Source organism: Theropithecus gelada, chromosome 4 (genome assembly GCF_003255815.1).
Source record: "Theropithecus gelada isolate Dixy chromosome 4, Tgel_1.0, whole genome shotgun sequence".
NCBI lineage: Eukaryota > Metazoa > Chordata > Mammalia > Primates > Cercopithecidae > Theropithecus > Theropithecus gelada.
Window position 1 is genome coordinate 167,348,298 of NC_037671.1, and position 263,428 is coordinate 167,611,725.

General features: G+C 39.5%; 1 protein-coding gene and 1 long non-coding RNA gene across 3 annotated transcripts in view; both read right to left on the reverse strand.

The window, feature by feature from the left end:
* Window positions 1-296: 296 nt before the first annotated feature.
* On the reverse strand, window positions 297-104,132 carry LOC112623738. The gene is made up of 3 exons (XR_003119195.1): window positions 103,966-104,132; window positions 19,147-19,333; window positions 297-2,640 (listed from the first exon to the last, which is right to left on the reverse strand). It is a non-coding gene; the product is annotated as an uncharacterized LOC112623738 (long non-coding RNA).
* A 122,628-nt stretch (window positions 104,133-226,760) lies between these two features.
* The window catches only part of HIVEP2 (human immunodeficiency virus type I enhancer binding protein 2), a 196,414-nt gene continuing 159,746 nt past the window's right edge, over window positions 226,761-263,428 (reverse strand). For both annotated transcript variants that reach the window (XM_025383454.1, XM_025383453.1), the window contains exons 3-10: window positions 259,142-259,236; window positions 251,731-251,775; window positions 245,146-250,719; window positions 243,965-244,119; window positions 240,045-240,220; window positions 236,760-236,861; window positions 235,088-235,983; window positions 226,761-229,226 (exon numbers count right to left, since the gene is read on the reverse strand). In XM_025383454.1, coding sequence (XP_025239239.1) covers window positions 228,402-229,226; window positions 235,088-235,983; window positions 236,760-236,861; window positions 240,045-240,220; window positions 243,965-244,119; window positions 245,146-250,332 — 7,341 coding nt within the window. In that variant the 5' untranslated portion in view covers window positions 250,333-250,719; window positions 251,731-251,775; window positions 259,142-259,236 and the 3' untranslated portion in view covers window positions 226,761-228,401. The remainder of the gene's footprint in view (window positions 229,227-235,087; window positions 235,984-236,759; window positions 236,862-240,044; window positions 240,221-243,964; window positions 244,120-245,145; window positions 250,720-251,730; window positions 251,776-259,141; window positions 259,237-263,428) is intronic.

Sequence of the window (263,428 nt, forward strand, 5' to 3'; positions counted from 1 at the left end):
AGGGTCATTTGGAATATGGGCTGGATAGAGACCTAGAAAGGAGTTGGGGGCTGACACCAGCTTCCTTCCAGGAATTCATCAGGAACATCATTTTTCGTGCTTAGATAGCAAGTTTTCCTATTGCTTTTACTTATAAATCCATTTGCCTAAAGTCTTATCTAAAGAGTTGACTTTACTATCTTAGATCTAATTATTTGTCCTTTGTATTCAAGTATTTTCTGTCATGCCATTTTATTTGTATATTAATTAAATGACGCAGATAACTCAAAATAGAAGTCACACCCTATTTCTAAAGAAGATACACAATTTAATCTATTTTCTGTAAGAGAAAAAGAAATCTACATGGTCAAGTGGGCTACAGGGTAACTTTCATTTGCACCTCCAAATCCACACTCTAATATGCTCTCTGCCCCAGGAAGCTGACCTGTAAGAAACAAACAAAGGAATCCACTGACCACCGCTTCCAGTTTGGTTCTACAATGGGAGGCACTAACAGGAGATCAAAGGGCGGGAGGGATATGAAAAGGGGGTTGCCAGGGCTTGGTCTTGTGCTTCTCCTTGAATCCCTACAATCTTACAGGTTGTTTTCTCTATATGGCTCTTGTTCCAAGTTCCTCTCTTTGTCCCTTCAGGGCTAGACATAGTAACAGAAACCTTTTTGCCTTCCTAAACCCTTCTTCTATCTTTGTAAATTGATCTGTCCCAGATTTGGTTCCGAAGAAGCAGACTCTGAGATGGAGATTTGTGGGCATGAGGGTTATTAAGGAGTGCTCTCAGGATCTAAACCTGCAGGAGGGAAGGGGAGGGAGAAAGATAGGGCAGAGGAAGAGGCTGGGTAAGCCCAAAGTGACTGGGAGCCTGAAGCTGGGATGCACCTTCAGAGTTGCTTCACAGAGGCAAAGGGTAAGGCCTTCATAGTCTTGTGCTGACAAGTTGTTGGGTGCAGGGTGCCCCTGGAATAGAGCATGAAATTGGGTGAGGTGACTGTCTTCAGCCTATGGGGACTAGGTCCTTCAGTCTTGATGGGAAGTTTGAGCAGTGCAGTTTCCATGACAACTCAGCTCTTGTGCTTCATGGATCCACTTCCTTCTGCATGTTAAGGAGCAGCTCCTCTAGGATCACAGCTGGCCTCTTTTCTTAGGGAAATCTTCCTGTTTTACTTTACAGTCCAGATTTCCTGTCTCTTTTTGGTACCTCTGCTGGTCTACTTGGCTGGTGGAATGACCTAGTTTCTCACTCCCAAGGAGTCCCATCACCATGCCTTTATTAGGTGGAGGCTGTTGCATTTATCCATCTATTACAAAAAAAAAAAAAAAAAAAAAGGGCAAGGGAATTCTAAGGGACACCCAGGCAAGTTAGCTGGGGGCCTCTCTGTGGCCTTGTGTCAGCAGTCTCAGATTCTTCTGAAGAATGGGATTGATTATCGCTCATGGTACAGTGATTCCTATTCTTGCCTGCTGTTCTCTTGGCCTGAGGAGCCTGATGCTTCCAGGTGGCAGCCTTAACCTCATGTTCAATTGGATGCTTGTTGTATTCCCTGATGGAAGCACATCTCCTTTGGGCACCAGGGCCTCTAAACTCACAGAGCCTAGGCACAAGTTCCCTACAGGGTCAATTGTATTGATGGTAAGTGAGGCCATTGCTGCTACCACTCCTTAGCTCCCACATATTTTACCTCTTGGAGACACAGCGTCATACAATGATTGTTTATTTAGCATGTATATTACACCCAGGAGAATCTGGTGGTGACATTACCTTGCAAGGATGGGGCACCATTCTCCTGGGTGTAATACACATGCTAAATAAACCCCTGATGACATTAGCTTGCAATGATGTGGCCCCTCCACTATGCCTTCAACAGGCCTTTCCATCACTCTGTTAGTATGGCAGCTTCTGGATGGTGCAGGATGTGATGGGACTAGCAGAGTTTGTTCCACTCATGCATCTCCTTTCTTGTAAAGTGGGTCACTTGGTTTGATGGGATGTTATGTGAGATGCCATGTTGGTGGATCACTAACTCTCTAAGCCTTTAGATACTGGTGCCAGCTGAGGCTCTGCAGGCAAGAACAGTAAATCCAACCCAGAAACATGAATTAATTCATACCAAAATGAATCAATGACCTTTCCAGGGTAGAAGATATTCAACTTTCCACCACATGACTGGTTGGTCTCAAGGGCTAATACCATACCTGGGCAGGGATGAGGGTCATCCTTGGTTTCTGTTGCTGGAAGGTTGAATATTTGTCAGCCCTGGTGCCTGGGTCAGTATTGTGGAGTGGGAGGGCATATTGCTGGATCCATGCATAGTCCCCATTCTTGCCACCAGGGCTATGCCATTCATGCACTGTTGTTTGAACACTGACATCTAATGACAGAGGCTGACCAAAGTCAACTGGCCACATATTCTCTTGTGTCTATTGGTGATTTAGTAGGATGTTCTTTTGTAGCGGATATTCCATAGTGACCATTAACATGTAATAAAAGGATCTCCACACCTCCTTCCTGTTTCCATAAATCCATTCACAACTCTCTTACCCAGACTTGCTTCATCCCGATTTTCCAATATTTCTTGATCAAATGGTTAAACAATTTTATTGTTCATGAATTCATACATATTCTCATTGGGTGATGATATTGGGACTAAGAGAGGAAGGGAGACAATGAGGAAGCAAGAAGAGAGAAAAGTTGAAATATTGGTTAGTCATTTTACAAGAACACTTGAACAATCAGAAAGCTGTGGCAGGTAAGAATTGCATATTCCTGTTTAGTTTCTACTAATGCCTCTGAAGACTCTAAAGGCAAAATATTTTGTTTCAAATCTGAAATATTTGGCAGGACAGTAATGCTGATATTTAAGGTACTTCAAATAAGAATTATTTGATGCATTTATGGATCATCTTTTCTAACATTTCTAGCAAATTAAAAACTGGAAGATAAGAAACAGCTTTCAGAATGAGACAAGTAATTCTAAATAAATGTGTATGAATTCAAGAAGAAAATAATGTTATCTGTGGTATCTCCAAGATAAATAATAATAGTTTTTTTATATATATGAAATGCTAAAGTAGAGGAGGAGAAAGAAAGGGAGGTGCCTCGGGAATGTGCAAAACTTTCACTAATGCTAAGCACATCGAAACCATCCCCCTTCAGCTCACATTTTAAAGGAAAGAGGATACAGGGAATTACCATATCCTTCCCAGGTCCAAACATTTTGAACAACTTGGCATTTTCTCTACAATGGCTCCCCTGGTGGTTTTAGTGTTTTCCAGTACAAATCATAGCTTCACCCCATTATAAAGCAAACACTTTATATATCCATTATATAAAGCTTTATTCCCTGGTATAAAACAAAAACTCTATACAATAGAAACAAAAGGTTAATGTCCTTTTGATCATTTATTACTTCACATTTTTAATAACTTTTGGTTGAATGCTTCATAGAATGCTAGGCTCTGAGTATATCTGGATGAGCAACACAAGGTGTCTGAGTCCAAATATAATAGAGTATCATATTTGTAATGATAAGACAAGTAAATGGGCTCATAGAAACAAATATCAGGGATATTTGTTCCAGTCTGATGGGAGTATAAGAATGAGGTCACAGACTTGACATTTAAACCGAGACCTGGAAAGTATTTAGGATAAAGACTAGATAAAAGTGTTAGCCATGGTGGATGAAAGCCAGGGAAGAAATAGTTGCAGAACTCTAACACAGGTTTGGAGAGGCATCAAGAACAGGTAACAAAAGGTACAGAGACTATCCCAAGGCTAGTAGGAAGTCACTGAAGGGTTTCAAGCGTTTCAAGCACTTCTTCCCTCCCTTCCTCTCTCCCTCATTCCCTTCATCCAGTCTTTCTTTTTTTTCCCCCCTTTTTTTGAAAAAGATGACACTGGCTGCCCTATCAAAAATGGAAGAAAAGGGTAAATTCAATAACATTTTTAAGGTGGACTCAGTAGAACTTGGCCACAAGAAATATTGAGTTAAGAGGTAAGAATAAAGGATAAAACCCAGGTTTTTCAGTTCATCTATGAGAAGACAGTGATCTCACTGATTTTGACTCTTCTCAAAATTTGAGTGATCTCACTCAAACTAAAATTTGCAGCAGAGAAGGTGGAGAAGGTTCCCTCTCTGTTCACTTATCCATCATATCATATATATATATATATGATAAGAACGCTTTTGTTTACGTTTTTATCCTCAGAGCTTAGTCACAGATCTCATTTCAAAAATCTTGAATTGCCTTGGAGCCTGTGATGGATAATTTTATGTGTCAATTTGACTGGGATTAAAGATGCCAAGATAGCTGGTGAGACACTATTTTTAAATGTATCTGTGAGGGCTGTTTCAGGGAGAGATGAACATTTGAATCAGTATGCTGTATAAAGAAGATCCACCTTCACCAATGTGGAAGGGCATCATTCAATCTGTTCATGGCCCAGATAGAACAAAAACACAAAAATGGAGGATGGGCTAGTTTGCACCCTCTCTCTCCCTGAGCAGGGAGATACTTGCATTACATCTTAGTGACCACTAGAGAACATGCACTTCAAAAGAATATCCCCACTAAATCATCAATAAACAGAGAAAAATAATTTGGCCAGTTGACATTGACCAGTCTCTGCCATTAGATGCCAGGGTTCAAACAACAGTTCATGAATGGCATAGCCCTGGTAGTAGGAGTGGAGGCTGTGCATGGATTTAGCAATATTCACTCCCACTGCTCAACAGTGACACAGGTACTGGTGCTGACAAATATTCAACCTTCTAGCAACAGAGGCCAGTGAGGACACTCATCCCCACTCAGGTATGGTATTAACCCTTCAGACCAACCAGCCACATGGTGGAAAGCCAGCCACATTGAATATTTTCTACCCTGGAAAGGTAATTGATTCATTTTGGTGGGATATGATTTGTGTTTCATGATTCATGTTTTACTCATCTTCTCCTGAGACATCAGCACCTGGTTCTGAGGCCTTTGGATTTAGCTTGGGGATTACACCATCTGACCCCACCCCTTCAGACTCTGACCAAGACTTATACCATTGACTCCCCTGATTCTCAGGCTTTTAGACTCAAAATGAATTACATCACCAGCTTTCCTGGTTCTTTAGTTTGCAAATAGCAGATCACAGGGCTTCTTGGCCTCTATAATTGCATGAACCAGTTCCCATAATAAACACACAAATATGTATCTCTCCATATATCTTATTGGTTCTATTTCTCTGAGAACCCTGACTTATAAGTGTAATTTTCAAGTGATGGCAGGGAGTAGTGGTTTTTCATGCCCCAAATCCATTCAGTTGATAACTTATTTTCCCACGCAATATGAGTATAGGTTAACCTAAAGAAAAAAACAAAACAAAACAAAATACAAGAGCCAAATAAACACTGCACTGGATCCACACCAGCCCTATAAAACTAAATGACTTCCTTTAATTTTGATGTGCTCCGGGATTCAGTCCTGGATATTATTCTCCTAATTATCTACACTCACATCCATCTGATCCAATCCCATCACTTTAAATACCATCTACACTTTGACAATTCCTAAACATATATATCCAACTCCAATTTCTCTGCTGAATCCCAGATTTTCATATTCCCCGTAATTAGTATCTCTACATTGATGTTTGGTAGACATCTTAAACTTAGCATATACAAAACTGAGCTATCTTTTGCTGCTATTACAGAATACCTGAGACTGGGTAATTTACAATGAACAGAAATTTATTGACTTACAGTTCTGCAGGCTGGAAAGGCCAAGACTGAAGAGTTGGCATCTGGTGAGAGCTTTCTTGCCACACCATCCCATTGCAGGAAGCAAAAGGGCAAAAGATGGCCCATTTCTGAAAGCCTTCTTATCAAGGCATTAAATCCACCTCTTAAATATCTCACCTCTTCATGCCATTACAATAGCAATTAAATTTCAACATGAATTTTGGAAGGGATATTCACACCCTACTCTATCTGAAGTCTGCTCCATCTCCAGCCATCCACTTTCTTAGGACAAAAACTTCCACATCCCATATTCAATCACCTCAAAACCTGTTGGCTCTGCCTTCAGAAAATATCCAGACTGTATTTCCCACTACCTCTTCTGCTATCAACCTGGTCTGAGTCACCATCATATCTCACCTGGATTCCTGAAATTGCTTTCCAATGAGTCTTCTCATTTTCCTCCTGCACCCTACAATTCATGCTCAACAGAGAAATTCCTTTTGAAAACAGAAGTCATGTTAGTTACATCACTCCTCTGTTTAAAACACATCGATGGTTTCTAACTCATTCAAAGTAGAACCCTAACAGGTTCCAAATGATCAGATATACAATTGGATAACTCCCTGAGTTATCCAGTTCTTCAAGCCTTTGCTCAAGCATGAATTTTTCAGTGAATCCTTCATTGACAATTCCATTTAAAATTGCCACTCCTCTTCCTCAGACACTTCAGATCAGAGGTCACCATTCCCCAACCCCCACCTTTGTTCTACAATTTGCTTTGTTTTGTTTTTGATAGCACTTATCTCCCACCAAAACAAACCCTGAGTTAGGGTTCTCAGAGAAACACAACCAATAAGATATACGGAGATAAAAACTACATAATTCACTTGCACATTATATTCATTGTGTATTGTCTTTCTTCTGTCACTAAAATATAAACTCCATGAGAGCAGGGATCTTTGTATGTTTTGTTTTTTGATATATTGTAAGAACTTCAAACAGTTCTAATAGATAACAGGTGTTCAAAAATGTCTGTTGAATGAATTCATGAATGCCTTCTTTCTTTTAATGAGGTCCTGCGGCTAGTGGTATACTATATTACTGTTCACAAAAATTCAGTGTCTGCTCACCTTCTAAAGAACATAGTCATCACCCTATGACTTTTTTTTCATCCAATAAAATATAAGTGGGAAGAAATCTGTGTTATATGTGTTCAGAAGCTTTAAGGACCAGAATGTGATTTAGCACACTCTCTTTTCCCTACCCCTGTATTATGAAAGCATGTGTGGAGATGGGGCCTCCACCATCCTGAATTCCTGAGGGCCTGTAATGAGGAGAATCATCTTGCCAAACTGTGATGCACATGTAGCTTAATGACAAATGAAATTTGATATTATGGCCTATCCTGACTAATATATAATCAAAGTCTGGGGTCTTCATACTCAAGTTAAATATCATCAGGTAGTTGGAATTAATTGCACTTTATGAACATTCATGTTTATCATGCTCTCCAATTAAGGTAGAACGTCTGAGAGTCACAATTAGGCCTTTCAGATGCAATGTAGGAAACAGAAGGCATTATATGGTTTCATTGTCTCTTGAAACATCAAGGTATGGGGAGACTCCATGATGCTAGAGGAACTGCAGTTATGGTTGTCTTCCCAAGGTAGCACACACACAGCAACTAGGAAAAAGGTGGATCAGATGGGAAGGAGGACAGTCATAGTGTAAGTGAACCTTGCCTAGATGGGGATCCATGTGTCATCAAGTCAATCAAGTCTCTTCTCAATGACATTGTTAACCTCTTTGCAGAGCATCATTCACCTGTCCATGTTTCCCACCATAGATATAAAAGAGGGACACTGAGTCTACAAAAAGACACAAATGGCTAGTGTCTTCATTTCTTTGAAGGCAATGTAGAGGTTCTTAAAGACCAGGAAAAGTTCAACTCAGTAAGCTCAGCACCAGGGAAACCATTTGGGTCTGGATGGCTGGAGCTCCAGACCAATTACCTCTAACTGTGGGCAATAGTACCTAATTATCCTAATGATTGGTGCAAATGTTTTAATTTTTAATGCATGCTGTGAGGTGAAAAATTCAGCAATCATGCAATATGATAAGTGGTTGAAAAATATAAATTGCCATGGAAGCCACAGGAGGGTCAACCCATCTATACTTCCTGGTTTCATTAAAAAATTAAAGATCCAGATTTCTGATCTGAATCCAGCCATAATGTAACCACAGGTTCATCTTGGGAATCCACAGCCATAATGCTTTGGGAATTCTTGTCAAAACCTTTGCTTAATTTTTTAACCCAAAATTCTTGATGATAGAATGTGACCAGTATTCCAATAAAAAAGTATTCCAGAAATTTAATTCAATGTATCTGGAAATTGTGCAAGATTCAGAGGAAAGGGCCGGTGTCCAGAAATATTCTACTTAGAAGCCTATAACATTATCAGCAGTCATGCACTTCCATTTCTGCCCATGGATGTCAGATGGATATTCACTGTGCCATCCAGTAGTTAGGGGAAGGCTGTAATCCTTCTGTTTGTAGCTAAGTAGCTAAGTTTCCACTCTCTTCCTCTGACCATTCTCATCCTTCCCCTTGCCACTTCTCCAAAGGTCCAGTGAATGCCCAGGGCAGGAGACATTGGAGTCATTGTGAGAAAGGGGAAAGGGATGCACACCCAAGTTTACTTCTCTGCCCACCTCAGGCTTGACCTGAGAGGTGCAGCTGGCACTGTTCCCTATTAAAGAGAAGCAAACCCCAAATTGGCACAGGTTTCTGTCACACTCCTCTGACCAGGCATCTCTAATTGTATAGTGTGGGTGAGAATGGGGATTCCCCAGAGCAGTATCCTAATAAGGCACTGTCCCAACCATTCTCCCATCATTGATCCAACATTTGTGAAATGTTATTGGATAATTGCAACATTACTAAGATGCAAAGACTTTGGAGCACATGTTTCTGCCTCAAGGTTAAACAACAGGTTTGGGAAGGGTTATAGGCCAATAACCAATATGGTTTGGTTCTGTGTCTTCACCCAAATCTCATCTCTAATTGTAATTCCAATGTATCAAGGGAGGGACTTGTTGGTAGGTGACTGGATCATGGGGGCAGTTTCCCTCATGCTGTTCTCATGATGGAATTCATAGTTTATTAAGTGTGCGGCTCTTCCACTTCACTCTTCTCATCACAGCCCCTCCCATCACAGGCCTAGATGCCAAGGAGGAAAAAATGGTTTTGTGGACTGGGCCTGAGGCCCTGCTGCTCTGTGCAGCCTCGGAACTTGGTGCCCTGTATCCCAGCCTCTCCAGCTCCAAGCATTGCTAAAAGGTGCCAACATACAGCTCAAGTTCTTACTTCAGAGGGTGCCAGACCCAAACTTTTGTGGATTCTACATGGTGTTGGGCCTGTGGATGTGCAGAAGACAAGAGTTGAAAATTGAGAGTCTCTGCCTAGATTTCAGAGGATGTATGGAAATGCCTGGACATCCAGGCAGAAGTCTGCTACAGGGGTGGGCTGCATAAGGCTGTGGGAGCCCACCCCTTGCATTAGTGTGCCCAAGATGTGAGACATGGAATAAAAAGAGATTTTGAAGCTATATTTAATGAATGTCCCTCTGGATTTTGGTCATGCATAAGGCCTGTGGCCCCTTTGTTTTGGTCAATTTCTCCCATTTGGAACAGGAACATTTATCCAATGCCTATACCCCTATTGTATCTTGGACGTAACTGGCTTGTTTTTTATTTCACAGGCTCATAGGCAGAAAGGACTTGCCTTATCTCAGATGAGACTTTGGACTTGGACTCTGAGTTAATGCTGGAATGACTTAAGACTTTCCGGGACTGTTGGGAAAGCATAATTGGTATTGAAATGTGAAAAGGGCATGAGATTTGGGAGAGGCCAGGGGTTGAATAATATGGCTTGGCTCTGTATCCCCACCCAAATCTCATCTCAAATTGTAACCCCCATGTGTCAAGGGAGGGAACTGGTGGGAGTTGATTGCATCATGGGGGCAGTTTCCCCCATGCTGTTCTTGTAATAGAATTCTCACGTGATCTGGTCATTTGATAAATGTGTGGCTCCTCCCCTTTGCCCTTCTCTGTCTCCTTACACCTTGTGAAGAGGTGCCTGCTCCCCTGTCACCTTCAGCGATGATTGTAAGTTTCCTGAGGCCTCCTCAGCCATGCAAAACTATGAGTCAGTTAAACCTCCTTACTTTATAAATTACCCTGTCTCAGAGAGCATGTTTACAGCAGTGTGAAGACAGGCTAATATAACAACTTACCTTCAATACATGTAAGAAATTGAGCAAAGGGCACACCTTTATTTCAAGGGTAATATATGGTGGTTCCCAGGGGCTGTGAGCATGGAGAAATAAGTGACCTCCCTAAAACAAGGTAGAATTGGGGTGGGTCATCTTAGGACACACCACTTTTTCTCACCACAATCCTGGTTATGAAATAATGTAACAACCTCAAATTGACTGGCACCTTCAACATCCCAATGGGAGTATTTTCTATATAATAGAAAATATATAATATATATTTTCTATATAATAGAATCCTACATATTTTCTATCCTCACTGGATGCCTCACTTCCAGCATCTGAAACCACATATTTTCTGGGGCATAGGGAAGGGCAGGAATATGTTTGCCTCTTGCTGGAGCCAGGGCTCACTGAACATGGAGCATGGCCACACATCTTTGGACTCTAACCCCAGAGAGGAACCCAGAGCTTATGCTAGATATATAAGCACACTGCTCAGGGAAACAAAAAAAAAGTGAAACTTAAGCTTTGTGTCTAAATCTGCCTGGGATTTAAACTATGAAGTAATCACTTCTAGAGTTACTTTTGTTTTGTTTTGGTTTTTTGAGACAGAATACCCCTCTGCTATTAAGGCTGAAGTGTAGTGGTGCAATCTTGACACTGCAACCTCTGTCTCCCAAATTTAAGTGATTATTGGGGCTCAGCCTCCTGAGAAGCTGGGATTACTGGCATGTGCCACCACACCCACCTAATTTTTGTATTTTTAGTAGAAATAGGGTTTTGCCATGTTGCCCAGACTGGTCTCTGAAAGATTCTCCCCAGGCCTGAAAGTTTGAAGGGATGAGTAACTTCTCCCTCTCTAGTCCAGTCCCAAGGCACAAGGCTACTTGAGCCAGCAGAGTGCGTCAACAAGATAGCAGAAGCAGAAAGAGAGCCAGCCAGAAGACACCTACCCTGGCCAGAAGACATGTACCTCTGAAGATCAAGAACGAGTCCATGTGGGTACTATGTAGCAGTCATGTCAGACTGGAACACTTCCTGTTTCCAGGAGACCATAAAACCCCTGCCCCATCCTCATTTGGTGCTGAGCCATTTTAGGCCTCAGCCTGCCTGTACCCAGGTGCTCATTAAAACAGCATGTTGTTCCACATCACCTCATGTTGTCTGTTGATATGCTCTCAGGATTGGAACTGATACAAGAACCTTACATCTGTTGCCAAAACCCAAGAGGGGCTTATGTCTGCGTTCCCTGTGGACACATCCCCCCAGCCCAGAGAGCAGGCCACAGTGGCCAGACAAAGGAAGCTCCTCAGCCGCCAGTCGCCTTTCTGTGCATGCACATCAGTCACTGAATTCGCCTACTCATAAGTCTCCCCGGTGCCCAGTTAACAGGGGAGAATCTGCACAGCATCTCTTGGTTTCTCTAGTCCAAAAGTTCAACATTGGTCCAAGAAGGCTCCAGTGTGTGCCAGCTCACTGATCATCTGGTCTTAGGGGGACGCCTGTAAGCCATTTGATTCCGTTCCAGGAACAAAAAAGGCAGCAGTGATGATTGCTCCTTTTATTGTCTCCCTCTGGCTGGCTAGGACGGTCTCCTTTTTCCCTGTTCTCCCAAGCCTGCCCTCCGTTATGGGAAACTCCCAGTCCTCCATTCCAAAAAACAGTCCTCTAGGCTGCCTCATGAACAACCTGCAAACCTTAGTCCTCAGGCAAGATATCCGCCCTAAGTGCCTTGTCTTTTTTGCAATTTAGTCTGTCCACAATGAGTCCAAATGGACCACAGATGGAACATTCGACTTTACAATTTTTAAGGACTTAAGCAATTATTGCCAATGAATGGAGAAATCGGGAGAAATTCCTTATGCCCAGGCCTTTTTGCACTCAGATCACAACCTGACTTCTGCAATTCTTTCTCACCTGTTCAAATCTTTCTCCTCAATTCTCTCCACCCTGATCACCTTTCTTCTCCCAGTCCTACCTCTTTTTCCTCGTTAGATCCAGCAGACTGCTGTCTACCCCTCCCAGACCCTACCTCTCCCTCTCAACTTTCCCCTTTACCCCCACAAGCCTCCTCTTTATGTTCTCAGCTGCAATCTTCTCAGCTGCCATCTTCCCAGCTGCCACCTTCCCAGTCAACTGTATCCACTTCTTCTCCTACAACCGTCCCCTCCTCAGAACAATTTTAGTATTGCCTGTACCCATTCTCCTCCCCCACAGCCCTCTCCTGAGGCTTGTAAACACATCCCGCCATCTTACTCCTGTATCTATCCTCCACTGCCTGTTAACTCAAACCCCATTGCCTCTTCAAAGTCTCAGCAGGAACCACTTCCACGTTCTTCCTTCTCTCCCACCCATACTCACTCAGGTTCCACCTTTGGCCCATGCCCCACTCTTCCTTCAGTGCCTGTGCTAGAGTGCCCCCTTCAGGAAGTAGCAGGAACTGAAAGTATTGTTAGAGTTCATATTCCCTTCTCCCTCACTGATCTCTCTCAAATTAACAAAAGACTTGGTTCATTTCCAGAAGACCCTACCTCTTATATTAGGGAGTTTCAGTACCTTACCCAGTCTTATGAACTAACCTGGCATGAGCTCTACATTATCCTCTCTTCGGCCCTCACCCTAGAAGATCGGGACCATATCTGGACCCCAACTCAGGTGCATGCTAACACAATTCATCACCAAGCTCCTGCCCAACCTACTGGGGCAGAGAGAATCCATAACCAGGACCCCTACTGGGATTATCAAGACGGGGCCCCTGGACACCAACATCAAGACCACATGATTATGTGTCTCCTTGCAGGACTCAAAAAGGGTGCCCATAAAGCAGTAAACTATGAAAAACTTTCAGAAATCAGCCAACATCCTGACAAAAACCCAGCCCCTTTTCTCTCTCATTTACCTGAAGCCATGAGAAAGTATACCAACCTAAACCCAGCCAGCCCAGAAGGAACCACTATCTTAAACCTGCGGTTCATCTCCCAATCCACCCTCAATAGTCGGAGTAAGCTTCAGAAGCTTGACGACGGCCCTCAAACCTCACAATGAGACCTTCTTAATTTAGACTTCAAAGTCTTTAAAAATCGTGATGAAGAAAGTAAAAGACAAAAACAGGCAGAGTTTCAAATGCTTGCCTCCGCCATCAGGGGCCCTGCAGGCCCATGGGGCTGCAGCTCCACGCAGGAACCTCCTAGGAATCCATCTCCACCTGGCACCTGCTTCAAGTGCAGCAATGAAGGCCACTAGCCCAGACAATGCCCAAACCCAGGTAAGCCTGCCAGGCCATGCCCCCTCTGAGGAGGACCCCATTGAAAGTCAGACTATGAGTGACCCCTTCAAAGACCACCCCCATCCCTTCCCAAGTCGGCCAAAACCTCCTACTCAGATCTCATTGGCTTTGCCGCTGAAGACTCATGGTGCCCTGGAACAGATGCACTGGCAAATACCATCGCTTCATCTGAGCCAGGGGTAACCCTGATGGTGGCAGGTAGGCCAGTTTTTGTTGTTCTTGTTGTTGTTGTTCTTGTTGTTTTAATTAATACAAGGGCAACTTACTCTGCTTCACCTAATTTTTCAGGACTGACCAAGTCCTCCCAGGTCTCTTTTGTAGGACTTGATGGATAAGTCTCCAAACCCCGAGCCAACCCTCCACTTTTTTTCTCCCTGCACACCTTTTCCTTCACTCATTCTTTCTTAGTCCTGCCTTCATGCCCAACTCCGCTTCTAGGCAGAGACATCCTTTCAAAACTCCAAACTACTCTCCACTTCCACATTCCCTATAGTACCCAATGCATCCACCCAGTCCCCTCTGGTACTTCTAACTTTCTTCTACTCCTCCAACCTTCCACCCTAAACCATGCAACTTTTCCTTATTCCCCATCCATAGTTAACCCCATTGTTTAGGATACTTCACACCCTCAGTTGCAGAACACCACACCCCTGTCTGCATTACCCTTAAAGAGCCCACCAGTTCCTATCACAGAAGCAGGATCCCATCCCTTAAGGAGCTCTCATATGCCTAAAGCCTATCATTTCTTGCCTCCTCGCCAGTCACCTACTCTGCCCAACAAACTCCCCTTTTAACACACCCTCTCTAACTGTAAAAAAGCCAGATGGAACTTATTGCTTTGTCCAGGACCTCAGACTCACTAGCCAAGCTGTACTCCCAGTATGTTCAGTAGTTCCTAACCCATATACTTTACTTTCCGCAATTCCCTTCAATGCCACCCCTTTTTCTGTTCTAAACATAAAGGATGCTCTTTTTCACAATTCCTTTACACCCTGATTCCCAAAACCTCTTTGCCTTTACTTAGGAAAACTCTGACACCTACCTTTCACGTTGGCTCACCTGGAGTGTACTACCTCAAGGTTTCAGAGGCAACCCCCACCTTTTTGGACAGGCCCTTGCTCATGACCTCTGTACCTTATCCCTAAAGACATCCACTCTCCCTCAATGTGCTAATGATCTGCTCCTGTGTAGCCCCTCTCCAAGACACCGCAACTCCCATACTATCTCTTCCTTTTAAACTTTTTGGCAGAATGGGGGTATTGGGTCTCCCCTAAGAAAACACAAATATGCACCCCCTCAGTCACCTATCTAGGCCTAGCTCTTACCCCGTGAACCCGAGGGCTCACAACCAACTGCATATCCCTCCTCCAGTCCCTCCTGCCTCCACAAACTAAGCAAGAAATTATCTCCTTTCTAGGACTAGTGGGATATTTTAGGCTCTGGGTTCCCTCCTTCAGTCTACTTGCCAAACCGTTTAACCAAGCAGCTAAAGGCCCTCTCTCTGAGCCTTCAAACCCCGCACAGCCTATTACCCAACCTTTCCGTCTACTCCAGAAAGCTCTCACCTCAGCTCCTGTCCTCACTCTCCCAGAGTTCACCAAACTTTTCTCCCTCTATCCTGATGAATGGTGTGGAATTGAGCTAGGTGTTCTGACCTAGTCTTAAGGGACCCACCCTCCAGGTTTTTGCCTACCTCTCTAAACAGCTTCAAGCCACAGTTCTCAGATGGTCTGCCTTCCTCTGAGCATTGGCAGCAGCCGCTGTCCTCACCCTTGGAAGCCTAAAACTATCTCTCCATGCAAACCTAACAGTTTATTCAACCCATAACATCAAAGACATGCTAGCTCACCACAGTGTACTGTCTCATCTCTGCCCCACAGCTCCTCCAACTGTATGTTCTATTCATAGAGACTTCCCACATCACCATGCTAACCAGGTCCTGTCTAAACCCGGCCACGCTTTGTCCCTGTCCTTGTTCTCTCCTCCTTACTCCTCAGAAGAAAAGGAGGACTTCCGAGCCCAAAACCTTCAAAAGCAAGGACCATAGTATGTCAAGGAAGGGTTCTTCGTTCTTCCTCACTCTCAAACAATCTATCCTCTAAAGCCTCCACAACTCTTTCCATGTCAGGTACAAACCTCTCCTGCAACTTCTCCGCCCTATCCTCACTTGTCCTCACCTTTCCAGCTGTGTTCGAGAGATTACCCAATCCTGCTCTCTCTGCCACACAGTATCACTCCAGGGTTCCCTCTGACTGCCGCCTTTTCATACCCACCAAGCCCAGGGCCAAGTACCGAGGCAAGATTGGCAAGTAGACTTCACTCACATGCTGCCCGATAAATTGTTCCACTATCTTCTAGTCTGTGTCTGTACTTTCTCCACACGAGTAGAAGCATTCCCAACAACTTCAGAAGGTTCAAATGTCATCACACAAACTCTCATCATGTATATAATTCCCCGTTTCGGACTCCCAACATCCATCCAGTCTGAAAACGAGCCGACCTTCATCAGCCAAATTATCCACGGTGTCTCTACATCCTTAGGTATAAAATGGGTTCTCCACACACCCTACAGGCCTCAATCTTCAGGCAAAGTTGAAAAATTAACTCTGTCCTTAAAGCCCAACTCAGCAAGCTGGCTCTAGGAACCTGCTAGTCTTGGACAAAAATATCTCCCGTTCACCCTCATAAGACTCCACACAACACCAAAAGAACCCTCTTTTTGTAGTCCCTTTGAAATCATGTATGGCCGAACTTTTGTTTTAGGGCCTCCATCCTTACCAGACTCTGAGTCACTCATGAATTACCTCCACTCCTTAATCCAGACACGGTCTTTCATTCATGAAGCAGCAGATGAGACCATGCCTCTTCCTGTCGACAGATCCTTGTCCTCTCAACATAACTGTTTTGCAGGCACAGATGTGTTTATCTGCCAACCCAACCCTCACCAATAGCTACAACCAAAGTGGCCAGGCCCCTACACTGTGATACTCAGCATGCCAACTACAGTGAGAGTCCAAGGACTCCTCCACTGGGTCCATCACACCAGGGTCAAGCTCACCCCCAAGGCTACTCCTTCCTCTAAAACATTAACAGTGGGCAACACCCTCAGAGTCCCTGTATTTAAGAACCTAAACAAAGAAAAATGATCCTTAAAGGTAGAAGGAAGCCAAAGATGGCAAGAGTATGAACGACCTCCGCAACAGATCATTGAATATTATGGTCGTGCCACTTGGGCTGAGGATGGTTCATGGGGTTATTGTACTCCCATATACTTGCTAAATAGAATAATTAGACTACAGGTGGTTCTAGAGATAATCGCTAACCAAACCGCCTCAGCCCTGGAAATGCCCACACAACAACAAAACGTAATGCATGCAGCAATGTGTCAAAACAGGCTAGCATTACACTGTTTATTAGCAGAAGAAAGTGGGGTGTGTGGTAAGTTTGAAATCTTTCATTGCTGTCTTAACATAGACGATAACAGAAAAGCAGTTCTAGAAATCACTTCAAACATCAGAAAAGTAACCCATGTACCAGTCCAAACCTGGAAGGGATGAGACCCAACAAATCTTCTAGAAGGTGGTTCTCTAATTTAGGAGGATTTAAAACACTGGTAAGGACAGTAACCTTCATCACTGGGCTTCTCCTGTTTCTCCCTTGTGTTATCCCACTGATAATAAAAGCCATTAAAATTCTTGTTGAAACTACAGTTAACTGCCATACAATCCAGACGATGCTCCTGCTACAACGACATGATGGATACCAACCAGTCTCTCACGAATACACCACAAATTAAGTTTCTTCTTTTTCCAAGATGCCCACGCCTCCCTCTGTGTCATGACTGAAGTAATTATTGAGAAAGTCACCCCCTTTCCCTTTTTTCTATAACCAGTAGACAGGAATGAAAGATTCTCCCCGGGGCCTGAAAGCTTAAAGAGATGAGTAACTCCTCCCTTCTCAGGCCCAGTCCCAAGGTGCAAGGCTACTTGAGCCAGCAACGTGAGTCGGCAAGATAGCAGGAGCAGGAAGAGAGCCGGCCAGAAGACACCTACCCTGGCCGAGAGACACGTACCCCTGAAGATTGAGAAAGAAGCCATCTGGGTACTACGTAGCAGTCACGTCAGACTGGGACACTTCCTGTTCCAGGAGACCATAAAACCCCTGCCCCATCCTCATTTGGTGCCGACACCATTTTAGGCCTCAGTCTGTCTGCACCCAGGCGTTCATTAAAACAGCCTCCTGTTGTCTGTTGGTGCGCTCCAGGGGTTCGGACCAATACAAGAACCTTATAGTCTCAAACTCCTGGCTTCAAGTGATCTGTCGCCTTCACCTCCCAAAGTGCTGGGATTATAGGTATGAGCCACTGCACCCAACCTAGAGCTACTTTTGAATTCATCCAACCTTATAATCACTTCAGGGGGTGTCTGGGGAGATCTCCCTTTACTCTTTTTCTTGTATTCATTTCTAGACTGTAGAACATTTTTCTCACACATATACAGTAGCTCATGGGGAATTTCTGAAGCTTCAAGATATACTCTTCTCACACCATGTTTTTTATTTTAAAAGAACACACTTATTCAAGTGTTATTTATTAAAAATACTTTATCAAAATCTTCCATTTGCTTTATAGGACTTTGTACATATTCTCTCAGGGAGAGAGTTCTCCAGTGTTCTCCAGTATCTAAGAGACATATCTATGGGTAAATGTAGAAGAATCTGTGGTAACTGTCATGCTGCCTTGTTTGAGGGTCATCTGTAAGACAGGGTGCTGAGAGAACACTACTACACACGCACACACAACACACCAACACACACACAGGGTGATTTAAGGATCATGCAGCTTTTTAGTATGTAATCCCACTTCTAAATTCAAAGCATATGGCTAAGTTCTGATTTTTAAACAATAGCCAATTTGTATGCTTGTTGTGAGCAAAACTGGTTTGACTTAACTTGACTTTTCTGGGCTGAAAACTTCTCAGTTGCCGCCATCAATGGAAAACAGATTAAGAGACAAATTTCAAATGAATGCTTGATGCCTTTTCTTGAAAGGAGGAAAACAGAAGGGGAATGCTCTGCTGGGGCTGGTTTCTGCAAGGCTTGCTGTCAGCACCACAGTCCTTATCCCTCTGCATTTATTTAACTAGCACTGGAAACGTACTGGGTTGTGAAAATGTGATCAAGCCCACCCCATGAAAGTTTCAGGGTCACATCATTTACTGGAACACATATACATTTTTTTGCACATAAATTACCTACATGCCTTTAGATTAAATGCACCTTCCAAAAAAAAAAAATTCCACATCATTATTGAATTGCAATTTCATACACTTAGCCTGAAATTTCCATTCTGTCAGAATCACTCATGTTACCCACAGTTTCAAAAGACTAAAATCATTTTACTGTAACTGTATTTTTTTCAATACTAGGCCAAGGATAAATGTGGTTACATTGATTTCTCACAAATGAACCTTAAACCACTGATTTGAAATGAGAAAACCACTGTTTGAAATCATTTTCAATCTGAGGTATGTTTAATTGGCTTTAAAGAAACTTTGCCAGCTCATTTGGAAAAAACAAAAAACAAAACAAAACAAAAAAACCCTCTTGATCTCACTCTTGTTTTCAATCCCCTAGAAGAAGCTTGACTGTGAAAGAACCTCTTTCTTCACTGTTTTCATCCTTTTCACTCTCCTGAAAGCTACCGACCTCCTGTTGGGCTCCCTTCTGAGGTGCCCTATCAGTTTTGGCCCAGGGTTGGTCATGTCTAAGCCATGATTAGAATGGACTGGTCGCAGTGGTTCAATCCCAGTACTTTGGGAGGCAGAGGTGGAAGGACCCCTTGAGTCCAGGGGTTTCAGAGTCACCTGAGTAACAGGGCAAAACCCTGTATCTACAAAAAAATTAAGAAGTTAGTTGGGCGTGGTGGGGTGCACCGGTGGTCCCAGTTGCTCCAGAGGCTGAGGCAGAAGGAATGCTGGAGCCTGGAAGGTCAAAGCTGAAGTGAGCCATGGTTGTGCCACTGCACTCCAGACTGGGCTACAGAGTGAGACCCTAAAAAAAAAAAAAAAAAAAAAATGTAAGAGAAGAAAAGAATGAAGTATGGTCCCAACCTGAACTCGAGATTGGTGGTAATGCTAACTTTTCAGGTTCTGAGTATGTTATTAACAGTGGGTCTCTTCTTGCAACAGCCTTCAGGTTAGGGCATAATGATCAGATATTCATCACTCAGATATAACCAAAATTGGTCCACAAAAAGATGACTGCCTTAACCCACTCACAACCATCCTCTGCTCCAGGCCCTTTCTGTTGGCCTCTCAGATCCATGCTCCTCGAGAGCACTGGGTGCCCCAAGGGACCTGCCTCCATGTCTGCTTTAAAGGCTCCCTTGTCACCTGACTTCTGTTGGTTCAGTCACAGGAGGCACTGTCAGGAGGTCAGGGTGAGAAAGAAGAGTAAGTTTAGGTCATGTTTGCATGATTCTATCACTGTGAGTCATCCCTAGTGTGGCTTGAGTTTTTTCTTTTCTTTCTTGTTTGTTTGTTAACTGAAGGCTGCAGATACAGCCAGGCAAACCTCAGTAACAACTACTATATCTTCTTTAGTTAACTTTTCTCCTATACCCTTTGCCCCTTAGGCCTAAGTTTGGTGAGATCATGCGAGGATGCTTCATAACATTTTACTTTTCATTAATCCTACTAATTCCTTTATAAAACTCGATTTAATTGCCTCTTTGAGTCAACTGTGTCCAACTGTCACAAGCTCTGCTACGTTACCATAGCTTAAGGACTGTTCCTTTACTTGTTATACCTTCTCAGATAATAGAATAAAGGAGATCCCACTCAATGAAAACTAAACTAATTAGTCACTTACAGATAGAGGACATGAAAGGAATCTACTCAGGTATGAGAAAAAGGTAGGCCAACCATCTGGTATTTCATTTAACCTGTCTGGGGTCCACCAGGCTAGGGACTACAATTCCTTTAATGCTACTTCTTAATTTTCTCTTAGCCCTAGGCATTGAGAATAAAGTGTATTTATCTGTCTGTATTAGCATTCCTTCTAAGAAGATTAAAAGATCAATTATTAACTTAAGGAGGGTGCACCATCACTGAATTTGAAGTTACAAATTTGAGCCAGCAAAACTGTTCTGAATGACAAACTGATATATGCAGGGAATATTAAACAGCTCAAGTTCGGCTTTGAAAGATGATCAAACAATGACAGAATAGGTCAGAGGCAGATTGTTTCAATCTGTTCTACAGATGAAAGCAAAGTGGAAGCAGGGGACCAAAAATTAATATTGATGTTTGACAATCAGAAAATAGGGGTTTAGGTTCCACTCTTAATGGTTATGTGACTTTGAACAAATTAGTTTTAGAGACACGTTAGAAGGTTGGTTTCTATGATACGAGGCTGTTGGCTTATATTCTGCTAGAGATTTGCTTCCCTTCCTTCAAAGACTCGTTTCTTAATCACTGGGTTCCTTACTCTACATCATAGCTACTAAAACACATTTTGATTTCTATAATTTAAAATATTTACATAGATAACAAATTTTTGTTATTTTTAGAATAGATTTTGGCTAAATTTCAAGTATTTAAATTATTTCTTGAATGGACAGGAATCACCTCCAAAATATAAGCCCCAAACCCACCTAGGCATAATGACGAACATAAATTTATAAATTCAGCATTTTTTATTTTAAAGATACATAGACCCTAGTACTTCAGTATTGATACTTAATCTAATGTATCCTCTTCACCGGATAACAAGTCCTCCAGTCTTTGGATTTCTGATATTATATTTTCCTCACATGAATATATTGAAAGTAACTTTTTAAGAGAAGGCTAAACCTAACCCTCTTTGCTACTCATTCCCTTACTGTTTTTCAAACTTCTCCTTGATTTCTTCTACATTTCCTCATTGCACTCTGACAAAATTCTGAGAAGCTCTGCAATTCTTTGTAATGGCCCGGCTCAGGTCATTGGTTCCCTTCATTAATGACAGTTCATTCCAACTGTGGACCCTCAGTGGGGACTCTGGCAACCTGTCCCTGCCTACTGGCTCTTTTCTTGGTATTACTGACATGCTCCAGGAAGGATTCCAGGAATGACATTTTTTATTTGATACTAGTTCCATTCCCACTGAATTGAGATTTGTAGATCACATAGTAGAAAACTGTTACTGGCTTGCTGAGGTAACACTGAAAATATTTATTTTATTTATTTTTAATATTGACAAACATACAAGGTAGAGCTCGTAAGTCAGCCAGTTATTTTAATATAGGTATATTCATTTACAAACAAACAAATAAATACTTAGAAATACATGTGTTAGTGACCAGTTTAAATAGCTCATGACATTTATCACTCAAGTAGTGTTTACAACTTACTCTATAAGAACAACCCAGTGTGCACAGAGATCCTGTCACACGCAGGAATAGCAGGTCAAGAATCAAGAATGGTCACTCTTTGGTACTGAGCATGCCTCCTGAACACCTCTCCTTAGGTTTTCTGACATTGCCCTAACTCCTTGTAATCAAGACCAAATCCATTTTTCGCAATACAATTTCTCTCCCCAATTTGCCTTATTCTCATAAAAATCTTCATTGTCCTCATTATCCAAGAGGTATTGCTTCTTTCATCTTTCTACCTTTTATTCATATATCTAATCAATTACTGGTCCCTACTTTCTTACTGATGAAAAGTTCTTCAAAATATCTACCATATTATTGCTGATAAAGGCTACAATATAAGAACACTGTTTCACTTTTAAGAGGCAATCCGCTAGAGTGCCATTCTGAAAACCGTCAAGAACAGCATTCCAGAACCTTTTAAAAATAAATATTAGCTGCCAGGATAATAATATGCATGTGACATATTGATAAAATAAAATAATTTAAAATGAATATTAAGGTTTTAAATCTCCTTATATATTGTGAAGAATCGTATTTTTGACTATGGCTTTTCTTAAGTCATTCTGCAACCTCACATCACTTCTTTCTGCTCCTTTGTGAGATCAGCTCACTTTATGGTCCATACTACTGGGGACATATAGGAGAAGGGAACAAGGGGAGAAAGCATGGTTTTAATATTCGTTGCTTTGTGGTTCTATGTAGCCAAATGGTAACTCTAACCTGTCATTAACCTTACCACCCCTGCCTCTAGAGCACTTGAAAAATGTCAGAGAATAAGTTAAACGTGATTCCTTTGTGCCTATGCAAACCAACCCCTTATTACCCTCTTTTATAAAAAGGCTTATTCCAATTGTATCTATACTCCAAGTTTCATATCAATCAAAAGGAATTCTAGGAGAAAAAACATTCTCAAGCCTTTTATTGAAGAAAAAATTGCTGAAGAAGAACCTCATTGTCTCACAAATCTGTAATTAGAATAACCTCTCCATTGTCCCCAGCTTCTGAGTTCAGATTCTCCAGTCTCCGTTCTTCATAATCTTTTTTTTTTTTTTTTTTTGGCTTATGCATGCTTTATTCCTCTGAAGAGCTTTTATACTACGTGAAAGGAAATAATTGCATTTCCCTGAAAATTCACAGGAGAAAGTTACGTTTTTCTCTTCATTCAAGGGATTCTGTCAGACCCAACCACATGCAACAATTTTAAAGTTGCTTCCAAATAGGTTTACAGATATTTCCTGTCTTCATGGAACAATAGCAAGACCATGACTGAAGTTCACATCCAGATTCCACCACTAACCATGTACCCAATTACTTCAGTCACCTCCATTCAGGTCTTATATATCACAGAATAAAATCACATTACATCAAAGGAGGTAAAGAGAAGGAGAAGAGATATTTCAATCCCTTCCCCCTTGCCCCGTTTTATTTATTTATTTTTTTTTTCTAATTATACTTTAAGTTCCAGGATACATGTGCACATCGTGCAGGTTTGTTACATATGTATACATGTGCCCTGTTGGTGTGCTGCATCCATCAACTCGTCATTTACATTAGGTATATCTCTCAGTGCTAACCCTCCCCCCTCCCCCTTCCCCACAATAGGCCCTAATGTGTGATGTTCCCCTTCCTGTGTCCAAGTGATCATTTTCAACACAAAATGCCTATGCCTTAGCCTCTGAAGTTCAAGGCCTCATGGCTGGTGGTTAAGGTCTTGCATTACTGGGACTCACTCTACTTGTTTAAACCTATTTCCATCACTTCCTGCCATATGCTTGTCAGCCAATCCGACAATATCCCTCTCCCCTAAAACAAAAACATATCTCTGCTTTTTAATTTTGCCTTTGTTTGATTGTTTTCTCTCCCTACACGCTCTCCATTCTTCCCTTTTCCTGTTTAAATCCTTCTAGTCTTCAAGGATCATTCCTTCACAGTCCAGTGAAGAACTGAGATAGCCTTGTATGCCTCATGCCTAGGCAGACCAACTTCCAATGAGCAGCCAATCTCCTTCGCTTCTTCTCATACTTCCCCGCACTCCTTCTTCCTCCTGCTTTTATGTTTTCTAATACTTCCCTGTACTTCTTGGTTGCTTATTGATAGCGCCATGTGAGTTAGCACCTAACATTGCACCCTTATATTGTTCCAGAATTAATAATATATGTGTGTTAGTCATCTCTGCTCAAGTAGACTGTAATCAGCGACTGTGAGGAAAATTATTTTTTAATGTATATCTATGTGTGAAATTAAATGTATTTTAACATATGTTGTGCATAAAACTAACTCTGGTCTTTTTAAAAAGATGCTAAGTGATTAAATTATTCACCTCATAACAAACCTGAAGATTTGCAAGCCTGACATCATCAAAAAGGCACAGGGTGCCTAAAACTGTCAGAATTTTGGAGAAGGGTGGTCACATATAAGAGCAAGAAGCTTAGAGCAGGGAGGGTGGTCCATGAAGAGAAACCATAACTTTAGAGCAACAGTTCTGATCTAGAAGGAGGATGTTCTAGGTTATTCCAGGAAGAGGCAACAGATTGCTTTGAAATAAAAGAAACAAGCAAAACAGTGAAATAGTAGATACTTAAATTCAAAGCAATATTTGTAATTTTCATGGGGACTTTAATCATTTAGAATAGAAGATTGAAAAAATTAAAAGATGATTGAATAGCCAGCAGCAAAGAGGGAATTAGGTCAAAGGTACATTACATTTCTTACAAAGCTTGGAGTGTGTGTGTGTTGTAGGTGAGGGGCCCGGAGGTGAAAGCTCAGCAGTGGGAAATGAAAAGAATTAAATCTAGGGAGGCAGACAAGTACTAAGAAGTGTTATGGTAGGTGAGAGGTAGCAGACAGGTAGGCTGAGAGGCAACTTGGAGAGGGTTTGGTGGCACATTCTAGGTACCCATTTATGTAAGTAGACCTAAGAGGCAAAACATAGTCTCTTGAGAGACTGGAAGGAGAAAGTGGGAATCTAATGCCACAGAAATTCAGGTACAAGAATGAAAGCAGGTGTCTGCTTACTCTTTTCTGGAACATGAGGTCAGGTTTGGTGCTGTACCTGGGGGATTGATCACCAACCATTGGCCTTTAGGCCCTTATCATGCCCAGACCAGGAGAAACGGTAAACCTTCTTAGCCTCTATAATCGTGTGAGTCAATCCTTGATTATGAAATGGCTCAGTGTATAATAAATACTTTTTTCACTGGGTCAACTGTAGAGATACAGATACAGTTGACCCTTGAACCACCCGGGGATTAGGGGTATCAATCCCTTACACAGTTGAAAATCTGCATATAACTTCTGACTTCCCCAAAACTTAACTACTAATAGCCTACTGTTGACTGGAAGCCTTTCTAATAACATAAACGGTCAATTAACACATAAATAGAATAGAATTCACGAATGCCTAACTTTTTCTTAATTTTTAAAATAATACTGGGCTACATAGTTTGTGAGTTTTTTCAATCTTTCACAAATCTCAAAAAAAAAATCCAATATATATATTTTAAAAAATCTACAGACCCATAAATTTCAAACCCATATTATTCAAGGGTTAACTGTATACAACTAGATTGGTTCTGTTTCTCTGGAAACCCTGCCTAATACATCTTCTGTGCTGTACTTTTCCTTTTAAAAGATAGCACCACTTGCCCTGCAGTTGTGGTCAGGGAAAGGGCAGGATTCAGAAGAAACATTATCTGACAGGCTTGGATTCATTCCTCGATATTCTGGCAAAGTCACAGAGGCCATTCTTGATGCTATTTCTGAAACCAGTTCCTCTCTACAACCAGCTTGAGCACATGGCAGGTGCTCCATAAACAATTAATGGGGGTTAGACCATTCCACACGAATGTTAAAGAAGTTCTCATTTGCAAACTTTACTTGCAAGAGCCTGTTCACTGAATAAAATATTTTTGCCTTGGTTGCAAGAATTTAAATGTCACCATTTTCTTTCAGGAGGTACACATTTCACTTTAAATCACCATGTATTATTCATTTCACTTTAATTCTGTGGTGCCGACCCTGGAATTGCATATCCCTACACTGCTGCTGACTTCCAAGTGCCTTCTAGGAATAAGGGCCAGTTTGAAGCTTCAAATAACATAACTCTTTGCATCTCTCTATTTCCCACTGATTACGTGAGGTCACTTCACGAGCCTGCCAGAAACTCGGCTCCCCACCGGCAGAAGAGATGCTTCTGCTAACACAGCTCTGAGCTGAGAATATGCTTCATCCCTGAAAATATGTGCTTAAATATTTAATAAAAGCATAAACTTGAAGAACTTCTGGCAGCTGTAGAGAGAGAAGCTGAATAGAAGGAAAAACAATCTTCATTTGAGGAGATTAAGAGAGTTAAAGAAATGTGTATGGTATTACACAGCTCTATGGTAAACAAACACTCCAGGCAAAAATGAAGAAAAAAAGATACACAGACTGCTTGCCCATGCAAAGAAGAAAACACAGTACAGAATATTCTAGAAGTCCAAGTTTGAAGCAAAATCCAAGTTACGTCAGCACTAACCACTGTCTATATAGCCTTCCCTACAAATCAGCCCTGCCCCTCAGGAAGACAGATGGCTTGGTATACAAAACTTGCATAACCACAACCTGAGCTGACAGGGACCTGCCACAAACAAAGAAACAAGGCTGCCTCAGAGAAAAGATAAATTGTGCTCTTTTTAAAACCTACTGGAACTGCTGCTCCCCTTGGCAACCCAGGATACGGCAGGGGGCATCGGCATCTTCCAACACAGAGGCAACCAGCTGTACAACCTTGGCAGAGCAGCCGGTAACCACAGCCAGGCGGCTGTGTGTCATTAGCTCAAGCCTCCAAACCCCAGGGTGGCTCCCTGGTCCCCTAGGCTGTCACAGGCATGGCAGGAGCTGCCTTCTGAAGGCTCTGGGATCTGCATTCCTGCTCTGCCTTGGGGTGGGAGCATTAGTCAGCCTTCCTGAGCACAGACAGTACCAGACTTGCCCATCCGTGGCTTATAAATAAATGATCCAGGAATGACACAGAGGGTCACTCCTGCCAGGCTAAAGGTAGCCCTCACATTCTATTTCCAGGAAAGTCCGAATGAAATAACAGAGCATTGAGAGGATCTGTGGATGCTCAAAGCCAGGTAAAATTTGTGGAAATCAAGAGCAGTTTAGAGGATTAACCTCAATCGCCACTTACAGCAAGCATCTCATGAATAAGTCATTCACTTTTGTGGGATTCGTTGTGATCAGCTTGTCTTCTGCATACTTGAGATCTTGTTCAGTGAGAAAATCTGTGTTATGACTCGGGTTAAAGGGGATATGTTTTAAAGTGCAGTATTTTAGGAAATAGGACAGATCTGGAGTGAGGCAAAATAGTGTCCTAAGCTATGTAAACCAGAAATAAAATTCTAAGGCCCCCAACCAACTGAACAGACCCCCTCATGGCCAAGGGGATCCCAAAGAGACCTGAAAAACTAGTTGAGACCAAGACAGAAAGGGCAATTGGATAGACACTCTTGCTTTGTTACATACCCTCCTCCCTTTGGAGTTTAAGCACAAATGACCAACATTAAAATAAAATAAAGATCATAGACTGACAAAACAGACACTTTGTAGCAATAAGATACAAAATTCCAACCTGACTCTAGTATAGCGTCACATGATAGATAGCAGTCCCTGAGGGAAATCAAAGTATTTTACTCCAAAATGTATTTTTGACATATTTTGAAATGGCTCTCCTTTCTCCTACTAGGTCTTTTCTGGAGAGTGTCGTACCTTTTAAGGTCAGATAAAAGATATTTAAGACATTTACAATCTGTTCTCTCTGAAGTCTACCTGGAGGTTTCATCTACATGATAAGAACCTTGGCTTCCATAACCCTCTTATCTTAGCTCAAGCATTTCTTTATGCTGACTTCCACTCTTCACACATAGCTTAACTCATTCAACCAATTGCCAGTCAGAAAATCTTTGAATCCACCTATGGAAGCCTCCCTGCAACACCCTCAACCCCACTTTGGGCTGAACCAATATATACCTGACATGTATTGATTTATATCTTTCCCTATAACTTCTATCTCCCTAAAATATATAAAACCAAGCTGCACCCCGACCACGTTAGGCACATGTTCTCAGGGCCTCCTGAGGCTGTGTCATAGGCCGTGGTCCTTGACTTTGTAAAATAAACCTCTAAATTAATTAAGTCCTGGCTTAGATACTTTTTGATTTATAGACAAATAGGAGACTATTGAATATTCATTTTTCCAAAATAATTCCAAGGGCCAACCTACACAAATGACAGCAGACAGACCCTTTGACTTCATCTCTGCATTCTGAGCCTCCTGCTCCCCAGGTTCAGATTTTAGACTTGCTATGCGAGTCTTATGATTTATGATTTGGTGATATTCTCAGTTACATTAACTTTTATAGTTTGGATGGGAACCTACTCACCACATATAAGAATGTTTCTCCAAGAAACACTTTCCAAGTTCTCCACAAGTGACTTAATAAAATAAACTTTTAGAAAGCAATGTTTGTAAATTGGTAGCAGCTTACATCTAGTCTATTAGACCAGCTTATTTTCCATAATGAATTAAATTACATAATATCAAACTAAATTTTCCCCCAAATTTTATACTCTACATTATCTATCACTCATTTATTTTCTAGTTGATTGGATTCTTGCAAGATGTTACGGATTTAGACATGCATAAGACTTGGACCCCGCTGGCCAAGCACGGTGGCTCACGCCTGTAATCCCAGCACTTTAGGAGGCCGAGGTGGGCGGATCACAAGGTCAGGAGATCAAGACCATCCTGGCTAACACCGTGAAACCCTGTCCCTACTAAAAATGCAAAAAACTTAGCTGGGCATGGTGGCGGGTTCCTGTAGTCCCAGCTACTCAGAAGGTTGAGGCAAGAGAATGGCATGAAGTCGGGAGGCGGAGCTTGCAGTGAGCCGAGATCTCGCCACTGCACTCCAGCCTGGGCGACAGAGCAAGACTCTGTCTCAAAAAAAAAAAAAAAGACTTGGACCTAACTTTTAAGGATTTTGTACTCTGTAAAAGCAATTACTGTGCAACTCGGGAAGGGCTGGGATTAAAGGAAGAACCAGATGCTTCCTTGAGAAGGAGGATTTGGGGAAGCATAGCAAGAAACCTTAAAGAGGAAGTGGCTTCAGACTCCTGTCTTGAAGGATGAGAACATTAGATCCTATGGTCGGAATGTTTGTATTCTTTTGAAATCCCTATATTAAAATTCTACTCCCTCAAGATGATGATATTAAAAGGTGGGGCCTTTAGATAATGATTAAGACATGAAGATAGAGCCATTGTGAATGTGATTAGTGCCTTTGTAAAAAGAGGCTGAGGGAGTTTATTTGCCTCTTTCATGAGGACACAGAGAGAAGTTGCAATCCAAAAGAGGACCTCACCAGAACCCAACCATGCTGGCACCCTGGTCTTGGGTTTCCCAGCCTCTAAAGCTGTGAGAAATATACTTCTGTTATTTATAAGCCACCCAGTTAATGGTATTTTGTTACAGCAACCACAGTTGACTGAAGACATTAAACTTCTTCTGAGGAACATCCTTATAGGGTGGGGCTTGAGTCTACTATTAATATTCACCATTTAAAAGAGTTACTAAGGGCTGCTATAATCTGAAAAAACCCTGGACAACACTATCTAGTTACTTCCCCTACAAGTCTCTTCCCATGCCCCCATGTCCAATGGACCATTTGATTTACTTTTTGAATTTGATTGGGATTTATCTTATTGGAGGTACCTAAGCAGAAACAGTCCTATCAAATTTCTGGTTACTCTGAAAACAGTGGGTCCATGGCTTAGAGGCATCTAGTAGTAACAAAACCTTGACATGTTTTGTGACAGATTTCTCACTTCCCTGTAATATTTATGTGTCTTCAGGGTTAACTGAGCTGCAAGACCTCACAAAGAACAGTCAACAATGGAATTTAACATTTGTTGAATATTTAAATGCAATCATTAATTTAGGGAATATTTCAAACATCATATAGACAATAGAATTTTGTCAGCAGGTACACTTGTGGTCCATCAATATAATTTCAATTAGTGCTTCACAATTGGCAGCAAATGTGCAATGCTGTGCCATTAATGGGTCATAGGAGTACTTTCGTTGGCCCTATGGCAGCCATGTGGGACCCTGAGTCATAGTTCCTGGGCCAGTGGCAATGGCATCTTTGTCCATTTATCCAAGTAACATAAAATATTATCATTTTCTAAGTTTGCATGATTTGAAAAATGTTTAAGAAGTCTTAGTTTGTACTAAAAGCTCATTAATGGGCCTGACCAATCTGTCTTTGACCTTTCATTGTGCTGAACATAGGGCAAGATGCAGACCAACCCCCATGACCCAAAATAGCTCTCAGAAACACTGAACTGAACTTTACGGTCACTCATTCCAACCATATGCGAAGAGTGCTTCAAATTATGTTTGATGATGATGGCGATGAAGTCTAGCCTTCACTCTGAGATTCGGACTTACCTGGACAGAAGAGAAGTTAAATCAGCTGCAGTCTACTCTTTACTGTTCAATCTACCTCAACACTCCCCCAGCTGGCTCCATCTCTAAATGAAGTAATTGAAAAAGAAATCCTATTGTAAGTAGACAACTTTAGTTTGTTTTGTCTCATGAATAATCAAATAAAAGATTTTGAAAAATATATATCATATAAAGGGGTAGTGTTGATATAAACTTGAGGCCAATGTGGTTTACAAAGCTCCTACTTAGTAATCCAATGGGAAACTCAGTTGTCAAAATCCTCCCAGAAATGATAATAAATGAGGGACAGTGAAGAAAGGCAGTGGTACTGTTCAGTGTAGACATGTGTTAGCAGAAATGATGGCTCTGTGGCAGCTTCTAGGGCCCTTTCATAACTTAAAATAGAAGGCTCACTGAACAGTCCACCCAAAAGGCCATACTGTTGGCATGTCATCACTGTCACCTCTCTCCCTCACACTGGAAGTCTGGACAATTGGCATTCATTTTCTACAGAAGCCAAAGACATGAGGAACAATGGGAGAGAGGGCACGTGGAAGCCATGTCATCTTAGCCATTTTATGCCAATCTTTATTCCTATGTGCTCTTCATTTCAGACTGAGGAGTTGCACTGTCAGACAGATCAGAACCAGCAGTTCTCTTCTTCAGCTTGTTTGACCAGACCTGTTATGCCTTTGAAATGAGAGACCACTGACCCAGGATGCAAGAGTCATCACAATGGGCCTACAACTAGGAAGACTGGCTCAGCAGCCTAACAACACATTGCCTGGAAACACATGTGGTGTTAATAACCGGATGAACCCAAGTTTTGAAAAAGATAAGATTTGTGCATTATGAAGTCCCAGACCACTAGGGAGGATATTTTCTCAAGTTTTTAAAGGTAACAACATACAGGAATTTTTCTGAGGTTGAAGCCTAGCTGGTTCATGTTGTGAAATGACAGTTGACCCTCAAAAGCAATTTCTCAGGAAGTGCTCATGATTATTTGTTCTAACACTCGTGCACATGTTGAAACAGAATAGAAAGAAAAACTCTATGTTGGGTGGCCATAAGAGTGATACAAGACTCATGAGGCAAATCAAAGTTTTAAAAATAATGCTTTATTTTACGTTAATCCTGTTGATAATGCAATATAGAACGTATATATATGATATATACTCAATCTACGTATATATTATATATATGATATATGTGCACACACATAAACTTGACATATGTACACATTATATGTATATATATACATTGTGATGGTTAATTTTATGTGTCACCTTGACTGGCCTGAGGAATGCCCATATAGTGGGTAAAATATCATTTCTAGGAACCCAGAGATAAATCCACATATTTATAGGCAACTTATTTTCGACAAAAGTGCTAAGAATATTCATTGGTAGAAGGACAGTCTCTTCAATAAATGGTACTGGGGAAACTAGAGATCCATATATAGGAGAATGAAACTAAACCCCTATCTCTCACCATAAAAAAAAAAATCAACTCAAAATGGATTAAAGATTTAAATGTAAGACCTGAAACTATGAAACTAATAGAAGAAAACAGGGAAGTGATTCAAGACATTGCTTTGGGCAAAAATCATATGGAGAAGATTTCAACAGAACAGGCAACAAAAGCGAATATAGACAAATGGGATGATATGAAACTAAAAAGCTTTTGCACAAAGGAAACGATCAACACAGTGGAGAGACAACCACCAGAATGGGAGAAAATATTTGCAAACTCTTCATCTGATAAGAGATTAATAACCAGAATATGCATAGAACTCAAACAACTCACCAGCAAAAAAACAACAACAAAACAACAATAATAATAATTCCATTAAAAAGTAAAGACAGGACTTGGATAGACATTTCTCAAAAGAAGATATATAAATGGCCAGCAGGTATATGAAAAAAATGCTCAACAGTATTCATCATCAGGAAATGAAAATCACAACCACAGCAAGATGTCACCTTATCTCATTTAGAAAGACTATTATTAAAAAAGACAAAGGTAAATGTTGACAAAGATGTGGAGAAAAGGGAATGCTTATACACTGTTAGTGCGAGTGTAAATTGGTGCAATCATTATGGAAAATAGGAAGTGGTTCCTCAAGAACTAATAATAAAACTGCTACACAATCCAGAAATCCCACTATAGAGTATATATCCAAAGTGAAGGAAGTTAGTATGTCAAAGACATATGTACACTCCCATGTTTATTGAAGTGTGTTCACAATAGCTAAAATATGGAATCAGCCTAAGTGTCCATCAACAGATGAATGGACAAAGAAAATGTGATATGTGCAAATACTATTCAGCCATAAAAAAAGAATGCTGTCATTTATGGCATTGTGGATGAACCTGGAAGACACTATGTTAAGTGAAATAAGCCAGGCACAGAAAGACAAATACTGCATGTTCTCACTCAGGTGGAATCTTAAAAAGGATTTCATAGAGAGTCTAACAGTGGTTACTAGAGACTGGGAAGGATGTTGAAGTAGGAAGAGGATAGCCAGAAGTTGCTTAATGGATACAAAATTACAGCTAGATAGGAAGAATAAGTTCTAGAGTTCTATAGTACTATAGGGTGACTGTAATTAAAATAAATTTATTGCATATTTTCAAGTAGCGAGAAGAGCAGATTACGAATGCTTGCAACACAATGAAATGATAAATGTTTGAGGTGATGGACATGCTAATTAATCTGATTTGATCATTATATGTCATATACATGTATTGAAATAGCACACTGTATCCATAAATATGTACAACTATTATGTGTCAATTTAAAATACTAATAAAAGCAAAAAACAAAAATCACTGAGTGTGTCTGTGAAGGTGTTTCCAGAAGAGATTAGCATTTGAATCGCCAGAATGAGTAAAGAAGATTGTCCTCACCAATGCAGTTGGCCATCATTTAATGCTTGAGGGCCTGAGCAGAGCAAAAAGGCAAGGATGGCAAATTCACTCTCTCTGTCTGAGCTAGGGCAGAAATCTCCTCCTGCCCTTGGACATTGGCTCCCCCAGTTCTCAGGCACTCATACTTATATTGGAAGTTGCACCATCTGCATCCCTGGTTTTCAGGCCTTTGGACTCAGGCTAAAATTTCACCACTGTCTGGTTCTCCAGCTTTGCGGGTGGCAGATTATGGGACTTCTTAGCCTCCATAATTGTGTGAGCCAATTCCTTATAATCTCTCTCTCTCTCTCTCTCTCTCTCTCTCTTTCTCCCTCCTATTGGTCTGTTTCTCTGAAGAACCCTAATTAATCCATCCATACTTATGTATATCTTACACACACAGATATGTGTGTGGTCATTTCATCTACAAAAGAAATGAAGTCATAGGAATAAGCTCCTTCACTTCTGTACATATATATGCACGCACGTGTATGTATGTATTATAGTATACTTATTCATATGTGGTTCATTCATCCCTAAAACATGAGAAGGGGCTTCTTCTGGAAAGATAGCAAACTTATAATGCAAAAAAGAAAAAACAAATTACATCAATACCTCAAAGAAATGCTAAAATAGAAATTTACTCAAACCGAGAAAAACTGTATTAGTGAATTAGAAATGTGAGTTGTTATTTGACTTCTTGAAGACAAGAATTGATTTTAAATTAATTTCCATAGGCTACTAGATGTTAGATATAAGGCTTGCCCAGACCTTTTTTACATGTGGGGTTCTTGAGAACAAGCAGAGAATTATGTTACATCAACTGGATGCTAAAAGTAGAAAAACTCAACAGCTCTGAACTCTTCTCACCCAGTTTGCACTAACCATAGGGAGGCAGCATCATGTTATAGAGAAGAGAGCCTAAACTGGGGAATGTGAAAGACACGGATTTAAATTATAGCTTCATTATTTACTAGCTGGATATATTATTTATTTTGAAGCTCAACTAATCTGTATAATTCAAACAATTATCTCACAGTTTTTGTAAACAGAAGATAGCATTTGACATTCCTAACATATATTTTAAATACTCAGCAAATATTTATTCTTATTCTTTCACCCCTCAATTATGGTGATGCGTTGATCTTTGTCCAAGTGTCCAAAATAGCATATGGAAAGTCCACAGAACAGTATTAAGCAGTATACTAGATACTTTCACAATTATAGTGACTCTATTAATACTTCCTTCAGTCTTGTATGATGTATCTCATTTTATAGATGAGTAAGACCAGACTCTGAAGGGCCATATTCAAGAGTTGGATCACTGTAACCACAAAGCTCTTCTCCCATGCATCTAGTTGCCCTCACTCTCTGTTGAGGCAGCATTTGTCCTATCAGCAGGGGTGTCTGCTCTCTTAGGCAGGAGTATCACAACCCATGCTGTAAAGAGTCCTCCCATGCTCTGCCCAGGCTAAGAATTCATGTAGGCATCCATGCAACAGATATTTATTTATTGAGCATTTCCTGTATGCCAGGCACTGTCATAAATACTGGAAAATTGAATCCCCTGAAGATTTTTAAATATACCAGTAGGTTGGGGCCTAAATCTTTAGTTTTCTCATTTCTACTGCTGTTTCCCCAGAGTATAATGATGACTTTGCTGATAACCATGACCAAACATCACTGTATCCCATGTGACTCTAATGTCCCTGAGTCTTTGTGGATGCTATGTAATAACAAAATGGCTTATTTCATACATCTTTTTGAGAACTACAACTTAGACTGCAAAAAAGAGGTTACGCTTTCTACAGTCGGGTAAGTGCTGAGTGAAAATTGCTTGGATGATGGACTTAATGTAAAGTGTTGAGTTCAACGTGTAAGTGTTTCTCATTGCTGCAAGTGCATCATCTCATGCATGAAGAACATGAGAAAAGAATGACATAAAACAGGAATAAAATACTACAAAGTGCCTTATTTTTCACTATCAAGCTGAAACACCAATAGTGTGGCAGACAATTTCAGTAAGCAACTACCAGAGGTGCTCCTCATAACACAAAATGTCAGCAAAAGTACAGCTCTTGGTATCTTCCTTTGGTGTAAAAGCTATCAGTCGGGAGCACTTCTGACACTCTTGAAATTCCAAGCTGCTCTCAGAGTCATGGGGGAGGGAGGTTCTTAGGGTTATAATTTTATAGTGAGCCAAAGCTACCTTGGGAAGCAGCTTCCAGTGTGAAGACTTTTTGACCAAATAGAATATCCCAAACCCTTTCCCACCTTCATAGGAATTACAGCAGTACCCTAAAGTTCCAGGGTTTCTTATGGGTCGTTCAAACCACACTACCTCAAAGAAGCACTCTTCTCTCTTGCTGATGGATATGACTTTTCTTGGTGGCTATTCAATCCTGATCAACACTTTGGGCATTATAAACTTCTGCCCAGTAGCCCAACATGCCCACCAACACAGAAGTTTATATTGGGGAGCAGGAAGACCACGGGTAATGGAGAGAACTCCCACCATTCACTCAAAACATTTAGCGAGCAGGGTTCTTTCATCTCAGGCTAGGAAGTATGCTTCATCAATTATCTCATAGTCATTTTTGCTTTATGGATGCTGAAAGTATTGACCCCTTTGTTCCAAATTCTATTCCTGAAAGCTCTCCAACATGGTACATAATTTCTTCCATTTGTTGGGCAAGTGTACATCACATAAACCCACATATACAACTGTGGGAAATGAACAGGAAAATGATGTCACAAAGCAAAGGAAATAAGGCTGCTGCAAACCACAAGTCAATACAGAAGCATCAGCTAACCATTTACGACCAATCATTAGTTTTTGTGTGCAGGTGCAACAGATAAGATATGGAAAAGATAGAGAGTTCTCTTCCTATCTGTGAAGCAACTTACCTTGGTCAAGATTTCTTTTGGGAGTAAAAAGTTTTTTTTGATTGGCAAGAGCCTCTTTCTGTTTAATTTTCTTTAGGCAGTCTCTCCGTGACTCTTTATAAAATCACAAATAATGTTTACTGTTGCTCATACAGATGATAACACAAGCTTTCTCAAATACCCAAGAGTTATTCAGACAGGTTTCTGAAACAGTTGAAATGTGCTGTCTTAGTCTGTTCAGGCTGCCATAACAAAATACCATAGACTGGGTGGGTTTTAAACAACAGAAATTTATTTCTCATGGTACTGGAGGCTGCAAAGTCCAAGATCAAGGCCCCAGTAGATTTGGTGTCTGGTGAGAGCCTGGTTTCTCATAGACAGTCAATTGTCTTCTCACTCTAGTCTCTAGTCTCACAGCGGGCAAGGGATCTCTCTGGGGTCTTTTTTTTTTTTTTTTTTTTTTTGATTCAGTCTTGCTTTGTCAACCAGGCTGGAGTGCAGTGGTATGATTTTGGCGCACTACAACCTGCATTTCCCAAGTTCAATCGATTCTCCTGTCTCAGCCTCCTGAGTAGCTCGGATTACAGGCGTGTGCTACCACACTCAGCTAATTTTTGTATTTTCAGTAGAGATGGGATTTCACCGTGTTGGCCAGGCTGGTCTCGAACTCCTGACCTCAAGCGATCCACCCGCCTCAGCCTGCCAAATGCTAGGTTTACAGGTGTAAGCCACCGTGCCCAGCCTCTGGGGTCTCTTTTATAACAACACTTACCTCATTTATGAGGGTTCCACCCCCATGATTAGATCTGCCCCAGAATCTAATCACCTCCCAAAGGCCACACGTCCTGATATCATAACCTTGGTGGGGGTGAAGACTTTACCATATGAATTTGTGAAGGGGGGACAAATATTCAGATTATAGCATGTGCTGTGCTGATTCTGCCTTTGATGGATCTGTGGAGTTGATGAGGGAGAGTGGATGTGGAGTGAGAAGGACATGGGGCAGTGGCTCCTCTACACACATGCATATATGCACACACATGCACACTTACACTCGCATCGGCCCCCAGAAGTGTAGGCAGGAATCTTTCAGGGTCTTCTGAGCAGTCTCACACTTAGGACACCAACTAAAAAGGGTCTCGGTGGAAAAAGAGGAAGTCAGTGGGGTAACGTTTTCCCGTGGATGTACATGTCTTTCTCATTATGTCACTATCATGGCCCAGAAATTTATCTTAGATGCTACCATTGCAGGCATTTTAATTTGTAATAATCTGTCGTATTTGGCAGCAGCAAGGATAACATGTTGACAAAGAAAGGACTGACTGCTTGTTCTCTAATCAACAAAGTAGTTATGCAGAAATAAACCCCAGAATGGCCTGGCACAGTAGCTCACTCCTGTAATCCCAGCACTTTGGGAGGCTGAGGTGGGTGGATCACCTGAGGTCAGGAGTTTGAGACCAGCCTGGCCAACATGGTGAAACCCCATCTCTACTAAAAATACAAAAAATTTGCCATACATGGTGGCAGGCACCTGTAACCCCAGCTACTCAGGAGGCTGAGGAAGGAGAATCACTTAAACCGGGGAGGTGGAAGTTGCAGTGAGCCAAGATTGCACCATTGCACTCCAGCCTGGGCAACAAGAGTAAACTCCATCTCCAAAAAAAAAAAAAAGAAAAGAAAAAGAAAATGGATAAATAAATGAATAAATAAATAAACCCCAGGAAACTGGGGGACAGCCTAAAGGGCAAACACAGTAATGAGAGGTGGAGTGGAGAAACCTAAGGAAGCCACAGATGTACTGTTGAGCTGCCTTGGGTTTGGGGAATTGCAGCCTCCTGGGGGATGCATAACTTGCTTTTCCTGAAAAAGTGCTGGGAACTGCTGTCTCACCTTCATGTCGCTCTTACTATTTTGCCAATCCAGGTATTACTTTTGGATATTCAGGGGTCTTGCTAATATTTTACATTTGTCCTCTTCCCTTTGGTAATGCTCCCTTCTCTGATCCGATGGAAAAACCTCAATGAAGATCTGGTCCTGAAGTTTATAGGTTCCTCATCCAGGTCCTCCATTCAAAAACTGGCCAAGCCTCCCAAGGCTTTCTAGGCTTATGGATATTCCTCAAAAGTTGACACAACACATGCAAAAATGTGCCTAAAATGATCTCCTCTACAGGGAGCTCAAGGCTTCATTTCTGTCAGGACATTTAGAGAATGGTGGGCTTGATTAAGAATGTGTACAGGGCCAGGTACGGTGGCTCACACCTGTAATCCCAGCACTTTGGGAAGACAAGGTGGGCAGATGGCTTGAGCCCAGGATTTCAAGACCAGCCTGGGCAACATGGTGAAACCCCTTCTTTACAAAAGAATACCAAAAAATAAGCCATGTGTAGTGGCACATGCCTGTAGTCCCAGCTATTCGGGAAGCTGAGATGAAAGGAATGCTTGAACCTGGGAGGTCGAGGCATCAGTGAGTCATGATTGGGCCACTGCACTCCAGCCTGGGTGATAGAGCAAGACACTGCCTGAAAAAAAAAAAGAAAGAAAGAAAGAAAGAAAGAAGATATGCAGAAGCACACATGATGAGGGGACTTAGGGACGGGTTCTGCAGTGAAAGTACCTGTGCAACCTTGGATACAGTACTCAAGTTCTTTAAGCTTGGTTTCCTTATTCACAAAATAAGAATCAGAGAATCTATCCCCTTGGATTTCTATATTCTGGTGATTCTGCTTTTCTGGTGAAATACTGATCGATACAGTTCCTTATGGGGAGTTGGCTTCCCTCACTGGAGTGGGGGGCAAGGCGTCCATTTCCCATGACCCCTTAATTCCCAAACTCAAAGTGTCCTATCCCTTCAGCCATCCCTGGCCACAGGAGCAGACCCTGATGAAGCCGAGTCAGTCGCTGACCTCCCAGTCCCCAGCAGCAGTGATGAACTGAGGGCTGTGTACATTGGCTAAGTTGATCTAGTCAGGGGAATGTCCAGGCCTCTTACTGGATAACACGAGTAAGAGCACACATGGTCCTGGGAGTTCCCGCAGCCATCTCACTAGCTCTGGTGAAGTTAGTCTGCAGACTGTTGACAAAAAATATTTAACTGTTGTAAAATACTTGAAGAGATTTATTCTGAGGCAATTATGAGTGACCATGTCCCGTGACACAGGCCTCAGGAGGCCCTGAGAACATGTGGCCAAGGTGGTCGGGGTGCAGCTTGGTTTTATACGTTTTAGGGAGGCACGAGATTTCAATCAAATACATTAAAGAAATACATTGGTTTGGTCCAGAAAGGCCAAAGTGGGGGTGGAGCATTCCAGCTTGTAAGTAGATTTTAAACAGTGTGGAGTTTCCAGTTTATAGGTAGATTTAAATTTTTTCTGATTGACAATAGGTTTATTTTATCAAAAGAGGGGATCAGTAGAAAGGATTGTCTGGGTTAAGATAAAGGATTGTGGAGACCAGAGTTCTTACTTGCAGAGGAATCCTTCAGGTAGTAGGCTTCAGAAAGAGTAAGTTGTAAAATGACTCTTATTACACTTACATTCCGTGTTGATATTAATGCCAGAGAGGTACAATGAGGCATGCCCATCCCTGCTTCACATAACGGCCTGAACTAGTCTTTCAGGTTAAATTTTAAGAGTGCTTTGGCTGAGGACGAAGTCCAATCAGATGGTTGGGGGGACTTAAGGATTTTATTTTTGGTATACAGGACAAAGCAGACCGGAGGAGTAAGGCAGAACCAACAGCAGAGAAACACAGTTGCCACTTTAATGATGGGGTGGGCCTCTGGAACCTGAATCCCCACTTGGCTTTTACTTTAAACAATCTGTTTCTTTAAGAAAAAAGAAAAGAAAGAAAAAAAGGCCCAGCGTCGTGGCTCACACCTGTAATCCCAGCATTTTGGGAGGCCAAAGCAGGTCGATCACTTGAGGTCAGGAGTACGAGAGAGCATGGCCAACATGGTGAAACCCAGTCTCTACTAAAAATACAAAAATTAGCTGGGTGTGGTGGCAGGTGCCTGTAGTCCCAGCTACTCAGGAGTCTGAGGCAGGAGAATCGCTTGAGCCCTGGAGGTGGAGGCTCCAGTGAGTCGAGATCACACTACTGCACTCCAGCCTGGGCGACAGAGCAAGTCCCTGTCAAAAAAAAAAAAAAAAAGGAAAAGGAAAAGAAAGTTGAATTTTCTGCAATAGGAAGCATTGCCAATGTACTAATTCCCCGTGAGACTCAGTGCTCTGGGAGTAAACACATAGCTCAGTACCTGGTGCTGCGATGGACCAGGGTCCTCACCAGAGATATTCAGTATCCTTTTAGATGGGTTGGCAGGGGCCATGAGGAAAGGACAAAGATTCTGCCAAAGAGAAGAATGGTCTTTTTTGAGAGTCCAACTGTGTCTACCGTAACAGACCTGGAGAGCATCTTTCCCAGCTTTGTTGGGAGACCTTATAAGAGATAAAGCCTACAAATCTACAAATTAAAACAAAGACCCTGAGATAAGGAAAAAGACACAATTGCCCATTTACATCCTCTGAGCATCTACATCTGGTCCTATCTCAGATCCCACCTTCGCATCTTCAAGATTCCTAAGCAAAAATTCTCATTTTTGCTTTAATTAGCTGGAGTTACGTTTCTGTCAATTCCAATCTGAAGAGTTCTGATGAACGTGTATCCTTTTCAAGATGGCTCTGTTTAAATGCAAATATATCCCTTAAAATGACTAACGTGAGTCCAGGGTACAGGGACTTGATGACGGAGGTGTCGCAACTGTGTTCCCTGGGGCAGCCTCCAGGTGGCAGTCAAATGGATGCGGCTGCAGGCCCCACACCCACCCCATGCTAAGCAGCTCTACTTCTCTCTCTTCTGTTTTATGGACTGGGCTTCCGCATGAAGCGCTGTTTGAAGAAAGGAGTCCACGGTTACAAATATTTAAAAACCACTGGCTTGTCAGATTTAACAGAAGAGAGCAGGGCAGAAATGGGAGGCAGAGAAGTCTTGTTTTCCAAGGCCTGGAACAACTCTGCAAGAGGGGCCTGGAAAAGATCATGCAGTGCTAGAAGTGACCACGAGAGGGCAGCCCAGAGACACTGGCAGCCTTGGCCCTAGTCCCCAAAAGGAAAATTTTCCTCTCTCCAGATATGACCAACCCCTGGCTTAGACTACCTGCCTCAGTCATGTTTTTCTTAATTTTATTATTAAGTATTAGTCCTCACTCCCTATGGTGACTGTCTGAATTCAACTATAGTAAGAACAGACACCAGAGCATTTTCTGATGCTGTTGCTGCTAGTCATTATGCCTCTTGGTCATTATGCATAATAGGTCAACTTTCCATGGATGTGTGTGTGTGTGTTTGTTTGTTTGTTTTGTCCTGTTTTTATGAAAATGATCATTGTGGAGAAAGACGGGTTATACCTCTGTACCTGTAGGTTGCTCTTTCCAATTTATCCACCAGATTCCACGTGCTTGCTAAACCCATCTCCCTCTAGGACCCGTATTAAAAGATTAACCCACCCTGGGTTTCCTAATAATGGGGAACACAAATCTATCTCTCAGCTGTTCTACCCTAAGATCCAAATACCCATGCTGACGCCAAGATTTTTGACTTCCTATAAATCCGGGCAACTTTTTTCCTGGATGTTCTCCACAGCCTTGGAAACTAGAATTCAGCTGGAATGATTTCTACATAAGTGAATAAAAGTCTGTGATGTGAACACTAAACTCCCAGTCACCTGGCTCTCCCTGTGTCACAAGGTCTTCTCGCAGAACAAACATTCCTGATCCAACTATTGACAGGAGTACAAGGCTCTCTTCGTTTCCCTTGGCTCCCCAAATCTCCATTAATCATTTCCTCACTGAGGCCATTTGCTGAAATGCTCTGTAGCTTCAAAGTTGAATCTATTCTTGCTGCTTAATAGACCATCTTATGATCTGGTTTTCTTTTCAAAAGCTCTTTATGTTCCTTCTTCTCAAAATCATTTCCACTTTGCCAAATGGTACTATTTTGAATAACAGTAAGAGCATTCTAGAAGTAAACTGTGATCTAAAACTGGCTTCATCAAAATAAAAGAGATTAAAAACTGTAAATGGGCCTAATTCAAAGGGACCTGAGCCAAGGAGGCGAGGCAAAAGTCAGCTAAACTTCAAGACTGAATTTAAGGAGGACCACTTACTTCAGTATCATTTGGATTGCTGGTTAAAAATGCAAAGTTCTGTGCCCAATATCTTACTTTCTAAATCTCTAGCAGTCATCTAGACATCTACATGCTAAACACCCTCTTCGGGGCAGGGATGCACATTGAAGTTTGAGAGCCTCTGCCCCATAGGTAGGCTCTTATCTGCTGAACCTATTTTATTTAGATGGCCTTTTTCTCAGCCGGATACATTCCCTCACCATGGAAGCCAAAAACAAGACTTTGAACACTTGTTAGCCTAATACTGCTCCATGACCACAGACTGCATCTTAGCTGTTCAGAAATCCTATTCAAAAGCCACAAGGGGGACCAAGCAAGAGGGTATGGATGATACATTAACTCAAATCCATCTCTGCTATTGAAAAGACCATGCCGGAAATATCCCCTCTTGATCATGAGGCACTGGTATCATGAGAAATATCACATCAGTGGATATGCAGTTCGGCACTGCGCTATATGTATAGGGGAGTCTAGAGAGCACCTCCCTCCATTCTTGTAGATTCCAACCAAATTATTCCCCCCTGTACATTTCTCTGTTCCCAGCATCATTTCAATCTCTTCCCACATCATTATTTTATCCTTAGACACCTGATTTGGATTCATGCATCTATCACTAAATGCAGTAGAGGTGCTCTTGAAGAAGTTTATGAAAAGATGGGTTTTTGTGTTTTGTTTTTTGGGAGGTTTTTAATTTCTTTGTGTAAATCAAATCAAATTGTTGAATATGTGTTTGCTCATGATTCTATGAAATTTTGAGTTCATAAAGAAAATAAAATTTATCACCAGCAGATAACCTGCATAGCACACAGGACTTTGTTGAAGGGTATTTATTCGGTACAGCCCAGTGAGAAGACTCTTGGTCAGTGGAACTATAAATGCCTTATCCACAGGCAAGGCTCTTCCTCTTTCAGTTGAAGGACTCTTTATGAGATCATCTGAATTCCTTTTTAAATTAAGCTCCATGCTCACCAAAGAAACATTCTGATTATGATCTTGCTCCTTACATAACTCAGCAACAGGGAGGAAATGCTGTGAGTTTGCCTCCTGCCTTCTGGAGAAACCTTTTATCTTCATTTCTAGCCAACCACATTGTAGTCTTCCTTTGGTTCAGAAAATCTTCAATGGTTTCTTTAATAAAAGTAACCCATAACGCTAAATAAAACTTCTGGGCTATGGCTTTAGTTCTCTTTTCTGAGAGTCTGCTTCTGACTCATCAATGGGTATGAATTAGAGTGGCAGAGGGAAACAGCTAAAGACTGATCAAACCTCCAACCTCACATTTCCATGAAATTCAGAGAAGATGCATGATTAGCTATCACCTTACATATTCTTCACAAACGGCCTTTACTGAGAAGTACCAAAATGCAAAGAACTCCTTTCTTACAGGCTGCAGAGTCTCAGAGACCAAATAAACTGTGAGCATTTGAATGACAACTGAAACCTCTTGTGTGCATTTTTATTTATCTAACTCAAGATTTGCTAGAGTTCAAGCAACTATTTAAAGTTCAAAAACCTATGATTAATGTTTAAATTGCTGATGAGATATTTTTCAGATCCTGATCATTGCTGAGCAATGGCATAACGTTAAATGCTGGAACAGCAAGATTTTACTTTCCAAAGGACTGAGCTTACAGAACATGAGAGGGAGGCAGGAAGAGGGAAAGGGTGGAGGAGTCTGAGGCAGCTGAATGATAAGCAAAGAACCCTTTTGTTCTTTTCACACTACGGAATCAAAGCCATTTCAGTTCACTTCCCACACCTGAGATGTTTGTCACTAAGCCATTTCCTTCTCTCTGAAGTGGGTTTAGACAGTCATTTTGCTGTTGTGAAATTCACATCCCTCTTTTCCCAAACCACATCCATGCCTTTCTCAGTTCACCCTCCCCAGAAACACCTACTCTCAGGCAGGATTTGCAGTTTGCAAGTTAAAGTCTCATAGAAGAGATAGATGACAAATAAAGCTAGAAAAATAAAATCTCTTTTCAAGGAAATTGTGAGACCTCTTGAAATGCAAAACTTATTTTTCCAGGTTTAGCCAGTGTGAAGATCATTGGAAACAAACTGCATTACAATAAATGTTGTCAGTCCCACTGATCTTCCTTTAAACTGTTATGTTCATGGAAGCCTACAGTCTGACCTTGTTTCAGTGGGATGCTTACCTGAAGTTCACCTCACTACATTCCAGTTACTGAAGCACATGACAAGTGGTGACTTGTGCACAGTTTTCCCCTGAGTTTTGAAAAGTAGAAAGCTGTTATTTAACTTTGTGGTTTGTTGGGGCTTAAATTTCTGTTGCTATTGCAGCTGTCTTAGCAGTGCAAATCCCAAAGCAAAGAATGATGTGAAAAATTTTGCTCATTTTGAAAGTGTTGGAGAATTTTTTTTTAAACTTTGACTCCTTGAATTCTCCAGGAAATGATGTCAACCAGTTTAAAACAAACAGCACTTTCCACAGAGCTCCTAGGCAAAGGCACATGGTGTTCTGTGTTCTTGGAACTCACCAGGTTGGTGTTATGAGAGGGGACAAGTCAATCGGTAAGTTATAGCAAGGAGGAAAGTTTGAAAAATTTGGAGGATGGATGAGTTCCTGAGTGATTACCTAATTCATTCCCTTGACCACAAACAGTTCTATTGATGAACCTTTCCCGAGAGATGGCTTTCTATTGTGTTTTCAAATATTTTTAGAGGAGAAGCTCTGCTCTGCAGGTTAGATAAAATGGGTAAACTGTCAACTCTAAGGTGGGCTCTAAGTAGGACTAAAGACATCTGCTTCTTCTCTGTGGCAAAGTCCTAGATTTGTATAGATCAAATTTGGATAGATCACATGCAAGCATATATAAACAAACAAACCTTTAGAGAAACAATACTGAACTAGAAGGGAATGTAAACATACTTCCAAAGATTCAGAGAAAACTCTTGTATTTGAAAAATAACTTTAAATCAGAAAGAAATAATTTATGATGACATTTTCTTAATGTCATTAAAGGAAGCAGGACTACAAGATGAAGACAGAAATAAAAAAAGAAGCATCCTTAAATTTAAAATGTAAAAAGAGTTCTGTAATCATACAGAATTGAAATGAATATGTGAATTGGAGGCATTAATGAATAGAATTGACAATGCATAAAATGAATTGGTCCTGTGGAATAGTAACTTAAATATCTCCCAGAGCGTCAAGTAAAAAAATAAAAGAGTTCAAATTGCTGAGAGTGAAGATGATTGATGATCAACATGGGTAGCCAAGGAAAGAGAATCATAAAATAATAGATGTTCCAGAAAAAAGACATATGACTGATGGGAATAAAACAGAAACTAAAGATTTAATAAAACAAGATACATATTAAGAAAATTCAAAAAGGAGCAGCATAAAACAAAATAGCAGAAGAAAAAGCAGGTGAATTAGTTAAGACAATAATGAAAGTAAACAGGAAAAATTTGTTTCCAAAGGGCAAATACCCAGAGTAAACATAAAACTACCTGGGCTACCAGACTCTTAATATATAAATCAAAAGGACAAAGAAACATCAAATGTAAAAGAATAAAGAGTATTATATAAATGGTAAAGATAAAAGAAACTATGCTTATGGCATTTCTAGCCAGAGAAAGTAAAGTTATAATTACAATGAGAAATGGAATATTTTCATAAATTGATGAAAATTGTGATTATCAGAGACATTTGAACCAGAGCAACTCCATCTTGAATAGGGGCTAGATAAAATAAGGCTGAGACCTACTGGGCTGAATTCCCAGAAGGTTAAGGCATCCTTAGGCACAGGATGAGATAGGAAGTCAGCATGAGATACAGGTAGTAAAGACCTTGCTGACAAAACAGCTTGCAGTAAAGAAGCCAGATAAAACTCAGCAAAACCAAGATGGCAATGAGAGTGAACTCTGTTCATCCTCACTGCTACACTCCCATCAGCACCATGACGGCTTACAAATACCATGGCAACATCAGAAAGTTACCCTATATGATCTAAAAAGGGGAGTCATGAACAATCCACCCCTTGTTTAGCACATAACCAAGAAATAACCGTAAAAAAGGATAACTCCAGAGGCTGTTCTACCTATAGAGTAGCCATTCTTTTATTCCTTTACTTTCCTAATAAACTTGCTTTCACTTTATGGACTCGCCTCAAATTCTTTCTTGTGCGAGATCCAAGAACCCTCTCTTGGGGTCTGGATTTGAACTCTCTTCTGGTAGCATCTTTCTGGTGGCCATGAAGGAATTATATTGAGGAGACGCCCACCCAAAGGAAATAGACTGCAGTACTGATTGGCTGACTTTGGGTAAATGGTGGGGTACCCAGACAAGGGATGAGATTGAGTTAGAGGCCCAACTTAGGGGAGTTAAAGCCTCTCCTAAGACAGAGAGGGTTAAAGACCCCTCTTAATAAAAGGCAAGAACACTTGACTGAACTTGGGTTAGAGTCAAAACTTAGGAAGTTTAGAGCCCTTCCTAAGATTTGGGGGATTAGAGGCCCCTCTCAGTAAAGTCTCTGTCAGCTAAAAGTGAGTCTGGCACTATGGGATGTTAACCACAATTCTCATTTGATGAATCTGTCTTTCACTCTTTGCTTATGGGTATGGGTGACAGAATTAGGCATATACAGGATCATGGGCCATGAGGAGCTTTTTCCTCCTCAAAAGGGGAAACTTGAGATCTCATGGGACTACTGGAAAAGAACCCTTCATAACTGACAAGTGGCCACTTGAACTTTGGATTCAGCATTGCTAGGATGGATGGGTCTTCCTCTGGCCTCCCTATGCATTTCACCTTCCCCACCCTACTGCAGAAAATGCTTTTCTCTCTCTCTTTCTTTCTGATATGGTTTGGCTCTGTGTTCCCACCCAAATCTCACCTTGAATTGTGATAATCCCTATGTGTCAAGTGTGGGAACAGGTGGAAATAATTGAATCATGGGGGTGGTTTCCCCATACTGTTGTCATGATAGTTAGTGAGTTCTCATGAAAGCTGATGGTTTTATAAGGGGCTTCCTCCTTTGCTTAGCACTCACTGTCTCTTGCAGCCCTGTGATGAGGTGCCTACTACCATGAGTGTAAGTTTCCTGAGGCCTCCCCAGCCATGCAGAACTGAGTCAATTAAACCTCTTTTTTCAATAAATTACCTAGTTTTGGATATTTCTTCATAGCAGTGTGAGAAGGGACTAGCACAGTAAATTGATACCAGAAGTGGGGTAATACTATAAGGATACTTAAAAATGTGGAAGCAACTTTGGAACTCGGTAACTGGCAGAGGTTGGAACAGTTTGGAGGGCTCAGAATAAAACTGGGAAATGTGCGAAAGTTTGAAACTTCCTAGAAACTTGTTGAATGGCTTTGACCAAAATGCTGATAGTGATAGGGACAATGAAGTCCAGGTGGTCTCAAGTGGAGATGAGGAACTTGTTGGGAACTGGAATAAAGGTCACTCTTGCTATGCTTTAGCAAACAGACTGGCAAGATTTTGCTCTTGCCCTAGAGATGAACTTGAGACAGATGATTTAGGGTATCTGGCAGAAGAAATTTCTAAGCAGCAAAGCATTTAAGAGAGAGCAGAGCATAAAAGTTTGGAAATATTGCAGGATGATGATGCAATAGAAAAGAAAAACCCATTTTCTGAGGAGAAACTCAAGCCGGCTGCAGAAATTTGCATAAGTAACAAGGAGCTGAATGTTAATAACCAAGACAACAAGGAAAATGTCTCCATGGCATGTCAGAGACCTTCATGGCAGACCTCTCATCACAGGCCCAGAGGCCTGGGAGGGAAAAATGGTTTCCTGGGCTGGGCCCTAAAATTCCCTGCTCTGTGCAGCCTCAGGACTTGGTGCTCTGTATTCCAGTTGCTTCAGCTCCAGCTGTGGCTAAAAGGGGCCAAGGTAAAGCTCAGGTCATTGCTTCAGAGTGTGCAAGCTCCAAGCCGTGGTGGTTTCAATATAGTGTTGAGCCTGTGGCTGTACAGAGGTCAAGAACTGAGGTTTAGGAACCTCTGCCTAGATTTCAGAGAATGTATGGAAACACCTGGATGTCCAGGCAGAAGTGTGCTACAGGGGCAGAGCCCTTATGGAGAACCTCTGCTAGGGTACTGCAGAAGGGAAATGTGGGGTTAGAACCCAGCCTCAGAGTCTCTACTGGGGCACTGCCTAGTGGATCTGTGAGAAGAGGGCCACCATTCTCTAGACTCCAGAATGGTAGGTCCACTGAAAGCTTGCCCTATGTTCTTGGAAAAGCTACAGGCACTCATTGCCAGCTCATGAAAGCAGCCAGAAGGGGGGCTGTACCCTGCAAAACCATAGGGGTGGAGCTGCCCAAGGTTGTGGGAGCCCCATTCTTGCATCAGTATGACCTGAATATGAGACACGGAGTCAAAGGAGATCATTTTGTAACTGTAAGGTTTAATGACTGTCCTATTGGATTTCGGACTTGCATGGGGTCTGTAGCCCCTTGGTTTTGGCCCATTTCTCCCATTTGGAATGGGTGTATTTACCCAATGACTGTACCCACCTTGTATCTAGAAAGTAACTAGCTTGCTTTTGATTTTACAGGCTCATAGGTGGAAGGGAATTGCCTTGTCTCAGATCAGACTTTGGACTTAAACTTTTAGGTTAATGCCAGAGTGAGTCAAGACTTTGGGGGACTGTTGGAAGGGCATAAATGTATTTTGAAATATGAGGACATGAGATTTGGGAGGGATCAGGAGCAGAATAATATGATTTGGCTCTGTGTTCTCACCTAAATCTCACCTTGAATTGTAATAATCCCCACATGTCAAGAGTGAGACCAGGTGGAGATAAATGAATAATGGGGGCAGTTCCCCCATGCTGTTCTCATGATAGTAAGTGAGTTCTCATGAGATCTGATGGTTTTATAAGGGACTGCCACCTTCACTTGGCACTCATTCTCTCTCCTGCCATTATGTGAACAGGTGCCTTCTGCCATGATTGTAAGTTTCCTGAGGCCTCCCCACCCATGCAGAACTGTGAGTCAATTAAACCTCTTTTCTTTACAAATTACCTAGTCTAGGGTATTTCTTCATAGCAGGGTGAGAATGGAATAATGCACTCTTCTTTGCCTTTTTTATCTTTTCTGTTACTCAGGGCAACCATCTTGCCCAGAGGCCACATGTTGAAAAATGTCCTTGAGAGCTTGACCTTGTAATCACACAGTGGTACTTTCTCTTGGTCTCTGCCATGCAGGGAATAGGAATTTGGGGGTTCATGAGCTAGCCCTAAAAATTATCTTGAGCAGTTAAAAGCCTTTGCAAGCTCAAAATTGGCTTCTCTAGACTCCTTCTGGGAAGTACAGTGGAAATCACCCAATGTTGTAGCTCAGTAGCTAAGGCTTCACCATTTTACAATAGTGGCCTGGGTTCAATCCCCAGATTTTGGAATGAGTCTTTTCTGATTTGATATCTATGTGACTTTTGCCACTTTTAAATTCTTTTCCCCTCCATGAACCATCTTGATTTTTCCTTTCTCTATGCACATGGGAGGTTTCTTTTAGTAAAGTTGAAAAACCAGAAATATTGGACACTTGGCCTGGCTAAAGTTGGCTAATAAGAAATAAGAAGTTTAAAAACTTTTTTTTTTTTTTTTTTTTTTTTTTTTGAGACAGAGTCTCACTCTGTTGCCCAGGCTGGAGTGCAATAATGTGATCTCTACTCACTGCAAGCTCCGCCTCCCAGGTTCACGCCATTCTCCTGCCTTAGCCTCCCGAGTAGCTGGGACTACAGGCACCTGCCACCATGCCCGGCTAATTTTTTGTATTTTTTTTAGTAGAGGCAGGGTTTCACCATGATAGCCAGAAAGGTTAGATCTCCTGACCTTGTAATCCACCCGCCTCGGCCTCCCAAAGTGCTGGGATTACAGGCGTGAGCCCCCATGCCCGGCCTAAAATATATATATTTTTTAATCAAACTGTTAAAAGTCAGTTTGATTAGAAGTAGATATTCAAGCTTTCACAGTCTGGGACTCCTTGGGAATAACGGGAGGTGTCACAGACCCCATTTTGGGAAAAACGTGTGTTTTCCTCATGAAACCCCAGGAATTGAAAGTGAATAGATCCCTCTGAAAATCTAAGGCTTTGTTCTGTTTTGCATTGTGTCATCTGACATTTTTTACTTTGGAGGGCATCAGAAATTACTTTGCATTATAAGAGAGCTTTAGTGTGTAACAAGTAGGTTGAAAATATACTTTTGGGGATGTCTAATAGCAGTTATGGGGGGATACTCGGGTTTTTGCACATTTGGATAAGAGAAGCATGCTCTTGGTCACCTAGGAAGTATGTAGATGTTCCCAGACTCCACAGAGAGATAAGACTCCCATGGGAGATGGGCTAATTCCCACTTTTTGGGATCCAGGATCTGGTATAAAAATGGGACTCTTAATTTTGGGGGTCTGTTTTTGCCTTCTAATAAGCTTGTACTGCTTATTAAGCTATACAAACTGCATCCTTTCCTGGTCCTGTTCTTCCAAGGGCTCCACCTTGAAACCAGTAATTCAATTAGAAAACAGGCAAATGAAAAACCTTCCAACTACTTGGCATCTTCTTCTGTCTGTATATTTATATGTGTTGTGTGTAGTGATATAAAAGAGCTTTGATTAATGGCTTAAAAATAATAAATGCTGAAATCAAATATTTTGTCAGAAAAGTAAAAAGTGGAATGCCTCTTAGATCACATGACTTAAGTAATCTGTGGAAAATAAAAACAGTTTTACAAGCAAGGTATGTAAGGAAAGTAAAATGTATTTCTGGTAAAAGATTATAAGAAGGCATGGATATAAGGATTTTTTTTTTTTTTTTGCCTAGATTCAAAAGTTGAAGGATTGTTTTAAATTGGATAAGATAAAGCTAAAAGTTTAATCAAGTTGTGGAAGGCTTGTAAAAAGTTAATCTTGTAAAAGAAATTCGGAATGTGAACATATTGGCTAAAGTTAAAGGTATTATTTGATTTTTCCATAAATTGAACATTGGAATATAAGCACATCAGGTGTTTCTCAGAGCACTGATCTGCTCTTTCACAAGAAATTATAAAGGGTTATAAGAGGTTTATAATCCACTGTTAGGGAGGTGACAAAAAAAGGTTTATAAGAATCTTATCTTATGGTCAAACAGATTAAGATTGAATAAATTTGTCTATAAGGTTTTATTAAGAATTGGTTTAACATTAACAGTACACTAATGCAATGGTAAAATTTGGCTTATCTGATATAAAAGTCCTACAGGAAGCATTGTAAAATACAAAGTTGGCTTTCTTCGGGCTGTATTTGTATAAATATGTTATTGTTATGTATTCCAAAATTATGGAAAACTCCTACAATTCTCATAGAACTTAATGTTTGTTATTAATAATTATAATTGTTACATAAAATCATTGTATGCCACAAAGGTAACCAAAATTTCCTTATCAATTATGGCTTTAATAGTGGTTGTCCTAACTAAGACTTTTTGTCAGCCTGGACAATTGTTATCTTGTTTTGGTCCTCTTTAGAAAGTGGGTTATAGTCAGCTATAGGACTTTCTGCTGTTAAATGCAGGTTTCCAATGAATTTGGAAATTGCAACATTAAAATAGAGGGAAAAACTTTCAGGACTCTCAGGGAGAGCTGAAATGTTCATGAATATCAAGTAGAACAGGAGTTAACTGCATGGACTGAACTAATAGAAGACTAAAGTAATTTTTTTTTTTGACTTTTTGCTTAAAATGTTGCTGATCCTTTGTTCTGTTTTTCAAAGTCAAGGAAACTTTTCTCTTGAGTTATTGACAGCATTTAACAATTGAGTAAAGTATAGTCCTATGAACAAAAGTTGGAGCATATTTGTTTCTCTCTACCTGATTTCTCCAGAATTTGGAACTATTAAGATTTGTGAATATCTTAACTTAGGGCAATATAGTTATCTGCATAAGTGCAATAAGAATCTGTTTTCTTCTGCAACAGGACACAATTGGAGAAACTGTTTATTTTACCAAGGCTTTGACTGAAATGGCTTGCTTTCCTTTAAGGAATCAAACTTGACTTGTAGAGCCAATAAAATTTCCTTGAGAAAAACTGGCCTTATACTTTGTCTACACAGTCCCTGTACAGGGTTTATGACCTGTAGTAAGGAAAGAATGTCACTTTCTAACAGGCTCTGGAGCCCCAAGTTTTTCTGGGACCTCAATAGGAAGGGAATTTACTCAGCTTATAGGTATTTGACAGTATAAACCCATGTGTGGGCTCAGCTTTAAAAAAGTCCTATCTGATATTCCTTCTCTGGAACAAAGTTCAATCAAAACCAATTTTAAAAAAGCTTAGGTGACAAATATTCTTGCTGCATTGTATACAAATAATCAGACCAAGTATAATAAAGCAAATCAGTCTTACCATGATTTGTCTTTAGTAAAAATGGGAGATGGGAAACAGAAAAAAATTATGTTTTAAGAACTATGGCATACCTGTTATTAAATTCTAGTCTCCTCAGTTGTTCTTGAGCTTATTCTCCTGACATTTAGACTGACCTTGATTATTACTGTGAACCAATCAGTGATCTCTGACTGCAGCTCAGAAGAAACAAGAGGGATGGGTAATGCAAAAATCTGGATTGATATTCTAATTACAGATGGGTATTTGAATCAGCTAGCAACCCCACATCAGCTTGATTCCAACTGCTCAGTTAACGGAAAGCCTTCCAATTTAGTTTACTTGGGATAATATTGCTTATTTTCCTTTATTGTTGTGAAATATGTTGCTGTTGCACTCTATGTGTAAGAATGCAGTATAGCTTACTGAATGTTCTCTTAAATTGAACATATATTAATCTTCCAGATATCACTTTTCGTTGGCACTCAAGAATTATGAATGGCCCTTGCCATATCAATGATTTCTAACTGAGCTTCTCTCTACCCTGAATGCAAGATACCCAATAGTTAGGCAGGAATATCATTGCCCCTATTCAACCTGAAGATGTTACAGAAGAAGGATTATCCCTCTACAAGCATTAGGATGAAGGGTTCTCTTATAAAAGGGAAGGGAGAATGTTAGAGATGTTTGAACCAGAGCAACTCCATCTTGAATAGGGGCTAGATAAAATAAGGCTGAGACCTACTATGCTGCATTCCCAGAAAGTTAAGGCATTCTTAGTCACAGGATAAGCTAGGAGGTCAACATGATATACAGGTCATATAGGTCTTGCTGATAAAATACTTTGTAGTAAAGAAGCTGGCTAAAACTCACCAAAACTAAGATGGCAACAAGAGTGACCTTTGGTTGTCCTCATTGCTACACTCCCACCAGCACCATGACAGTTTACAAATGCCATGGCAACCTCAGGAAGTTACCCTATATGGCCTGAAAAGGGGAGGCATGAATCAATCACCCCTTGTTTAGCATCTGATAAAGAAATAACCATAAAATGGGCAACCAGCAGCCCTAGGGGCTGCCCTGCCTGTGGAGTAGCCATTCTTTATTCCTTTACTTTGCTAATACACTTGCTTTCACTTTACTCCATAGACTTGCTTCAAATTCTTTCTTGTGTGAGATCCAAGAACTGTCTCTTGGGGCCTGCATCAGGACCCCTTTCTGGCAACATAATCAATATCAAAACTAAAGCACTCAGAATATTCATGTGCCAAAAAATACAGCGTCAAAATACAGAAGGCAAAAATTTTAGGCAATTAGGAAATAATTAACAAAACCATAACACAAGTTTCAGCCACTGACATACCAAAGAAATAATAATCATCTATTGACTTCTGTACTTCAGAATAGTTTCCCAACCTACCAGCACTCTTGTGTCCTTAGATTTCTTAAGCCTTGCATGATTCATGGAGCTTGGGTTGCTGGAATATTCAGGTTGGCCACCTCCAGCCTTGAGCAGCTTTTTCTGGGACTCTTCAGCAAATAGCGAGAAGAGAGGAGTCTGACAGCCTGACCCACAGCTCACGAAACCAATAAATGCAATAGTCTCTATTATACCAATAAATGTCTCCGGTGTAATACAATGAGCATGGTCAAAGAATGTCCTGCTGCTTGGGAGTCTGATTCAACAGCCACCTGAAGAGCTATCTGCTGCTGCCTATCGTAGACAAATGCTCATGCAGCTACTAAGGTGTTCATGTAGTGATGCCCAAGCACTAAGTTGTGCAGCTCAAATGTTGGTTGAATGATAGGGTAGATGAGCAAGAATCTGCCCAGGAAGCAGTCCTAAATTTCTGCTATCACATATTTTGGATACATCCATGTTTTTGTGGTTGATGTGCCTTCCAAGCCAGCAGCCAACAGCCTGTCTGTTCTAATGATGTACATATAATCCACAAATTAGAACTTTATAGTTATTTTAAAATATTGATATAAAAACTTTAATTACATGTAAAGCCATTTGCTTTATGACAATTTATTTCAGAATGTATTTGGGAAATAAAAGAAAGAACTGTTAATATCATTGAATATGATTTTAACTGTTGTAAAATTTTGAGTGGTAATTTGCAAATTTTTAAATTTGTTTTATCTGCTTGTAGAAACAAAGGTTAGTACAGCATGGGGAAAACCATCCCCATGATCCAATTAGTTCCATCTGGTTTCTCCATTGACATGAGGGGATTACGGGGATTCTAATTCAAGATGAGATTTGGGGGGAACACAAAGCCTAACCATATCACCACCATTAGGCTTTCTTCCCTAAGGTCTAAACAGAAACTAGCCTTTTCAAAGACTCCACATTGATAATGTTGACTATTAGCTTATGTTCCCAGGTAGAGAACAAAGACACGATGAGATTAATTATTTCCTCACCCCTCCCTGAGATGTATGCTTCCTCTATTCCCATTTTCTTCACGTGTTCACCTTATCTTATGTAAAATGTAAATTTACTGGGCACTAGCTAAAGTCTTACAAGTATATAACCATTCTTCTCACTATGTCCCACCACCCACCCCCACCTTCTTAAGGAAAATATATAAATACTGATATGGTTTGGCTATGTCTCCACCCAAATCTCAACTTGAATTGTATCTCCCAGAATTCCCACGTGTTGTGGGAAGGAACCAAGAGGAGGTAATTGCATCATGGGGTCAGGTTTTCCCCATGCTATTCTTGCAATAGTCAGTAAGTCTGATGAGATCCGATGGGTTTATCAGGGGTTTCCACTTTTGCTTCTTCCTTATTTTCTCTTGCCACCACCATGTAAGAAGTGCCTTTCACTTCCCAACATGATTCTGAGGCCTTCCCAGACATATGGAACCGTAAGTCCAATTAAACCTCTTTTGCTTAGCAGTCTCAGGTATGTCTTTATTCGCAGCATGAAAACAGACTTATACAAATACTAAATCTACTGAGAACTCCATTGGAACAAATGGCCACAGATCCATCTGTGACTAGTGTTTTTCCAGGTGCATCCTCAAGCAGGCTCAATAAACCTTGATTGTTTGGGATATCTGCTGTAATCACTCATTTTTGTTGTCAAGGGCCATAAAAAATGAATTTACAGGAAAAGATAGGAATGAAATGAAAAATATAAAGAATAGAATGGAAGTTCTAGAACTAGAAAATATAATATCTCAAATAAAATTTCTCTAATTACTTAACAGCACATTAGAGACGGTAGAAGAAAGACTAAGTGAACTTGAAGACAGAGCAATACAAATTATCCAACCTCAAGAAGAGAGTACAGGATTAACAACAACAAAATATGTGTAGTGCCTCTGGAACCTGTAGGGAAATATAAAAACTCTAATATATGTTTAATTAGAGTTACAGAAGAGGTAAGAAAAGGAGAGAGTGAGGAAACAGTTGAAGAAATATTTACTGAAAAGTTTAAAATTTGGTCAAAAACACTGACATAGAGATCAAAGAAGCCCAGTGAACCTCATACAATGTAACTTACAGATAAAGATGCACACACACACACACACACACACACACACACACACACAGCCCTACCTCAGTGTATCATAGTCAAACTGGATATGATAAAGGATTTAAAAAAATCTTGAAGGAAGTGAGAAAAAAATGACACAGTGCACAACAGGAAGTGACAGAAGAATGACGGTTGTATTAGTCTCTTCTCACACTGCTAATAAAGACATACCCAAGACTGGGTAATTTATAAAGAAAAAGAGGTTTAATGGACTCACAGTTCCACATGGCTGGGGAGTCCTCAAAATCAGGGCTGAAGGCAAAGGAAAAGCAGTCACATCTTACATGGTGGCAGGCAAGAGAGCTTGTGCAGGGAAACTACCATTTATACAACCATCAGATCTTGTGAGACTTATTCACTACCACGAGAACAGTATGGGGGAAACTGTCCCCATGATTTAATTATCTCTACCTGACCCTGCTCTTGACACACAGGGATTATTACAATTCAAGGTGAGATTTGGGTGGGGACACAGCCAAACACGTCAACAGTTTATGTCTATCTCATTAGCCACATAGAGGTCAGAAAACAATTTAATGGTTTCTTCAAAATGCTTAAAGAAAAAAAAATCGGTCAACACAGAACTCTATACTCAAGAAAATATTCGTCAAAAATGAATGCAAAGTAAAGACTTTTACATACAATGCAAAAGTAGATTTCATTGCCAGCAGGCCTTAATTTTAAGATATGCCAAAAGGAAGTTATTTAGCTGAAGGGAAATGACATCAGAGGAGTACTTGCCTCTAAATGAAGGAATGAAAAGTCCTGGAAATGGTAAAAATGTGGGCAAACTTGGGAGGCTGAAGCAGGCAGATCATGAGGTCAAGAGATCAAGACAATCCTGGCCAACATGGTGAAACCCTGTCTCTACTAAAAATACAAAAATTAGCTGGGTGTGATGGCACACGCCTGTAGTCCCAGAGGTTGAAGCAGGAGAATTGCTTGAATCCAGGAGGCAGAGTTTGCAGCAAGCTGAGATTTCATATCACTGCACTCCAGCCTGGCAACAGAGCAAGGCTCCATCTCAAAAAATTAAAATAAAAAATTTAAAAAATGGGTAAACAGAAAAGGCTATAATTTTTTTCTTCTATTGTTTTCCTGAAAATGTATATGACTATTTACAGAATAAATTATAGTACCATATTGCAAGGCATACAATGTGTATAGATATAATGTATATGAAAACTTGTACATATAATAGGAGTAAAATATATTACACTTTTGCAAGGCTTTTATATCTCATACCTCATATGGAATAGGACAATATTAATGCTAAGTATATGTAATAAGTTAAGAATGTATTTCACAATCTTTACAATACTTTATATTGTAATTAAATAAATAGTGCAAAGAAATACACTAAAAACCAGTAGAGAAACTAAAAATGAATCTCACAAAATACAGCTATTCAAAAAACGCAAGAAAAAGGTAAGATTTTAAAAACAATGACACAATTAGAAAAAGTAGCAGACATAAATCCAGCTATGTAAGTAATTATATTAAATGAAATTGAAACACTCCAATTGAAAGTTAAATTGGAAAAGGACCCAATTCTTTGGCATATATGAGGAGCAATTTAAATGTAGGGCACAGAGAAGTTGAAAATAAAAAAATAGAAAAAGATATACCATAAAAACAGTCAGATAAGAAAGCTAGAGTGCCTACAATAAGATCAGACAAAGTAAGCTTTAAGATAAGAAATATTATCAGCAATAAGGAAAAATATTTTAAAATGATAAAACAGTTAGAAAAAAACAACAATCATGGATGAGTAGGTGTCCAATAACAAACCTTCAAAATACATGAAGAAAAAACTGACAAAATTAGAGAGTAAAAGCCAAATCCACTATCATAGATTTTAGCAATTGTTTCAGCAACTACTAGAACTTAACAAGAAATAAGCAAGAATAAGGAAGATTTAAACATGATTTATTGTCATGACCTAATTGACACTTATATAACAAATAATCCAACAACTATAGAACACATCGTTCTTCATTCAATATTCCTAGCTATCAGCCTCAAAAGATGAAAAAATATGATCAAATTAAATCCAAGACGAGTAAAAATATGATATAAAAAATGGGAGAAATCAATGAAGTAGAAAATCTAAAACAATTTTTGAAAATTTAAGAAAGTCAAAAGTGGGTTCTCACTATTTCTATTCAATATTGTACTGGAAGTACTAGACAGTTGAACACTGCAAGAAAAAAAAAATGCCTAAAGATTAGAATGGAAGAGGTAGGTCACTCTTCAATAAAACATTCAATTTTTATTTTAGATATACACAAGCAGGTTTGTTATATGGATATGTTGCATCCAGGTAATCAGCATAGTACCCAACAGATAGTTTTTTAACCCATGCTTTTCTCTCTACCTCCCCATCTAATAGTCCACAGTGTCCACAGTATCTGTTGTTCCCATGTTTATGTCCACGTGTGCTCAATGTTTAGCTTCCACTTATAAGTGAGATCATGAGATATTTAGTTTTCTGATTTTGCATTAATTCGCTTAGGATAATGGCCTCCAGCTGGATCCACGTTGCTACAAAGGACATGACTTCATTCTTTTTTATGGGTGCATAGTATTTCATGGTATATATGTACCGCATTTTCTTTATCCAATCTGCAATTGATGGGCACCTAGGTTCATTCCATGTCTTTACTATTATGAATAGTATGACGATGAACGTATGAGTGCATGTGTGTTTTTGATATAATGATATACTCAGTTATGGCATTGCTGGGTTGAATGGTAGCACTGTTTTAAGTTTTTGTGAAAATTCCAAGCTGCTTTCCACAGTTACTGAACTAATTTATATTCCTATCAACGGTGTATAAGCATTCCCTTTCCTCCACAGTCTCATTAGCATCTTTTATTTTTTGACTTTTTAACAATAGTCATTCTGACTGCTGTGAGACAGCATCTCACTGTGGTGTTAATTTGCATTTCTCTGATAATCAGTGATTATGAGCTACTTTTTCATGTTTGTTGGCCATTTGTCCTCTTTTAAGAAGTGTCTGTACACATCCTTTGCCCATTTTTTGTAGGGGCTATTGGTTTTTTGACTGTTGATTTGTTTATATTCCTTACAGATTCTGAATATAAGACCTTTGTCAGATGCATAGTTTGTGAATATATTCTCCCATTCTGTAAGTTGTTTATTTACTCTATTGATAGTTTATTTCACTGTGCAGAAATAGCTAGTGAAATTAGGTCCCATTTGTCAATTTTTGTTTTTGTTGCAGTTGCTTTTGGGGACTTAGCCAAAAATTATTTGCCAAGGCCAGGGTCAAGAAGGGTATTTCTTAGATTTTCTTCTAGGATTTTTACAGTTTGAGGCCTACATTTAAATATTTAATCCATCATCAGCTAATTTTTCTATATGGTAATAGGTAAGGGTCCAGTTTCATTCTTCTGAATATGGCTAGTCAGTTATCCCAACTTATTTATTGAATAGGAAGTCGTTTCTCCATTGCTTTTAATTGGCTTTGTCAAAGATTAGATGGTTGTAAGAGTGCAGCTTTATTTCTGAGTTTTCTATTCTCTTCCATTGATCTGTCTCTTGTGCCAGTACCATGCTGGTTATAGTTTGAAACTGAGTACTGTATTGCCTCCAGCTTTGTTCTTTTTGCTTAGGATTGCTTTAGCTATTGTGGCTCCTTTTTGGTTCCATATGATTTTAAAAATAGATTTTTCTTTTTCTAATTCTGTGAAGAACAATATTGGTAGTTTATAGAAATAATATTGAATCTGCAAATTGCTTTGGCCAGTATGGCCATTTTAACAATATTGATTCTTACAATCCTTATTGCATGGAGTGTTGTGTAGTTCTCCTTGTAGAGATCTTTCACCTGTTCAGTTAGCTGTATTCCTATGTAGTAGATTACTTTTTATTTACAGAAAACTTGATTAGGTACATAGAAAATAGTAAGAAATTCACAATGTAAATATGAAAGTAAGTAAGAGATTTTATCAAGGTCACAGAATGTAGTCAATAGAGAAAAATATTTGTCCTTTTATACACTAGGAGTAAACAATGGAAAAGATAACATCTTTTTTAAAATGGCTTTAAAATAACACCAAAATCATAAAATACTTAGGAATACATTCAACAAGACATGTAAAATGTCTACCCTGAAAACTATGAAACATTGATAAGAAAATAAAAAGACCTAACTAAAGAAAGAACTATACTATGTTCAATAGACTGCCAGATTTAAACTTTTGAAGCTGTCAGTTCTCCACAAATTTTTCTATAGAGTCTAAGCAATCACAGCCACAATCTCAGAAGGCTTTAGAAAAAGAATTTGAGAAGGTGATTTGGAAATTTATATAGAAATGAAAAAGACCTAAGAGTGCCAAAATAATCTTGGAAAAGAGCAAAATTAAAAGACTTACTTTACTTGAATTTAAAATTTACTATCATCATCAACACAGTAAGATATCATTAGGATATATGAGTCAGAATAGACTCACAGTTCGACAGAAGAAAATATAGAGCCCAGAAATAGACTCATATTTGTTCAGTAAGTTGGTTTGGACAGCATTTTTAACAAATGGTGCTGAAACAAGTAAATACCCACATGGAAATAAACAAACAAATCCTTGATTCCCTGCCACATACACACACACAAATCAAGCTGGATCACAGATCAAATCATAAAAGCTAAAACCACAAAGCTACTAGAAAACAAAACAAAACAAAACAAACAAACAAACAAACAACCCAGGAGGGCCAGGCCTAGAGGCTCGTACCTGTAATCCCAGCACTTTGGGAAGCCAAGGTGGGCGGATCACCTGAGGTCAGGAATTCAAGACCAGCCTGGTTAACATTGCAAAACCCCATCTCTACTAAAAATACAAAAATTAGCTGGGTGTGGTGGCACACACATGTAATCCCAGCTACTCGGGAGGCTGAGGCAGGAGAGTCACTTGAACCCAGGAGGCAGAGGTTGCAGTGAGCTGAGATTGTGCCACTGTACTCCAGCCTGGGTGACAGAAGGAGACTCTCTCTCAAACAAAACAAAACCCAGGAGAATATCTTAATGAACTGGGTGTAACTAAAGATTTCTTAGAACATGAAAATAGTAACAATAAAAGCAGAAGATTAGTAAGTAAGATTTCATGAACCTCAAGACTGTTTTCATTGAAGAACAATGTTAGGAATATGAAGAGGCAAGCCACAGACTTCCAGAAAATATTCTCAATGCATATGTCTTGTGTAGAAAATATAGAGAGAACTTCTACAAACAACTCAATGAATTATTGGCAAAAGATTAGAATGAACTTGTCAAAAATGAGGCTATTTGAATGGCCAGTAGCATTGGAAAGATTTCTCTACATCACTAGTCATCACTGAAATGCAAATTAAAATCACAATAAAACACCACTTTGCATGTATTAGAATGGATAAAACTAATATGACAAACACAACCAAAGTTGTTGAAAAGACAGAGCAACTAGAATTCTCATACATAGCTAATGGGTGTGAAAATGACACAACCACCACGACCTTTGAAAATGGTTTGACTGTTTTTCGTAATATTATACATACACCTAGCCTATAACACAGCAATTATGCTAAAAGTTATTTACCCAACATAAACAAATGTGTATGTATATGTGTATGTGTGTTGTAAAGACTTGAACACAATGTTCCTAGAAATTGTTTTTCATAATAACCTCACATTGGAAACTGGAAATAATATAAAGATTCATTGATAAGCGAATGGATTACAAAAGTATGGTACATTCATGAAATGGAATTTTAAAAAGGATGAATTATCCTTAATTTTAAAAAAGGATGAACTATCATTATAACAGCATAGATGAAATTCACTGACATTAAGCTGTAAAAGAATACATTCTCTATGATTTCATCTATATGATGTTCTAGTATAGGAAAAACTATTCCATCACAGAAAAAATTAAAAAGCAGTTGTCATTTGGTGGTGGAGTATTAACTGGTAAGCAGACAGGAAACTTTCTCAGGGGATGGATGTGCTGTTTATCTTCACAGCGGTTCAGATCCCAAGGCTGCATGTGCTTATCAAAATTCATTGAATTGTACACTTAAGATATGTGCATTTTACAATATGCAAATTTTATGCCACACCAAAAGAAACAGAACATAAACAATATTGAGCTCTATTGAATATGCTTGGGTAGTTTTTTCGCAGAATTTGAAGCTAGGAATTCTAATTTACACTCTATGTATTCTATTACTGAGCAAACAAGTAAATCTACTACGGATAATGAAGACAATTTTCTCAACTGTTGGATAAGGGCATTGTAAATATGGAAAGCATTAAAATGATAATGTAACGTGTGGTGTTGGATTGGAATTGGAAATGTCAATATTGACTCATTACAGATAGGATGGATGGTTAGATAGATAGACAGATAGATAGACAGACAGGTGAGAAGAAAAAGCTCTTCTTTATAGTGGAAAGCCAACCAATAAATCCATAAGGAGCCACAGAGTTAGAAAAACTTGAATGCATGATAAAACTAAGTGGTTAAAGTTCATTGAGGAACAGGACATTTACACAATTGGAAAGTATCTCCTCAAAATTGCTCCAGAGAGTAGAGATCTATTGGATACTTCCTCAACTTGGTGATTAAAGTTAATATCCCCAGTACTGTGACAAGTCAACATTATATATATTTTTTATGATGCACTGAGAAGAGCTCAACATCACTTATTTGGTATTCTTGCCAAAAACGCATTACCTAAATGTAATAATGAAGAAACATCATATAAACCCAGATTGATAGACATTCTACAAAATAGTTGCCCTGTAATCTTAAAAATTGACAAGGTCAAGAAAGAAAAGGTAAGACTGAAGACCTGTTTTCCCAATCTTTTATAGACTAAAACACATGACAACTAAATGCAATTCATGATCCTTATTGGACTTTGAATCAAGATTTTAAAAATAGTTATAAAACAGCATTGTGACAAAAGGGAAAATGGAATATACATTGTGGATTAAGTAAGAATATTGTATAAATGTTAAATATCCTGATTTTGATCATTGTAAGAGAATGCATAAATATTTTGGAGTGCAGGGGCACAATATCTCCAACTTGCTCCTAAACAGTTCAGAAAAAAAAATTATGTATATGTATACATACACAGGTTCATAATGAAATGAGGCAAAATGCAATAACTGTTAAGTCTGGTGTAAATGATATACAGGAGATCTTTGTATAATCCTTGAAGTTTTATCTAAGTTTAAAATTATCTCAAAATAAAAAAAAACTATTGTAAAAATATTAAAAGACTTGAAGTTAAGTTAAAAAAAGAAAAATATATTAAGTACAAAAGCAGAAATGATGAAATTGAATTTGTACATTTTTATTTTTTGAGACAGAGTCTTGCTCTGTTGCCCAGGTTGGAGTGCAGTGGTGCAATCTTGACTCACTGCAACCTCTGCCTCCCAGTCTCAAGTGATTCTCGTGCCTCACCCTCCCGAGTGGCTGAGATTACAGGCATGCACCACCACACCCAGTTAATTTTTGTATTTTTTAGTAGAGATGGGGTTTCTCCGTGTTGCCCAGGCTGGCTTTGAACTCCTGGCCTCAAGTGATCCACCTGCCTCGGCCTCCCAATCCTCCCTGGGATTACAGGCATGAGCCACTGCACCCAGACTGAATTTGTACAATTGATAGACAATTTTATAGTTGTCTCTGACAACTGAAACAACAGTATATGCATTTTCCAGAAATATTTTGAAAAGAATAACATCAATATTATAAGTGAGAAAATAAGCATAAGAATTGATGTACTAAATTAGAACTTGAATTTTTATAGTAGAAGCAGGGAGGAAGAGGGAAAAGCCTTCTGGGAAGATGAAACAGTGCTAAGACCTTGTGCTGGGAGGGAGGATGAAGCTCTAGGGGAGAATCCATTTCCTTGCTTTTTCCAGTTCCTAGAGGCTGCTGGTTTTCTGTGGCTCATGGTCCCTCTCCTTCATCTTCAAAGTCGGCAATGGTGGGCTGAATCCTTATCAAACTGCATCAATCTGATCTGCTCTTTGCATAATTTTCTGCACATCAAAGATCCTTGTGATTACATTCAGCCTTCCTGGAGCAGTTAATCTCCCTATTTTATAGTCTTCTAATTAGACACCTTAATTCCATCTGCAACCTTCATTTCCCCTTTGCCATGTAACTTATTCACAAGTTCCAGAGATTAGTATGTGAGTGCCTTTTGAGAACCAATACACTGCCTACCACAGTGAATAGAAAGCCAGGGTGCTCAGAGTACAGTGAGTATGGGAAACGTTGATAAAGACCACACTAGAGGGGTAAACACTGTGACTATATTACTACTAACACAAAGTCCTCGGTTATTACAGACAAGAAGATGTATAGATCCCCTCTCTCCCAAACCTACTTCCCATCCTGTTTCCCACTAAGTACCTGGAAGAATCTAAAGATTCTTCTAAATATTCTAAAAGCCAAAAGGAAATTTCAAATCATCATCTGAATAGCTGGCTATGCAAAAGGGCACTTTTATGTAGGAACGTAGGTTGGAAATACCTAAAATGCGAGAACTTATTTTTCTCCTTAGAGAGATGGAGCAGAAAAGAGACAAAAGAAGAGAAGAGGGTGAATTAGAAATGGAATTAGAAATGTGGGAGATTTGCTACAGTATCTTTATGAATGACGATGTCTAACAGTCTGTATAATGTTTTTCTGCTCCTAAAATTTAAATTTCTAACTTTTGGCAAAGTTTGCTGTGTATAAGAAGGCTCTTAGCGAATAGATTTGTTGCAGAAATCAGGAACAGTGGCTGCATGCACCTCTGGGAGACACCATTGGAGAGATAAACAAACACTTTAAGGCACAAAGTCAACAAGGACAACCCAGTAGAGGCAAAAAGTCCAAATAGAGGTCACCGTGAGATGGCACTAACTCCCTCTCAGTAACACAGAAGTCTAGGGAGGGCATTCAAGGCAAACTTATTCAGATTTGGAGAGCTGAAAATCTCAAGTTGACATCTAGACCATGAGTCTGCCCTCTTTCTCTAAAACTGCATGTTTTCAAGGATGCCTGTTTTCAGCAGCATTTCATACTCTCTCATCCCTTTTGCAGCCTCTTTGCCTTACCAAGATTCCTTTTCCGTAATTTTAATCCAGAAAAACTTGATAACTCTTAGAGTACATAGGTGTAGGAAAGAAATTGGAGTAAAAGAGAGAACATGTTTGCAACTACAAATCAGAGCTGACATGGAAAATAGAGCTTGGGTATCCTGAAATAATTTCACAGGGCAATGTGTGCAGGACAGCATGAAAGTAACCGACATTGAGTTTGGCCAATTTAAGGACTTTCCAATTACTTTGAAAGCCATTGATTGAATTTTCTATTCTGAAATAAATAGTCTTGTAGTGTTCAATTGCTCTGTTCAGGACAGAGACTTACAAAGCAATCAGTAGTTTAGTTTCTTGAACTGTTAGCCAAATTGAAATCACTTCAGTGTCTGACACCTCGTTTTTCATGAAGTTTGGAAATGAGATGTAGTGAGAGGAGATGAGTCTCCAAGTTAGAGAGAGTTCACAGGTCTGGAGGGAGTGAATAGAAGCCAACCACACCCACCCCAAAAAGGAAATGCTTTTCAACACCTATGTATTTTTTTTAAGTTGCATTTCGTGTGTCATTTTAAACAAAAACAGCTTGACACACTCTGTAGTGTCATGCACTAGAGCTGCTTTTCCTACATTTTATTTTCTGATTTCCCAGGATTTAATTTTTTCCCTTCCATTTCCAACTATATTTATCTTGAGTTAGAACAGTTGCTCCCCTCAATGAAAGAGCCAGAAAGAAGGCTCTCCAGCATTTCGATGGTCTCCGGCAAAATGGCCAGAGGAATAGTCAAGACTTTCTACTTTGCTTCTAATTCAATAGGGACCTGCATCATGAGCACTCAAGTGCTTATTCCATAGCCTAGGAGTTGAAATATTACATAAAATGCTATTGAAGATTCCCTTTTAAAGTTATATGGAAACATGGGTTAATTACCAAAAAGAAGGATTATGAACTGAAGTGAGTATTCATATAATGAACTGGTACATCCATAAATGAGCCAGAGTTTTTAAAATGAGACGAGTGGTCAATTCTGTTGCCTGTAAAATCACTTTTGAAGACATTATTTATATGCAGCTTTTACTAACATCTCACTGTGATGTGTAAAATTCCTACTCCCATTGAGAACAATGGAATTTGATCTGGACCACATGACAAACAAATGATTCTCTATAAGATATCTGTTTATGCTAACAGGTCCTTGGCTGCTCCCATGTAAGAAATCAACATATTATGCACAGAAATAAATTTATTGCAGGTTCACAATTCTCATTTCAAGAGTTTCTTGTTTTTAATTCACAAGTTCCTCCAATCCTTACTAAATACTTGCAATATTTGTTTTGTAAAATAAGAAACAAGATCAAGCAATACCGTTTACAATGGTCAATATGTCCTCCAGTGTTGAAATCAGGATTGAGAGTTTCTGTTTCTGTCTAACCTACGTTATTTCCTGATTCTTTGCTGTGTTTTATGAGTACATATTTGGAAACAACTTGGCCCTAATTCTCCCCTCCCCACACTCAATCTTTCTTTCTTCCTGCCCCAGAATTTTGATTTAAAGGGTGGCAACAGATGGTCCATAATGGTTGAGACTTGTAGGATGACCAGTATTGTGAGGAAAAAAGCAACATTAGGATAAAATAAGAACGAGAACTGAATGAAACTGAATGAGAACTTCGGAGATGCTTATATAAATCACATAGGTGATTGCCAATTGAGAGAGATAACTCTTTTTATAAAGGAATAGATGGAAATAAACACACTTAAGATCCACAATGTTCTCTTATTTAATTTTCAATAAATTATAACCTTGGCCAGGCACCGTGGCTCAGGTCTATAATCCCAACACTTTGGGAGGCTGGGGCGAGAGGATTGCAACCAGTTCAAGACCAGCCTGGAAAACACAGGGAGACTCCGTCTCTACAAAAACATTTAAAAGTTGGCCAGGCATGGTGGCTCATGCCTGTAATCCCAGCACTTTGGGAGCCGAGGAGGGTGGATCACTTGAGTTCAGGAGTTTAAGACCAATCTGGCCGACGTGGTGAAACCCTGTCTCTACTAAAAATACAAAAATTAGCTGGAAGTGGTAGCGCACGTCTATAATCCCAGCTACTCAGGAGGTTGAAACATGAGAATAGCTTGAATTCAGGAAGTGGAGGTTGCAGTGAGCCACGATTGCGCCACTGCACTCCAGCCTGGGCTACAAAGGGAGACTCCGTCTCAATAAAAAAAAAAAAAAAAAAAAAAAATTAAAAATTATCAAGTGTGGTGGCCCATGCCTGTGGTCCCAGCTACTCAGCATAATGAGACAAGAGGATTGCCTGAGCCCAGGAGGCTGTACTCCAGCCTGGGTGTCAGAGTGAGACCTTGTCTCAAATATATATATATATATGTGTGTGTGTGTGTGTGTGTGTGTGTGTGTGTGTGTGTATTCATGTTTATGGATAAGAAAACCAGGGCCAGAGAGATTGGGTTATTGTTTAAAGTGAAACAACAAAAATGAGTGACGGCATCCATATTAAACCCGCAGCCATCTGGTTTCAACATCTGTCTTCTTTGATGAGAAACATGGAGAAGTGATGTATTTATGGATTCACAGGGTCAAAGGGAGGCAGAATTTAATATAGAGATTGAGAATGAAAAGAGAGAGGAGGAGGTTCAGTCAGAATTTCCAATGTTTCCAAAATAGAGAAAAGATATGGTTAAGAATCTGAGCACAGAAGCCAAGAGAAAAATGTCAAGTTGGGTTTCAGGAGGCCATGAGGATAACTGATAAGAACTTGTTTGTTTGAAATTTAAGGGTCATCCCACAACTGTGCTCTGGTTCTCAATGCTTTCTGCTTTGTAGATTTCTAACTCCTCACCTCTTATTCTTTTCTACAACTTCACCCACTCCATCTCTAGAGACTTCTTTACATCATACTTGAAATATATTCGTGTATTTTTTCACAACAAACATCTTCATCTTTGTCCTACAGCAGCTGTGGCTCTATTTCTCCTGTGCTTCTTTTCAAGCAAACTTCTTGAATTCATTGTTTTCATTTCCGCATATCCTATTCACTCAAACTGGTTTCCGGCCCTGCCATAATCCCATTACCAACAACGTGTCATTAAATCAAACACACATCTTCCTTTGGACTTCAACTTCACTTGACCTTTCAGCAGAATTTTGACACTTTTGTCATTCTTTGATTTCCCTGACATCACTCCCTCCTGGTTTTCTTCCTACCTCTGTTCACTCCTCATTATCCTCTGTAGAGTTACCTTCCTCTACCTGAACTTCAGGCGCTGGTGATTCTGAGTTCTGCCATGGGCCCAATGTCTTTCCCACAATTCTCATCTACCCAGGGTGCCCTTATCCATGCTTGTGTCTTTCATTATCTGTCATATGGAGTCATTTCCCTCAAGAATGCCTCAGTCTTATTTCCAACTATCCACTAAACATGTACTCTTATCTCATGGAAACACAAAACCTTGCATTTCTAAACCTGTTATTACATTATTTCCCAAATCCAATATTTCTAGAGATTTCTACATTAGCAAATCTTTCATTCAATTCTCCCTTGTGCAAGGCAAACTCTGTTTCCTACTTCACCCATTTCCCATTGCATCTATTCAAGTGTCAGATCAATTTTACCTTTTACAAATTATTCAATGTAAATTAGTTCAGCCACTTTGGAAAGTGGTTTGGAGATTTCTCAAAGAACTTATAACAGAACTACCATTCAACCCAGCAATTCCATTACCGGGTATAAACCCAAAGGAAAAAAAGACACACGCACTTGTTGTTTATCACAGTGCTATTCATGATAGCAAAGACATGGAATCAACCTAGGTGATCAGTGGTTGATTAGATAAAGAAAATATGGTCCATATACACCATGGAATACTATGCAGCCATGAAAAAGATGAAATCATGTCCTTCACAGCAACATGGACACAGTTAGAGGCCATTACCGTAGGTGAATTAATGCAGAAACAGGAAACCATATATCACAATATATCACATGTTCTCAATCATAAGTGTGAGCTAAACATTGGATACTCATGGGCATAAAGATGGCAACAATAGACACTGGAAAGGGAGAGGAAGAGAGAGGGGGCAAGGGTTGAAAAACTAACTCTTAGGTACTATGCTCACCATCTGGGTGATGAGATCATTCATAACCTGAACCCCAGCATCACGCAATATACCCATGTAACAAACCTGCATATGTCCCTCCTGAATCTAAATCTAAAATAAAAGTTGAAATTATAAAAATAAATAAATAAATAGATATTATTCAAAATACTCTACTCCCTTCATTCTCACTTTCACTCTTCTGGCCACAACAACGTCATTTCTTGCCTTCACAATAGTAGCCAACCCTCACTGGCCGCTCTGCTTCCAGCATGTGGTCTTTAACTAATTCTCCATACTGTTCTAGAGTTTCTTATGTCACTCTTCTTTTAAAAATACTTTAATGGCTTCATAGTGTGTTTTAGGTAAATTTCAAACTCTAAAATAGCTTACAAAACTCCGTGTGATCTGATCTCTCCCTCCCTCTTACCTCATTTGATCCACTCTCCTCCCAATCTATGGCTCTAGCAATGACAGAGTTTCCTGCAATGCTTTTACTCTCCACCACATCTTCTTTCTTTCCCTCTGGCTGCTGTTCATCCTGCATGCCTCAGCCCCAACATCATTCTTTTAGAGGGGTCTCCCTGGCCCTCAGGCTACATTTGGTTTTGCACTCCCATCTCACCTAGCATTTTCCATCAAACATTATGGTAATTGACCATTGTATTGTCTTCCCCACTGAACTGAGAGCTCCATGAACACAGGGTTTATGGAAACATGTTCACCCCCATATTTGCAAAGTGTTATGTCTCACACATGTAAGTTCATAAATACTTGCTGAACAAGTGAGCCCAAGATAACCACATAAAAACCAGGGTGTCTAAGATAGCTGGTCATGAAGCGGTACCTTCAGTCCCTCTGCTTTGATCCTGTTGTTTACTCTCTGTTCCACCAATGTCAGGGACAGTGAGTGCATGGTATATAATCTGATTAGAAGTTCATGGAAAAAAAGCTGATTAATAATATAATTTTTTGAATGTTTATTTTAGGTTCAGGGATACATGTGAAAGTTTGTTAAACAGGTAAACGCAGGTCACAGAGGTTTGTTGTACGGATTATTTCATCATCCAGGTATTAAACCCAGTACCCAATAGTTATCTTTTCTGTTCCTCTCCCTCCTTCCACCCTCCACCCTTACGTAGACCCCAATGTCTGTTATTATTTTCCTTGTGTTCATAAGTTCTCATCATTTAGATCCCATTCATAAGTGACAACATGAAGCATTTGGTTTTCTGTTCCTGTGTTAGTTTGCTGAGGAGTTAGTTTGGTGAGGATGATGGCCTCCAGCTCCATCCGTGTTCTTGCAAAAGACATGATCTCATTCTTTTTTATGACTGCATAGTATTCCATGGTGTATATGTACCACATTTTCTTTGTCCAATCTGTCGTTGATAGGTATTTTGGTTGATTCCATGTCTTTGCTATCATGAACAGTGCTGCAATGAACATTCGCTTTATGCTACAGTGATTTCTATTCCTCTGAGTATATACCCAGTAATGAGATTGCAGGGTCAAATGGTAGTTGTGCTTCTGGCTCTTTGAAGAATCACCATACTGCTTTCCACAATGGTTGAACTAATTTACTCTGTCACCAACAGTGTATAAGTGTTCCCTTTTCTCTGCAACCTCATCAGCATGTTATTTTTTTTTTTTACTTTTTAATTATAGACATTCTGACTAGCATGAGACGGTATCTCACTGTGATTTTTATTCGCATTTTTCTAATGATTAGTGATATTGAGCTTTTTTCATATGCTTGTTGGCAGCATAATAACAGAATTTTTCAATCCTAAAATAAAAAGAAATCTAATCTAGACAGAAATGTCTGGAGGAAATTTGACCCTTATGTCATAGACTTACTAAAAAATAAACACAAGCTAATAGTCTTTCATCTAATTCATAATATTATGAAATCCAAACATAGATTTAATGGAGATAACATAGGATAAAAATATAAATAGCTCGACTCACCTATAAATTTTGTTATTATCAAAATATTTACAGGAAAAAATCAAACATCATAAAATTTAGAGCAGTAAATTTTGATATCAGAAAATCAGACTTGGTAGAAATAAGAACTATAAAAGAGAAAACTCTAAATGAAAGAACTTATATCTGATAAAAAGTTAATTTGGGTTGCAGGAGTGATCAGGTAAAATCCATAGTAAAATTAATTGAACCCACTGAAAATAATTTTAGTAAGACGAAAATGGTAAAAGAAAAGAATTCAAAATTATTTGACTGCTTTTTAGAGAGAATTAAACAATAAACTGGCTTAGTGAATTTTTACCTGGAAAATAATATTTTGGCAACATTATATTACTAAATACATATATGTGTGTGTATATATATACACACATACATATATATACACACATATGCACACATACCCCTATATATATTATATATCTGTAATACATAATTAATTGTGTCAACATCCTTGGAGAAAAGAGTAAAATTAGCTGGGTCAAAATAATAGAAATCAAAAGTTTCTGTGACCCACTTGTTGTCTTTTATGGCCAATCTCACTAGCTCACAGGTATGTCAAGTGAGAATCAGAGAATTGCTTGTTGAACACGAAGTCTAAAGGAAAATAATTAATTCAGATTAAAGTATTAATATTAGATAGTAATAGCCTAAAAGGGTGATGTGTTCCTTTTTGTAGCCAGGACTAGATAACCCAAATTCTTTAGTTTCATATTTCATGTTTTCAAAAGTACTTTTTTGTGTGTGCCAGATTTAGAATGCAAATTTCACCACTTTACTCCCAACATTAACCTTTTAACTACCAAGAGACTGGTATTCTCATTTACTCACAAATAGTGTCACATGCAATCCCTCCTTTGCAGTTTTGCTCCCTCTCTGCAATTCTCTCCTGTCCTTTTATCATGTCTAAATCCATGCTTTCTGCTTCACAATGTCTACCCTGATCAATACAGCCTTATATTATTTCACCATCCTGCTTTGAATTTTTTTTTTTTTTTTTTTTTTTTGAGACAAGGTCTCATTCTATCACCCAGGCTGGACTGCAATGGTGTAATCTCAGCTCACTGCAGCCTCAACCTCCTGGGATCAAGTGATCCTTCCACTTCAGCCTCTTGAGTAGCTGGGACTACAGGCACACAACACCACACCCAACTATTTTTTTTTTTTTTTTTTTTGTAGAGACGGAGTTTGGCCATGTTCCTCAAGCTAGTCTCAAACTCCTGAACTCAAACAAACCTCCTGCCTTGGCCTCCCAAAGTGCTGGGATTACAGGCATGAGCCACCATGCCCAGCCCTGAATTCCTAAATTTTTATAATGTTTACAGACAGTTTCCTGACATTTCCATTTGCCATGTTTTTAAGAAATAGCACCCTATGGGGAGGAAAGTATTCTGTCTATTTCTCCTAACTAAATAATGAGTTCCTTGAATAAAGGGGAAGACGATGCCTTAGCTCTGCATCTGTCATACTGTCTTGAACATCACAGGCAACTGATATAAGCCTTTTAGAGTCTGAAAAAAAAATGGAAATATCTTTGGAGAAAATTTTATCCTGAGAGATGCATTTCTCCATGAAAACTTAGCAGAAAATGGGAATATTCTATTTAATTTAAACTAATTAAATACTTTAAACTTTAGTTTAAATATTTAAACTAATTTAAATAGAATAAGTTAAATATTCTATTTAATTAATAACTTCACCTAAAAAAATCTATTAGAACATACAGACCAGAGATTACAAACTAATAGCCTTTGGCCACATACATGTGTTCAGCACTCAAATAATGTTGTTTTCAGCTTAATTCCTCATCAATCTTTGAAAATCAGAAAAATTCATATTAAAATCTATATTTCTACTTTCTCTTGAAATATCAGAAGTGTTGGCAATACTGGATTCACGTGGTTTAGCATGGCAACAATTGTCCAACTCAAATGTGGCTGGCCCTTTGAGGTGTTTTTTCACCATATTCTCTTCTCAGTTCTCTTCACTAGTTTTCTATTACTTGACTGATCTAAATAGCTATTTGGGGTTATCTCACCGACTCTTTATGTTATTCTGAGGGGATGACAATGTTTGTAGTTGGTCTTAGAATAACATTTTCCAAGAAGCAAAACTTCCTTCTCATCAGAAATGTGCTTTGCTTTTCTGTCCTCACACAGGTCAAATAAATTACAACTCCGATCCCATTCTACTGATGATTGCAGCAATCCATATAAAAGGCAACATTCTGAGTATTCAAGGAAAGAAACCGAGCTACCATTTATGTGATGAAATCGCAGGATGGCTCAAGAAAAAAGGGAAGATATCATTAGTCACCCAGACAGAATGTAAGATCTGCAGGAACTGGCAAAAAGTTCACTAAAATTACAGCAGAGAGGAGCACATGTTTGCTCAAGAAACAAAAGGAGATTTAGATCCAGCAAAGACAGAATTCTAGCCCAACTCTGAGAACAATTGTTTATGCTCTCACATGGAAGATACCTAATTTAGAAAACTGTAATGAACCTCAATTGTCAGGAAGTTCTCAGAAACACTGTGCAGCACAATCCACACCGAATGACACCAAGATTCAGTGGTTTATAAAAAGTTGGTTGACTTATCATAAGAATATGTCGGGGATAAAATCCAGAAAGGCAGAAAAAAGAACTGTGTTTAATCAAGAGGAAGTGGAGAAAATTATATACATGTATTTTTATATAGAAAAGAAGGAGAGGATATTTAGAGCCTTTTGGTAAACATCAAATCCAAGAAGCCTGTGTCTGTCTCTCACTGAGGATATTGTAAAGATTTGAAGTAGCTAAGAATATACCACTGAAAGAAGCACAGTCCTTTGATTCTACCCTCTGTCCCAAAACTATCAGACCATGGGGTTTTTAACAAGTTGTTTAGTGAAGAAGCACTGCCCAAAAAGACTTGGGAGACTCTAATTCTCTTGTTTGTACATCAATAAACTACAATCCAGATAGGCTGCATGATATGCTGAGGTTGTCATGCATTCAGCAATTATTTACTGGATACTTCTTTTTTTTTTTTGAAATGGAGTTTCACTCCTGTTACCCAGGCTAGAGTGCAATGGCAAGACCTTGACTCACTGCCACCTCTGCCTCCCAGGTTCAAGCGATTCTCTTGCCTCAGCCTCCCGAGTATCTGGGATTACAGGCATAAGCCACCATGCTCAGCTAATTTTGTATTTTTGGTAGAGATGGGATTTCATCATGTTGGTCAGGGTGGTCTTGAACTCCTGACCTCAGGGGATCCACCTGCCTCAGCCTCCCAAAGTGCTGGGATTACAGTTGTGAGCCACCATGCCCCGCCCCAGATACCTCTTTTTGATGTACAAAGATTAGTTAGCCAAAGTCATTGCACTCAGATGTCATAAAATCAATCAGGGAGAAAGGGCAGAAACCCCAAAACAATATGTATTAATAGAATAATAATGTTAATGATAATAATAGTTTTCAGTTACCATATGCTGCAATGTTTCAAATGCTGTGTTATGTGATGAATTTCTGTCACCTCATTTATTCTTCCAAACTTCCTACATGTAGGTCTAACCGTCCATACATTAAAGATGCAGTGATTGAAGCTTAGGAATTAAACATATTGTTCATTCATTCAATAAATAATTCTAATTCAAGCTATTTAAAATATATCCCTATATATGCATATATATGTCCAGTAGGAATAAGTGGTATGAAGAAAAACAAAGTAAGGCAACAGGATAAGAAAAGAAGAAAGGTTTCTCTGAGAGGTGATACTTGAGAAGAGACTTAAAGAAAGTGAGGAAAAGAGTTATTTGGGGGAAGAATATTTGAGGCACAAGAATAGAAAGAATAAAAGCCCTAGGTGAGAGTACATATAAGAAATATTATTTTCCTCTTTCCCATTTCCTAGAAGATAAGATAAATCGGACTTGAATCCTTCCTACAAGAAACTTATAATTTACTAGAAGGGTAGAACCTATGCACTAATATAAAAACAAATGGTAGAATATAAAAGAGATAGAAATGAAATTAAAAGTCAAAAGAGATAGATATTTTATTTAACTTGGAAACAGGGGACCATTGCAGGTTAGAAAACACTGAAAACCTCCCAGAGTGGCTTTGGAACTTCCTTTAAGAATAAGTAATATTTATCCAAGTAATATTTGGATAGAGGGCAGATTCTCAAGAACGAGGAATACTTTCTAACCAGTGGCTAGAACTTTGCAGAAAAAGTAGAAAAATGCTCTTTGGGAAGAGGATTACAGAAAAAAAGTAATTCAATTTGGCCAGAACATAGCAGGGATGAGCGCAAAAAAAGAGAAAAAACATTTGGAAACACTGAGTGAGGTGTACTCAGTCCAAACTAAGGCACTTGAAAGTCAATCCAGTAGGAGTTGATGACTTATTGGATGTAAACATTGAGAGGAAAGGATGAAGTGAAGATGACACTGATGTTTTGCACCTTGGTGACAAGGAGAAAGGTGAATAGAAATAAGGAAATCAGGAAGAGGAGCAGGTTGGTGACCTGGAAGATGATTTGTTTAGTATGTTAAATATGAGATCTTAGAGCAGTGGTTCTCAATAATGCACATGCATCAAACTTAAAGGGAGTGCTCATGAGAACACTGATTTCTGGGCTCCACCTGTGGGAGTTTACGAATCATAAATACATGAGACTTTTCATATTTAGCAAATTCCCAAGTAATTTTGATGCTGTTGGAGCAGAAACTACACTTTGAGAACCGCTATCTTGGAAGAATATTTAGGCTGACACAGACAGAGGAAAATGCAGAACTAGGAAGAGGTTGCCTTGAGAGTGGCAACTAATCCAATGGGAGCCCGGAGAAAAGTGACAAAGTTTTGCAAAGGTCACTGTGGGCATCTTCTTAGAGAAATGGATGACAACCTAAGTCATTTATTTAGATTTCTCTCCGTTTCATTGTCACACATTTTCTATTCTTAACATGCCAATGACGTAGCAACTATCCTAGGATTAAGAGTAGATGTTTCCAAATTACTTTGAAAGTGTTCTAGAAAGCACTATCCAATAGGAACATAATGCTAGCTACATATATAATTTTTAAATTATCTAGTACATTCATTTAAAATAGTAACAACAGGGTAAAAGGTAACATGAAACTATATGCAAAATATATTCAATCCAAAATGCAGTAAATATAACAAATTATTAAGAAGATAGTTTACTGTTTTTCTATTACGTCTTTGAAATCTAGTGTATATTTTACACTTACAGGCCATCTCAACTTGGACTACCCACAATGCAAATACCCAATAGCCCCTCCCCTTCTGGGAGGTTTTCAATCTTTTCCAACTGCAGTGGTCCCCTGTTGCCAAGTTAAACAAAATATCTACCTCTTTTGACTTGTAATTTCATTTCTATCTCTTCTGTATTCTTCCATGTTTTGGTATTTGTGCATTTGTTTTACTCATCTAGTAAGTTATTAGTTTCTTGAGGGAAGGATTCAAGTTCGCACCCTTACTATAACACAGTGGCTATCATAGTGGACGATGCAGCACTAGAATCATGTGATGAAATGCCTAATAATAATAATAATGACAGTTATATATGTTTGGGATTTAAAAGCAGCAGTCACGAAAATAAGACCAAACGTAACTTAAATGTTACTGAATGTGACGGTTAATTTTAAGTGACAACTTGATTGGGTTAAGAGATACCCAGATAGCTAGTAAAGGAAGTTTGGCATGTGTCTGTAGGAGTGTTTCTGGAAGAGATTGGCATTTATGTCAGTGGACTAAGGACGGAGATCTGTCTTCACCCAATACGGACAAACACCATTCAATTCATTGAGGGCCTGGATAGAACAAAAGGGCAGAGGAAAGGTGAATTTGTGTGTGCTCTCTCTCTCTTGCACACTCTTTTGGAGCTGATATACCCTTTTCCTCCTGCCTTTGGACATTAGGACTGCAGATTCTTTAGCCTTGAATATTGGAGTTACATCAGCCGCCCCCTAGAATCTCAAGCCTTCAGCCTTGGACTGACCCATGCTACCAGCTTCCCTGGTTCTCTAGCTTGTGAATGACACAATGGGACTTAGCCTTCATAACTGCATCAGCCAGTTCCCAAAAGAAATTCCTTCTCATATATTTTTATATGAGATAGATAGATAGATAGATAGATAGATAGATAGATAGATAGATAGACAGACAGATAGATAGGCAGACAGGCGGATAGATGGAGTTATCTTACTGGTTCTGTTTATCTGAAGAACTTTGACTAAAATACTGATCTTAATTTGTTTAGGCCAGTACAGAAGCCAGAAAAGGTATGTGAAGAGAGAACCAAGCATAAGTGTAAATAGAAGTAAACTGACTTCTCTTCTAGCCATGATGGAGTAACAGAAACCAGATTTACCCTCCTGACTGAAAGATCAAAAAAAAAAAAAAAAAAAACCCTGAAAAAATACATAAAACAGTGGTCATTATATTTTAGATATTATATATACAGTACAGGATATAAGTCCTGAGAGGGAAGAAATAGACAAAGTAAGACTTATGAAGGCATCTGCTTAGAGTTGGGAGAGTTTCTAGGTCATAGGGCAGGGAAGGGGAGCCCAAATAGAGGCTAGAAATCTCTGTGAATTGAGAACATTCAGTTCGAAGCCTGAAGAGGACCAAGAGAGAAGAGTTTGCAGGGAAGATCATGGGAGAAGAAAGAATGCATAGAAAGAGAATTCCAGAAATCCCCTGAGCAGCTCATGTGAATCTATGGCTGAGTACTGTAAGAAAATGACCTGGAGCGGGAGGGGAAAAACACCCTAAGTATTAGAAGGAGCAATCTGTGGAACTCACACAGAGTTGGGAATAGTTTGTGTTCATTCTAGCAAGGGAATAAAAACCTCATAATTCACAGGACATTGAGTAGAGAACACAGAAGGCATTACCTCATAGTGGGAAGAAATCAGCCCTAAACTAAGGCTGCTCTGATTCACATGATAAAGCTGAAAAGTAATCCTCAGAAGAATAAAACTATTACCAGATAATTTAACTTTATCTTGGAGTAAAATTCAAGAATATTTATACAAATTCAAAAATATCTAGCGCCAAACAAAATAACATACACGATGTCTGGCATCCAGTAAAAATTATCAGGCATACAAAGGAGCTAGAAATATGACCCATAATGTTGGGGGGGAGAATCAATGAATGAGACCCAGAAATTTCAAATTTCAAAGATGATAGAATTAGTAGACAAGGAAATTAAAAGTATTATTATAATTGGATTTGGTCTCAGTCAGTCGAGATTTCTATAAGAGAATGCCATAGACTTGGTGGCTTAACAGAAATTCACTTCTTATGGTTCTGGAGGCTGGGAATTATGAAAGTTGGTTTCCAGCATGATCAGATTCTGGTGAGGGCCTTCTTCCTGGTTTGTAGATGGCTACTTTCTCACTGTGCCCTCACATGACAGAGCATGAGAGAGAGAGAGCAGTCGGGTCTCTCTTTCCCCCCTTACCAAGTCCAAACCTCTTAGAGACCATGCCTCCAAATTCTATAAATCCAAATTTGGGTTTAAGGCTTTAACATATGAATTTTGTGGGGTACACATTCAGTCCATAGCATATTCCTTATATTCAAAAAGGTAGAGAAAAATCGAGCATGTGAAATAGAAACAAAGTGTGTGTGTGTGTGTGTGTGTGTGTGTGTGTGTGTGTGTGTGTATTTTTTTTTTCGAGATGGAGTCTTGCTGTGTTGCCCAGGCTGGAGTACAGTGGCACAATCTTGGCTCACTGCAACTTCTGCCTCCCAGCTTCAAGCAATTATCCTGTTTCAGCCTCTCCAGTAGCTAGGACTACAGGTGCACACCACCACGCCTGGATAATTTTTTGTATTTTTAGTAGAGACGGGGTTTCACCATATTGGTCAGGCTGGTCTTGAAATCCTGACCTCAGGTGATCTAAGGCACCTCGGCTTCCCAAAGTACTGGGATTACAGGCCTGGACCACCGCGCCTGACCAAGAATATATTTTTTAAAGACTTCTAGAGATGCTAACTACAATGGGTGGGATTAACAGTAGGTTAGACATTGCTTAAAAAAAAAAAAAGTCTGTAAACTTGAAGACATAACAAAAGGAAATGTACAAAGTGAAGCAGAAAATAGAAATAAAAGTTGAAGAGCATTAGTAAGCCAAGGGGGATGTGAAAGTAGTCTAATATATGTGTAATTGGAGTTCTCAAAGATGAGGGGATTGGAAGAAAACATATTTGAAAATATTATAGCTGAAAATCTTTCATGTTTGAAAAAAACAATAAATGCACATGTCCAAGAATCTCAGTGAGCTCTAAATACACAGAACACAAAGGACATTACACCAAGGAACAGCATAATCAGATTGCTAACGTCTCGGTTTCCTCAGGCTGCCATAACAAAATACCATAGACTTGGTGACTTACATAATCAAAAGGCATTTTCTTACAGTTCTGGAGACTGGAAATTTAACATCAAGATGTTAGCAGGGTCAGTGTATAGTGAGAACTCTTTCCTTGGGCTGCAGATGGCCAACTTCTTGCTATATGTCCTCACACAACCTTTCCATGGTGCATGCACACACAGAGAGAACGTTCTGGTATCTCTTCCTCTTTTAAAAAGGGCACTAATTCCATCACATTGGAGGTTAGGGTTTCAACATACGAATTTTCGGGGAACAAATTTCAGCCCATAATAGCCAAAAAGCAGTAATAATTAAAATATCTTAAAAGCAGCCAGAAAGAAAAGACAGATTAATATGGATAAACAGAGATAAGGAGGATGGCAGCTTTCTAATCAGAAACAATGCAAGCAAGAGAGTGGAGCAATCTCCTTAAAGTCCTGAAAGACAACTCTCAACCTTTTATTACGACCTTTAGACATGTTTTTCTTTTAAATAAAAGGCAGGCCAAAATAGAAAAGATAAGTAGGGGTACAGAAAAGGCTTAATTAGGAATTATGGGGTTTTAGACCAACAAGAAATAGATCTCTGCAGCTAGCTGTATCATTTGAAGAATATAGTTTTTCTCAATGCTTACAGAAGACTCTAGAATAAGAAAACTCATTTAGAAACTCTATTTTCTCTCTCCAATCTTGATTCCTATTATGTTTGAAACAGGTGTCTCCAACCCAAACTTTATATAATAAGAGGTTGTTTGCAAAGAGATTTTGATACTTGTTAGAGGTCTAACAACTTTCATTATGGTAAAATTTAGCTCTCACCACCTGCTTTAATCAAAACAAACATTGCAGAGTTCTCTTCATTGCCCCACCAAAACCAAAAAACAAAACTCCCATTACTTTACCTTCCTTCAAGTTGAATAATGTTGGTGGCTAGATAAGACTTTTCTGACTCCCTGTTCGGACTCTGCCAACAAGAAAAGAAAAGGAGTGTGTCATATGCCAAACTTGCCATCGAATTCTGGTTCAATTTCTCAACTGTTTCATATTTCAACTTTAATATAATTAAGATGGTGACTCTCAAAGTACCTTACAGAGAAATAAATTACTCACTTATCTCTGCTAAACCATATAATAGAACTATACATTGTTAGATCTGGGAAGGACCTTTATTTTACAGATGGAGAACTGAGGAAAGTGAAGTGAACTCTCTGTGGTACTAATAGGTTTTAGATGGTGGTTTTTCCATCAGAGGCAATGTGTTAACAATGGAAAAGGAACAAACTTTGGAGTTGGGTGGACCAGGATTTGAAGATTTGAAGTCTGTCTCCATGTACTATGCGTACATGGACAATTTACTTAACTGATTAAGCCTCACACTCGTTAACCATAAAATAGAAATGTTAGCTATATATACACACACACACACATATATACATATACACACACACACACACACACACACACACATATATGTATGTATATCAGGGTCAAACCTTATACACTAACAATTGAGTTGCCTAAATATAACTTTATTCTTTATTTCTTTATATTGGAATTCAACTCTTTCCTAAAACTCCAATCTCCACAGAGTAAAAAAAATTAATATTCTACCCAATTTTAATAAATATACAGCAATCAGTGACCTTTAAAATCAAATTATTATTTCAGTTGCTTTCCAATTCTTAGCCACTTTGGGGAGCATATTCAGTCTTTGAAGGTTTCTTCCCTTTCCCTATCTCTATTGTCAACTCCTAGGTTGATCTAAGTTCCCAGAGAGATTCATGTGTTGCCCTCTTCTGGCGCCAGAGAAAAGTAAACAATCCTCATGGGCTTGAGTTGGAGAAATCTTACCCTCCTAATTCTAGGCATGAGCCCATGTCACTGGGCATCCTCAGCTGATACCACTGAAGTTAGTCTGGCCTCACTGGCCTTTTGGGCATTATGCCAACATCAGTCATGAAAGACAAGGAACTTAGTCATTGCCTCTAGATGGCAACTCCCTGCCTTCTGCAGCTTCTTTATCTCCAACCTGGCTTTAGTCATTTAGTCACTCAGTTCTCACTGTGCTTCCCTACAGCCTCCTCAGGTGCTCGGAAACAATCAGCTGCTTTCCCTGAAACTCCCCTGAATCTTTTCTTGAGCCCACTTGCTAGAAGTCTTCCCTGGTCATGACAACTTGACCATTGCCACACTATGCTGGTTTCTGGGACTCTCATATTTCCAAACAGAAAGTGGAATGCACCTGCTTTGCAATTGTCTGAGGTTTATATTGCCTCACATCTTCCATCATGGTACAAAGCCAGGGAATGACATATGCTAGTTCCCAAGGAACTCAAGTAGTGTCTCTGCCCTTAGTCTAGTCTTCTCTAACTTTCTCCCCAAACTTCTCCCTAATTCCAAAGGGTATTTTGTTTCCCACCCTGTGGAGATGGTTGCGTGGTGGGGGGCGGGGGACTTCCTTTGTGCTGAGCTTCATTTTTTCCCTGCTATGTGATTTATACCATAGCCAAAGATTTTTTTTTAGTTTCTTTAAATCCTCTCAAAATTATGGAGGCCAGAAGTCCAACATTAGTATCACTAGGCTAATAGCAAGGTGTTGGCAGGGACAATTCTGCAGCTCTGTAGGGGAGAATTCATTCCTTGTCTCTTCCATACTTGAAGCCAGTTCTTTGGCTCATGGTCCTCCCCACCATTAAAGCCAGCAATATAGTATCTTCAAATCACTCCCTCTGCTCCCAACATCACAGCTCCTTCTGCCTTCTGAGTGTGTCTAATCTTTCTCTGCCTCTGTCTTAGAAGAACACTTATAATGGCATTTAGTATCCACCCAGATAATGCAGAACAATCCCCTTATCTCAAGGTCCTTAACTTAATCACACAAGAAGGTAAACTTTCCATAGATTAGGATCTGATAACTTTGGCGGGCGGGGTCACCATTCAGCTCACTCCAGCTGCCAGTGCAATTAAATGGTGAAGAAAATCTTTCCAACAGACTGTACTGGAGCACTGGATATCTGTGTGGAAAAAGACAAGGTATCCCTATTTCACGCTACATGTACAAATTAATTGGAAATGGATGATAGTATTAAATGTAAAAGATAAAGCTATAAAGTTTCTAATATCAGTATTTTTTCTGAATTGATATTCCTCAAAGCAACTAGTATAGTGTGTGGTGTATGAGAATTATGTGAGCGTTTAATCACCTCATTGTCTCATTCATTCATTTAAATGTTGAAGGGAAGTTTTAAACATAATGTGTTTATACCCTCTCTGTTATAATAGGAATGTACTCCAATTTATAAAATGCATACACTGGAATAGGAAACTTTATATTAATTAAATAGCTGTGAGGATAGCGAAATAAAGTGTTTGAGAACAATTAAGTCAAGAAAGAGGTTAGTAAATAAATTGCATGCTGAGAGTCTCAGGTCAGGTGACTTAAAATCTGACTCTTCTATCTGCTGGCACAGAGGACATAATGTATAGTATTCATAAAATGTTAAAGTGTCTATAAAATAAAAACATACTTACTACCCAAAAGAATCAGAGTTTTCTTGATACTGAGACCCAGAAAAAATTTATCCCTGAGTCTTCATGAAGAGAAAAGTGGTCTGTAGTGAACACTTCCTCAATATCAGTCCTTCAATTAATTTAATAAAGAGCTTCCAGGACAATATCTCAGGATGCCCCTCAGTGTAGGCAGATGGACTAAAGCCAAAGTGCACCTCAATAAAACCAGTTGTATAGAGATTCAAATAATTGCCTAGGTCCTATAGCTATCTAATAATTGAGTTTCATCCAAAATTAATAGGTATTATGCAAAAGAAAATAAAAGGGATTTCCTCTTCAAATAAGTTTGAGAGACTCTGGGCTAAAAATGTTCAAGAGAGTAAACCTACTAAAAGTGTGTGGTGAACTTAATCTTTACTCATTTAGTTAATACTTAGGGAATAGGCTCACTGGTTCTTAGAGAAGAAAACACACACACAAAAAAATTCTTCATGCAATTGTCTGATAAAAAAAAAAAGCAAAAAAAAAATGTTCAAGAGAGTTCATTTTTGCAAGACGTTTCAGAGCCTTTAAAGATAGAATGAAAAAATTAATTTCTGTGAAAGTAAAAGCAACTAATTTTGAATGTGCAAAGTAACCTCACAGCTTCCCAAACTTCCCTTCCCTGAAGCTTTTTGCTTAGAGAACAAAATGCTTCACACTTCATTAGACCAGTTGTGTCTTAAAACACAGATGAGACCTGATAATGCTGGGTTCCTGAGTGCTTGCTGGGGTATCAGGCCTAGTTCCAAAGTCAGTTTCTTTCCGGCAGCAGAGCCTTTTTGCTCCTCATTTTGATACACACAAGCATTCTATCAGGAGGGGAGAGCACACGTTAAAATGGCGACAGATTTCCCAGTGCTGGATATGTTTTGCCCTCGTGTTCCAAGAAAGGTCAACAAAATTAAACCTGCAATTTTCAAGGAAGAGAAATCATCCATGAACTTCCTTATTAGACATTCTGTGCTCCTGTATTTTATAAAGAATATTATCTGCCAGACTAATTCTTTGTCTAGGCTAGTCTAGTCTTGCCCTGAAATAGCTGAGAAAGAGGCCTCAATGGCTTATTCTCTAACCCATAGTGTTTCCATCTATTATGATTTAAGGACACAGGGAAAGAGATGTCTGCCCTAAAACATCCACCTGCTTTTTGCGTGGTACTGTTGTTGCCATAATCATAGACACATACTGCTCCTTGGGTCCATCTCAGGTAAATTAGGATGAGATCAAATACTTGAAGTGTGGTCTCATTTCTTAGACCTTACCAAGTAAGAATTAAAGAGCAGGTACTTTTAGGAATGGATCCCTGAGAGATATTGAATAAGGTCTTGGAAAACAACTAAATGCAATAAACTCAAAGAAATGCAGGCCTAATGTGTGGCTAAGCCAAACGAGTTTGATGGACAATAAAGTTCTGTAAAGACAGGAGACCATAGCTATGAATTCATCTACTGTAGGGAATGGAGCAAAGGTACCCAGAGTTAAGAAAGAAGAGTTAAGGCCAAAACGTAGAGAGGGAAGTAGGTGGTTTCTAAATAGAGATTAAATTTAGCATCTAAGAATTGAGAGAAGAACCAAAGATGTACCAGATTCCAAAAGCACAGTCCAGTGAGTATCTTCCAAAAATTGGCATAGTCCAGAGAGAACAGATCTGGACTGCTAAGCCGGCTGGGCTAGCCGAGAGTAGTCAGTTTACAGTGCAGCACAAATGGACATATTCCCATAAGAGAATATGAATACTGAGCCGTGATCAGCCACTCTTCTTTCTTGCTTTTAGAAATGCTGTGTAGGATAACTTGAAATGGACTAGTCAGGAGGTATGTCTCCCTAGGCTACTTTAACTGTTTAACTATAATGAAGACATGAACCTCAAGGAGCATTCAAAAAGAATCTTACAACTGGCTTTCATAATTCCATTTCAGCAAACAATGCATAGCTTTTCTCTTCATCAATATTCTGAAGTCTTCTACTTTATTGTAATTAATTCTGAGATGAGGGCTTTCAAATCCTCGTCTCCAGTCCACTCCCTTTTCTCACCACATCTTCCCTGGGAGAGTGTTCATCTTCAGTCCACCAATTCTTTCATGTGGGTTTTTTTTCATGCTTAACTCCCTATTTTGCATAGACTCACCTTTTCCTCTGCCTTCTCATCAGCAATCTCATATGTCCCACCCCACTTAACCTAGCAAATCTCTGATTTTGGGTCAAGTGAACCACCAATTTTTCCTTGTGTCTGCATCCTGGGTGCTGAAAAAAATCAAATTATATGACTCGGTTGGTTGTATTACAGAATAATGGTCTCTGGTCTTAGTTTATCTCTCAGAAGCACACTTTTTCTTTAATTCATTCAACAAACTGTCATTGCTCACTACTTTCCCAATACGTGCAGAGAAGTATTTCAAAGTGTTGATATATATGTCAAAAGTACCAAATATTGATGCAAGTTTGAATAATGAAGAGCTCTTATGAGATGCTTGAAATGATTAAGGACGCATTAATTATCTTTTTACGTTGCCTTTTACCATAAGGATGACGACATCTTAGAATTTCTAAGGACACCCCCAAAACTAAATGTGAACAAGAACAGAGACTAGCTGTCAGCATCCATGGAGACACAGATCTCAGAACCTTCCAAACATGGAACTTCAGGAAAAAAGCACTGAGAATCAGTGCTTTTCTCTCCCTTCACCACTGAAGCTTTGGGTCCTCAGCATTCTTTGAACTACCTGGAGTTTCTGGCTGTGTTATCCAGCCTGTCCTCTCTAGGTAATACTCTCAACTAGAAATATATCCTCCATCTTGTCTCAGAAAGCACTCTTGGGAGATATATTGTATGCCAGACTCTGTGTTGAGAACATAGACATGAATATAATTCCTTCAACAAAGTCACCTCTTGAACTTCCATTGAACTGACACTTTATGATTATTTTTATCATCTTAACTCAGAAAAATTATCATAGTCATATATGCAATTTGTACTAAGGGTAAGCCTTGGAAATGGGCAGGTACTTTTCTCCCTTGGAAAAAAGTGGGAAAGTTGGCAGAGTTTGATGGCTCACGCCTGTAGTCTTAGCACTTCGAGAGGCCAAGGCAGGAGGATCACTTGAGCCCAGGAGTTCGAGACCAGTGAGCTATGTTCATGCTGCTGCAATCCAGCCTGGGTGGCATAGTGTAACCCTGTCGCAAATAAATAAATAAATAACATTTTAAAAATAGGAAGGTAAGAAGGACAGAAAACCATGTCGATAAGCCCTAAGGAAGGTGAGTATGGGAAAAGCTGAAAACATCATACACTGGCAGCCTGCATTTCCCATGAATGACTCTGTGATTTCCCCTGCTGTGGGTTCATGGTAAGGGTGATGGGGACAGGAGTGGACTTGTGACCTTTAATGAGGTAAAGGTCAGGGATAGCTGCTGTTAATATGAAAAGGAAAAGACAATCTGAGCACCTTTTCACAACCCTAACTTACTAACTTACTACGTTATTTCACCTGTAGTTTCTTAAGACCTGAATGCTAGTTTACCCAAGGGTGTGTGCTTACTTTGTTGCTCTCCTTTTTACATTCAAAAATCTTCACTTGAACCCTTTCAAATTAAAGTCTGTGCCATTGGATAATAGTTGTTGAATAATAACTACTTTTCATTGGTTTCTATAATGTCTGAGACAGAAGATTGGAAAAGCGAATGAGACTCTGCCTTAAACTTTAGAACACAGGGAGGCCATTCTGGGCAATAGTTAAGAGCACAGGTTCTCACATCAGGTGCTGAGGGTGTGAACTCGCACTCTGCCAGTTTTCAGTTATTTAATATTAGATAAATTAACCTCATCATTCCTGGTATTTATATGTGAAATGGAGATAATCGATAGATTTATAGTATTAGTTTGAAAATTAAATGATATTATACATGTAAATATTGTTCAGTTTAATGTCTAGTACAAGAGAAAGTAATACATAAGTTTTAGCCATTATTTTTAGCCCTGGCTCTCAAGACATAACAAGCTTAGGCTATGAGGATGTCAGTCATGGTGAGTAGCAGAAGTTTCTCAGGGATTTACAAACTTACAAAATTCATAAGAGATAGGACTGTGGTTTAATTTTAAAACTAAGTCAAGCTTGTTTAAACTCCAGAAAGGGACATCAAAGTCTCAAATCAGGAATCAGTTGAATAATTTTGTCTCTTTTGACCTAACATGATGATTTATCTCTTGTCCCTTTTCTTTGCTCTTCTGTCTTCACTCTTTCCCTGGTAATCTCATTTAATATCAAGAGTCAAGCTGTCATCTTGAGAGAATTGAGTCTCAAATATCTTTCCTGAACTCCAGACCCATACTTCCAACATCCTGAAAAATATTTCTGCCTGGGCGTTCCCCCAGTCTAGGAAACTGTATTTTGCCTTCTTTATCTTAGTGTCTACATCTTCACTTATAAGAAGTATAAATATATTTGTGTTTAAATGGATATAGTGAAGAGAATATGCAAATATATACATGTAAATGAATGAGTGAATGAATAAAACTTGTCAACAGTTTTTCAATATAGACTAAGATTAGCATGTAAAAAGCCTTCAAACTATTTCCCATTCACGAAGTCAAACTAAGTTGAAACATAACATACTGACTTCATTCTTCAATTTGGAATAGATATCCAAAAGTTGGATTTGGTGAAGAACCTGTCCTGTCACCCAAAGTCAGCAAAAAGGCTTAGACAGCAAAATAATGAGATAGAAAGGAGATTGTCAACCTCAGTCCCAGGCAGATCACAGACACACACTTGCATAATCATTGCTCTAAGTCCAAGCAATTTCTAAGGGTAGGAAAAAGCTAGATGATCTATATGGAATAAACTTGACTGTACACTGCAAGCATCAACTTCCTTTATGGAAAGCATGTGAGTTATGGAAAGCATGTGAGTTTATGGAAAGCATGTGAGTTGGGGATAATGGTGGACCCCACTGACAATGGACCAGGAGCTAAACATATAAATACATCCGCATCCTCTACTCATGGTCTAGACTCTAGTGAAAAAAGATCAGGCAGTAAAAAGCTGGAGAAAGTAGGTAAGAAACAGAGCTCCCACTCACTAGTTTTATTTATTTAACAAACAACTCCTGAATGCCCTCCAAGTTTCAGGGACTGTTAGATGCTCTGTCAGATATCCTAATCAAACCACGCAATAGGAGTGGTATTTGGTGTCCACACAAGTCTACTGTACTCTGGGGGGAAGTTGCTGCAACATTTCCAAGTCCTTCGGACTCCTTTTGAATACGCACACATACACATATACACATGTGTCCGGAACTACGGCATGGTGGGATGAAAGGGTCATGACCTTCCGTTCAGGTGACCAATGTATTGGAGTAGAAGGGACACATCTTCTTTGATCTTTGTCACCAGGAAACCTGCAGTGTCAGCCTCATGAGGCTTCTACAGGCTGGCCTCCACTGAATAATTGAATAGTAAGCCGGAGACAGATGGAGACTGGAAACAGATTTTGATTCCTTATCCTGGCCAAGTTTAATATTTCCAAGGACTTGTATCCCCTGAAAAGATACACTGAAGTCCTAATACCTGTACCTCAGAATGTGATCTTATTTGGAGATAAGGTTTTTACAGAGGTAAACAAGTTAAAACAAAGTCTTTAGGTTGGCCCCTAACCTTATATGGCAGGTGTTCTTATAAAAAAGGGAAGTTGGGGGCACAGACACGTGTTCAGGGAGAATGCCATGTGAGGATGAAGGCAGAGGTCAGGGTGAGGCTTGTTCATAACAAAGAACACCAAAGATTGCCAGCAAACCACCCAAAGTAAGGGATAGGCATGGGACTGATTCCCCACACAGCCCTCAGAAGGAACCAACCCTACTGACACCTTGGCCTCAGACTTCCAGCCTCCAGAACTATGAGAGAACAAATTTCTGTTGTTTAAGACTGTCACTAAGTTTTTGGTGTGTACTTTATTATGGCAGCCCTAGCAAGCTGATACACAAGGCTAATGCTTCCAACTGTTCTGGAAACCAAATTGTATCCAGGTTCATATGCTACCTCATAGGAGATGCGAATGCTTATCAAAATCTTTTCAAATTTATGTTAATAGTATTGAAAGGGAAAAGAAAAAAGAGCAAATATTGTCTCTTCAGAATGATTTTCCCAAAATAATGACAATGTGCTCTTTGAAAAGCTCCTCTCTTTGGAAAAGGCATCCTATATCCTAATCATTTGTTTCCAGCTGACACAAAGAACTGCTCTTTTATTTCAACAGCAGATAACCACGTTTCAACAATCAAACCAAAACAGCAGTAATTAACATAAATTGTCTTATGAGTTGCTTGTACACTACCTCATTTTGTTTCATGAGCAGGGCCATGAGATAAATTAATTAAAAAACAGAACAGACCAAAGATGGGCAAGTTTGGGTGCATTAATACTTACTATGAAATTATGATTATGACAGCTTAGATAAAGTGAAAACTATTTAAACAAGGCTTCATTGTTTCCTTGTTCTAGGCTAATAAATATCACCATTCAATTCTGCAACATCAAACCAGAGCTCAGGGAGGCATTGTGACTTACAAGTGAAGAGAATGGATTCTAACCTGGGTTTAGCAGGTATAGCTATGTAGTTTGCAGGGCAGGTTCAAAATGAAAATGCAGAGTTCATTGGTAAAAAGCAGGAAAAGAGTCGTTGAAGGTACTAAAATAATATAAGGTTTCCTTCCTTCTTCATCACGGGGTTTTAAATTCTGTTTAATGTTGTTTAATGTGGTTCTAAGTAAATTAAAATTAAAATTTTTAATTGGCTGGGTGCAGTGGCTCACGCCTGTAATCCTAGCACTTTGGGAGCTCAGGAGTTCATGATCAGCCTGGGCAACACGGTGAAACCCCGTCTCTACTAAAAATACAAAAAATTAGCCAGGCGTGGCAGCGTGCGCCTGTAGTCCCAGCAACTCGGGAGGCTGAGGCAGGAGAACTGCTTGAACCTGGGAGGCAGAGGTTGCAGTGAGCCAAGATCGCACCACTGCACTAGAGTCTGGGTAACAGAACAAGACTCCATCTCAAAAAAAAAATTTAATTATGAGTGAATTTTACCATTTAGCTTTATATTGTGCGATGAGTTTTAAATGCCAATGTAAGAGTATTTGATGTGTATGCAGAATCACTGAAATCCAACACCATATATTTCATAGTTTTTACATGCATATTCATTTTGTTCTTATCAGAACAGTGGAAACACTGCACAGAACAAACTTGAATGTGTTTATTTCAATTCTCGATGCACACACGTTCTACAAACTCTCCTTACCTTTGGGGTTACTGATGGCTAAGGAAAGATTGAAAGGAAAAAGAACTGTGGGTTGCCCTATCTTTCCCTTTCTTTCTATGTCAGCACATTCAGCATAAGTGGCTGACTACTGCAAGGGCATAACACACGTAAGAAAGGACACAATAGGGCTCCTTGGTGGTTTGAGTTTCTTGGAACACCATAGTCTTCTCTTTGTGTTCTAAGCAAGTTCTCCTTGGAATGGAAAGTGTAACCTCTCTTGGGGTTGTCAGGAGCCCCCACCACCTTTCCCAATCACTCAGAATGAACATAACAGGCTTACCTTGCAATCACTTGGAGTCTCCTTGAACTCCATGCATTGTGGTATACCAGAATTCTGTGCTCAAAGCCATCACATGCTCTGTGCACACGAAGCGGCAAGTAACAGCATGAGCTTCATCATTGCATTGCACTTCTGTTACAAATCACAAGTTCAAAGATAATTAAGAATATCTAACAGTGACAGCAGACCATTAAACCAAGCGTGGGGCCCTGTGTAATTGCATAGTTTGCACAACCACAAACACAGCCCTGGGTTCTTGCCTGGATTCTCCCAGTAACTTACTATATCCTGAGCAATCCACTCATCTCTATGGGAGTCATTTTCCATGCCTGTGAAATAAGAAGGAACAAACTCTCATACTACTCAAAAATTCTAGGGATCTGCACTTTTCATGGCATTTCTTTCTCATCTTTCCTTATCCATTTTTACAGCAGTCTCACCCACTCCTACTCACAAGAATACAAATTCTATAAAGGCAGGGACTTGCTCACCACGTTATCCACAATGAGTAAAACCAGGCTTAGAATATAGTAGGTCCTCTTTTAAATTTACAATGAATGAAGGAATAATAAACAACACCCTCACCACTGTACTACCTAATCTTCCCCACTCTCTTTATTCATATAATAAAACCTAGGACCAAGTACTTTAAAAGCATAGAACATTGAAACCAAAAACCAACTCTAGCCTAATGATGTAGTTTTGATGACCTATGCAATTAATACAAATATAGTGCCAACATTTTAAATTTGGGGAATTTCACACTAGATATAACATTCCAGTTATTTTTTAAAACCCTAAAAACATCACACACCGGGGCCTATCATGGGAAGGGGGGAGGGGGGAGGGATTGCATTGGGAGTTATACCTGATGTAAATGACGAGTTGATGGGTGCAGCAGACCAACATGGCACAAGTATACATATGTAACAAACCTGCACGTTATGCACATGTACCCTACAACTTAAAGTATAATAATAATAAATAAATTTAAAAATAAATAAATAAATAAATAAAACCCTAAAAACATGGTGCTACTCATCCGAAGTAGAGCTGGGCACACTCTCAAGTTTGTCATAGCCTTATTAGGCCTGCTTCTCTCATGAATGTCACCTGGGGTCCCCTCTAAATATTTGATTTAATGATCTCTGTTTTAGATCATCTGGAGAGAAATAAAGGACATGATACTGATGATTTCAAGTCACCCACAGTGACATGGCTTATTGGCATTTTTTGTCTACTCTCTCAGGGCCAGCATTCTAACAAGCAAAGCATCACAAGCCTGGGCCTGCCCATGGTATGGCTAAGGATGTGTCTCTCACACCAAATCCTTTTTTGTAGACCCTTGACAGTGTCTCTTTGTAGCCTCAAATTGTCTAATTTAATAGAAAGCCTCTGATACATCAATAATTCATAACAAGGTCCTAATAAATCAATGAGCTAATCCTTCTCCAAAGCAATTTCATTTTAAAGAAGCTCTAGCCAGAGAATTGCAATGCTCTACATTCATTTAATTTCAGTTGCTGTGATACCTGAGTTCAGGACATAGTTTTGATGAGAAAAGTGAGTTGAAGCACAACTCGAATCATATCAACAAGTTAATATCTATTTTTCTGATTTTTGAAGTTTACCCTATATATAGAACAGCTCTAAAGTAAGGTCTGTGACTTTCATAAAGTAGATAATATTATATTTCTAAGTACTTGTGGTTAGGTATAAGTTCATACTAATCAGATATGTATAATTCATAAACACTTGGGGTGAAATTCATTACCAGGTACTATTATATTGGAATATGTCTATCACAGTATATATATATGAATTAAACTTTTTCATATATATGTGTTTATATGTGTATACACACATGCACACACACACATCTATATATAGAGAGAGAAAAGAGATCATATTTATGACAAGGTATTAATATTTTATAATATATATTCAATAAACACAATCAGAATCAGAAAGATTATTGTAAATTTAAAAATGATTTCATTTGATAGTGAAAGTCTATATATTCTTATAGCTCAAGACCCTGCACTGTTTTCTAATGAGATATTTAAAACCAAACCAAATGCTCAGAACATTTTTTCCAGCCAGAAAATCAAGTTGTTTCATTTGTTTTAGTACAAAGAATGTGCTTTAGTAAGGCCTTTGTCTTGAGGATTTTACCATTGTCCTTGAAACTCACTTTAAAATTCAGTCTTTTGAAAACTGCACAAGTAAAAAAGGAAATTTTCTTTCCCTATGAAATTTAATTTACATGTAAAATTAATTTGAAATCTAACATGAAGTCAGATTTTTACAAGCATTATTCCAAAACTCATGCCAAGAAACAGGCACTTGTACAATTTTATGCCTCGCACTTAATTTCTTCTTAAGTAAAGCAATTGAAAAAATTCATTAATTTTTTTCTTGACCATTAGCTTGAAAGTTTTTATTTAATGAGACCATCAATTGAAGCTATTTTATGTATTCTATGGTTGCCTCTGAGGTTAATTCTCTATTACCTGTTTTAACCATGCTATAGTCCAGACAAAAGTTTTATTTACTGATTTGTTTGAACAGTTACAGTATTCTATACCCTGGGCATTATAATTACTCTAACTTTCCTCCAAAATCTTGTGATCTTTTGACCCCAGGGCCAGTAAGGGTGCATGTTCAGAGACACCATTCAGGCTCTGCTTGCCGTTTGGAGTGGAGTTTGGAGAAGGATGGGGATGCTTTTGCCTTTCATGCCTTCTCCCATCCAATTTGCCATGATGAGAGCATGCTACTATTTAAGTGGCCAGGGCCCTGAAAACGCCTACTACTGCATATCAGATACATACATCCTGGGTTTAAAACTGTAAACAATAAAAGACCTGGGCTTTTTTTTCTGCGGTTTTTTTTTTTTTTTCCTACTTTACTGATTTTTCCACTTGTATTTCTCACTCTTTCCTTATTTTGACTTTTTAGTGTCTTTGCGTGTTTTCTTAACTTTTGAATTGTATGTTTGTTGCTTTTATTTTCTTTCTTTTAAAAATGCTAACATGGTTTCTATAAGCTTTTTTTCTAGAAATTGTATAATTTTGATTTCTATATTTCTTTTGACTCAAGATTTATTTTTAAAAGGATTCTTGTCTCCAATCAGGTAGATTTTACTTTTTGTCGTTGGTTTCTAGTTACACTGCATATTTATATTGGCAGACTTCACTTGCATAATTTATTGTTGATTTATTATTCTTTAATGATTGGGCAAGAGATCCTTTCTGTATTGTGAATTATTTTTAAATATGTCTGATACTACTTTTCCTTATTTTCTTGCTAACTCTTTCGGCTCTACCAGACAGGGGGCAAGAGGGGCACAGTAGTATACAGAACACAGACGTGGACCCCAGTCAGACCTGAATGTGAATCTCTGCTGGGCTTCCTGGCTGTGTGACTGGGGCAAAGCGATCTTTTAGTTTCAGTTTCCTCAACTGGACAAATGCTAAGATAATGTATGCAAAGCGTTTAAAGAGGTACCACGAAAATGGTTGTTATTCATCTCATCATCATCATTATGATTATTACTCTTGTCCACTTCACTACCAATAAATTACTTATATAAAAATTGCTTTTATGAAATTCCTGGAGAAATAGGAAACTGTTACCTAGTTAATGTGAATAGGGGATACAAACACACACGTATATAGAGAGATATATGCATGCTATATGCAATTTTATTAATCTTTTTATTAATCCTATAATGTAAGTAAAGTGGGAAATATTCCACCCATTATATAAAGAGACCATGATTAGATCATCTGTGGAGCCACCTTCAATGACAAAGGAACTATTAATTCCAGGGGTTTGACCCAGGCCTTCTAACTAAAACTATATTCTACGTAATCACACATTCCTACTTGATTTAATTTATGTTGCTCAAATGATTTCTGAGTATGCATCAGGTAACTGTGAAGTAGTTGTAAAAGCAGGCCATTATCCGTAGTAGTCATGGTACACTTTCACATTTCCAAGGACAAGAATATAGGTTAAGAAATAGCCCAGTTTAATTGAATCTACATTCATGCTCTTAATGTGTAAGGAAAACATGGAATAAGAGAACATAACCAGTGAAGAACAAGTTTAAGACATTTTTTGTTTGGTTATGTTTTTGACACCAGCAATCTGAAATTCTGAAAAAAAACCATTTGCAACAATGAGACATCTTAGCTGCTTTCCTCAGGAAGTCCAGAGAATTGTGGAATTTGTTCAAAGCTGGAAGACCTTTGAGACGGAGGTCAAGAAAAACAAAAGATGCTCCAAAGAGTGCTGTCTGGGCAAGTCATTTCAAAATATTAAATGGGTTATTGTCTCTCAAAACAACACTACTGGGAGCTATATAATTCTATTATATATATAGATGCCTCATATCATCGATATCTCCCAGGAGTTCTGAAGTGCTTCATAACTGACTGGTTCCCCATCCCCCACCTCTGGAGAATGACAGAAAAGCTAGTGATCCTGACCTTGCGTCTAAATTGCTTGCATGGGCATCTTTAATGTACCTACAGCAGACTTGGACACGGGTGCTAATGCTGCACAGTGCCCCTTCGGTTCTTCTTCAGTCCAGGTGATAGATTATAGAGATAGCAGTTTGACTTTGGATTATAAAGAACATCACTGGGAGGCAGAGGCAAGTCGATTGCCTGAGCTCAGGAGTTGGAGACCAGGCTGGCCAACATGGCAAAACCCTGTCTCTACTAAAAATGCAAAAAAAAATTAGCCAGTCACAGTGACGCATGCCTGTAGTCCCAACTACTTGGGAGGCTGAGACATGAGAATTGCTTGAACCTGAGAGGCAGAGGTTGCAGTGAGCTGAGATCATGCCACTGCACTCCAGCCTGGGCGACAGAAAGAGACTCTGTCTCTAAATAAATAAATAAATAAATAAATAAATAAATAAATACACCATCCCCATAACATTGTGAAATGTTAGTTTACCAAACAAAGTATCCATTTCACATTTGATTTATGGGTATATTTTAGAAAATGATACCTTCATAAAAAGGCCTCTGTGTTTGTTTGGTGAGGAAAAAAAAACAAATTACAACCTAAGAGGAAGAGTGTGCACTGGAGTGGGAGATGTTTACAAGGGAGTGCGCTCACCTTTCACAATGATTTATTTAACAAGCATGTATTGAGCCTCTATTGAATGCTCAAAGATAATAGAAAAGTGCTTTCCGTACAAAGAAGACTCCCATTCAAAGTAGGATTGAGATTGACAAGTGGTTCCAGATCTTCAGACACATGGCCTCCTTTCAGGGCCTTCTCTTTGAGTCATCAGTTTTGTTCCATTGCTAGAGAACTCCCCTTTGACATACAAGTGTTCAGCTAAAGCTGTGCTCAGGAACACTATGCAACCAGGACATCTGTGTCCTGTGAGACCTGTGAGAGGTACCCCAAGGTTTCTGGTCCCTTGGCCACTGAAATACACTTCCTGTCTTCCTTAAAAGTGTAATAGTTTTTGCCCCTAAGAGTGGTAAAAATGCCGACAAGATTTATTTCATTTTTCATCCATTTCCTGGGATGGTTGGACTGAGAGAAAAATATAGACCAGTAAATTTTCATTATATATGTGAACAGTTGATCTGAGTATGAAATAGTACTCATTGATATGGTTGAAATATCTGCAGAAATCCACAGATGTGCCTTGCAAAACCATGTATCAGGGCCCTTTGATGACATATATGTAGGAAAAGATGGTAAAAGCATAAAAATTCTCACAATCCAACTGAGAACCTAGAAAAGAAAATGTGTAAGCTATACATATTAAAAAAAATAAACATAAAGCTTTAGTCAATGTAGTTTTATATCAATTCATTCGTACTCAATGTTATTTAAACTATTGTTATCTATTAATAATTCATTCACAATAAAATTATTGGATTCCACTTTTAGTCATGATGGAATAACTGATATCAGATTTGCTTTCTTACTGTAAACAACTAGGAAACAGGGCAGAGTATAGAAAAGGACTGTTACCAGATCTTAGAAATGGCAGTACAGGATTATGATCCCTGAGAGAAAATAAACAAATGAAGTGACTTCTGTAATTTTCTCACCTTCTTTTCTTCCAGGCCACAATACAGGGAGAAGGAGCATAGCACTCTTACCGGGCTGAGGATACAGAGTTTGGAGTTCAGGGAAGATGGAGAGATTGGAATGTGTGGTGCAGGTTGCTAGAGAAGCAAGCTAGGCAGATAAAAACATCCCCCAAATCTGCATGGAATCCTCTGTAGTCTTTGCCTGAATAACGTGAGCATACTGTGAGAATCCACAAGGCTAGGCAGTAAAAAACAACTTCTGAAGAAAAACAACAAAAAGCAGGGAGCTATGTGCAGAATAATTCCCAGAGCTCACACAGGACTGAGACATCTTTGAGATTCATCCAGTTAGCGTGGAGTATACTCTTGAAACACCCAGAATATTCAGGAGAGACTGAAGACACTCCAGTCTCTTAATAATAAAGCTAAACTGCTTCTAGAATAAAGACTGGCCTAAACCCATCCTAACAAGTTTTAAAATAAGCTTTAAAAATATGGAGCTCATGTATAAATAACTTAATGCCAAAAGAAAATTTAAAACTACTTAAAGAAAAATAAAACCCCAAAGAGACATATTATATATATATTTTTATATATATTTATATATTTTAAGTAATATATGCTAGTATAATACATAAATATAATATATTATGTTAATATATATATTATTCAGTAATATAATATATGCTAATATAGTATATAAATATATTTTTTGTTTTATATATTTACATATATTCTCTCTCTGTCATTTTATATCTAAATAGAAAAAGAGAGAGAGAGATACTTGCAGCAATGTGATGTCACGATGTCCAGCTTCCATTAAAAATCACTGGACATGTGGAGAAGCATGAAAAATGTGACCCACAACCATAAGAAAAATCAGTCAATAGGCACAGATGCAGAAATAATAGAGAGAGAACATCAACAAGGAGTTTAGGAAATCTATTATAAATATGATCAGAGATTTTTTTAAACATAAGAATGTTACGGAAATTTTAAATGCAAGAACATCTAAGAAAGAAGAAAGATGGAATTGAAAAAGCAATTTGTAGCCAGGTTATGAACTATGGAGTCAGATTTGTGCACCTGCATGCCCACATGGATTATACACTTCAGAGTGGAACTGATAGGCACAGAGACCCTGGAGCAGTACTGCATTGGTTACCAGACTATAGGTACCAGACACCTCAGCACGACCCTCTCAAGACACTTAATCCCACAATGCCTTCCTTCCTCTCTGATAAATAGTTGTAATAATATTACCTAGTTACGGGTTATGCTGGTGACTAATTAAGTTACTACAACCAAAGGGTTATAGAAGTGTTAGCTATTATTATGTATGTATGTGCATGTGTGTATACACACACCGACTTATACGTGACATTATTCTCTGTTTTTCTCTTATAAGTTCTGTGGGAAGTCATCACTGCCTAGAGTAGAGAATGAAATCAGCAAGTATTTAGCATACACTATATATATGACTTCCTAACATCTGAGTCCAGGAAGTCAGTCTGATAACCATCACAGCTTTCCTCCATCCATCCAACTCTAACTGGAACCATATGGATATTATAAAATCTCAACTTTGAACTCCCTTTAATACAGCCATGGGCTCAAGTTTATTTAAGTGTTTGATCTCCTGTTTTCCCTATGTATGAGATGGGAGTATTTTTCTATCAATATTTAAAAGCTGGTACCAAATGACCTTGAATATGGTTAAATAGTTTTCTCTATCAGTTCATCTCTTATGGTTTGGCTCTAGTGAAGTTTAAGGAAGTGATTTGATTATAGAAGGATGTGGGATTCTACCAACTGCACATTTCTAATCTTAGTGGAGGCATTTACTCATTTCTTTAAGTGTTCACTTGGTGTCTCACCTTCTTGGAAGAGTTTTGTCATGTGCACTAGCCAGGGTTCAAACAGAGAAGCAGAACCACTAGGAGATTTATATGCATGAGAATATCGTAAGGGATTTCACAACCGTGGAAGCTGGTTAAGTTTCAAGTGAGATGCCAATGCAGGAAGTCCAGAGGGCAGATAGTCAGGAAGATTATTGCTATAGACTGAATGTTTGTGTCCCAACAAAATTTATTTGTTAAAAGTCTAACCCCCAATGTGATGGTATTAGGAGATGGGGACTTCAGGAGGTGATTAGTTCATGAGGGTGGAGCCCTCATGAATGCAATTGCTGTATTCATAAAATAAATCCTAGAGAGCTCTCTCCCCACTTCCACAGATGTCTCACCAGACACTGAATCTGTTGGCACCTTGATCTTGGACTCCCCAGCCCCAAGAACTGAGAGAAATAAGTTTCTGTTGTTTATAAGCTTTCCGGTATATGATAGTTTATTGTAGAAGCCCAAATGGCCTAGGGCAGTTACAAAGTAGGGGAGAGCAAAACAAGCTGGAGCTCAACTGCATGCAGCGGGACACAAAGGCCCAAGGACTGTTGTAAACTCTTGTCCACTCTTCTTGCTCTGTCACTGGTAGTATGGGCATTCTGCAGAAGCCAGGGCCCTTCCTCAACAGAGGTAAAGACATATACCTGACCCAGAAATCAGAGAAGCAGGAGAAGGCTCCAGGGAGAGGAAAAGCAGCTGCAGACCCACATGTTGCTTTAAGCCAACAGAGTCAGTCATCTATTGTTGACTATCTGTGTTGAAAACCAACGTATAAATTGCAGAATCATAAGGCTGCTAGAAATTGCAGAGGTCTTTTATTCCAGTCTTCCATCTCCAGAAAGGCTTTGTCCAAATCTTTTCAGACAAAACCCCAGCCATCTCTCTCTTTGTGCAAGGTGTCCTCACATAGGCTTTTAACCACCTTTTGCATTATTTAGCAATAGGTTGGACTCTGTTTCTATCTCTATCAATTGTAAAACTGAAATAATCTTGAAAATTTGGACTATGTATCTATTATTAACTAACACTTCTGGAAAACTAAAGTGAAAATGGAATTTGTGGATTTGTGAGGAAATAGTTGTAATTATCTACCTGACATTGACAGTGGCTATTTATTCATTTGGTCGGTGGTCAATTTGACTGGCTACTCCAGAACTTCATGGCTACCCTAGTTCATGGGCCAAGTGGACTGTGCTGAGACCGTAACAAGCCCTAAGGCCAAAATAAGCAATTTTGGGATCTCAAGTATGACTGTTCTTGCCTGTAATCCCAGTGGGGAGGCTGACGGGGAGGATTGCTTGAGGCCAGGAGTTTGAAACCAGCCTGGACAATATAGTAAGATCTCATCTCTATAAAATAATAAAAAATTAGCTGGTCATGGTGGCTGGCATGTTACTGTAGTCCCAACTACTGGGAAGGCTGAGCTGAGAGGATGGCTTGAGCCCAGGAGCTCTAGGCTGCAGTGAGCTGTGATAGCACCACTGCACTGTAGCCTGGGTGGCAGAGCGAGATCTCCTGTCAAAAAAAAAAAAAAAGAGAGAGAGGAATACTTTCTGGGAGACTCAGGTGACCACATATTTATCTTGTTAGTAAATATTACTACTTCTAGTAAGATAATTTCCCCTTGTTTCTAACATAAACCTTCAACTTCAACAATTCCCTTTTCTTTATTCAAGTTGAATCAGTAACAGAGTGTCCAGCACCTTGCTGATTAGGCCTTTGTATGAATGAAGACATTTTAGCCACACAGTTTTTCTTAAGTGATTCTGATTTCTGTAGCCATCCTACTCCTTTATTTTCCAGCCTTTTGGTCATTCCTTCTCTTCATCTCCCCAAATCTTGACAAATTCTCTTCCCATTTCCTAGGCTCTAAAACTAAAAGTTAGATAGAGGACACTGTTTGAACTGGGATTAAAGATTTGCAGAGGATATTTATGCAGCGTAATTTTCTTACTATATTTGGTGTGGACATCTTCTAAACAATATTCTGGACGGGAAGTTCACAGCCCTTCACTGTTGCCCAGTTCTGCAATTCATTTGATCACTTTGTCTTCATGGAGTCCTTGTGTCATTTTAAAGGCTTTATGTTAATAACGTAAGCTGCACTTACTATATTTTATATCATATAAACAGTCTGTAAAGAGCCCTTAAAAGACAAATTGATTTTTTTGGTTAATCACAACAAGCAAAAGGACAGTTCACCTTCACCTCCTAGAGGTTGTTATATTTCATTTGCCAAGCAATCTGGAATAAGAATTATGCAACAGAATTCTACTAGAACACTCTCAACTGTCAATATCATGTAGGATCATGTCTACCAGTGGCATTACTGAAGGTGAATAGTTAATACTGTCTTTATAGGAATCCTGCATGAGACCGTGATTTACTTTGCTCTCCTATTACCTCTAGACTATTTAGAGCTTCTCAGAAGAAATGTGATGGATATTGTCTTTGTCTGCCCAGGTTGCCATAGTAAAATACCATATACTGGGTGTTTTAAGTTACAGAAATTTATTTCTTACAGTTCTGGAGTCTTAGAAGGCCCAGTCAGGGGGCTAGACAGTTCTGTTTCTGCTGAGGCCCTCTTCCTGGTGTGTAGCTGGCACCTTCTTTCTGTGTCCTTGCTTGGCAGAAGAGAGCATGATCTGGTGTCTCTTCCTTTTTCATAAGGGTACGAGCCCTATTGGAGTAGGACCCCACCTTCATGATCTCTTTTAACCTTTATCATCTACTCACATGTTCTATCTCCAAATATTGTGGGTGAGGCCTTCAACAGGTGAATTTGGGGGAACACAAAACTTCAGTCCATAGCATTCTGCCCCCGACCTCTCAAATTTTAAATTCTTCTTCCATGCAAAATACGTTCATTTTGTTCCAACAATTCCAACCCTAAAAGTCTAAATTCCTTCCACTATCAACTCTAAAGCTTAAAGTTCAAAGTCTCTCCTAAACATCTAAATCAGATATAGATGTGACTCATGGTATAATTCATTCTGAGGCAGAATTCCCCTGCAGCTGTGAACCTGGGAAACCAAATGAGTTATGGGCTTCCAAAGCACAATGGTGAGAATAGACATTCCCATTCTCAAAGAGAAAAATTGAAAGAAAGAATGTAGTGATGTCTCCAAGAAGATACAAAACCAAGGAGGGCAAATCCATTAGACCTTAAGGTCTGAGAATAATCCTCTTTGTCCTGATGTCTGTGATAGTTAATACTGAGTGTCAACTTGATTGGATTGAAGGATACAAAGTATTGATCCTGGGTGTGTCTATGAGGGTGTTGCCAAAGGAGATTAACATTTGAGTAAGTGGACTGGGAAAGGCCGACCCACTCTTAATCTGGGTAGGTACAATCTAATCAGCTGCCAGCATGACTAGACTATAAGCAGCCAGAAAACTGTGAAAGGAGAGACTGGCCTAGCCTCCCAGCCTACATCTTTCTCCCATGTTGGATGCTTCCTGCCTTTGAACATCGGACTCCAAGTTATTCCGTTTTGGAACTTGGACTGGCTCTCCTCGCTCCTCAGCCTGCAGATGGCCTAAGGTGGGACCTTGTGATAGTGTGAATTAATACATAACAAATTTCCCATATAAATATATATATATATATATTTCCACTAGTTTTATTCCTCTGGAGAACCCTGACTAATACAATGTCCCAACTTTCAGGCTTCCTGGGATGGTAGTGTCATTCCACAGTTCTGCAGAGCCACTCTGTCCCTCCAGCTATCTGGAAGGGACCTGCTCCCACAATTGTCTGAGAGGACCAAACCCCTGAGGCTCTCTGTGAGGGCCACATAGCTCTATGCTAGATCCCCTTTCTCTGAAACCAAGGAGAAAACAGTCTTACCCCCTGGGCCTGTGGCAGGAGTGGCAGTCATGCCTATCTCTGAATTCACTTCAGGGCCATTCTTCCCTTTTCTTGAAGAACAGTGCATCTTCACAGCCAAATACCTCTATGGTCCTGCCCTGTGGAATCCAAGAAGCCTGCCAACTTTCCTTTATTTTGTCCCATCTCCATCCCCTTTTGTTCAAACTGTCAGAGTTTCTGCTCATATATGCCATAAACTCTTTATCAAGTGATAGTTCAGCCACACCTTTGGTGTTCTCTTTAGAACATGCTTTATCTTTTTTTGCAATATGGATAGACTGAGGATTTTCTCAATATTTAATTTCCAATATTTTTGGGGATTTTTGTGAGTTGGTTGGTTTGGGGTTTTATTGTTTGCTTAACAATTCCGTCTTCAATTTATCTCTCTCTTCTTGTATTTACTATAAGCAGTCAGGTGGTACCAAGCCACTCCTTCAACACTTTGCTTAGAAATCTCTTCAGTTATGTAACCGAATTCCTTGCCCCCAAGTTTTACCTTCTGCAACAAGTAAGGAGGCATAGTTCAGGCAAGTTTGTTACTTTATAACAAGGATAACCTTTCCTTGAGTTTCCTATAACATATTCCTCATTCCTATCTGAAACCTCACGAGAATGGCCTCTAATGTACGTATTTCTACCAACATTCTGTTCATGATTATATCCCAGCCCAAGGAAGTTGGGTGGGACAAGTTTTTCCCTTACTCCTGGGAATGTCAGCCTTTTGTCCTGTACAGGCCCACTCACAATATGGAGGACAATAAGCTTTACTCAGTCTACTGATTCAAATGTTGGTTTCATTCACAAACACGTTCACAGACACATCCAATATAATGTCTGAATAAATATCAGGGCACCCCATGGCCGTGACAAGTTGGCACATAAAATTCACCATCATAGATACCTTCTATTTTAGTTCCAAAATTTGTCTGGATTTATTGAAAGGATATGCTTTTTATTGTCTGTTTAATTGATTCAACCAACGAAAATTGATGAGTTACTATTATGTGCAGAGCTATACACTGTCCTATATTCTGTACAAAATTCTGACTGCTCAGAGAAAGACGTTTTTCATTTACCACTTAAGCAGAGGAGGGAATAATTACTTTCTTTCCCTTTAAGAGACAAAAGATATTTGGGAAAATGCTGGTTAGTGGAATACCTGTTCTCAGTATGGTTTTCAAACACTTTAGACTTACAAATAAGTGACCTGTTACAGATATTGATATTGGCAATATCAGCAGGTCTGAGACCCAGACCAAGATAACTATATTGGAAACCTACAGTGAAAATCATACATAAAAAGAAAAAATATTCACCTACTTGCAACTGTAGACATGTGCTGATGAGAAGAGAGTGAGAACTGAAATCACTGGTCATTCCAAATGGCCTGAGGGCCCAGTCTCAACCCTAACCCTGCCAGAGAAGGGCAGGTTTCTAGGGACTGTTTGATTTGTGGCCTGTGACTCAGCAGGACTTCAGCAGTACTTGTGTCTCGTAAGAGAATGATTTGCTGCAAGCCTCATTTAAAGGGTCACTAGAAAGCTATGATTTTTTGACCTCTGCCTATTTCTGCTCAATACATGTAGAAACAAACAAACAAAACGTTTTGATCAAACTAGCTCCCTTCCAAAAAAAAAAGGTAAGATAGTAGTGGCAGTACAGGTAACAAAGTTACTTCTTGATGATATCTAGATGTGGACAAAAGAAAACAGCAATAAAGAGCCCTAGTATCTCATGATGGTGAGATCATTGTGGCAACACACTGACTCTTCAGGGAATGTGCCTGTGTCTAAGATACTTTCTCAGTGTATATTTAGGATCCCATTCTGCAGTACAAGCACTAAGCTATTCCTCATTTTAGTGGTATCCATAAAAGATAATAAAAATCACTGGATATTTACAAAAACCTTATCTATGGAAAGAAAAGAACAAAGTTTCCAACAAATACATCAGAGTTTCGTGAAAGAAAATCAATTCAGCCAGATGCAGTGGCTCGTGCCTGTAATCCCAACACTTTGGGAGGCTGAGGCAGGAGAATCACTTGAGCCCAGGAGTTCAAGACCAGCCTGGGCATAGCAAGACCCTGTCTCTACAAAAAATAAAATAAAATAGCCAGGCATGGTTGTACATGCCTTATTCCCAGCCTCTGACTCAGCGAAGCATCAGCAGTGATGCCTTCTATTCAGAGACTGAGGCAGGGGATTCACTTGAGCCTGAGAGGTTGAGGCTTCGATCATGCCATTGCACTTCAGTCTGGGCAGTAGAGTTCTTTTCCTTCTTCAAAAAAAGGAAAGAAAGAGGGAGAGAGAGAGAAAGAGAAAGAAAGAAAGAAAGAAAGAAAGAAAGAAAGAAAGAAAGAAAGAAAGAAAGAAAGAAAGAAAGAGAAAGAGAGAGAGAAAGAGAGTGAGGAGGGAGGGAGGGAGGGAGGAAGGAAGGAAGGAAGGAAGGAAGGAAGGAAGGAAGGAAGGAAGGAAGGAAGGAAGGAAGGAAATAAATAAATTCATAAGTAAAGGGAGAACTCAGTAAATAGAATCTGAACATCCAAAAGTCCTTCAAAAGGGCTTATTCAAAACTCTGTCATGGAAATTGCCTTCCAATGTGACTATCCTTACAGTCTCCGGTGACTAGAGAAAAAGGTTAATTTATCAACAACAGAGAAATGTCTTGTGTAAGGATAAATGGACACTTAAATGGATGAAGTATTTTACACCATGGAAGATCAGTATTCTAACTAATTTCATGTAATAATTAAATGTCATGGAGGAGTCAGGAGGGCAATGTACAAGTTTAAAGATGGAATTAAACTCTTTGGAGTAGTGAAAACACCACATTAATGAGGAGTACAGGAGATTTAACTTGGTCTAATGAATGGAGAAAAATTGCAGATAAATTTCTTTGTAGGTAAGCACAAAGTACTGCAATTATAGACATAAACATATGGACACAGAGCTATAATTTATAACCCAGAGAATGGTTTTGGAAAGTTACAAAGGAAAGACGTGATGCTTAAAGTTATTTTAGCAATAGATAATGAATAAATAAGTGAAGACCCTAAAGACATTGGCCAGTTGAGGCACTGAGGCAGTTTATAAAGCCCAGAAAAATACTGAATATCATCAAAGTCCTCAAACCCCAAGCACACCTTTTAACATTTATTACATTACCATGGGTTCAATATTAATACAGAATGGGATCTTACATTAATATGTCATATGGAAAGATAAGTAATCAGACCAAGTCTGTCATTAAAAGCATCTAAAATTTCCTGAAAGCGTATTTTAAGATATTTCTAAAAGCACTGAAAAGCTAGCAAGATAGCATTAATAAACCAAGGCAGAAACCCAAAGAGCCAAACAGAACACCAAGACCACTTTTGCCCTAAGGATTTCAAGCTAAGAATTTAAAGTTTTAGAGAGAGACAATATAAGAAAAAAGTAACCAGCTAACTTGATGCTAGACCAGATTGCCTAGGTTTAAATATTAACTTACCACTTGGCTTTGGGCCAGTGATTTAACCTCTTTTTACCCTAAGTTTTTCAATTATAGAATGGGTTAATGATAGTGCCTGTTAGGGTTGACATGAAGATTAAGTAAATTAAAGCCCATAGAGCAGTATCTGACAAATAGGGAGCTATACATAAGTGCAAACAAATTTTAAAGTATGTAAGAAAAAATAAAATATGGGAAAGAGGGAAATGTGATTGGGGAAGGCAGACGGAGCTTTCTGGGTGCTTGTAATGTTGTTCTTGACCATATTGGAGATTATGCAGAGGTTCACTTTAGTATTATTGTTGAATGATATAGCTCTATGTTATTCATTTTTCTGTATGTGGTTTTATCGTTGTTTGCTTGTCTGTTTGTTTTGAGACGCGTCCGCTCACTGCAAGTTCTGCCTGCCAGGTTCACACCATTCTCCTGCCTCAGCCTCCGGAGTAGCTGGAACTACAGGCGCCAGCCACAGCGCCCGGCTAATTTTTTGTACTTTTAGTAGAGAGGGAGTTTCACCGTGTTAGCCAGGATGGTCTCTATCTCCTGACCTCATGATCCATCCCCCTCGGCCTCCCAGAGTGCTGGGATTACAGGCGCGAGCCACCGTGCCTGGCCGGCTGTCTCTTATTTTTAAAAGGGAGTAAACCCTGTGGGAGTGGTTCTCAAATATTTTGTCCTCAGGTCCCTTTAAAGTCTTCAAAACTGTTGATCATTACAAACAACTTTTGTTTACAAGTTATATTTATCAATGTTATGATTTTAAAAATGAAAACTAAGAAGTTTTAAATACTTAGTTATTAATGAATTTTAAAATCACAACAAAAACTACATGGTAACATAAATTACATATTTTTTTTAAATACTATATTTTTGGAAATCAAAAACAATTAATGAGAAAAGTGGCATTTAAAAAGATTTTTGCAAATTGCTTTAATATCTGGCTTAATAAAATCCAGCTAAATTCTCATATCTTCTACTCTCAGTTTGTTGACATTTATTGCTTTGGTTAAAGTACATGAAGAAAATCCAGCCTTATACAGAGATGCCTTTGGAAACAAGGAGAACATTTAAATTGGCTTTTTATACAATATCAAAAGTAGAGAAGTGATAATTTCTTAAATGTTGCTTGCAATGTAGAATCAAATTATATCAATAAAATTTTATATATCTATGCTTCTAACTTTCACTTTGAATGTATCTTTTATTTATTCATAAACTCCTATTTGTTCCCCGAGTTAGGCAGATCTCCCAAATGTCAACACACTTTACTAGGCAACATCATAAATGGCATTTATTAATATCACCACCAATCTTATCGGAAACTTTTTAAGTACTAGGAAACTGTCATATTAAGAATGGAAGATTACATTTTCCAAAGTTTCAATTTTCTCTTGAAAGCTTTAATTTTATCATTAGCAACAAAGAGTGATGATTGTTTTCCTGAACTGACAGTCTGATGTCATTAATTTTCAAGAAAATGTCTGCCCTTTACCCAAACATGAATAACTTGTATCTCATCTGTTAGTAATTCTTTAAAACAAAACAAAACCCTGATATTCTTGGGAAAAGTGACTAATTCAGCTTGCAACTGAAACAATCTCACATTGCTTCCAATAGCCATCATACTTTGGTGTGCAACAGAAATGGCCTATGTATATTTCCCAGTTTGTCATAAGGAAAACCTAAAAAGATATGTATTCAAGTATCAAAATTTTAAATGGTAACGTGTTGACTGTTTCAACAAGGACATTCCTAAGTGAAATTGGCTTACACTTTTTTTCTTTTTACTGAAAATGTGTGGTTTGGGTAATAAGAAAGACAACTTGGCCTTTCATCCACTGGTCTTTAGTTCCAGTAAGAGATAAGACACACGCTTGAAATGTCCAGGCCAACATGAAAAGTCTTATCTTCATGTTGTTGAGGGACATGCAAACACCAGGAGATCACTAAACTCTATCATGTCATTATGCCACCTAACTACTCCTGTGCATCTTTCTGATCAAACACATTTATAAACATTCATCTTGAAAGGTATGTTTTGTGCCTATATCAAAGCAAGAAAACATTGGTCCAATTTAAACTTAGAAATAATACCTCTCCTACAATATTTTAGGCATTAATTCAGGCAATTCTACCTACATATCTGAACTGTCTTGGATCAAAAATGCCATTAATTTATTTATTCCAGTTTTCTGAATACTTCACTAGGTCACCAAAAACATGCTATGAAAAAGCAAAAGTTCAAATAACAAAAATCTAGCATGAGGGATCTTCAAAAAAATCCATGGAGAATGTATATTGTAAAAAAAAAAAAAAAAAATGCATGGATTTCAAATTATTTGCACCAAAATAAACTTGTACTAATTTGTTAGAGTGTGCAAAAAGAATCTAGTTGGAAGCACTGATAAAGAAAAGTTTGAAAGGACCTCTATCAGAACAGCATGAATTCTGCTAAAATTGAAGCAAACACAAACATCAAATTCATGATGAAACTTGGGTGACAGAATGGTAGAATAACTGATTATTTGCAAAAAGTTATGGGGAAAATGCCCCAAAGAAACCAGCAGTTTACAAATGTGTAACTTATTTTAAGAAGGGACAAGGTGACATTGAAGATGAAGCCCACAGTGGCAGATCATCCACACTAATTTACAAGAAAAAAATTAACCTTTTTCATGCCCTAATTGAGTAGGATCAACAATAACCGCAGAAACCATAGCCAACACCATAGACATCTCAATTTTTTCAGCTTTCACAATTCTGACGGAAAAATTAAAGTTGAGCAAGCTTTCCACTTGATGGGTGCCAAGACTGTTACAAACAGATCAGCTGCAGACAAGAGCATAGATTTAAATAGAAATTGCAAACAAGTGGAATCAAGATTCTAAAGCATGTCTTCAAAGAATTGTAACAGGATATGAGACCTGCCTTTACCAGTATGATCCTGAAGACAAAGCACAATCAAAGTAGTGGCTACTAAGAGGTGGAAGTGGTCTAGTCACAGCAAAAATGGAGGGTCAAGAGCAAAGGTCATGGCAATGATTTTCGGAGATGCGAAAGGCATTTTGCTTGTTGACTTTCTGGAGGGTCAAAGAATGATAACATCTGCTTATCATGACAGTGCTTTGAGAAAGTTATCCAAAGCTTTAGCAGAAATATGCCCAGAAAATCTTCACTGGAATGTCTTTCTCTACCATAACAATGTTATTATACTATTACTCATTTTTCTCATCAAACTAGGGACATTTTGCAAGAGTTTTTATAGTAAATCATCAGGCATCCATCTTGCAGTCCTGATTTGGCTCCTTCTGCCTTCTTTTTGTTTCCTAAAATTATAAAATTTTAAAGGGCATTCATTTTTCTTCAGTTAATAATTTAAAAAAGACTGCATTGACACGAGTAAATTCCCAGGACCCTCAGTTCTGTAGGGGATGGACTAAATGGCTGGTATCATTGTTTACAAAAGTGTTTTGAATCTGATGGAGCTAATAAAGTTTATAAGGTTGTGTTTTTATGAGAAATAAAATTTATGTTTTTTACTTTTTTAATTTCATTTTCCATGAAATTTTTGAAGTCCCCTCACACACTTCTTAATTCAGAGATTTGAGTTCAACAAATTTAATCTACAAAGAGTTTGAAACCACACACACACACACACACACACACACACACTTCTGACAGGTCTTTGTGAAAATGAAAGCAAAGGCTTTACCCTCAGGAGGATTAGACAACGTGTGAATGAGTATGAGGCCAAACATAAAACCTGGAGCATCTACCAGCAGTGATGAGGATGCGAGAGATCAGCAGGTGCTGATGTCAGGGTAGGAGGAAGAGAAGCAGAGGCAGGATTACTTGATGATAGCATTGTTATCCTACTCTATTCAGGTGGTATCGAGTGCACTTTATATAAAGTTCACTGTGGGAAGAAAAAATCTAGAAAAATTATTTTTAACCAGTTGCTACAGTTAAATGCAGTGTAAAACCAGAAATAAACCAAAGAATCTTAAGTAAGATCATAAGCTTTGGTGACTGTATCAGTTTTCTATTACTTTATAACAAATGACACTTAGAGGCTTAAAACAACACCCATCCATGTATTAGTTCACAGTCTGGTAAGTCACAAGTCCCAGCACTGTGTAACCAGATTATCTGCTCAGGGTCTTATGAGACTGAAATCAAGTTGTCAGCCAGGCTGCATTTCTTTCTGGAAGCTCTGAAGAAGAATCTGCTTCCACACTCATGCAGGTTGCTGGCCAAATTCAGTTCCCTGCAGTTGTAAGATGGAGGTCCCTATTGCCCTGCAGGATGTCAACCAGAGCCACTCAGATCTTAGAGGCCACCCACATTCCTTGCCACGTGACCAGTAGTGAAGAAAACTATCTGTGCAGAGAGGGCTGCTTGGAATTTCATCTCTTGGGCAAGGTTTATGTTCATGTTTTATCTCATTTAATCACATTTAGACATGATTAAAGAGTGGTATTGTTTTTGTTTTTGTTTTTTTTTATTATTATTATACTTTAAGTTCTAGGGTACATGTGCATAACGTGCAGGTTTGTTACATATGTATACTTGTGCCATGTTGGTGTGCTGCACCCATCAACTCGTCAGCACCCATCAACTCGTCATTTACATCAGGTATAACTCCCAGTGTAATCCCTCCCCCCTCCCCTCTCCCCATGATAGGCCCCGGTGTGTGATGTTCCCCTTCCTGAGTCCAAGTGATCTCATTGTTCAGTTCCCACCTATGAGTGAGAACATGCGGTGTTTGGTTTTCTGTTCTTGTGATAGTTTGCTAAGAATGATGGTTTCCAGCTGCATCCATGTCCCTACAAAGGACACAAACTCATCCTTTTTTATGGCTGCATAGTATTCCATGGTGTATATGTGCCACATTTTCTTAATCCAATCTGTCACTGATGGACATTTGGGTTGATTCCAAGTCTTTGCTATTGTGAATAGTGCTGCAATAAACATACGTGTGCATGTGTCTTTATAGCAGCATAATTTATAATCCTTTGGGTATATACCCAGTAATGGGATGGCTGGGTCATATGGTACATCTAGTTCTAGATCCTTGAGGAATCGCCATACTGTTTTCCATACTGGTTGAACTAGTTTACAATCCCACCAACAGTGTAAAAGTGTTCCTATTTCTCCACATCCTCTCCAGCACCTGTTGTTTCCTGACTTTTTAATGATTGCCATTCTAACTGGTGTGAGATGGAATCTCATTGTGGTTTTGATTTGCATTTCCCTGATGGCCAGTGATGATGAGCATTTTTTCATGTGTCTGTTGGCTGTATGAATGTCTTCTTTTGAGAAGTGTCTGTTCATATCCTTTGCCCACTTTTTGATGGGGTTGTTTGTTTTTTTCTTGTAAATTTGTTTGAGTTCTTCGTAGGTTCTGGATATTAGCCCTTTGTCAGATGAGTAGATTGCAAAAATTTTCTCCCAGTCTGTAGGTTGCCTGTTCACTCTGATGGTAGTTTCTTTTGCTGTGCAGAAGCTCTTTTGCTTAATTAGATCCCATTTGTCAATTTTGGCTTTTGCTGCCGTTGCTTTTGGTGTTTTAGACATGAAGTCTTTGCCCATGCCTATGTCCTGAATGGTATTACCTAGGTTTTCTTCTGGGGTTTTTATGGTTTTAGGTCTAACATTTAAGTCTCTAATCCATCTTGAATTAATTTTCATATAAGGAGTAAGGAAAGGATCCAGTTTCAGCTTTCTACTTATGGCTAGCCAATTTTCCCAGCACCATTTATTAAATAGGGAATCCTTTCCCCGTTTCTTGTTTTTGTCAGGTTTGTCAAAGATCAGATGGCTGTAGATATGTGGTATTATTTCTGAGGACTCTGTTCTGTTCCATTGGTCTATATCTCTGTTTTGGTACAGGTACCATGCTGTTTTGGTTACTGTGGCCTTGTAGTATAGTTTGAAGTCAGGTAGCCTGATGCCTCCAGCTTTGTTCTTTTGACTGAGGATTGTCTTGGAGATGCGGGCTCTTTTTTGGTTCCATATGAACTTTAAAGCAGTTTTTTCCAATTCTGTGAAAAAACTCATTGGTAGCTTGATGGGGATGGCATTGAATCTATAAATTACCTTGGGCAGTATGGCCATTTTCACGATATTGATTCTTCCTATCCATGAGCATGGTATGTTCTTCCATTTGTTTGTGTCCTCTTTTATTTCACTGAGCAGTGGTTTGTAGTTCTCCTTGAAGAGGTCCTTTACATCCCTTGTAAGTTGGATTCCTAGGTATTTTATTCTCTTTGAAGCAATTGTGAATGGAAGTTCATTCATGATTTGGCTCTCTGTTTGTCTGTTACTGGTGTATAAGAATGCTTGTGATTTTTGCACATTAATTTTGTATCCTGAGACTTTGCTGAAGTTGCTTATCAGCTTAAGGAGATTTTGGGCTGAGACAATGGGGTTTTCTAAATATACAATCATGTCATCTGCAAACAGGGACAATTTGACTTCTTCTTTTCCTAACTGAATACCCTTCATTTCTTTCTCTTGCCTGATTGCCCTAGCCAGAACTTCCAACACTATGTTGAATAGAAGTGGTGAGAGAGGGCATCCCTGTCTTGTGCCAGTTTTCAAAGGGAATTTTTCCCGTTTTTGCCCATTCAGTATGATATTGGCTGTGGGTTTGTCATATATAGCTCTTATTATTTTGAGGTACGTTCCATCAATACCGAATTTATTGAGCGTTTTTAGCATGAAGGGCTGTTGAATTTTGTCAAAAGCCTTTTCTGCATCTATTGAGATAATCATGTGGTTCTTGTCTTTTGTTCTGTTTATATGCTGGATTATGTTTATTTATTTGCGAATGTTGAACCAGCCTTGCATCCCAGGGATGAAGCCCACTTGATCATGGTGGATAAGCTTTTTGATGTGTTGCTGAATCCGGTTTGCCAGTATTTTATGGAGGATTTTTGCATCGATGTTCATCAGGGATATTGGTCTAAAATTCTCTTTTTTTGTTGTGTCTCTGCCAGGCTTTGGTATCAGGATGATGTTGGCCTCATAAAATGAGTTAGGGAGGATTCCCTCTTTTTCTATTGATTGGAATAGTTTCAGAAGGAATGGTACCAGCTCCTCCTTATACCTCTGGTAGAATTCAGCTGTGAATCCATCTGGTCCTGGACTTTTTTTGGTTGGTAGGCTATTAATTATTGCCTCAATTTCAGAGCCTGTTATTGGTCTATTCAGGGATTCAACTTCTTCCTGGTTTAGTCTTGGAAGAGTGTCCAGGAAATTTTCCATTTCTTCTAGATTTTCTAGTTTATTTGCATAGAGGTGTTTATAGTATTCTCTGATGGTAGTTTGTATTTCTGTGGGGTCGGTGGTGATATCCCCTCTATCATTTTTTATTGCGTCAATTTGATTCTTCTCTCTTTTCTTCTTTATTAGTCTTGCTAGCAGTCTGTCAATTTTGTTGATCTTTTCAAAAAACCAACTCCTGGATTCATTGATTTTTTGGAGGGTTTTTTGTGTCTCTATCTCCTTCAGTTCTGCTCTGATCTTAGTTATTTCTTGCCTTCTGCTAGCTTTTGAATGCCTTTGCTCTTGCTTCTCTAATTCTTTTAATTGTGATGTTAGAGTGTCAATTTTAAATCTTTCCTGCTTTCTCTTGTGGGCATTTAGTGCTATAAATTTCCCTCTACACACTGCTTTAAATGTGTCCCAGAGATTCTGGTATGTTGTATCTTTGTTCTCACTGGTTTCAAAGAACATCTTTATTTCTGCCTTCATTTCATTATGTACCCAGTAGTCATTCAGGAGCAGGTTATTCAGTTTCCATGTAGTTGAGCGGATTTGATTGAGTTTCTTAGTCCTGAGTTCTAGTTTGATTGCACTGTGGTCTGAGAGACAGTTTGTTATAATTTCTGTTCTTGTACATTTGCTGAGGAGTGCTTTACTTCCAATTATGTGGTCAATTTTGGAATAAGTGTGATGTGGTGCTGAGAAGAATGTATAGTCTGTTGATTTAGGGTGGAGAGTTCTATAGATGTCTATTAGGTCTGCTTGCTGCAGAGATGAGTTCAATTCCTGGATATCCTTGTTAACTTTCTGTCTCGTTGATCTGTCTAATGTTGACAGTGGAGTGTTGATGTCTCCCATTATTATTGTATGGGAGTCTAAGTCTCTTTCTAAGTCTCTAAGGACTTGCTTTATGAATCTGGGTGCTCCTGTATTGGGTGCATATATATTTAGGATAGTTAGTTCTTCCTGTTGAATTGATCCCTTTACCATTATGTAATGGCCTTCTTTGTCTCTTTTGATCTTTGATGGTTTAAAGTCTGTTTTATCAGAGACTAGTATTGCAGCCCCTGCTTTTTTTTTTGTTCTCCATTTGCTTGGTAAATCTTCCTCCATCCCTGTATTTTGAGCCTATGTATGTCTCTGCGTGTGAGATGGGTCTCCTGAATACAGCAGACTGATGGGTCTTGACTCTTTATCCAGTTTGCCAGTCTGTGTCTTTTAATTGGAGCATTTAGTCCATTTACATTTAAGGTTAAGATTGTTATGTGTGAACTTGATCCTGCCATTATGATATTAACTGGTTATTTTGCTCGTTAGTTGATGCAGTTTCTTCCTAGCCTAAATGGTCTTTACATTTTGGCATGTTTTTGAAATGGCTGGTACCGGTTGTTCCTTTCCATGTTTAGTGCTTCCTTCAGGGTCTCTTGTAAGGCAGGCCTAGTGGTGACAAAATCTCTAAGCATTTGCTTATCTGTAAAGGATTTTATTTCTCCTTCACTTATGAAACTTAGTTTGACTGGATATGAAATTCTGGGTTTAAAATTCTTTTCTTTAAGAATGTTGAATATTGGCCCCCACTCTCTTCTGGCTTGTAGAGTTTCTGCCGAGAGATCTGCTGTTAGTCTGATGGGCTTCCCTTTGTGGGTAACTCGACCTTTCTCTCTGGCTGCCCTTAAGATTTTTTCCTTCATTTCAACTTTGGTGAATCTGGCAATTATGTGTCTTGGAGTTGCTCTTCTCGAGGAGTATCTTTGTGGCGTTCTCTGTATTTCCTGGATTTGAATGTTGGCCTGCCCTACTAGGTTGGGGAAGTTCTCCTGGATGATATCCTGAAGAGTGTTTTCCAACTTGGTTCCATTTTCCCCCTCACTTTCAGGCACCCCAATCAGACGTAGATTTGGTCTTTTTACATAATCTCATACTTCTTGCAGACTTTGTTCATATCTTTTTCTTCTTTTTTCTTTTGGTTTCTCTTCTCGCTTCATTTCGTTCATTTGATCCTCAATCGCTGATACTCTTTCTTCCAGTTGATCGAGTCTGTTACTGAAGCTTGTGCATTTGTCCCGTATTTCTCGTGTCATGGTTTTCATCTCTGTCATTTCGTTTATGACCTTCTCTGCATTAATTACTCTAGCCATCAATTCTTCCACTTTTTTTTCAAGATTTTTAGTTTCTTTGCACTGGGTACGTAATTCCTCCTTTAGCTCTGAGAAGTTTGATGGACTGAAGCCTTCTTCTCTCATCTCGTCAAAATCATTCTCCGTCAAGCTTTGATCCTTTGCTGGCGATGAGCTGCGCTCCTTTGCCGGGGGAGATGCGCTCTTATTTTTGGAATTTCCAGCTTTTCTGCCCTGCTTTTTCCCCATCTTTGTGGTTTTATCTGCCTCTGGTCTTTGATGATGATGGTGACGTACTGATGGGGTTTTGGTGTAGGTGTCCTTCCTGTTTGATAGTTTTCCTTCTAACAGTCAGGACCCTCAGCTCTAGGTCTGTTGGAGATTGCTTGAGGTCCACTCCAGACCCTGTTTGCCTGGGTATCAGCAGCAGAGGCTGCAGAAGATAGAATATTGCTGAACAGCGAGTATACCTGTCTGATTCTTGCTTTGGAGGCTTCCTCTCAGGGGTGTACTCCACCCTGTGAGGTGTGGGGTGTCAGACTGCCCCTAGTGGGGGATGTCTCCTAGTTAGGCTACTCAGGGGTCAGGGACCCACTTGAGCAGGCAGTCTCTCCCTTCTCAGATCTCAACCTCTGTGTTGGGAGATCCACTGCTCTCTTCAAAGCTGTCAGACAGAGTTGTTTGCGTCTGCAGAGGTTTCTGCCCCTTTTGTTGTTGTTTACTGTGCCCTGTCCCCAGAGGTGGAGTCTACAGAGACAGGCAGGTTTCCTTGAGCTGCTGTGAGCTCCACCCAGTTCAAGCTTCCCAGGGGCTTTGTTTACCTACTTAAGCCTCAGCAATGGCGGGCGCCCCTCCCCCAGCCTAGCTGCTGCCTTGCGGTTAGATCGCAGACTGCTGTGCTAGCAATGAGGGAGGCTCCATGGGCGTGGGACCCTCCCGGCCAGGTGTGGGATATAATCTCCTGGTGTGTGCCTGTTTGCTTAAAGCACAGTATTGGGGTGGGAGTTACCCGATTTTCCAGGTATTGTGTGTCTCAGTTCCCCTGGCTAGGAAAACGGATTCCCTTTCCCCTTGCGCTTCCCAGGTGAGGCGATGCCTCGCCCTGCTTCAGCTCTCGCTGGTCCGGCTGCAGCAGCAGCTGACCAGCACCGATTGTCCGGCACTCCCTAGTGAGATGAACCCAGTACCTCAGTTGAAAATGCAGAAATCACCGGTCTTCTGTGTCACTTGTGCTGGGAGTTGGAGACTGGAGCTGTTCCTATTCGGCCATCTTGCTCCGCCCCCGTGGTTTTGTTTTTGTTTTGGTGCATCATGCTTACAAAGTGGCCTCATTTGATGTTGATGTCCCATGAAATCATTTGTGTTCAATGACAGCACATCAAAGCCTAGCTGATAGCACCAGGCTGGCCCCTTGATGTCTGCAGCATAAGGGGCCATTGGACTACCAGAGTGGTGCTAAAGTGCTGAATTTGGAGGAATCTCACTCCGTGACACTTAGGACAAGTTTGGGGCTCGAGGATATTGACGATCTGCTGCAGATCCTTGGGCATGAGTCCTGTGTGTGGGCTTTTGCATGAGCTCTTGCCCTACTGTGGCCACCTCCCATTCTGCAGGACCAGAGAGTAGAATGTAGCATGTGCAATATCCTGTGGGTCCTCATCACTGGTGCCCAGCATGGTCACCTCACATCCTCCATAGGCATGTGACTTATCAGGCAGTCCTCCACTGGGGGTAGCTGTACTTACCTCAGGGCTCTCAAGTCCTTTGTTCTGTGACATGAATTCACCCTTCAAATAGGTATCCTCCTTGCTCCCAGTTAATGTGTTGATATCATTGCTCACCATAAGCCATGCTAACAGGCATTGCTTAAGTGGGTGGACTACTCTACCATGGTCCCTCCCCTATTCTCCCCCGATGGAAATTTGTGGAAGCCAGGGATATGGTCATTATTGAAAGAGATCATGTAATTACAACCTGAAGAATTCTAGAAGTCATGGTTGGAAGATGTGTTCCTCTATGTTTATGCTATAAAATTCCTAATGGTAAATTTAACTTGAGAAGGAAACAAAATACTGTTCATATTTTCCCAATACTCTGGGGGCAACCTTTGCAGTCATCATCAACAAAACAAAATAACAACCTTTGATAGAGTCACTAAAAGCCCATACTAATGGGCTGCTTTTGGTTGGCCTAGCATCCTGAGCAATGATATCATCAGCATCGAAGTGATGATGTCAGTGAATTGTAGAAGCAAGAAGATCTATGTTGTTTCTATCAACATTCTGAAGATCCATGGCGTTGTGAGTTGAAAAATTTTTCTCACTGAGGGATATGTGAAATTAGCCAGGGGCAGCAAATTTGACAATTAAGAACATGAACAGGTGATTTCTAAATCTGAACAGGAAGAGATGGCTGCCTAGACACCCTAAAGATCTTTCACATGCTCTGCTGAGAATTTACACAAATATGTAACCACTTCTCTACCCATTATTCTATTATCTTCATTGAATTATTGCTTGAATTGTGTAACACATTCTTAATTCAAAATGTTTATATTGACAGTGTCCTACAAAAAGTGTTTTCCAGGTCAGGCACGGTGGCTCCCATGCCTGTAATCCCAGCACTTTGGGAGGCTGAGATGGGTGGATCACCTGAGGTCAGGAGTTAAAGACCAGCCTGGTCAACATGGTGAAATCCCGTCACTACAAAAATACAAAAATTAACCAGGCATGATGGCGGGTGCCAGTAATCCCAGCTACTCGGGAGGCTGAAGCGAGAGAATCACTTGAACCCAGAAGGCAGAGGTTGCAGTGAGCCTAGATTGCATCATTGCACTCTCAGCCTGGGTGATAGAGAGAGACTCTATCTCAAAAAAAAAAAAAAAAAAAATTGATTTCAGCGTATGCCCTAGGAGATGCCTTGCTGGGAAGGCTTCCTGAAGAAGTCAGGTTTCAGCTACAAAAGCATGATTAGGAGTTAAGTAGACAAAGAGGGGAGTGAAACTTGTTCCAGTCAGAGAACATGTGCAAAAGTCCTCTGGTGGGAAAGACCAGGTGAATGTGAGGGACTAAAACAGTACATTCTAAAGGACAGTCAGTGGATTCTGATAATAGTCTGGTTCCCCACTCACTGAGGGACTGGTAAAAAGCCTCAGTTAGTATAACATCGTTGTGTGTGTTCCACACAGTTCTCATTCCCCCATGTCTGCCTTATTCTTGCTCCCCATCTCAGCTTCTTGCTTGGGGCCTTGAATGCTCACAGGAAATGGTTTCTAGTCTTTGCTCCTTGGCTGGAAGTAAGAGAGCTACACCTATCATTCCTTAATTGCAGTCCTTCACAGCTACAGCTTCTTCACAGAATCAGAATTAGTCTTTCTGTCATGGCTATGGGAGGATATTTTTTAATGTGTGTGGTGGAAAGAGTGACTCCTTGCTTAGTGAGAGAGGTTGAACAAACCCCTTGTTGTGTATAAGGATATACGTGGCGACATTCCTCTGTAAAAAAGTTAATGCTTCCCCTAGCAACTGATGCTTAGAACATAACTGTTTAGTCACCTTACACCCAGTAATGCAGGGGAGGTATCAGCTTTGCTTCAAAGCTGAAATGAAGATCAAAACTAATATAAAGTATAGGGGGAGGCAGCATCAAGTTGGACCAGGGTCTGGCATCTTTTCTTTTAGGTTTTGTCCCAAAGGATCTGAATTGCTTTTATTCCATGATTTTCCCCCAGGCTTTAATCCCACTGACTTTTTTCTCAGGTGAAAAAAAAAATAAAAAAAATCCCAAGTGTCTATGCTGTGTGCCCACTGGTAAGGTAAAGAAATCTGTATGAAGAGTGGAATCTTGACATAGACCCAGCCATTCTGAGGAAGGGGACTAGTACCAAGGCTGGAAAAATAATGAGGAGTAATGGGAACTGCAAGGGCATAGGTGTCACACACACACAGCCTTGTGAGAGTATCTCCTCTGGGAAGCCTCCTTTGATTTATACTCCCCACCGCCCCCACATTAATTCTCAAACTGCCTGCATAAGATTTAATAGAATATGTGCATTTTTTTCCCAACTTAATCTCAGCCAGGTTGAAACCAATCTCTACCAGACTGAAGGGAGCAGCTGGACCATGGGATGCTAGAGCTTGGAACTAGAAGGAGAGCTTTTCTGAGACATGCTGAGTGTTGACACTTCTGAGTGGATTGCAAGAATGAAGAAACGAAGGAATATCTCGACTCCTTACATACACTGCAAGTCCCTTGAGTGAAAAAATGACTCTCCTTATCTTGAAAACCTGAAAATGCTTCCTCAAAAATCAACTCAAGAAATGTTTTTTGATAATGTGATTACGTGCTTTGTGCCAGTTTTGTGAATCACATCTTATATATAATGGTGTTGATATCGATGGTAATGTTTCTGGTAAAGGAGCTTTGGCTCCAAGAAAGGAAAAGAAAAGAAGATTCTGCCCCATGTGCAGTCTACTCAGCTACGGCTCAGGAGGGCATTTGGGGTAAAACACTCTGTTTTTTGGATAAAAGAAGAAAGACACAGGAATTACATATATATGCCTCTGTAAATATGTCCAAGGGTGAGCAACATTTACTTAAAACAAGGAGGGTTTAATGAATGCCTGCTATGTGTCAAAGAATTCTCAAGCACTCGCATATTTAATCCACCAAATTACTCAGGGTAATTTTACACCAACTTTTCATTTGAAACTGAGATCCAGGGATGTTGGTCCTTCCTGAGGTTATTCTGCAAGGAAGGGCTGGAGTTTGCAGCCAGAGTCTCTGTCTCTGTTTCAAAGCTCACTTCACAACTCCATAGTTGCCAAAACTGTGGGATGCAATCGACAGTTCATTCTGATGGAGAGTTGAGTCCAAAAAGTATTTGTTTAAGACAGAAATCCAGATTTCTTCAAAACAGCAATATCCTCTTCAGCCAGTTGTTTGCACAGACATCTTTGCTGCCATCCAGGCAAATCTGAGCACATACCATCCTGGTGCTTCTCTGCCCTGAGCCAGTGTGGTCCTTTTTTGACAAGGAAGGGCAGGACAGCCTGCAGCCGAGACTAGGGGACACAACCCTGAGTTCCTCTGCTCCCGGGCCCCAGAGAAGTCACTCAATCCTAGAGCTGGAGGGACCTCCAGCCTCTGGGAAATGCTGCTCTTTAACCAAACCCGAAAGATCATTGTCTGCCTGTTTCTCAACAGTCAGATAAGGAAACGCTGCCAATTCTCTTGAAGAATCATCCTCGTCAATCAGAAAACTTTTCTCTAAATGGCACCAGCAGCAAAAACAGAAAGGATAATTATTAACCTTAACATAAGGATTCCAGAGGGCAATCTGTTCTTTCATCTCAATTAAGGGGAAATGGCAGAGACAAAAGTCAAGATATGAAAAATGGAAGAGGCACTGCCTGTGGGTGCTTCAGCTTAGCATTTCAATGGTTTTAGAGCTGGATCTCTATTAAGCAAAACTGAGGTCTCTTCTCAGATGGTGGACTACCGTTTCACTAACAGGATGTTGAGTGCTTCTCTCTGATCCCTTGAGTACATGTATGGCAAGTACGTCTCATTACACAAGAATAAGACTAATAGAATTGCTTCCAGTATTTTTTGGATGGATATTGTGGGAGGCCATTGAGAAACAGAAGCCAGATTTCACACATATTTAATTTTAAACACTATTTAAATAGTATTAAGCTTTTCCATGCTGCCATATTGGCTTAAAATTCATAATGTCATGAGTCAAAGCACTTTTTGTCTAACTTAGTGATTCTAAATACATGCTTATCAAAGGAAATGTATTGTGCATTGACCTTTTTCAATTTTCTTTCTTGGATCTTATTCACAGAAAAATATTTAATAAACAGAACCTTTGCCCAGTAGTCAGTTCTTTCACTGTTAGCTGTGGAATCAAATCTGTCTCTGTGTTCTCCTTGACACACCAACACTAACACCAAACTAGAGCTATTCTGACTGCTTGAGGATTCCTGAATACGAATTGTATTTTCCCTATTTTATTATAAATATTTTGAGGTAAATAGCTGAGGCTTTGGAATCAAACAGAGCCGAAGTCAAACTACTTACACACTCTATGTTCTTGAGCAAATTATTTTTCCTCTCTGAGCCTCAGTTTTCTCATCTGTTAAATAGGGATAATAATACATACTTCATAAGATTGTCATTGAATAATTCATTAGCTAATATATGTAATGTAGGTGTCCAATGAAAGGTTTTTATCCCCGTTGTTGTTATTAACTTCCTCTTTTTATTAATTTTTTTCCACAGAAAATAAATTATCATTCCTACTTATATTTTCAACCATTGAAATTCCACCTGTTATCCAATGTCCTCTCTCAGGAGCCTTCCCCAGTCCTCTCTGCTAGAATTGAATTCTCCATTATCTCTAATCCTATGCCTTGTGTAGCACTTGGCACCTATTACATTGTGCTCTAGTTTCTTTTTGCCCAAATCTCATCATCCTAATTAGAATGATAGCCTCAGGAGGGCAGGAAGCAAAATGATTTTTCCTGTAAAATACTTTTTGAATGTCTGTTGAATGACTATCGAAGACTTCCCTATTTTATTTTGCATTATTTGTTGAATAAAAACAAATGATTTTTCATTTTAGTATTTTTTTTTTTAATTTTAGAATTTAGATATGTCGATTTAGTAAATGTTTCATCCCGAACTTACGACATAATAGTTGAAGTCAGGATGAAAACATATATTGCTGAAGGGTCTTATTCTTTTGCTCTGACAGGGCACTGCAGCTGTTTACCTTTGACTCCCTGTAAGTAGAACCATTCCTCTCAAATCTATGTGGTAACACTTCCAAAACATCCTGCAGCACAGCCATGCAACCTCCAGTCCTGCTCCAGTTTTCTCATCTATAAAATAGGTGGGGGATATAATCAGATGACCTTGAAGAGACTTTCTTTTATTTATTTTATTTTATTTTATTTTTGGAGACAGAGTCCTGCCCTATCTTCCAGGCTGGAGTGCAGTGACACGATCTTGGCTCACTGCAACCTCCGCCTCCTGGGTTCAAGCGATTTTCCTGCCTCAGCTTCCCAACTAGCTGGGATTACAGGTGCCCACCACAACGCCTGGCTAATTTTTGTATTTTTAGTAGAGACAGGGTTTCACTATGTTAGCCAGGCTGGTCTTGAACTTCTGACCTCAGGTGATCCTCCTGCTTAGGCCTCCCAAAGTGCTGGGATTACAGGCATGAGCCACCGTGCTCGGCAAGACTTTCCTTTTCTTAGAGTTTCTGGTTGATCATTTTTTAAATGAGAGCATTCTACTTGGTAATTGTGAGGTTTTCTCTCTGTGGTGTGAGTTTTGTTACCTTTTCTTTCTCAGACCACATACAGTCCCAATAAGAAAAACAAAAAAATAATTTCTTGGGTGTTGCATTCACTATTCAAAAATTTCCCAGCTACCTGAACATCCCCCTAGAGTTTCTCAAATATACTCATAAATAAGTTGCTCTCTACTCCCTAAAGATCCCGTGACTGCTTTTTTTTGTTTTTTGTTTTTTGTTTTTAATTCCAGATACGTCTTCAGCTGCTCCTACATCTCATAAGGCTGCCTATTCTGTTGGGGCCTCACTGGATTAGGATCAGAGCTTTTACCTTGGTTTTCTCAGCTTTACAATGAACTATACTCCTACACCTCCTGCACTGCTCTTATGCAAAACTGGGGGATGGGGGATTCTGAGTCTTAGGATAAATATATCTTAGACCACAAGGACAACTCCCGTTCTATAATAATACGATAGTTTAGATACACTGTAAGATGTTTGATGATTAATAATAATGTTAATATAAGAGTTTGTCAAAAGTAATTCTTATTAGGAATCCCCCAGTACAACCAGGATTTAAGTAAATTGGCCAATCACTGTGATTAAAATGATCTAACAGGTGTGGTGGCTCACGCCTGTAATCCCAACACTTTGGGAGGCCAAGGCTGGCAGATCACCTGATGTCCGGAGTTCAAGACCAGCCTGGCCAACATGGTGAAACTCCATCTCTACTAAAAAAAATACAAAAAAATTAGCCTGGTGTGGCGGCAGGTGCTTGCAGTCCCAGCTACTCGGGAGGCTGAGGCTGAGAGAATTGCATGAATCTGGGAGGTGGAGGTTGCAGTGAGCAGAGACTGCACCACTGCACTTCATCCTGGGTGACAGAGAGAGAGTCTGTCTCAAAAAAAAAAAAAAAAAAAAAGAAGAAGAAGAAGATTTAAATCATTCCAGGAAGGAGCTAACATTGACTGTGATCATTGGAAGGATGACATCAGCTCGGCTAGGCCACCTCAGACACTGTACATGGAGAGGATTTATAAGTACTGATGGAACTGGAGATACAGGAAGGAGGTGCAGAGACACAGATTCTGCTTTTTCTCATGGATTTATGCAAATCATGTGTGAGATGCATATTCTAATCTTTGCAAATGAAGAGTTTGACATGCCCAAGCTCTTTCCCCCAACTACCTACTCCACATTGACAAAAGTTCAGGTGGAAGTCAAAGACTTAAAAATTGAGCTGGGTGAGTGAAGATTGGAGCATTCACGGAAAAGAGCAAAAAAATCACTAAAAAAATTTTTTTGTGTGACAGTCTCACTTTCTTGCCCGGGCTGGAGTGCAGTGGCCAGATCTCGGCTCATTGCAACCTCTACCCCCCAGGTTCAAGTGATTCTCATGCCTCAGCCTCCTGAGTAGCTGGGACTACAGGCATGTGCACAATGCCCAGCTAATTTTTTGTATTTTTAATAGATATGAGGTTTTGTTACGTCGGCCAGCCTGGTCTCAAAATCCTGGCCTCAATCGATCTCCCTGCCTTGGCCTCCCAAAGTACTGGGATTACAGGCAGAGCCACAGAACCCAGCCTAAAAATGCTTTTGCTTTTGTGTGGAATCTCACGTTAGAAAATTCTCCTTTGGATTGCCTCTTTTTTTTTTTTTTTTTTTTTTTTTCCTGGTAATAGGAAGATGGTGCTGTCAGCCACTTGGGGAAAGGTACCTTTTCAACTGCTGAGGGATGAGACCTGTTGAGTGAAATGTCAAGAGGCTGAAAGTGAACGGACTCTCAGCTGTCCCTCTCCCCAGCTTCTACTTTGGGTAACAGGGTCCTCAGAGACAATGCACGGTGCAACTCATTTCCTTCATAGGAAGCTAAATAAAAGTTTAGGCCTAAGCCCCTGTTAGTAATAGAGTGTTAATTCTCCTGGTGGGTCCCATCTTCTTGCCTCCCAAAAGACCTGCAAAGATGGCAGGCAGATGATGGAGGACTCAGAGTTTTAGGATCCCAGCCATCTATTTCTCTTTCATTAGAAAACCTACTAACACCTATGGGCCTGGCTCTGGACTCAGCACTAGAAAGTTGGGGAAATATCAAGGCAAAAATATTTCTGGGACTTATCTCCTTGGTTACAATTCCCAAAAGACTGGACTCCATTCAGGATCCCAGATCCAAGCCATTCAGGGAACTCAGCTGCAGCAGAGTGTGGGCGCTCACCACCTTCTAGAATGTGACTCTTGCCCTATGAACAGCAGCAAAATGAAGAGATATCTGCACACCCTTGTTTATTGCAGCACTATTCACAGTAGCCAAGATAAGGAAGCAACCCAAGTGTCCATCAACAGATAAATGGCTAAAGAAAATGTTGTATGTATAGCTATATTCTGCATTGGAATATTATTCAGCCATAAAAAGAATTAAATCCTGTGATTTGCGGCAACATAGATGAACATTATGTTAAGTGAAATGAGCCAGAAACAGAAAGACATGATATCACTCGTATGCAGAAACGAACAAAGCTAATCTTGTAGAAGAGTGGTTTTCGTTGCGCTCCAAGCAAACACACGATTGGGGAAGGGAGGAGGTCATGGGTTCATGGGTACAGGGTCACAGTTAGGAGAAATCTCCTGGGACATAGGAGGAATAAGTTCTGGAATACTGTTACACAGAAGAGTGATTATAGTTAGCAACTCTTGGTGTATTTCAAAATAGTTAGAAGAGAGGATTTTGAATGTTCGTTCTCACAACAAAAAAGATGTATGTTTGAAATAGTGAAAATATCCTGATTTGATCACTATATAACAAATACATGTATTGAAACATCTCACTGTACCCTACAAATATGTACAATTATTATGCATCAATTAAAGATTATGATTACATAAATTAAAAACAAATGAAGCCACAGCAACTTATTCTGTTTGATGTGCTTCCTGTTTTACTAGGAGAGAAAAAAGAGATTTAAGTCAACAAAAGAACATTCCCAGGTTGCAAAAGAGGGTCATTTTTTAAAAGAAACTGTTCTACTAGGAAATTGGATTTTTGTCTTCTCTTCACCCACTATTTTTCCATGAATTTATAATATTCTTTTGGGAAGGGGGATTCGCGGTATTCTGTCTATCAGAGCACTGTGTATTTACATTCTTGCATCAAGACAGCCTGTCCAGCTAGCAAGGCAGGTTGTTAAACTGTAAGAGAGACTTAAAATAACAGAGAGAGCTTATTACAAGCAAGATGAAGCATTGACTAATAGTAAGCATTTCTGAGAAATTCCAGGGAGAAAAACATTTGGCAATGATTTGAAAAAATAACCCAGTGGTAAAGAGTGTTTCTATCTTTCACCTAACCCCTTACCCCACCCCTCTTGCTATGAGCAATTCTTGCTGTGCCCATCTTCTCCCTTGAGGAGGAAAGACTGAATTAAGTAAAACCGCCATTCTTCCAGTCTCCAAGGTTGCAGAAGTGCTAATAAATGCTGTCCTTGTTACTTTGAATCATTTCCCCAGGGCATTTGTCATTTGTGCACTGAAACATTCTGACAGCCACTTGGCACTTGCATTTTGTCATGTTGTAATGGAGTATATTGCCATTGCATTCAATATATTCAATATTTTTTTCATTCCAATTACATGCAGTGAATCAAACCCTTGCTACAGTGAAATTGGTTTGAAGCCCTCCCCAGAGCCAAGATCCACCAGAGAACCCTGATCTGATGACTGCCGGCAGGTCTGTGCAGTGCCTTCCTCTCGATTTGAAGAGCAGCTAATTTGATTTGTTCTCTTATTTGAGAGTGAACCAGATCATTTGCATTGTAAATAAAACCACTTCTTGTCTTTATTTCCATCATTTTTGGTTGCTTTTGGCGGTTTAACTTGGATAACTTAATCACAGGCCATATGAAAGAGAGCAGAAAAAGATTTTAAATAAGTTTAAGAATGAGTGCAAAGCAAATGTGTGGCAGTAACAGGTGACTAAAGCGTCTCTGTTATCAGACTTTGTAAGCATCATATGGCACTTGAGTTGTCATCTCTGCTGCTAGAGGTCAGAGGAAAATTGGAATAGTGGCCTTTCGAAGTAGGTCCTCTAGGTTAAATTCAGGCTTTGAACTACATGAAGTGCAGCATTTCAGGGAGACCCTGGGATTGTATCCTTGGTGGAAGAGCACAACCTCTGAAGCCAGGCCCTGCAGCGAGTGCTGCCTCTGCTCCCCTCAGCCCAGAACCGGAGTGATAGCAGAGCAGTGCTGCGTAAGATTGCTTCTCTGCCATGGCTGTTATGGGATAGAGAATGAAAGAAACAGTTTCAATAAGTATTTTCCTTTTGGCTATAATTTAACAATTTTGCAATGGCATCCATTCCCCAGAATAGTGAAAAGGGCATGAACCTATAGCCACAAAGATCATTTTTAAGCCTAAATTACCTGTGTTGTACTTAATCATTATTGATTTGATATTCCCAAGAATTACAATTCTTTCTAAAGATGATGTTATTTTAAGATGGGCTTTCCCCATGCACAGGAAGCTCTCTGAGGTGCCAAGAAGTTTTTCGTGAAGTTGTTCTTTCCTTACTTGCTTCATGTAGAGTCTTGGTAAAATAGCCTTGAGCAGCAGGTGGTGAATTGCACGTCCTATTCAGACCAGTGTGGAGTTTCCTATTCCACTTAGGGACAACATGAAAAATCTCAAGGAGGTTGTGCTTGGGATACACACTGTCCATCCCAGCCTCAGCTGACTCATTGAAAAGAGGCTGATTACACCTATCTCCTGAGAGATTCTCTTTCCTGGGAAGGACAGGGAACCCCAGTACAGCTAGCTCTTGATGGGCCTTGGGGCCATGCCTTCTGAGTCCACTAGGGGACTATTGGGCCTAACTTGGCATCTAGTGCCCCAGTAAATCCCCCATGCCTCACCTCCTTTGCCCCTTTGGTTCTGATCCTCTCTCCTCTTTCAACATTTTATCCTCATATTGCTCTGTGCTGCCTCTTTTCTCAGCCGAGCCTGCTACAAGTTTCTTCTTCTCTTAACCTTTCCTCAGTGCTCTCTGGAATTCCATATCCATGGTTAGCCAATTCTAATTCCATGATGATTCCTTTCACCTCCTAACCTTGACCAAACATTGTCACTTTCTTGGGGATTTCACAGCCCCAGAAAGCTTCTCCAGGTGGGAGGCTGCACAGTCCTATGCCTCCTGAGTCAGGTGTTTGGGAAGCTTGATCAGTGAGCTCCTCATTTCCAGCTGCCTCTTTCAGACTTTTGTGAATTCCCTCATGCACAGTTTGAGTTCATTTGCGGCTCACACCAAGCATTCATATACCACTGATCACCCCCCCTACTTAACGCCTAAGACTTCAGGCCTGCCGGGATCACTTGGCATGCTGATCTCACTGTAAATATGCTGAATATTGTATAGATTTGGAGTTCTGTCTTTTGTTTAGAAATTAAATGTTTAATGCTTTTCTATGGCCACCTTATTTTTCTGACCCCTTCACACACATCCTGCTCCTTGACTACACCTCATTTTTGCCATCTCTAGGTGTTGACTTTGCTCCTACCTCTGCTTCCCACAAGCCATCTAGTCTATTTCATTGCAAGTTGTTGAGTCTCTGTTCAAGTTCAGTCTTCTTAATGAAATGTCTTCACGTGTACCACCCCAAGGTGATTTCTCATCACGTGTATCTGCATATATTATCTCTGCCTGCTGTTCAGAAATAAAGCATATACTAGTTGTGATAGCCTCCGAGTCTGTGAAACATTTTATTCATTTCCCTACCCTTTCAAATCTCCTGTCATTACTGTTTGGTGCCACGCAAGAGCCCCTTGTTGTGTGAGCCCATCCTTCTCCTCATCACCATGGGGTACAAGAAGAGTGAGCCCTGCATGGGACAGGCAGACACCTTGGACCATTAAAGGGCAGATTTATCATCATTATCACATATACGATGATTGAACACAAAAAACTGACATTAGAACTCATTAGAAATAGTAATTTAATCACCTTCCTTTACATACCTACAAACATTTTTCATAATTGCAGAATGCACTGCTAATTAGCTTTGAAATGCTCTTATGGTGACAAAATCTGCCTAAATCATAGAATTTTAGAGACAAAGGGCATTCACTTCCTATACCACTTATTTTACCAACAAAATTTTTTAATGTGTGTTACTTTGTCAGAATAACTTTAAACCAGCCAATGCTTGCTTTTCACTAATGGTATATATCGAGTATAGGTCAGTGGGATGATATTAATTCATCACAGTCTCTCAGAAACCCAGGTAGATAGAGTCTATATCGTAACATATGCTTCTACTATTGCTGAGGCAGAGAAATCAGAGCTCTAGAAGGTCTTTCCCTAGTGACAAAGTTCTGGCCCAGGAATTATGTCTTTTCAGAGAAGCTGGAATCATTGGTCAGGAACAACGGTAACCCACCCAATCACAAAGGAGCCAGGAAGCTCAGTCATCCATGTACCCTGTACTGAAGTTGACGGGCAGCTCTAGTAAACAGCATAACTATAACTACTCTTCAGCTACTTGTGTTATATTTATGCCATTTCATTATAATATGATAGAAGAGAGTAAAATTAGTATGCATTTTGGAGTCAGATAGCCAAGGTTCAAAACTCTGTTCTGCCACTTGTTAGCTGAGCCTGTGTGGTCTTGGGCAACATACTTAATCTCTCTGAGTCTCAATTTTATTAACTTCTAATTGGGTATTTAACAAGGTTACTTGGAGGATTCAATGAGATGGAATGTATAAAAAGAAAAATCCTAAAACAATGTCTAGCAAGTAATACCTACTCGATATATGTTAGTTTTTGTTTTCCTTCCATCTCCCCGCCCACGTTAATGTTTTGTTCACCTTCAGTTTGTCCTGCCTTACTGCCCTTGTGAGTATGAATTTGTTCTTGCCTTGGATTTGAAAGATTGAACCCCATTTCCCTCACCAACAGATAAGCACATTCGCTTCAATGCTACAACAATACTGTGCTTTCATTAATATCTCCACCACATTTACTATCTCTGGGGCTGTATTGTTAGGGTTTTCTCTATTTGATTTGGTCCAGCTATTAGATTAATTTATTTCAAACTTTTGTGAATTACTCCTCACCCCAGCCTCACTTGAATTCTGTTAATATATCTCACTATGAAGATCATAAGCCTTTCAGGAAGAAGGACCACAATTTAAACCTTTGTGTCACTTACATAGTCAAGTATTTTGTTACTCACACAATCTCAGGTGTAAAGCAGTTAATTGCATATATTAGTTTCCTAGGGCTGGCCATAACAATATACAATTTTCTGGGTGGCTTAAACAACCGAAATGTATCATCTCTCTAGAAGCTAGAAATCCAAGATCAAAGTGTCAGTAGGGCTGGTTGCTTCTGAGAGCTGTGTGGGAGAATCTGTTCCATGCTTCTCCCCTGGCTTCTGGTGGTTTGCTGGCATTCCGTGGCTTACAGAAGCATCACCGTGGTATCTGCCTTCATCTTCACATGGTGTTCTTGTGTGTGTGCATCTGTGTACAAATTTCGCCTGTTTATAAGGGTATCACTCACACTAGAATAGGGCTCATCACCCCAGTGACCTCATCTCAATTAATTACATCTGCAGCAATGCTATCTCCAAGTAGTCACATCCTGAGGTACTTTTCTTTTTAGAAAAAAAAAAAAGCAACTTTTATTTCAGGTTCACGGGGTATGTGTGCTGGTTTGTTGCATGCATAAATTGCACATCACTGAGGTTTGGAGTACAAATGATATTGTCACACAGATAGTGAGTACAGTACCCAATAGGGAGTTTTTCAACTCTTGTCCCCCTCCATCCCTCCCCCTTCTAGTGGTTCCCAGTGTCTATTGTTCCCATTTTTTGTTCATGTGTACTCAATATTTAGCCTCCACTTACAAGTGAGAACATGTGGTCTTTGGTTTTCTATTTCCAGGTTAATTTGCTTAGAATAATGGCCCTCAGTTGCATCCACGTTGCTGCAAAGAATATAATCTTGTTCTTTTTTTATGGCTATGCTGTATCCTATGGTGTATACATATTACATTTTCTTTATCCAGTCCACTGCTGATGGGCATCTAAGTTGATTCCATGTCTTTGCTATTGTGACATTCTGAGGTACTGGGAGTTAGGACTCCAACACATGAATTTAGCAAGCCCCAAAATTCAACTCATAACACATGAGTAACTATAATCAGGATGAATATTTAATTATTTTGCAGAGAAAATAGAATGACATCAGTGTCTCTGCCACATCAAAGTATGATTTTCAAAGTGTCGAGAACTTGATACCACAATAAATGTAGAGTGAACAGGTATCCAAAATTGTTTTACCTAATTCATCAGAGAACTAGCAGGATGATAAAACTAATTTCAAGAACATTTGAGGAACAGAGGTTTATATATTCCTCAGAAAAGATATGTTGAAATAAGTTTACAGAGTTAGAGGTCAAAGTGACAAATTGCCTACAAACTATAAACCCACAACCTTTGGGGTCACCTTTCCCATGATCATAAATTATTTACTTCTCTACTGAATACAAGTCAGCAAATTAACATGTAACATCCCAGAGTCATGACTCCAATCAGTAGTATACAGCAGGTCAAACAAAGACACATACCCCAATATAATTGACTATCTCTTGGGTAGCATGGTAAGATATTGAAAGGACATGGAGGCATCCTTTTACCTTATTTTCATGTTTTAGATATGTTTTCTTAGAAGCTTCCAGCCAAAATCATCTCAAGGGATTATCCCTAATTACAGAAGAGCTGATTTCATAATGACTCCACCTGATTAATTTATATAAGTTAAGCAAGAGGTGTTACTAAACCATATAAACTTCTTTATAATCATCCAATCTCTATGATTATCAAGGGCAGTTACTAAAATTATAGAGTTAACTTTCATCTGGAAATTTCATAAAGAATCTCGGACTCTGAATAAACTTTTAAAAGCCTCTATTATTTGTTCTTCAATCTGGAAGCTAGGAAGCCAAGCCCAAGAAATTCTCTCTCCTAGATTTCACTTGCAGTATCTATAAATTGTGGGTGAACTCCTCCCTCCTGGAGTTTATCAATATCTGCTAACATACTTGACCTTCAAAGAAATGACTTTCCTTACTCCCTGTAATGCTAGGACTCTGTAAACACAAAACAGGTATCAGACTAGTTTCCTGGAGGGCTTTTTAGGTATTAATTCCACTTGTGAATGAGCTACCTTTGTTCCTTAATTGTGATCTTATCACAAAAGTGTTAAATGAGTTATCAAACATGACACTCCAAATAAGTATTTGGTTACACAATACATTTGTTCAATTATATCCTGGTATAAAGGAGATCAGGTACATATTGAACCTACGTAAATAACCACATTGCCATGAAAAGTAAACAAACATAGTAAAATGCTTTTTTCTATATTTTGAGAGGTCAAGAAGGGAAAAATAACATTTAAAGAATGTTTCTTTTCAAACTGCAGAATTATTTTGGGCTAAGTTGCAGGACAGAGACGGATCAAGAGAAAGGGAAAAGGGTTTTCTGGAATAACAGTAAAATACAGAATATTAAAAACAGTATCAATATTTCAAAACAAATAACCATAATTCTATTTTCCTCCCTGTCAGTCCTACTTAATCTTTTTTTTTTTCTGCTGGATCTTGGGACAGCAGTTGCTTTCATAAAATCGTCTCATTCTGATTGAGAAGACTTCTGGAAATCCTCACTTAATCCCAAACACAGAGTTGCCTAAGTCATGTCAATTTGAAAGCCCACAATGTAAAATATCAATTTTAAGTGCATTAGTCTGCAAGGACTGCCATAACAAAAGTACTACAGACTAGGTTGCTTAAATTACATACATTTATTTGCTCACAGTTCTGGAGGCTGGAAGTTCAACAACAACACGTCAGCAGGACTGGTTTCATTCTGAGGCCTCTCTCCTTGGCTTATAGACAGGTTTCTTCTCCCTTTATCTTCACATTTTTCTCTGTGTCTGTGTCCTAATCTCTTCTTTATAAGAACAATAGTAATATTGGTTTAGGGCCCATAATGTGCCCTCATTTTACCTTAATTTTCTCTTTAAAGACCCCATCTCCAAGTACAGACCCATTCTGAAGCACTGGGGTTAGAACTCCAACATATGAATTTTGGGAGGACATAATTCAGCTTGTAACATTAAGTATATCCAGTTTAGTCCTTTTAAAAATATATTTTCATGAGTACATAGTGGGTATATATATTTATGGCGTACATAAAAGATTTTAATACAGTCATACAATAATTAATAATCACATCAGGGTAAATGGGGTATCCATTGCCTCAGGCACTTATCATTTCTTTGTGTTAGAAACATTTTAATTATACTCTTACTTATTTTTAAATGTACAATAAATTGTTGTTGACTGTAGTCACCTTATTGTGCTATCAAATACTAGATCTTATTCATTCCATCTAACTATAAGTATATATATATGTATACATATAGGACCCATTAACCATCCCCACTCCTCCCGCCCCCAACTGGTTTAGTCTTTAGCAAGAAGCTCTCAAGTTTTCCTTTGTTGACAACCAAATTCATGACTTCGGGCAATTGTGAGCAGAAAGTAGAAACAACTTGGCAGTGTTAAGTTTGAATAGCCGTTAATTTTTTACAGTAATAAATAATACAGTGATGGAGAAGTGGAAAATTCTCTATTTAAGTACATAAATACACAACTCTTTTGTAAGGATCAAATCAATGTTTCCACTCAGGGTAAAAATACATTATGGACTAACAAATTTTCACGCCCTTCCAGTGCATCTTGTAATGTGTGCAATCAATATAATATGTATTTATATTAATAATGCTTTCCCTGCACAAAATTAACCTAGAGAAAGCTGAGCTTCTTCTTTTATTTGACAATTTTACTTAGGAAATTCATGCAACAAGTTGAGCTAATTAAGAACAATGAAACTAGGAAGTCTGATTATTTTTATCATCTCTCTTTCTACAAGATGAAAGACAAAATGTTTATGATTTTCTTTTTTCTTATGTTTTCTTTTTTTTGGAATAGCGTCTTGTTCTGTAGCCTAGGTAGACTGAAGTACAGCGGCACAATCATAGCTCACTGTGGCCTCTATTTCCCAGACTCAAGTGATCCTCCCACCTCAGACACTCAAGCAGTTGGGACTACAGGGACACGCCACTATGTCCTGCAAATTTTTTTTCTTTTTTAGTAGAGATGAAGTTTTGCTTTGTTGCCAATGCTGGTCTCAAACTCCAGACCCTGAGCTCAAGCAATCCTCCCTCCTCGACCTCCCAGTGTGCTGGGATTACAGACATGAGCCACTGCACCCAGCTTAAATATTTATGATTTTCTAATATTCATCTAGAAAATCTCAAAGATAGTTTTAGGTGTAAAAGACATTGTGACTTTATTTTTTGATTTAAGACTGAATCTTGTGAAGAGAAAAGGAAAAGTGATATTAGGGAAGAGATCATCATTTATTGACATTGGAATATATGTGTGTAAAAGTAACGAATGGTTGAGGTAACTGGTTGAGTTTAACTACATGTTAATTAAAGTGACATTATTGTATTTTAAAATAAACATAAAGTAAGAAGATAAATTGGAAGAAACCACAACAATTCAGAACTGAGAAACTGTTGTTATCTCTTTCTTAAAACAAACCAAGTTCTACAACAAAATCATTACAAAGCGCAGAAAGTTATTTTGTTGACATATGAAATCTTGTTTTCTGGCAACATTATCCAATGAGTATAGAATATTCTTGTATTAGCTCTTATTAAGGGTAGATTGGATACTTCAAACCTTATTGGTCACATCAAGATTGAAAAATTGAAAACTCTACCCTTTTTTAAATGAAATTATTTTATAAATTATATTAGTCTGTTGTTACACTGCTATAAGGAACTACCTGAGATTGAGTGATTTACAAAGAAAAGAAGTTTAATTCATTCAGTTCCACAAGCTGTACGAGAGGCATGGCTAGGGAGGCCTCAGGAAACTTACAATCATGGTAGAAGGGTGAAGGGAAAGCAAGCATGTCTTCACATGGTGGCAGGGTAGAGAGGGAGAGATAGAGCAAAGAGGGAAGTGCTATGCACTTTTAAACAATCAGATCTCATGAGAATTCACTCACAATCATGAGAACAGCAGGGGGAAATCTGCCCCCATGATCCAATCTCCTCTTACCAGGTCCCCCTCTTAACACTGGGAATTACAATGCGACATGAGATTTGGGTGGGGACACAGAGCAAAACCATATCATAAATAAACACATCAAAACCAAATTCCTGAGAGCCAAAATCTTTCTCTTCTGACGAAGATGGAGTAAACAGAGACAGGATTTATCATTCCAGCTTAAACAACCAGAACACTGTCAAAAATAATATGAAGCAATAAATTTTTCAAACATAGGACAATAATAAGAAAAGGAGCATTATCTCTGAGAGAAGGAGAAAAAAATTAGGAGAGCCTTATGTTTGCTCCAGCTTATTGCTTGGAGACAATTGAATTTGTAGTTAAAACCTTTCAACAGAGAAATTTTCATGCCAAAATGTTTTCATTAGTGAGTACTTTTGGACATTTAAAAAAGAAATAATATCTGTTTACATAAATAAGCTAGAAAATTGAAGAGGAGAGAACACTTCTCAACTCATTTGATGAAGCCAATCTTAGCTTAATAAGAAAATCAGACAAAGACACTATAAGAACAAAAACTACAATCAATATCCTGTATGAACATAGAAGTAAAAATCCTTACAGTAATTTTATCAAGTTGAATTGAGTAATTTACAGAAAGGATAATAAAAGGACCAGATGATGTTTACCCCAGGGTTTCCAGTTTAGATTAGCATTAGAAAATAAGTCAATGTATTTCATCATATTAACAAACTAAAATAGAAAATAAAAACTTATGATCTCAACAGATATGAACCCATAAACAGATAAAGAAAGAGAATTTAACCTGATAAAGGACATCTACTAGGAACTTACAGTAACTGATATCATACCATACTTAATTACAAAATAATGAATGTATTCCTCCCTAAGAGAGGACAATTTCTGTTCTCACCACCACCATCAAACACTGTGTTAGAGATCTCACACAATGCAATAAGGCAAGAAAAATAAGGCATACAAATGTTCTATTCATGGACAAGTACTTGTCTTGCCGTTGTATAAAATCCTAAGTGATCCACAAAAAGACAATTCAAACTAACAAAAGAGTTTAGTAAGAGAGATATAGGATCGATATTAAGAAATCATTTGTATTTCTACATATCAGCAATAACAATTAGATATTGAAATTAATAATACCATTTATAATAACATCAAAATATAGAAAATATTTAGAGATAAGTTTGATAAAAATTGTGCAAGATGTATATAATGAAAACCAAAAAAATTGAAAAGAGAAATTTTTAAAGAATTAAATGAATGAAATATATAAAGCAATCAGAAAAGGGCTCTTTTAATTTTACAGGCTTTGTAATCTAATTTATTAATACTTTCTGGAAGTAGAAAATATTTCAAACTTATACAATGAGAGATACTTTTCTCAATTATAGTCACATAAATGCAAAGAGAACTTACAACCTCAGTTCTACAACATTAGCCATGGATCAAAAATAAACACAGAGTAAAAACATCTTACCAGTCCAGATCTCAAAAGGCTTCTATCTAGAGAGTATGAAATATTTTTATAGTTGATTTGACTTCATTAAAAATATGTTAACAAAAAGACTAACAATTTTAATTTCTCTGCTATATCTCACTCCTTCAAAGATAGCTCCTCACTGTCCACATGAGGGAGATCACTAAATGATTAGACCATAAAACAAGGTTCCCAGTTATCACAGTCTCCAACAGCAAATAATTTACCACTGGTGCACAAATTGTATTCTTATATACGAGATGCTTTTCTGACTACTCAGATGAGTCCAGCCCAGTAGTCTGATACCCTTTAATCTCTGGACCCAGTTGTAGAAAGACACAATACCCAAACAACCAATTAATGTACAAGTTTTTCTATTACTTACACAGTCACAACCAGTCTGGTGATCTGACAACTATTAATCCCTGGTATCACCTTCGGAAAGGAATACAGCCCTAGCTATGATATAGACAGGCATTGACAGACCAACAGATTTAGCCATGAACCAGAAAGAACGCAAAAATAGAAAAGGAAAAAAAAAAGAAAAACAAACAACCAAACAAAAAGATTCAGGAAAAAGAAAAAAAAAGGTTCTAATGTACTTGAAATTCATTCTGGGAGGCCAGAAAAGATATGCCTAGTCTTTAGCAGCCCAGAAAATACACTTATATGGCAACATGGTATAATTGGCTCTGGTAAGTGTGAGTCCACTAGGACATCTTAGTGGAATGACTTCAAAAATTGTTATATAATAATTAAATGTATAAATTTCAAAAGATTAAAAAACATGAGTGTCTTAGTCCATTTGGGCTGCTTTGACAAAATACCATAAACTGGGTGGCTTATAAGCAATAAACATTTATTTCTTCTAGTTCCGGAGGCTGGGACATCCAAGATCAAAGTGCTCCTAGATTGCCTGGTGAGGACCCATTTTCTCAAAGAGATGCCTTCTTATTGTGTCCCCACGTAGTAGGGGGGGAAGGGTTTCTCTGGGGCCTGTTTTATAAGGGCACTGATTCCATTCATGATGGCTCTGCTCTCATGAACTAATCACCTCCCAAAGGCCCCATCTCCAAATACTATCACACAGCGGGTTAAGATTTCAACATATAAATTTTAGGGGCACACAAACATTCATAGCATAACAAAGATTCATACAAATATAGAATAAACACATTTCAAAGATTTATTTAACTCATTAATGAGGCAACCAGCCAAATTTAGTTAAAACACGGGGATAGGATTTCAGAAATACAGTCTGTTAGAAACAGCATGCTGAAATAAGTGTGCTAAGTTGGAAGAAAATTTCAATATGGTAATACCCAGTGGTAGATAAAACTTTGTAACCTTTGGACTTCTTTTTCTTTGAAGCTCCTTAAGACAAAATCAAGTCAACACACTTCACAGAGTGTGGGCCCTAACCAAAATAAATAACAAGTCAAACAAAAATATATTCCTGTATTAGTCCATTCTCACACTGCTGTAAGGAACTACCCGAGACTGGGTAATTTATGAACTAGAGAGGTTTAATTGACTCACAGTTCTGCATGCTGTACAAGAAACATGGCAGGGAGGTCAAGAAACTTACAATCATGGTGTAAAGCAAAGGGGAAGCAAGCACTTCTTACCGTAGGGGAGCAGGAGAGTGAGGGAGCAAAGAGGGAAGTGCTACACACTTGCAAACAATCAGATCTCATGAGAACTCGCTCAAGATCATGAGAACAGCAAATGGTAACTGCCCCCATGATCCAATCACCTCCCACCAGGTCCCTACCCCAACATTGAGGATTATAATTCAACATGAGAATTGGGTGGGAACACAGAGTCAAACTGTATTAGTTTGTTCTCATGCTGCTAAGAAAAACATACCCAAGACTAGGGTATTTATGAAGGAATTTATGAAGGAATTTATAAATTCCTTTATAATTTATAAAGGGGGTAATTTATAAAGGAAAGAAGTTTAATGAACTCACAGCTCCACATGGCTGGGGAGGCCTGACAATCCTGGCTGAAGGTGAAAGAGGTGCAAAGTCATGTCTTACATGAAGGCAGGCCAAGAGAGCATGTGCAAGGGAACTATCCTTTATAAAACCATCAGATGTCATGAGACTTATTCACTATCAGGAGAATAGCACGGGAATGACCTGCTCCTATGATTCAATTACCTCCCACTGGGTCCCTCCCATGACACATGGGAATTATGGGAGTTACAATTCAAGATGAGATTTGGGTGGGGACGCAGACAAACCATATCACAAACCATATCAATTCCTCTAGAAAACTAAGTAATTTTGGGATGGGCACATTAGAAAATGTGCTGAATGACAGCCTTCCTTTCCTCTAATTTTCAATATTCACCATTTTTTTTCTTAACAGCTCCAAGACAGGTATTTGTCTTTAACATGGACCCCAATCAGGAAGTGATTATCCTCATCAAAATAGCAGAATTTCCCCTACCTCTGATTGCTATAAATCAGAATAGAATGCCAAGGTACCAGTGAAAAGAGCACCTCAAGATGCAGGATCATGCAAACTGAGAAAGAATCTACTCTCTAATCATAGGAAATCTGCAGCAGGGACCCGGTGTGCACTACGGTGCACTACTGAGCACAAATATAGGGCTGTTGTTAATAAGGAACCACTTAGGGTGAAATTTGAGAAATTATAGAAGCACAGACTGAGAGGATTTAATATCATTTGTAAAAACTCTTCAGTCTTTGAATACATTCTCTATGAGCTAACAGAGATACAGATTTCAGAAACTAGAGTCATTTTAACAGGAAGGAGCCAAAAATAGAAGGGACACACATCCACAGGAAGACCCACAGTCACCGAGCAAACAGAGACTTGCCCTGTCTCTTTTCAGCTTTCATGTGCAAAATTGAAGAATTAGTCTAAAATTATACATTGTATGCCTGTAATGTGCAAACACTGTGCTAGGTGACACGAGAAATTCAAAGGTGAAGGAGACAAAGGTTTAAGGTCTAATTTAGTTCCATCCCTAGCCAAGTATATGACATCAGAAAATCCAAATGTTGCCAGAATTCAGTTTTCCAAGGGGTAAAAATCTCTCAGGTTTCTTGAAATTGCACAAGAGTATAAATCTATAATTTTATAAATCCTGTCCTCAAAGAGTTTAGTAATTTTTTATGAAGACTTTAAAAAATATACACAGTGGGATGGGAGTGGGAGGGATTTCTCAATACAGAGATTATTTTATTCAGAAGTTTTCAAATTTTACGTTACTTTTTATTTTTGGTGATGAATTATTTGCTCAAAGCATTATTAACTAGAAACCTATAGAAGTAAAACAAGTATGTAGAGATGTTACGATGGAATCAGTTGGGAGATACCAGGCCCCTGGCTTGGCAGACACTCCCATCTTGACCTTTGGACCTCTGTGGATTCTAAGCAGCTCCACAGAACCCCCCCAGGGCTCTCTAGAGCATGTCAAAAATCATTTATGTAGTCCAACCTACTTCTTTTATGGATAATATAATAATAGCCAAAGAGAAGTCAAGTTTTCTTAATCAAGAAATGTTCTTTCCAAGTTCACAGAGATCAGGGACAGAATGAGGACTGGGTCACTCCTGCAAATAAGTTTCTTCTCCAGATACTCTCTGGCATTCTATGTCATCTCTCCTAATATGCTGATCATTTTTCTGTATACCATCAACTCATTTGCTCTCTTTTCACAGTCACTCCTTAAATGCAAAAGGGACTCATATTTGCTTTCGATTCTATTAAACGTTGTTATTTTTATAGACTTGCAAAGGGACCATTCAACACCAAGATCAGTCTATCTAAACATTTTCCTAAGAATTATCTGGTAAATGAAAAGACCAAAGGAAAGACGTCTTGGGGCGAATAACACAGCATGCTTGGTGACACTTGCCTCCTAGAAACATTTGTAAAATTTTCATTTTTGTTCATGAACGTAGTGATGGAGGGTTTTAAAATTTTTTCTAGAGCTTCAGAGGTCATTTAAAATTTTTTCCATTTTCTTTGTCATTTCCTGCTCCTAGATCAGGTTATATATTTCCTGCTGTGACTCTATGTTTCCCAGTGAAGCAAATTCTTATTGTTCTTTTAGTGTTTGTCAATTTAATGAACTGTTTTATGACTTAGACCCAAATAATGGAGCTTTTGTGGAAAAAGGCAGGGGGCAGGAAAGAAAGGAGAGGAGAAGGGGGTGTAGGGTAAAGTGATAAACTCTAACATATTGGGATTGCCTTTTAAAATCCTACACAGTTTCTTCCCCCATTCAGATAACTTGCTGACCTTATCTTATGCTACATCTGATTGCAATTACTTCAGTTTGTTAGGCTGACCAATTTTAGAAACTTGGACAATGTACTTCGTTGCAATCAGATCTGCATTAAAACACAGAAATGAAGGATAAAGCAGTTGTTGCCATTGAAGTTGTTATGGTGTAATTTCTCCAAAAGAAATACACTCGTGTCAGCAGGCCTGAACTGTCATTTCTCCAAACTTCTAACATGACATCTGCAAATAAGTCTGGTATCTTCTACATAATTAATCCGTAATCTCATAAAACCCAGTTACATGCTGTTTCAATAGTTCTTCCTCATTCCTATCTGCTTGTCTCCTTTGTAAATTTTATAATGATTGACAAAACACTTGAAGATACAATGCACACAGAGAGGAAAAAAAACCTAGGGAAGAGCCAGTATATTTTTTCAGCTTTAGAATTTTAACCCTCTTTGTTCACTAATAGATAGCAATTTATCTTTCCACCAGGCTGTCTTGCCATAGGTAGAGTGATTTGGCAACTTCTTAACACAATGTTATTTGAAGGGTATAAAAGAAGACATCTATGGTTTAAAAATTGCCCCCACAAATTGCCATAGCCTCCAAAATTCCCACCCTTACCTTCTGGAGTGAGGATCTATGCAGAAGGCTCAATGAAAATGTAGATGTGTCACTGAGAATGCATTCTAGGATCTGCAGTCAATACATTGTCATTTCCCAAGTAGAGAGCCCTGAGAGGGTAAGATGGGACTTTAATGGGGAGAGCGAGTGAGGAAGGGAGCAGAGCCTTTAGGGCAAGCAGGCAGTCACCCTCCCTTGCTTCATAAAATCACACACACACACACAGAGTTAGCAAGGAAGTACAGGCCTAGGACAAATACTTTGACATAGCCACCAACAGCTATGGGATACTGAGAGTCAACTATTTGCCCAACACTGGTGGTCTCGAACACATTACCTTATCTTGTCTTACCTTCATCCTCAAGACACACATGAGAGTTAGAGGCAACCACACTAGTGGAGAGAAAAGAAAATGAGCTCCAAAGACTTCAGGTTCACAGAGCTACTTTACATCAGCATCTGGATTTGGATTCATGGTCACACTCTCAATTTCACTTCCTCAGAGGAACTGTAGGAAGGTAGAACGTATGGAACATGACACATGGCAGGGAGATGGAGGAAGCTGGAAGCCACTGGTGCCTATTTCACAATTCTGCTTCTTGTGATATCTGGCATGTGAAAGTGAAATGAACCCTAGCTCTGATTAATTCTGAGTGGAATAGAAAAACTGAATTCCAGATGGGTAAATATTCAGCTTCCAATTGATTTCCTGAGGCTTCTCTCCCATCTCTTCCCTGTGTTCTCCCTGTGCTTCGATATTCTACTTTTCCCCATCTGTGCATTTGTTCATGCCATTCCCTCCTCCAGGAACATTCTATTCTTCTTCTATGCTTGTCAAACTCCAATAAAGTGGGGCCACTTCCAGTGCACGAGTTACATTATAAAGTCGACACATTTATAAATCACACATTATTAAATCGACACATTATTAAATCAACTTGGTCAAAGTGAATCTTTAAAATCCCTAAAATCACCTTTAAAGTTCAATATCCATGAATGTGTCATTGTGAATCTCTGCAGCCCAAGAGAACAGAGGCTTCCGAGGCAACAGTAGATTCGTGTCTTCCATCTCATGGATGGAAATAGCCTTGCCCTAACTTAGTTGCTTTGTTTCTTTCTTTTTTTTTTTTTTTTTTTTGAGATGGAGTCTCGCTCTCTCGCCCAGGCTGGCGTGCAGTGGCACGATCTCGGCTCACCGCAAGCTCCGCCTCCCGGGTTCATGCCATTCTATGCCATTCTCCTGCCTCAGCCTCCCGAGTAGCTGGAACTACAGGCGTGTGCCACCATACCTGGCTAAGTTTTTGTATTTTTAATAGAGACGGGGTTTCACCGTGTTAGCCAGGATGGTCTCGATCTCCCGACCTCGTGATCCAGCCACCTCGGCCTCCCAAAGTTGCTTTGTTTCTTTCTTCTCTTCTAATTTATAGCACATGTAATTCACCTCAAGTAAATTACTCATGTGATTTGCTGTCAGGCATTCAAAGTGGATTGATATCATGCTTCTTATGAAACCAGCCTTTCATCTCGTTTGGTGCTTACTTTATTCTCCCTTGTAATTATTGTTATTGGACCCCTCTGCATGGATTATAAGATTTCTATGGTCACAGAATGTTTTTCATTCATATTTCTAGGCCTCACTATGCATAATAAATGTGTTGAATTTTAATACATTAAAATGCTAGTCGTATATAGATAGTTTTTCTCTGGCTGGCCAGAACCACTTGCTGAAATGTGCCCAGATACTGTATGTCCTCTATGGGTAGAGCAGGCACAGGGAGGCCATCTGGAGTTGAAAACTCTTGGGAGAGAAAAGGCCCCAAGCCCAGCCTGGCAGCACCAACTAGTCAAAGTCAACGGTTCTAGTGTAAGGTAGGGAAAGGACCTATCCTCACCATTGTCTAGAATGCCAGAGGCTTTGCTAGGCAGAGGTGGCCCTGCCTTGGGATTGAGGGACTGTTTACTGAAGCCAAGAAGACCTCATCACAGACTGAACACAGTTTAGGAAGGGAAATGGGCAGAGGATGTCTTTGGAAGAATCTTAGGACAAAAGTGTCATGATGAATAGGGAAGACAGGCTTTCAAAAATCTTTCCTTGGGTGGCCGAATTATGGGCTGTGCTACAGGATTATAAACCCCATCTGAAGAGATTATCCAAAATAAGCACAGTGGAGAGACATGTCCTTTCAACCTTCATATGGACTAAATGCTGACCTTAATGTTTAAATATCTGTTCATCCTAAGTTTGTCTTTCTACATTGGCAGCTTTTAGTATATGACTAATATGTTTTGGCTGTGTCCCCACCCAAATCTCACCTTGAATTGCAATAATCCCCATGTGTCAAGGGTGGGGACAAGTGGAGATCACTGAATCATGGAGGCAGTCTCCCCCATGTTGTTCCTGTGGTAGTGAATAAGTTTCACGAGATCTACGGTTTTATAAATGGGAGTTCCACTGCATAAGCTCTCTTGCCTGCCACCATGTAAAAAGTCCCTTTGCTCTTCCTTAGTCTCCTCTGCCATGATTGTGAGACCTCTCTAGTCACATGGAACTGTGAGCCCATTAAACCTTTTTCCTTGATAAATTACCCAGTTTGGGGTATGTCTTTATTAGCAGCATGAGAACAGACTAGTATGACAACCTTGAATGAGTTTTTTAACTGTTCTGTGTCCCAGGGTTTTTTTTTTTTTTTTTTAATCTCTTGAATGGAAGTAATTATCCAACTTATTTCAAAGGTTTCTTGATGGATGAAATGAGTGAGTTCACACAAACCACCTAGGATAGTATCTGGCCCTGAGATACTCTCAATAAACATTAACCTTGTACCTTATCCAACTTCGTCAATTCATCTATTGACCACAGCTTGACCTCTTACTCTATTTGGCACTGCTCCATTTCACATACCCCAGCCTTGGTGCTCAGCCTGCACCATTTCAGTTTCAAGACTCTGCCCACATTCCTCTCTCAAGCTGAGTGGCAGAGTCTGTTAATTGTTCCCGGTATCTTTTCTCTGCCTCTTTCGCCTGAGTTTTAGCTGATGCCCAGCCACTCAGCCAAAGACTACATTTCCTAGGCTTCCTTGCAGCTAAGTGTGGCCCTGAAACTAGGTGCTGGCCAACGGGACCTGAGATAAATTGATGTGTACAATTTTCAGAACATATTACTATGAAAGAAGAGGTATGCCCTCCATTCTGCTGGCTGAAGTGTGAGCATACCACAAGATGGAAGCCACATGTGGAGGCAACAGAGCAAGAAGACAGGATGAGCCTGGGTCCCTTGTGACTTCCCAGGGCAGAGCCACCCACGTTTAAACAAGCACAGCAGGTTAGCTTTACATTCTCTTATGGATTATCCTTTTCCACTTGGTACCTTTGCTCTTTATGGTCTATTATAACCTATATCAGAGACAAGCATATCTAAAAAGAGGATCAGTTTCAGGTCTCTAAGAACTTATGGTTTTCAAAGATCTTAAAGTGAAAAAAAATGACAAGTTGATTACTCCACATTCTACTGTAAATAAATTACAGAGGCTGGCTATTTCCCCACTTCCTTGCTTGTCTTTTGGTTTGAGAAAAACTGATTTATCATCACTTACCTCTTTTTCTTGCTAATCAGTACAATTTTTAAATATTGAGACACCTTGGCTAAATCATAAATGTTTTGTTAACATGCATTCATTTTAAAAACTTGCCTTGACTCATCTATGATTGTTCCAAAGATTTATATGACCAATTCATGTCTGTTTTTCCACAGAATGATCTTCCCTTGCTTCTGAATATCTGTCAGCACACATCTGTGCCTGTGTGTACAAAAACTTCACCTCTTGAGAGCCCCAGATTTGACAGAACTAAGTTTGCCTCATTTTTCAAACAGTGTTAACTCAGTTTAAAAATACTTTTCTCATTATGTTAGTGCAAGAGTCTTTTATTCCATCTCATGCTTTTGTCTATTTTGGATCTAACATTTATTTAATTATAAGTTTATTATTGGGGAGGGGGCACAAATAAAATTTAGCTACTACTAACCACCCCCTGTCAAATGGTGGTACATTAAAGAGATGAAGGAAGGTATTACTTTCTTCAGATAACATAAGACAAACATTTAAAATTCAGTCCACTTGGAAAATGCTTTCTCCACATCTTCTTTTATCTGGAGGGTGATTTCCCTTTTAGTGGGTTACACAATGCAAATGAGGCACAGTTCATTTATATCCAAGTTCAGGGAAATGAATTTATAGGCACTCCAGAGGAAAAGTTCCATGGAAATATTCAAGCTTTCTTACTTTCAGACTGTCGGAAGCTCTGCAATATATGTCTTTCCCTAGATATCTTGAGGGCACCCAATAAAGCCACTTTTGCCTGAGAAAAGCCATTTATACCCCTGCTTTCCAATGGAAGACTAATTGGAATCGCTGTTACCATTTTAAATCTCTTCAACTGGTTAGGGTGTTGTTACCAGTGTAACTCCATCAACCAACATATACTTTATGATTTTCAGTTAGAAGAAAGCTTCTTCCTTCTATAAAACATACAAAGAAAAACACTATTTCTGCCCTGAAGGAGTTGCCAATCTAGTTGCAAAAACTTGTGAAAGTCTCCGGCTTTTCAAGACCCATTATAAAAGACAAAGCCAGGTCCCGCAAGGCCCCATAAATGGGTCTACACTCTCCTTTGGCAGTTCTAATCCATCTTGTGTGTCATCATATTGCCTAAGTTTGAATAAGCCTTTTAATCTTCAGTAAATTAAATTCTCAGCAGGGGCTTATAAATCCTGTTGTTCTCAATGCCTAACCCAGTGCCTGATCCACAGAATACATTCATGAATAAATAAAGGAGTGGATGAGTTAGAAGCAGAAAGTAAAACAGTGGTTACCAGAGATTGAGTAGGGGAGGATGGGGAAAGGTTGGTCAACAAGTACATAGCTAAATCTAACAGAAGGAGTAAGTTCTGATGCTCCACTGCACAGTTAACAGTAAGATATTATATGTTACCAAACAGCTAGAAGAGAGGCATTTGAAAGTCCTCACCACAAAAAAATGATAAGTGCAGGAGGTGATGGTTACAGCTGATTTGATCATTACACAATATATATGTATCAAACATCAAATTGTATCCCATAATATGTATAATTATAACATGTCAATTTAAAAAATAGTGAATGAGTAAATTTTTAATACAGTCAATGTAGTTTACAAAACTGTCTAATTCATCTTTGGGTCTACACCCAGGACATTCTGGCACAATAATTTCTATTTACACCCAAGAGGCACTAAAGATCCCTAGCTTTCATTTGTCTATTCAAATTTTCAATAAATATTTATTGAGAGTTCAATATCTGTGCAATATTTTCTTAGGTGCTGGGAATACACTGGGAGTAAGCCAAGAATTTGTCCTAAGGAAGCTTATATCCTAGGGAGAAAATGATGAGGAGAGAATCTCTCCATAGCAAACAAAGCAACCAGCCAGGGAAGGAACACTACACCACATCAGCTTGGGCTTACAGGTAAATGGGACTTGGCTATTAAGGTTTATTAAATTCAGCAACAAAATGGCTTTGATCTCACAAATAAATAAACCAAAACGAATTACTCCTTGAAAAGTAGAAACGAAAAATTATTACATTTCTCCTTCCTAATTGGTACATCCATAAGGGAAACATTTTAAAAATAAACTAAGATAAAAATCAAAAATGTGCGCCAGAAAGAACTATCTGAACTATATTTGCGTGAAATTGTATTCTGTGCTTAAAGCCAATGTTTCCCTAATTTATGTGCTATCCCTCCTTAATTCCTTCTGTCTACTTTAGCAGTCTTTTACAAATGAATTGATTTCTTCACTAAAATTCTCATGAGGGCAAATACACAGACATAATGTCCAATTTTTAAAAATTACTTATGTCTTATATAATCTACTGAATAAAATACTGTTAATGAAAAACATCAAAGTAATGTATTTAACACATGTGGAAGTTAACACCACTTAGTTTCCCCCTTCCTCCCCCCCCATAATAACAAAAAAATGAGTGACTGAGGTAGGCATTAGTGATAGAGGAGGTAGACATGTCTTTCTAAAATTTAAATTTCTAATTTTCTCTTTTTGAATAATAATCAGCCAGGTGCCTTTGGTCACCAAGGGTAGGTAAAGACAGAAAGTTGAAATACATTCTTCATGAAGTAGCAAAATCATTTTTAAAGTAGAAACTTTGAACTTAAAATATTACTGCTGATTGTTCATTACACACTTTATGTCTCTTGCTAAATAATAAAGTAGGCTACATAGAGCTTCCTCCATATATTTATGTCTGCTGAAAATATTTGGCTAAATTCATTTTGGAAATACTTCACTTCCATGAAATATTGACATGGCAAAGACCGTGTCAGAAATTTTGCCATTTTTCTGTGGAAAATAATACACGTCTCAGCCATACTTTATTCCTTCCCACACTTTGATACTTAATGATTAAACATTTGAAAAGTACTGTTTCTAAATATTCTTCCAGACCACCTGTCCAACACTGAGTTAGCTATTCCAGTGCAAAGTCCTGGCTCCCAGACAACTAAGGGACCTTCAGAAAGGGGTAGAAAATGGCGACTTCTCACCAGAGCCCTAAAACTGAGTAAACTCTAGGAAGGAGAAAAAGTGTAGAAGGTGAAGGGGAAGGAAAGAGAAGGAGTCTAGCATCTGTGATGGGGCTGGCCAGGTGCCTACAAACTCATTTCTCCTTCAGAGCTCAGGAATAAGCCACATTTGCCACCCATGCCTGGCAGTTAGCAGTGGCCATGAGACTGAGTTCTGGGCTGTGGGGAACGTGGGTAGAAGGGGTGCTCACCATTTCCAGGCCTCCCCCATAAAACTCCCTGCACAAACCTGCACATGCTCTGCCTCTCCCAGGGTCACCCAGCTGCAGATCAAGGGCAGCTCTTTCAGGAGGCACCGGAGCATGGTGGAGCCACTGAGCAGAGGGAGCTCAGACTTCTGAATAACCGAGGGCAACGGAGCACCCACATTGGATGAGTGATGTCAGAAATACAACTCTGTGTGAAGCCACTGAGGTATGGGGTGGTTTCTGACAGCAGTAGTCTTCCCTGGCTAATTCAGCGAATAAAGAAATAGAGCGATGAGGACAAGCTCCACTTCTTCCTCTAGTCCTGTGAAGCAGTTGATCTTTTTCAACGTCTCAGTTATGACATCTCTCATGTGAAAAGCATCAACGCCAGGAGCTGCTCCATGTCCTCTGAGCAAGGGATGCATCCCATCCATTTACAGACTATAAAAACTCAGAGGGAGGGTTTCATTGCTCAATGAGGGGCTTGAATTTTCTTTGATCCCCTACTGATGGCGAATGATCTCTTTATTCCTTGCACGGGGAGGGAGGACGAAACCTGGGGCAATTACATTAGATTCCGTTGACATGTGAAGCAATTTTGGCAAACCTAGCGAGGCTTTTGGTTGTGATTTATATCTAGTCAGGGAGAAATGACATCTGGGATGTCTGATTTATTCACTAGCAAAATGCTGGCTGAACCTAAAATAAGAAAATAGAAATTTATGTAACAGATTGCAGAGCCTTAATTTAAGAATGGTTAGGAAAGCAGCAGACACTCCAAGGCTCCGCTCTGCTTGGAATCACATGCTGCAAGTTAATGTTACCTTTCTTAAAGTATTAAGTGGCATGTTGAGAGTTAGAGCATTATTTCTTCAAAATTCAACACCTGAATCATTTCAAGATGACTGTTTCATATCCAAATAAGTCCTGGCATTCCTTTACATGTTGACTGCGGCAGAGAAGCAAACAGCTCTCTGAAATTTATCGGACAGCTATGGTCTATTGCAGTTCTACCTGCAATCCCCACAAGCAACTTCATATGAATCTCCATGCCAGGAGAACCCGAAAAGTACTGGGACTTGGTGAATAAGGAATTCTGTCCCTTCTATTAAGAGACCACATGGAGTCAGTGCCATAATTGTTTCCTCTTCAAAACCTAACAAAATTTTTCTGGAAGAGACTCAATGTTGTAAACACCAAAATGCAATTTTTCTCTGGTCTCAGTGCCCACAGTAGATGTGCTCCTGCATGTGGTGCTCACTAGACGAGCCACTGATTTATTCTTGTCTGGTGACACAGTCCTGTTTCCTGCTTCCTTCTTTACATTGGCCTTTGGAAAGCTCAGAGTCAAAAGGCAATCCCCACTGAGAACGCAGAGGACTCCGTGGCACAGATGCGATATCTAACTTGTTTCCTTGCATTTCTCTCTCTTTTCTGACTTTGTTTCACACGTTCTTATCTATGTATCAGTTGATCAAGCAGTTCGTTTATCATCTTAGCTGGCTGAAATTCTGAATAAAGTGGGGGTATTCACAGAGAGAGAGAAAAATGATAAAAGAGAGAAGAATGATGAAATAAGAGGGAAAGAAGAAAGGGACAGAGGAAGAGAAAGAGAAGGGAAGGGTGACTGGGCTGGGAAGAATGAACAGGACATAGGGAGGGACAGAGGGAAAGATACATTTCCTGTTTCCATCACTGTTCAGCCGGTGAGAAAGCTGAGTGCTTATCAAAGGATCACTGAACAGGTGTATTTATCTTTTCCTTTAAAGAAAACTAAAGCTCTTGCTATTGTTCCTTTCTTCTTTTAAATTTCCCGCATAACAAAGGGATTGCACTGAATAATCTCTTCCACAATATGAAATTTTGCTAACTAATCATGCCTTCCTTGATGTTAAGATTTGGAAAGATTGGGGATGAGATTTTTGTTCCTAGCAAGTCTAACCTTGGTAAGCCTGCTAAGGTTGTTTAGTTGCCCCCTTTCAATGCTACTAACTATTGGAGACAGACTATCCAGTGTCTCAGGGAGCATGGTTTCAGCTTCTTTACACCCCTCACTCTGGGCAGCACAGCTCCTGGGATGAATGGTGACATAAGCACAGTACCTCCTGCCTGCCTCCCCACTTTATGAACTTAGCCCTTTGCTTAGGCAGCGCATACTGACCTTGAATAATTCCTTGGTGTGATCTTGGGCCTCTGTGTCTGCATCTAACACAACAAGACTCCCCATCAGGAGTCCAGGAGTTCCTTCTCTCCTTGACGCCTCTCCCAAATGCATCAAATTACTAGCTAGGATACTCGGGGGATGGACAGGAAATGGCAGAAAGGCCAGGGGAGACATCCTAGAAATCCAAAGATTTTTCTGCTGCAGCCCAGTATCTTATTATGCTTCACATGCCAGATCAAGCAAATGAGAGGAGACAAACATGCTGGGAGCACAGGTCCACTATTTTCTACCCCCCCCTCCTCTCCTGGTGCCCCAGAAGGCGATCCTGTCAAATACAGCGTCATGGGTCAACCTTGAAGCCTGGGAGTCACTCAGACCTCAGTAGAATCTCAACATCATCACAGAGAGACTGAGTGAGCCTACTGATGCGTGACACAGGGACCATCTTACTTATGACATAGAGTTATTGTAAGAAAAAAATGAGATGACACAGAAAGGTCTCACCCAGTGCCTGACAACACTAGTGTTACTCTTCTTTTTCTTATCATTAACATCTTCTGTCCACTCGCTAAGAAATCTTTCAATAAATAACATCTGTTATGAGATTTTTCCTTTTCCTTCTTGTTTAGTTGGTTTTATTTGTAAACTTTTTAAAACTTTTTTTAGAGACAGAGTCTCATTCTATTGCCCAGGCTGGAGTGCAGTGGTGTGACCTTGGCTCATTGCAGCCTCAACCTCCTGGGCTCAAGCAATCCTCCCAGCTCAGCTTCCTGAGTAGCTGGGAGTACAAGCACACACCACCATGCCAGGCTAATTTTTTTTTTTTTTTTTTTTTTTTTTGTAGGGAAGCAGTCTCACTGTGTTGCCCAGGAAACAAGTTTTTTAGCCTCTTCCTGAGTATGTTCAACCGTGTGTGAATTCCATTAATCCACTAACTTGGAATCCAAAAAATCTCCAGCCATTCCAAAGCAGCTCCAAAATACAAGAATCCACTAACAACAGATCTGCTTCCATGGAGCTAAGAGTGAACGTCCCGACACACACTGCAAAGCAAACTGTGTACAGGGTATATGCTTATAAACAGTCTTACCTTCACCCAGGATACCATCTTTTATTATTATTATTACTCTCTGTTTTCCTCTTAAATGCTGACAAGTTGCACTAGGTATTTCCTTCTCTCTTAGATACCAAAATAAAGCCTCTTCCAAACTTCTGGTTGTTGAGCTGCTATGCCAGGGTGCCAGAGCCAGCCCCTGAGTCACTCAGCCAAAAGCCAAGCCGAGGGGAGGTAGTTTTCATTGCAGGAACTTGGGTTAGCTTCCTGGAGACAAAACACAGCAGCATCAATAAATAGGGTAGAAAGGAGGCAGTGATAAAAATGAATTTAAACCTCAGCTTCAATATTAACTAAAAAGCATACAATAGTTAAACATAGCTATACAATATAATGCATTTCTATACAGTGGAAGAAAAGGGTCAAAATCAAAGGCAGAATATACTTTGATTCTGCCATACACGCAGTCAACATGGACAGAAATAGCATTTTCCTAAATCCACAGCCTTTTTATGGCAATAGCCCAGCCCGTTTCTAATGGGTATTTTCAAGTTCTTTTTTTTCATTCATTCTGTAAATATTTATAAGTGCCTCCTATGTACCAGATGCTGGGAATACTACAGAGAGGAAGAAACTGAAGTTCCCTGACTTCATGGAGTGTCTATTTTACAGGAAAAGATAAATTATAAACAAGGCACACCAAGGGAAGATGAACAAACTGTGTGACCCTGGGAAGTGTCTTAATCATCCTATGCCACTATTTCTTGTCTGCTTAAGGGGGCTGCTAATAGTCCCGACATGACTTGGTGTGTAGGCTTGGTGTGCGGATGAATGAGTGTTATGTGTTTACGGCTAAGCACAGTGCTTGACTCTGGGTCAGTCTTCCCTATGTGCAGGCTGTTTTAGCCCCACTGGAATGGAAAATCAGAGGGAGGGACCTCTTGTCTGCTTTATCCATTGTCATCCCAGTGCTTAGAATCATGCCTGAAATAAAATAAACACTTGCTCGATCAATAGATGTTGAATGATGAAAATTTTAAAAAGTGATAGATTGTGATTTATGTTTTGAAAGAAATGAGCAGAGTCCTCTAAAAGAGAGGACAGGGAGAGCAGGAAGCAGGGATAACATAGCCAGTAAGGGTCTCTCTGGGTAGAGATAGGGGAAGAATATTCCAGAAAGAGGGAATGAGTACAACTGCATTGTGGCAGGAAAAGCTTGCTGTGTTCCAGGGTCTCCCAAACGCTGCAGGGTGAGCACATATGTCTCCGTGGTTGCAGGTTTCCCAGACTGTATCCTCTTGTCCCACCACTGTCCATCTCCAGCCTTTTCCTTCCCTCCTTATTACTTAGTCTATTTCCCCCACACTGCAGCACATGACTTCTCTCAGTTGAAATCTCTCTTACTATTTCCTTTAAGGAATAATAGTGGAACATAGAGACAGTAGGAAGTGAAAGAACACAGATCCCTCAAAAATTTCAGCTCTCCGCAGACTCAGATGAACCTGGTTGGCTGCAGTGTAGTCACGCTGGAGTTTCCAGACATCTCTCTGTATCTTTTGTCCCTGTGTTTCATGCCCCTTCCTGAGGACGTTTAACGACTTGGGACTCCCAAGACTTGCCCTTAAGTCTTTAAATGTGGAGGTTGCATCAATCTCATAAACTCATTCCCCAGTAAGGGATGTTCATCCTATGTGTTTCCATCCCTCTAGGCTCAAAATTATTCTAAAAGAATTGATGAGGTGTCTTCAGAAATGCTCATATTTTCTCAAAAGAGAAAGGAGTATTTATTTTCTTATAATAAATAAAGCAGACTTTCCTCTGTTTTATGATGAGGCAATATGTAATCTAATAGGATTTGCCTGTGACTAGAAAGACCGGAGTGAAGAAGAACCCTTGACTCCTCCTGAGCGCTCATTAAATGTTCAGGCCACAGATGTGCGCATCCAGACAGTGAGAGGCATCAGCCATCACACAGTTCCCAAAACTGTTCAAGTCCCCCAACACTCTTGCTGTCAGCCTTTGTAAATTAGCTGTTTCCTAGCCATGATGACGAAAGAAGAGGGGTCAGTGAAGAGATTAGATGTGTCATTCTCTCTGGTAGCCCGTGGAGAAAGAAAGAGCAAGAGAACCTTTAAGTGGTATCTCTGCTGGCTTCTTTGTCATGGTTGTGTAATATCCAGGATATGGGCTGGGCATGGTGACGCAAGCCTGTAATCCAGAACTTTGGGAGGCTGAGGTGGGTGGATTTCTTGAGCCCAGGAGTTCAAGACCAGTCTGGGCAACATGTCAAAACCCTATCTCTACAAAAAAAAAAATACAAAAATTAGCCAGGTATGGTAGTGTGCATCTCTTGTCCCAGCTACTTGGAAGACTGAGCGGGAGAATCGCTTGAGCTCCAGAAGTAACTGAGGCTGCAGTAAGCTATGATCGCCCCACTGCACTCCAACCTGGGCAACAGAGTAAGACCCTGTCTCAAAATCTATATGTATATACACACCTCTGGGATATGTTCATCAAATTGAGAAATGCAATTCCCTTGGGAGTGGACAAAAATGTTTCCATTGTATAATATCTTCTTACTGAAAACCAGTAGAGATCCCTTCTTTCCTTTTTCCAAGAGTAAGTGGTTGTACTTGTATAAATGCCCAACTGAGAGCTGAGGCTTGGGGTTCTAGTCTTGAGGATGACATTTTGTTCCTTGAGAAGTCCCCACGGCCTCAGCATCCTTGCCTATAAAATAAAAGGCCCTGGGCTTGGTGTCTGTTCAGCTCTCACACATTCCATGGGTCTATTTAACAAGCATCAACTTGCGGGTGTTCATGTGGCACACCCAAAAGGGAATTTGTCCTGTTCTGGCTCCATTTAGTGAAGCCTGTTCTGTACTGTTTCTGCCAATGTCAATTGGACCTACCTAGTTCACACATCTTTCTGTAGCAAGTCCAGGTAGGGTTATGTTTTATTAGATTTTTAAAGGAGAAAAAAAATCTATGAATGCACTGTGGATCTTTGTGTGTAAGCAGAATGTTAATAAGCTGTGCATCTTATGTTCCACCGGGATCGGTTTATTAACACTTTGTTTACACATGAAGATCCAGAGTTGCATTAACTAGCAACAATCACTGCACGCATATAACTATAGGGTGGTTTGCTGTAGTACCTCCAATCTTTCCAACATGTTAATGTAAACACTTAGACAGATACCTGGAAGGCAAATATTTCTGTCATGGTTCTGTTCTCATCTTCATTTTATAAGCCTCGTTCAGAACAGGGCAGGAATCCTCCTGTATTCCATATTAGTGTGTATGTGACCTTCTTTATAGACAGATTGGGAGAATTCTTAGTGGCTTCTATGATTTCACAACATTCACACATTAAAGTTCAGAGTCTTCATCAGTTGTCTTTATATAACTGTAGCTATTTCTATTCCTACTTGTGAATGCGCAGACTTATGCAAATGCAAGACGATGGAAAGCATGGCTCGCCTCCAGGGCCCACTCTACAATGTGGGATTGCTGCCACTTGCCTGCTACAAAAAAAACCATCTTTTCTGTGCCCACAGCCATGGAAGGGCTTCTATGGACCTTCCTGCCTTTTGGCATGAAAAGAACGTCTGAACTGAATACTGTCTAAAGAATGCTTCCCGACTATGTGGAAGGCATTACCCCAAGGTGACTTCCTGAGTCACACCAGCCAATGGGCCCAGAAAGACAGCAGCTGTGAATCAAGCCATGAACTTTCTGGTCACAGGGAGTTTCTTGTTTAACTATTTTACCACCACTTACTCCAAATTATACTCTCTTGGTTGTCAGGAATCTGTCTTCTTTAGCTTAAGCACACAGTGATTCATCACTTATTGGGAACTACAGAAGAGGAAACTCAGTAAAACCTCCTGTTAAAAGTTGACCCAGAATTATGTAAGTGGGTGAAATGAATAGCAGAAACAGATGACTTTAATGCATCTCATCTGCTCATTACCTGCAGGGCAGATGCATATATTTGTGACTATTTCAGCACAGGCTCCATTTTTCTTTTACCACATCTTTGACCCCCTTCAGTGCATTAGAGATCCTTAAGTTCCCTTTCTTAGAAAGTTATATATAATCTCAACATTCCTCAATTTCCATCCTGTGCTTCTCATGTGATCAACAAAAATATATCAATTCTTGTAAAACTGTGAAAGCTACTTCTTGTTTCTATGAAAACTGGGATTCGTTCTCAGCCTTTCCTTGCAATGTATCCCCATGCCCACTCCCTTCCAAATGTGTGACTTTAGTTCATTATTCTTATCATCTGTTACTTTCACTATAGATATTTATTCAATTTCAATCTTAGAATTCATCTGTTTGTGGTGCATGTAGATCTACTTAACCTTACCCAAGAGTTTATCACTAAAAATGAAATCGTCTTTGAATCATTTACTCCATAAATCTCCAGGAAACATAGATGGTGGCCTCCATCTCCTATGACAGATAATATTCTTGTCCTTGATTACCCTATTTGACTTGCACAAAAAAACCTACCCAAGTGCTCACCATTTCTTCATGCTCAGCACAGTCCCTGCATGGAGGCTTCCATGAGGACCCTTGCCTTTATGGGTCACCTCTCCTCTGCAATCCCAGAGCATCGATGCTCTGCGGCACAGCAGATCCTGTGTCATACTGACCAGTGCTGCTCTGTGTGAGGTACTCCTGTCTTGCCAATTACATTAGTATTTTCTTGATGTCTGTGTAATGTTACTAGATCTTGGTGTGTTCCCTGGACCTCTACCTCCTCCCCTACAAAGAATAAAATGAACTCTCTTCTGGATCCCCTATCTATTTTCTCTCTAGAATGATGACTTTCCCCTGTAGAAAAATGAAGGTAATTTTTTTCTGACATTCCTTGTGTATTAGTCTGTTCTTAACACAGTTAATAAAGACACACCCAAGACTAGGTAATTTATAGGGAAAGAGGTTTAATTGTCTCATAGTTCCACATGGCCAGGGAGACCTCACAATCATGGCGGAAGGTGAGTGAGAAGCAAAGTCACATCTTACATGGTGGCAGGTAAGAGGACATATTCAAGGAAACTTCCCTTTATAAAACCATCAGATCTTGTGAGACTTATTCACTATCACAAGAACAACATGGGAAAAACCCAGACCCATGACTTGATTACCTCCCACCAAGTTCCTCCCACAACACATGAGGATTATTACAATTCCAGGTGACATTTGGGTTGGGACACAGAGCCAAACCATATCACCTGACTGTACTACTATTAAATAGATTGTAAATGCATAGAAAGTGAGTCAATGCTTCATTCACCTTTCTATCATCTATGCTCAACGCAGAACTTTTAATAAGTGTTTGTTTCATATGGAAGGGATAAATGGGTAATAACCAATTGTGGAGATTTTTAAACCCCTTGTAGTGTTTTCACATTCAACTTATTAAATGTTAGAGGATCAATAAATACTGCACATCAGCAGTTCAGTCATTTTTTTTTTTTTTTTTAGATAGAGTCCTGCTCTATTGCCCAGGCTGGAGTGCAGTGGTGCAATCTCTGCTCACTGCAAGCTCCGCCTTCCAGGTTCACGCCATTCCCCTGCCTCAGCCTCCCGAGTAGCTGTGACTACAGGCGCCCACCACCATGCCTGGCTAATTTTTTTGTATTTTTAGTAGAGACAGGGTTTCACCATGTTAGCTAGGATGGTCTCGATCTCCTGACCTCGTGATCCACCCACCTTGGCCTCCCAAAGTGCTGGGAGTTGCAGATGTGAGCCAACAGTTCAGTCTTATATTTTGACTGGCCAAAGTTATTTTTCCTGCCCAGATTTTCCCAAATGAGTAAAGCATTCAATTATGTGCAAGACATAGTCAGTCATTGTTAAGATGCAAATAAAATGTAGCACTCTGCACTGAAAAATGTGACCTAAAAATAGTTTATAGTTTATACATAATATGCCTAGAGAGGTGCAGAAATGTTCAGTGATTTCTATGTGTTTGATGGCTCCAAGAGCAACATTAAAGTATCATTTAAAAGGAAAAAAAAAGGCTGCTAAATGTGAAAAGCCCATGGCTCCCACTGAGGGTCTGCCTCATGGCTGGTTTCAGGGAGAGATATTTTCTTTGTGTTATCAAAGTTGACAGTGAGTATTAAAGTGGACTGTCACCTTGCCTGAGACCGCTAACAAAATACCTCTCTATCTCTTCTTTCTATGCTCACAGCAAAAGAGCTAACCTAAAAATCACATCAGCCAGTTCAACCCACTGTTATTTCAAAGTGCAACCCACATGTGAGAAAGGGGCCTGTGGCAAGCCGTTCAAGGTATTAAAACCGTGACTCACTGAGAGACAGAGAAAAAGTATTCTCTGCACAGAAATTCAGTACCATGTTATTGCTAAAATTAAAAAAATATTAAACCCTCAAAACAAGCCTGCAATGTATTTGTATAAATGGTGGCATTAGAACATAAATCTGTGAAAAAGTTCTAATTTTTCAGTAAATTCATGGAAGAATGTAAGATCATATCAAATAGCAGAAGCAAAACGGAGGAGATGCATCTGAAAAATTCTTTCTTTAACTGAATGAAGTCATAGAGTTATGAGAAGGGAAGAACAGTCTGGCTTTCTTGGCAAGGCTGTATTTAAACCAAGTTTGGAAGTAATTTTAAAAAGATTATCATTCCACAAAAAATATATCAGCTGCATCATTTTCAACAGCAGTTACTCTGCACCGTGGACAGAGATCCCTCCTTGTGTCTCTCTGGCTCATCACAGGGATTGAGAGTTTCCGATAGGAACCACAGTCCCTGTGTTGCACATGGTACAAAGATCTCACTTCGCATTTTATAGCAAACCACCCAGCCTTTCTGAGAGTTTACAATCCTGTATCCAAAACGCATGTGCATGATCAAATGAGGCAACAATTCAGGAATAAAATCAATCTTACAATTAGAAAATATTGTTTTATCTTTTATTTCATGCAGGTAGTGGCTGAAGATTGTTGAGAGCAAAGGAACATCAGTAAGTGTCTCCACAATGTCAAAAGAGGTTGAAGAATGAAAGATTCACTTAGTCTCTCGGTTGTTTATGTTGGTGGTGAAAACAGATATTTGACTGTTTGTGAGCCGAATTTGTCCCTTTGAAAATTGCAAAATGTAACTTGGAGGAATGATGAGCACACAATTATTTAAAAGGGCAAAAAGTAGTGTAAACATATGGGTAAGAATAATGGAGAACTCTGGAGTGGAGGCTGCAGAATGTGGTGGAAAACGCAGTTTCACATGCTTACCATCCAGCTGAGAGCAATTTGTAAGAGCACCACCCAAAGAATCATGAGGCTCTAGTGGCAGATGTTTGCTTCAGGAGCCAGAGCTCATGATTGGCAGCTCACTTCAGGAGGCTGTGTGAAATGTGTCCACATTTGGTCCAGAACAAGCCTGTGGAGCTTTAAGCATATAAGTGACTTAAGCAGGAAATCCTAATGCAAAAAGTTAAGTAAATTTAATATGAACTGAAAGTTCCTTAAAGAAAAACACTATCAGATGGATCTGGAAAAATTTGGAGGAAGATCTGTGGTGTCACAAAGGTCTGTCCTGGGCCTTGTTGTGTTCACCATTTCTCTGTGACTCATATGATAATATAGATGCTATTTCTATCATTTACAAGAAAAATTTTTTAAAAACTGAATTGAGATCTGAAATTATCTCAAAGGCTGGGACAATGGGCCAAATCCAACACCAGTAAATCTCATTCCTCCTTCAGGACCTAACTGAAATCATATTTCTTCAGCAATTCTTTCCCAAGCATTAGACCAGGCAAGGTCTCTTATGTGCTTCTGGAGTATCTTGTCTTGTCCCTTTCTTTTTGGCAGATTGTAAATTTGTTGAGGGCAGGAGAACAAGTCTATCTCATTCACAATTGGCCTCCTAGTGCTCATAGCAGTTCCTGGCACATAACAAGTGTTTCATACAAATTCTTTGAGTTAAAAAAAGAATATACAAAATGTCATGCATTTTGGCTAAGGGCATTAGTGTGTGATTAGAAGATGTAGTAGTGGGGTGGTGGAGATTGTGATTGCTAAAGAGTGTCAGATATGACAGCAAGATATGGAAACCTCACTATATCAACAATAAGTCAAGACTTCAAACAGTTAGTACAGCACAATAAATTAAAAATTCCACCAAATAAGAAGGAGATAGTTCACCTCCAGTCATCCTTGAAATTGTGTATCCAGCTCTGGGGGGAAAATGACAAATTGAAATTAATCCAGAGGCAAGCTAACTTGATAGTTGGGCCTATGAACCATGAGAGAGGCCTAAACCCCTGAGGCTAATTAAAACCAAAAAAATAATTTTTGGATCTTACCTTTAAGTCTAATCCATTTTGAACTGATCTTTGAGTATGGTGTAAGATAAGGATTCAATCTCACTCTATTGCATGTGAATATCCAGTTTTCCCAAAACCATTTGTTAAAGAGACAGTCCTCTCCCACTGTGTATTTTTGATACCCTTGGTGAAGATCAGTTGACCATATACAAGTGAGTTTATTTATGGTCTCTCTATTCCATTCCATTGGTCTTGATGTATTTCTTTATGTCAGTCTCATATTGTTTTAATTACTTTAGCTTTATAATATATTTTGAAATCAGAAATGTGATGTCTCCAGCTTTGTTCTTCTTTCTCAAGACTGCTTTTGCTATTCAGGATCTTTTGAAACTTCTGTAAAAAATAGGAGGAAAGCTTCCTGACACTGGTCATGGCAATGATTTCTTGGATATGACACTTAAAGCATGGACAACAAAAGCAAAAGTAGACCGTTAAGACTACATCAAACATAAATGAGTCTGCACTGCAAAGGAAATAATCAGCAAAACGACTGTTTCTTTTGCAACCTACAAAATTAAGGAAAATATTCGCTAATTATATATCTGATAAGGGGTTAATCTCCAAAATATATGTAAGTAACTCCTACAACTCAATAGCAAAAAATCAAATAATCCAATTTTTTTTAATTGGGCAAAGGACTTGAATAGACATTTCTCAAAAGAAGACATACACATAGCTAAAAGGTATATTTAAAAAAAGGCTCAACATCACTAATCACTAAGGGAAATGCAAATTAAAACCACAGCAAAATAGCACTTCACATATGTTAGATCGAGTATTATCAAAAAAACAAAAGACAACAAGTTTTGGTGAGGATGTGGAGAAAAGGGAACCCTTGCACAGTTGTGATGGAATGTAAGTTGGTACAGTCATGATGTAAAACACTGTGGAGGTTCTAAAAAAGTTTTTAAATAGAACTACTATATGATCCAGCAATCCCATGTCTGAGTTTATATCCAAAAAAAATTGAAATCAGGATCTCAAAGAGATAGTGCACACCCATGTTAACTACAGTATTATTCACAATGACCAAGCCATGGAAACAACCTACATGCCCGTCAACAGATAAATGGATAAAAAATGTGGTCTATACACTCAATGGCATATTACTCGGCATTGAAAAAGAAGATCCTTCCGCATGAAACATCACAGATGAGCCTGGAGGACATTATGCTAAGTGAAATAAGCCAGTCACAGAAGGAAAAATACTGCATGATTCTTCTTATATGAGGTAGCGAAAATAGTCAAACTTAGGGAAGCAAAGACTTGGATGGTGGTGCCAGGGACTGGGTAGAGGCAGAAATTGGGAGTTGTTGTTCAATGGGTATAAAGTTTCAATAATGCAAGATGCATGAGTTTTTGAGGTTTGCTATACAACACTATGCCTATAGTTTACTGAATTGTGCACTTAAAAATTTGTTAAACAGGCTGGGCATAGTGCCTCACACCTGTAATCCCAGCACTTTGGGAGACCCAAGGAGGTGGATCACCTGAGGTCAGGAGTTCGAGACCAGCCTGGCCAACATAGTGAAACCCTGTCTCTACTAAAAATACAAAAAATTAGCCAAGCGTGGTGGCAGGCACCTGTAATCCCAGCTACTCAGGAGGCTGAGGCAGAAGAATCGCTTGAACTGGGAGGCAGAGGTTGCAGTGAGCCAAGATTGCGCCACTGCACTCCAGCCTGGGTGACAGAGTGAGACTCCGTCTCAAAAAAAAAATTGTTAAAGAGTGTATATCACATTAAATATTCCTACCAAAAAAAACCCAAAATAAATAAATATTCTTTTAAAAACAATGTTTATTTTATTTTAAGTTCCATATACATGTGCAGGACCTGCAGGTTTGTTACACAGGTAAACATGTGCCATGGTGGTTTGCTGCACCTATCAACCCATCACCTAGGTATTAAGCCCCGCATGCATTAGCTATTTATCCTGACGCTCTCCTTCACCTCCTCTGCCACCAACAGGCCCCAGTGTGTGTTGTTCCCCTCCCTGTGTCCGTGCGTTCTCATTGTTCAGTTCCCATATATAAGTGAGAACATGCAGCATTTGTTCAGTTTTCTGTTCTTGTGTTAGTTTGCTGAGGATAATGGCTTCCAGCTCCATCCATGTCCCTGCAAAACGCATGATCTTGTTTCTTTTTGTGGCTGCATAATAGTCCATGGTGTGTATGTACCACAATAAATATATATTCTTGCCTAATACAAACACACACTTACACAAAGATGCACAAGGAAACTTTTAGATGTGAATATGTTTCTCGCCTTGATTTTAGTGATGGTTTCACAGGTGTATGCCTGTATTAAAATTAATCAAATTGTACATTAAATATGCCAATTTACTTCAATAAGGGTGTTAAACAATTAAAAATGAGACTGGTGGGAAGACCAGAAAGCAGTCTTCACATATTTAAAGGGTTGTCCTGCAAAAGAGGGATCAGACTTTTTATAGCATCTGGCACTGGAGGACAGAGAAAGGCACAAGGCATATAGATTACAAAGAGGTAAGATTTAAAGCTTGATAAGAGGAAAAATCTTAATAATTATAGCTATTTAAAAATAAAATATGCTTACTTAACTTTTAAAGGTGATATTATGGACAAATACTTAATGAAAAAGGATAAAAGATGGTTCTAAAACATGAGTAGTACAATTCTTTTAGAATAAAGGTATGCATACCCAGGCACATGTGCACGCACGCACACACACACACACACACACACCTGGGCACATACATCAGAATGTTCACGGTGTTTATCTCTGAGTGATAGTATTACAGACATTTTTAATTTTTATTTTGTACATTTTGGTTTTGTTTTCCAAAATTATTACAGTGAATGCAAATTATTTTTCTTATGACAGGAAAATACTGTACAGCAACAATGGTTGTGGGACCTGGGGAGTTCTATTTTGTTGGAGGTGTTTGAGCAGAGCCTGTAATTGCTGTTGTTAACTCTCAGGATGTTGAAAAGGACACTGTTATAGGCAAGAAGATGGCTATTACCTCTTTTAACCTCTATGGTGCTTCAGATTCTGAGAATCTATTGCACAAAATAGTAATTATAACTAATAATTATAACCACTGTTACTATTAACATATAACCTGTAGTTACTAATAGTTATGATTAATAAAGTCACAGAATCTCAGATTTGTCAGGGGAACTCAGAAGTCAACTTTCCCAGTCAATACAGACAGTATGAAAAATCCTTGGCCACACATGCAGATAGAGGATTGCCCATGGAAAGTATAGCCTTTCCTGCTGCCCACTGGTCTACACTAGCAGGTAAGAAACACATTTGTCTCTAAACACCCAGCCCAGTGATACATGAAATGAACTTCAACTATTTGTGTCTCAAGCATGAAATGATAGCCTACACACAATCTTTTTGTATTGTAGCCACTCTGATCTTTCAAAATGAGAATAAAGAGGTCTTGTCACTAGTTGTACAATCTATTTTCCTTGACTTGAAATCTCATCTTTTATTTCTTCAAAGCGCATAAGAACTTTTTATTTAATTGTATCTTGTGTTCTGTTATCAAATCCATTTGTTGTTGCTCTATCTCTGCTCAGGATATCTGAACATTTTTACGTAGAGTAACCTTAACTGTGAACCTAAGTCGAATTCAAAACAAGACAGCTAACTCTAAGAAAAGCCTTAGGTAAAACTTTGAATATATTTATCTTGAATGCTACAAGATGTCCAAATTATCCCTAGACATCCTCTCTTCACTTTCTTCAGACACCTAACCCTTCCTCCCTCTGCCACCTCAAATTCAAAATTCACACTTAGGAAAAAGATTTGTAATTTTTTTCAAATCAGAGCTTATAATAGAAGCCAATCAACTAATTCTGTAAGTGTCTCTTAAATGCCCTAAACTTTGCAGGACCACTTCATTGCAAAAGCAAAATAAACTCTTGAAATCACAAGGTAATGTATAGCAATTAACAATTCAATATTATAAACAGTAAATGCTATTGGCAAATGCTACTTAGGTTCAGGAAATAAATTTGAGCTGACAAATTTACGGCACTACCAATAAATGAAGGAATTACTGTGTAGTATGCTAGCAGGGATCCTAGGAGAGTTGGTGGAGATGAAAGTTCTAGCTGAATTTCAGAACCCTCCAATACAAACATGCTTATCTGAGGGGACAGGTCAGTCCTACACACTATTGCAAGTGTTATCGAAGCGTGGTCCATGGACCAGCATCCTCTACACCACTTGGGGGCTTGTTAAAGATACAGAATCGAGGGCCCCGTCCAGAACTAGTCAACAAAAAATCTAGATTGTTAACAAGCTCCCACGGTGATTATTCATATGCACATTTAAGTTTGAGAAGCTCTGGTCTACACAATGGCGATTCCGCTCAGTTTCTTCGTATTTTAGTCCTGGGCATGTCAAAGCTACTTGCTTTTTTAAATCAGCTATTAATTTGTAGCCTTCAATTGTCACGGCGGCAAAATTAATTCATGGCTTAACTTTATTCTATTTCTCATGCACTTCCCCCTCAACATCCCTTTTTTCCCCAAAGGTGGTCCTTTGAGAATTACAGATTTTCACCACCCAGCAACCAAGCCACTACCCCACATCCTACACGAGGGGGCGCATGAGGACTAAGATTCGGGATCTTCTAGGCCATCTTCTCCACAGTGATTTTTATCAGCGACGGCCCCCTTTCTCCAGGATTAGTTAGTTTCCCAAGGGCATCACTTGGAAGCATGAAGAGTTGCTAGAATCCTCTCCTCCACTCACAAGCCAGGCATTTCCTGAACCCTGCCGCGTTCGCCGCTTTCCACCCCATGCCATTTCCCTAAGAGACAGGCATTCTGATGATCTACCTCCAGGGGTCCCAGGGAAGGAGCGGGAAGCATTGCTTTAAATACAAGGGCAGATCAGAGGGGCCTTTGGTCAATATCCCTGCTCTCGTTTCTCCTGTGTTTCATCTTCCATCAGGTCATGCAGCGTTGAGAGTCTTTGACACATCACTGCTCTCTTCAGATCCCCACCTCTCCAATATTTCAGCAGACCTCAGTCTTTTATAATCTAATTTTAAAAAACTCTTGCTCCATTCTGTTCTTTTACTGCAAATAGAGAGTAGTTGAGTGAGTGGCGTGAGGATGAGGAGTCCAGAGCTGAGGCTTGTGGATTTCCTGAGAAGTTATTCACTCAACCTTTGGCCTGGAAAATAATTAGAAAAATGAATGTTTCATTCCCTTGGGAAGCCTTTTTCTTTGTCCATTGCAATCCAATACTGGCTCTGCGGCTGTGTTTTAGAGAGTGTCCAGTGGCACTAACTTGCTAAATCCATGAAGTTTATCACTGTTACGCACAGTGCCCATCATGTGTTGGCAACAAGGAACTCACAAATGCATTTTGACAATTACTATGAAATTTTCAGTGTCATATGGGTCTTCCACTTCCTAAAAGCTTTTGTCCTGGTGAAAGCCTTTATATTTTAACTGCAGTTTTTCCCTAATAGGGTTCTATTTCAAACTTTAACAGTTTTAATTATTTGTAACAACCTGCAATCCCACACTTAAACAAATTGGAGCCCACTCCAGAACAAAATCAAAATGGCTTCAAAGAATGACAGAAAAACATTTCTTTTGGCAGGCAGTAACAGGAAGCCAGAAGGAGTAGAGGAGAGATCCAGTGGAGAGGGTAAAGCAACGGGAGGCCTTTCCATATGTGTAATCTCTTTAAACAATTACTACCATTCCTTATGTTGCCTATGCAGGATACAACCATACCTCTTAGTAAAAATGGTCTCCCCACCCCCACAATTCTTGTGGCTATTACCAAACAGTGCTTCTTATAAAAGAAAAAGAATATGACAAAGCAACCGCAAGGAAGGTAAAAAGAAGATAAAACCCAGGGCTAGACGGTATACCCAGCCGATGCTCAATAAGGAACGCCTTAAATATTTGTGTGGCACAAGGTACAGAGTGGGTTTCTTTCACATTGATTTGGAAATTCATAGCTTCTTCAGGCTTCTTGTCATGAACACCATGTGAAATATTTTATGACATGGCCCCGTGGATCCTGAAATGCTCGGTCCCGTTCTGTCTAAAAGTAGCATTTCCCTTTTCCTGTTGGGCCCCTCACCAAGAGCACTTAGCATCTGAGGCATCTCCCTGGTTATACTTTCATCAGATGGTGAAGCGGCCGTGCGTTCCTTGCACTTTGCCACCAACACAAGCACTTTCATTGTTATCATTTACTGATATCAAGTAGAGAAATAAGTCAGATGAATCATCATATACTGTGTATTTATCACAAAATTGAGCCTACCCGTTATGCCTGGGAGAGCACTGGCATGACCCAGTTAACTTCCCTAGGGCTGGATACCCTTCAAGTCTTCCTCCGTGAAGGAGAATCTTTCTCCTTGTATGAGCCAAGAACACATTTTAGCGCACTCATTTCCTCAGCAATTTAGATCTGTTTTAATTGGGTAAATCTTTCATTACATAAATACAAATATTAGCAGGGGTCAGAGAGTGTATCCGGCACACCAAAGCCAAGTGGCTGGAGGTGCTGTGCCCCACCAATTAGTCTTTTTTTTTTCACTGTGATAGTTTCTGATCCTTAACATAAGACATCAGGTAGAAACCATTCCATCTGCAGACAAGAAAATACATCTAGTGTCCGATCTACATGTATTTGTATGGCTGGGAGGAGAGGGTAGACCATTCCAGGACTGGGAAGCCATCCAGGGAAACAGGAGGAGGAGAGCCAGAGAAGTGTGTTTAGAGTGGAAAGAGCACGATTAGACTCAAGCAAAGGAGCACATCACAGAAGGAAAGAAGAATTATTTTGGAAAGGTGGGAAGGACAGTTTGGGGAGTGCCCTGAGAGCTAGTAAGGGGTCATGGTCATGACAGCATAGGCAGTAGGGAGCCCTGCCATGACTTAGAGTGGTGGCATTTGAAAGAGAGTAGGGTTAGGCATGCAGAGTGGATTGGGGCAACATAAGTCTATGGCGAAACTTATTCATGTCTTTTTTAAGTCTTTTTAGTTACAAGTGTCAAAGCCAGCGAAGTTCGGCTAATCAATAAATAAGAACTTACTGTAAAGATGCAAAGTCATCCTCAGAAGTCGATAGCAGAGGTAGTCAGGCCTCTTTTGACTCTGGTTCATTCCTTGGTGTTGCCTTTTGGTTTTCTCTACACACTGACTTGTTCTGATTCTCCCTGTGTATGGCCACCATGGCTCCAAAATTAATGTCTGAGCCAAACACAGATGCTGCTCTCTGTTAATCCATTTCTTTAAGTCCAATTCCAAATTCCCAAGAGAAAGATACTGATTGTCCAGCTTGGGTCAATGAGAACTCTGATGCAATCTATGGCCAAAGTGGAAGGGTGATGGTGGTTGCACGGTTACTTGGGCTTCCCTTTTGTGGAGAGGGGGATGATTTCCAGAGAAATGGTGTCATAGGCTGGGAGGGAACTCCAAAAGATGTTTACAACCACCTGCCAGAGGTCTGCTGGTGTATTTTAATCCTGCCATGCTGCAAGCTCGATGTCAGTAGGAAAAAAGAAAGGGATAAATAGAGGGAATGTTTGTCGTATTTCTAGAAACAGGGCAGGTTTAGGACACACTGAAGTGCCAGCCATGGGGGTGACATCAGAATAGAATGGTCTGGGCAAAGCTGAATAGGAAGAGGCATTTCCACAAAACTACCCAAGGCAGTGTGCACTCTTAGGGTCTGAAGAATTCAGAGACCCAAGGGGGGTTGCTATTTAGAATAGCTCAGAACATTACAGGTGTGCTGGCTTTCTACTTTAATGTGAAGCTGGGTGTAGAGTTTTTAAAGCACTATGCAAGACCTAACAGTTCCCAAAACATGGAAGGAAGTGTTTGACCTCAGAACATTCTCATATTATTAATCAACACACCAAATATCTACCAAGGACCCACTCTGTGCCCAGTGCTGTTCGACACTGTAGTGCTCCGTCAGGGCTGTAGAGACAGAAGGGCCATCCCTCTGCTGTTATAGAAAGTCCCTTCGGGGGTTCTGGAGGCAGTTGGATTCCAGGAAGTTTCCCAGACTCCTCTCAGCCTCCCTTCCCAAACCCAAAGAAACGTGCTCCCTCCACCCTCCTCTTCTGCCTGCCAGAGTTTCCAGATTTGTTCTGTTTTGCAGTTGCGTCAAGCCACACTCAATTCCAATCCTAGCAGAAGGCATAAATTAACATTTTATTATGCGTGCTTGTTAGGGTCTCTTAAAGCAGACATGCAAATTCAAGGCTCCCGTAGTAAATTAGGGCATACCCAGATTTCACTGAAAATAAACCAAGTTGCCCTGGCCAAACCCTTGGAAAGCAGCACTTCACTGAGCTATCCTGGGACAGATGCTACCCTCGGATCCTGCCCCAGGTTGTTTACCCTGGCCCCTGGCCACTTCCTGCCCCGTTTGGCACCCCGGTACTCTCTGTCCAGCTGCCGCTGGCTCATAGGACTCTTGGTCGACTTTCACTTACAAGGAACCAATTTTACAAGCAGCTGTAGGTGAGCCTTTTACGGGCCTCTGGCAAGTGAATGAGAGGCCTCAGGCTCTCTCCCACAAGCAGCTGGACAAATATATCTGCCTTGGTCTTCCAGGGGGGCCAGCTATTTTGAGGCTCCCCTTTGACTGACTCTTCCTACTACTGTGCCTTTAATTGCAGCTTATAGCTCTTAAAACCTTATAGAACAGGAACTTCAAGGTAGACAGAGCTTGATTTGATCTGGCTTGGCTGTGGCAGAGGAATTCGAATTAGCAAAATCAAAAGTGAGAAGTAGTTAGTATGCACTTAGGCTCTACTAGGTTCCATTTTTAGTTGTTCTGTAGCCTTTGTTTCCAGCATGCTGATTAGATCATATAATTTTGTGTGTATTTGGAGAAAGGTGGACAGGGGAAAGAAAGAAAGTTTTCCAATCGCCACTTTAATTTTCAAAGTGCCCTTTCACATCCCTCATTATTATAAACATCTGCCTCCTTGGGAGCATGCGTGGATGATCCCACCCAAATAAAGAGAGAAAGTGGTAAAGGCAAGGAAGCCATCAGAGCCCTCCTGAGTCAGCCCACCAGCATCAGTCACAGATCAGAAACCCTAGTTCTGACCCAGTAGGTGGAAGAACTGACTTCAGGGGACTTGTGCCAGCCTAGATGAGCACGGCAAGTATTCGCAGGGGATATTTGAGCCTCCCTATCTTAGAGGTACACTGGAAGACACCATCAAATGGGTCCTATGTAGTGCGAGCGTGTGGCAGTGCCTCCGGCATTCCTGCAACCCTGCTTCCAGAAGACTACTTGTCCCTCCACCCCTGTGGCTCTCAGAAAGCTGAGTGTTCCTTCTGAGTGCTGGAAGATACACTGGAACCTGTGGCTACCACTCTGAAGGCTCCAGTTCTCTGCCATGTTGCTATCTTTATTTTATTTCTCCTTCCAAACAGATGCTTCTTAACCTCCTTCCTCCTACCTCTCACCTCGCTCCCAGCTTTTCTGCATCCTTTCTGTCCTTGTTTCACTCAGTTCTTCTTTGCATCTCATTTCACCTTCCTGCTCTATAGAGAGCTATGCGTGGCTCTTACCTTCCCCCAGTGGCATTTAAAGTGTTTCTTGGTGCAAAACATCCTATTCATTGCCATAGAAACAGGAAGCTCAGTGTGGAAGAAAAAGGAAAAAAAGAAGTCTGACACTCCGAAGCTGTGCAATTCTGTTATTTTGCCCAAATCCATAAATGGCAACATGCTGGGAGATATGCAAAAGCCCACCCGCTGCTAGAACCAGAGAAGGAAGGGCCTTCCATTCCTAGGAGACTGTCTGCAGGTTTTAAACTAGGCCCTTAAACCAGGCGAGAACTGGCTCAGTGGAAAGAATTGCTACGTTTCCTTCACATTGGAAACTCACAGCTGAGTCTAGGGAAGTCAGACTGCCAGGACCCTGAGTGAGGAGTCAGACAGACCTGGTTCGATGATCAATGCTGCCTCTTAAAAGCTGCAGCCTTTTGGACTTTTCACTTAACCCCTCTGAGTCTCCTCAACTGTAAAATAAGGATATGAATATTGCCACGACCTTTTTGTCAGGCTCTGATAAGGCATGTGGTGCTGCACCTTCATTGCACTCCTGTTTCCTTACCCCATCCTTATCCCATCTGTTCACCATGGTGAACGCCTCCCCGACATAAAACTAAGAGAAGAACTTCACATTCACATAATTCCTAAAATAAAGCCAATCAGCCACAGCATTTTTTAAAATGTACTAAAAAGTATTTATTTTTTACATCTTCATGCAAAACCTGGACAGAAGCCTTCTCCAAACCATTGATTTCCAAGATGCATCTTCAACCTACTCTGAGTGCTGCCTTTTTCTTCTGGGTCCCAAGCACTCTAGAAGTTGTTATTCCCTAAGCTGAGAACAGGCTGGGTAAGTATGGTTCAGAGCTACAGCTAACGATGTGAACTTCGCTGGTTTAATCTCTACCCAGCCAGTGGGTCTCTCAGAGGTAATCTATATTCTATTCCCAGAAATGCACTCTACCTTTCAACAACTACCTTTGTTCTGCATCTCTTAGATTCTGCATTTGGCATCCATTAATCACAGGGACAAATGAACAGCCACAGTTGTTTGCATCTTCCCTGTGATCCACTTGCACTGGCCCATAAAAATTGCATTAACAACCCTTCGATCCACCCCAAACTTGTACCTCAAACCACCTCATTTAACTAACTCCCACAAACCAAGTCAATAGTCCCCTTCTCTAAATTACCCAGGGCCAGGTACCAAACAACCAAAAGCGAGCCCACTAGACCAGAGCTCACTGACATTATTCAAACTGAGCCACCCAAAGCTGTTTCCCTACCCTCCCTTGGCTCTGCTATGAAAAACACAATGAGGACTCTGGCCATGGTCTCCCCTTGCACCTCCTTCTGCCTCCTGACCAAACCTGGTGCCTCCCCATCTGGCCTTCTCTGGTGTGGTAGCGCCCTTCTCTTGGAAACTGTAGGTAATAAAAACCTTCTTTCAATGGCACTGGCCTCTCTTGTCATCACTCATTCACCTTCATAAATTAAGAGTCGGGCACAAATCAACCTTGTCCACATCTGTCACACCAGTGACAGAGATACCCTGGTAATGAGGTGTAACTGGTTCATCATGTACACATCACACGCTTGGTGTTGCTAGCTCAGCAGCATCTTCATCTATAAATAAGGCAACCGTATGTCCCACTGTGCCCTGTAGAGTCCACATTTACCCCTAACTGACCTGTACAATTATTAATAGTGGCCTCATTCACTTTCAAAGCAATTCTGGTTTGGAATATAAATGATATGGTTACCCTACTATAAAGGACAGAAAAATATTCTTCTATGAAATAGGTAAATGTCTTTGTTTCAGGGGACTAATTGCAACTGAGTCATTCAGTGCTATATTTCCACTTGAGGAAAGGGTCTAAATGAATGGTACAGACTTTCTAAAAATACAAGTGCTTGTCTTCACATAATATGCAAGAAGTTCAAGAGGAAAAACCAGCTGCATGAAGTGTGTATACAAAGCAGAGCAAGAATCATGATTACGCTGAGTTTTCTTTCACAAGCATCAAGGATGATGGTAGCTTTGCTCACTGTGACCCAGAAGCTGGACCAGGGTAGGAGTCACTATGGGCCAAATGATCAGGTGATTAGCTCATGTTTTCATGTTTGGTATCTGACAGGAGATTTAGTCATTCAGTCATTCTGCAAATATATTTTGTCTCTAATATGTGCTGAACACTGGGGATACAATTAGAATCAGTTTTAGTTCCTGTCTTCAAGGACTTTCTTCTGTAAAGGAAGACATTAACACACACAAGAAGTATTTCAAAAGGTACAAGCACAGGTTACCATGGGACAATTTACAAGGAGCACTTATGCTAGTCCTGGGGGTTATTAACTGACTTTATGAGTGAAATTTGGGGTGGGTGTGGGGAGATAGGAGGGTGGATTATAAGAGCCTAATTCTATAGACCACTGTCTAAGGTCCTGGAAACCAAAGGACAGAACCTGAGGGCATTGGAGCACGAGACTGGGAGACAGTCCAAATTCAAGCAACCAAATGAACAGAATATAATGATTGCCTGAATGCTGCAGAAAATCTAGTCCCAAGTTCTAGCATTTCTTGACAGGTAGAAATGAGGAATGTTAAGGACCGCTAGGAAAAAAATACATCAAACCCAAAATATCAGAGAATTGATTATGAATGCTCTAGAATTTTACCCCAAGCCTAAACTCATCCCATTCTTCCCTAGGTGCCAGGACTGGTGCTCATCTCTGCCCTTCAACGCTCTAGCCTCAGTTCCAAGGAGGGGAAGGATCAGCTACGTGCCGGAGACAACTTCCTCATCATCCTCCCAGGGAAGTCTGTCGGAGGCTGTTTGTAATCAAGCCCTAAAAATCTATGACATGCAGCTGCACTGTCTGTGATGGCACGTACGTCAAGGAGAAAAATTCATGATTTAGGAATGCATAGAGCTATGTTTTCCTCCTCCAGGCCCTAGTCAGATGCAGAGTTGTTTTGGTCCTCTACAGAGTTATAAATAAAGAGCCAGCTCTAAAGATTTGCTGAAGCAAACCCAAGGCTGAAGGAGCAATCCTTCTTAATTGACCTGACTTACACAATGCTTCTGGCATATGGTCTTGCTCTCCCCAGACAAAGAGAATGCCTATAAAAAGAAATACATAACATTGGCCCTAGCATTCTTTTAGAGTCACAGAATGTAAGACACAGGGGATATTAGAGATCATTTTGCCCTATGCATGCATCTTACAGATCAAAAGTGCCAGAGGTTGTGGAGCTATTTAATAGGATTCCTTGACTGGGATTCATTTTTATTTCAGAAACAAACACAATTGGATTCAATACCTTGGAAAACAGAATTTTGGTAGACTTATAGACAAAGTTATAGACAGCTGTCTCTGTTGTATCCTTGATACACTTAGAATAAGCCAAAGAGTAAAATAGGCTGTGTACTACACCCCAAAGTATTCAGTGCCTCATAATACAAGCCCCAGGACCTATCATCGAAATTCTCCTGATTAGTGTCCACTACTTGGATGGGTCTTTCCATCCTCTTACATGTCACCAAATGTCCCTATTATGTTTCCTGTTATCAGTGCCCTGACAGAAGGGTACTGGTCTGATAAACTTGTTCGCCCCAAGGTGTACATATAAATAGTAGCCTAATGAGAGTAAGTCTGTAAAATGCTTATCCACTAAACAACAATTTTTAAAAATAGAGGCCAACGTTTTTGAGTATCAGGGTGCAGAAATTGCACCAATCATTTTAACCACATCATCTTATTTAATCTGGACAACTCTACAACATAAGTATCATATTATCCCCATTTTTTGAATGAGTAAAGCAAGGTTTGGAGTGGTCTCCCAAAGTCATACTATTAATAATGGTCAAGCTGGGATTTGAATACAGGCCATTTTAATCCAAAGCCTACAGTCTTCACCACAGTGCCATGAATTGCGACTGCTGTAAATAACAACAACAACAAAAGCCATAACACTTGCATATCTGCTTTAATGTATTTCTTCCGAAAACACAAATCCTGGCCATTCAGACTGGTTTACCTTCTTTTTTTCTCCAGTTTTATTGAGGCATGATTGTCAAATAAAAATTGTGTATTTTCAAGGCGTACGATGTGAAGATTTGATATACATATACATTATAAATGATTACCCCATCAATTCACTTCCAAATACTTTCATATAACCGCTTATTGGCAGCTTCCTCATATCTCTGTATTTCCATTCATTAATTTGGCCCTAGTAATTTCAACAGCTATAAAAAATAACAGCAAATCCAGACCTTCTCTGACAATGAAGCTACCTCCATTTTTCCAGGATTAAGTGTTGCGGCTGGGAGTGGTGACTCAGGCCTGTAATCCCAGCACTTTAGGGAGGCCGAGGTGAAATGTTTACATTAAAAAAAAAAAAAAGTGCAATGTCTTTGTAATTCCTCCGTGCCCTGTTTTCAGTTGTATTATTTTCTTCATCATCATTACTGTCCTGCTTCCTCCCTCAAGACTCTGTTCAAACCCCTCTGGCTTCTGGAAATGGTCTCTGTTACTGTAAGTGGTCAGAGACAGAAGGGCCATGAACGTGGCCTAACCCACTCCAGGAAATCCATCACCTTTTCAACTTCCCCTTTCCTCACGCCTGCTCCCGCCCCCAGCTTACTCCTTTGCTTCCTCATTGGCAGCATAAGAAAATGTGCCCGGGAAACCAGCACAGGACAAATCCTGGAACACACTCAACAGTGTACTTCCCATGAAGAGAGCAGTCACGTCTCGGCCCAGAAGCTCGCAGTCAGCCTCCAGGGCTCTGAGGAGAAGGGGCCATTACCTCAGCCTCCCAGAGACAGACTCAGGCACCCTGGCACCGCCGCACACAGTGACACTGCCTGGCAGGGGACTGTTTTTCACTGTCTCTACTGTCTGCGGGGCTCCTGCAGCTGCCTCCAGTTCTCTAATCCAATCAGAGCTACATTGTCCTGTTCCTGTTATAATCATGCTCAGATTGCCAGACACAAGATATTTATCACTTCTGGCAAACCCGTCTCTCTCAAGAGAGGCCATCTCTGAGTCAGGCTGAGCTGCCTCACCTGCCCAGACTGTTCAGGGTCTTTCTTTGGTAAGACCACTTTCTATGCCTTTTCCAATTCATTCACATTCATTCATGCTCTCCAGGACCCTTGGGGCAATTTACTGTCCTTGATAATGTCTTGGGTGAAGTGCAGAGCCCCACTTCCTGCAGGGTGGTGCATGACATAGAAAGGCTGAACTCCTCCGTTCACAGCATTCAGTCAAGGACCTACTGACGTGTTCTAATAAGCCATCTCCAAACTCCCCTCTGGTGGAAAACTGATGTACCTGCTCAAGGAGTGCAGACAATCTTTAGAAGTTTTCCCCAAAAGTTATAATTACATTCTTCTTTCAAGTAAGGCACAATAATGACCCCCCACAACACGTGTACACACACAAACACACACACACACACACACACGTTCTAATTCCCGGAACCCTGTGAATATGTGAACTTACCTGGCAAAGGGGATATTGTAGCTGTGATAACTTAAGGATCCAGAGTTGAGGAGCGTATGTTGGATTATTCAGGTGGGATTAATGTATTCCCACAGGTCCTTAACTATCAGAGTACCTTTCCCAGCTGTGATCAGAGAGAGGCGGCTAAAACAGGCAACACTGCTGGCTTTGAAGATGAAGAAAGAGAACATGAGCCAAGGAATAAAGACAGCCTCTGGAAGCCAGAAAAGGCAAGAGAATGATTGTTCCCTAGAGGCTCTGGAAAGAAGGCAGCCCTCTAGACACCTTGCTTTTACCCCAGTGAGATGTGTGTGGGGCCTCCAATGTCTAGAACTGTAAGATAATGAACTTGTGTTGTGTTAAGCCACTAAATTTGGTGCTTTGTTATGGTGGAGGTGGGAAATGCATACAGGCCTAAAAGAAGGAACAGGTAGTTCAAGGACCTTTTCTTCTTAGAGCCACATTAGATCAGAAATTATCAAATACCCACCTCTTAATTGGCAGTTACCCTCCCAACAGGCAACTGTCACAACAACTATGAAAAAGACAAGGTCATTGTGTCATCAAATGGGACTTGCTGCTGTTTCCTGAAGAGATTCAACATGAGAGATTTTGAAAAAAGAAAGACAGAAAGAAAAATGTGAAAGACCAACATTATCCAAGCGATTTAGGAATATCTATTGCTACTGACTGGGAAAGACATGGACTGTTACATATTAATACTAACCCCGAGCTCATTTTCAATGCAAACTGTTAACCTTTAACAGGAATGTTCTTTTTGATTACAAAGGAAATAAGCACACTGCAGAATTAAGCATTTTGTTTTCTAGGGTCTGAAAGACATAAAGGGATACTGGAAATCTTTGAGATCATTTGGAGTCAGGGTGACTTGGATCGTGTCAACTCACAATGAAGGCTGGAGAACTTGTCTGCAGCCCATTGGCATTTGGGAATTACGCAGAGCCCAGTCATCAACCTTTCAAGTGGAGAGAACTAGATTCAATGCCATTCTGATATGAAGTGGTTACACTTGTCCAAATTTGATCAAGAGTGTCTAAAGCAAATGTCGAGATATTTGAAACTTTCTCTCCCAAATATTACAAAAGTGAATTTTCTTTGCCCCAGCCCTTGAATATGGCATCAAACAAAAAAGTTTTTTGTGTTCTTTTATTACTTATCTTTCTTTTAATTGTAAAAAATTGAGTTAATAAAAATTGCTACTATTTACTGAGCAACTATTATATGCCAGTCACCTGACATTCACAATCTCATTTAATCCCTCAATTAAGGATTAGTATTTCCATTCATTACAAGAAAAAAATGAGGTTGGAAAGTCTAAATAACTTGCCCAAACTCACAGAGGTGAGAGGTGGTGAATGCCAGAGCATCTTCACTGCTTCTTGGTCAACGGCCTCTTGGTTCACTCATTATTTCCCATGTTTCTTGAGTGTGAAATATAGTCAAAGCCAAAAAGAAGTGTAAAATAAAATTTATTAGTAACCGGTGGGTCCACTATGAGTTTATGAGTCCATGCCCCCACCTCAAATTTGGGCTTCCCATAGCAGTATGCAGAGAGGACCACCAGCTTCCCTCTCTGGGGTAGACGAATAGGGAACTAACAAACCTCTTCCTCATTTTTAAGTGTGGCTCACACAGTCAGTAATTAAATTTATCTTGTGATGCAGCATCCTGAGAGGTCTGGAAGGGTAGGAATACCAACATGGCCTGAAGGCACATGTCACAATTGAGGATCACAAGTTACGTTAGTTTTATCACTGCTTCCTAAAAACGTTTTCCTAGTATCCTAGTGCCATGCACATTGGTGTATTTCCTGTATCAAGGTAGTTAGCCCTCAGATGTTTCCTCTTCTATAGTTCCTGGCCCACCCTCCAGTCTTTACATCAAAATAATTATTTCATGGAGGTTTTCTACTGCAATGGCTGCTGGGGAATAATTCCTCAACTCTTTCTCCTTTCTTACCTTCCTTTTAGCTGCCTTAGTTCTGCGCCATCTTGCAATTTCAGAGGTCAGTCTTAATTTATCTGATTTGCTGTGCAGTTGCCTGATGTTATGATTTCCTTGTGAATCACATTACAATGTTTGGAGCCCCGCTCAGGTGGTTGGAGGACTTTCAGCAAAGAATTAGTAATAATAGTATGATTGCATTGTTTGCTACAAGAACAACCAAGAATAAAATCCAGTGAATTCATGTTTTCTGGTTCTAGTCAATTAAGTTTCGCTCTCCAGCAGGAACAATGCTGTTTTCGCTAAGGAGCCAACCTTAGCTCACTGGTGTAGTGATCAATACTTATGACTTTTTACCACTTACATAGGTATATAATTAATATGATACAATTACTGTTTATATGCTGTGGCAGTCGATTTAAAAAACAAGAGAGGTGATAAGACAATGGGCTTGGTGTTTTCGTTTGGGTTTGGTTTTGAATTATGTTCCCAGGCTCAGAAGAATCACTAGCATTATGGGCAGTATACCTGTAGATGGGTCAAAATATGAGAGTAAATGCCTTGTGAGAAAGTATGTCACTTCTTGCAGAGATTGTTCTAATGCAAGAAATAAAAGAGAAAGTAATCCATCTGGGATCTGGCCTTTCAGTTTTCTGATTTAGAGTTCAGACCAAAATGTAAGAAAACCTGCATTCTATTCCTGTGCTTAGGACTCATTCTTCCAGGATTCCTCAGGGTTACAAGTAATAGGCAGAGAATTGCAAGCAAGAAGACACAAACTTCCCTCTAAAATATTGGACAAGGCCAACCTCTACAGTCAGACTAATACAGAGTGAAATTCAGGAAAAATGATACCAGCAAAAAAAATCAAAACAAAACAGAAAGCTTTATGCCAACTCAACATCAGGAAATATGACTACCTGTAATTTGCCTTAATAATATCTGAATGAAAAGTAGAAATTATAAATAGGAGAGATTAAAAATAAATTACAAAATTTACAGGTGCTAGACTAGGTGCAATCAGACTGCAAACACATCCAGTTTAAATATCAAATGTCTTGATGTAAAATATTTCCTTAAGGGAAACTGAGAAAGCTTCGGTATACTAAAATAAGAGGAGAACAAACATTAATAATAACTTTGTTATAAGGATGACAGATACCTGCAGTAACCATGTACAAAAATTTTATTTGGAGTTATTCTTTTCCCCAAATTTCAGTATTTCTAATGCACATCTCAAGGTCATGATTTTTCTTTTATTTCTGAAGTTTAGCAAACACATTAAAATTTCCTGGAGGGGGCCAGAGCATGGGAAGATGAAGGCAAGGGGCTAATATTTTCTTCAGGTAACTGACCAAGAAACAGGAAAGATGTGTTGAGTGATATCTTCAAAATCATGTATTAGACTTTTACTTCTAGAAGATGAAGTGGTTTGCACCAAACCAATTATTAAGAACAAACACAAAAGCCAGATAAAAATATTTTTTAAAAAATCAGGAACAACCACCATCTACTTGAAGGCATTGGAGAATGACTGAGGCAAACAGGATTTGAGGAGCCAACATCCCGGAGAGAAGAGAAAAACGAGAAACAGAGAGCTGAGCTGATATTCTACAAGCAGGTTTTCCCCTTAGAGCAATTGACAGATTTTGGCTTGAAACCAGAAGTTAAGAATCCACTTTACGGGACTGTAGCTAATAAACAGAGAAACAAACAGAGCTTATAGAAATCTCGCATGGCTGTAGACAAAAAAATACACAAAAGAAAAAACAAAACAAAAAACAATAAGATGGGGTGGTAGGAGGAGGGGGATGGGGAGGCCGTTGCCAAAGTATCCAAGACTTGAGGGAACAGAATCCAGGAGACAAGCGTAGCAGGAGGAAGTAGACTAGATATGTCTGTTTTCTCCTAGAGGCATTTGCTGATTTCTCAAGCTACACAAGACAAGAAGCAAAGCAGGAAGTCACAGAAAATCAGAGCAGAGTTTTTGACCTTCTCACAGAGTTGAAGTGGCAAAAATGGAGTTCAGAACCCGTCAAGGTGGAGAAGCCCCAGTCAATACTCCAGGATTCAGCTGAGACTTCTGGGGGCTACACACCAATGAGGAGTGAACCAGAAGTCGATGCAACTGTCAAAACTTCTGAACAATGAATACACTCACACATAGACACCCTATTGGTTGTGTGTCTCTGGAGAACACTGACCAATAAAGAGCAAAGGACACAAATAGGAAGAGGAGAAAGGTTTAATATGTGTAATTGGAACTCCAGAAGCAAGGAGAAAATGACAATGAGGAAGAAACTCTATTTGAAGGTATAATGGCTTAGTATTTACCAAACCTGATGAAGGACTTAAGCCACAGATTGATTCAAGGAGCATTATAAAAACCAAATCAGGGAAATACTAAGAAAACCATACCTAGGCACCCTAGTAACACTGCTGAAAACTCAGGAAAAAGAGTCTCTTGGGAATGAGGTCAGCAAAATGGCGGAGTAGGCAGTTCCAAGATCCCATATCCCCAAAGAAACATCAAAAAACCAGCAAAAACTATCAGAACAAAATATATAAGAACGCTGAGAGTCATGATTTACAGCAACCTAAGAAAATGTGGAATTAAGAAAAAGGCAACTTTTAAAACTTCCTGGCATTCAAGGAAATCTTTGTCAAATTGCCAATGGGACACAAACTAAGGGACGGAGATTTCAGTGATACCACACTTCAGAATTTAGGAACCCTCATATTTTTGGTGGGAGTATAAAATGAAGCAGCCACTGTAGAAAACAGTTCAGCAGTTTCTCATGAAGTTAACATAGAATATCATATTATCTGGCAATTTTTCTTCTAGGTATATACCCAAAATACTAGAAACAAGGACTCAAATGGATACTTGTATGCCGATATTCATTGCAGGATTATTCACAATAGCCAAAAGGTAAAACAACCCAAATGTTCACCAACAGATGAATGGATAAACAAAAGACAATATATCCATACAATGGAATGTCAATCAGCCATAAAAAGGAATGAAGTTCTAATACATGCTACATCATGTAGGAACCATGAAAACATTATGCTAAGTGAAAGAAGTCAGTCACAAAAAAGTAAATATTGTATTATTCCATTTATATAAAATTCCTACAATAGACAAAATCATAGAGACAGCAGGTAGAATAGAGATTACCAGAAACTGGGGAAAGGCTGTATTGGGAATGTATTGCTTAATGGGTATGGAGTTTCTGTCTGTGATGATGGAAAAGTTTTGAAAATAGTTGTGTTGGTCGCACAACATTAAAAGTTGCTAGATAAAATGGAAACCTCATTTTCAAAGGATCAATGACCCTGACAGCTGACTTCTCAACAGAAACACGAAATCAGAAGATAACGTATGAATATATTTAAAGTGTTTTAAAGTGCTAGATCTACCAATAATTCAATAATAGTGAAAATATCCTTTAATAGTAAAAGGTAAGTAAAGGCACTTCTAGGAAAAAAATTGATTTTTTTTAACTTTTATTTTAAATTCAGGGATACATGTGCAGGATGTGCAGGTTTTTTACACAGGAAAGCATGTGTTATAAGGGTTCATTGTACAGATTATTTTGTCACCCAGGCATTAAGCACAGTATCCATTAGTTATTTTTCCTGATTCTCTCCCTCCTCCTACTTTCCACTCTCTGATAGGCCCCAGTGTGTGTTGTTCCACTCTATGTGTCCATGTGTTCTCACTATTTAGATTCCACTTATAAGTGAGAGCATGCAGTATTTGGTTTTCTGTTCCTGCGTTAGTTTGCTAAGGATAATGGCCTCCAGCTCCATCCGTGTCCCTGCAAAGGACATGATCTCATTCTTTTTTATGGCTGCATAGTATTCCATGGTGTATATGTTCCACATTTTCTTTATCCAGTCTATGATTGATGGGCTCTTGGGTTGATTCCATGTCTTTCCTATTGTGAATAGGGCTGCAGTAAACATATGCATCCATGTATCTTTATAATCAAATGATTTGTATTCCTTTGGATGTATACCCAGTAATAGGGATTGCTGGGTTGAATGATATTTCTGTTTTTAGGTCTTTGAGGAAATGCCACACTGTCTTCTACAACATTGTACTAATTTACACCCCCACCTACAGTGTATAAGCATTCCTTTTTCTCCACAAACTCACCAGCATCTCTTACTTTTTGACTTTTTAATAATATCCATTTTGACTGGTGTGAGATAGTATCTCATAATGGTTTTGATTTGCATTTTACTAATAATCAGTGATGTTGAGCTTTTTCTCATATGATTGTTGGCCACATGTATGTCTTCTTTTGAGAAGTATCTGTTCAACACGTGTCCTTTGCCCACTTTTGATTAGGTTGTTTGAAAACTGAATTTATAACAGCAGATTTGTATAAAAGATATATTGAATTATTGTTCATACCAAAGAAAAATGGGGTAATTTTGAAATAAGAAACTTCAAAAAGGATAAAGAGCAAAGGAAAGAACAGATATTTGGCCAAATATGAATAAAGATTAGCTGGAAGCCAACAATAATATATTTTGTAAGGTTTAAAATATGCATACAATTAAAATGTGTGAAAATCCATAACCAAAAGATTGGAGAAAGTAAACGGAATTTAAGTGTTATAAAATTTTTATAATGTTAGAGAGATGATAAAAATATAAATTTATGTTAGATACTGGTATATCAAGGATATAAGTTGTAATGATTAAATAAAAAGTAGAAGTATATATGAAAGTTTGCAAAGAGGAAAAATAGGCTGCTAACAATAGTTGATTCATCCAAAAAAAGATTTAAAAGGGAGGTAAAAGGGAACACAGCGCAGGAAGATAAAATAGAAAATAACAGTAAGGCAGTTAATATAAACAGGAATATATCAGTTATTACATTAAATATAATAGGATTAAATATTCCTATTAAGAGGCAAAGATTGCCCAGTTGGATTTTTAAAAATTTGTATGCCAGAGATTGACTCACAAAGAGCCAGCTCTGTCCTCAGCCAATGATCTCTGCTTTCTGTAAGCATTCTTTTAGTCTTTACCTTGTAAAATAATCTCCTGAAGATCTTTCTAAAATACAAATTTCTTGAAAATACCTTTCAAAGAGTCAGAGATTAGGAGGGTGATAATTTGCATTTCTATGAACTCCCAGCTCCCAGCTCATGCTGGTGCTGCTGGCCTTTGAACTACATTTTGTGTACTATATCTGTATGATGATACCAGTAGGCTCTCAGAGTCTGTGGGAGAGACTTGACTTCTTCTCATGAATTTATATAAGAGGTGGGGTAGAGGGAACAGATTGGCCCATGTTTAAGTTTGAGTAGGGCATCACTTTACATAATTTTCCTGAAAAGAAAACAGCAAATGGATTAAACATTTTTCATCTTTTCCATGAGGAAAAGAAGACTCTCCTAGTTACCTAAAACATTCTGTATATTAAGGGGGAATTCTTTTTTATTATTATTATTATTATACTTTAAGTTCTAGGGTACATTTGCATAACGTGCAGGTTTGTTACATATGTATACTTGTGCCATGTTGCTGTGCTGCACCCATCAACTCGTCAGCACCTATCAACTCGTCATTTACATCAGGTATAACTCCCAATGCAATCCCTCCCCCCTCCCCCATCCCCATAATAGGCCCCGGTGTCTGATGTTCCCCTTTCCAAGTCCAAGTGATCTCAGTGTTCAGTTCCCACCTAAGAGTGAGAACATGCAGTGTTTGGTTTTCTGTTCTTGCGATAGTTTGCTGAGAATGATGGCTTCCAGCTGCATCCATGTCCCTATAAAGGACTCAAACTCATCCTTTTTTATGGCTGCATAGTATTCCATGGTGTATATGTGCCACATTTTCTTAATCCAGTCTGTCACTGATGGACATTTGGGTTGATTCCAAGTCTTTGCTATTGTGAATAGTGCTGCAATGAACATACGTGTGCATGTGTCTTTATAGCAGCATGATTTATAATCCTTTGGGTAGATACTCAGTAATGGGATGGCTGGGTCATATGGTACTTCTAGTTCTAGATCCTTGAGGAATCACCATACTGTTTTCCATAATGGTTAAACTAGTTTACAATCCCACCAACAGTGTAAAAGTGTTCCTATTTCTCCACATCCTCTCCAGCACCTGTTGTTTCCTGACTTTTTAATGATTGCCATTCTAACTGGTGTGAGATGGAATCTCATTGTGGTTTTGATTTGCATTTCTCTGATGGCCAATGATGACGAGCATTTTTTCACGTGTCTGTACGCATGTCTTCTTTTGAGAAATGTCTGTTCATATCCTTTGCCCACTTTTTGATAGGGTTGTTTTTTTTTTGTAAATTTGTTTGAGTTCTTTGTACGTTCTAGATATTAGCCCTTTGTCAGATGAGTAGATTGCAAAAATTTTCTCCCATTCTGTAGGTTGCCTGTTCACTCTGATGGTAGTTTCTTTTGCTGTGCAGAAGCTCTTTAGTTTAATTAGATCCCATTTGTCAATTTCGGCTTTTGTTGCCGTTGCTTTTGTTGTTTTAGACATGAAGTCCTTGCCCATGCTTATGCCCTGAATGGTATTACCTAGGTTTTCTTCTAGAGTTTTTATGGTATTAGGTCTAACATTTAAGTCTCTAATCCATCTTGAATTAATTTTCATATTAGGAGTAAGGAAAGGATCCAGTTTCAGCTTTCTACTTATGGCTAGCCAATTTTCCCAGCACCATTTATTAAATAGGGAATCCTTTCCCCATTTCTTGTTAGGTTTGTCAGGTTTGTCAAAGATCAGATGGCTGTAGATGTGTGGTATTATTTCTGAGGACTCTGTTCTGTTCCATTGGTCTATATCTCTGTTTTGGTATGAGTACCATGCTGTTTTGGTTACTGTGGCCTTGTAGTATAGTTTGAAGTCAAGTAGCATGATGCCTCCAGCTTTGTTCTTTTGACTTAGGATTGTCTTGGCAATGTGGGCTCTTTTTTGGTTCCATATGAACTTTAAAGCAGTCTTTTCCAATTCTGTGAAGAAACTCATTGGTAGCTTGCTGGGGATGGCATTGAATCTATAAATTACCTTGGGCAGTATGGCCATTTTCACAATATTGATTCTTCCTATCCATGAGCATGGTATGTTCTTCCATTTGTTTGTGTCCTCTTTGATTTCACTGAGCAGTGGTTTGTAGTTCTCCTTGAAGAGGTCCTTTCCATCCCTTGTAAGTTGAATTCCTAGGTATTTTATTCTCTTTGAAACAATTATGAATGTAAGTTCATTCATGATTTGGCTCTCTGTTTGTCTGTTACTGGTGTATAAGAATGCTTGTGATTTTTGCACATTAATTTTATTGATAAGGGGGAATTCTTATAGTGAAAGAAAAAGCTATCACCCCATTTCACCATGAATTCTGCTGATACCATTATCAAGCCAAAATGGGATATGAAGCAAGAGATACACCATTGCAGGTTGCATGCTAGGAAATGCATCATCAATCATTTCAGGTGTGTTCTGTCTCCTCCTCTAAATTATATGGTGTGTAGGGGTAGTAGTCATCTCTGCCATTTTTTTTTGAGACAGGATCTTGTTGTGTTCCCCTGGCTGGAGTGCAGTGGTGTGATGATGGCTCACCACAGCCTCAACTTCCCAGGTTCAAGTGATCCTCATACTTCAGCCTCCTGAGTAGGTGGGGAACCACAGGCTTGTATCACCACACACAGCTAGTTTGTTTCTTTTTTTAAATTTTTTGTAGAAGTGGGGTCTTGCCATGTTGCCCCAGGCTGGTCTCAAACTCCTAGGCTCTAGCAGCCTTCCTGCCATGGCCTCCTGAAGCGCTGGGATTATAGGTGTGAGCCACCACACCTGGCCTCTGCCATTTCCTTTGTCTCTTCACAAACATTCAGCACAAGGATGTCCTTCATCAAATTATTAAGACTAAGGGTCAAGACAATTGCTAGAAATTAGCCTGAACTTAACCCAAGTTTGTCTTCTGCCTTATGCAGCACTACCATGTATCTTATTCATCACCCCTCATCAGCCTACCTCCTCACCTGCACCCCATTTAGTGTTTCCACAATGGCTGATGGAAGCCTAATGCAACCAGTATCCCAGTAGGAAGTCATTAACTACCATCTTCCCTTTACAACTACTAAGAGAGAGCATACCAAAATAATGGTACACTCCCTGCCACCTCCATTCTATCCAGCACTCAACAGTGAGGATTCTGACACGGTACAGAAAACAAACTCTCACAGTGTTGCCATTGGAAAGTTAGAGCCCTTCAAATCGTATTCCTACATAATCACCTGTTACTTCTTGGCAGGCCCGCCTTTTCTTGACTTCAATTTAGTTATTTGGGCCCTAACTAAAGTGAGCTTCCAAGACTGTTGTTTTGGCCTGAAATCCATTGGGTGGTTTAATTGTTTATAAGGGTGCTAAACACCATATTAAACAGTGTTGAATGATATCTCCCTTATTTGAATAACATGAGTTATCAATGGTTTCATCAGGTGAATGGCACGGATCACTCTGCAGACTGTGCAGCCTAATGCATAGGAAGGTTCTGAAAGAAATAGTCCTGAGATGGCTTTTGATTTTATTTAAGATTATGGTGGGCCAGGCATGGGGCCTCACCCCTGTAATCCCAGCACTTTGGGAGGCTGAGGCGGGTGGATCACAAGGTCAGGAGTTCAAGACCAGCCTGGCCAACATGGAGAAATCCCCTGTCTACTAAAAATACAAAAATTAGCTGGGCATGGTGGTGTGTGCCTGTAATCCCAGCTACTTGGGAGGCCAAGGAAGGAGAATTGCTTGAACCAGGACCTGGGAGGCAGAGGTAGCAGTGAGCCGAGATCACACCACTGCACTCAGCCTAGGCAACAGAGCGAGACTTTGTCTCAAAAAAAAAAAAAAAGGTATTGCATTGAAAGTCAAACTCTCTCCTTTTTCTAATAAGAGTAGAGAAATTTTAGGCCTCTTCATTTGGAGTCAGGAGGATCCCAGACATATTAGACCAAAATCTAAGATTCAATGAGCTTAAAGTTAAATATGTCTGCATTAAGGAAATGGATGTCTAACTCCAAGTGATTTCCTTATTTTTTGAAATCCCCTCTGAATTGGGAATGGGCATTCTTATGGGGCAAAGAAAATCCTATGAAATCTTTTTTGAGACAACTATATCAGTTGATAGCTAAGCAGATGTCCCTCAAATAAGCATTTAAAATCATGGAAATATCCTGAAGGTCCAGGGGAGATGATGAGATGTGCTATTTATCATTGCTTTTTATAAAGGATGTATAACTTACTTGGAAGTTACCAGTCTGTGTGGGATATGTGAGACCTGAGGAATGGTTCTTCCAATGGCAGTGAACTTCCATTGATCATGGACTTCCTGAATAACCAGCTGTCTCAAGCCTGCTTCCTCTCAGATCTTTCTCCAGGACGCTATCCCAGAATTCCAGTCATGAAGTCACCATGTTGGGATGTCACCTGCTACAAGTTTTTGAGCCACCAGATCATTGAGCACCTGCCAGTTGCTAAACTATGAATAGCATAGTGCATTTCACTCCCTGCTGTCCCTAGAAGCAGACACAATGCCTTTCCAAGGGCCTGCTGCAAGAACCCCTCTCTTCTCAGTGAATATGCCTAGTTTCCAAATCCTGATCCCTCCTAGTCTGACCATATCTGCTATCTCTTGAGCCCAATCAATCAAACTCTGTGTGCCTGTGGATATATGTGCATGTGCACACATATGTTCATGTGTGGATGCATGTAAACTCAGAGGATGATATAGCAGAAAATACCTTAACTAATTAGTCTGTATTTTTTAGATCTTCTTTGTCTTGTCCTAGGGATCCTATAGATCCCCTTTAAGGGCAGAGTAGCTTTAGGAGGAGAACATGAAGAAACTCAGAAGATTTCAGGGGCCCCAAAGCCCCACAACAATTCAGCTTTCTGACCATCAGTTTTACATGTTGATTTTACAGAAAGAATGATTTGGAAGAAAGGGTGCTCTCACTTTAAACAACAAAAAGAAAACAACAGTGGTTGAAAACCAGAGATTCTAGTCCAACTCCTTTGTTTTACAAGTAACTCATGAAGAGATGAAGATTGTCCCACAGTCACATAGCTATTTAGCTAGAGTTGGAACTAGAACTGAGGTTGATTGATTCCCCAAGTGTGCATTTTCTATTCATCACACAGCAAGAAGAAAGGGGAAAAAATTACTGGTGTGCTTGTTGCATGCGTTAATGATTGGGATATGTCCCGATGACAACCTAGGGTTTAAATGACAAGTGAGAATGTGGGAGTGGAATTATTCCATCCTATAATGAATCCTAAGAAATCTCAAGCAAATGAAAGAGTGAAAAAAGGACTGAAATCTTGGGCCAAAGGAAATTCCTTCCGAATGTGTTTGGTAACCTTCAGTCTACATTTTCACAGAGTAAAGAGGTAGCATGAATCCTAAATGGCCCTGGTAAAAAGCTTCCGATCAGAAACATTAAGATGGCAAAGCACCTTATAAGTCAGCAGATTTCAGAGCTTCTTGCATATTTGATATTTGTTAAAAAGTGTTCACAGAGTTGTGGCAAGGCTTCTGAACAGAATGCAAACTGCATCTGGTCAAGAAAACTCTAGTGAAGGAAGCTGCTAAACCCAATTGGGATGGTCTTACTGATCAGAATCTTTTGTACATGCAAATATACATGGACCTACAGAATCAGGCTGAAACGGATTCTCCTAAGCTTTAAATCTGTATTTTGTTTGCAGTATGAATGAGTAGGAGCACTACTCAATCATGAATGTGGATTAGAATCACCTGGGGGGGCCTTAAAAATACTGCTGCCCAGGCTCAACTGAAAAGAATTAGGAATTTCTGCAGGTGAGAGTTGGACATCAGTATTTTTTTAATGTTCCAAATGATTTTAATATATGACCAATGTCAAGAACCACTGAGTCAGAGGGTTCTCAAAAGAACCCAAAAGATGAAGAAGGAAGAATGAGAGGGAAAGGAAGATTACTGGGTCCCGATCAGCTAAAGTGATGCGCTGTCCAAGCAAATGTCAGTGGTGAGTGACCCACATCACCGACAGAACCATGCTACAAGCATGTGGCTGCCATGCTCCAACCCTCAAAGCCTCACTACTCCAGTGGGTCTTGCTCTTGATGTAAAACAGCCCCTGGAATTCTGCCTGAAAGGCAACCACCCAGCTCTCACTCATGACCCTTGCTTTCACTTCTAGGACTGGCTACTTTTACCCCCATCTATCAGGAAGACTTGAATCTCTCACTGGAAAGACACCTATCTTTCCCCACCAAGAGTATAACAGAGAATGTTCTCCTACGTCATTGTTTTTTATGAGTCCCCAGTGGAATCCCTCTTGCTTCTTTTCACAGTCTCTGTCTCCAGGTAAGAGAAAGGAGACTCTTCTGGTAATGGATATTTCTTCTCAACTGAATACTTCGTTGTTGTTGTGGTTTTTTTTGTTTTTTTGTTTTTTTTTTTAAGAGACAGGGTCTCATTTTGTTGCCCGGGCTGGAGTGCAGTCACAACTCACTGCAGCCTCTACGTTCCGGGCTCAAACAATCCTCCCACTCAGCCTCCTAAATAGCTGGGACCTACAGACACACCCCACCATGCCTAAGTTATTTACTTTTTGTAGAGACAGGGTCTCACTATGTTGCCCAGCTGTTCTCAAGCCCTGGCCTCAACGGATCCTCCCACCTTGGCCTCCCAAAGTGCTGGGATTGCAGGCATGGGAGCCACCAAGCCCAACCTGAATCCCTTTATAACACTTGAATTTCCAATAGCCAAAAGAAACTGCAAAGACCTCTGCTAGCTCTGGTGAAAGCTAAAATGCTGCAGTCCCATTCCCCTTTAGGGGATGCTGCTCATCACCTGCTGACAATGTCTAAATCGCCCACCCTTTCAGCAAGTAAGCATTCCCCTCACCTGCTTAACTCCTACATAGAGCCCAGCACATTACAAAACTATGGAACAAAGTATTTTTTTGTGTGTCCTGGCAGCCTGACTTGGTTGAGAGTGCAACTGCTCAGCCTCCTGGACTGCTTGTGTTCCACAACCCTGACAGCTGCGAATCTGCCCCTGGGAGGGAGGCCAACGTTCTGAGGGAGGGAAACTGGAAGTGGATTTATCCTCCTATGAATATCATCACACCCTCAATACCTGCATGTTTTTGTTGTTGTTGTTGTTGTTTGTTCTGTTTTGTTTTTCATTAGCAGGAGCTAACAGAAGGTATATTCTGTGGTGTGTCAGGGAGCGGGGTCGGGGTGGTAAGGAGCTCCTCTGAGGCAGGTGGGACAATGAGATGATAATAATTCCAGGAGTCAGAAATTATGAAGTCTGCTCCCAGCTTCAGCAGTCATGTGTGTGGGACCAAGGTAAAGTGTCCCTTTCTGCATTTCCAAAGCAAAATAGTCTCTAAGGAAAGCACAGTGGGGATGACGTGGCCTTGCCATGCCTGTAGCTGGTGAAATCTCGATAGAAAAACAACTGAGGCACAGAAGAAATTATTTGAGGAGTCAGAAGGCAATATAAACAAAAGTTAAAAGTACTATCTTCAGTGCTTTAAGAAATGAACAAAGGGATAATTATATTAAGGGAATGGTGTATGAAATTATTTTCCATAAGAACTGAGGCTACTGAATTTCAGGAAGAAACACAATTCTTAATATTTGGATCAGGCATTGCACATGTAAGAATTGAATGTTCCCATTTCCTGAACATGCAGAGCCTTTGTTCTCCATATGCTACCTCTATGCTCCCTGCACGGGCTTCTCATCAGAATTACACAGAACACCCAAATCTTGGAGAACTGGGATGATTTTGCATCTAACAACTTGGCTTCCAATTTGGATCCCCTAGGAAATGAAATTCCAAGGGGAGATTTAGTCTAAATGAAGCCCCCACAGGAAAAAGCTTGCAGGGATGCCAGCTCTAGCTTTTCCAAGCTCCCGCAGTAATGCTGAGAACAACAGGCAACCAACCATCAAGAAGAGACAAAGAGCCAAATGTGTTTCGCAGATCTAACCACACTGTGAGCCTGTGGGTGAATGTCTAAAGATGTCCCTGACAGCACAGGCTGCTCCATCATGGACCCAAGGAAGCCCCATCACTTGAGATCTAAAACTGGCCAAACAGTAGGCTGACACATCTCCTTAGTGGCCGCATTGTTCAGACAGGGAAGCCCACAGTGTGTCCTCATTCTGAAGGTCTTTTCCTTTGCGGGTATCTAAGGATCCGCAGGCTGGGAGCTTCCTGGGATGAACAGAAGGACTGGGTCTGTGCATGTTCACACATCTCATTTCATTCACTCACACTTCAAAAGGCTTCAGCTTATGTTAAAATTTTAGCTCTTTCTTATTCTCAAATCTGTTTTTGAAGCTGCCACCAGTATGCCTGAGTTCCAGGTATAATATATAGCTCTTCACTGCCTCCCACTTCCAAGCCTTGCTACCAAGTATGCCACTCACATTTTCCCCTTTCAACACAAACCTGATGCTTTTCATGCTTTCCTCTGCAAATGATGGATGGTAGCTGAGCTAAATATGGAGACAGGGGTTACAGACACATTTTGTTCCTGTTAAATGTTCTACTTCTTGTGTTATTGCTTTCTTTGCTTCACATTAACTCACTTCCTTCCTGGTTTCTAAAATGTAGGTGCCTATGATTGGAACCTTGGAGGCTGAGAGAGAGACTTCATATTCTAGATCTATCTTTAGGACTAAACAGTGCCTCCATTTACCTGTAATTTCCCATTAGAAGGGAGTAAATCACCTGTCACTTTTGTGGTCTGAGACAAACAAGCTGCTTGAAATTTGGGACATCTGTTGTTTTGTGTTCGACCAATGAAATGAAGAGTAATTATGAAAGTGGCATTTCCGGAAGATTACTGTTCCAAGTTTTCCCACAACTTTTAACAAGCTAAACTTGGGGTCTTGTGAAAATTCATGAATACTGACAAAAAAGTAGAGGGCTCAGACTTTGGAGATGAACACAACCAACTTAGTCTCCTGTTTCTACCTCTTCCAAGCTTGTGACCTTGGGCAAGCTGTTTATACTTTGCTATAGCTGGCATGTTGTCGTCCTAACCTCCTGTGGAAATTTGACCCCCAGTGTTGGAGGTGAGACCTAATGGGAGGTGTTTGGGTCATGGGGGCAGATCCCTCATGAATGGATTAATGCCTTCCCTGAGGCGGGGTGAGTGAATTTTCACTATTAATTCCCAGGAGAGCTGGTTGTTAAAAAGAGCGTGGTGCCCTCCACTCCTGCTTCCTCTCTCATTTTGCAATGACTTCACACCTGGGCTCCCCTTAGCCTTACAACGTGAGTGGAAGCAGCCTGAAGCCCTCACCAGAAGCAGATGTTGGAGCCATGCTTCTTGCATGGCCTGCATAATCGGGAGCTAGATAAACCTCTTTTCTTTATAAATTACCCAGCCTCAGTTACTCCTTTTTAGCAGCACCAAGTCACAGTTGGAGATCCTCAGTTTCCCAGTCAAGGTGCCCATGTTGTAATTAGGTGTCATATCCTTTTAGTCTCCTTTAATAGAGAACAGTTCCCATGTATTTTTTAAAATTTTGTTTATTGTTGTCTCTCTTGATGTTGACATTCAGAACAGTTATTTTGGAGACAATCTCACATTTTGAATTTGTCCTATTTTTTCCTCATGATTATATTCAGGTTTTCAAAGTGGCAAGAATGCTACGAAGTTGATGTATGTCTCATTGCATCTCATCAAGTGGTACATAATGCCAATTTGTCCCCTCATGAGTGATACCAGGTTTGGTTACTTGTTTAAGGTGGTTTCTGCCAGATTTCTCCCTTCAAAAGGAACTTATTTTCTTTGTAATTAATAAATAATATTCTGTGGGGTAAAATTTTGAAACTTAATGAATATTCAGTTCCTCAAAACCCTTTCAACCAATAGCTTTGGAATCTCTTAGTTATTCTTGTATAAATCATTCATTTATCATTTATCCGTTGAGGTTTACAAAATGTTGATTTTTTTTTTTTTTTTTTTTTTTTTTTGAGATGGAGTCTCACTCTGTAGCCCAGGCTGGAGTGCAGTGGCACAATCTCGGCTCACTGTAACCACTGTAACCTCCGCCTCCGGGTTCAAGCAATTCTCCTGCCTCAGCCTCCCGAGTAGCTGAGATTATGGGCATGCGCCACCATGCCCAGATAATTTTTGTAGTTTTAGTAGAGACAGGGTTTCACCATGTTGGCCAGGCTGATCTCGAATTACTGACCTTGTGATCTGCCCACCTCGCCCTCCCAAAATGCAGGGATTATAGGAGTAAGCCACCATGCCTGGCCACAAAATGATGATTTTTAAAGTCTATCATTTTTTGTTTCTTCTACACATATTAATTGACTTTACTTGGTTTTTAAAAACGCCAACAAAATAAAACTTTTCCTTTCTTTCTCTCTCTCTTTCCTGGTGATTTTTTTTAAATCGATGTGCCATTGCCATGATTATTTTTATTGATGTTCAAATTGCTATAAATGTGGTCGAAGGGGCTTCTGTGAAATTTCAGCTTTGTTTTGTTTTGTTTTGAGTGACTGACTTAGGATTTACAATATACATAGCTATCTTATCCCATTCTACTTTCAAATAGCATTATTCTTATTTACAAATTGTTCATGAACATTATAATAGCATGTATCCATATATCCCCCCAGCCCTATGTGCTATTGTTGTCGTGTAATTTTACTTCTATGTACTTTTATAAATACAATAATACTTATTTTTGCTTTAAACTCAACTATTTTTAAAGAAATTAAAATGAGAAAATTTTTCTTATATTTACTCATATTTTTCATTTTCTAGTATACTTCATTACTTTGTGTGGATCCAAATGTCTACCTGGTATTTTGCATTTACTTGAAGAACTTTAACATTGTTCTGATACAGATCTGCTGGTAGTAAATTCTCTCTCTCTCTCTCTCTCTTTTTTTTTTTTTTTTTCCATACAGGGTCTCACTCTGTTTCCCAGGCTGGATTGTGATGTGATCTCAGCTCACTGCAGCCTTGACCTCCTGAGCTCAAGCAATCCTTCCACCTCAGCCTCCTAAGTAGCTGGGACTACAGGCACACACTACTATGCCCTGCTAATTTTTGTAGAGATAAGGTTTCTCCACGTTTCACAGACTGACCTCGAACTCCTGAGCTCAATCCTGCCTTGGTCTCCCAAAGTGCTGGGATTATAGGTGTGTGTAACCACAACTGGCCTGGGTTTTCATTTTTAAAAGCAATTTTGTTATGCTTCATTCTTAGAAGACATTTTTGCTGGTAATAGAATTTTAGATGCATATTTTTTCTTTTTTTCTTTTTTTTATTGAAAAAAGGTAAGTTTATTTACACATTTTTCCAGCAAATCATGAACTTCTGAAAGGCATTTTCCTATATCACTTGTTGTTTTTTTTACATATTCTGAGTATCAAGATATGCATAATAATATAAAATTGGAAACATGGCATTTATTAAAGAAAAAAACATTAAAATCTCTTAAGTTAAATCATAAATTCTCATTTTATCAATTTTAATAATGTTAAAATGTAAATTTTGATTGAGATACAAGCTGTGTTAAATATGGCATTCCAAAGTCAGGTGCTGGACCAAGATTGCAATTTTCAAAAGAAGTATCTAAAAACCATGTAATTCTTTTTTTTTTTTTTAATTATACTTTAAGTTCTAGGGTACATGTGGATAACGTGCAGGTTTGTTACATATGTATACCTGTGCCATGTTGGCGTGCTGCACCCATCAACTCGTCAGCACCCATCAACTCGTCATTTACATCAGGTATAACTCCCAATGCAATCCCTCCCGCCTCCCCCATCCCCTTGATAGGCCCCGGTGCCTGATGATATTTTTTCTTTCAGTACTTACAAAATGTCACTGTCTTTGGCTTGCACAGTTTCTCACAATAAGTCCACTGCCATTTTTACATTTGTTTTTCTGTTAATAATATGTTCTACTTTTTAGTTGCTTTAAACATCTTTTTTCTTTAGTATTAGTTTCAATACTGGGAATATACTCTGCTTTGGTGTGGCATTATTTAGATTTATTTTGTTTGGGTTCTTTAAACTTCTCATATCTGTGGGCTTATAGGCAAATTTGTTTGTTTGAATCAAATTTGGAAGATTTTTCTGTCATTATTTCCTCACATTTTTTTCTAGCTTCTTCCTTCCCTCTTGTAATAGAAGTAATTGCATGTATATTATATTGCTTGCTGCTGTCAAATAGCTCATGGAACTTTACTGTTATTTTTATATTTGTTTTGTTGGGTTTTGCTGTTGCTGTTGTCCTTAGTTTTCTTCTTTTCCCTCTTCTCCTGCTCCTCTTCTCTTCTGTTGTCGTCTTCTCCTTCTTTAGTAATTTTTTCTCTGTGATTCATGGGTTAGTTTCTACTTCTATGTCTTCATACAACCTTTGAGTCTAATCTGCTGTTTTATAGCATCTAATGCACTTTTTATTCCAGATATTGTATTTTTCATCTTTAATATTTCTGTTTGGGTCTTTTTGTATCTCCCATTTCTCTCCTTATTATATTCATGTTTTCCTTTACCTTCTGGTGCATACCAAGTATATTTATAATAGTGTTTTTAATGTCTTTGTCTGCCAATTATATCATCTCAGTCATCTTGGGGTGAATTTCTATTGACTGATTTTTCTCCCAGACATGAGCTATATTGTAGTACTTCTTTGCATGACTAGCTATTTTTGGTTTAATGTTGGACACTGTGGTTTGAACTTTTCAGTGCTGTATTTTGTTGTATTTCTTTGAATATTATTGGTACTTGTTCTTCCTTGCAGTTAAGTTACCTGGAATCAGTTGTTTTCACATTACTTGGAAAACACTTTACTGGGGTGGGTTAAGAACAGTATTTAGTATAGGGATAATTTATCCCCACTGCCAAAATAATATCCTTTTGAGAACTATACCCAACATCCCATGTGTTATGAGATCTTCCCACTTTGGCTGGTGGAAACATGAACTATTCCCTGCCCTCTGTGAGTTTTAGGAATTCTTCAGCCTACTGCTTTCCGGTAATTCTTTCCTTGGTCTTGGACATTTTCTTCTCTAGTATGCACAGAGCAGCACTCTGCTAAATCCTGGAGACAACCCTCTGCAAATCTCTAGGGCTTTCTCTGTGCAACTCCCTTCTCTCTAGTAAACAACCCTACAAACTCTGGCTGCCTTGGCCTCCCCAATTTCTAATCCATTTATTATCAACTTAATGAGATTCCCAGGCTCTGTGGGTTCCCCATCCCCTGTACTGCAGCCTGGAAACTTCCTTAAATCAGTAATCTGGGTCAATTATAGGGCTAACTTCATTTGTTTCCTTTTCTCTGTAATGACATGTTGTAACACATGAGACAGTCTTTCGATGTCTATTGTCCAAAGTCTAACATTATTGTATCATACTTTCTGCTCAGTGTTCTAGTTGCTTAAGGCAGGGGGGTCAGTCAGGTGCCTGTTACTCTATCATTGATGAAAGCAAAAGTTCTCCTATGTCTTTTGACAAGTCCCCATCAGTGTTTGATTACCTTTTTGCTTTCTGACACAACTGGATATTCTAGGTTCAAATTATTATTTTGCTAGTCCCATACCCAGAATCAGCCATTTCTCCAAGGGGCTCTTGTTCCTTTAGTGGGAAATAGTATTTGGAAGACAAGATATGGGTACTAGATTTGCTCATTTACACTGCGGCACCATTTAATCTGTGTGGTTTTATTGGATAGATTTAGTAAATATAATTTCTGGAATCATTGCTCTATACTGATATCTTGAATTACAATTTAACAGCATTCTCTTCAGCTTCCTCAGACCGTATTTATATCTCTCTTTTACTACAACAAGAACCATGGTTCTCAAAACCTCACTATATTTATTTATTTACTAAGTACATATGATATAATTTCAGAATTATAACATCAATACCATTACCACAACAAACCTACTAGGTAAAGTTTAGGATTATTTTCCAGTTATTATTGTCTTCAATATATTTCCCACAAAGTATGAATAGTCAGAGTACTATGTTCAAGGGTTATTTGGATTTTTTTCTATGTGATTTTGTTATAAATTTGATAATACAGTGAAGTTTATTTCTTGTTTTTATTTAATCTTAGAGCTTGCTTTTATCTCACCATTTTAGTTCAATTTTGTTTTTTGAAAATGAATAACCTTTACTTGATACAAAAATCAAAGCCATCAGAGAACCTCTCTCCTATCCCAAACTCCTCTCCTGCATGCTATGCACCTGTAGAGCAAACCATTGACATTACTCATTTATTTCTCTGCAGAGTAAACCATCTACATTAGATTTACACACCTGTAAATGAAAATATATTTTCTCTGCGTGTTCTTTTAAATGAGTAAATTTTCATTTACAGGTGTGTGTTTATGTATTTGTATTCTTATTCCTTTTTTTCCATACACAAAATATAACACATTATATATGCTACTTTTGTTTTTGTCCTGTTTTTTGCACATAACAGTGGAAATGTGCGTATAAGATGTCTCTTACGCATCCAATTATAGATATCAAATAGGTAAACTGAGCATAGAAATATGGAGTTCAAGGGAAGGATGAGAGCCTTGAGATTTCTTCCTGACAAGTTTCTCTACCAATTATTGAATAAGATTTCCTTATATTTTTACCCTACCAATTATCAAAGCCTGCTTCACTTTGGTTTTGTTCAAGTCAACTCCTCTTGAAATTTTTTGCACACTACTTGAAAATAATAACCACAACTCTCTAAAGCACATTTTGAAAAGACAGACTTCTCTTTATCCTGATGAGTTAGAATTCCATTATCCTCAATTCAATTGACCCCATTTTTCAAAACTCAATTCTCTTTATGTATGACCTTTGAGAACTTTCCGAGTTAACCACAGCTTGCTTAATTTGAGGAGGCCTATAAATGAAATTGTCTCAATTCAGTTTCAACTTCCTTATTTCTTCTAAACTTTTCTCTAAAGATCTGGAACATTTTGAATTCTATATTTGCTCCACAAGCAGATTTCCACAAGAGCCAACCTGAAATTGTAGGAAAAGGAGGGTTTCTGTTGTTTGGTCAAATGAAATGATTCCAGTGTAAAACAAACATAAAAAGCAAACAAACAATAACTGTATTTACTGAAAAACTGATATTTAAAACCTGTTACTCGCATTACATAAGAAGAGTAACTGATGTTAGTATATTGCACTGTCTTAGAGCAATTCATTGTCACGGCCTTTTTATTCTTTCAACAGTGTACTACTACTAAGTAGAAAACCTGGACTAGGGCAGAACAACTGCACATCTGAATAAATCAGAGCTCTTGCCTTCAAAGGGCTTTCTTTCTATTAAGGAGACAATTGTATTCACAGATATTGTTAATCTAAGAGGTATTTTATATTATCATGAAAAGAGTCTTAAATAAGAGGCAATGAGAGTTTAGTGACAGGTGCATTAATTCTGATGGAGGGATTTGATAAAATTCATACAGGACATAAGACTGAATCTGACCCTTTGAAGGCTGAGCAGGACTTTGACAGCAACGAGTGACAATTGGTTTTTACCAGAGATAAAGAGGTCCATTGGAGTCCGTTGTAACACATGAGACAGCAAATGATAGAAACTTTAACTGAACCAATTGCAGTGGGAGTGAAGAGGACAGGAAAGTCAAATGTCCAGAAATAGGAGGATTTAGTCAAATGTCATTCACTGTCCCATATTGCACATTTTTTTTTTCTTGAGACAGAGTTTCACTCTTGTTGCCCAGGCTGGAGTGCAATGGTGCAATCTCAGCTCACTGCAACCTCCGCCTCCCAGGACCAAGCGATTCTCCTGCCTCAACCTCCCTATTAGCTGGGATTACAGGCACCCATCACCACGCCCAGCTAATTTTTTGTATTTTTAGTAGAGACGGGGTTTCACTATGTTGGCCAGGCTGGTCTTGAACTCCTGACCTCATGCAATCCACCCACCTCAGCCTCCCAAAATACTAGGATTACAGGCGTGAGCCACAGTATCTGGCTGCACATTTTTTAAAAAAATAACCTGGCCGGGCGCGGTGGCTCAAGCCTGTAATCCCAGCACTTTGGGAGGCCGAGACGGGCGGATCACAAGGTCAGGAGATCGAGACCATCCTGGTTAACACGGTGAAACCCCGTCTCTACTAAAAAAATACAAAAAACTAGCCGGGCGAGGTGGCAGGCGCCTGTAGTCCCAGCTACTCGGGAGGCTGAGCCAGGAGAATGGTGTAAACCCGGGAGGCGGAGCTTGCAGTGAGCTGAGATCTGGCCACTGCACTCCAGCCTGGGCGACAGAGCTAGACTCCGTCTCAAAAAAAAAAAAATAAAAAAATAAAAATAAAAAATAACCTAAACCTTGGAGATGCTGAGAAAATAAAGTGAGTTTTTGGGGGATTTATTCTACCTTTCTTACAGAGTTTTCATGAATATCAACAAAAGTGAATGTGAAAAATAGTTTGTTTATTGTGTGGTGTTCCTGCTATTTCTATTAACAAAAGGAACAATAATAATATAGTTATTTAAAGGTGTTATTTTTTCCTTTGTGAAAACCTGGAAGTAACATTGAAACCAAAGGCTGTAGTGAGATTCGCTGTAGAAAATAATTCTACCGCCGGTTTCAGAGTAAACTGTAGCTCCTGGGACTGAATACATCAGGTTCTACGATTGTACAAAAAGGGCCTCTAAACTCATATTTTAGTAGGAGAACTAGTTTTGTTTCCCAATGAGAAAAGAAACCATTGCAACACAGAGCTCATTTTTCCCAGGGTTACAGAATGGGTTATGTTAATCCTGGGTTTTCAGGAATCTTTATTTTCCTCCTCTTCCTCAAAAAGACGTGTGAAAATAAGTCACGGCCCACAGTCCAATTCTATGACCAGTCCAGTCTCATCTCTTCCACCCTGCACAGGCTGCACGACCTCAGAGGGACACATTCAGGCATACATTTACCAAATAACATATTGTCATCACCAGTATTATCCACAAAGCATTTTGATAAACACCTGGTTTTACATGACTGCCCTTGTCAGTGCCTGCTGGTATAGATAACCACAGACATAGACCTTACTAATACAGCTCAATGGCTCAGTGCAATATAGGTTTCTGATAAGCAGGGAAAGCAATAATACCTAATATTTATCAAGTGCATATTACTTATCCAGACTCTCTTATAGCAGAGTCTCATTTTGTCTTATTTAATTTCAGCATTAAATCACCATTTGGGTAAAGTCTTATTCTTAACCTTATTTTACTGACGAGAAAACTGAAGCAAACAGTGATTAAATTTCTCATCCAGGCTGGGTGCAGTGGCTCACGCCTGTAATCCCAGCACTTTGGGAGGCCAAGGTGGGTGGATCACCTGAGTTCAGGAGTTTGAGACCAGCCTGGCCAACATGATGAAACTCCATCTCTACTAAAAATACCAAAAATAAGCCGGGCATAGTGGCAGGCGCCTGTAATTCCAGCTACTCAGGAGGCTGAGACAGAAGAATCACTTGAACCTGGGAGGTGGAGTTTGCAGTCAGCCGAGATCACACCATTGCACTCCAAGCTGGGGAACAAGAGGGAAACTCCATCTCAAAAAAAAAAAAAAAAAGTATCTCATCCAAGTTACAGTACTGTGTGGTGGGGCCAGGGATTTTAACCCCGGTAGTTTAGCTTCAGAGTTTATACTTTTAACCACTGAAGTTTGTTGCTGCCAACAATGTATTTCACGAATTAAGAATAAGAAGGACTTATAGTTGGTTGGAATCTAAGAAAAGAAACAGAGAATTCCATGTCTGGACATGGGTTAAAGAGATTATGGCAACCTCTCAAAGGAGAGAGGAGAGAGCAAAAAAGCCAGGCTTGGGTTTGAATGAAAGCTTTGCCATTTACTAAGATTGTGACTTTCGGGGGATACTTAGCCTCTGCATAGCTCTGTTTCTTTATCTATAAAACGAGGATAAATGTAGCACATATAGCAAACAGTGAGGTTTATAAAACTAACACAAGTGAAGAGTCTATTAGTAGTAATTAGCACATAGACTATGTTTACATTATTACTATCTTTAGAGAAAGGGTCTCGCTCTATGGCCCCGACTAGATTGCAGTTCCTTGATCATAGCTCACTGCAACCTTGAAATCCTGAGGCTCAAGCTACTTACTAGCTTGGACTACAGACTCACACCACCATGCCTAGCTAATTTTTTCTCTTTTTTGTAGAGATGAGGACTCATTCTGTTGCCCAGGCTGGTCTTGAACTCGTGGGCTCAAGCAGCCCTCCTGCTTTGGCCTCCTGAAGTGCTGAGATTACAAACGTGCCACCATGCCAGGCCAAAATTATTATTATTATTATTATCATTATTTTGAGACAGGGTCTTTTGTTGTTATTCAGGCTTTTTTTGTTGTTGTTACCCTTGGCCTCCTGGGCTCAAGTGATCCTCCTGTCTCAGCCTCTCAAGTAGCTGGGACTACAGGCATGCACCCTTATGCCCGGCTAATTTTTTAATTTGTATTTTTTGTAGCAATGGGATCTCACTATGTTGCCCAGGCTGGTCTTGAACACCTGGACTCAAGCAATTCTCCCACCTCAGCCTCCCCAAGTTCTGGGATTATAGACAGAACCACCACACAAATGAGAATTTGGCTACCAGGCAGCTCCTTTGAAGAACAGCACAGTTTATCCTCATACTACAAAGTGTGGTCACAGGTACCAGAACATTCTCTCCTCAGACAGGGACATATTTGGACTGAGGAAGAATTGAGGGAGAAGGAGCAGGTGTCTGAGTAATTGAAGGCCCACCCCAGCCAAGACTCCAGCTCTCCACCATAGGCTGCTCAGTCATGACACTCAAGTGCCCTCTGAATTGGCTTCCTTCCTTTCCCAGGGTTCTGGCTTGCATGGTAGATTCTCATGGTGGATTTAGGCTCCTCCTCAGTCATTTCCTCCTGCAACAGTCACAGAGCAGTCCTGGATGCTTGCCTGTCACCGGAACACAGGGAGACGTTGCCTCGTCCCAGGCATGCCCTGCTTAGAAGAGAATCTCAGCCTCTTAGAAAATGAAAATAAAGCTGAAGGAAAGTAAGAGTATTAAGGCATCATGAGGGTTCATAACTCAGACTAGAAAAGGTCTGAACAGATCTGATTTTAACTCCTTGCTTACAAGATGAGGAAACAGAGAACAAGGAAAATGATTTGCCAAAGATCACTTAAGCAGGGTGCAGCAGAAGAGGGCATTCCTGGTGCACCAGATTCCTGGAGCAGCGATCATTGTTTTTCAATCTGTGCTCCTCAGAGCCCCAGGGCTTCTCTGATGTCCTTCTGAGGTCTCCAAGAAAAAAGGGAGCAGGAAGGCTCTCAGGCATTTCTTCAACACATACATCCCCACTTGGAGTGGTTCACATGTGGGACTTCTGACCGAGACTGGTTTTGAAGGAAGGGCTCCAGCACCAAGCGAATGTCTGAGAACCACTATCTTAGACATTGCTGCCTCACAGACACTCATCATTGAACAACTTCTAGAGAGTGAACTAGAATGTTCTCCCACTGATGGAACCTTTTATTAAGTATTACACGGGCCAGGGAGGTCAGGCAATTATACTTCAGGTCATCAGATAAATGTTCAAGTACACCCAAAGGTAAAAGCATTCAAAAACTTGAGGATGTTTCTCTGCTGTTCACATGTTTTACAAATTTTACTATTGTTCAAATTAATGGTAAATAATTTGCCTGAACAGGACAGATATTAATAGAGTAGTAAAGATAATATCTTCAACAAATATTTATCCAGTGCCTACTCTGAGTGTCTCGAGCTTTGTCTGTAGCCTGAATAAATGTCTCATTCAAATGTGCTACATTTTTCCAATGCAGCCAGATGATTTTACCACTGATAAAATCCAAATGTAAAATGTTGTTCAATTTATCAGAACCTTCGGTTATTGTAACAATTTCTCAATCAACATTTATATTTTAGTTGAAAAAGATACATTCTCATCTGCTAAAAAAAAAATTAGGGAACCCTGGTTAGACTGCAGGACAAGAATGAGCATTGAGTAATAACATTCTACTACTCCACGAACCTAGACGGGGGAAATTTTCTGAGTGTTTCTAGGTGATTTCAGGCCCTCAGCTGTATTTTGTTTTTTGTGAGACTGGTCATAACTGTCTTTCATGTGTTATCACTCAAATTCAGCCAAGTCTTCTGTGCAGAAGGCCTCAGATAATTGAGCTAGTTACATTATCTGGATATTAATTAAAATAGAAATCTTTTGAAGAGAGGTATGATATAATGTTTTTATTTCTCCCCACTATACAAGGACCCTATGACTTTATGGGATGACAAAGCCCTATACAGCAATGTTAGCACTTGCTTAGCATAGCAGGGATCATAAAAGACGAGCAAGCATAACAGAGCAGATAACCTCATCATTTGTCATAATTAAGAGGAATGTGGAGAGGAGGGTGGGCAGTTTGATAAAACTGAATGGAAACAAAGCTGCCCGCTGAGTGTTTACTTGGTGACTGGAAGAAAATCACTGGCTGGGCTAGGCTGTAGGGATGGCCTAAGGTGTCTAGGACATTGCCACACTAACACCTCAGGAATATCAGGAACGTTGGAGAAGCAGTATCTTTTGTGTGGTGCTTCGTACGGCTTGTAATCTCTAACCCACAGTCTCTGCAGGGACGATGAGGCTAGCTGGAGCTTAGGGGAACATCCTCTTGGGAGTGAGAAGGCAGTCTGGAGTGAGAGACAACACTGTGGACGGGAAAGCAGTGCCCGTTAGCAAAGGGCAATGCAAGGAGAGGACCAGAGGATGAGAAGCCAGGTCAGTGGCCTGGAGGTCATTGAACAGAAAGGAGAGTGCGAAATCTCAGATGACTCGGATGAGAACCCCTTTGTCCTGGGTCTCCCCTGCTGAAACATGGGCAGCTACAACTCTTAAAGATGTCTCATGGGCTGAGATGCCCGTGGAATGAGTCACAAATACAGTTGCTGCAGGAAAAGCTATCTCTTTCCACTGGACTTTGAATAAATACCCTGGATGTCAGGAAAACTAATACTTTCTCGCCCAAGGGCAACAGTGTTCTACTTCTGCTCTTAACCTTCTTGAAACTGTAGGAGAGTTACCTTCCCAGATGACAGGTACTTCTTTTGTCAAGTTATTTAATCCAACCCTCAGTGAGGCTCCTTCAGAATTTGTACAGTGTTATGGACTGGATTGCATCTCCCCCGTCCCCTGCAAATTCATATATTGAAGCCCTAACCTCCAATGGGATGGTATTTGAAGATGGAACCTTTGAGATATAATTACATTAGATGGAGTCATGAGAATGGGGGTCCTCATGACGGAATTAGAGCCCTTATAAAAAGAAGAAGAGAGGCCTGGTGTGGGGGCTCACACTTGTAATCTGAGCACTTTGGGAGGTTGAGATGGATAGATTGCTTGAGCCCAGGACTTTGAGACAAGCATGCACAACATGGCGAAACCCCATTCCTAACAAAAAACATTACAAAAATTCGCTGGTGGTGGTGCCAAACACCTATAATTCCAGCTACTAGGAAGGCTGAAGTGGGAAGATCAATTGAACCCAGGAGATCGAGGCTGCAATGAGCCATGATCATCTCTGCACGCCAGCCTGAGCAACACAGCAAGACCTGTCTCCAAGGAAAAAAGAAAAAAAGGAGGACGAGAAATCAAGGAGCAGGTCTCCATGTGAGAACATAGTGAGAAGGTGGCTGACTGGATACAAGCCAGTAAGAGGCCCCTCAGCACATAGTGAATCTGCCAGCACCTACATCTTAAACTTCCCAGCCTCCAGAACTGTGAGAAATAAATGTCTGTTATTTAAGTTACCCAGGCTACGATATTCTGCTATGTCAGCCCAAGCAAACTAATACATATAGTTACAGCAGTAATACATACAGGTCAGGTAACTGTTGACAATATGTTGGTGTGCACTACCTTCTCTTTATTTTTCCAGATCCACTGAAAAGTATTTTGTGAATAGATGGAGACATGTGCAGAGCTTTTGAAAGATTCCCACAGCTCTTGAAAATCGATACTCTAAGCACTATTGGGATTTGAGTGTGTGGACTCACGTTAGCTCATTTTTTAGCTAATTTTTCTGGTTCAGGGATTATATAAAAGGATCTTCAAGAACTGAGCAAAAAAGAATCGTACCAAACTGGATTAACTGGGGCTCCTCAAGTGAGGGCGAACCCAGAACACCTGCCAACCATTAAAGACTGTGACCTACCATCATTGTAACAAATTGCATAAGACCAATTTCGCAGAAGTCCAGGTAACACCTCACTTAGGACTGGGACCAGGAAATTGCTAATTACATTCCAAGAAAAAGTGGATCTGAGTTGCAAGGTATAGCTCCCTTCTTCCTGTGTCAGATCCTTATTTGTTTATTACCACCAGTGTATGACATTTTGGATATAGAGGTTCACATTTTAATCTGTTTATTAGCATTCCTTCAGAACAAATGTGAAAATCTCTTGCCTCATAAAGTTTTAAACATATCATTTCCCAGGATGGGGGTGGTGGGGGGTGGTGGGGTGGGAGAATGAGGAGAGCAGGCAGGGAGCAAAGTTGTAATGGGAAAATGAGTATGAAATCCCATTCTCACAGACTCTGCAGTTTTAAAACAATTGGCTTCAAGCTCTGCCTTGTTTCCTTTCCCTCAACTTCCTCTTCATATCAGTAAACCCCAATCAGGTTTCTCAAGTGATCGAAGGCCAACTTATCAGCATCTGCTCCATGTCAAAAGAATCTTTCTTTCGATTTGCTTGATGAGTGCATCATAAACCTTAATGTTTCAAAAGCAAAGGAGATAAACAGCCCAGCAGACCCCCTGGGGATTTGGTGATGCGCAACTCATAGCATGAAACATCTGAAATAAATCATATTCGCTGTGTTTCCTATTTATGTAATGCAGGAAGTGCTGTTTGCAAAGGCCCCTGTGCTCTCAGAGATAAGGAAGGTTTTCTGCACTGTTCAGAGTTTTTAGATAGACCATTGGAATTTTGCACAGGGTACAGAGACTGCAGTCCTAGGCAGAACGGACAGGAAGCTGTTCTTAAGGTGTCATCACCCACTGGAATTGTTTAGCAGCACCCGGGAAACTTAGATAGTTGAGATTCCTTTGTGCACCGGATAGAGGCTGTTGTCTGTATGTATAGATAAACTTATATCTAAGTACATACCTAGCCATTGCTGTGAGATTTCACTCATGGAACAATATACATAGTAGATGAAGCAGATCAAACTGTGTTTGGTAGGTCTACATAAGAAAGCAGGTTCAGATTTGACAGCCCAGTGTCTGGTTAGAGGATCAAATGCATCAGTAGATAAATTATTAATCATTTTTCTTTATGTGACTTGAAACGCATTCCCACCCTGAAGCAAGGTAGGATGTAAGCAATAAGGTAAAGCATGATGATAAGAGTTGTAATGTCTGTATTCGGGATGCTTTTATTTCAGAGGACGGTTGTGTGGGGATGTGGGAAGGTGTGGGTGTCAGGGGGTTGCAGGTTGGGGAATGGTGTGGAGTGTAAATATCTACATTATGAAAAGATGACATGAATAGTCCCAAACAAGGGACAGGTGGAAACATTAAAATGCTTCTGCTATGATGTTCAATAGAAATAAAAGCAGAAAACAAAAGTTAAACACATCATAAAGCAGGCAACGATGACTTCAGTGGAGAAATTGTGTTTCTATTAACATGGCTGGCAAAACCCAGAAATGAATGCAGTTATCTTTTTGGTGGACAGTCAGTCTTCTCCCCTCTTGTTATCACAGTTGTGGTGCACAACTCTTCTAACAGTGGACAGTGTAGTTCTTGCTTTCTTTGTAATTGCTTTGAAATGTACATCAGAGCTTTTCTGGTGTTAGGGAATTATTTAAACTGGAAGAACACCTGGAAAGCAGACTAGTTTTCTTATTTCCAGAGCTTGTTCCTATTGGGAACATCCACATATTTTCTTTGGCCACACAGCCTCCCCTTCATGATTTCTGTATCATAAACACTTGTGGTATTTTAATGTTTGACTTTAAAAATTATTTTCTTAATGATACACTCTGGGTTTGTGAGGACTTCACTGGTCATGGCAAACACGTGTTTGCTCCCAGAGCCTGTGGGATCCTACTGAAGAAAGTCATGTGTCTGTTCTTTAAAAAAATGAGATCACCTGCACTGAAAATTCTGCCTATTCAATCATAACCATTGCTTGGATTAAATTTCTAAGTGTAATAGGTGGTTTCTCTCCTTCTCTCACATGTGTCCTGTCCTTACGGTATAATCTATACCTTAAAAACAGAAGTGTGACCATTGCTCATGACTTCCACCACTGTCAGCTTAGTGCCTAGTCCAAGTTTCCATCATGTCTTCCCTGAAGAGCTGCAATGGCGCCTGATTGGACTCCCAGCTTTCAAGTTTGCACATCCTGGAGAACATTATCTACAAGGTAGCCAGAAAAATCTTTTAATATCCTGTTATTACTTTGTGGAAGGCAAGAAAGATTCTTGAAATGATGGATTGGAGTTGGAGGTATTGATATAGATTCATGATTTCTAAAATGTGTGTGTGTTTGTGTACGTTTGTATCTCATGCATGTAAAATGTGGACACATGCACATTTCCTGGCTCTATCTGCTGAAAGAACCTAGAAGACATGCACAGTGACAATGTGACCACACCTAGCACCCAGATCTTGACTTCTGACACCATTCTCTACTAAAAAGAATTAGGGCTTCTCAAAAAAATGATTGTTTCCAGGTCTGAGATACAGAAAATACAACAAGATACAGAAAAATCTCTTTACCTGAAAAAGTAAATAAATATCTCCCCATCAAAAATGATAGGGACTTGTCAGAGGGACACAGGGAACAGCTCGAAGGAGCCCCCACAAGAAAATTTGATAAATTAAATAACTATGGGCAGTAATTACTAATAAATCATTAAAACACAGGAATCCACAAGTCCATACCAATAATAAATAATAAAGTAAAAAATGATGAGGTTTAGCTGGACACGGTGGCTCACGCTTGTAATCTCAGCATTTACGGAGGCCGAGGTGAGCAAATCACCTGAGGTCAGGAGGTCAAGGCCAGCCTGGCCACCATGGCAAAACCCCGTCTCTACTAAAAATACAAAAATTAGCCCAGCATGGTGGTGCGTGCCTCTAATCCCAGCTACTTGGGAGGCTGAGGCAGGAGAATCACTTGAACCCAGAAGGCGGAGGTTGCAGGGAGCCGAAATCACACCAGTACACTCCAGCCTGGGCAACAAAATGAGACTCTGTCTCTAATAATAATAATAATAACAATAATAAGGCTGGCTGGGCACGGTGGCTCACGCCTGTAATCCCACACTTTGGGAGGCCAAGGTGAGAGAATTGCTCGAGCCCAGGAGTCTAAGTAAGACAAGCCTGGGCAACATAACGAGTCCTCATCTCTACAAAAAAAAGTTAAAAAAATTAGCCAGGCATGGTGGCACACGCCTGTGGTCCCAGCTACACAAGAGGATGAAATGGAAGGGTTGCTTGAGTTCAGGAGATGAGGGTTGCAGTGAGCTCTGATCATACCACTATACTCCAGCCTGGGCGACAGAGCAAAACTGTGTCTCAGAAAAAAAAAAAAAGATGACGAAAGGAAATCTCTTGCTATAAATGTGGCAGGTTTATGAATGAAAAATCATCATTTCACAAATGTAAAGATGAATTCAGGTAAGGATCAAGAAAGGCTGAATCTAGGAAGTCAAGTGTACTAAGAATCAGAATATTTGTATGATTGCTTATTGGTTGCAAACAGAAAATAGAGACAGTACTGTGGACAAACTATACAACACCTTGAGTGGATGGTTTAAATCAATATCGCCAATGAGGGGAAGACGGATATTGTGTCCCTCCAGATAGGATACCCTGAGAAGGGCAAACATCAGTTCTATGTTATTTCTTGCAATAACGCATAACCTAAATCTAATTATGAGGAAACATTAGACAAAGCCAAAATGAGGATTATCATATTGGAAAGGGGTCAGGAAGTGGGTGGGGATAAGAGGGAGGATGCTACATGATTTGAGACTGTCAATAGTCATAAAAGCATTTTTTTAAAAAGCTGAGACATTGTTCCAGATTAAAGGACATAAAAGAGACATGAAAACTAAATGCAATGTGTGATTATAGACTGGCTCCTGTATGGAAGAGAAAAAATGCTATAAAAGGAATTATTGACTCAATTGATAAAAGTGGAATATGGATGATAGTTTGGATATAAGTACTATATTAATGCTAAATTTTATTGAAGTTGGTAACTATTCTGTAGTTATGGTATATTAGTCAGGGTTCTCCAGAAAAATAGGACCAATAGAATGTTTGTACCCATACAAAGAGATTGATTGTAAGGAATTGGCTCATGTGATGATGGGAGACTGGCAAGACCCAGGATCTTCAGGGTAAGTCAGCAAGCTGGAGACCCAGGAGTGCCAGTGGGTTAGTTCTAATCCAACTTGGAAGGCTTGAGAACCAGGAGAACTGACAGTGTCATTCCAGTCTGAAAACCAGCAGGTGCAAGACGCGGAAAGAACTGATGTTTCGATTTGAGTCTAAATTTAAAAAAAAAAAAAAAAAAGACTAGAATTTGGACTGGACTTTGCCAGTTCAAAGGCCTTTAGGCAGGAGGAATTCTCTCACATGGGAGAGTGCCAGGGCTTTTGTTCTGATTGGATGAGCCCTGCCCACTTTAGAAAAAGCAATTGCCTTACTCAGTCAACTGATTTAAATGTTAGTATCATACAAAAGTATCCTCACAGAAACAGGAATAATGTTTGAAGAAATATCTGGGCACCCTATAACCCAGTCAAGTTGATACAAAATTAACCTTCATATGAGGAAATAGCCTTTTTATTAGGAAACACATATTGAAATGTTTAGAGATTAAGAGCCACACTGTAAGCAACTTGCTCTCAAATGGTGGAGACAAAAATATTTTAGAGATAAAGATAGTAAATGGTGATGGAAATTGGGCAAAATGTTCACATAAGTGAATTTGAGTAAAGGGCATAGAGCTATTCTTTGTACTCTTCACCTAAGTTTTCCGTAAATTTTAAATTATTTCCAAATAAAAGTTTCTTAAAAAGCCTTTCATTTTCCTGCTAAAAGTACTCCAACTGCTTCCCATTCACTCAGAATACACCTGACTTTCTTTGTTCACCTGTAGCGCTATTGGGGACACAGACTCTGCTCACTCCTCATCTCAGCTGATTCTACTCACCTCCCCACATAGAACCTTACTCACCCTGCACACTCTCCGCTCCCAAGAAGTACCAAGTTCATTCTCACCACAGAAGCTTTACACTTGCACTCTCTGCCTCTATGCCTTTCCCCCAAGTCTCTACATGGCTGCTCCTTCCCATTGCTCAGATGTGCTGTCAAACGTCATGTATTAGTCTGTTCTCTCACTGCTATAAAGAAATACCTGAAAATGGGCTGTACAGGAAGCATGGCTGGGGAGGCCTCAGGAAACTTTCCTTTATGGCAGAAGGGGAAGCAGGCATGTCTTACAGAGAAAGAAAGAGAAGTTGGAGGGGCCACATACACTTAAATAACCAGATCTCATGAGAACTCACTCACTATCACGAGAACACCAAGGGGGCAGTCTGCCCTTTTGATCTAATCACCTTCCATTAGGCCCCTCCTCCAACATTAGGGATTACAATTCGACATGAGGTTTAGGCAAATCCAAACCATATCACGTCATTTTCTCATAGAGGGCTCCTGACTACAGAAGCTCATCTTCAATCATGTTTCTCTGTTTCACTTTCCTCTCTGGTTACCATGCTGACTCACTCCTTTGCTTGTTTATTATAGTCACTGAGATATAAATTTCAGAAAGGCAGACATCTCATTCATCCTGTTTACTGCTATATCTCTAGTCTTTAAAACATTGGTTGGCATAGGGTTAAGTCCTAAAGAAATATTTTTAATAAATGGATAAATGTTTAAGTGCCTAGACCCCTCAACCTTTTGAAACTAAAATATTCAATCCATTAGCTTTTTGCCCTTCTTTACATATAAGCTTTCCCAGTTTGCAGCAAGGATTTTAATGATAAATATTATGATGTTTCAGGTGAGCATCAAATATAGACTATTATAAAAAGGAGTTTAAAAAGTACTGGTTGAGGCTGGGTGCGGTGGCTCACACTTGTAATTCCAGCACTTTAGGAGGCCAAGGCGGGTGAATCACCTGAGGTCAGGAGTTCGAGACCAGCCTGGCCAACATGGCGAAATCCCATCTCTACTAAAAACACGAAACAAAAACAAAACAAAAATTAGCTGAGTGTGGTGGAATGTGCCTGTAATCCCAGCTACTTGGGAAGCTGAGGCAGGAGTATCAATTGAACCTGGAGGCAGAGGTTGCAGTGAGCTGAGATCCTGCCATTGCACTCCATCCTGGGCAACAAGAGTGAAACTCCAGCTCAGAAAAAAAACAAAAAAAAAGTACTGGTTGATAAAAATAAACTTTTTTTTTCCCCAAGTAATTCTGACAGTCTGAAAATTAAACTAGGTTGACCTAGTAGATGTGAAAAAGACAATAGACTTAGTAATAAGAAAATTCCTTGGAAACAGGTTCTTGTGTTAAAAATATCTAGTACACTATCTGGAAAATAGTAAAGCATTCATAAATGTTTAACAAATGTAAGAAATAACCTATCAATAGCTAATAGCTCATAAGCAAGTAACTCCAGAGAAAGTAAAATAAAGCAAGATGGCTAGTTTTGCACTTTCAAATATTAAAACACATGCATTTTTTTTAATTAGAAGAAGAGCTCATGAGAGTTAGAGGTAAAAATTCCCCAATGAAACAGGAACAACGTTGGGAATAACAACAGAATCTGCCTCAGGATAGTTGCCACCTTCTTTACAATTTTTTTCGTTTGTTTGTTTTTGGGCGGGGCGGGGGTGGGGGGTTGCACCTCTGGTTCAGTTGATGACTCATACTTCCCAACAAGCCATATGTTGCTATAGAAGGCATTCACTCTCTGCATTCACTAGGGATAAGAGCCAAGTAAATATAATAAATCACTTTTTACCCATCAAAAATAAGAATGAAATGCCATTTGCAGCAAGATTTAATGAGCAGGTGCTTAAGTAATTTTGGTGTTGAAAGCTTGCACTCTCCTGTGATGTGATAGACTCATTCACACCCCCATACTCCATCATGACATTGCAGCAGTTACACCATGGAAAGGTGCTCTTGCCATTTTTTTACAACCAAAAAAAAAAAAAAATCTATAATTTCTCAAGTTCAGTGCATTCAGGTAAAACTGCAGCCTCTGGAAGGTTTGTCTTGGATACCACTTCTTGCATGCTTGCCTTCCCTGTATCCGACCCTCTGGAATGCAATACTCTACCTCTACAGCAAGAACAGTGATTGCTTAACTGAGCTATTTTGCAATTAGTTCTAAAACTTAAGGCTATCATTGGATCATAGCCTTATAAATAAATATATAAATGTATCACTTTTGACCTCTTCGTTAATCCAAAACCAATTTCACCAACATTTCCTAAGCTTAAGGGAAAAGAAATTATAAACCCAATCTTTTTCTTTGTTTTTTGTTTTTGTTTGTTTTTCCGCTCCACCCAGGGTGGAGTGCAGTGGTGCAATCATGGCTCACTGCAACCTCGACCTCACAGACTCAGGTGATTCTCCCACTTCAGCTGCCCTGGTAGCTGGGACGGCAAGCACATGCCATTACGCCTAGCCAATTTTTTGTTTTTCATTTGGTAGAGATGTGGTTTCACCATGTTACCCCAGGTTGGTCTCAAACTTCTGGGCTCAAGTGATCCATCCACCTTGGCATCACAAAGTGCTAGGATTACAGGCATGAGCCACCATGCCCAGACCTTGTTTTTCTTTAATTGCAGTACAATTTGTATAGAGTAAAATTCATCTTTTAAATATACAACTCTATGAGTTTTGACAAATGCATGCAGTGGTATAACCAGCACCACTATCAAAATGTAGAACAAATTCATCATCCCTCAAAAATTCCCTTACGACCTTTTGTAGTTAAATTCTTCCTCTATTCCCAGCTTGTAACAACCTTTAATCAATCAAATCTTTGTATATGAATATGTTCATTATATTGTACTCTTTTGTCCTAATAAGTAAAACTTTGTTAGAAAGAATTCAGGGATCAAAATAAAATTTCATCTGCAGAAAGGGAAAAAAGGCAAGTTAAGAATGATACTCTTACATTTGTTTTCGTTATGTTTTATTTTTAATTATTTCTCTGTATTATGTTACTGTATTAGTCCATTTTCACACAGCTGATAAAGACATACCCGAGACTGGGCAATTTATAAAAGAAAGAGGCTTTATTGGACTCACAGTTCCACGTGTCCGGGGAGGCCTCACAATCATGGTGGAAGGCAAGGAGGAGCAAGTCACATCTTACATGGATGGCAGCAGGCAAAGAGAGCTTGTGCAGGGAAACTCCTGTTTTTAAAGCCATCAAATCTTGTGAGACCCATTCACTATCATGAGAACAGCCTGGGAAATATCTGCCCCCATAATTCAATCATCTCCCACCGGCTCCCTCCCACAACACATGGGAATTATGGGAACTACAAGATGATATTTGACTGGGGACACAGAGCCAAACCGTATCAGTTACCAGTATGTAGAACTCTTATTTAATAAAAAATTTTAAATGGATGATGGTATATGTCATAATAGGTAAGGAAAAAAGTCAGTTCAATTCCCCCCTGGTGAGGAAATGTCGTTTCTATAACAGTATCTTAAATACTAATTAGCTTATATTAACCTTCTGAAGTGATTAATAATAGTTAATCATTCTTCTAATCAGAGATGTGAAAATGTTCTCAATTTGAATCCTAGGTAATTGCTAGTAACTGCTTAGAGTCCTAGGTTACAAAGAATTCTGAGGCTTAACAGGAAATATTAATAATATCAAACACTGAAGTCTTAGAAATGATTACATACTAAGTACACATTATTTTATTCTATCCTAACAAAAAGCCCAAGTAATGTTCCTAAAACTGACTTTTAGAGGGATTAAATAACTAATGCAAGTTCAAACAGGTGAGAAATGATGAAGCTGGGATTTGAATGTACAAAGCCAGGCCCAGCTGGATATTTATCAACTTTAACACATTAAACTAAAGCAATGAGTCACAAAATATGGGGAGGGGGTGATGCAAGTTTTGTATCTGAGCTGAAATCTGAAGCATATGTTAAATACCAGAGGCACAGAGGCTACAAAGCAAAGAGGAGCTTTTCAGGCGAAAGGCAGAGCAGGTGCAAAGGCCCAAATGATAGAAGAACAAGGCACATTAGAGGAACCAAGGTGCCCCCAGAGGCCAAGGAAAAGCAGAACAAGCAGACACAGGAGAGAGGCCTTTGATCTTTTCCTTAAGGGATTCAGAAAGCTCCTGCATAGCTTGAAGCTGGCTAGTGACACAATCAGATATAGGTTTCCCAAAGGCCAGCTGCCTGTTGGGAGGAAGGCTTATTCACAAGGGTAAGTGAGTTGGAGGAAGAGCACTTAGGAAGTCATTGCAAGCAATCCAGCTGAGACATAGTGGCTGTATTAGCCATGTCTTGGTCTATATACCACTATTATATTTTGACATTTGGGGCCTAGCTGACCATAGGACTGCCTATCTCAGAGTTAGTTAATTCCTAGAGATAGCAAATCAAGAACTGCAAACATGCCTTTCTTATGCAAACCAACCAATTCAGAGTCCAGGCCACCAACTGCCTCCTTTATCAAGTTCCTACACTTCAGGCCACTGTCCTCCTGCATTAATCACCCCAGGACCAGACAGCTAGAGACAGCACCTCTGCCCCAGAGTCTGCTAAAACTATTCAAACTAGTCAATCCTAAACCTGCTTACCCTGTCTTAACCACTCCTTCCCAAAGAAACCACAATCAAGAATCTTGCCCATACTTTCCATCACTCCCTCTGCCTCCCTACCTACCCGGGTGCTTCTCTGTGTGGCCCCCTGTAATGTGGTATGCCCCCTCCTCTCAGGATTGTCACTGTAACAAACAGTTTTCAATGGCAGTCATCTCCTGATGGGTTGGCCTCACCGTACCTGAATATTAATGAAATATACATTTTAAACAGTGGCATACTGGAAGTGAGGGCATTTCTGAGGGATGTTCAGGGGATACAACTGATAGTATGTGGTGACTGGTTGAATATAGGGGAGTGAAGGGGAGTAGGTATCAAGAAAGGTATCTACGTCTAGCCTGTAAGTACAGAGAAATAATAGTAAACAGAGCACTCACAAATGTTCTAGGTTCTGTTCTAAGCACTTTATGTACATAACTCATTCAATCCTCTTTGAAATCCTACTTATTATTCCCATTTCACATAGGTTGAGACAGACACAGAGAAGTTAAGTAGTCTGCCAGAAGGGAGACCAGCTAACTGTTCATCCATCCATCTTTTTTGCTTCCCGGGAAGGTAGCTGGGCTAATGTCCCAGCTGCCTTGAGGTTGGGTGTGGCCAAGAAACTGAGTTCTGGCTAGCAGAATTTGGAAAAAAATGATGAGTGACCCTTTGAGTCTGGCTCATAAAATCCTCCCATATGCCATCCTGTGTACTCTGGATTACCATAACTCTGGAAGCCTCTGGTTGGAGATAGTGGAGACTCTAGATGGATGAAGTGTGGGTCACCAAATTAAGGAAGAGCAGACTATTTCTGTAAAAGAGTATCAGATAGTATATATTGTAGGCTCCGAGGACCAAGAGGCAGAATTGAGGATGTTACATAGATTCTTTTTTTATTTTTTATTTTTTTGAGACTGAGTCTCGCTCTATTGCCCAGGCTAGAGTGCATTTGAAAAGCATAGGAACATTTTAAGCTCATTGGTCCTACAAAAAAACATGTAGCACGTGAAATCCAGCTCACAGGCCTTCATTGACACAGCACCGTCCTATCATCACTTAAAGGAAAGTCACCTGCTAACCAGAAAACGTTCCATGAGTATCAAGCCTCTGAAGTGTTGGGGCTGTTTGCTCCAGCAGTGAGCATCTGTAACTGCCCCAAGACCACACAGCAAGGAAGTAACAAAGCTCAGATCTGAATCCATGTAGTCTGGTTCTTGAGTCTCTGCTTGCTGACAATGCATGATGCTACCTCTTGAGAAAAAAAAGACCAACTGTGATTATTGATCTCTAACAAGGGTTGGGAAGGGGCTGAAGAGGATCACGTGCTTCATGTTGCCATCCCCATTCTCATCTTGAATTAAAAGAAAGTGCACAGAGACAAGTGCAAAAGTTCTAGTTAAAATAAATGTCCCTTGAAAACTCACTAGATATCCAATATTAGTGAAAAGGGACCTCATTCAATAATGTCAAGGATGACGGCCTGGTACTCTTCTTTCAAGGAGTACAGACAATTAGAGGACTAATGTTTTTCATCTTATAAATAACCTCAGTGCCATTTCTTCCAACTCCAACTCTACCTGCCACCTTATCAGGTGTATCCCCAAATGTAGAGACCAGTTGATATGCTTTGGCTGTGCCCCCGCCAAATCTCATCTTGAATTGTAGTGCCCATACTTCCCATGTGTCGTGGGAGAGACCTAGTGATTGAATTGAATCATGGGGCCAAGTCATTCTTGTGATAGTGAATGCGTTTGATGAGATCTGATGGTTTTATAAAGGGGAGTTCCCCTACACACACTCTCTTGCCTGCTGCCATGTAAGATGTGACTTTGCTCCTTATTCGCCATCCACCATGATTGTGAGGCCTTCCTAGCCATGAGGAACTGTAAGTCAATTAACCTCTTTTCTTTATAAATTACTCAGTCTCAGGTATGTCTTTTATTAGCAACATGAGAACAGACTAATACACCCGTAAATCTGGAAGCATGCAGCATTTGGAAGAAAGGAGGTAGAATGAAGAGATGTGTAAGGCCTGGCTCTGAGGTCATCTCATAGTTTCCAAGATCTCCATTCTTTAAATATTGATGACACCTTATTCAGAGTAACTAAGGAAACAGCAAAGAATTTGTTCTTGGAATTTTACAGGAACTGAAAGGGGGAGCTAGTATGGATTTTCCAGAGCACGTCCAAGTTCAAAATGTTGGATGGCATATAGTGTACCTAAAAAACGGAAAGGTCTTTCTCTCATAAATTTGGAATGAAAGAAACTGGCATTCCAAAATACCATTCCTGCTCATTCTTGCCATCTTCCCCAACCCAGCAGCTTTTGTTTTTATTGGTGTTTATAGTTACTGGTTGGCCTCAAACTAGATATTTTAATTCAGAGCTCTCACTCATGGTTAAAGAATGTAAAAAGAAGGTTTCTATGGTAATGTTTTCACTTTTAGATTAAGGTGCAGATGATTAATCTCTCCTATCCATCTCATGAAATCGAGGATGATTGATTAATGTGGAAACAGATGGTTAGGAGAGAAAACAGTAAGTATTCATTTTGGAATTTTCCTTAAATATTTTGTCTTTTGTCTTTATTATTTTGTTCAGGAAGTTAGGACAGAGAGGTTATTTTTATTTACCACATTCATTTATCCTGGACTCAAAGTTATAAAGAGAAACAAATTATATGTATCTTTGTAATTTATCCTATATGTGAATATACCATTATTAGCTGTTGTGGTTTGGAGATACCATCCTAAATTCTAGAAAAGTGACGCATAGGAAAAGTAGTCTTACACAATGCAATCAGACTAATTGCAGATTAATTTCAAAAAGTCGATGGATCATATAGGTTGATACATAATACATTAAATATTTTAACTTAAAAAATTCTGAAATGTACATGCATCTTTTTCATCCTTTGGTGGAGAGTGGTGTACCATCTTCCCTTTCAGCATTGGGCTGTGACTGGAGATTCAGTCAGGTAAAATAAATACGATCTAACTATAATGCATTGCCAACATGGTAATTTCACCTTATTCAAAGTGGAATGAGTATTGAAAGACATTCAAGAACCAATTGGAGGCAGAGTCATTTTTAATTTTTAATTTTCCTAATTACCCACACATAATTCAATTGCCACTTTCTTAATGACTTGTCCTTATTCTTTCCAAAGCATTTAACTTAACAGCCATAGATAAAAGCACCCTTTTTTATACTCATATTTTATAGATTCATGTGGAATTTAAATCACGTAATTATAATAATCCACAAAACTTGCATATATTGGCATGGGATTAAATTCAACTGCACATAATTCAACTGGCAACAGGAAAAGTGCACAGTTGTATAGAAAGCAGTCTGGAGTGTTCAGCTCGGTTTATGAAGGCAATGAAGAAATGCAGTTACTCCTATGAATCTATTTGGTATAGGTCAATTTGAAAACCTTTAAATGTGTATGTCAAGTAATTTTTGCATGTTTGTGCATTTTTCAGATCCTCTATGTCACTACAATTAAATAAATGTGGTCATGGTGAGACTACATGGGCCACAGTGGAGTAATAGAAATAGGAGTGTTGCTGATGTCTGAGTGACTTTGATTTGAATGCAATCTTCTTAGTATTAGTAACAACTCAGTAGTAATAAAAGCAGTTTTGTCATCATTATTTTTAAATTGACTTAAATAGTAATAGTCTTAACACATTATAGTTATATTTATGTGTCAGCAACTGTATTCAAAATGTGCTTATAGAAACTGTCAAATGCTTTGAAGTAGTTTCTTTAGACACAATACTCAAAACGTTTGATTCTATGATATTGAGGACAAGTTTTCTAGGATTAATAAATAATTCTGTGTGATGAATTTCTATTCATCCTTATTAACTTCTAGTTTCAAATAGACCAGTGGTTCTCAGACAGGACAGTATCACTCACACGCACACATACCCCGGGGCATTTTAGAAATTCATGGAGGCTTTTGATTGGTGCTATGATGACAGGGCGCTGCCAGCATTTAGTGATTAAGATTCTCCAATGCTGGAGTTCCACCAATGAGCAGAACCATTTTATAAACTTGAATGTTCCTCCAAATGGAACACGAAAGTGAAATATTCATTTGGATTTATGTGAGCCTAGAACTAAGCTCTGTTTCATTATAAAGCAAATTTGGGGTGGGGGTGTATAGATTTTTAAGTCATCTCTGCTACCAGAAGACAAGCATGCTACTAAAAATCATTGTGCTATGCAAAATTATGCAATAACAAACCACAGGGCTTATGGGGAAAACAGGGTTAGGGACACAATACTCTAAAACTTCATCAGTGATACGTTAAAAAAAAAAAAAGATAGGGTGCCAATAAAAATGGCAGCATAGTTTTACATGCATTAAATGGTTAAGAAATACACAGGTACTCCAATAAATATGGTGCTTAACTTAAAAAAGATGTAATGTTTGCTTAGAAGTAGGTGACAGAAGAGCTGCAGTTTGTGACTTACTGTGAAGTAATGGAAGGAAGGTCATCTGAAATTGAACAGAAAGTCCAATTTCATTATGCGGTACACTATGTATATGGGTGGCGCTCATAACACTCTTGGTGAAATGAGGCAGCTGGTAGATATCAGAGGTGTGTTAGTGTTTATGTTTGTATATTCCTACATGGCTCCTTCAGCTAAGTGCTGTCTTCTGTATTCACCTAGTACTTCTCAATTGAAAAGTCAAGCATAAGCAAATGTGTTATGTTCAAACTGTTCACTAATATGTCAATTGTGTTGAAAAAATTTTAAAACAAACATTACAGCAGAATGGACTGTAGACTGAATTTTTTCTGGGAGGGAAACCACATGTCAATTGAGAAAATTTGTATTTTGTTATTTTTGGAACTTTCCAAGATTTTCTTTCTCATTTCAGAAAATCGTGTTCTAATGAGAATGCCGCTTGTGGCACCTGAGTTCCCAGTACAACACACTGGCAGGGGAATATGTAGCTGTCATAATCATGGCGATCTGCATAGAGGTGCAAGCTCCTAACTTCTTCATTATACTTTCTACTGTAATCTTTAACTATAACACAGAACATTTACCCATTTAATAAATAAATATAATTTTATTATAAATTACTTTTCTGTCATTTTTCCTTTATATATAGTTAGGGCATTATATTGAAATTTTTGAAATTATCCATATAATTTTGAAATTTAATATAAATTTGAAATTATAATTTCAAAATTATATGGATAATTTCCATATACTAGGCTGAGTAAACTGTAGAAAAGAGGCACTATAAAATATGATAGTTGATAAAATTGTGAACCACTGATATAGAGCAATAAAAAAGGAAGGGAATGTAGCCATATTCTTATCAACAAATACATGGAAGGATTAAATGAGATTATATCTGTCTGGCATATGATTCATTTTAAATAAATTACAGATAGATTTATTATTATTAAGATAGCACCAGAAGAACCACAGATCCAATTGCTCCCTGGACCTCTCCTTTTAGATGTCCATAGGACCCCCAAGCTCAGGAAGTAAGGAAGTAAGAGTTACCAAATCGATCACGGCTCTCCCAAACCTCCCTGCCCCCTGCCCTTTAAGCATGTTGTGAAAAGGCATCATCTTTAATCTGTTTCTGGCTAGCTAGAAATGGGATGTTAACCATGACTCCCCTGTCTTCTGAGAGCCCTCTATCTAATAAACCACCATCTCATATGGTGCATCACTTCCTGCAGTTCAAGTCTGTCTGCTTTCTTTCATCTTCACCACTGCCACTTTATTGCAGGCCACCATCATGGAAATAGCCAACTAGCTGAGCTCAGTGTCCCCTCCCACTCTCTCATCTATTCTCTCTTTCACCAGCACCATCCAATAGAAACGCAATATGAGCCACATACGCAATTGTGAAATTTCTAGTACCAACCTAAAAAGAGAAGCATAGAAAATTAATTTTAACATCATTTTAATTAACCTAATATTTGTAGTATAATATAATTTCAACATATTATCACTATGAACAATTATGAATGACATATTTGATACCGTCCTTGGGCTATGTCTTCAAAATTGGCATATATTTTACATTTGCAGTGCATGTCAATTTGGACTAACCAAGTTTTGAGTGTTTTGTAGTCCCAGGTTGCTATGGCTCTTGGACAGTGTACCTTAAAGCCCTTTTAGCTGGGTAAACCACAAACTCTGTCCCATCACTTTCCTACCTAGCATGCTCTAATTCCCAAATAGCTGTTGCCCTAACGTCTAAACCTCTAAAAATGATTTCCAAGACCCTGCAATACCTCATCATTGTTTATCCCGTCGGCTCTACCTCTTGCTATCCCTTTCCTGGCCCCGCACCTCAGAATCTTTACTCACTCTGTAGAATTTGTTTTGTTCTCTCCAACATGTCCTGCTCTCTCTTGCTGTGGGATTTTTCCAGAGGACCTCCCCTACCTGTGACACTTTTAATGTTCTGCACTAACTTGATAATCACTTTATGTTCCCAAACACCCATACTTTTTGTTCAGATTAGGGTTCCATCCTTATAGTTCAGACTCACTTGTTTCAAATCTGGGTTTGCTTTGCAGCAATCCCTCCCTCAAATCCCTTGCCATGCTGTCACTGAAATCTCTTGCTCACATGCGGTCTTGCCTACTCAACAGTGTAGCAGGAGCGGTCAATCAACGTGTTTGAATGAAAAAACAAATGATGAATTTCCTTTGAAAGCTTGCAGCTATGGCTGAATGACAATCAGTGAAATAATGGAATGGATGATTCTGGAGTCAGACCTGAGTTTGAAACTCAGTTATGTAATCTTGGGCAACTTATAAAATTTATGTTTCTTTCCTTATAAATATTTGGTGATTTGCAAAATGGAAATTATAATGCCCACCTTACAGGAGCTAAAAGGAGTAAATGAAATAATGTATATATTCATAAATGGCACATATTTATTTATCTAAACAGAATACAGTAAATCTGGTCATATCTCTTTTGACATAGGAATGTCTAGTTATACATACCCTAGGATTTAGATTTACATAGAAAGAAGGTGGCTTTACTTCTGAATGGAGATCAAGATACATTCTTGAATGAAGCATTAACCTGAAGCATTTGCTGCATGTGATTGGCAGAGGGAGTAGGGATGATGAATAGGGAATATAACATTTTTTCCTATCTGGCTATGTTCCTTGTGTGGACCCCTCTCCCTGAAAGAAATCCCATATTGCTAGGTATACCAAGGTCCTGGCTGAAATGCCTAACACATTTGAATTGTAACCTTCCCTGGGAACCTAAGTTATGTTATTCTTGGGGTAAGGAATTAAAGGAAGCAAAACTGGGGACTTAAATTTATTTAGTCTTTAATATAAAAAGGTGTTATCTTTTTGCAATTTAAGTTTATTCTGGAAAATATTAATGAGGCAGTGTTCACATTTGGGACATTTTAATATTGCTGGCATGATACAATTTGGGGGATTTGATGCTGTCTTGTGGTACTCAATGTATTATTTCTGTTAAACTAGATTTGACAATGTGACTAGGCTTGATACGAGTTGGGAAATAAACCACAGTCCATCCCTTGTCAAACAGGCTTCCTTATGAATATTAAGTCCTAATGCCCTAAGACATCCATTGTGTATAACGAATTAACTTTTTTCCTATGCATGAGGATGGTGCTAGTTATATAATCTCCTTAGAAGATTTGAGAAAATAGTCACTCAAATCATTTTCTGATGGGCTTAATTCTCTCTGGGAAAGGCTGCTTGTTCTAATTTTTGAGCTAAGATGAGGTTGCTTTATTTAATCTCTTTGTCTAGTTTGTTTCAGTTGAATGTCACAAGAATTATGATCTCACTGGTTCCAAGGGGATAACACAGAGTCATAGACTATGTTTTGGGGAAAACAGTAGGTCCTTGGTGACAGTGGATTTTCTCCAAAGAGGGCAACATTTGCAGTGTGGTTTTCCATGAGTGTGGCTACTTAGATGGATACGTGGCAGCGAGGAGCAGCCTTTTCCTCAGACCCCTTGCTTCACAGTCAGGAAGGCCACTTGGCTAGAGAAAGGAAACCCCTCTGTTTCTTTCTTTCCTCCACTCTTCACTGTGGAGGGAGAAGAAATGGCAGACTCCTTCCTTCTGTCTTCCATTTACTTAATAACATGTGATCAGTAGAAAAGCAAGGCAAGGCTTCCAGGAGCCAGGGCGCTCTCTTCACAGACTCTACATCCTATGCAGAAGCAGTAGGGGAGTCAGGGCCCTCGGGGAGCCCAGCTACATCTCTCTTCCCTTAGGCCCACAAGGGGTCATATGCATTTATACCAAGGCAGAACTGAGAGACCCCACATGAATCCTGAGAATGGGATATATTCTCCACCCTTGCTTTTAACAGATTTCTGGCAGGAGGAGGAAGAGTGGCCTATGAGATGCCTGTTTACTTCTTCGTAAAAGCACACTTTGGCTGTTATTGCTTGAGTGAGTTCCAAGTTCCAAAACTCAGTGGAAACAGAAGCAGTCAATAGGATTGGATCACCAGAATCCTTAACTAGATATTTAGTGATAAGTACTGAACCCAAGTTTTTTAATAGCAGATTTTTGGGTTTGTTGTGGTTTGGTTGTTGTTGTTCATTGGTATAGCTCCAGCACCAAAAACAGAGCCACCATGTGATAGAACCTCAATAGCTGTCAAATGGTGAGTGCTTATAGAGGTGGGTGGTGCAGCCTGTGCACAGGGGTGGGGTGCAGTCTGCAGAGGTGGCTGGCCGATTCAGGAAGCACTAGACACTTGTGAAGTTTAATTTAAATATAATTAAATAAAATTAAAAGTCCAGTATCTCACTTGCACTCTCTGCATTCCCAGTGCTCCAGTCATGTGTAGCTATAGGCTCTTGTATTGAAAGGTGCAGATGCGGAACATTTTTTTCCCATTGCAGAAAGTTTTACTGCACTGCACCACTTTAGAGCCTAACTGCCTCTTCTATTTACTAGCTGAGAAAACTTAAGGAAATTATTTGACTCAGTTTTGTGACTATTAAATAAGGGAATAAATGAAAGCACTTAAAAGAGGGCTAGTAGAGAATACTTATCATTATTAGCTATAAGTGATTTTGTACGGGGATGCTGTCCCCATAAAAGGGCCTGGATCCCTGGACCATGTACAATGTGTGTGTATGTAATTTTTCCTACATGCTACAACAATAACACGTAGGAAACGATAGCCACCGTGCCCAGTGGCATTTTTGATAGAAAGGTTTTCATTTTAAAATATTTTATTACTATGAATTTTTAATAAATTAAGAAAATGTATGATCATTAATCATTTTATTTTAATTTTGCCAAAACAAAATTTTATTCACATCAAACTATGTGGATTAAACTTGTATTTCAACAATGTAACAAAACTTGGAATCTACTTGTATAAAACATGCCAGGGGCTGGGCACGGTGCTCACACCTGTAATCCCAGCACTTTGGGAGGCTGAGGCGGGTGGATCACTTTAGTCCAGGAGTTCTAGACTAGCCTGGCCAACATGGTGAGATCCCCGTCTCTACAAAAGAAATACAGAAAATTAGCCGGTCGTGGTGGCGGGCACCTGTGGTCCCAGCTATTATGGAGGCTGAGGTCGGGAGGTCTCTTGAGTCAGGGAGGCGGAGGTTGCAGGGAGCCTAGATGGTGCCACTGCACTCCAGCCCAGGAGACAGAGTAAGATCCTGTCTCAAAAAAATAAAAAACCATGGCAGGGATCTAGTGCAGAATCTGAAATACATTTATAGGCACTTGGTGAATGGTGAGAAAATCTGTTGATATGATTCATTTTGATAACCAACGTGTATTTCCAGTCTTGAAACCCTGGCCTCAAGCAATCCTCCTGGATCAGCCTCCCAAAGAGCTGGAATTACGGGCACGAGTCAACACATCCAGTCAAATGTATATTTCTGAAGGTGGCCTTAGTTGTTGATAAGCAACGGATATGTATGCATAAAATGATCTATCAAGAGAGTTCTAGAAAATAGAGTTTGCGTCTTCTTCTTGTTAATCTTTAGGTACTGTTTGGTGCCAAGTAGAATAATTTCCCCCACTTTCCCTGTTCTTTAGTACTACTGCATAGCCAAGCTGGTTTATTGTTGCATATAAAGTCTGGATAAGCATATGTTTCTCTACATTCGGAAATTAATGGGAACTGATGCTCTATACAATGTCAAACAGCCCCTGGGAAAAAAACTGTAGTGTGGCCAAGTAGATGCCACCACATTTAGTAATATATTTTAAACTAATAAAAACCATTTCCAGGGCAGAAATAGGCTTCGTTGTTTTTGTAAAATTCTGAGTTCATTCAACCCAACAACTCTCACTGTAAATTATTGTAATTGTAACCTTAATCTAAGTGAGAAGAGCATAAATAATCAGAAACTGTTCTTTAAGCAAACCTGGCAAAGAGTTGGGAGCTCAGTTTTAGCCTTGATTCTGCAATAAACCACCTATTTCTCCTTGAAAACTTCACCTAACTTCTCTAACTATAGGTTTTGGAAAAGATATTTTTAAATGACAGGTTAATTTAATAACCTCTTATTTATTATTTAATAATAAAGCTACTATTATGCTTCTAAGGAAATATTAACTAATAGTAAATCCACAAATACTGTTGATTTTTTTCTCAGAAAATGATGTTCTGAAAGTTGTGTTTTCTAGAAATTATCTTGGGGAACATATAGAAAATCAAGTTCTCAAAAATATTAAACAATTTTGTATCACTAAGGCTCAGCAGATGAGATGTGGTGTCCTGTGAAGTATACCTTTGCTCACCCCTATGTTCCTTGTCTATTTTTGGAAACCGTTAAACTTCCTCTTCTACCCCTTTATATACTCTGAGGAATTTCATCCAATTCAGCGGTCTCAGCTATGATAAAAGACAAGAACTGACAAACCAGTCTCCAGCTCTGGCCTCTCCTGTTTGAGGTTGAACTCCTCTGGAACGGCTAAGGAGAGCTCATTTCTTTATCAGCATTCTGTACAAATCCACTCTCTTTTGTGGCTGAATAATGCCACCCTCATTCCATTGCCCAGGTTAAAAACTCATCATCTTTAACTTCTCCATCTCTTTCCTCCCAGCACCAAATCAGTCTAGCTATCAGCCATTCCTCTTCATTAAGCAAAACTGTACCTTCTTTCTCCAGGTCCCCATCATTTGTTTGGATTGTTGCTGCTTTTATTTCCCTTATCTTCGCTGCTGCCACAGTGTTTTATTTTTCCCAAAATAATGATAACGACAACAATAGCAATGCCACTTTATTGCTTAAATCCTTCCTTGGTTCTCCATTGCTTACAGAGCCAGACCTGTAGGCTGGATTAGGAAACTGGACTTTGATACGTGTTTCTAGCTTAACCATGTACTACCTTGCCATATACCCAGGGTGCCAGCTACATGTTGCTTTTTACACATTAATTGGTTTACACATCTCAGATCATCTAACATGTGTTTTCCCACTAATTTTTTTTATAATGCTCTTTCCTCTAGAATATAAACTCCATTAAGGCAGGGACTTTTCCTGTTTTGTGCCATATTGGACACCTAGTACACAAAAGAGTACTCCAGTGTAGGTGATGAAAAGCTATGTTGAATGAATTAGTCAGTTCATGGTTTCAAGGATCTGTTCTAAGGCTACCTCTGTGATGAAGCCTTTCTCCATTCTCAGCAGGATGATTGCTCTCTCCCTTCGTGGTTATAAAACACACCAAATGTGCAACTATTTTAGCTCAAACATCACATTATCTGCATTTTCTCACAGATATGTCTTTCCTATTTACTTCAGCTCCTTGGTGACATGAATACTCTTTATTAATTCTAAATGCCCACCACCAGGCTGGGAGCATTGGGTCACACGTGTAATCCCAGCTCTTTGGGAGACCGAGGCAGGGAGATCACTTGAGGCCAGGTGTTTGAGACCAGCCTGGCCAACATGGTGAAAACCTGTCTCTACTAAAAATACAAAAATTAGCCATAGTGGCGTCCAGCTGTAGACCCAGCTACTCAGGAGGCTGAGATGGGAGAATCACTTGAACCTGGGAGGTGGAGGTTGCAGTGAGCCGAGATAGCACCACTGCACTCTAACCTGGGCTACAGTGAGACTCTGTCTCAAAAAAATAAATAAAAATAAAAATAAATGCCCACCATAGTACCCAGTTCAGAGTTGGCACTCAAAAACTTTTATGAATGAATGAGTGAATAAATGAGTGATGAATTAGGTAGAGGAGGAAACAGAGTAATTTGATTTGGCCTGGGATCACCAACACACACACACACACACACACACACACACACGTCAATGAGGAATATGACACACAAATCACCCTACATAATCAAAAGGTTCTTCTCGGTAAGAGACAGATATTAGAGTGTCTGTGTTGACCTTTAATTCACCTTTGTAAAACATGGTTTAAAAAGACAGTCTGGCTCACAAAAGCAAGTAGGTACATTGTAAATCCACCAATTTGAGATTTTTATTGTGGAAATACTAACAGGTTTTGACTTTTAATGAGCTTCTGCTTTCATTATTAAAAAGGTTCTACTCATTCTAATAAAAGAACTGTGATTTGTGGGTATCTTCTGATATATTTTAGTTGATTCTTAGCTTCAGCCACCTTAGCAAAAAGAAAGAAGAGGTTTCCCCAGTTGAATTTCAGATAAGTATACATACTGCAAGAGAGGCAGAAGGGAAAATGATAATTTGCTTTATTCATGAATCTGTTCAGATGCAATGTATGCTGCCCAGGCCCATGAAGTTTGGATAAGTCTATTTCTAGGCCCACACCTTGGTGACCACTATCTGTTCTAATCAGATAATCTATGGAAGCCAATGCCTGTCTTCTCACTTGTTAAAAGCATTCATACTCAGGATGGGCAGAGCCTGGCAATTAAAAGCACAGATGGTATGTTGCTAGTATCAAAATTTCTTTAGAAACAAAACTGGGAAATTAAAATGTAAAGCAACACATAAGAACTAGACACCTCAAGCATGTAATTGTATATTTATTTCTCTTTTTAAAGAACACTCCTTAATGTAATTCAATATACAAACTTGGTTTCACAGAATTATAATCCACTATATAGCACAAAGATAACCCAGATTATGTGTGTGCGTGCACACATGTGCGTGCCTGTGCACATGTTGCTGTACCCCTCCCTCTCTTCCACTCTTCTGGACCTACAAAGCCTCTTCCCACCTTCAACACTAACCAAAAGCCATTGTGAGTATTACATACAACAGACATCCTCTCACGAGTTCTTTGCCCTTGAAAGATTCTTTTCTCCATTCCCCCTGAGATAGCCAGGAGTCTGACACTCTTACCCTATGCAAAAGGGTAAGGTGACCTCCCCTAACACAGATGTTAACCCTGTTCCCATGTAAACTGACTGACAGGAAGAGCTGGGGAGCAGGTTTCCATCCCCTTTCCCCCCTTCCACACCCAACCCTCAGAGTCCAAGTGCGACCCTCTGTGCAGCCTTAGTTCCAGTCACCATCCTGTGTAGCAAGAACTAAGGAGACTCTAAGCCCAGGTCTTCTCCATGAGCAGCGCACAGCACTGCCTGCCAAGCCACCGGGCCGGCCGATAACCAAGCTCTACACAGTCCCATGTGCTTTGTCACCTTAATTTTTTAAAGACACCTAGCATAGGTCTGTGGCAACCTAGTGTCCAACTGAGTTACATAAAATTGTACCAGTGATGCACTTGTACATATTTACATGGGGTGGAATGTTTTCCCATATTTTTAGATGAGTATATAGATCAACATGTTCACATAAGACCAAATACTTTTAATATTATTTATAACTGATTTATAAAGCTTTGAAAAAACTCACAATAGCACATTGTTTACTTTAATGCTTTACGGTACTATCATTTTAAAATCACAATCAGCACTTAAGTTATAGTCAATCCAGCAAACAAGAGACAAAAAAATATACAAGAGTTAAGAACTGACTGATACATCCTTTATCTTTTTTTTAACTAATGCATAAGTGCAGAATAAGATACTCTAGTTTAAATATCTTGTTTACAATGTACATTTTTGTTCTAGTTACGCAACAGTAAATCCCATGCTTCACATAGAAAAGCAATCCACAACATTAAGAAAAAATGTACAATTTATGAAACAAAGTAAATAAATATTAGTATTACAGAATCAGAGCTGTACATAAAAGCTGTTCAGTTTTAATCATATAAAAATATGTTTTAGTGCAACCTCACATATATATTGATGCTGTTTTGCTTTACATCATTTAGATCCAAGTGTCCAAAAAAGGAAAGAAATTACATTTATTACAAAGCAGATACACAAATTCTAAAATATGTACAAATTACTGCTAAAAAATGCTTATAAGAATATAAGCAAAGTAAAGAAAAGGCACAAACATCTGTACAATTTTAAAAGTACCAGACCCAATAGGTTAATTTCAAATTTTGTTTTGGTCAGGCTCATGATGACTTGTTAATTTACCTAATTCTTTTGATATAACAAAAGTATATATAATAGCAAACTACTGTAACTTAGGACAGGCATGCTATAAACTTGATTACCTCCATTTCTAGAAAAACAAAAACAAAAAAAAAATGGGAAAATGTGGAAATGAAAGTCTCCATGCATCGTAGATCAATGTAGCTGACTCTTTTCTGATGAAGGATCTTTGCCTTCCTCTGTGCTTGAAGATAATTCCTTGCTGCTGTGAAAGTCCGACTGCTTGTCATCTACACAACTCTTGCTGTAAAACGTGGAGTGAGCTAATGGAGTCTGTGATGTACCAAAATTGTCCTTTTCACCATCATGCAAGTCAGGGTGGGTGGCTGAGGTACAGGGCTGACCTGGCTCAGGTCTACTAAAGTGTCTAATGCTAACATGTGCACTTCCCAGGGGGTTCTGGTGGGGCTCCTGCACCCGCGCTGGCTGATCTGCCCCAAGCAGAGCTGCCTCTTCTGTGGCAATCCGGAGAGAGGCAATGGCTTTTGTACAAGTCTGTATATTTTCCTCCTGTTCCCGCTCTGTTGCATTTAGGCTGTCTTCCGAAGTGCTCTGTTTCATCAATAGCCGAGGAGAGGAGGGAGTGCTAGGTGGACCAGATGACTGCAAAGCGTGAGGACCTCGCTTCTCATGCTGCTTAGAAAGCACATAGGGGTCCTTGGAGAAGGACTCCCCAGGCGCGCCTTTCTTCTCCTCAAAGCCCTCCATTGGCAGGGGCAACGTGGGTGGAGGATGTAAACTGGAAAGGGCTGGCGGCATGGAGTGAACCATCTGGATCCCACCAACGGGCACCATGGGGATAGGAGCTCGCACTTGTTGCTGAGAGTGGAGTGGAAGATGACTGAAGACATAGTCATCAGGACCCTCCGGGAAAAGGCTGGAGCCTGGATGTTCATAAGCACCTTCTTGGTCTCCATAGAGACTGAAGTAAGGAACCTGAGGTAATCCTCTTCTTAAGTTCTGCACAGAGAACAAAGAGAACACAAAATTCAGATCCTGCTATGCTTCGTTCTTAGGTCAAGCTATTGGATTCATTCACTCACCCACTCACACATTCACTACCTAGAGAGGCTTCAATACCTAATCCTTTGATCAAGTTTTCCTACTTCAAGACAAAGGAGATTTCTCTGTTGTCTTTTATAATCCTTGAATAAAGGTGTCTGCCTGTGAAAAGTTGCTTTTGTTTCTAAACAGCAAGGTGATAAAGCAGTCAGGATGTTTTCCACTGGGTACAGAGACACATTTCAGCTCTGTTTTTTTTTGCAAGAGATAATGAAAAGAAATTAACGGATAATTGGCAAAAAAAGTTTACTGAGCAAAAAACACTAATAAATATTAATAATATTTTTTTAATTCAAAAGGAAATAAAAAGATTACCATCTGTTGCTATACTGGACAGATTTGTAATATTTTTCTTAAGTGTTGATGGGTATATAATTGGAATGACAAGTCTGAAAATTGGCTTTTTAAAAAAGTTTTCCACAGAACAGATGACAAAATGGAACCACAAACTGGTTCCTCCAATGTGTAAGACATTGGTCTAAAGGAATGCATTCCTGCTAAGAGATGCTCAATGCAGAAGACCAACTTCTTCATCCAATAACAAACCAAGGCCATTTAAGTCTTACATCAATAATAATTTTTTAAAGGAAACTATCCATCCTAGAAGTAGTTAACATTATCTCAGACAGTTACCAACTTATATTATATATACCAATAAATATTATTATTTCCACCTCAATATCTTGTTGGCAATCAATAAATTAAGGATGCTTAAAATGTTCAGCCAGAATTTCAGATTCCACAGTCCTAGTCCTGAAAATGGAGAATTTATTTTCTATACTGTTTCTGTAGTGAAATACAACTTAGATTGTCAGATTTAATATTATCAGATTTTAATTACTGTGATTCATTCTTTAGTGGATTGTCATCTAAAAAGGACTTCATTTTTTCTAGTTTTTGAGAACCAAAGATAGATAGATAGATATAAACCCATACAGTACACTAGTAGTCCAGGATAGAGCCAAAGAAACTGTTCTTTTTCATTTCAAGAGTTTCAGTTCTAAAACTCAAGGTATGCTCTATACCATTAAAGATTCATCCAGTTCTATCTAGACTGTGATTTCTGCTACTCTCTGAGATGCTTAGCCCTTACCCTCCTCTGTGATATGTCGTACACAAGCTGGAAACATGGGTTCTCCTGAAAGTGTGAGTGAAATGGTGATAGTGATGATTGCATCAACACTATCATTATCAGGACCTCATAAGCTGGGAAAGGTGGGGATTTTACGGTATGAGAATCATTTAAATTCTGCACATAGACAAAATCCCCCTTGTATTTAATCAGGTTTGGAAAAGGCATGTCTCCTTCATCAAACACCAGTTTGGGAGGAAGACCTGTAATGCCTACAGTAACAATCTTTGAAGATAATCAAGTATGTTTTCTTTTAATCACAGCAATCACAGATTCAAAGTTTAAAATAAAATCGAGCTTGTTTATTTTTCCATTTTACTTCTGGCTGCTATTCCATGACCTCCATTGCATACAGCCCATCAGAATGGATCTGTGGGGGAACCGAGGAAGTGGGACAGAAGTCAGAGAGAGAGATGTCCTGTTACATAAACTGACTTGAGATCCCCAACTCCAGGCTGACAAATGGAGTCATGAATTGTCCTCTAAAACCACAATAATACTCAACATGTTCTAAATCCAGTAAAATCTTATTGGTGCTACTAATGAAAGCTTCAAATTTAGCCCTTCACTGATTTTAACCACAGAGCTACGTGTACAAGTAGAATTTCTACCACGTGGCCACTTCCACTGCTCCAAGCCCCACCAGGAATTTCTACACATCCTCTCTCCTCTCATTCACCCCTTCTTCATCCTCCAAAGAAACTCCCAGTAAGTTTTCTCTACTTTGGTTTTTACTCCATTTGCAATCCTATTGTTTTGTAATTCGGGCCTTATAAATGTGGTGGACAAACTTTCATCTTACTTAAATCTCAGTAAGAAAAATTTTGTCATGGAAAAACAAATAGTGAATTCAAATGTAGATTATGTTAAGTGTAAGTGCATATATATATAGACACATATACACATATGTACAAATGTACATACACAGACATCTATATATGCATCTATTCGCACGTACCAGATCTATTACCCTACTCATCTCCTCAACAGTATGGCAGTAGGGACCTCTAGACGCAAATGATGAGAGGGAGATAGAAGAGCAAGAGCCTCCTTGGGGGCAGCAGGGAGCAGGGGAGAAGTGACCCATCTGTGCTCAGTCACTGGCTGGGGCTGCTTGGAAAGCATGGACTTGGCTTGAAAACAGTCCTGTCCTGAAGGTGCTGACATACCAGTAGGAGGCTGTTTGCCCACTACATTCCTTACAGCTGAATGACACGTTCTTTCAAGGACAGAAATTTGTATGGGCCACCTCCCTGGCTGCCAGAAACAAATTAAGAAACTGTGGTCAAGAGGTTAAGTGACTTGCCCAAGATCACACAGATAACAAGGGATACGAATGAATGTTGACTGTTTCCCTAGACACAATCTTCATCTACACTACATACTCACGGCCTGGACACACCTTTGTTTCTCTTCTTGCTATCTATCTGCAAAATTTTTAAAATGGAAAAGGAAATTTATTTATCAAAAAAAAGATAAGGCCACAAGCCACAATATTATTTCATCCTCAACCTTGAACCATGTGTAGTAGACCCTCAAAAATTCAGTAAATACTGAATAAATGGATAAAACATACTTACCTTCTCTATCTATCTATCTATCTATCTATCTATCTATCTATCTATCTATCTATCTATCTATCTATCTATCTATCTATCTATCTATCCATCCATCCATCTATCTATCTTAAAATTAAAACTAACAGGGGCACTGGGGCAAAAACGACAGGGTGGCAGGATGCCTCTTGCTCTTCTACCTCCTTCTCATCATTTTCATCTAGAGGTCCTTACTGCCCTACTGTTGAAGAGGTAAGTGGGGTAATAGATCTGGTATATAGATGTATATATAGATGTCTGTGTATGTACATTTGTACCCATGTGTATATGTGTGTATACATATATATGCACATACACATAACATAATCTGCATGTGAATTCATTCATTTCCTCCAAACCTGTGTTTGCTATGATCACCATCACTCCAAAAGCAGCCAGAATATGAATATGTCACACTGGGCTATAAGGTACCTTCACACCACAGTCAGTGTCCTGTGGTGTGAGAAAGCATAAAGTGGGCAGTGATTGGGACCTGTTGTCCCTACATCAGGGAGGCATGTGAACAATGCAGCAGGCTATACATCCTCTAAAGAGAATTAAACTGGGGAGACCAAAAGCATCATAAATGATAAAGTTTAACAACACTATGAAATGTGCCGATGATCAGCCGGGCATGGGGGCTCACACCTGTAATCCCAGCACTTTGGGAGGCCGAGGCAGGTGGATCATGAGGTCAGGAAATCGAGACCATCCTGGCCAACATGGTGAAACCACGTTTCTACTAAAAATACAAAAGTTAGCTGGGCGTGGTGGCAGGCACCTATAGTCCCAGCTGCTTGGGAGGCTGAGGCAGGAGAATTGCTTGAACCCAGGAGGTGGAGGCTGCAGTAAGCCAAGGTCGTGCCACTGCACTCCAGCCTGGTGACAGAGCGAGACTCCATCTCAAAATAATAATAATAATAATAATAATAATAATAGTAATACCCATGATCTGATATTTAAAAACAAAAGTGAAACAACAAAAACACATAAAAAAACTGGTACAAATTCAGCGACTACTAAAACTCACCTCTCTCCAACTTTCTGGGCACATATCTAAAACTCAGATGAACTTACTTAGTCCACTCTTTCAATTCCTTTGCCCAACTTGACTGTGGGTTCCTGTAATTTTTTACAACCACAGCATGTTTGCACTAAAGGTTTACTTTTTCTGACTGAAAAACTGCATGTTTGCAGTTAACTGAATATGCACCACTGTTTCACAAATGCCACACTCTCAATCCACCTGGCCAGTGCCAGACACAGGCTGCACGGATGGCAGGGAGAGGCTTGTCTAACACACTCTGCCAGCATCACTGCGTGTATACCACAGAAAGCATGTGTCATCCCAGACTTGGTGTCACACGATCCAGGGGATTTACAGTTCTCTATTCATGTTGTAATGGCATAAACTGCAGAAGATCCCTTTTTCCTATTTTCGCTAAGGCACCAAAACCTGTGGAAATGTATCTCTTTTTCTTATTAGCTTGCTAATTTGTTAGCTTGGTAAACAGCATCCCAATTACCATACACGTTTCTACAGGATTTGCTTCATCATGAAGTTGGTACCAGATTTGTGAAAAGACAGTGCTGGGGATGGGGACATGAATGCAGCAGGTTTCCTAAAGTGAAAAAATGACAGGCTGAGCTCAGGATTCAGGGTGGTGGAAGGTGATGAGAGGGAGAAAATTGGCCACCAGGGCAGTGATAAAACAGAACTGGGAGCTGGCAGTGTCTTCTCTGGCTGTGAAGGATGGTGCTGATGCACATGACACAGAGATCTGGAGCAAGGGAGTACAACAAAGAGCAGAGACGAGGAAATCAAAACACATTTAAGGCAGACAGATTCCAAAGGTATCATGCCTCTGTCTATGCTAAGTGCATGCTTTACTCATTTTTGAAAATCCTACACAAACTGAAAGAGACATCACAATCTACTGAGCCGTGGAATTAGGTAGGACAGGTGCTTTTTTAATGAATTTGCATTAAACCTACTGCTTAAATGTAATCCATGATGGCTACTGTTATTTTCATCTATAATGAAGGCACATCACAGAAATCTCTGCACATTCTCGCTTAGCTCTCCTGATTTCCCTTTCTCCTTGGGCCCACGCTTCCACTGAGCCAGTGCATTTGATGATAGTAATGGCAAGAAAAGCAGACAGGCTCATGTCTTCGATTTATAAACGTGCCGAGTGTGTCATTCTCTCCTCTCCCTGTCCCTGACCAGTTTCACATGTCCACTCATGATGGGCAAGGTAATGAATGTATTAAAAAATAAAAGTTTTTGAAGCCAGGTGCAGTGGCTCATGCCTGTAATCCTAGCACTTGGGAGGCCAAGGCAGGTGGATCACTTGAGGTCAGGAGTTCGAGACCAGCCTGGCCAACATGGTGAAACCCTGTCTCTACCAATAAATACAAAAATCAGCCAAGTGTGGTGATACACGCCTGTAGTCCCAGCTTCTCCAGAGGCTGAGATGGGAGAATCACTTGAACCTGGGAGGCAGAGGTTGCAGTGAGCCAAAATCGTGCCACTGCACTCCAGCCTAGGTGAAAGAGTGAGATCCTGTCTCAAAAAACTAAATAAATAAAAATCTAAAAAATAAAAGTTTTTGAAAGTCAAGGTTAACAACTGAATTAGAATCCTTACCTGGCGATGAGTGATGTCTAAATGTCCCTGTGAGTGTACGTCCATGCAGTCATGGCATTCTAAAGGTTCATCTTTTTTACTTACAAAAAGGCTTCAGCTTATGTCTATCATTAATTAAGTTTAGAAAGCATTCAGAAAGGTCTCACTTATTCCCACTGGGAATGCACTGCTGCTCTGATGCAATACTACACTTCGGGTAATGCCACAGCCATGTTACCAACAATAGTATATGACAAAAATGTCTCCCCACTATTTTCAGTAGCCAGATTCACTCCACCCATGACAGATACCCATATTCTACTAAATTTCACACCAGTGCATTATCAGGAGGCACCAATGTGCTTCCACTTATATATTAGAAAGAAAAGTGAATTATACTTACAGGAGGCCCCAATACAATTGGCTCTGCTTGCAAATACTGCCCCACGGACAATGGCGGGTTATGGTATAAAGCCCTTCTGGGAGATGGCGCTCTTATGGTGGTCATGTATCTTCTCTCTCTTCTAGGAGAGAGGTCTCTTCTCGCTGTGATATCCTTCCCAGGAGACACTGGCCTCCTTGGAGACAAATGCCTTCTTGGTGAAACATCTCTTTGGGACATCTCTCTTCTCAATGCAGCTTCCTTTCTTGGTGAAAGATGTCTCATGGGTGACAGATCTCTCCTAGGTGATAAATGTCTTCTGGGAGATAAATCTCCTTTGGGTATCAGATACCTCTTTGGTGAATTATCTCGGCAGGGTGAAGAATCGTATCCTGGAGAGGAATGGCGACTTGAGGGTGAGAAGTCCCTGGGAGAGGAGCTTGGCTCTGAAGGTAGCATGCACTCCTCATCCATACAACTAGGTATGTCCAATCTGTCTTTGTCTGGTTCTGAGTCTGTACTTTTGCTCTGGAATAGCCTCTGGTATTCTGTCATCTGGGTATCTTCACATGAGTCACTGGGTGTCATAAGCTGAGTAACTCGAATACTTGGCAAAGTAACCAAATAGCTGATCAATGAAGAATGTCCCAGGGAACTATCTGAAGGAACCCCATGGGGTACGGCACCAACATTCACAGGCAAAGAGGAGAATCTAGGAGGCTGAGGACTCGTGCTTCTTGATCTTGTTTTTGGTGTTAAATCTCCCTGGTCATCAAAGTCATCCTCATCTTCATCATCATCATCATTATCATCTCCATCCTCACCATCTGATTCCTCGGCATCTGAGAACTGATGATCAGTTGAAATGCTGGACATGCTATGCTTCTCTGCTGCTTTGTGCAAATCTTCCATATTTTCTGAAACAATTGAACAAAGATAATGGAGATCAAGATCCAAATGTCAAGGTTAGGATCTTATTTAAGCCCCATTTCTTTCTAAAAGTTTTTCCCAGTCCCTAGTGCCCATAGACAGTTATGTCTGAGAACTCCTATAAAATGAGGCCACTGTGTGACCCTGCATTCATTCTATCTTCTTGTTTATCTATTTGTTTTCATCAACAACTTACAAGAAAGATTCCACAGTAGGACTTTATATCTCAGACATTATTCCACTCACGGAAAACCCTCAACAAATGAGCATAGATAATGTTAATGATGATGCTAGAGGAAAAAGAAAGGCAACAACCTGTCTCTGCAAGCTCAGGTACAAACGTATGTCTAAGTGATGTATCTCAGGAGGTCTGGGCAACCTCAGTGGTGTTTGTTTGTTTGTTTTCCTACAGGGATTCTTCTTAACTTAAATAATAATACATTAAAATACTTCTCAAATTTCCCAAAAAGCCTCATAAAATCTAATTTGCTATCACAAAGCAAGTGCAATTCTATTCCCTTCATGGCTCTAAATAGAAGTATTCTCATAGTAAGGCCTTTTTTGTCCTCAGAGTCAAAACAGAAATGCATTTCTTCTCAGTAGATTTCAAGCAATTCAATGTGTCAGATTTATTTTCTATATTTAGTATTTAATAAAATGAAAAGTGATCACTTTTTAAAAATATCTAAACTTATTTTACCACCTCAGCCACAGAGCTCCACTGTGCATAATGAAGATGTCTGTCAACTCATTTATGACATACCTGCTTCCTCAGTTTCCGTATCATCCACCGATGTCATTGAGACTCCCAATTCTAGGCATTTTTTCATGTGTGCTTTAGATTTCATATGCTTCGTTAGGTTTCCTTGAAAATGTAGCCAAAAAGAAGAGAGAAATTAATTGGTTATCAAATTAACAACTGCTGATGGCTGCTCCAAATTCAATGCGAAATGAACTAATTTTATTAAATTCATCATGTAACACAGATTTGTTTCTACCCACTATCCCTTGTTTCAACCTTAAGAAGAACAATCTGGTTTTTGAATATAACAATCCCTGAGAGCTTTGGCCCAATCTCAGATATTCTTTATTCTAGAAGATATGTGGAAGTCCAGGCTCACATCTTTTCAAGAGTAGGCTCCAAGCAAAACTGGAAATCCCAGGCTCTTCTGCCTGAGAAGGGATCTCATATCTATCCAAATGCACCAGCCTCCTGGGACTCCACGTAAACAGGGAAACACAATCTGGCCACATACCTCAGAGACACTTCAGAATGAAATATTCTCAACACACCCACTGGGCCCCTGACCTTCTGGTATTGATCAGGTATAGGGTAACCTCCAAGGATCTTCAAAGTTCAGAAGAAAAATACATACAAACTAATGTGAGGGCAAACCTTGTCAGTGCACTGAAAGATCCATACAAATAATTAGCTAACTCTCATAGGGAGCATTATTCCCAGTATTTAGCATCTATCTGTCTGGCATATGTTAGCAAACGTTATGACAGCAATTCTTCAGATTCTGGAGCTGCAACATTCTCTTTTTATTTATCTTCAGGCTCCTATCATGCTAAGAAAAAAAGAAAGGTTTCATGCTTTTGTAATGATAATGTTGTAATGATAATGGCATATACAACTATATGTGTATATGAATGTGTGTATATAAATTATATATATATAATTTGTATAACTGCTTTATGAAATGTGAGAAATTTTGAAAACATTGATCCAATCCTCCTTGACCCAGGATCTATAGAAGAATGCACACACACACACACACATATATATATTTATATATATAAATTGTATGCCATATAACTTATCAAAAGAGATTCAGGAACAAATTCAGTTGTAAGGAACCTTTACATCACTTCAGTGAAAACAGCCATAATGTTATCTGTGCCTCTGACAACGCTTTAGCAATGTACCAACAAATACTTTAAGAGAAGGCTCTGTGAAATCTCCGTGGAAACTCAGCCTGCTAGCATAGTTTATTCCTCTTGTAAGAGTGTTAAGCTTGCTGTTCATGTAATGTATGAGCCACAGTTAAAACTGGGACACCGTTATTATTTTACTCATATTGCTTTATTATTTACTTATTGCTTATATACTTATCAATTTTACATGCTGTTTTGATAATTCCAAACATAGAAATATTTCCAGGCCCCCATTGCTCTTATTTATCAAAACTTTTATCTGCCATTTTTTAAAGAGCTCAAAAATGTTATAGACATATCAAGAATCCTTAAATCTAGAAAATTAATGAAACGTATCTATAAATTAATAAATATAACCACTTCTGCCAGAGTGCAAGTATGCTATGATGTGTATAGGTATGGATGCTAAGTGTATCAGGAGAGTTTATTTAGATTTTAGTATGTGTTTCTTTCTCCTACATTTTTCTCTGCATTCCAAGGATAGTCAGGCTTTAGACTCGCATCTTCAGAATAGGTCTGTAGCTAGAAATCTGGATCTGAAACAATTCCACCATGGCTTTAGTTTGTTAAAGTCATGAGCTGTGGAAGTCATGTATAAGGACAAGGAGAGGGAAGGAGAGTGGCGGGGGAGGCCCTTGAAGAAGTGGCACAGATGAGGAGAAGGGATTGGTCGTGCAAGGGCGTTCCATCTGTGCTCAGACGAAAATGTGGGTTTGGACAACAGGCATTTCAGCCGGAGGTGAAAACTGGCAGGGTTTTCCAGGATGTTTTGCTCATTTTAAGATTCTGAGACATTTGCACATTCCCAAAGGGTGACAAGGAAACTCCAATAATGACCAAGAATAAATTATTTCCTTCAGGAGATGATGATTCAGAGGCAGACTTAATTTGATTTTTAAAAATATCTAGAGATGTCTCATTTCTTCATCCAGTTTTTCACACAACTACACCTGCAGCAAACTCATATGCCCAGTGAAGATATGTATCATTCGTAATGACTCCTGAATTTGCAGTATTCCCTAAAATCAAAGTTTTTATTTTCTTATCTCCTAGGGAATCTCTTAGTAAAGTTCTGTATAAAGGGCTTGATTGTGCAAAGGTGAGTGGTATTTAAAAGGCCATATGTTTATTTTTTGAGATGCAAATGAACACATACTTTATTTCAGCTTCAAATGAGGCACTCCTGTCATACAGATCTTTTTAATAAAAAATAAACAGATATGTTGAGAGGCTACCCATTTACACTTCTACAACCAATACAGCAATTTAGGATTTTCAGCTATAAAAGAATATAGCTATACATTTCTCTATCAAAGATAATTTTACTGGATATTTATTTTTCTTGAAGGGTATCAGAGCAGATTAATCAATATGAAAATTTAAAGTGGTGAGGGAATGCCTATAGTATCCACTGAACCTAAGGTAAAACACACTTCTGCAAGAATCAAACAACCTCTAAAAATATAACTGAAGCAACTTCCTTCAGTAAAATATTTTCACATAAATCTATCTGTTAAAAACGGATTTTTTAAAAAAACTTCAAGGCAAGTCCCAGTTTTATAAGACTAACAGTTATGTACTGAGAATCAGAAATTGTCTCTGTGCTGATAAAAACAGGGAACACAAGCTATCAAATTTCTATGCATAATTCATGCAACTGTGGATGGAGGTGCCCACCTGGGAATGTGTGGGTCTCTACATTATTTATAATCTTGAAACTGACCAAGAGCACAGGTTTTCTTCCCAGCTGCTGCCTTGCTTCTCTAATACCACTGCATGTGCAGGATTTCAATGCTGGTATAAATATTATCTAGATCACATAACATTTCCAACATGAAGAAATAGCTATCCAGACAATTCGTAGCCACTTCCTTTGGAGACAACTGGCCCGGACCTAGCTCTATTGCTCTTAATTAAGTCATAAAAGGAGCCTCACAGTCTCACATACATCCTTTGATCACTTATTTGAGGGAGAAAATACATTTTGTGGAATCATATTTTCACAAACAAACCATCTTTATTGTTGATGAAGGCTATTTATAAAATAGCACTCAGAAATCTAAGTAGCCATAGAGAAGTATTTTTCCTCTCAAAAAAATCAGACTTGTACCTTTCGTTTTGAAGGCAAAGTTACATAACTTGCATACATAAGGCCGAACATCAGTATGGGTACGGATGTGTTTTTTGAGCATGCTTGGCTTCTTACAGCGAATACCACATTCTTCACAAATGTACTTTCCACGGCCACGTCCTCTGACATATACATAATCTTCATTTGATTTGTACCTGTGTTAAAAAGGGGGAATCCAGTGGTTTTCAAACATTCTTAGCATGCTATATCTTAAAGCAAAAGCTAATTATTTGCATGGCAAAGTTTTATGCGGGTCTTTTGCAGACAATTATTCAACTTTACGTCTATGAAGCTTGTGAAATTTATGCAGTAAATGCCTGAAAGAACTAGATAATAGATTTGGCACTGTAAACAAAATGTAATGCTACATGGAATTCAAAATGGAATTGGCTCCACTCTTACATGTGAAATTATAGAGTTGGGAAATAGATGTTCAAATTGACTTATGTAAACCTCAAAGAGTTGCAGACCTTTGGATTGGATTCTAGTATGGCCTCCAATCAAGGGACATACAAAAAGCATACCAACATATTCATCATGTAGCTTTTGTTAACATTACATCATCTAAGATGTGCATGTACGAACATACAACCCTCTAAATTTGCTAAATTAAGTATAACTGATAATAGAATTCTTCATTGCAAATTCCTACTCTATTTTTACAATCCTGGCACGAGAGTGCCTCAGAAATTTCTAGTTTACATAGGGTGAGCTCAGCTCACCAACTGTTGTCTACAGATTTGATCTGCTCTTCCCGAAGACCATGAATCTGTAATAATGTGGAGTCTAAATTTCAACTAGCTTCTTCAAGGTAGTTACATAATGAAAACTAGAGATTCTATTTTTAATCAAATTTGCATTTTTTTGCAGAAGGGTTTCATAGAGATGTTTGAAAGGATATCTGAGGTCATCTTGCTTAATCAAATCAGCTAGAAAAATGGTCTTAGGTATTTTCTTTGATAATCGAGGGAAGAAATCTACCCAATGCTCAACCATGCCATTTTAGAATACAATAAAACATGATTTGTCACAGGATACAGTAGTATTATATGGACTAATTCAATGACTGCCATTATCTCTTAAGTCAAAGCTAAGGCTAGAATTTTGGGTCTAATGTTATTTTTGGAAAGACATTCCATTTGGGGAGTTCTTTTCATAACTTCCAAAGGTAAACTGACATGCAAAATGCCATAATCCACTGTGGATTTAGTTAAAGGCATTAAATTTACAGTTTTTTTACATTCTAAGAGCATTGCAAACTTCCTCATTTTATCCTAGCTAATCCACAAACAGGAATAAAAGCAAGTTTAACTTCAGTCAACCAAACTATTGAAATAATTTTAAGAAAGGAAATCCATCCACATATTTAAACAGCAACTCTGTTATGGATTCACATCTAATCTTAACGTTATCTACTTTTTGGTCAGTACCAATACAGATGAGAATTAAGCAGAAACTGTTCAAAACTATGAATAATCTATTTTGCATGTCTTTGGTTCCTTTAAATTTTCCCCCTTTCACCAGGAATTTTGACTTCTACTTGTTCTTCAAAATTATTTTGAATTTTATCTTTGTCTTTTGTAATAAAGTAGAAAAAAACCCTAAAGATGCAAATATCTTTCAGCCTTAAATTTCACTATTCTCTGCCCCTAACTAGATGAAATTGCTTAAGAGATATAGACCAAAACAAATACTTTTGTACAAAGCTAATTTTCTTCAGGGAAGGATACTTCAAGCTTACTATGGCCCACCATCATAGTGATGAGAAATGCATTTTATCATCAAGCAGTATAATTTTATTTTCAATGTCTTAGTTGATTAACTTGCTTCCAGAATGAAAATACAGTAAAATTCTGTATAAAATATAATGATGTATTAGAAAAACCTGTGTAAGTAAAATATCATACAACAATTCTACAGGCCCATGAATCTACTTGATAATTGATGGATTTTGAAAAAAAATTCAAAGTTATGTTTAACTAAATTATTAAATGTATTATTAAACCTATCAATTAGATAATATACACTTAAGATTTTGGTCAGTAATACTTTTTTTGTTTTTTTTTTTAGCTATCACTTTGCAATCGCCAAAATAAGAGGAGGTAACATCAGGTTTGGAAAAAACACTTAGTCAACACTGGGCAGAAATTGGGCCACAGATAAAGAAGTAATGGGACACAGCCCCTAATGGGGCAATTAAAGGAGGAGGAAATGAAATATGGGCACAATTCTTTTGGATCACCAAAACACAGCAATAAAATGTTCACATAAGCTTTTTCACTTGTGTCCTTCGTTAGTGGAGATGGGCTCTCCAAAGCATAGAGTAATTGTGGAGGTCTCGCTAATCTATTGGTGCAAGTGCACTGCTATGAAGGCTGCTGAATGTGAGAGGGTTGATTCAGTCACAGGGACCACTCAGTCTCTGAGGAAAGATAAAACCTATATTTCTCTCGTTTGTGTTAAAAGATGGGGGATGTCAAAAAAATATCGAGACAAGCTTCATGACTACGTACAATTGTGGTTTTAGTGGTGAAAATGCTAGACATCCAAAGAGGGCAAAACCTAAGGGGAGAACCAAATAGAATAATCCATCTCCAAACCAGTAATGCTAGGTGAAAAAAGGATATTTCATCTCACTGAACATTCCACACTTTTTATTTATTTATTTATTTATTCATTCATTCATTTATTTATTTGAGATGGAGTCTCGCTTTGTCGCCCAGGCTGGAGTGCAGTGGCGCAATCTCCGTTCACTGCAAGCTCTGCCTCCTGTGTTCACGCCATTCTCCTGCCTCAGCCTCCCAAGTAGCTGGGACTACAGGTGCCCACCACCATGCCCGGCTAATTTTCTTGTATTTTTAGTAGAGACGGGGTTTCACTGTGTTAGCCAGGATGGTCTCAATCTCCTGACCTTGTGATCCGCCCGCCTCGGCCTCCCAAAGTGCTGGGATTACAGGCGTGAGCCACCACGTCCAACCACATTCCACATTTTGTAGTCAAACAAATAACATTATTGTCCTCCAAATATAACTGGAATAAAGTCATGCCCATGAAAATACATAAATAATAGATTTGTTGTAGAGATAAGGCTAATTACATCATAATCTCCAAAATGTGGTTAGCATGCTTCAAAATTTTTAAATTTTAAAAGCCTAAGTGTAGGGTTTTCCTTCTATGTGACTGGATGAAAGATACATATCAAAATCTAAAACAAGATATTACACATGCGTAATTTTTCTTAACTTTACAAATAACAAAGTCTTTGAACCTTATTACTTGAGTTTCTATGACTCAGGACTCAAGATTTGAAAAGAAATTCCTAAATACAGAGAAAGCGTCATAGACCAGAGAAGACTGGGAAGGCAAGACAAGTGAGGGCAATGTGGTACCCTGACTTGGACCCTGGGGCAGAAAAGGATATTGATGGAACTGGTGAAATCCCATTAAAGCCTCCATTTTATATAATAAGAAAAATAAATGAAAAAATTAACTAGTTCTGAAGATTATACACAATTGTGCATGATCTGACTTTTGTAAGCATAGAATAAAAATATGTCCATCATTAAAACAAATACCTATAAAATGATCAAAGAATGAATAAACTTAGATGACATCAAGTGTCCCCAATTTAGTAGATTTCATAATAAATTAGAGGGGTGGAAATTTAAGGAAGAGGCTTGAATGATATCCATTGGGGACATTTTTATGAAAAGCAAGTCCCAAAAGCAAGGGCATGAACTTACGATCTGTTACCAGCCAGAGTTCAGAAATGTGAATAGAAAAGGAATTTACTTTCAGCTCCCAATCAGATTAGACAGTACTTTTTCCATGCAGACATTCTGGACCATTTACTCTGACCTATAACCGAACATTTTACATTTGCACTTATGTTTCCTTACCCTCCTTCAAATATTTTAATTCGGATTGGCTCAGTTTGTTTGGATCCAATATCTTTATCTCCATGAATATCTCCTTTCCCTCTTTCCTTTAAGATATTTCCCACTAGTTTCCTTTCTAGTTTGCTGCCAAATAAAAAGGACGCATCAGGTTTCATCTGTAAGACAAGAAGAGAGAATAATTTCACATGCTTTCTCCAAGACACAGGAGCTCCTATGTCCCACGCTTCCATAATCTCTGAAAATGAGCCTAAATTCTGTACCAAAAGGCCAGGAACTAGTTATATAAACTAAGGGCCACTAAGGATAAAATCAGATAAGAATGACAGTTTCCACTGAATAGATTCAACATTCTGTTAGCTATAATTATATAAATATATATTTTATATATAAAATATATATACACATATGCACTCAGCACTTTGTGCAATGCTAATACTTAAAAGACATTCTATGTTTCGAAGTAGCAATGAAAACAATCTATATTAATTAAGGAAGTAGTCTCAAAAATTATTGAATGGTAACTGATATAAGTGAAAACATATTTTTAAATCCTGTATTTGCCTCCTTATTAATTTAGCAGAAATTTCAAAATGTCCCTTAATATTTTTATAATTTTGCATGGAAGGCATTGATGGTTCTTGTAGGAACAAACCAGCCAGCAACTTGGAAAAATAAGTTTTGAAGGATATAGATGTCTCGTCAATGAGAGTAAGCTCTGCAGCATTTGCAAAGCTCAGTCCTCCATCCTTGTCTTTCCTTTCAGCCTCCACTCCCTGCTCTATGGCCCACTTCACAATTCCCTGAATTCCTCACACCCAAAGAAAATTAGACCTGCTAGGTCACTCACAAAGGTCAGAAGGAAAATAACCCATGGGAATTAATCCCAGTGGTAGGATTTCATGGCACCCAAATTTTTACATTTTAAAAGCATAAATGTAGGCTTTTCCTTCTGAAAATACAGAAAGTGACACTTTCAGTATTTGGACCATGTCCGAGACCTCAGAACCCAGTGCAGTCAGTGGCTTCTTCCACTCCTGAGTAAGGCCAGACTTTCTGAGAACGCCCCCACACTGACCTTCATTTTCCTTGTATATTTTTTTTGGCCTTATATTCTTCACTATGTAGTCTGCTCAGCAATCAAATCCACAATACAGAGTTCTTCCTAAAACAATATTTGTTACCTGAGTAAACTGCTTCCAAGCACTTGATGATGTAAGCTTGCCGGTTCCAGGCCTATGCATAGCAGCCAGAGTATAAATTTCTGCAGTGATTTTTTGCTTGGACCTCAGCAGAGCCAGTGTGGTCTTGGTGTTCAATCCTGATGGGTTTGGGTTACAGGAACTAATGCACCATGAAGCATAAACTGAGGATTTGAAGGTGGCCTGTTGCACATAACTGGGTTTTGTATAATTCAAGAAGCACCAACTCACAGTAGTTGTTGTCCGCAGACTGGGAAACTGAAGAATCTGCTGGAAATCTGCCATGTCCGTGAGAAGAAGAGTTGAATCTGCCACGTTCCCACTGGGGGCAGAGGCCATGCGGACCAGCATGCCAACAGGCCGCTTGTGGCCCTTCCTTTCCTCTTCCGGCTGACCATCTCCCGCTGGTAATGAAGAACTCTGTGGGCTCATGCTCATGTCCGATGCCGTCTCATCGATATCTAATTCATCTGAAGATTCTTTGCTTTCAGAAGGCCCACTGGACTTCTGCCCCAGAAGTGGTGCCTGGGAACCAGAAAGCATCTCCTTGCTGGGCGGGAATGGCTCCCTGGAAGATGGGCTAACAGAAGGATAGTCTTGAGATGAGGAGGGTGACAGAGAGGAGAAGGAAGATGACCCTGACTGCAAGCCATCTTTTGGCTCAGAAGCACACCCTTGTCGAACCAGCTGGGGTTTCTGGGGGCGGGAGAGGTCCTTTTTGATGTCTGAGTTGTTGAGCTCCACAGCACTAAGCTCCTCCACAATCTGTCCATACATCTTTTCTTCTTTGACCCTTTTCTGCTGCTTGGTTTCCATGAAGAGCTCCAAGCTACTGGCTGGAGAAAGCATTCGCTTGCTACCTCCCAGGGTGGCCACGCTGTCAGAGGTGGAAGGTAAACACAAGGGGATTGAGGATTCTAAGCCGAGGGGTAAAGTCTGAGGTGCTTTCCAAATGGGGTACTTCTCCAAGCCAGCATGCTGCCCCAGCACCTGGGCAATGTTGAATCCTATCCCTTGCATGGCTGCGTTGGTGACCAGTGTCCTTTGGGTCATATTCTCATCGACTTTGCATATGACAATGGCAGGGCTATTCTGCCCAAGTATCTGAGAAATGCTTGTGTACATGACACTTCCATAAGATGGTACGTGTGTTTGGATCCGAACAGGAACCACTGTTCCCGGGAGGGACTGCAAAGGCCCAGCATTTGCCGAGGCAAAATCTTCTTGAAGAACCTGCTCGGAGGGCGTTTCGGTTGACTTACTGCTCTGGTCTGATGGAAACTTTGGAAGAAGGTTCTTTGGGTGTAGCCCTGATGCTCCTGAATAACACGGGTAGGTCTGCTCTTTCGTGTGTGCATACTCAGCAGGTTTCTTTCCAGTGTTCCCTGCCACATGCTCTAAGGGATAGCTCGAATGGATTTCTGTCTGAAAAGAGGGCTTGCCATAGCTCTTCTGAGGGGGCTGAGCAAAGGGATGTGGGAAATGCGCCTGCCACCAGGGAGGCTGCTGAGCTGGTAAATGAACCATACAAACTGTAGGATATTGAAACTGAAACAAGGCATTCTGGATTGGAGAAAATGGAATTGTCTCTTGATGTGGAAATAAGTGTGGCTGTTCAGGTAAGTGTTTGCTTGTCATATAGGATGTTGGTTGGATCAAGGGATTTCTCAAAGATTCCTGACTGTCCATGTGCATGATCTGTGGTTGGGCCAGGTGCAGTGGCCCTGAGCTCAGCGGGGGACAAGGACCCACCACCTGCTTCCCTGGGTCCTCTTGCTGAAGAGGAGGCAGCACAGCAGGCGGGCCATGGTGCCACCCGGACCGGAGGCCAGCATGCAGGTGCTCCAGCTGCTCCTGCTTCACACTCTGATCCATGCCGGCCTCACCCTGGGTGATTTCTGGGGAGCCACTGAAGGAAGCTTGCCGCACCAGAAAGCATTTCTTCCTCTCCCTGGACGGTGATACCGTGGAGGCTGCCACTCCCGACACAGGAGCATGGGACAGATTCCCATAATCAAATGATTTGCTGCGAACTTCTGGGACTTCTGCTGGGTGAGGACAAGGCATCTGCTCTGATGAGCAGCGTCGCATCTCTTTCTGGTGGTGATGGCCTGGGACAGACAATGAGTATGAACCAGCAGGGACAGTCAGAAACTCTGAATGCTTCCCAAACTCATCCTGCTTAGGAAGTGCAGAAAGCTTACTGATTTCTTCTCTTTCAAAAGACATGGAGAAACTGGAGCTGTGAGACAAATTGCTTTCTTGGCTGGGGCTGCGGGAGAGGCCTGTGCCTGTGGATTCAAAGCTGGACTCCCCTGAGGAGTGCTCCATATCGGCAAGTCGCAGACGCTTCTTTTTGGGTGGCAATTTCTCCGCGGGGAGCTGGGAAAGAGTCTCACTTCTCTGGGGCCACTGAAATTCTTCCACAGGCTTCTCTGGCTCTTTGCTCTGGGCTTCTTTCTCCTTCTCGGGTTTATCAGGCTCCTCGGTCACTCGAATTTCAGGAACCTGGATGTTGTGTTGCCGAACTAGCCTGGGCTGTGTGTGATAGGACGGCTGCTGCACCTGCTGAGATGGAGAGGGTTTTCCCCCACTTTCTGCACCATCCCCAGGTGGAGCCCACTCAGGACTCACTGGGGCTTCTGAAATCTCACTGTCACAAGTCTCTGAAGGGGAAGGGGCTTTATCCTGTGTGCAAGCCACAAGTTCGGCTGACTCAGATCTTTCAAATGAATTGGGTCGGCTCAGCGAGTTGGTGTGCTGAATCACAGAAATCACATTTCCAGGAGGTTTCCTGCCCCCTAGGTCTGACATCTTGTCTGAATCAATGGCTGAAGGTGACTCCTCTGACACAAGAGATGGACTTCCAGGCTGCAGTTGGGGCCGACATGGGTCAAAGCGTTCCGTGTGACCATGAGAAAGGTTTTCATGTCCAGCCATGGCAAATCCACTCCTGACTCCTTCCTGCATCTGCAGTTTGGGGTCATAATCGGAAGCCATGATGCCCATGGGAGTGCTTACGATGCTGCTGCAGATCATGGGGGTGTCCTCTTCATCCCCTACGCTCTTCTCTTTCCGGCGTTTCCTGTTTTCACAGGTAGTTCCAAACATGCTTGGTACTCCCTGCAATGGCACCGCAGGATCCATGAAATATTCTCCACCATGTTTTAAAGAACTCAAGCAGGAAATGTCCCTGTAGCCTTGCTTTGGTGTTTCAGAGTCCTCCCACTTCTTATAGGGTTTCCGACAGACGTCATAGTCATACACAACCCTGTCCCCAGGAGACAATTTCTTTTCCTTCAGGGATGAACTGCTGACACCCTTCAACATCCTGCCATGGTGCTCGACCTCCACATGGCCCTCCTGTACTGAAGGCAGTTCAAATGCTGCTTGTCTTCTTAGCATGCGCTGAGGGGGTATGCCCACGGTCCCTGGATAGAATACATCGTCGGAACCAGTCATCCTTTCGTCAAATGAGTGACTTCCTCTCAAAGAAGGAGGAATAGTTAGATTAGTTGCTGAAGAAGTTGGCATTGAGTTGCTTCTAATAAGGGGTGAAGAGTCTACAGGAGCTTCTAAGAGAACCGGGTTACTGCCTTGGAAGTTTGCTGGATAAAGTTTTCCTTCATTCCTGATAGATGATGGAATAATCTGGGGTTGTCTAGACTCACTGTTGAACTTAGTGGATTTCAGCATGCTCGTTTGACTGGGGTCCACGTCTCCCTTGCTTGGGATCAGCTGTGAAACAGGATCTTCAAACATCTTGACATCTAACCTGGTGTTTACGTGAGGTAATGGTTCCATTATGCCCTTCCTACCCATTGCGGCACGCTCCTGACTTGTGGTTGTAACACTGAGTGCATTTCTCGGACTAAGCCGACAGTATTTTCCAAAGATGATTTCTTCATAAGACTTTGCATTTGTGTTGGGAGGGCTTATTTGCTGCTCAGCACTTTCTGAGCGAGAAAAGTAACCAGAATCAGTGCTTCCTTTACTGTGCGGGCTCAGAAGGTTGAGCGATGGCTCAGAATCTTGTCCTTTTTTCTCTGACAGTCTTAGTGCAAGTTTCTGTTTGACTGTGTGCGAATCATCAGCCTTAGTATTTAAAGATGGATTTGGTAGCATATCAGGGCCCATATACTGAGAGCTTTCATTAGGGAGAGGAATCCCACTTTTAGGAATAATCAAAATCGGCACCTTCATTGGACCTCCCAATGATTCTTCCAATGACCCATGATAGCCACCTCTGCTGGCAATGTCCAGTGGGATGGGTGGGCCAGGACTCATTTTGTCAGAAGCCTCGGCAAATAAAGAACTCTCCTCATCTGTGTCTGTACTCTGTTCACCATCTGAATGTATTTCTGCTTCTACATCAATAAAACCAGCCTCTAGGTCCAATTTAGATACCGCTGACTCTGTGAAAGGTACTAATCCTGCCTTAATTGCATGGGCATGTGACTTCCTGTGCTTGTACAAATTGCTCTTTGTCTTGAAAGAGAAACCACAAGGTATACATGGATATGGCCGCTCCCCAGTATGGGACCTGATGTGTTTTTTTAGTACGCTAGGTTTGGCACACGCTCTGCTGCAGTAAGGGCAAATGTACTTGCCAGGCTTTTTGGGTTTGTGCTCTTTCTTGTGAGCCTCTTCTGCCTGTTCGATACTTTTCTGGGAGTATTGGCTATAAGCAGGGTTCAGACTTGAAATCTTTTTTCTAGGATAACCACCACTGTGGCCATGTATAGGAAAAGGAAATAAGTCCTCAGAGGCAACGGATGGCAAAGGGCCAGGGAAAAGCCACGGAGGACCTTCGAGGCTCTGATGTGGCTTGGTGCTGTGCATGACCCCCTGTGGCAATGAGTGCTGAGGGAAAGAGAGTGAGTGTTGGCATGAGTAAGGACTCGGATGATGCGGTGGATATTGCTTCTCTGTGACTTGCTGCACCACTTCACTAGGGGAGGCCAGTTTCCCAGAACCAAACAGTTGTGCTGATGCTGTGTTTCCGATTTGCTCAGGCTCTATTTGTGGTTGCCGCTGTCCTTCTTGACTGCCAAAAGTGCTCATCTTAATAACAGCCGATTGTTCCTGTCTCCATCTACCTGATGCTTTATCAGTTTCTCCAGACCTTGAGGTAGCCTTTTGTCCTAGAGCTGTGTCCCCAGTGTCCATTTTGTTACACAAGGTCTTAAGTGCTAGTTCCCCAGAAAGCGGTGCAGACTCATGGAGTATCTCCAAAGCTGTGCTTCTTAAAGCTTGGTTGCTTCCATGTTCCAAGGGGTCTGCAAACTTGCTGATTGCTCCTTCTCTTTGGAACCTTCCACACGCACACCACAGTCGATGGGCATTAGATAGTAATGTCCTTGGACCAGGGCTATAACACAGTTCTCTCCATTGTAGAAATGTCCATCCAAAAGCTAAGTGCAAATCTATAAAGATTTCTTACGGCATTTGAAAATTTTCAACTAGGATGAAATTGGGATGATGAATAGTCTAGAAGAAATTTTGCCCATCAACTAGAGCAAAGCTCAATTGCCAGTTTCACTAAGATAAAATGACCTGAAGAAAAAGAAAATACAAAGAGATTGTCATAACAGTTCCAAATAAGAAACCAACAAAAAAAAAACCTAACTAACCAACCAGAAATCAGATAAATTTGAAATGCTTCTTACTCCAAGGAATTATTCTTATTGAGATTACATTAATTCCACAATTAAAATATATTAATTTCAAACTCAGCGTTAAGTCATAAACGTAAGTCTCTTCCATGTTTGAATTTTGGTCACTCTTTTAAATATCTTTAACTTTAGAAAAATATCCTTGATGGATAGTATCTACAAAAGTATAAGATTTTAGAAAGCCCCATTAAAAAAATTAGAGCTATTCCTAACCAAGTTTTATGATTTGTATGCCAAAGTGTATTACATATCTCTATATAGGGATATGTTTTATAGCTTAATACAAAAAATATGTGGCCAGGCATGGTGGCTCACTCCTGTAATTCCAGTAGTTTGGGAGGCTGAGGCAGGTGGATCATGAGGTCAAGAGACCGAGACCATCCTGGCCAACATGGTGAAACCCTGTCTCTCCTAAAAATACAAAAATTAGCTAGGTGTGGTGGCATGCACCTGTAGTCCCAGTTACTCGGGAAGCTAAGGGAGGGGAATCACTTGAACCCGGGAGGCGGAGGTTGCAGTGAGCCGACATCATGTCACTGCACTGCAGCCTGGCAACAGAGCGAGACTCCATCTCAAAAAAAAAAAAAAAAAAAAAGCCATATATATGTTATACATTAATATAAAATATAAATATAACAGTATATATATAAGCATACATATATAAAATACATGTTTTATAAAATTCATAAAGTATTATATATTACTATAAAGTATAGCTTTATTTTACAGCTTAAAATCAGTGATTAGTAACATGACATCAAGGCTGTAAGAATCAGATGTCACAGAAATTTGGAAAAGATAAAAGGGTACATCTAAACAAAACAATTATAAAGTCTTCTTAATATGGAAAACAAAGCATATTTATAGGACAGTTTAAAAATGAAATGATTACCTGAACAGTTTAGAGCTCTCATGGGCATGATTGTCCTGACGCTTCCTGGATACAAAATAAATGCAGTTAGGAAAAATTGTTCCATTAAACCATGCCATTGATACATACAAATACAAATTCCAATTTCCAGTTCATCATATAAAGGGTTTACAAAGCTATGTACCCTAAAACAAAAGCTAGAAACTGCTTCAGAAAGCAGTTTACACCAGAAGAGTAAACCTTATATTGACACTGTGACTCAAAAATAACTCAGAGAAAATATTATAAAAACATCATGGTAATATTTTCTAAGATATACGATTATTATATATCAAACGTCTTAGTTATTTAAATGTAATCAGCCTAGTTCTAATTCCCTAGATACTAAAAGTTGAGAATAGTGGGAATTTTTTGTTTTGTTTTTTGAGACAGAGTCTCACTCTGGTGCCCAGGCTTGAGTACAGTGGTGGAATCACTGTTCACTGCAGCCTTGACCTCCCTGAGCTCAGGCGATCCTCCCACCTTAGGCTCCCCAGTAACTGGGATTAAAGGTGTACACCACTACACCCATCTAACTTTTGTATTTTTTGTAGAGATGAGGTCTTGCCATATTGCCCAGGCTGGTCTCAAACTCCTGGGCTCAAGCAATCTTGGTCTCCCAAAGTGTTAGGATTATAGGTGTGAGCCACCTCACCTGGCTGAAAATAGTGGGTTTTTTTGTTTAGTTTTTTTTTTTTTTTTTTTTTTTTTTTTCCTGATAGGTTTGAATGTTTATGTTTAAAAAGAATAAATTTCCTTTTTAGGAAATTTACATAATGGCAAAGTGAAGGAGTCCTCTAGATGAGGGCCTATGATTCAGGAAGACTTGACAACTAAGTAATCATTCAATTTTAAGTGAATACTCAACTTCCTTAAGGCAGTGTTCAATGAGGTACCCAGAGGATTCTGAGAACTTCAATGATAAACTGTATCAACTGTCATAAAACCTCAGATGTTTCCTTGATAGGCAATGTGTCAGTTCATCAAAATAAAAAAGATCATACACATTGACCTAGAAATTCCACTGCTGGAAATATATCCTTACAGGTGTCCTTGTACAAGCGCACACTAATATATGTACAAGAACTGCTTAAATAAATTATGGCTCAATTATAAAACTGAGGCATTTGAAAAAGTACAGCTATAAGTGCCAATATAGAAACTTGTTCAAGGAATAGTAACATTAAATGCAAGAAAAGCTTATTGCACCCTAGTATGAAGACACATTGTTAATCCTATGGGTGAAAAAGAGGAACAATTGATCAACAGAAAATTCCTGTGAGGATGCCAGACAGCATGGACACCAGCCTGATCAACATAGAGAAACTCCGTCTCTACTAAAAATACAAAAAATTAGCTGGGCGTGGTGGTGCATGCCTGTAATCCCAGCTACTTGGGAGGCTGAGGCAGGAGAATTGTTTGGACCCGGGAGGCAGAGGTTTCAGTGAGCCAAGATGGAGCCATTGCATTCCAGCCTGGGGAACAAGAGCAAAACTCCATCTCAAAAAAAAAAAAAAAAAAGTGGAACCTGGGATTCAGAGGAAAAGCAAAGAAAGGATTTTTACTTTTCACTTCATGACTTTCAGTAAGTTTAATTTTTGTTTATTTTTCTTAACATGAGCATGTTTATCTTTTTAAATAAAACACTGGTTAATAATTTTTAAAAATGCTACCATGCAGACGTACTGCAGATTCCTAAAGCAAAACTCAAATAGTAGTCTTACTTCCATGGGCAATTTTCTCCCTAACATAGAATTTGACTGTGATGATGATGATGAGAGAAGTTGGACTTTGAAAGGGGAAAAGCACCTGGAAATTCCCACAGGAACAGTAAGTCTTTGGGTGAGAAATCAGTAGCCCCTAGATATTTGTAGTAAGACATCTGTACTCAAAGATTCCTTCTCTTAATGGCCATGAAGCCTAAGAGATTTGTAAAGCAGCAGTCAAAAAACTAAACAAAGATATTAATTTCAGTTTGCTAAAAAGTTTTGCTGTTGGATTTAATTTTTTGCTGCGCAATAATTTTCTGTAGCATCCCTCTATAGAAAATGAGGCAAAAACTGAAGCAGAAGTGATGGCCTCATAATATTCCAATGCAAATTTACTTCTGTCAATTCCAGGCACCATGCTAACAAGAAGACGACACAATGTTGATTCTGAATTGGCTGACTGTGTTTAATTAACTAAATATTTAAGGTTCATGTAGACACAGCCTCTGTCAGATTTGCAGAGGTAAATAATATCCTCTAAAATGGAAGTATGCTACATCTCCAATTCAAGACAAGCATGTGTGAATCCTCAATTAGGACTCAGAGTTTGAAGTGAATAATTTCTAAGTTACTTTTCAGATTTAATATTGTATCATAGTATTGATCTATGCATGCAGTTCCACTGTTAATTATAACAATGATAATGGCTGTCATTTACTATATATTTACTATGGGCTGACACATACTGTTAAAGAGTTTCATGTACATTGTCTTATTTTATCTTCATTATACCCCTATGCTAAGGGTATTATTACACCTATTTTACAGTTGAGAATGATTCTTAGAGAGGTTGGATTTCAGAACCAAAATGCAGATCTAAATTTGATGACTTCTAAGTCTAGGAGGACTCACCACCATTCTCCATTAAGTTTTATTCCAACTTAAAATAATACATCTTCAATAATATCTTCACCTAAATATTTTCACTTAACTTTAATATGTGAAATGTCTCAACTTTTAATGGTTCTGAGAGAATATAAATGAGCTCTGCATGTTTGTAGTACAAAAAAATGGCCCCAAAATGCCATTTCCTAGAAATAAAAAGTCCATAATTTAAATAATGTTCAAAATATGTATATTAAGTATTAATGAGAACAGCTTCTTGTAAGACTGTAATAAAGTCTCATGACAGACTATTTTCTTTTGTTCTTTGAAAATCATTACTGTTTTTTTTTTTAGAGGAGGGGTCTCACTTTCTTGTCCAGGCTGGACGCAAACTCATGGGCTCAAGGGATCCTCTGGCCCCTGCTTCCCAAGTAGCTCCCAAGCCACTGTGCCCAGCTTGGAAATCATTAGTTTTAAGGAAAATAAGAACCTTACAAGTGAAAATCAGGTATGTATCATTTTCCATCTTTTGGTTGACACAGAATATATAATTTTACTCAAAACATAAACTTCAGGGATTGGGCATGGTGGCTCACCCCTACAATCCTAGCACTTTGGGAGGTGGAGGCAGGTGGATCGCTTGAGCTTAGAAGTTCGAGACCAGCCCGGGCAAAACTCCATCTCTACAAAAAATTACAAAAATTAGCTGGGTGTGGTGGCATGTACCTGTAGTCTCAACTACTCAGGAGGCTGAGGTGGGAGAATCACTTGAGCCCAGCAGGTCGAGGCTGCAGTGAGCTATGATTGCAGCACTGCACTCCAGCCTGGGGAACAGAGTGAGACTCTATCTCAAAACAAACAAAAAAAAACAAAACAAAAACAGCATAAACTTCAAGTAATAAGTACATACAATTTTATAAAAAACGGGGCTGGAATAATTTATTTCATAAGTTATTCCATAAAATATAATGTTTTCACTTAGCAATGAGGTAATACCTTTATAAATCAGACATTTAATTTTTATGGTTTAAAATAATAAAACCATTCTTATACACTAAGGGCATATCATCTAGTAGATGCATCAAATAAAATTCAGAAATAATATTCTGCTACTAGAGAATACACCAGAAGGTGAAAAACAGTGACTTACATAAAATTCAAAATCAGATATCCCATGGTCAGAACAAAACATGTCTAGACCATTAAGTTAACTGTTTAATTTTTAGGAGAAGGAGGCTACTCAGAAAAAAAGTCTTATCTATCATTTTATTTTAAAAAATCAATTTTGCTAAGTTTAACATAGGATCTTTCTATATTCCAGCAGCACTTATTATCCAGAAAGTTTTTAAGATTCAAAACATTAACTCAATTATGCAAATAGCTTCTGTCAAGAAAATCTCTTCCTTCTAAATTTCTAAGACAAGCCTACCCAAGACGCCCCACCACTTTACCACCATTTTATCATCTAGCTAGATGATATCCCACGCCATGCTTTCTCTCCTGGGTTGTGCCGGAAGAGCGTCCATCTTTGTGCCTAAGCTGGAGGTCCCAGCCCTACAGGGATCCCTCCTCTGATTCACAATGTCTAGTTTTTCACTTCAGTGGAAGACTTACTAGGGAACTAGAAATCATGCTTATTTCACATGAACCTTTCACATTTGATTTGAAACATGTTTGAGGATGTCTTTTTCTCTTCAACACTATCCTTGGGGAGCCTTTGACTAACTACTGTCCATAAAATCACGTCTCTTCTTGGAGTTTCTGAGACACACAGAGAAAGGTAGGTGGGAGAGAAAGTGAGTGATGGCTTCTTTTTGGAATTTATTGATCATATTTATGAACCATTAAAAATATGGACTATTTGTATTAGTCATTTTTCTACAGCTGCTTATCCTGGAAACTGAAAAGATTCTGCAATGGAAATTGTATGCATCATAATCTATTACTGAACATGGCATGACTTTCTCTTTAAAAACGAGCAGGATTTGGGAGGGTTTGAAAGTTTCTCTGCTACTCCACTCAAAGTATACTGAGGAAAACAAATTCACTTTAAAAACAATTGGGTTTTCCAAGTTTAATTCAAGGTTAGATAATGGCATTTGTCTTGTTTTGTTAGGTGACACTTTTACTAAGCAACCTAACTCTTCCAAATGACATAAATTCGTGAGCTTGCATTTTATTACTAAAATGTATAAAAATGCTTATAGATAAGAAAACATTTTAATAAGTATGTTAGAGAAGGAAATCTATATTAAATGAATCATTAAGTCTAGGAAAATACTTTCTTTGGACTTCATAATATTATTATAAATCATTAAATGTACCATTGTATCTACCTGCAATTTTAGTTTAATTTCTTCAACAGAGATCTACTTAGAACTATAAAGATCTATAGTAATATGGTTAATTATAGCTACAGCATTTCTCTATGACTGTGTAGAGTCAATTCATTTTTCAGACTCTCTAATAGTCCATTAAAAATATATACCAGGTTTCCTAATCAACTGATACATCAAAAAATGCAGTAGGAGAGTAATTCTCATATGCAAACAGTGAGTTATCACTTTATTCACTGATATTTCCTTTTATGGTAACCAAACCCACACAAAGTCATTTTTGGCACCCACTGCCAACAAAGGAGCGGAATTCCAAATACAGTTTTGCATTCACCGTTAAAATTTTCTCTAGTGGGTTTTGAGTGCTATGAAAGGAGTAAGATAATTGACTGGATAATAAAACTCAGGGGATATGACTCTGGGTTTCCTGTGGATACTGCTACAGCCCACAGGAGTCCTCCAGTCAATAAAGACAGACATTGTCTGACAGGCTCATCACACTTTTCAGAGGGGGATCATGTAAACAAAGAGATTACCTCTGCATGGCTATTTCGGTGGTAATGGAACTAAAGGAATTGAAGTGAAAGAAAATATTACAGGGAAGAGCTGACATTCTTCTAGAAGTGTGCCCTCTCCTTTGGCCACTCTTCAGAGTCCCACTCAAATAAGTTTGGTACCCAGTTAAATAATGTCCTCAGACAAGCTCCCAAAGGAAAGTCACAGAAACAGCCTCCTGGATGGACCTCCTCAGAGGTCTCTTCAGGATAACGACTGGGTGGGATTGGCAGGAAGACAGGCTTGCTCTGCAGAAGAATAAAGACCTACAGTACCCAAGGTTGTCAATCTGGGATCTTTTGCTTAGAAAAACATTATCTCAGAAAAGACTTTACCTCAGGAAATTAGTCATTACTTGAGTGGTGGCAAAAGTCAAGTGAGCATTAAATAATGACATCCTAAATAATGATGGTATAAAATGACTGGCAGCAAACACAGCTTCTCCACTTCCAACATTAAAAAAATAAAACATTTTTTAAAATGTAAATGGTCACTTGCTCTTTTCTTGAGGATTTGGTGGTATGACACTTATAAACATTTGGTCTTTTCTTGAGGATTTGGTAGTATGACACTTGTAAACAAAATATGTGTCTTATGGTAATAATTAGTGAATGACATTTTAGAAGGGACATCATTGTGTTTGTTATTAAAATGCCATAGATCAATTGTAAAATCTTTAAAAAACGCATGAACACCTCAGGGCATCGTAGTTGTAACACTGATCCCACGAGTCACTTAGACACTTATTGCCCAACCACCGCTCAGAGCACACATGCTCAGAGAGTATGGGATGAGGGAAAAAAGGAACTACCAAGAAAGAAGGCATGACGAGTGCCAGAGTCCAGCTGAATAAAGACTTATTTCCACAGGAGGATTTTTTAAAAGGTGCCTTCCTGAGAGCCAAATTCATTATAAAGGCTTCTTTTAGTAAAAATTCCCATAACAACCTCAGTTCCCTCCAAAATGAGCAAGTTGCCACTATATGGAGAAAACTATATTATATATAATCCTGCCAAGCAATACAGAAAATTTTTGGAGAACAGTAAAAATATTGTGATGATCATCCTCTAATTTGATGTAATTAAAATCTAGTTTGATATTTAAAACCTAATGAGAAACAATCATATTTTTCAATGTGGGCTGCAATGCAGGCATCATTGTATGTATTTGTAGAGTTTGCCTATTTAGTCAAGATATTTATGATTTATTTTGACTACAGCATGCTGCTTTTAATATTTTGTCATACCTTTTAAAATAATTTTTTAAATTGTGATTTCACCTTTCTACTGAGATGTTTTCTCATATAGCAAAAGTTATTAGGATTTACTAAGTAGAGTCTCACATGAAAATAAACTTTGTCAGAAATAAATTCTGTGAAATAAAGCTATTTTAATTATAACAATGATAATTAATTATAATTAAGACTGGTGGGCCGGGCGCGGTGGCTCACACCTGTAATCCCAGCACTTTGGGAGGCCGAGGTCAAGAGATCGAGACCATCCTGGCCAACATGGTGAAACCCTGTCTCTACTAAAAATACAAAAATGAGCCGGGCATGGTATCAGGTGCTTGTAGTCCCAGATACTTGGGAGGCTGAGGCAGGAGAATAACTTGAACCCAGAAGGCAGAGGTTGCAGTGAGCCGAGATTGTGCCTCTGCACTCCAGCCTAGCTAGCGACAGAGCAAGACTCCGTCTCAAAAAAAAAAAAAAAAAAAAAAAAAAAAACTAGTCTACTATGAAAAACAAAATACAACAAAACAACATTTTTCTCTCTAGATGGAAAATATATTGTTTCCTCCCTGATTTGATGACAAAATCAGTTTATATATGAGCCCATGGTCGGCCAAAACAGCTTTTCAAGTTTAATGTAACACGAGAATAAGAATAAATAAATTTTAGTTATTAACCTGTTATCCGCATATCAAAAAACTGCATCACAACCGTCTTTGATTTCCAAGATGCCAACTCTCCTCACAGGAGCTCATGCACAACTTCTGGGAATCTAAAAGATGAACAAGAAGATTTAAAAGATGATGACACCTGTCATGAGTTTAATAAGCATGCTCATTCTTCTTCACCACAGAACCTACCTTCCTTTAGGAAAGAAAATTTGGAACTGGATCTCTCAATAAGCTATTTTCACCCCCACAAGAAAGAATTTCCTTTCTTTTAACATAGTTTAAATCTGTTGAATAAATACTTGTATTTAAAAGGAATTCCCTGTAACAGTGAAATGCTAGAGTTAAAACTTCAAGTATCAGAACTAGAAATTGTGTCATTGTAGTCCATGATACGGTTCTGCCACAAAGCTGAGATTTCCAAAGAACATCTTTTCTTTCTTTTTTTTTTTTTTAAATTATACTTTAAGTTCTAGGGTACATGTGCATAACGTGCAGGTTTGTTACATATGTATACTTGTGCCATGTTGGTGTGCTGTACCCATCAACTTGTCAGCACCCATCAACTCATCATTTACATCAGGTATAACTCCCAATGCAATCCCTCCCCCCTCCCCCTGCCCGTGATAGGCCCCGGTGTGTGATGTTCCCCTTCCCGAGTCCAAGTGATCTCATTGTTCAGTTCCCACCTATGAGTGAGAACATGCGGTGTTTGGTTTTCTGTTCTTGCGATAGTTTGCTGAGAATGATACTGGGTATATACCCAAACGATTATAAATCATGCTGCTATAAAGACACATGCACACATATGTTTATTGCGGCACTATTCACAATAGCAAAGACTTGGAATCAACCCAAATGTCCATCAGTGACAGACTGGATTAAGAAAATGTGGCACATATACACCATGGAATACTATGCAGCCATAAAAAAGGATGAGTTTGTGTCCTTTGTAGGGACATGGATGCAGCCGGAAACCAAAGAACATCTTTAGGTGTATCAGCAACTAAACTTCGCAGGTGAAGTCTTAGATAACCTTGTTGTAAATTTGTTTCTATAGTTTATTTCAGCAATGTTATAGTTTGTGCTAAAATTAAATTCTGAAATAGGAATCCAAACCCAACCAAAGCAAAATTCAGACTTTCCAAAGTCTAGTAAGTAATGAAGAAAGGAACTTTTCATCTATAGAATTAATATTTATTCAAGTATGATCCAAAGAAATGCATGGAAGGTCAAACTACCTAATCCAAATAGATTAATCAATGATCTTAACAGAGTTTATCTCCCAGTGTAAAAGACCTACTTAAAAATATTATTATGATACCCATAATTGTATATTTGTTATTTTTTAAAAAAATTGCTCTTTCTTCCTGACAAGTTATTACAAAACTCTTGTAAGAATAACTAAAGCATTAAACAACAGTTAAAATGTGCTTTCCTGCAGTACCACTTCATGTGAACATTCAAAGTGTTTAAAGGAAGTAGTTTGCTTTAGTTTCCCCCTCATTTCTGCACATCACTGCGGTAGCACTTCAGGACACCCTGTGCACTTGAGACATGAATCATTATAAGCAAGTAGGCCCACTCGGTTCCTCAAAAGACACAAAAGGTGCAAAAATAGCTTCTGCAATTGAAGGAAGAACCACGTCAGTAACCAGATGAATGTGGGTGGTCACATAAGATTCTGGTGCTGCAAAGGGCAAATTATTAAGCAAATGCTAGATTTATTTTCTTTTTTAAACTTTATTCTTCTTGCCTGAAATCAACGGTTTGCTGGTACCCAAAGTGACACCTAACAAGGTCTACTATTCTCAAAATTGAAACTTTCATCAACGCTAAAGAGCATGATTCATTAACATAGAAGGAATAGAGGCGATATCCTAAAAAATACACATTTTCTATAAGATAATTAACTGTAGGTTTAACACACTAAATATCACACTTTTTTAAAAAAATCAAATAAAAGCACTTCAAAAAACACCACAAAAACTATAATCTAGTCTAAAGTAAAGCATGGCATTCCTCAAAAAAAAAAAAAAAGAAAAAAAAAAAAGAAAAAGAAAGAAAGAAAGAAAAAAGAAATCACTGAGTTATTTTGTACTCCAAAAAAATACACCCAAGACATAAATGGGCCAATGTTCTAAAGAGACAGATATTTATAGGGAGCCTTAACTTGCAGTAGTCAGTGACTACCTCTGACTGGTAATCTCACAGTCACCAAATTAAGAGGCAAGAAGGTAAAAGAAGAGCTTAATTTTCAGTAGGCCAGCCAATCTCCCTTCCCCTACAGAAATCATCATTCCTACCAGCAGCATCCACAGGCAAAACAGAGCACGTGAGTGCCCCCCAACAAGCCGTGATGGGACAGCATTCCCAGTTCTGACTCGCTTTTCCAGTCTTACTTTCTAAGATGATGGCTACTGGAAATGGTAAACATTCCTTTCATGACATGTACATGTATTTGAAATTATAGATTACAGATGATTCCCCATTTCACCTGGTAAGAGGATTCGAAAACTGGTTCTGTTGCATCACTCATGACCTTTTAAATGTTTGGGTTTCTCTTGAAGAAGAGAATGGTAATCATGTTATACTTATCTTTACCTTACAGAAAGTTCCAGATAATTAGTGTGATTTTAAAGCAAAGATGCAAATGATATTAACATGAAAGATATTATATCAATTTCGGCATTTCTGCACAAATCATTTTGTTATAAATTGAAATCAGTAATGGCCTCTACAATGGGACTTGGTTATTGTTATTATTGAAATGGAGATATGGAGATGCCATCTCAGAAATTTATTTTTTGCATTAATTTTAAGTGAGTTTTTGTGTCTTTATTTCTCCATCAAAATAAAAGAAAAACCTTTCATCAAACAGCTCTTGAGAATGTATTATGATAACTCATGCTCCTATTCTCAAGAAATCAACAGTTTACATAGTATGTTATTAAAGAAATGGACTAAAGGAGGAAAGATGATTATTTCTTCAACTTTGCTTTTAGGTTGTTAGATTCATAAGAACTTACCAGGTAATGAAACCTTAATATTTAATAAAACAAACAAGTTTTCAGAAATAGTGCTAATGAATCTTGATAAATATCCCAAGGTCATTTAAAATTCCTTCCTAAATATGAGGTAAAAATTATATTTCACTGTACCACGTACAGGATGGTTTTTCTGTCGACTTGCAGGTTGAAAGAGACCCTTGAAAATATTTTCCAATCCTCCATCTCCTATTTGTAATAAACACTTGGAAGATTTGAGTATTACTGTTTCTATCCCAGTGGTTTCTCAGCCTTCCCATTCTTAGAAGAGAAAAAATCCTTGGCATTACTTACTTGTTCTTGGATGCTTATGGGTTATTACTATTAAGCTAAGCAAGAGTCAAGCTACTGATTGATAGATGATAGATAGACATTTAAAAAATATCCATTGTTAGTGGGATTGTCTTTTTCCATTCTCTACTTTTCCAAATTGTTTCAAAACAAGTTATAGTTAATGCTTTAATATGACTCTTACATGAATCTAGCAAGAGGTGAAGGTTTCATTGGCAGAACTCGCAAGCACCTCCCATCACCCTTGTTTTTTCTGAGGTTAAATAAATATACACTATATCACAATTTTAGGAGAAGAGCTGATAAGGTAAACCAGTTACACTTTAGATGAGCATTATTATAATTAAAAACAGTCATTATTGGCTGGGTGTAGTGGCTCACACCTGTAATCCCAGCACTTTGGGAGGATTGCTTAAGACCAGGAGGTTGAGCCCAGTCTGGGCAACATAGCAAGACTCTATCTCTGCAAAAAAAAATTTAGGCAGGTGTGGTGGTGCACATCTGTAGTCCCTGTTACTTGGGAGGCTGAGGTGAGAAGATCATTTGAACCCAGGAGCTTGTGGCTACAGTGAGCTATAACTGCACCAGCCTGGGGGATAGAGTGAGACCCTGTCTCAAAAAAAAAAAAAAAAAATCAAAACAGCAATGAAAATAATTCTTATAAAAATGGAAAAATGGCAAATAGGAACTGGAAACAAGATATGATAGCTTTATTTCTCAGTAAAAAGGAGTGTTTAAGTATTACATGTTTAAAAGAATGAACACTACTCTTCACTAAAGAGACACTTTACTCTTATAGTAGGGAATAGAAAAAATTCAAAAGTAGCGACTACAGATGGGAGAAGAGCACTGAAAGAGACATCAATGTTCAAGATATACTCCACCAATTTCACACGGTTTTTGTAGAAAAACCTCTCTACAAAAAAAAAAAAAAAAAAAAAAAAAAAAAAAAACCAAA